Source organism: Megalobrama amblycephala, linkage group LG24, assembly GCF_018812025.1.
Source record: "Megalobrama amblycephala isolate DHTTF-2021 linkage group LG24, ASM1881202v1, whole genome shotgun sequence".
NCBI lineage: Eukaryota > Metazoa > Chordata > Actinopteri > Cypriniformes > Xenocyprididae > Megalobrama > Megalobrama amblycephala.
In genome coordinates this window covers 6,217,980-6,483,017 of record NC_063067.1, presented here as the reverse complement: position 1 = coordinate 6,483,017, position 265,038 = coordinate 6,217,980, and the positions used below count along the sequence as shown (strand labels likewise).

Genomic DNA, 265,038 nt, shown 5'->3' with positions numbered 1-265,038 from the left:
GTCTGTCTGTCTGTCTGTCTGTCTGTCTGTCTGTCTGTCTGTCTGTCTGTCTGTCTGTATCTATCTATCTATCTATCTATCTATCTATCTATCTATCTATCTATCTATCTATCTGTCTGTCTGTCTGTCTGTCTGTCTGTCTGTCTGTCTGTCTGTCTGTCTGTCTGTCTGTCTGTCTGTCTGTCTGTCTGTATCTATCTCTATCTATCTATCTATCTATCTGTCTGTCTGTCTGTCTGTCTGTCTCTATCTATCTATCTGTCTGTCTGTCTGTCTGTCTGTCTGTATCTATCTCTATCTATCTATCTATCTATCTATATATATATATATATATATATATCTATATATATATATATATATATATATATATATGTCTATCTATCTATCTATCCATCTATCTATCTGTATCTATCTGTCTGTCTGTCTGTCTTTATCAAATTCAAAATTGCTTTATTGGCATGACTGTAAATCATACAATATTGCCAAAGCATACATAAAACAATAATAAAAAACATCTGTATAAAAGAAGAAAATAATATCAAATATTATAACGCTATCAAATATTACAACATAACTTAAACTTAAATTTACAGTGTAACAAATTAGAACATGTCCATGTTTGATACCACAGTGTTTTAACACACATATATACACACACACACACACACACACACACACACGTACTGAGGGTCACTGTGGTGGACGGTAGAGAAACACACTGAGGTCAGACACACACATTACACACATTCACCTGCTGTCTCTCAGGCTGTGGCACATCCACACGTATCTCGCAGCCAGTGCTGTCGGTCCCTCTCCTAATATTACCTTCATTTGCTCTACTTCAGTCATGGCTGTAAAGTTCTTTATTGAGTTACAGAGCTGACTGAGGGTCCATCTATCTACCTGTCTGTCTGTCTGTTTATAACCCTGAATGTAGACATATATTGTGTATGATGTTGTTGATTTTCCTGTACTGTTTGTAGGTTTCACTGGTAGTGAATGTGGCCAGTGAGTGCGGTTACACCGACGAGCACTACAAAGACCTCCAGCTGTTGCAAAAAGACTTTGGCCCGTTTCATTTCAATGTTCTGGCATTTCCCTGTAACCAATTTGGCCAGCAGGAACCCGGCAGCGATAAAGAGATAGACAGCTTCGTGCGGCGGGTCTACGGGGTATCTTTCCCCATCTTCAGCAAGATCGCTGTGGTTGGAATAGGGGCAAATAACGCTTACAAATACCTTGTGGGTGAGTGGAACCGGTTTGATGATCATGCAAATGTAAATGCTGATATTACAGAGAGGTAAAAAAGTATTTTGACACTTTTCACACTTCAAAATATCTGAATGTCATGCATAAGAAACTAAATATAAAATCAAGTGCATTTCATTTTCATGCAGTGTAACAGCTTATTAATTTGACATGCTGTGCTCACATCTAAACAACCGTCACACTCTCTTCTAATTTCAGAGGCGTCTAGGAAAGAGCCGACCTGGAATTTCTGGAAGTACCTCATCGATACTGATGGCAAAGTTGTTGATGCGTGGGGTCCTGATGTCTCCGTCAAAGAAATCCGCCCACGGATAGCGGATATGGTTCGGAAGCTGATCATCAAGAGGAAAGAAGAGCTTTAAGTCCTTTGAATCTTCTTCAGCTCTGAAAACTGTAGACACTCAGACCTCAGATTTCTTTGAAGAAACAAATGCTAATTTAGGCCTATTCAAAGTACAAAGTTTGAGATTACACCAGCGTAACCCGCTTTAAATGACCCTACATCCTCTACTCCAGTTGTGAATATTTCAGTTGTGAAAACTTTGTTACATCTGTTTGTAAAGAGAAGCACTGAGAGTTAAAGTGATAAAAGACCACTTTTATAGTAATAGACCACTTCATGCTTACACTAAATGACATACTACCCATTATGTCTAATAGAACAACACCAAAATAATGAAATATGAGCAATATGATGAACTGATTCTGGAGTAGAAATATTTATTTTTATACTACCGCTATCCTTTTTGTACTGTGATCTGTCAGGATTTTTGACCCTGTTACATTTTAGTTTGGTGGCTCCATTAAAAGTTTTGTCCTAGTTATCAGTTTTTGTTTATTTACTGAAAAGTGTTTTCTTTTTTTGGAAGAAAATGTGTGTGGTGGTGCATGCCCGTGTAAAATTAAAACAAATTACTAAACATTTACCCTTAAATTTAAAGAATTAATTTCTTTAAAAAAAAAACAAAAAAAAATATTTTTTATATTATATAAAAATATTTTTTATATTATATATATAAAACTTTTAAATATATTTTGGTGCTTGCCCATCTAAAATTAAAATTTATTACTGAAAAAAAAATGAATATTTAAATATTACAAAATAATACAAATTAATATATTTTAATATTTTTCTGAAGAAAATGTGAGTGCTGGTGCTTGCCCATGTAAAATTAAAATTCATTATTAAAAATAATATTTAAATATTAAAATATGATACAAATTAATTTATTTTAATATTTATCTGAGGAAAATGTGAGTGGTTCTGCTTGCCATGTAAAAATGACTTAAAATTAATGTTTAGATATTAAAAATGAATAGTAAAATGTAGAATATTTTAACCCTCTACTGCACACATTGATGGCACATAAAAAAAAAATATTCCACATAATTTTTTGGTTCATTTGGGAACATTTTATTGATTAAAAAAAAAAAAAAATCCCCCCACCCTCCCCCAATCCCAAAATATTTTTTCGTTGCCTCAGGGCAACGTTGTGCGACAATGGTACAGAGTCATAGAGAAAATTATCATCAAAATCAATTTTTTTTTTTTTTTTAATTCAAGAAATCATTAAGTAAAAAGGGAAAAACACTTGAAAGACATTGATATATTGAATTTGATACATGCATAGGTATGTATCATGTAGTGTGCTATGCCATATAATGTACTTCATGTGATAAGATTTCACTCCGTACGAAACTTCAAAAAGCACTTCTTCTCTGCTGTGACATAGTGGTGTATGTTACAATTTTTGCACATCACTTTGGCTGTTCCTGCACACCCAGGAACCCTGCATCTTCCCTTCTTATAATACATTGTGGCCAATGAGAGGTACTGTCTAAAACCTCCTCGAAAAGTACCCCTTATCGCACAACGTTGCCCTGAGGCAACGAAAAGAAAAACTGAATTTCTGAACATGCAAAATAAAAAAAAACTTCCTAAAACCTGACAAAAGGCTTCTCTACACCTTCATACGCGCACACATATTTTTTATGTACAGTTCATGTCGTTTTAAATAAGATTACTAAAGCAAATAATATTGCCTTCTTCTCACACCATGTGCTCCTGTGACCATGTGTCAGAACAGGACGTCCCACCTCTTAATGGTGCTTGATATTGACTCCAACACCTTACTGGACTGTTATTTGGTACTTTCTCGACCTTTGTAATTGGTTATCATTTAAAGAAAAATTTACTAAACATAGGGCTTAAGAAAACTTTCCGTTGCCTGAGGGCAACGCTGTGCTGTAGAGGGATAATATTTGTCTGAAGAAAATGTGAGTGCAGGTGCTTGCCCATGTAAAATTAAAATTAATTATTTTAAAAAATTATATTTAAATATTAAAAAATTATACAAATTCTTATATTTTAATATTTTTCTGAAGAAAATGTGAGTAGCGGTGCTTGTCTGTGTAAAATTAACCACCATGATGTCTTGACCTTGACTTGGCCTGCGCTTTCCAAGCACCTCTTGTTAACATATATTACAGTTTTTCTTCATTGGTTTGGCTCATTTCTTGAAACAGAAATTACATTCTCAAAACTCTTAAGATCATTTGGCAAAACAGTCTTACAGTTCAGCACAACACTATCTCTCCCAAAACAGTTCACTCATGTGTCAAAACTAAATTTCCTTCTCATTTAAACAGTCAATGCCCCCAAAATGCTTCGTCCCTTTGGCATTGTGTAAGCACTGCAAGTCAAAATGTTTAGATGTTTTGTCACTATGGTAGAGGACCATTGAAATATCCCTCATGCCCACCTTTCAGTCTTAGCCCAGTCCTTCATTGACAATGGTTACTGTACTGTTTTTTGTCTAGCTAACAGAATGCAATTGTGTATAAAACTGAAAAAAAGAAATAGGATTTTATGGTAAGAGTAGCCTCCAAGGTTTGACATCACACATTGCACTCATACTGCCAAGGAAATTGTAATCATTATCATTCACACACATAAAGTAACTTCCATACATCAGAGTAAAAAGAAAATGTATACAGCATAATATACTGTAATATAAACACACAAACAATGAAAATTATATGCAGCCTACAGTGCTGTAAACAAAGCTGGAGTTTCACAACTAACAGATCTTCACTGGTCGCTGTCCTCACCCTCCCTCTCCTGGACACCGTCCTCACCCTCCTGGCCATCCACACGCTGCTGTCTGTCTGGCCACAGATTCTCATCCACATCACAGCGTATATTCTCCTTTGCAATGCAACGAGGGAAGAAACGCCGTGCATGTCGCAACCATCCCCTACAATGATCTCCTGTAATATCCTCACACGCAGCGTCCATTGCATGGAGCAGGGACCTCTGATCTTGAGCCCGATGCTCATACACTCTCCACCTCCAAGTGGAGAGAAACTCCTCAATAGGATTAAGGAAAGGAGAGTAAGGTGGTAGGAACACAATGACCATCCTTGGATGAGTAGTGAACCAGGCCCTGATGAGCGGGCCACGGTGGAAATTCACATTGTCCCATACAATGACATATTGTGGTAGGTGAGGCCCTACGAGACCTCTCTCATTTTCAGGGTCACCTGAGATGTGTGAAACTCCTCCTTCGTTAGTCAAGTTAGTTTCACCTGACTGTCAATTGCTGTAATAAATTTATCAAATGTTCCAAGATTTCATATATGGTATTCATGGTATTATGTTCTTGACTAATTTTGACAATTGAACAGACTATTGTGCATGTGATGACTTATACAATGAAATGACACTGACACGTTTTGGAGCGAACAACCATTAGACTGAGAATCAACAATCAGTTTAGATCAACAAGATCTATTCACTTGGAAATTGTGCTAAATGTAGGCTACCTGTACTTAATCATTTGCAAAGATGCACTGAGACATTGAGACTTAGACATTTGCAATTTGATGAAATGAATGAGAAAATCAGTTCTGTCGTGAACAATTGCCAAGTGGTTTGGAGGTTTGTCCATGTTGTTTTGAGAATGTAATTTCTGTTTCAAGAAATGAGCCAAACCAATGGAGAAAAACTGTAATAGCATATATGTTGATCAGATCAGTAAAGGAAAAAGGGACTTATAAGTAAAAATTTCAATTTCATGAAAATATTCTTTTGCATATTTTGTCAAAAAGGCTGCAAACTTAAGCACATTTTTTTTTTTTTTTTAATCTTAGCCAGAAGGTACATTCAAAAGCAAAATATGACAAGACATGTCCTTCAATCATTTTTTTGCAGAGGTTTCGAGGACAGAAAATCTTTACAATGGCCATTTACACATTCATGCTGTCTTCTAAAGTGAGTGCTCAGTGTGACAAAGGAACTAAATTATGGAGTTGGAACATTGTGGTTCTCACATTTTGCTTCTCATTCATGCTTTGTAAGCAGTCTGTTCTCAATAGATAACTATGAACATATGGTCTTAAAGCACATTAAAAACACCACATAGACATATAAACAACATTAAAAACTTGATTTTCACCACATCCTTTCTGCTTGTTTGAGAGGTGTGTATTAATGCTCATACAAAAATTCAAATGTGTGGAACTACAAAATGGAGAGTGTTTCACCATTTTATTTTTTCTGGGTTCCATCGATCAAGTTCGTCAAAGTTTATTTAATTCATGCTTGTGTTCCATAGAAGACATGCATGTTTCAAATAAGGCCAAGTTCATGTTTTCTTCAGATTTTGTTATTTCAAAAGATCAAGGAAAAGTGATTTCTCATTACATGACGCCTGTAATACAGACAATTACATAAAGCAGTTTCTCCTCAGATGCCACAACCTCAAAATCGGTGCATGTTGGAATTAATGGAAGTGACATTTGGATTGTTTTATTTTCAGAGTCATTTGAACTTTTCCTAGGCGCCTACAAAGTTCACCTCTAATGATTTATTAATTTTCTTCAGGCCATGATGAAAAATTCTGCCCCTTTAAGACTTTAATCTACTTACACTGAATGATTTTCTTCCTTCCAGAGCTTCAAAAAAGATGTACATGACCTCTTGAGTAGGTCTGTGAACGTCTGAAGTAAATTAATTTGAAAATGTATTATATATGACCTAAAACAATTTCTCAAGGTCAAACTATCAACCTGTCTAAATCATCAGGTCATGGTCTCAACCTGTATGTGTCCTTAATGCTGAAATGTTCTATTTTTACAGAAATGAATTTTGTGTGAATATATGTTAGTATTGTTGGGTGTGAAACCCAGCGGTTGGGTTAAATGTTTGCCCAACATGCATGTTTTATTTAACTGAACTATTGTTTAAAAATTACTATATGGCTGGCTTAAAATGAATCCAAAATAGGTTGGAAATTAAAAATCAGACATTTAATTACTAGAGGCAACAATAAATATAGCTTCGAGAAACAATTATCGGGGTTCAATCCATTTAAGCCGTTTAAGCACATGCAAAAAAAAAGTATTATGTTTTATTTGGCAAGCATGTAACCACTTAATAGATGTAAAAGGCCATTTACAGCCAATACAGGAAATTTACCATAGGAAATATATAGTTTATAAAGCTTTTTAACAGCTATGGTGATTGAGCCAAAAACCTTTCGCCAAAGTTGGTTTTTGAAATAATCTCTAATATTTAACAAACGATTCGGTGGACAGCAGCGGTCCTAGAGGCAAAGTTGCACAGAATGAGGAGTTCTATCATGTGGTATGAATGTCGTGGGCGCGCGTGAAAAATCGCGTGAATTTCTCACAGACCTCTAGGGCCGTGAGTCATACAGGCCCAGCTGGTTTCTGATAGCTTCTAAAAATTCAGTGGCCAATCATGGCACCTTGGACGAAGACACTGCATGCCAATTTTCAAGTCGATTGGACTAACGGTGAAGTAGTTATAGCTTTTTTCATGTTTTTTTCGCTGTTATAGCGCCACCAAGTGGCCAGTTGCCACGTCCTTTTACATGCAACCACAGAATGAATTCTTACATAGGTGTGCTGAGTTTGGTGAAAATATCTCATTCTTTTCATGAGTTATAGCCATTTTAGTAAAAGTGGCTCCACCCACTTCAAACGTTTTGGTATCCCTTAGGGACCATGAATCAGAATTTAAACTTTTTTTGATAACTATTGACAATCAGACTCTGGAGAATCTTGCTGCACCGGTTTGGTTCTAATTAGGTAAAAAACCTAGGACTAGATTGCAATAGTAGGTTTTTCAAAAAATCCAAAATACCCGAAAATTGATGAGCGATGACTAGCAAATCCATGCATCTTGTCTGTCTTGAGCCAAGGATTTCAATGATAAAGACACTTGAGCCTATGGCTACCGGTTTAGGAGTTATGAGCCATTTCGTACTTTTGACTACTGTAGCGCCCCCGTCATGTCAAGCGTTGGTGACGTTGTAGACAATTTAACCCAAACTCTGGGTTAAAACAACCTAATTGCTGGGTTTTTCCATTTTCAATCCAACTTGGGCTGTTTTTAACCCAGCATTTTTTAAAGTGTACATGTTATGTCTAATAGAACAACACCAAAATAATGAAAAATACAAGCAATATGATGAACTGACAAGCTTCTAACTGTAAGTATTAAAAATTAGGGTGAATTCAGGGTGATTGGGACACTTTCTGCCATTGAGATGACTTGGAAAAAGTGTCCCAAACAACCTGATTTCAACCCTATATATAAGCACCCACAACACCCTAGCTAATGCAATGTAATTTATGCAAGAAATGGCATAAAAAAGGGTCCCACACGTTCATTCGTGAAGCACATTCCACACTAAACAAACAACAGCAGGGAGAAAGACCTCTGGAAACTCACTGTCTTTTCAATGAAATGCAGCAACCAGAAGGTTTATGAACAGCGGAGCAGAAGACAATGTGAATGGAATATCTGATAAGACATCAATTGATTAACGAAGCCTTTTAAAGGTTAAACAACGCTTTAGAATGAAGCAGGGATTTTAATTTCCCTGATCAGCAAACATGACGTGACTGCTGTCTTGTTATGCATACTCACAATTCAAGACCTTTCAAATTTACCAACTTTACTCTCAGAATATCAAGTAGCTCTGACTTTCATTACCACAGTTGGGTGTTCCTTCAGTTATTGGCACACCTCCGGTGGACGTTTAGAAATAAACTCTCTCTAAACACACTTTTACACTATCATTAGTTTTTTTTTTTTTTCTTTCTACTAACAATTTCCACATATTGTGCTGTGAAACATTTTTGGAATAAAATTGCTAACACTTTTGATGCATCATAAATATACTTAAAAGTGTCATGAAACCCCCATGTTTTAGCACTGTTCATTCACAACTTTGAAAATTAAATGGACGATCAAAACAATGAAAAGTCCCATAGACTTTCATTGAGGGGTCAAGACTTTTGTACCATAAGACTGTAGCAACATGTAAAAACATGCTAGCAACATGTTAAATCATGCTAGCAACATGCTATCAACTTATTAAATTAGTTGACAACATGCTAATCATGCTAGCAACTTGTTAAAACGTGCTAACAATCAGACATTACAGTTTTTCTCCATTGGTTTGGCTCATTTCTTGAAACAGAAATGACATTCTCAAAACTCTAAGATCATTTGGCAAAACAGTCTTACAGTTCAGCACAACACTATAGCTCACTTGGAAAAGCTCATATCTCTCCCAAAACTGTTCACTCATGCTTCAAAACTAAATTCCTTTCCCATATAATGAGTCAGTGCCACAGAAATGGTAAAGATCCTTCTCAATTGCTTTGGCTCATTTCTTGAAACAGACCGGACATTCTCAACACTCTTGGTGCTTTTGCCAAAATAATGTGGATGGTTCGGCACAACACCATGGTTCACCTGCAAAAGCTCATACCTCTCCCAAAACAGTTCACTCATGTGTCAAAACTAAATTTCCTTCTCATTTAAACAGTCAATGCCCCCAAAATGCTTTGTCCCTTTGGCATTGTGTAAGAACTGCAAGTCAAAATGTTTAGATGTTTTGTCACTATGGCAGAGGACCATTGAAATATCCCTCATGCCCACCTTTCAGTCTTAGCCCAGTCCTTCATTGACAATGGTTACTGTACTGTAAATGCAATTGTGTATAAAACTGAAAAAAAGAAATAGGATTTTAGGGTAAGAGTAGCCTCCAAGGTTTGACATCACACATTGCATTCATCTCATACTGCCAAGGAAATTGTAATCATTATCATTCACACACATAAAGTAACTTCCATACATCAGAGTAAAAAGAAAATGTATACAGCATAATATACTGTAATATAAACACACAAACAATGAAAATTATATGCAGCCTACAGTGCTGTAAATAAAGCTGGAGTTTCACAACTAACAGTTCTTCACTGGTCGCTCGTTTCCTTCCAATGCCATTATTCTCTACAATAGCGTAAAAAAAGAAAACATCAATTCAGTCATACAGAGTCATACACTACATTACAGACAATTACATAGGAATGTTCTATGTTCTCCACAAGTTCAATACACTACTGGCCACTACTCCAGTGGTTCCAAACCTGGGGTACATGTACCCCTATGCAGAGGTATTACATGGGGTATTTGACAGAAAGGGGAAGGGGGAAATCATCAATGACTAGACTTACTGAAATGTTACAGTAAAACCCACAGTATTAGATAGATTTACATGGGAGGCACTAATTGCAGCTCTTTGACCCTTTTTCTTATTGTATGTTATATTCTTCAAAATAAGGATTATAATGATAATTGCATCATACAGTAAGCTGCAGTTTTTAGGCAAAATGCTGAAGTCAGATAAATCAAATACTTTCATACCTGAATTACCTGGATACACCAATCAGGTAAAGTGGGTACTGAAGACAAAAAAGTTTGGGAACCACTGCTTAATTGTAAAAAAGTTATAATGATGGACAACCAGTAACTGACTTTCATGTTACATGTTAGTCAAGTTCTAGTTTCACCTGACTGTCAATTGCTGTAATAAATTTATCAAATGTTCCAAGGATTCATATATGGTATTCATACATATTGACAATTGAACAGACTATTGTGCATGTGATGACTTATACAATGAAATGACGATGACACGTTTTGGAGAAAACAACCATTAGACTGAGAATCAACAATCAGTTTAGATCAACAAGATCTATTCACTTGGAAATTGTGCTAAATGTAGGCTACTTGTACTTAATCATTTGCAAAGATGTACTGAGACATTGAGACTTAGACATTTGCAATTTGATGAAATGAATGAGAAAATCAGTTCTGTCGTGAACAATTGCCAAGTGGTTTGGAGGTTTGTCCATGTTGTTTTGAGAATGTAATTTCTGTTTCAAAAAATGAGCCAAACCAATGGAGAAAAACTGTAACACCCACCAACCCGCCAAATGCGGGCAGATTTTAGCTGTGGTGGGTAAGATAGCCACTCCCACAAGCCACTTTGGCAGGTTGAATATAATTTCAGCCTACAGTCTAATCAAAGGTAGCCAAGCTTGTTGTAGCACAAAATTACAATTCAATCACAATTCGTTATCGATGAACGTGCAGTAAGTGAAGGCAGGATAGGCCCGAATAGCACTGAATGACACCAAAATCCCTTTAAGACAAGTCATTTCACTCGGCGGCCATCTTTGAAACGCCTCTCTGGCATCCTGGGCATCTATGCAGCTCTTATCTCTTTGAATGGGGAAACATCAAATTCTCCAAAGCTGTTTGCCAAGCTTTCGATTAAATTTCATATTTGAAATCACCAATGAATTCTGACAACAACTGTCTCATAATTTTTTTTTTCCAAACGCTCGAATCATGACAAAAAACCCTGTATTTCTTTAGGCTGGTTAATGCGCATGCGCAGACCTAAATACGCGTTTTTTGTGCCTCATTTCGGGATCGCGCGTCTGACTGTTTCTATAGAAACCAGTGCTTCTAACGGCCGCTGCAGTGACGCGATAACGTAGTTTTGATAAGAGTGGTCAATCTGCATCTGAAAGATTGAAAGCATTTTAAATCTAGCTAAATCAAGTAAAATGCCTCAAAATCAAGTAATTTTAGCATGCCAAAGTCAACTTTAATCATATAAAATGTAATTTCCCAGTCAGCAAAATTGTGGCCAGTGAAAGTGCTGAGTGGCTAGTAACTTTGGAAAACCGCTAGCCACAGTGTCTGGTGAACGAAAAAGTTAATGTCAAGCCCTGCTAACAATGTATTAAATAATGCTAGCAAACTTTACTCATCTAGTCTTACTTTAAAGTCTTGTTGAGGTATAGGCACAAATGAGTTTCTGAAATGATTCAGTTTGCTAAATTGGACTAAATCACTATACACTATAAAGCAACTAAATTCTTCATGGAGAATATGTGCCTGATTATATATAATTTCATGGGCTTGCTTCAGTGCTGTCTGCTCATCTCATTTAATGTCATCTTGTATCTCATCTCTTTTCCTGAGCAATAGTGAGCTAACAAACGTCAGTTTGTGTTGTGCCTGAGGTGATCCTGAGGCTTCTCAACTTCCTCCAGTGAGGAAGATGAAAAAGACATAACAGAAAGAAAGACACATAGTGAGAGAGAAAATGAGCATTTCTTGACATAACAATATGCTGCTGTTCTGCTCGTCCTGACAATTGACTCTTTGGTCTTCTTTATTCTTTATGTTTCAGATTGCTCTAGCTTTGACATTTCTATTAAACACACACAAAATGCTTAAAACCTTTCATAGTAGAACATCTGAACACTTCAAGTAGATGCCTGAACTGATGACGTACAAATAAAAACCACTAAAGTTACTAAAATGCAGCAATTAATCATAAAATGACCAATTATGTCAAGCACATCTGGCTTCTGTGCAGAGTCAGATATCACACACAGTATTTGTGAAACTCTTCAGATGTTAGTGTGGGCCTCACAGCGGCTGAGGAAGGTTTGAAAGTTTTGCTGTCTTATCAAGGTAAACAGTTTGCCTCCACATCCAGTAACTGGATTAAGACTCCTAACTGTCAGAAGATTGTGAAACCGCTTTCATTTCCACACCTTCAAAGCAAATGCTTCACAACCTTGAAAACAGATCAAGCACCTCTGAGTAGGTTCTTCTATAAATTATTCATTAAAAAGTACTAGTTTACCTCCTCAACTTCTATTTACTTTTCAACAGTTTATTGTACTGAATTACCATCATTGACCACCAGTTTTCATAGTCATTATGCCTGTTTTACACAGCATTTATGTATGTTTTCCATTGATTGACATTCAAAAGTATCCGCGTATTCTGACAAAAAAAGCATATGCAAGCAACATATAATGCAAATCACAAACAAATCCTTATTAGGCAACATGTTCTCCAACCAATACGACCTTATAGGTCGTTTGTCACTTCCCTGAAATACGACCCATAGGAGCGTTTGCTAAAGTTGCGCCCCTATCGACAACAGGACACTTTCGTTTTAATGCATTGCTTCCTTTTATCTGCGTCATGTTTCGGGTTTCGTGTAGCTCAATTGGCAGAGCATTGTGATAACAATATGTGATCATATGATTGTGGGTTCGATCCCAGGGAACGCAGGTGCTCGTAAAGTGTATATGCACTATAAGGGTGCGTTCACACTTGTAGTTCGGTTCATTTGGTCCGGACCAAAGAAGAAAAAAAAACATTTAGTCCTGGTCCAATTAGCATTCAGATTGGCAATTTTACCACCGAACCAAAAGATACCGAACCTTAAGGCATAGGGATACATTCACAATGTGATTGGTTGGACTTTATGACGTATTGCCTATTTTGAGACGGAACTTACCGAACATCCAAAACAATGCTGTGTGCTGAGATAAATGCTCTCGTTGTGTGTGTGTAGCCTGTATATGATGGTATTTTGGCCAGCTGGGAACTTGTCAAGAGCTTATAAAATGAGCAAAGTAGTCAAAACAGCAGCGGGAATCCATCCGTCACACACACAAACGATCTGGTGAAATACGCGTCTGATGCCTGTCTTGGACAAACTCGCGACTTTGACAAGAAAAACCGACATGCGTGAGGATTCTGTCCTTTTTAGGGTCTCTACTTCCTGTTTTTGATTCGTTTACATGTCTTTGGTCCATGTTGCGTTCATATATTATTCGAACCACACCAGAGTTCGTTTGGAAGCGGACCGAGACCGGTCTCGGTTCGCTTGTTTGGTGCGCACCAGGGTTCGGATGGCAGCGTTCACATATGTTCAAATGAACCGCACTAACCGAGCAATCGCACCAGGGTTCATTTTAATCGAACCAAACATGACAAATGTGAACGCACCCTTATTCATTAAGGGTAGGTTTAGGGATGGGGTGGGTGTAGTCGTTAATTTGTTAATAAAAAAAAATGAGTTGGCTAAATGGAAATAGGACAAATGGTGTAAAAAGTCCACATATAGCATTTAAATGAACACGCATTTTGATTGGTAACAATAGTTATACGTCATTTCATGATGACAGACGTAACACGACAATGTCATTATTTTTACGCCAGCTAGAGGGCAGGTCATTTCTTTTGGAGGACAGTCTCTTATAGGGGCCAAGCACCGAAGGCCTGAGGTTACATGTTGAGTTTCGGTGCAGTGCCACCTACTGGTCCGGAGATATGAAAATTGCTATTTTTGCTTATAACTTATGAATGGTTTGTCAAAAAATCAAGTGTCTCATTAGTTTTGAGTCGAATGATATACAATTTTCCCATATTATCCATTTTGAATTTGGTCATAAAATGCTGTATTTTATGAACACATTAACGTATCGTTACGAAACTCATTATGAGTCTTTGGCACCATGCCACGACAGTACTCAAAACGTTTCAGGGCAGTGCCACCTTGTGGTCAAACGTTACAAAAATGCTAATAATTTTTGACTATATTAACCTGTTGTAATGAAACTGGTCATTTCAAGAACCAATTTTGCCATAGTTGGCCGAACTTCCTGCCATTTTCATTTACGGCAGCAACAAATTTGAGGCATGATGCCAAAATGGTTGCATATCTGCAATGCGTTGGCATATTGACACCAAACTTTTTCACACTCTGACCACACCACACCTATTGGTTTTAAAGTGAAAAACCAATAAAGGATTAGTCCACTTTCAAATGAAAATTTCCTGATAATTTACTCACCTCCATGTCATCCAAGTTGTTCATGTCCTTCTTTCTTCAGTCGAAAAGAAATTAGAAAATGACAGATCGTTTCGCTAGATAAGACCCTTATTCCTCGTCTGGTATCGTTTAAAGTAGGGCTGCACGATTAATCGTATTTTAATCGCGATAACGATATCTGCTTCTCTCAATTGATTACAAATAATCGTCACGATATTGGCCTGCTCGTTATGTTTTTCTTTGGGATATGCTTGTGGTTGCCAGATGCAAAGAGCTTAAATCCCCCAAATGGAGCTTTTCCCTTAAAAGGATATACTTTCTTCCTGGTGTTTTACTTAATCTGTGCAATCTGGCAACTCCCTCTAAATGCGGAAGAAGCGCTGATGATCTGAAAACAAACACGTGCGCTGGAGTTTAGCGATCTCCACAGTGAAATTCTGCTTCAGTGAAAGTGTCATACAGCCAGTCTTTGTTTCTTCACAAGCCACTTGTACTATTTGTATCACCTTCAGTGATGAATTTCAACAAATGCAACACTGATCTCCACCTTACTGTTTTGGGTGAAGTGTAGGTTGGTAAAGAACTTGCAAAATAGCCATAACTACATTACCCTTTTTGATAGAATAATCGTGAATAATTTTGAGCAAAAATAATCGTGATTATCATTTTAACCATTATCGTGCAGCCCTAGTTTAAAGCTCTTTGAAGCTGCACTGAAACTGTAATTTTGACCTTCAACCGTTTGGTGCCCATTGAAGTCCACTATAAGGAGAATAATCCTGGAATGTTTTCATCAAAAACCTTAATTTCTTTTTGACTGAAGAAAGAAGGACATGAATATCTTGGATGACATGGGGGTGAGTAAATTATCAGGAAATGTTCATTTGAAAGTGGACTAATCCTTTAAGCCAAATTATTTTGTGACTGTATTTGATTTTTTTTTTTTTTATCTTAATATGTCTTTAATTGCTCGTTGTTGCAGTCAGTCTGATGCTCCCAGCCATGTTGGCATGACTTATCATGCCTTCTTTGTGTTTGGCCCCTTAATGGCTGCTTGCAGCATTTTATTACAGCTGATGTTTTACCATTGACTGATTCGTTTTAGAGGCTCTAAACAAATGTTTTCCCTATTTTAAAGTCTTTTTCGAAATTCTTCTTGTACATATCTACTTTTAATGATTTGAGGAACCCAAAGGATATGAGGAAATATAACTAAACTTTATCTGTAAATATATATTTTTGGCCATTTTTATATATTTTAAAATGTAATATTTACATATTTGCCATTCCTTAATTAGTTAATGTGTCAGAGACTGTATGCTAGTATGAGGATGTCTCAAATCTGTGTATTTTTAGTACAAGAAACTGTGATATACCTCATACCTTCTTGCTTTATTGAAATATTCTCTTATTCTGAGTATGCCATTGCTGTGGTTATTTATGGATATGATACTAAACAGATGGTTTTCTTCCAGTAATAAATATAGTAATGAATATTGGACTCAAACTGACTGTTATTAACAAATGCCCTATATAGTGTTTATCACACTTGCTATATTGACATGCATCCCAATCCACAATCTGATGAATAGCACAATCAGAATGAAATGAAATCCTTAAATAATCACCATGTTACCCTATATTTTACAGTAAAGTGTCATTCAAATGTCTTTCTTCGTATCTGAAGTTCACAGCAGAAGGAAAACGATGGTTTCAAAGGTGCTTTTCCTAGTTCGGTTGTAATAAAATGCCAGAAGTAATTACAGTCTGTGCATTTGACGCATGATTTTGTGCAGTGCCAGAAGAAACTGTCAAAGTGAGAAATTATTCATCACTGCGAAGATCAATATGAACTATGCAGTAAATTAAATATCAGGGGTGACTCACCTGTCAGGTGGTTTTTATTAGAGTGCTTGAAATAGGCCTGCTTCAGCTGGCTTCAAGGGAAAACAGACATGACCATCAGTCATTAGCAAAAAGGCCTGTTCACACAGAACGCGTTTTGCATTTTAAAAAACAAGGTCTAAAGATGCGTGTTTTTTTTTTAAAAAGTTGAACTTCTTTTAACTTGAGCGTGCCGTTACGTAGAAAAACAAGGGAGTGAAAAAACACGAATCCTACTGTGTGAAGACTGCATTGAAAATCCTGGATTTTCTTATTAAAGTTTGTATTGAAAAACAGAAAGTATAAGTAGGCTATTTTGCTTCCATTGAAGCACAAGATGCTCACTAGAACATTCTCACTTTTAATTTTGTCGAGGGATTTACAACATTTACATCTGCTGTATTACTTTTAGCCTATTTGTTCAGGAGTTATACAAATATTCTGAGTGTATTTGACCTGTAAACCACCTGAGGCTGAGAACATGTTCATCTTCTCCTGCATTTCATTCCCATAATTAATTTCTCCTGGGACAAAGAATCTAAATCTACTCTATCTCAGTCCCATCACAGTTTCCACGGTCACTATTTTGCAATAAATTGGCTTTAAGCTTTGACTTTTTTCAGTCTTGAAAAGTCCCAGAGCTTAAAAGCTTTTTCTCACCACAAATAAGGATTTATCAAAAGGCAGAGCACTCTTTTATCCAAAAATGAAATTCAGTCACACAGAATTGAAATCTTTTCACCCAATTCAGATCTGGATGAGTTGCAGCAAGTTGGACATCATAATAAAATGAGATTTGAAAGCCGTGACTATTTTCACTTATAAACTGCTTCAGTCTCTCTCAGTTTCTCACAATACTTGAAATCGAGTGCACAAGTCATATGAACAATACTGATATGATATTGATGCTTTTTTTGGAGCATATAGCAAAACCTGACCACTGTCGACTTTTTGTCGTTTATGAAAATATTTAGGGCCCAAGCCCTGAAAGGCCCTATTGTTTTCCTTAGGATTATTCTTCTTATTCTTTTTCGTCAAGGTTTATTGCCTTTTGAAATCGAAACCCAAATAATTACAAAGCAGCAAGTAACATATTTAATTAAATGTGAAATTTTGAAGTAAAAGCCTGAAATAGTATTTATTTTTACGCCAATAATCTTCTAAAAGTCACTTTTTACAGTGCATTTTAGTGCAAATTCTAAAACCGGTAATCTGCAACATGCTGTTACATGTTTCACATGGAAAGTTTAGCCTATCAAAACAGAGATTACATGACATCTTAAAGGCACACTATAAACAGCCTGATGATTAGCTGTAAAGGTCAGAAAGAGGTGTAAAACTGCAGTGTGAAAATAAATTACCACTGCATCTGAGGCAAGAAACCTTCACTAATAAGTGGACTTACAAATAAAATGCTTCAAAAGAGCTGAGAGAATTAGGAAGAAAGCATTTGTGATTAGGTTAAAATTTGGTACATTTGGATAAGGAGACAAACCATGGGGAAATTTGAGCTGTGGTGCATGGTTAAGATATCTCCGGGGATTAGGGCTGTGTGGTGCAGTTTGAGGTGTCTTGGCAAAAGGGGAGATTGAAACTTTGTTTATCAGTTTGAAGTGCCTTAACAGGAAGAGTTAGACAGTGTTCCTGTCATGTGAGGAAGATCCATTTAGATCCGCTCTGATGGATTGATCTGTTTAGATCCACTCTGAAGGACAAAAAAAAAAACTCCATCCAGATAGCAAAAATTCTCTGTTTTTACTGTTATTTCTATTCCTTATGTTCTATTTTTATAAAGCACTTTGAATTACCATTGTGTATGAAATGTGCTATACAAATAAAATTGCCTTGCCTTGCCTTCAAGAGTGCAATATGAGGCTTTTGAGTGCGCTTTGAGCACATAATATGTGAAGAAAGTACTAAAAGAACAACTAAAACATGGTACACTGGCTTTGAAATGACTGTGAAATTTAAACAAGATGGGGACAAAAATACCTTTAATGTTTTTTTTTGCAATGATTTCTCAGGATGCATTAACTGTTGTTGCTGGGGTGTATTCCAGAAAGCAGGGTTAAATTACTGTCACATATACCCTGAACTCTCGGTTGATTAACCCAAACCTTGCTTACTCGTGGTGGTTCCAAAAATGCGTCCGGGAGTAAGTTCAGCCAACCCAGAGTATGTTCCCGGTTAACACACAAGACATTCTCAACAGAGCGACGAATTGATGATTCACCATGGAAACAGACGCTAAGAAAAAGCGCGCCATTCTACTTCATTCTTCTTCTTTTGTTTAAAGGTGCCCTAGAACTTTTTTTTAAAAGATGTAATATAAGTCTAAGGTGTCCCCTGAATGTGTCTGTGAAGTTTCAGCTCAAAATACCCCATAGATTTTTTTTAATTATTTTTTTTTTAACTGCCTATTTTGGGGCATAATTAGAAACGAGCCGATTTCAGGTTGCGGCCCCTTTAAATCGCGTTCTCCGCCCCCTCCCGAGCTCTCGACTCTATCACAGCATAAACAAAGTTCACACAGCTAATATAACCCTCAAAATGGATCTTTACAAAGTGTTCGTCATGCATACTGAATGCATGCGTCGGATTATGTGAGTATTGTATTTATTTGGGTGTTTACATTTGATTCTGAATGAGTTTGATGGTGCTCCGTGGCCAAAGCTAACATTACACACTGTTGGAGAGATTTATAAAGAATGAAGTTGTGTTTATGCATTATACAGACCTCAAGTGTTTAATAGTGAAAATAATGACGGCTCTTGTCTCCGTGAATACAGTAAGAAACGATGGTAACTTTAACCACATTTAACAGTACATTAGCAACATGCTAACGAAACATTTAGAAAGACAATTCACAAATATAACTAAAAATATCATGTTATCATGGATCATGTCAGTTATTATTGCTCCATCTGCCATTTTTCGCTGTTTTCCTTGCTTGCTTACCTAGTCTGATTCAGCAGTGCACATCCAGATGTCCTGCCCTTGTGTAATGCCTCAATCATGGGATGGCATATGCAAATATTGGGGGCGTACATATTAATGATCCCGACTGTTACGTAACAGTGGTGTTATGTTGAGATTCGCCTGTTTTCCGGAGGTCTTTTAAACAAATGAGATTTATATAAGAAGGAGGAAACAATGGAGTTTGAGACTCACTGTATGTCATTTCCATGTACTGAACTCTTGTTATTTAACTATGCCAATATAAATTTAATTTTTAATTCTAGGGCACCTTTAAAAGTAGAGTCAGTGATGAATTTTGCTGTTTATGAAAATATTTAGGGCCCAAGCCCTAAATATGAGTCTTTGCAGTGAATTTTTCATTGATAAAACTGAGTCAACCATTTATTTAAAGTCTTTCTAAACTCAAAAACCTTCCACCACATTCTCAATTTTTCAGAGCGGTCAGAATTCACTGAACCCTGACAGAATAAATCCAGACGATCACGGCTGAAATGTTTGGATATAATATCCTGTCAGCCATCAGACCTCCTCTCAAACACTAAAGGGTTCATCTGCCCGCTTCACACAGCTTCTCTGAACGACGTGCTTGACATATTAAATATAATGCTTGGTCATTGCAGGTGTATGAGAGGAGAAAATTGAGTAGGACTCAATGGGTGTAAATACAACTACAACTATTAGAAATTAATGATTAGTTTTGATATGATATGCATTTATGAGATGTGCACGACTACCTAAGACATTTCAAATTCAGTGATTTATATCTAAATATATCTAATATGTGAAATTTTCTTTGAGTTGTAAAGTTCAGGCTATTTAATGGAAACCCTCGCTATTTAGAAATAAAAGACTGAACAAGCCCCATCTCCAGTCCACCAAGACCATTTAAAGGGCAAAAAATAGTCTTTTAGAAATCCTTGCAGTTGTGACATTAAAGCCCAAAGTATACCTCACATTTTACGCGTATGCGAGGGTAAGCGTACAATGTGCGTGTCGTGAATTTTGTCATCAGAAGAGTACTTGTACACACAGGTCGCATATGCACATTTAATTTCTTTTTGCAGTAATTGGTTTATCCACAAGGTGGCAACCGTGCTCTGGGAGAGTCGATTCACAAGGTAGTTAAACAGAACAGAACGGAACGCATGCAAGCTACAGCGACGATAGAGGCCTACATAGACGAGAGATTGCGCGAAGAGTTTAGAAAGTACCCTCATATGTACAACTCTAGCATGAAAAAACACAAAGATAGTTTTGAGATATTGCTCAACACTGCGCATGCGTTGAACGCCGTACTAGTCAAGTGAAGTATACTTTGCAAGGCTGTGTTTGACTGTGCACGTATGCTAGCATATGCATTCGGACTGAATCTCCATTATGAACTATTAAAATCGAAAACAAAATAATTACAAAGCAGCAAGTAACACATTTAATTAAATGTGAAATTTTGAAGTAAACTGAAATAGTATTTTCTTTACTCCAATAATCAGTTTTTTATTTACAACTTCTAAAAGTCACTTTTTACAGTGCATTTTAGTGCAAATTCTAAAACCGGTAATCTGCAACATGCTGTTACATGTTTCACATGAAAAGGTTAGCCAATCAAAACAGAGATTACATGATGTCTTGAAGGCACACTATAAACAGCCTGCTGATTAGCTGTAAATGTCAGAAAAAGGTGTAAAACTGCAGTGTGAAAATAAATTACCACTGCATCTGAGGCAAGAAACCTTCACTAACATAAGTGGACTTACAAATAAAATGCTTCAAGAGCGCAATATGAGGCTTTTGAGTGCGCTTTGAGCACATAATGTGTGAAGAAAGAACTAAAAGAACAACTAAAACATGGTTCACTAGCTTTGAAATTACCATGATATTTAAACAAGATGGGGACAAAAATACCTTTAATGGTTTTTGCAATGATTTCTCAGGATGCATTAACTGGTGTTGCTGATCAGTCTTTGATTAAATGATGAAATAAATCACAAAATAAAAGTTAACGTTTTTCCAAAGGTGCAGTTAGTTCAGAAATGAAAAATGGTCTTGAATTTGTACAGCATCCTGATACCTTAAAAGTAGAGTCAGTGATGAATGCAGTATTTTGTATGGCATATTTCTTTATTATCCGGCAAATAATTTTTAATGTTGGTGCTGATGAGCTGCATACAGTACAGCAAAAACACATGAAACTTTACAGAAGCTCAAAACAAAGATAAAGCCACTCAGGACAAACATCATTGAGGAACCGTCTTGAACTGACCAGCAATGTTTCAAGCAGCACTTTGGAAATGCAACAATCTTTAAAGGTACATCAATAAGCAATTTTCACCACAACATGTTGAAATCATATCAATACAGGCCAAGGAAGCAACCCTGACGTGTTGAACTATACTGTGGCTTACAAATACAATTCAGTGCAGCTTTGGCCCTCAGCGTAACAATAGACAACACATTCACCCATGAAAACAAAAGGAAAAGAACATTTCCTTGCCATAGAAAATATATATGAACAACGATTTTTTTTTTTTTTAGACATCTGAAAGGTACAAAACTTTGCACTCGGGTCAAAAACAAGGCATACAAATCTTAAAAATGAATTGAAATGGCTATTTTTTTTTGACAAAACCTTTAGAAAATGTAGTTTTCCACCTTATTTTAAATATCTGCAGTATTTGCAACCCTGTTATGAAAATAGTTTAAAACCCTGATGTGTCAGTTTGTTTTTAAAATAAAATAAAGATGTTGGTAAAACTTTAGTTTAGGGTTTAATTCTCACTATTAACTAGGTGCTTATCTTATCTATCTATATTACTAGCTTATCTTATCTATATTACTAGAATACTGGCTTATGAGTACTTATAAAGCACATATTAATGCCTTATTCTGCATGATCATATTCTACATCCCTTAATCCAACCCAATACGTAAACCTAACAAACTTACTTAACTATTAATTAGGAGTTTGAGGCAAATGTCATAGTTAATAGTTATTTAATAGTGAAAATTGGACCCTAAACTTAAGTGTGACCAAAATTTTTTATGTATATATATATATATATATATATATATATATATATATATATATATATATATATATATATATATATGAGAGAAAGTGTAAACAAACTAAAATAAATTAATAATGAAAAAATAAAAAAAATAAATTACACTAATAAACTAACTAAATAAATGTAGTATAAAACATATAAAAACTAAAATGTAAACATCACTTAGTAGGGACTAGCTTTTGTTTTTATTTGATAAATTGATAAAAAAAAAAGTCTTAGGGAAAAAAAAGTGTTGTTTGAACTTTTTTTTGTATAACTTTAACTTTAACTTTAGTAACATGATTGAATTGTTCAGCTCAACACTGCAATTTGTTTCAAAATTGGGAAAATGGAATTAATTGATTTACTTATCTTTTAGTCATAGTCAAAAATAGTCCCAGTGATGTCATTCGGGAACTCTTTGAGTTCAATTCAGTCTTTGGTTCAGCTGCAGTGACGCCAATACAACTGCTTCACCGACAAAGCCAAAAGCATAATTATTTCTTTGAAGCTGTAGTTACTGATCTACAGACTGATGTTTTGATGAAAGCAAATGGCTTAATTAGTTTCTTGCCTCAAAAACAAACCCAAAGTTCCTGGGTGCAGATGAAAAGCATATATTTGAGGATAAATTAAATGATTTTTCCTAAGAAGTTTGAGGCAATTCGTCATTGATTGTATTCAGTTTGTGCAACAGCATCCAAAACTTCCAACCAGAATTGTTCAAAATGTTACCATGTTATCAGTCGCATGATGATTGGTTAAAGACTCCTTGGTAATGTTGCTCACATCATATTTGCAGCTCCTGGGCTTTATGAAGGTCCCTCTACATTGATGGTGGTGACCGTAGCCATGAAGCAGCGCTGGAACAGCCGGTCCGGATCAGGCGGCTGGTTGTCACAGTCTAGTTTGCCTCTTAGGAAATGCTTGCGGAAACCTTGCGGTCCTGACGGCGCGCTGGCTTGGCTCGGACCCTCCTGTGGACTGGGCCCAGATCCTGAGAAACACATGACGGACAACATTAAACATTTTTCTGAAGAAAACTCGTGTGGTGCTTGCCTGTGCAAAACCCGCAGGTAAGTACGAGCAAAATCAATAGTGATGCTCGTCTACAAGGACACACTCAAAATACTGAAGGACATAAAAATAGTCTGCAAAGAGTGCTACTAATATTTACTGGTGCTCTCAGGATAAGAGATATTCAATTATTCAATTTAATACCAGAATGTATTAATATATGTCTCTATATATATTATATATGTCTCTGGTGTTTCCAGAATGTGTCTGTGAAGTTTCAGCTCAAAATCCCCCACAGATCATTTATTATAGCTTGTCACATTTGCCCCTATTTGGGTTTGAGCAAAAACACGCCGTTTTTGTGTGTGTCCCTTTAAATGCAAATGACCTGCTGCTCAAATCGAGCATTGAAATGATGGCATGACAACAACAACTCTTCCTCTTCTCTAAAGCAGCCCAACATGGCCTCACCCCCTTTGTTGTGTGTTCATATAACATAAATATTTATCTGCGCATTGGGATGCATTTGCAAGAGATTTGAGGATGTGCACAGCTCTCATGGGGCACTTTAGAATTTATAATGTTGTTGTACAAGGTGAAACTGCCTTTCAATATTTATATGCTGAAATATTGTCATGCATGCTAACAGGACCACATCTGTAGGAATATCCAATGTAATACCAATGCTTGCATGGACCATATAATGTCTAAACAAGAACGTGCATAAATAAAATGAGTATTTCATGCTATTACAAGGGCCACCTTCATAGTAGCCTTCTTGGTGGCACATTTTCTAACATAGGAAAAATTAATATTTAAAAAAAATCTCAAACACACACAGAAACAATGAGTATGCATAGTTGCATACTTAATATTCCAAGCTACAGCACATTAGAAGCATGAATGCATAAACACCAGATCTGAGGTCAAAGCAAACAGGTTTCCAGAAACAGCAACAACTTTGAGCTGGTTATTGATTTCAATAGTGTGGCAAAAGGTTTTTTTTTAATTTAATAAAAAAGTAAACTATCAATCAGACAACAGAAGGCATGTAGTAGATTGTGTGGAACAGGTTGATCTTGATCTTGTTGATCATTAGATATTAGTGTATCAAATATTATACATTAGGCTTTAGATTCAATCTCACTTTCTCTGTCAGGTATTCTGATCTTCCCCGTGTACTAGTGTTACATAAAGACTCCTGCTTGAGCACAATTGATCTCTCTGCAGTACAGACACTCAAATGAGTGGGAGGAACCTTTAACCTTTATTTCTTTAAGTTTAACAGGGAATCTTGCAGAAGACATGCTTTGCTGCATTGAAACCTTGCACAATGTTAACCTATGCATGGTTCTTTGCTTTAAGAGAAGAACATAACATGCACAAAAAGAGCAAAACAATGAGGGAATAATGATAAAGAGTCATATTATTAACTTTTTAAACTTTCATTTAGTCCCTTAAAACAGATTAAAAGAGATGTAAAAGCACTATAAAACACTGAAACAATAAACACAAAAAGAACAAATGTGACTAATTTTACATGATGGAAATGAATGTTTTTTTATTTTTTGACTGAACAGATTTAATCATATCATATACTATTTGACGCATAAAAGCTCTGATGCATCAGATATGATACTCAACAAAAACATCAGATAGCTATTCATAAAAAGCACTAATGCATCTGCTTGTTCAGACCACATAAACAATCTTTATTTCTCCCAAAATGCAACTATGTAAGATATTTCAGCAACACTGGACTGGAGATAAATATCACAAAAAAACAAAACAAAAACAAACTATCATGCAGGTCATATTATGAACTTTTTTTTAAAGTCTTGATTTTGTTTTTGGGGTCTACTAGAATTTTCATGCTTGAAATGTTCAAAAAATACATCATTTTTCTCACAATTTGACAGTTTTGCAGCTCCTCTCTTCCCAGTCTGTCAGTAACACTCTGTTTAGTTCCTGACTCTATGAAGCTCCTCCTTCTGAAAAGCACAATGTGCTCTGATTGGTTGGCTTGACCAGTGTGTTGTGATTGCTTACGCGCTTTTAGCGTCTTTGAGAAATGTCCCGCCCTTTACCATAACCGTGAATTTCATCAATACTAACTAAACCAGGCCCCGCCCCTTTATTTTGGATGGGAATTATTTAAATGAGGAATATTGTGACGTGTTCGTTCCCGGAAGAAAACTCAAAACTATAATGGAGGCGTTTCAGGGAGTTCAGAAACAGTGAAACCGATATAGAGAATAACTCCTGCTGGATGGACTTTTTCATTTTCAAACAGCTACATTACACATTAAAGATGAACATGTAAAAAAGCTGAAGAATCAAAGCCCATGATCTATAGGAAACATAATAAATTTTTTAACATAATTTTATCTGTATGTTATGGAGACAGAAGAAAAGAGAGATGTGTAGGTTGCTGATAAAATGAATGTAATTCTTCAAAACAAACTTGAAATAAAATGGCATGTATGGATGATGCATTTCTGAAGAGGTGACGAGGTTATTCTCTAAAAAGAAACAGATGAAAAACTATCCAATAACCTTGAAACCTTATTTCATGCAATTAAATGCAAGAATGTTATTATCCTCTTAAATCAGAAACTCAGGTTTGTGTGGCAGACAAAGAAAGGTCTAAGATAGCAAAGAGATGAAGATAAAAAGAAAAAGAAAAAAAACACAACCCCTGCAATACCTTTACACATCGATTTCTAAAAACCCATTTCATTCTGAAAACAAAAAGTCATGGATGGGGTCTCTGTAAAATAATATCAATTTATGTTTTGGGTCGTCTTGCAGAATTTGAGCAAATCTACAAAGAAAACAAGATGGTAAAGGCCATGGGATAACGTGACACTGCAATTATTTGTTTGTGTCGCAGAACGGTGCGAGAGAGACAGGGATAAATGTAGGTGGTGGATAAATCAGACCATCCTCGTCCTTCATCTGAGGGATTGTTTTGCACTGGTTCAGGATTTCATAGGTTTAGGATTGTGGTTTCCTATTCCTCCAAGTCAAAACATTCCACCCAAAAATCTATAGATTTGGCTCAATCCGTCCTTCAGTGTAAATCTGTGGGACCTGACAAACAAATCTGAACAATTTGAGGTATCATGCATTTAGTACAAACCATGCAGGATGGGTTACACGCCAAAGTTTAATCGTAAACTTTCCTTAGCAATCAATGTAAACACTAGCTTAAACAGAAAAATTAGTCAAATGTATTGATATCTTTGTGATTTATAGAACTATAGAGAATTTTTTTTTAAAATCTTTTTGAAGATTTTCGAGATTTTGATAGGGCTGCACAACGATTAATCGCGATTAATCATTTGCAAAATAAAAGTCTGTGTTACGTAATATATGTGTGTGTTCTGTGTATAATAATTATGTATATATAAATACATGCACATACATGTATATATTTAAGAAAAAAAATATATTTATATATATGAAATATTTATATTTATATGTAATATAAAATATATATAAATATGTATATTTATTTATACATGTATATATTTCTTACATTTATACATGTATGTGCATGTATTTATATATACATAATTATTATACACAGAACACACACATATATTACGTAACACAGACTTTTATTTTGCAAACGATTAATCGCGATTAATCGTTGTGCAGCCCTAGATTTTGAAGCCCAAAAAAGTGCATCCATCCATCCATCATAAAAATAATCCATACGGCTCCAGGGGGTTAATAAAGGCCTTCTGAAGTGAAGCGATGGGTTTTTATAGCTGGTTGTTATAGTTAATAAAGTTTTAAATATGGATATTTTTCTTACAATAACCCATCGCTTTGCATCGCTTTATTAACCCCCTGGAGCTGTATGGATTATTTTTATGGATGTATGTGCTTTTTTGGGGCTTCAAAATCTCGCCTCCCATTCAGTACCATTATAAAGCTTGGAAAAACAAGAATATTATTTAATATAACTCTGATTGTGTTCATCGGATGTTTTTCAATTTTCAATTTTCTTTTTTGGGTGAACTATCCCTTTAAAAACAGCAGTGTTGAATAGGGGTTCAATAACTATGACTAGCTATAATGCAAAAAAATCCACTCCATTAACTCAAAAGCATTACATAATATTGACATTATATATTAACACTTTTAATTCGCCACTAAACTGTTATAGATGCAATTTTTTAAAACTGTATCTTTAGAAAAGCTTACATTTGTAAATTAGTAGTCTCTAGGGTTTGTTTTTGCATTTTGATTATGATCATTTTGTAGTTGTATGTAATTTTTGTATATTTTCTAAACCTAAACAGCCTAAAATAGGCTTCATTTTCTTTGTGCAAAATACAATTACTGATCTGGTTAAATATGAACAGGAAATTAAACATTTTCTGGTTAATCTGTTCAGCACCTACATGAAGCATTTATGTGTGGTTACTGATTATTAGTAGATGATAAATTGCAGCCCACATTAACATGCTTCACAACGCTGATGTGTTGTAGTATCTGTGTTGTAGTAGCTATTATGAGTAGCCACTTAATCTTAGTAAGCAGAGAAACATGTGTTCTCATGCATGTGTTAATGAGTTAAGAGGAGTAATTATAACCCTTCAGGTCTTTAAAGAACACTACCGCTTAACAAAAGGAGCTGAATGCTATCTGATTGTCTCATTAAACCTCTCTTCTCTGAATCATTTAAACCACTCACATCTCGACCTTTCTGCCAATTAAGCATTCTAGTGGATATTGTTTATAGACCTGCATTAAGTGCATGGATTCTGAGCTCTTTATTTTAGTCTGAGTACAAGATGGGTCACATTCAATCAAAACATACAAATCAAACGATAGAAACATACATTAAAGGTGCTAAAGAGGATGTTTTGTTTTATACATTTTTGCAATATTACTTGAAACTGTCTTTACTAACTGATAAAAGACTACTTATTAGGTTCACTGAAAGGAATAATATTAATATACATCATCTGTGCACGAGGTAGGGCCTTAAAAACATCAGCCAATCGTTTACGCGATCATCGCGTAAACGATTGGCCCTCTGGCTTGTCTGCTATGACGTTCCTTGTGAGAGACGAGCGCGGCTGCACGCTCCAGTAACTTTCCACACTCCACAGGCGCCACATGCAATGTTTTTGTCCGGAGACAGGAGTAACAACTGCAGATTATGATTTACCTGCGGTGAGTCCGACATAATGAATCCACTAACACGACACAGTGAATGCCGGTGGTAAACACTCGTGTTCCAATACGAGTGTTTACGAGTTTTGGGAGGCGGTCCCTCGAAAGGAGGGGGGTTGTTCTTACGCATGCGCTCATTTCAAAAACTCACTAACAGTCTTTGGTTTCTCAGTCGACGAAAAGATCCTCTTTAGCACCTTTAAGAAAACAAAGCCTACTTTTCAATGCAAAGATTGTATGCATTGTGACATTATAGTCCTGACAAATGAGCATAACCAGAGATCCCTGAAAGCACTAAAATGATCATCTATTTAATGGTCTGTTAAGAAATATATATATAGTTGATATTCTTAATGAAAATTTTCCAGTGTTACTGAAAAATGACACTTCACAGCTGCAGGTCTTTGAGTCTTATTGGATTTAATGACAAAAAAACTGGATGTTTCATTAACTCAAACTGAATGCAAATTGGGGCTAATGATCTTAATTGGCATGAATATATATCTCACAATGCAAAAAAAAAAAAAAGAAGAAGAAGAAAAAAAGTCATTTTTATACAAATTTTTTTTTTTCTTTAGATTTTGGGGTGAAGTATGACCTGGACAAATATAGCACCATCACAATATACTAAATATAAACTATAATATATAATTAATCCCCAGAAGAAGGGATTAGCTATAGTCCTGTAATCAAATTAATTACTCAGGAATCACAAAGGTAAGCAAAGGCAGCGTAACAGCTTGTATAAATATTAATAAGACAATATCAGACCAGGAACAGAACCAAACTCAGGACTTAAATAGTAAGGAGATAACAATACACTAAATAAGGCACAGCTGATAATTATAAGTAACCACAGAAACAAACAGGGACATAATCAGAAACCAAGCAAACCAAAACTAAACAGAGCAGAGGGAAACAGGAACTAAAGAAACAAAACAGAAAATTAAAATAAGAGTCCATAACCGTGACAAATATATTAGATTTTTTTTTTTTTTAAATATGAGGGAAGAACAAAAGACTAAACTTGGTATTTATCTGACATAAATTTGCAAAAAAAATAAGGCAAAAAAGGCAAATTACAGCTACAGGTTTTATTTTACCGTGCAAAAAAAGGTATATAAAACAAAAAGCTCACAGAAAAGAGCATACATTAGTTATTAATATTTCATTGGTTCTCTCTTGTTTTCATAATTTCTTTGTATTATTCTTTGTATGTTAATGTTCATGTCTTGTCTGAAAACCCCCTACAGCTGTTCTCTTCACTTAATTGTTAAACTTTCTGGAGAAAGCTACTTGATTATGCAAATACAAGCTTTGTCAATAGCTACTGTGATTGCATGAGTATCACATGGTTCTGCAGCTCTTTGGAGTTACTTACTGCTCTTACATCAAGTCATCTATTCACCTGATGGAGTATTCACCGGCTCATTGACAGAGATGAATTTCGCCTACTGAAAGGTCTATAAAACCATCCTTATGGATCTAACATTGGACCAAGTTGCAGCACATACTACAAGAGCTCTCAAACATTGAATGATATAACTTTGCTTTGAACTAACTTGTGTCCTTCCTGAGCCGTCTGGTGTCTGATGTATGAAACCTTTTCTCACACAAAACAAGCTATCGAGCTGTCACTTGGAAAGTGTCGCTATTAGTTTCAGTATGCTGTTATGCTGCTTAAGCCTTGTAAAAACATAAAAATGAGCAACAAAAGAACCATATTTGAAACGCTTGAAAAGGCAGGCCTTTGCAATAAAGAATTATAATTGCCTGTGAAATTCTGTTCAGTGATCAACTTGATTTCTTTTGCAATGCATCCAAAACGTAATCACGCAAGTGCGGTTCAGTGCGTGTTATATTTTGGGAGTGCAACCAAACAGTAAGAGTAAGAAAGTGACCTCTCTTTTCATTTTTGCCAATTTCTCTTGAGTTGTTACCTAGCTACTGCTAGCAGCTATGGTGTTACTAACATTAATGACGCAAATATACAGTAGATCAGTAAAATGAGATGTGAAAATAGCCAAGGGTGGGCTGTTTAGACCATCCAATCAAAGCATGTGAACGAGCCTAAATTAACTGTCTAAAAACAGTTTACAGTTTATAAACAATAAACCATTTGGGAGTAGACGTCAAGGTTACGTCACTGCAGTTGCTCACACACTATGGTGACAAATGGGGGAAAATTGGCGAGATCCATGGAATAAAGAGAAAAATTGTTGTTGTGCCTTTCTTATTTTTATAGAATAAGATGGTTGCAATTAAATGAAAATCAAGTTTTTAATGTTGATCATATGTCTATGTGGTGATTTTAATATGCTTTAAGACAAACCATGAGCAAATTCAGTATTTTTTTTTAAAACTGCAGTGTGCCAAAGACATTCTCAAAAACGTCCCTCTCTCCTACCATCACAAACATGTAACCAATCACGTTGATGTGCGAGGCTACGTTTACACTGTCAGTCCAAATCAGATTATGTGTGTATCCGACTGGAATCTGATCTAAAATTATCGTCTGTTCAGATCCGATTTGTGTGATGCAATTGCGTTGGTGGGTATACGCCAAAAACAACAACCACCGCAACATAGAGAGGTTTGCCATGACATTGTGTACCTGCAGAAATTTAGGAGGCTGAAGCTTTATTCTGTACTGTTTCAAAACATGTCTCCGTTATAATGTCATTTTCTGTTCAACCAGCACTTTGCAGCAAAACAACTTTGTTTCTGCAGCAACTTTCAGCATGTTTCCTATAATAACGTTTACGTTTTACGTGGCATGAGAAAGTCACAAAAACCACACAAAATCTGATCGGGGGTCAGACTGAAACGGATTTCCAGAAATACGACTTGAACAGGATTTTAAACCATATCTGAATGTACCTCAAAATGCATTTAATGCGTTTTTTTGCTGTTCACACTAAATATAAGTGCGTAAATGAAATATAGTTTTTAGTTGATAGTCTTTTGGCAAACACATCCTTTAACTTTTATCAATATTTTGGCATATTAATTTTAGTCAATTATCAATTTTGTGTTTTAATAACAATCATTTGATTATTTCTTCGAAAGCATACTTTAATGAAATTTGAAAAATGAACATTATCAGTAATTTTGTTGAGATTAATACTGCTGCTAAATATAGACATTATTTTCCTCATCAACCAAATACATCCAAACTCTGGCTTAAAGGTGCCGAAGAACATGTTTTCAAAAGATGTAATATAAGTCTAAGGTGTCCCCTGAATGTGTCTGTGAAGTTTCAGCTCAAAATACCCCATAGTTTTTTTTTTAATAAAATTTTTTTAACTGCCTATCATTATAAATGCGCCAATTCAGGCTGCGGCCCCTTTAAATCTCGTGCTTCACGCCGTAAGAGCTCGCGCTTGCCTTAAACACCATAAACAAAGTTCACACAGCTAATATAACCCTCAAAATAGATCTTTACAAAGTGTTCGTCATGCAGCATATCTAATCACGTAAGTATGTTATTTATTTGGATGTTTACATTTGATTCTGAATGAGTTTGATAGTATGCTTTGTGGCTAACGGCTAATGCCATTTATAAAGAATGAAGTTGTGTTTATGCATTATACAGACTGCAAGTGTTTAAAAAATGAAAATAACGACAGTCTTGTCTCCGTGAATACAGTAAGAAACGATGGTAACTTTAACCACATTTAACAGTACATTAGCAACATGCTAACGAAACATTTAGAAAGACAATTTACAAACATCACTAAAAATATCATGATATCATGGATCATGTCAGTTATTATTGCTCCATCTGCCATTTTTTGCTATTGTTCTTGCTTATCTAGTCTGATGATTCGGCTGTGCACAGATCCAGACGTTAATACTGGCTGCCCTTGTGTAATGCCTTTTATAATGTTGGGAACATCATGGGCTGGCATATGCAAATATTGGGGTCATACATATTAATGATCCCGACTGTTACGTAACAGTCGGTGTTATGTTGAGATTCGCCTGTTCTTCGGAGGTCGTTTAAACAAATGAGATTTATATAAGAAGGAGGAAACAATGGAGTTTGAGACTCACTGTATGTCATTTCCATGTACTGAACTCTTGTTATTCAACTATGCCAAGATAAATTCAATTTTTGAATCTAGGGCACCTTTAAACAGACCTGTGTAAAAATGCGCTATGGGTGAATTTAAAGAGCTCCTCTCTTAGGCCCTGTTTCCACCTGGTATTAAGGTGCATTTTGGTCAGTCGGATCACAAGTGGACAATACCAAATACAGGTTTAAATGTGGTGTAAAATGTTTTAAGCTTGTCCACTTTCGACCACTTCCAGAGGTAGTATAAAACGCATTCGACTGGATTGCTTACGTAGTGAAGACGGTTATGTGGCCACAAAAGACTGTCTACTCTCCGTCTACTGACCTAATGCCTAAACATTATGGGAAGAGCGCTAGCCAGACGCGATTTAAACTTTGTCGGCTGAAGACCCAAGTTTGGTTTGAAGATGAAAAATGTACCAAGCACAATGTTCTCTCACCAATCCTGATTACTAACACGCACTCACAGCATTCGGCCAGTCTTGCGGCTGTCAGAGCAGAAACTGAAGCTGATGCTCTCTGTATGTTTTACCGTTGTACTGTATTTTGTCCATTACATTGAAAGTTCTGAAAAACCCCATATATTTACCTGCCCATAGCCCCTCCCCTCAAAGAAATCAGGACAGAAATGTTTGAAAGTGGACAAGAGAGACAGATTGAAACACCAGGTGTAAATGGAAATGTGTCTCCCTCATCGGCCAAAACGCTTTGGATCTCACTGACTTTCCTCTCAAGATGTTCTTTTGTTGAAGCTGTTTTCATACCTGGTGCTCGTAGAGGCAGTCCGTTGTCCAACCCTCTGGGTTTAGTGGCGATGAACAGGTAGCAAAGCACACAGAGAGTGATGATGAAGGCCAGCAGCACCACAGCAGCTATAGACAAACCAACCAGAGCTCCCAAACTGAAGGACAGGGACAGGCAGAGAAAGAGAGGGATTAAATATTTTACATGTAGACCAGGGTTGCCAGGTTTTCACAACAAAACCTCCTGGTAAGATTAGCATTCCAGGGACTAAATATCACGTTATTGGGGTCGCTTCAACCCGCGGACATGACAAACAACCTGCGGCAAAGTAGCCAATTCCATGGGAAAACCACAGACTTGGCAACACTGATGTAGACCATGATGATATCAAATGCCCAATGGCACGTGGATGCACTGTGCCACGTTTGACGTCAATTATATAAGAGAGAAACAGAATTATCAAATGCATAAAGGAATGAGACATACAAAATTCTTAGTCATTAGTCAGAAATGTAGTGGGCCAATAATGCAGGAAAGCAGAGATATCTAGTAAAACCACCAAAAAATAAATAAATAACTTGCATATTTCTGAATACATAAAAATCCACTCTGCGATTAATAAATAAAAGACTCTCACTTTCAAATATTGAATTTTTTGGTTAGATGTTTTTCCACTTTCAAACAACTGCTTTCAAATCTCCTTCTACTCCCCCACAAGATCATAGGATGAAAGCACTAATGACTTTGTTTTAGATTATTAAAGCATGCTGTCACACTTCTGCATGCCTGAGAATGAGAACAAATTATAACCAGCTTTGAAAAAAGCAAATGAGTTCTTACATAAATCAGTTAATGTTAATGGATTGTTTCACATTAATTGTTTAGTTGCAGAGGCACTAAAAGCAGCAGAACATCACCTGCGGAGAAACTGCAATTAAAGAGCAACAGTCAAACTAGCAGTACAACGCTCATTAGATTTTTATTTTTTTCTAAACCATGGAAAACTTGTTGTTGCTGGGTGGTTGCTAGGTGACCCAATCATTAGAGCCCACACAACACCATTGAAGGCAGCTACATATACACTCATAATAAAAATAAAGGTTGTTTATTGGCATCTATGATTCTATGAAGAAAGTAAAAAAATGGTTCTTTTAGAACTGATTGCTGAAAGGTTATTTTTGGAACAGATCTCAAGATTCTAATCACACTCTTTTAACACTCTATAAAGCTCAAAGGGGACACCATGAACAACCCCTGAGTGTGAATCTCAATTATTATAGATTGTACAAAGACTTCTCCGAAAGCTCATGCTGTAAAAGGTCATGTCATGGTGGCATGTGATTGAAAAAGTCATCATAGAGTTTGATGCAGGACTGCTTGACCTGATCACATGAAGATTAGTAGCAGCCACAGAAGCACATTAGCGCAGGCTTTTAATTGACTCTTTGTAACAGAAAAGATTAATCTCTGCATTCATTATGATAGCAAAGCACAACATTTGGAATTTGATCACCTATATATCATTCAAGAGCATGTCCAAGTCATGTTTCACCACACAATCAAAAGAAAAAATAAATTAGGCCTATGTTTTGTGTAAAGAACATGCATGAAAATGGGAATATTTTGCATTAAAGTCATGAAAATTTAGTTAAGAAAGTTTAAAAAATAATTTCACGATGCAAAAAAATATAGATGGACGTAAAATAGGTTTCATTTTTGTTAAGCACAACTTAATTTATTGCTTTGACTTTGGGTTGAAATAGACACGTTCTTGACAGATTTTGTGATATTCACACAAAATATATCAAGATCTGGATTGAAAACAAGTTGTTTGTTTGGTTTTAGAACAGCAGCCGTATTGGGGTGCGTTTCCCAAAAGCATCGTTAGCCAACTAACATCGCAAGTTCTGTCGTAGTTCAACGATTTGGCATTTCCTGAAACCATAGTTCAAACGAACATTCGCAAACTGCATCGCAAACCTGTATGGTTGGAACAACAGCCTTTGAGCTATGGTTAGAAGCATAGTTTCTTATTTTTATGACATGTGGACTTAATAAATCGTTATCTTGAGCAAAATAAGCAAGCTGGCATTAAGTACAATGTCTTTTATTTTGAAATGTCATTTACATATTTTAGTTTGTCAAGAGATTTTAAGTACCGTTTCTGGAGAGTACGTAAGAACGAGTCTATGATTGAATCTGGAAATATAGCAAAATAACTGAGAAAAAGGAGAATTAGTCATCAGATGCCATGTCCGTAATTCATAGCAAAAATATATAGCATTGATTTGATCTCAAACAAATTAATTTAAAGAAGTAATTAATTCATCTGCATGACATCATTCACCAGTGTGGCTGAAAGACAGGTTTGTGATAATACAGTTTCAGGAAACAGTCATGACTAGCTAGTTGATTTGTTCAATGATGCATCGTACTATGGTAGTGAAGCAGCGAGTTACGTTGCTGTACGGGAAAGCACCTCTGACCAGGGATGTGTCCAAAATTGTAGTGTTCAAAACCATAGTGGATGATATTGAGTGCACTCATCTAATCCCATAATGCACCACAACAACAACTGTACAACTGATGTTCACGCAACGGCTAGAAAATACCCATACTGCACTGTAACGGTTGTGCTAAATTAATTCCCCCATCTCACCAGAAGATGGCGCCCGCAGCTGAATCATCCATCTATCCATTTTCCAAACCTCTGGTCCAATGTGGCTTCAGCATAAAATCATAGAGGTATAAACTCCTTTTTAATTGATTATTACATTGTTTAATTAAGGTTTATACATGTTCAATATAATTTTTTTCATTACTACTAGAGCTGCCAGTTTGCAAAGTTTTAAATGATTATTAAACAGCAAGCACAAACTATGCAAAAGTGTCACACTCAGTGTCCGAATTCACTCACTTGTTTTCATTCAATGGGACTATGTGTTTCCCAAATGCATAGCCTTTTAAGTGGACTGTAGAAACCATTTGGTACCAATGGTCTCTCTACGTAGGTTTACGCAACCCGATCTCAGGGCAATTCGTATGTATTTTACGAGGTGGCTAATTTGTACAAATTCATACAACCTCACTCGTACGAATTCATATGTTTTTTGCTAAATTGTACACATATTACAAATTCATATGAATTAGCCACCTTGTAAAATATGTACGAATTGGTCGTGTGATAGCGTTGGTTTACGATGCTTTTGGGAAATGCAGCCCAGGATGATATTAACTATTAAACCATGTGATCCTGTAAGAATCAATAATCTCAAATGAGAGTTCTTTATACTATCCCTGATGTTTCTTCTAGACAGCAATGAAGTTAAATGCAGAGCAAATGGATAATGGAGCTGGGTTGTTTGCAGTGCAGTGCCCTGACTACTGAACTAGGGATCTGACTGAGACACACGGTAAACCTGTCTGGAGTTTTCGCATCGCTTTGCAAAGTACGTCACCCGGATCATTGATCTGATTAGTTGAAGGACTATCCAATTGCGTGACTAATGCTCGTTGATCACGCCTCTTGTGCAGTAGGAAATCCCAATACATAGCAAACTCCCCAGACCAATGTTCAATTTTAAATTGAGCTTGGTCTGGTGATAGCCAGACTACCAGAGAGGTTTACCGTGTGTCTCAATCAGATCCCTAGTTCAGTAGTCAGGGCACTGATCAGGGAATCAGCCACATTCACTTTCATGATATACTGATTCACGACCTAGGGAACTAGGGAGCTGATTGAGACGCAGGGTTAGTTTGTATTGGTTTGTAGCATTGATCCGCGGTTTGCAGAAGCAGCAATGGCATAGAGCGATTTTTGCAGGTTGTGCAAAAAAACATGAAAGTGATCGGTATTTACACCCACTCGAGCAATTTGTTTGCTGACTAAAGAAGTCATTCAGCATCGTCGAGAGTTTAAAAGGCAACTCTGATGCTGTTCTGGTTCAGTGTAAATGAACGCGGAATATAGCCGCCCTAAACTACAGTACGTCATTGTCATGACAACCAAAAAGAATTCCAGTCAGCTCAGGCGGCGCGAGATTCAAGAAGCAGGGAGACGAAACATATAGAGCAAATAATAAAAATATTGTCTACCATCAAGGGGCATTGAAGTAAAAGAGTCCTGTACTCACATTGTGAAGCAAACCACCAAAATAACAGCAGAGAATCATCGTGTGTCATTAATCGCTGTTTGTAATCTTCCTATGAAGAGACTATCGGATAAACGCTCTGCTACATTTCTCTCAGATAAGGTAAATACTTAACACAATCGGCGTCACTGTGATTGTGCATTGTTATTTTGGAGTGACGGTCGTGCGAGAGACGGGTAGATCAGATAGAGTTTGAAAGCTGCTTGCCGTCGCTTCTCTATCGTCATCGTGTTATACCCGCCAATAGCGAGTGGATAAGCCAGTCTGTGATTGGTTCCCGCAAAAGTGTAACAGCGCAGCAGAAATGAATGCACGGGTTTCCAGACTGAGTTGCCGAGCGAAATCAAATCACCGGCAGATCAGGCTAGGTTTACCCAGACTAGGTTTGTCCATTTTTGAGTCAAATTTGGGTTGAAACAACCCAGCATTTTTTTAGATTGCATCTGCTTCTCAGATCTCTCTTCCCGCAAAAAACACTAATCCCATCTCCTCTTGAGTTTCAGAAGAGATCTCAATCTTAAAAACCATTCTCAGATCTGCAAAGTCCACAGTCATCTCAACACCAGGACCAAACGATCTGCTTTTCAAATTCATTTATAGTTCTATACTCTTACTGTTGTCAAGAATCGCCCCATTGTCTCTACTTTTATTTCTTTCATGGTACTTTGAGAGAAACATCAGAGAGAATAAATTTACACTTGAAACATAAGGTGATTACTCCATTAAGTCTTGAGAGCAATGAAAAAGTGACCTCTTAACAAAAACAAACTTTTCTCCGTGAGAATCCAGTAAAACTACAATAGTTCTCATTAACACCTGATTGAAGGTGTTCTGCCACTTATAAAACCAGCTGTTGTGATTTGCATGAAATCCCAAGTAAGCGTTTAGCTAAACTTCAGGCATGAATATGGATGATTAATGCAAATGGTTGCCCTTATCATCATTAATCAGAAGATTCAAGAAACATACATAAATTTCCACCATTCTTGATGTAAATTGCAGCTTTTAAGTTATTGCAAAAATTTACATAAGAATGGATCTATGAACAATGTACACAAGTTTTGCAGTTCTTCAATCTCCTTTATTCTAATTACATATGATGGCATCAACAATTTGCATTAATTAATTAGTCATTTAATTACAGCTTATTTGGTTAATCAAAGCTCGGGTATTAATACCATAAAATAGATGTTCCCTGATAGTGTCTATGTTCTCACTTCAAGTCTTGTAAGGTCATTATTAAGCTACTGTGCAGAAAGTGTTCATCAAATCAAGATTTGATTAAGACTTGAGAGTGATCAGACTGAAGCTATTTACTGATTAATGACACAAATTAGCAATGATGATCCTTCATGAATCTGATCAATCAACAATTAAACCTTTCAATATCCCATTTCAAGTTTGATATACATCTAAACATGCTTAGTTTGTCTTGTGAAGATCTGTTGTTTTTTTTGTTTTGTTTTTTTTTCCAAAAAAGATACATTCAATGAAAACGAGTCTTATGTTAGATTCTCAGTTTCTCGTTTGCATTTAAAGGATGTTAGTCTTTTGAAAATCTGTTTGGTCTGCATCATATCTCTCATAAACATTATTTTATTTCTTAAATAGTGAGAAGAATAATTGTTTGTAAACTGTTTGAAAGGGCAAATTCACACAAAAATGAAGAATATACTGCCTTTCAACATCTTTATGATTATCTTTCGTTTGTGTAACACAATAGATGTTTCACAGAATATCTATATCTCAACAAATATTATACTGCAAGAAATCACTTTAATCATATATGATGTGGCTTCTGAAGCCACGATAGTTACGTACGATGGACAGAACAAAACTATTTATTCAGTCATTATTCTTTGAAAAACTTATCATCTGAAATAGCTGTTTGCTACTAGGAAAACAGGCATGGCATGTTGTGGATTTTGATTAAACAAGTTTTTGAAGCTATATGGCTTTAAAAGACTTAAAGTGCATTAGTTGTATTAATTTGTCTTTTTTTGGTGCTTAACAGCAGCCTATAAATCACCATCAACTTTTGTAGAATGTAAAACATCTTGTGTGTTCAAAAATGTGTTATAAATGTGTCATGTGTAAATTTCAATTATGAACAATGAACAAATTTTCAGTGAAACATCCCTTAAAGTTGTTGTTTTGGTAAATACACAAGCAGATAGTAGCAAATTCTTATAAAAATCTACGATAACAACCATAATTTGGCACAGTTTCTCTATCAAACTTTAAAAATATCAGTTACTCACTCAAACTTTGTCATTTCTGTCATGTTTAACATGACGTTTTATGATGCTGGTGACTACAAAGTTGTCAACTAACTAGCAACTATTGTATGATGGCAAAAAAAAGGTTAGCCTACATCATTTAAGATTAGGGATTCATAACAAATATTACACAAAATATCGTCTTACCTAAGCCACCACATGTATCCATATTCATAGGGGAAAAAGCTGTTGGGATCGTCACAGCAGTATTTGACGTCATTGAACCCGCAGCAGAATATCGCGCGCGCGTCGCTGTCGGGCTTTGGACACGTGAAGCTGCTGACAAACACGTTCTCCGCGTTGTAATATCCCGCGCAATCCGCGCTCATGCTGCCCGCGACTCGAACCCTCAACCCGCCACTTGTTAAAGTCTGAAAAGCCTTAACACATCCTCTGGATTTTCATTAGTCGGCTGAGAGTTACTCCAGAGTAAACAGTGATGTGATGACTGTCAAAGACGCGTGAGCATCTGAACGTGAGACGCTGAGAGCTTTCTTTATGCTCTCTCTCTCTCTCTCTCTCTGTCTCTCTTCAGGGTTTCCGCGGGGCATTAATGGTGCAATATGTAAGAATTTTGCAGTAAAATATACAAAAACCACTAGGCCAGTGTTATATATTTTGTTCACTTGAGTACTTACAATATCCCAAATGTTTGCAACTATTTGTAAATCGTGAGAAGTTACGGCTCCGGGACGCCCTTCAGTTGCGTCATACCCGCGTTACCCTCGGTTTCCGGTTTATTTTGTAGAAACCATTGAAACGCCAAAGATGCTTTAATATATACATATTTTAATAGACAAGGGAACAACTGTTTTGATATATTTATAGACAGAAAACTAATTGTTGTTATATAGCTCAACACCTTTAGTCTTATTGTTTAAATCTATTTTTTATATTTAAAATACATCAATTATGATATGTTGTTTTGACTTATCCCAATGTCACATTCACAAAAATATTGGTAACATCATCTCAGGTAAGCTATGATGACATATTCACCACTCAAAAAAGTTTTTATGAAACTTTTTTATGATAAATCGATAAAATGTCTGTGTTGCATATGGCAACACTGTGCAATAATGGAATGACATTATTATAATAGGTTAGCTAGCTAACAAAGGCCAGCTGCAGTCTGTTAAGCTGTAACAATAACAGCATTGATGCTAGTGATCTAATGTTGATTAGTCGTATGTTAAGGACTGCCATGGCATTTGTATTATGGATTAAATCAACATCAGAGACCTGCAACCACAGCCAGTACTACTGGCCCAGACCTACCACTAGCCTACCATGGTGTCTCAAAAAGGGAGGTGCAAGTGGCTGTAAGTGTATTGTTAGGGTGAAGTGCACCAAATGTGATGTGCACCTGTGCCTCACCTCTGAAAAAAACTGCTTTGTGAAGTTTTGTACAGAAAAAAGTTTCTAGGATTATGGGGGGTTCACGTTCATAACCTTCCTCTCATAAGATTGTGTAATGTTGAATTTTCATGAACTGCAATGTTTTTGTTTTATGTCAATGTTTTTTGATACATGATGAACAGTATTATATTTGTTTTTAACTGTCTAAATTTGCAATTTAAATAATATTCATGAAAAACGTAATGAAATTCAAAGAATCTAAAGCATTATTCAGCAAAAGAGAATGGAATAAATAAAAGCACAAGATGTTGGAAAATATGTATAAGGTGTTGTTTATAATTACTGCTAAAGCTAAAAAGAAAAAGAGTCAAATATTTTTTTCTATAGGTCTATCATAATGTGTGCAGTATGGGTTAAGTTTTGTTTTAATAACTACACACTAGATAGATAGATAGATAGATAGATAGATAGATAGATAGATAGATAGATAGATAGATAGATAGATAGATAGATAGATAGATATTGTGCATAGTTTACCCAAAATGAAAATTACTGTGAGAAAAAATTCAAGTTTACAGAGTTTTAGTGTCAGTGATACATTAAATTACTATATATAATGTTAAATATAATGTATAATAATGCAATTGGAGAATATTTGTCGCTCCTGATAGGCCAAATGTCTTATGTTACCCAATGTAATACCAAATATAGCATTTTAATCAACAGTACATTTTTTTGTTAGACATATTTAACAAATGTCTTGAAGTATCGCAATAATATTGTATCGTGAGTTCAGTATTGTGATATGTATCAAAAAGAGGACATGAGGGTATTGTTAACACCCCTAATAGATACAGTAAAAATAGATATATACACTCTAAAAAATCCTGAGTTATTTTTTCTACCCAAGTCCTGGGTTGAGCCTTTTGGGTAATTTTTTGGGGTTATTTTTCCAGTGTTTGGGTAGTTTTTGTTTTACCCAGATCCTGGGTCAGACGTAACAACCCAGTGTTTGGGTAGTTTTTTTGTTACCCAGCTCTTGGGTTAGACGTAACAACCCAGTGTTTGGGTAGTTTTTGTGTTACCCAGATCCTGGGTCAGACGTAACAACCCAGTGTTTGGGTAGTTTTTGTGTTACCCAGCTCTTGGGTCAGACGTAACAACCCAGTGTTTGGGTAGTTTTTGTGTTACCTAGATCTTGGGTCAGACGTAACAACCTAGTGTTTGGGTAGTTTTTGTGTTACCCAGCTCTTGGGTTAGACGTAACAACCCAGTGTTTGGGTAGTTTTTGTTTTACCCAGCTCCTGGGTCAGACATAACAACCCAGTGTTTGGGTAGTTTTTGTGTTACCCAGCTCTTGGGTTAGATGTAACAACCCAGTGTTTGGGTAGTTTTTGTGTTACCCAGCTCCTGGGTCAGACGTAACAACCCAGTGTTTGGGTAGTTTTTGTTTTACCAAGCTCTTGGGTTAGACGTAACAACCCAGTGTTTGGGTAGTTTTTGTGTTACCCAGCTCTTGGGTTAGATGTAACAACCCAGTGTTTGGGTAGTTTTTGTTTTACCCAGATCCTGGGTCAGACGTAACAACCCAGTGTTTGGGTAGTTTTTGTGTTACCCAGCTCTTGGGTTAGACGTAACAACCCAGTGTTTGGGTAGTTTTTGTGTTACCCAGATCCTGGGTCAGATGTAACAACCCAGTGTTTGGGTAGTTTTTGTGTTACCCAGATCCTGGGTCAGACGTAACAACCTAGTGTTTGGGTAGTTTTTGTGTTACCCAGCTCCTGGGTCAGACGTAACAACCCAGTGTTTGGATAGTTTTTGTGTTACCAAGCTCTTGGGTTAGACGTAACAACCCAGTGTTTGGGTAGTTTTTGTGTTACCCAGATCCTGGGTCAGACGTAACAACCCAGTGTTTGGGTAGTTTTTGTGTTACCCAGATCCTGGGTCAGACGTAACAACCCAGTGTTTGGGTAGTTTTTGTGTTACCCAGCTCTTGGGTTAGATGTAACAACCCAGTGTTTGGGTAGTTTTTGTTTTACCCAGATCCTGGGTCAGACGTAACAACCCAGTGTTTGGGTAGTTTTTGTGTTACCCAGATCCTGGGTCAGACGTAACAACCCAGTGTTTGGGTAGTTTTTGTGTTACCCAGCTCTTGGGTTAGACGTAACAACCCAGTGTTTGGGTAGTTTTTGTGTTACCCAGATCCTGGGTCAGATGTAACAACCCAGTGTTTGGGTAGTTTTTGTGTTACCCAGATCCTGGGTCAGACGTAACAACCTAGTGTTTGGGTAGTTTTTGTGTTACCCAGCTCCTGGGTCAGACGTAACAACCCAGTGTTTGGATAGTTTTTGTGTTACCAAGCTCTTGGGTTAGACGTAACAACCCAGTGTTTGGGTAGTTTTTGTGTTACCCAGATCCTGGGTCAGACGTAACAACCCAGTGTTTGGGTAGTTTTTGTGTTACCCAGATCCTGGGTCAGACGTAACAACCCAGTGTTTGGGTAGTTTTTGTGTTACCCAGCTCTTGGGTTAGATGTAACAACCCAGTGTTTGGGTAGTTTTTGTTTTACCCAGATCCTGGGTCAGACGTAACAACCCAGTGTTTGGGTAGTTTTTGTGTTACCCAGCTCTTGGGTTAGACGTAACAACCCAGGGGTTGAGTTATTTATAGCTGGCTTTTTGCAACCTCTTCAGGAGAGAGCAGTGCATCTCCATCAAATTGGTGCATGTGTTCGGTAAAATACAGATTTGTGTATGTTTTATTTTATCTAAAAATTTATTATTGTTCTGTATATCATTTAATTTTATGCAAAGCAACATACAGGGGCATAATGTGACCTAAACTAGTGTTGCGTTGGTCTTTTCGCATAATGGAAACTTTTATGCCTTGCATAAAAGTTTATGATTTTATTCAAAAAGATAAAGAACATAAATACGTAGGATGTTAAATATGTTCTCAGAATTGCACACTGATTATTTGCACACCGGCATGAGATCCAGCGCCATTACGGTGGAAACAGGACAGCAGAGACTAGTCGATTACACTTGAATTTCTTCTAAATGGTTAATTTTTACTTCTAATATTCGTTAAACGACCTTAAATGTAGACAATAAGTATTCAATATACTATATAAAATATGCTATACTATAAAATATGATCAAAAATAAAGGAATTGACATGCAAAACAGTGGTTGTGTGGAGTATTTAAAAAAAAAAAGTTTAGAGGATTTTAAGGTTAATCTGTAAACATTACAAGCTAGTATTATAGTAAAAATGAATCAACCCATTATGCTGGGTTAAATAAACGACCCAATTTGCTGGTTAAAATTAACCCAACATGTGTTCTGTACTATATTTACCCAGCCCATGGGTTGAAAACAACCCAAATTGGGTTGTTTTTAACCCAGTGTTTTTTAGAGTGTAGTATAGTAGATATAGAGATATAATATTATAGTATAGTTCTGATCTAAATATTTTGCAACAAAGAGAAACTCATCAGTACAATAAAGAATGTCCTTGAAGTTTCCGTACACACCCACTTCAACAATTACAACTGCTTTTTCTCTCATAATAATACACAGTTAATTCCCTCTTATGATTTGCAATCACTGTCTGCTGCATGCTTGCAGAACCACATTTAATTATATCTTGATAAAGAGAAGAAAATCTGCAAATTGTTTGGATGTTTGGTGGAGCTCATGCGAGAAGTTTTCATAGAAGAAACACGTGAGTTTTCATATTTTCTACCTGTCAGTGCTGCAGTTTCAGTGCATTTTTCAATAAGTTTGCTTTGAAAACAAAAAATATTTACTTGCTCAACAAATGAATTTTGTTAGATATTTTGTTATTTTTACCCATGGTGCACCTTTGAATACTCACAACCTCACCTTATACCAGCTCAAGAACCACCTGGTTAAGTTGGATTTTGGGTGGTTTGTGAATGAAGACAAAATGATTTGTGCTGAAATGGTGGAGTATGATTTTTTTTCCTTCCTCTTCATATTTTCTTGTGTTTGTATATACCAAAGATCAATGCTGCTGTTTTCCACAACAGAAATAGGTGTCTGTGCTGCCTATGATTAAGACCGTCTTTAAAGCATCCAGATTCTTGAAGCTGATGCAGCGTTGCCACAGTAACACACATGCCTCAGAGGTCTGCTTCCACACTTCCATCCAGAGAAAACTGAGCCCAGGTTTAAGTCAGCAATAACAGCCATTATTGCGCAAGCGGACATCTGTCTGGCATAACATACTGATTTGTGTCATTAATGCATGCTGGCTGACTAGAACTCACCCATGGACCTGCCTGAACTCTACTGGTTAGGTTCTACTCCATCTAATGAGTCAGCTGCGCTGTTGGTCTCATCTGATCTGAAGAACGTGGAGTAAGAAGAAACATATGTGGGTCAGCGAGGGCACACCAATTCTAGGAGAGGCTGACAGTGGATGAAGCTAAGAGTGTTCAGAGAGGGAAAGACAACAGGGAAGAGCCATTGAGTTGAAGTTGATGTTGAAGATTTGACCTTGTGGTCAATCTCTGTTTTTTACTGATCCATGCCAGTACAAGCTCTTGCCTTTCCTCATAAAAATAGAAAGTGCCTTTTTGAGTGCCTTTTTACTTCATCTGAAGAGCTGTTGGATAGACTCAGCAGGCAAAAGGGAAAAACATTTCAGCTTTCTGTCTCGTTCATTGTGGTTTAAATGGCTTAAATTATGCCTTTGCAGGCCATTCTTAAGGCATAATCTTGGCAGCCATGCTGAACTTCCAAATGTCCATTATTTTTGAGCCCTGTGCTTATCAACCCTCCAAAGATCCTATTTTAGGACTTTTTAAAATGGGGAACACGTCCGTTAATGCAATGACTGGAGTCATTTTTATTTGTGTGGTGTCTTTTAGGTAAGAGAATTTCACCCCAATCCTCAACCTAATCCTATTATCTGATCAGTTAATAGAAATGTTGTTCCAGGATCAATGAGGATCAAGGTACACCCTTAAAAATAAAGTTTCCAAAAGGGGGGTTTTAGAGCGACGCCATAAAATAACCTTCTTTGGAACCTTTCAGTGATCAGTTCTTAAAAGAATGGTCACATTTTAGTTCGATGAACACATATTCACATTATTAACTATGACTTTTGCCTCAATAAACTAATTTTCTGCTTATTAATAGTAAGATGTTTTAGTGATTAAGTTGATTAAGAATGTAGAATATGGTCATGTAGAATAAGGCATTAATATGTGCTTTATAAATACTAATAACAAGCCAAAATTCTAGTAATATGCATGCTAATAATAAGCAAATACTTCATAATTAGAAATAGTCCCCAAACTAAGTGTTACCGAGAGAACCATCATCTGTTCAAGGTAATTTTGTGTAATTTCACATGAACATCAGCCATTACATTCCCTTCTACTCTCTATCAAGGACAGAAAAATAGTTGAAGAAGAAAGAGGTTCAGAATCAGAATTAAATAAATTGTTCATTAGAATCTAACACATTGAGCTTTTGAGAAAATATTATCCTGCCAGTCTTCCATTTTCAGTGGGCTAAAATTAGATTAAAAGACTCTGTGTTGCACAGAACCTGAAAAAAAAATTAATACTCATACTGGAATGTTCAAAAGTTTAGAAATACCATTAAAGGGATAGTTCACCCAATAATTTACTCATCCTCAAGCCATCCTGTTACGTGTGGCTGTAGTTGAAGAGACACAGCAAACACAGACTTTCACAGGAACGGGATTTTAATCAATAACGCAGGAGATAGCATACACACATGTAGACAACAACGAGAACGGACAAGGAGTGAAGGAGAACACAGGGTATATATACAGGTGACTAACAAAGGGAGCTAAACAAGGTGACGGGATAATTAACAAGACACAGGTGGATGAAATGAACGAATCAACAGAACGGGGAAACTAGGTCACAGGGGAAAGACTGGAACATGAGGCTTTGTAACAGTTCGCCCCCTCCCGAATAGGCGTGTCCTCGCGCCGTGAGAGACCAGAGGAGGGAGGGAGGGGGTTCTGGAGGAGGGCGGAGTAAAAAACAACAAACAAAAGAAAAGAGTCCATGGAAAATAACAAAGACAGTCCAAGGGGGAGTGGAGGGTGGGAGGAGCCAGGGGGAAGCCAGGAGCAGGAGGAGCCAGATGTTACCCCAGAAGCCAGCCAGGACGAGGCCCCAGGGTAGAGTCGCAGGTGGGAGGAGCCATGGTGGAGTCAGCTTGGGGGCAGACGACACCCTGGGGACGACCAACGGAGATTCAGCTGGAGACCCAGATGGAACTGAAGAGCCGACGAGCCCACGCGCAGCCGATGGTCCTGGAGACCGAGGAGGAGCCATGGTGACGAGCGTCCGAGGAGGAGGCGGACATCCAGAGGGCAGAGGCTGAGCCGGTGGGACCGAGGATGTAGGCGGAGCTGGAGGGAAGGAGGAGCCAGACGGAGCAGTAGGTGCAGGCAGGTGGACGCCTGACCAAGGCGGAGCCGGAAAGACGAGGGAGCCCGGAGAAGCCGTATGGCCGATGGTGTCCGGTGGAGCCGAGGGAGGGAGGAGCCAGGGTGACACCGAAGCGTCGACAGGCCGAGGTGAAGCAGGGGGCATGGAGGCTGGAAGTGGAGGCAGGGGATCTTCTTGAATGGATGGAGTGGAGGGCCTGAATATGCTTGACATCCCCACCTGGCATGTGGGAGATGTCAAGCGGCTGAAGGGCAGAAATGATGGTGGGGCTGAGGAACTGGCTGTGAGACTGGGTGACAGAGGAGGCGGGAGAGGGAGGCTGGGTGGGCAGACAGGGAACTCAGGAGATGGAGAACTGGAGAACACTGGAGATTGGTCCTCTGGAGGTTCAGGAGATTCATTAAAAACAGGGAAATCAGGGGAATGGGAAATCACCTCTCCGAAAAAAATCGATTAAATCAGCCGTAAAAACTTGTTTCAGTTCCTCAGCATATTTGCCAGTGTCAGTCATTGTTTCCATCGTGGTGGTGTTGTGGGCGGAGCTTTCCTCCCAGCCCTCGAGCTCCACAAGCACTCCCACGATGTCAGATGATGTTCCCGGCTCGCGCACCTGGTCAGAACCTTGCTGTGAGGTTGGCTCCGGGACGATGGTACTGTCCGATCCTTTCCTCGGTCCAGGCTCATCCATCGCGGCAGGCTGGCCTCCTCGGTCTGCGGTGGGCATGTGAAACATCTCCGTTGTGACGTTTGTCGATGGTGGCTGACTGGCTTCTGGCAGTGGAGTGGGGCTGGTGGCGAAGTCATCCTCCGCGGGGCCGATGGTAAACGGAGAGTTGTTGTTTACCAGCACCCACTCCACGTATGCGGCGAAATCCTCAGTTGGACCGCCCGCTGGAATGCGTGCCTTGGACTGCTCGTTCACGCCGGTGTGATAGAAAACACAGAGCGAGCGGTCCGGGAAGTGAGTTAGGCACGCAAGCTGGAGAAAGTCACTAGTGTGTTGTTCCAGCGAGCGGTCTTCCTGCTTCAGGCAAAGGAGCTGGACTGTGGGTAGAGCCATGAGGGGAAAACACAAATAAAAACTGCTGCAAAAAAACTGTTTCAGTCTGTTCATCTGTTACGTGTGGCTGTAGTTGAAGAGACACAGCAAACACAGACTTTCACAGGAACGGGATTTTAATCAATAATGCAGGAGATAGCATACACACATGTAGACAACAACAAGAACAGACAAGGAGTGAAGGAGAACACAGGGTATATATACAGGTGACTAACAAAGGGAGCTAAACAAGGTGACAGGATAATTAACAAGACACAGGTGGATGAAATGAACTAATCAACAGAACGGGGAAACTAGGTCACAGGGGAAAGACTGGAACATGAGGCTTTGTAACACATCCGTGGTATATGTGACTTTTTTCTTTCAGCCGAACACAATCATAGTTATATTAAATAATATCCTGGCACTTTCCAGCTATGTAATGGGATTGAATAGTGCCTGAGGTTTTGAAGCTCAAAAAGCACATCCATCCATCATAAAAGTAATCCATATGACTCCAGGGGGTTATAAATGCCATCTGAAGCGAAGCTATGGGTTTCTGTGAGAAAAATATCCATATTTAAAAATGAGAAGTTTTAAAGAAAAAAGTCAGAGGATTTTGATATAAGAGAAGATGAGCTTCCCTTCTGCCAGAACTGGATTCTCTCGCATACGGCCATTACCGGAAGCCAGTGATTATACAGTAGTTTATAAAGTTTTAAATATGGATATTTTTTGTACAAAAACCCATCGCTTCAGAAGGCCTTTATTAACCCCCTGGAGCTGTATGGATTACTTTTATGATGGATAGTGTGGTAGATTTTCCAAGACGCACCTGACTTAAGTTACCTTCCTGGGGCATCTCTTAATCGACACTCAATAAATTTCCTGATCTTTCAGAGCATCTCCTAATTGACACTCAATAATACCTGGGAGCGTCTCCAAATCGACACTCAATAACATATGATCTTTCGGAGCGTCCCCTAATCGACACTCAATAATATTTTGGGTCAACGTCTTGACCCCTTAAACCTTGTTCCCTAACCTGACTTGCTGCAGCAAAAACCAGAGACTCCAGTTTTTGTCCTTCGAAGCTTTAATCACGGCCGGGAGAGTTCTCATCAATTCCAGAGAATCTCTCTCCGAACAAAGGAATACAACAGGTTTAATAGGATTTCAGGTACACTTCACAGTCAGTATGGCATGATCTACAGTATTACTCATTATCATCAGTCTCAATACGATTGGTTTAGATTTAAGAAAAACATCTCAGTTCCTCTGTCCTGCATAAATTTAGATTAAAACAACTGAATCACAAGATCATCAAAAAATGTCCCAGGGTTAATAGTTCAGATTACTCAATAGGTTGAAACAATTCCTCAAAGACTATTTTTTTATCCTGAGAAGGATGCTGTCTAGCCAGCACAACACTCAGTCCTAGTGACTATTTCTCTATTTCAGAGTTAGATTATTATTAGGCCTGTAGAAGAAAAGAAATGTTAGTTCATTATTAATTAGTTCAAAAATTCCAATCACAATAGATGCACTTTTTTAAGCTTTAAAAATTTGGACACTATTCAATGCCATTACAAAGCTGGGAAGAGCCAGGATAAAATGCAGATTGTGTTCGACTAAAAGAAGAAAGTCTTATACTGTACACCTAGGATGGCTTGAGGGTGAATACATTTTGGGATGATTTTCAATTTTGGGTGAACTATTCCTTTAAGCAGTCTGAAACTTCTAAAACTGAACAAGCTGGTTTTAGATGACTTAAAAAGAGGAAACGTAGTAGTTAATGCATCACATCAGTATTTCTGATGTATTGAGCTGTAGTACTCAACAACAAAGAAATTTACTAGCCACAAGTTATAATCATAGTGTTAAAATAGAGAAAATGGGGGTAATTTTGAGAATTGGTTTCCTACTCACCACTCTGGCCAGACTAAGCCTCTCATAGCTGGAATATTAGCTTTGATGATCAACAATCGTGTCCAATCCCCATGTTGCAACCTCCGCACATACTCAGTTTATTTTGAGTCATTGTCCATCATTCAAAATTCTCTGTTAGAATGACAGATAATAGTTCTGCTGCCATGGCTACTACTTTCCAAAAGCCGGACACAGGCTTCAAAAAGCATCGGCACAATTTTAAAATGATGGACAAAAACGTTGGTTGCTAGGATTTTCCATGCATTTGCTAAAAGTATAACTATAAAGTCTGGAAACTGTCCAACTGCAAGTCAATTCTGGCCTCTAGATATGGCTTGAGTCCATCTTTCAATTTAAGTCTATGGGATTTACCTGTTTTCTCCACCAAGTCAAAGTCCTGATCACTAAAAAAACAACACCTATGCTCAACAAGTGGAGATGTCATTCATGTCTGGTGCACAAATGGTGCAGGACAAGTTGGTTTTTGAAAAAGATAGTGAGAGAAATGCCATGTGCTGATGACAGAGACATTAACATTATTAATGAATGAGTGAATGTGCATGGCAGCGGCTGGGCATTTGACTAATCTCTGCTAATCCTGACCTGATGAAACCAGATTGAGCAGAAATATTGGCAAAAGAGTGGGATTACTGAGCATGGAGTCTGGGCAAACATCTGACGTGAGGGATGACGAGACAAATCAAGCACACAGTTGTACAAATGTGCACACATGCAACCTTGCACACACACATTTACACTGATATTGTTTGCATGTTTTGCAAAATAACGGCCACTACAACACAGACTCGAGGCTTTTAAAGAGGTCATGTCCGGAATGGTGTCATGGGATGGTACACGTAGAGGTAAAGAGAGGCCTATTTCAGAGTGTGTGCATGTGGGACGGCCAGACTGAGTCGGATTACTCTACTGGTAAACATCCGCTGGCGGCTGTCCTGACTGAAACACGACATATGACGCACAATCGGAGTTGTCTCCACGTCCTGAAAAACTCTCCCTCTGTGCCTTTCATCAAACAAGAATATCAGTCTCTTCCACATATGTAGAGTTTGTCGGTACTGAATACATAATGCTGGGAAAGTTTCTGGCAAGCTTTTGAGACTTCAAAACACAAAAATTTGGAGAATTCATAATAATTTTCAATATATGGAGTATATGGATATATGGAGTTTGACTTGCTGTTTTGCCATTTAAGATTTTGTTTCGGGTTATAATCATTTTGAATTTTTCTTTTTTTCTTTTCTTTTTTTGTGAAAATAATTTGTCATCCTTGGGTTTTTCTATTTTTTTAGAATTCCTTAGAGCTGAAATTAATGAAATATGTCTGTTATTTGTTAACACAGTCAATGCATTTACCTAATTTGACATTTCAGCCTTTTTCTGTTATTGGTATGGATCAGAACAGTAGGAACTTGGCAAAAGTTCAAGGACATCCACATCAAAATGAGGGCATACGTAGACTTGTGTTTTTGTATTAAGCTAATAATATTGACTACACAATAAACCCAAAAAGCTTTTTGCATTTTCAGAATGCCATTTTTGGATCATGTCTGTTTTCATTGAATGGAAAGAGCAATATGAACATCCTGCCAAACATCCCCTTTTGTGTTCGACCGATGAAAGAAAGTCATACAGATTTGAAATGAGGGTGAGTAAATGATGACAGAATTTTTAACTGAATTTAATGAAGTTCCGGTAACACTAAACTATTTAACTATGACTTTTCCCTCAATAAACTCCTAATTTAGTGCTTATTAATAGTTAGTAAGGTAGTTGTTAAGTTTAGGCATTGGGTAGGATTAAGAATGTAGAATAAGGTCATGCAGAATAAGGCATTAATATGTGCTTTATAAGAACTATAAACAGACAATATTTTGGTAATATGCATGCTAAGTAATAAGCAACTACGTAGTTAAAAGATCCTAAAATAAAGTGTTACCGAAGTTCCAGTTAATAAAGAACTGAAAATAAAAATAAGTCATATAATTCATGCTTTTTTTAAGCATTGAGCCATATAAAGTAACAATTATATAATTCCTTAATATGTCGCATCCAGTTCCTTTTTTTAAGGCAGAGAGGGGAAAAAAAAGTGTGTAAGTCAAATTATGGCTGACACTTGAAGTGGAATGTACATGCACTATAATGAATCATTACCATTTTCGAAGATGCTCTGGCTGGTTAACATCTGTTTAAGTGCAGTTTGTTTTGATTCCTAATGGACCTTTAGCTGTCACTTTAGTACCATCATCAGGAGTGTTGAGAGGCTAGGTCATACATGACTACTCACTCGCTGGGGTTCAGTGGGTTTTAATGAAGCATCTGACAGGCACGTTATTCAACAGTGCTCCACTAAAAGCTCTTTATTTGACCCAGTGCTTTTGCATCTTCCGAGAGTCATTGATGAATAAGACAGCTGGAGAGCGATGCTTAGCCTTCGGCGCTGAGGATTAATTGTGAATGAGGAGCAGAGATGTGTGTGGTGTGCCGGGATTATGTCATCTAACGCTCCTGTGATTCTCTGATTCCCTGTGCAAAAATCACTGACTGCGCAGATTGCCTACACCACTTTTCATACTATATATTATTTTTCTTTTTTATTGATATACTGTTAAAAAGCTTTGGGTCGGAAAGATTTTAAAGGTAGTCTTTTGTGCCATCCGAGGCTGAATTTATTTGATCAAAAATACAGTAAAAGAAGTAATAGCGTGAACAACGTGTAATTTATTCCTGTGATCAAAGCTGAATTTTCAGCATCATTACTCCAGTCTTCAGTGTCACATGATCCTTCAGAAATCATTCTGATATGATGATTTGCTGCTCAAGAAACTACTTTTTCAGGATTCTTTGATGAATAGAATAAAAAGAACAGCATTTATTTTAAATAGAAATCTTTTGTAACATTATAAATGTCTTTACTGTTACTTTTGATCACTTTAATGCATCCTTGCTTGATTAAAGTATTAAAGGGGACCTATAATGCCCCTTTTTCAAAATGTAACACAAGTCTTTTTATTATCATTTATTATAGCTTGTCAAATTTGGGTTTGAACAAAAACACGCCATTTGTGTGTGTGTCCCTTTAAATGAAAATGAGCTGCTGCTCCCGCCCCCTTTCCAGAAGAGGGCGGAGCTTTAACAGCTCAACAACAACAAAGCTGGAGAATCTCACGCAGCCAAAATGAGGATTGTCAGTAACGGTGTTCAGCCTTACATTGTTCAAACCGGAGTCGACACTGATGGAGAGACTCAGGAAGAAGTTACAACTTTTAGAATGAAACTGGACGTTTCTGAATCGACTAGCATATGCCGTCATGTTAATCTTTTGTTCAAATCCAGCGTTGAATTGATCCTCGTTTGTGAAGCAGTCCGGCGTAAAATGACGGCATGGCAACAACACTCTACTACAACAACCCTTCCTTGTTGCATGTTCTCGGAGGCGGGGTTTATGTAAATTTTCGTGTTAGTGATGTCACTAACCAAGGAAGAAGCTTGTTTTTATGCTCAAACAGCAACATTACACACTAACTAAAGTTAAAAAAGTGAAATCATAATCAACCACCCCTTTAATTTCTGTTGCATGTTTTTTTTTTTACATGCATCATGTCTAACAATGACCTTTATCAAGATTATATTTCATACGATATTTCTCTCTATATTGATTTCTTGAGTATTCCTAGCACATTTGGAACTACAAATCCCATGTTTTTGTTCCAAGTCCTTCTGAATCGGTGCAAAAATGGTTGCTCTTTAACCTCAAACTCCCATTCTCCCCAAACAATACACAAAGATATGCATCTGTAAACGCCCATAAACAAGACCATTTGTCTTCAATTCAGTGTCGTTTATGAACAGATCCAGCCAGTTTAATCTTCATTTGATGCTCTGTGTTTGTAATCCAGGCCACATACCCCTTTACACAGCGTGCTTTCGCTAATAGGATTGATGCTGCCCGCACTGTGCACAACACCAACTGTCGCTCGCTTCCTATTGGCTGAGCTGGAAGGTGGGCGGAGCTGATCCATCCCGAATGGGCTTGGAAACAGTGGATGCTTCAAAAAAGTGTGATGATCTTCTTAGTCTATTGCTGCATGGTGAAGAACGAGAGACGAGAAAGAAAGAGTATGAGTGTTTTACCCAGGGTCTGAGCAAAACTACAATTACCTTTCTCTTTCACGCTCTGTCCAAGGTCCATCTGCGTGGGTCGTTGTCCCATCTGGATCTGGGTGGTGGATATATGGAGATCTGCTAGTGTGGCTGGTGTTTTGTGGACGTGGGACACACGATGGCCGTGGCGCTGGATGCAGTGTGGGTGCGAGTGAAAGGGGTTTGTAAGCAGAACGGCCTGCTGATCCTCTCAGTGTTGGCCGTGGTTATCGGATGTCTGCTCGGCTTCTTCCTGCGCTCCAAGAACCTCTCGGAGCAGGTTAGTCCTTCTGTCGACCCCTTGTATGTACAAGCCACCGAAGCACTGTAAAATTCTCCCTCGAAACCCTTTCCAGCGCTTCCTGCAATGGTCACAAACTTGGTCTCATTTGGTCCGAATGACCTGTGGGTTTCCTTTTTTAGACGACTTTCCAGTACAATTGCTTTTGGTTCACCCTGTCTTTAATAATTTGGTTAAATGTATACATTTTTATATAAATGCATCAACCCCTGTTTTGGTTTTGAGTTTTTTTTCCCCCCAATATCCTTTTTTATACATCCCTTAATTTTTTATACGTTTTTCAGAAAACAAGACTTCACATCTATAGTCATTTTGCTTCCCAAGTAAATGTGTCTTGATTTAAGAATTTTTAGATATTTGTACTGGTAAATAAGAGAAAATATTCTGCGGAAGAACATACACGTATTTTTTGCAATGTAGATTAAACTACAGCGTTATGTAGATTAAAACTACAGTGACTGAATGAATGACAAACAAAAGGTCACGTTGGCTAAAACCTCCGTTATGATTCTCAAATACGCCTAAAAATAAAACCTCCACAGGCCATTTGCTGTGACGGCCAGGGATTACTGTCCAATCATATAAATGCTCTTAGTAATTGTACATTAAGCAAGTGCTGCTTAGCCTCGCAGCGTTTAAAGCAGGTCGGTGAGGCTATCGGCCGTTTCAGCTAAATTAGAATGGGCTCTTTAAAAAAAAATTGGCTTATTTTGCAAGAGAAACCTAGCTTGAATGAAAGAAAGGAAGGAAATGTTATGTGCATTTATGCATTTGGCAAATGCTTTTATCCAGGGCGACTTATGTTTTGTCAGTACATGCATTCACTGGAAATCGAACCCATGACCTTGGTTTTATGCTTGATAATTTCAGCTACAGGAACATGGCAGTCTAATTCATGTACTCTACTGGTAATAATTCAATTTATTTTATGTTTTTCAAAGAGTTTTTGAAAAAAAGACACAGTAATATTGTGAAATATTATTATCATTTAAAATAACTGTTTTCTATGTGAATATATGTTAAAATGTAATTTATTCCTGTGATCAAAGCTGAATTTTCAGCATCATTCCTCCAGTCTTCAGTGTCACATGATCCTTCAGAAATCATTCTAATATGATGATTTGATGCTCAAGAAACATTTCTGATTATTATCAGTGTTGAAAACTATTGTGCTGATACATATTTTTGTGGAAACCATGAAACATTACCAAGAAAAAGGATAGATTTTTTTTTTTTTTTTTTTTTTAATTCAGCAAATGCACATAAAATTGATCATAAGTGACAGTAAAGACATTTATAGTGTTACAAAAGATTTCTATTTCAAATAAATGCTGTTTAACTTTCTATTCATTGAAGAATCCTGATTTGTTTCAACCAAAATATTAAGCAGCAAAAAATGCTATTCAACATTGATTATAAGAAGAATCTTTATTATTAATTGAACATCAAAAATAATTACTTATAATTGAACACCAAATCAGAATATTTGCCATCACAGGAAATAAATTACATTTTAAAATACATTAAAATAAAAAAAGTTATTTTAAATTATAATTTAACAATATTACTGTTTTTACTGTATATAAATGCAGCCTCGGTGAGCAGAAGAAACTTCTTACAAAAGCATAAAACAAAAATCTTTATTATTCCAAAGTTTTGACTGGTAGTGTGAATGCATGTAAAAATGAGTTATTGTCCTCACAATGCATGACCCACGAAAACCACATTGCACCAAAATGTCGAAATATCTTGGCTATTGTTTCCAGTCAAGCAGCATTTTCGCTTTCAGTATTGAGAGATTACTTGATGGAAAAGAATGTTTGGTTCACTTCATACAGCGCTCTTTTATCTCTCTGTCTCTCACAGTCTTTATCTCAGTGTCAAGTGTTTGATTCACAAGCAGTCCTTTAAAGAGTCCATTAAGGATGGGAAGTGCAAAGAATAGTTTCTATAAGTATCTCTCATGCATGTATAGAGTATAGTACACCATTACCAACATATAATAGGATATTTATATATAGTAGCAGTGACACAGTCACTCCTACCAGCCACTTTGGTGGGTTGAATTTTATATACATTTTTAATTTGTGGTCTTTTAAAAAGGTCTCTGAAATAATAAACGAACTGTAATGTAGTGTCAAAAATATTGATTTTTCGATACTGAAATATCTGAACCTCATTTTCCTCAGAATAGATACACAATACCAGCTGCTCTTTCTCTCTCTCTCATCTCTCTGACAGTGATTGACACACAGACCATCCTCCCCTCACTCACTCGAATCATAATTTGACTCATTCCTGCAGATTTTGTGCTCCCACCCAAAGTGTGCCACATAAAGCTGCCTTCTTTTTTTATGCTTATTGCGCGTAAACAGTCAAATACACACAAAATAATGTCAAAATGTTAGTCAGGTAATGTTTTAAGTGAATGTGTAACAGTATAATGGTATAATGCCAGGTCTTAAAGGGCTAGTTCACCCAAAAATGAAAATTCTGTCATTTATTACTCATCCTCATGTTGTTCCTTTGTTCATCTTCTGAACACAAATTAAGATATTTTTGATGAAATCCGTGAGTTTTCTGATCCCCCAATGTCATGGCAAATTTTCAAGGCCCAGTAAAGTACTAAAGACATCATTAAAATAGTCCATGTAACTGCATTGATTCAACCTCAGTGTTATAAAGCAATGAGAATACTTTTTGTGCGCAAAAACAAAACATAAAATATTGACTTCATTCACACAGGATTCTCATCACTTTATAACATTAAGGTTGAACTACTGTGGTCACGTGGACTATTTCAACAAAGGTTTTACTACTTTTCTGGACTTTGAATGTTGTAATTAAGTTACTTTCTATGGGGGATAAAAAAAAACCTGCTTGAATTTCATCAAAAATATCTTAATTTGTATTCCGAAGATGAACGAAGGTCTTATATGAAGGTGAGTAATTAATGACTGAAATTTCATTTTTGGGTGAACTAACCCTTTTAAGTGACAGCAGCCTAATATACCTGTTAAATATACCTATTAAAAATATCTATATGGCAGTTTTTCCCAATGTTATCGATGTCAAAATTGTGGCCAGTGAAAATGCTGAGTGGCTAGTAACTTTGGAAAACCACAAGCCACAGTGGCTGGTGATCAAAAAAGTACAACTATTGTATATCTCTCTATTGACTTATTTTTATACAAAAGCAAACAGAAAACTGTATATTCTATCCCCAAACTCAAACCCAACCCCTAGACACAACCCTCATAGAAAGCATTTTTACATTTTCAAAAAACATCACTCTGTGTGATTTATAAGCTGTTTTCCTCATGGCGACCAAAAAATTTTGTCCCAAAATTACATTTTGTCCCCATAACGTAGGGTTCACCTGAACCACACATACACACACAAGCATTTAGCTAGCCATTTTACTACAGAAAATGTTATTGTGTTTAAAGTAAGCTACAACTGCACAACATAAAATGAAAATTTATAGGTCAAATTAATAAACATCACTAAAAAGCATTATTTTTCATTTTACTTTTGAGGATGTGAGATTTTGTTTAAATGCATGACTGTTTCGCCAATCATTCTTACATATTCGGGTCTTTAACGACCCGGATCTATATCTAACACGGAAAGATCTCTGCCTGTCGTGATAATATAAAACTCCTCTGATATTAGAGTAACAATTACAGAAGAATAAAATAAAGCATATTTTGTTACCTTTTGGAGCTTGAAATGGCTCATTTTGAGCAGATGTTTTATGCCATCATCTCTGTCCTCGTCAGAGCTCATTTCCCAGTAAATTCAGCAAATAATGGGCTAGTTTTATGTTTGAGGTCACGAATATGAGCCCATTCGCGATCTCAAACGTATTCTCAAAACTATATAATTTTCAACATCTTCAAAATCAATATTTCGATCACTAACAGCTTCACCAGATCCATCCAGTAACAGTTACAGTCATATTTGATTGCGTCCAGTACTTGCTCTGCAGTAAATCGCTGAGCCATTTCATGTTTTTCTTATTATTTCGTTTTCTGTCTAAATGAGTCGTCACTTCAGCATTGTGTATCAGACATTGCCACCTTGTGGAATAAATGTGAATTGCACTTATTCTGTCATTTAAGATTCAATTATTGAACCCGAGGTATGCATTTAAGGGTTAAAACTATCAAGTCAGCATGAAACAGAAGTTGCCATAGATTTTTATTCTCAATTGTGATGTATATCTGAGTGAAACTGCTTCTCAAACAAGAACAAATGTAGGGCGGGGCATGTGGAATTGATTCAATGGTTGTGGTTTGCTATTGGTGGATCTCATGTGAGTGACAGGTTGCCCCGCCCTCACACCAGTAAACATGTCATCAGAGAAGAGAAGTCATTGCAAGAGAGAGGTGAAGTTATTTTGATTCAAGATTACAAGGGACATTAATATATATATATATATATATATATATATATATATATATATGTGCATGGATAATTTATAATAAATACTGCAATAGCTACACTTTGCATAGCTACACTTTAAAGTGTAGCTACAAATACAAATACAAATGCAAATACAAATACACTCACATACTTGAAAATACATTGAAATTTACAATATGGAATGTGTCCTTGTAATCATGAAAATGTCATAATTTATCTGTTTATGTCTTTTTAAATTGGTGCAAATATTCTTTTAAAGTGATCAACATTTTTTCTGCAGTATAATAAAACTGACTATTTCGATGTTTGACATCATATTTTTTCTTATATCCATTGGATGTGTTTTTCCCCAAATGCAATTTTTCATACACAAGCAACTTTGACATGCTTCTTGATGGATGTAAAACCCTGTCAAAGTGCTTCTGCTAGAAAGATTTCCAAGCTGATTTCAGAAAACTTTCTCACAATACAGACTCTCTTTTGTTGTTTGCATTGTGGGGAGCAAAAGCAGAGTGCCTTTATGTCTACATCTGTTAGAGGTGCTTTGTGTTTGTGTGTAAAGCTCAGTGATAGCAATGCAATCTCAGCACTGGCAGGGGAAGGATGCTGTGGGTCGTGAAGAGATGGTCATGCTTCGCATTAGTTTGAAGTATTTCTGTGTTTATCGTGTTTTTGGAAAAGCAAATGGGAGACAAAACACTCCCATTTGGACCCAAAACTGTTTACAGACACTTTGAAGAATAGTCTTTTTTGTTAGCTTTGATGTTTAAGAAGCACAGAATCTGAATTATCCCTATTGTGCATGCAGTTAGTGCAATCTGCACAGCAGCGTTTCTTCATTCTCTTTCAGATGTGAGAATATTCTTGGATTTGCTGTGCCGTGTGTGACTAGCAGTATTGAATGAGATGCAAGAAGACATAGCATGCACTTGTTGAATAGTTGCATTGAGAAAGAGTGTTTTGAGAGTAATAGTCACAGATGATCACAGAAAATGTGTGCATATATTAAGGGTGCAATGGTACTATGGTGTACATTTTAGGACATCCTCACACCTCAGTCATACAACGAAAGGGCGTCATGCCTCAGACTAAAAGGCTTCAGTCACTGGACAAAACAGCATCGCGCTGCAGAAAGAAAGGCTTCAGGTCTCAGGAAAAATGACGTCAGGTTTCAGGTCTCGTACAATTTGCCATCGAACGAAACAGCCACAGTGCATGCATGTTAATTATGTAGAATCTATCAACTGATGGTATTCATGTAGGCTATTTATGTAATCCCTTGGCAATGTTCTTCATGTTATTGTTATTCGAGCATTAAAAATGATTTAAAAAAGAAAACAGCAACGGGCTAAATGAAAATGTAAAATGTGACTCTTTCATCCAGATAGTAGTATTCTGTTTTTATTGTTATTTTTATGCATTCCATTTTTATTCTTATGTATTTGTTTCCTTTTTATGTAAAGCACTTTGAATTACCATTGTGTATGAAATGTGCTATATAAATAAAATTGCCTTTCTTTGCCTAATCACCTCTCTGACAGTAGGTGGCGCTGGAACAGCAGAAATAAAGCCGTTTCCTTGGTAACCTCTGTACACAAAGCAGCTGCAGTCAAATAGCTCGAAAGACTTTTTACCTCTTTTAAAAAAATCATAGTTAACACACTTTTAACCATGGTTAATTTTCGTATGTGTTAACGATTGTTTGCATTGCAAGCTAGTTGCAATGTGTTATTTGGCTAACTTTTTATACATGCAAATAAAACTAGCAAATAATATGAATTTACAAAATAATCTCAGTGGGATATCTTTTATGCATAACCTGATATTGATGAGTTCAACATGTTCCTGGGTCAACATTTTTGTTGATCCTGGAACAACATTCAAATCAACCAATCAGATTTGAGGGACAAGTTTACAGATTATGTCAAGTTTAGGCTTAAAATCATGAATTGGTGCTTCTACATCAGTATTATTCATCTATCATTTCCCTCTGATTTTTGGGATAACTTATGGTTAGGGTTAGGTTTAGGGATAGGAATAGGGTTAAGACTAAATTTTCAGACTAGAATGTTGTTCCAGGATCAACAAAATATGTTGACCCAGGAACGCATCTAACTCAGCAATATCAGGACGTGCTATGTTTTATACAACTTCGTTTAACATTTAACAGAAAACTGCGTGCACGTGACATCGCATTGAGGCAGGGCAATTCGCTTCTTTCACAGTCCATTTCGTCTGATGCCTCTTCGTCTGAGGCTGTTTCGTTCAATGCCTAATTGTATGTGACCTGACACCTGACGTTGTTTTTCCTGAGACCTGAAGCCTTTCAGTTTGAGGCACAATGCCATTTTGTCCGATGACTGAAGCCTTTTAGTCTGAGGCATGACGCCTTTCGTTGTATGACTGAGGTGTGAGGATGTCCTAAAATGTACACCGTACGGTACACAGATGTCACGGTTCAGTATATACTGCAGTTTTGGGGTTACGGTTCAAGATGAGTTTGGTAAAACAGGAAAAAGCAACAAATCCCCAATGCTAGGATTCTTTTCTTTTTGAACAAGCAGCAGTGCAAATTACACTTTGTTCCAACTAGCGGCATTTAGTCCACCTGTTGGTACAGTACAGCCTCCTTCAGTGTATTATGCAGGAAGCAGCATATATAAAGCTTTGAAGAGCCAGGGATATTTTTTTTGATAAAACTCCAATTGTGTTTGTCTGAAAGAAGATAGTCATATACACCTAGGATGGCATAAGGGTCAGTAAATCATGGGATAGTTTTCATTTTTTGGCAACGGTGGATTCACAAAGTTTGATTTGACTGATTTGGGATGTTCTTTTGCTTTCTATGTTCCTTACTGGGGCCAGACTCGTGTGTCAATGTCAAACCAGCTGGACGTGAGTAGAAATGCAATCTCTCACTGAAGCTCAGCAGGATTCTGTTGTTTTGTTTAAAGCATAAATGAATCCTGCAGCGCTTGGTATGATGCTATCGGTATTGGGAGTTCGGGAGTATTTCACACATTCAGCAGGAGGTTTTGAATAAAATCTCAAACAATATTGTCCCAAAAAAGATCTTTTGTGCCCTTTATTGAGACATTTCAAAGAGTGACCTGAATGGGAGCTCATGTGCATCCTGGATGTGCCAGGTCTAAATTGAATTGAGAGAATCGAGAGCAAGGGTGGAAGGTAAGATTTCAGTCAGCAAATTACATTTTGGTGCGTTCCTCAAACAAAGTTATTGTGTGGCCTTAGAAGACAAGGAAGATATCACACAAGTCTTATGAACTCATTTATAGTGGTTTTTGAAGCTGGACAAACATTAATGATGTCTCTTATCACTATATTATAACGAAAGAAAGAAAGTGATATGGGTTTGCTAACAACATGAGGACGAGTAAATAATACCAGAAGTTTAATTTTGGGTGCTGTATTGCTTTTCCTCAGGACATCACCATAGATTAAGTATGGACGTCATCACATCTCCACACAGCTGATATATAAAAGACTGCAGGAAATTTGAATACATCTTGTCATCTACTTTTTAAACAAACCTGAGGGGTTTTCATTTTCTTGAACAGACTTTATTGGCCACATAAAGTAAAGTCAAATTTATTTATATAGCGCTTTTCACTATACAGATTGTTTCAAAGCAGCTTTAAAGAAAATCATGATGTTGTTTATAATATCTTAATATCTTCACACCTTTTAGTTGCATTTAGCAGATTAGAGCTGGACAATAATATAGTTTACATTTTAGGAATATATAAGCAATCACACAGCCGAGATTTGCTATAGATTTGCTATTATGTGAGTATATTGTATGCATGTACGCAGGTAACGTACACTCTAAAAACTGCTGGGTTAAAAACAACCCAAGGTGGGTTGAAAATGGACAAACCCAGTAAATGGGCTGTTTTAACCCAGTGATTTTTTTTTAACCCAGCGATTGGGTTGTTTTAACCTAGTGTTTTTTTTTTTAAACCCAGTGATTGGGTTGTTTTAACCTAGTGTTTTTTTTTTAACCCAGCGATTGGGTTGTTTTAACCTAGTGTTGTTAACCTAGTATTTTTTTTTTTAACCCAGCGATTGGGTTGTTTTAACCTAGTGTTTTTTTTAACCCAGCGATTGGATTGTTTTAACCTAGTGGTTTTTTTTTTAACCCAGCGATTGGGTTGTTTTAACCTAGTGGGGGTTTTTTTAACCCAGAGATTGGGATGTTTTAACCTAGTGTTTTTTTTAACCCAGCGATTGGATTGTTTTAACCTAGTGTTTTTTTTTTTTTTTACCCAGCGATTGGGTTGTTTTAACCTAGTGTTTTTTTTTTTTTACCCAGCGATTGGGTTGTTTTAACCTAGTGTTTTTTTTAACCCAGCGATTGGGTTGTTTTAACCTAGTGTTTTTTTTGTTAACCCAGCGATTGGGTTGTTTTAACCTAGTGTTTTTTTTACCCAGCGATTGGATTGTTTTAACCTAGTGTTTTTTTTTTTTTGCCCAGCGATTGGATTGTTTTAACCTAGTGTTTTTTTTTTTTACCCAGCGATTGGGTTGTTTTAACCTAGTGTTTTGTTTTTTTTTACCCAGCGATTGGATTGTTTTAACCTAGTGTTTTTTTTTTTTTTACCCAGCGATTGGGTTGTTTTAACCTAGTGTTTTTTTTAACCCAGCGATTGGATTGTTTTACCCTAGTGTTTTTTTTTTTTTACCCAGCGATTGGGTTGTTTTAACCTAGTGTTTTTTTTTTTTTACTCAGCGATTGGATTGTTTTAACCTAGTGTTTTTTTTTTTTTACCCAGCGATTGGGTTGTTTTAACCTAGTGTTTTTTTTAACCCAGCGATTGGATTGTTTTAACCTAGTGTTTTTTTTTTTTTACCCAGCGATTGGGTTGTTTTAACCTAGTGTTTTTTTTTTTTTACCCAGCGATTGGGTTGTTTTAACCCAGTGTTTTTTTTTTTAACCCAGCGATTGGATTGTTTTAACCTAGTGTTTGTTTGTTTTTTACCCAGCGATTGGGTTGTTTTAACCTAGTGTTTTTTTTAACCCAGCGATTGGATTGTTTTAACCTAGTGTTTGTTTGTTTTTTACCCAGCGATTGGGTTGTTTTAACCTAGTGTTTTTTTTAACCCAGCGATTGGATTGTTTTAACCTAGTGTTTGTTTGTTTTTTACCCAGCGATTGGGTTGTTTTAACCTAGTGTTTTTTTTAACCCAGCGATTGGATTGTTTTAACCTAGTGTTTTTTTTTTTTACCCAGTGATTGGGTTGTTTTAACCTAGTGTTTTTTTTAACCCAGCGATTGGATTGTTTTAATCTAGTGTTTTTTTTTTTAACCCAGCGATTGGGTTGTTTTAACCTAGTGTTTTTTTTAACCCAGCGATTGGATTGTTTTAACCTAGTGTTTTTTTTTTTTTACCCAGCGATTGGGTTGTTTTAACCTAGTGTTTTTTTTTTTAACCCAGCGATTGGATTGTTTTAACCTAGTGTTTGTTTGTTTTTTACCCAGCGATTGGGTTGTTTTAACCTAGTGTTTTTTTTAACCCAGCGATTGGATTGTTTTAACCTAGTGTTTGTTTGTTTTTTACCCAGCGATTGGGTTGTTTTAACCTAGTGTTTTTTTTAACCCAGCGATTGGATTGTTTTAACCTAGTGTTTGTTTGTTTTTTACCCAGCGATTGGGTTGTTTTAACCTAGTGTTTTTTTTAAACCCAGCGATTGGATTGTTTTAACCTAGTGTTTTTTTTTTTACCCAGTGATTGGGTTGTTTTAACCTAGTGTTTTTTTTAACCCAGCGATTGGATTGTTTTAATCTAGTGTTTTTTTTTTAACCCAGCGATTGGGTTGTTTTAACCTAGTGTTTTTTTTAACCCAGCGATTGGATTGTTTTAACCTAGTGGTTTTTTTAACCCAACGATTGAATTGTTTTAACCTAGTGTTTTTTTTTTTTTAGCCCAGCGATTTGGTTGTTTTAACGAAGTGATTGTTTTTTTAACCGAGCGATTGGGTTGTTTTAACCCAGTTATTTATTTATGTATTTATTTATTTTTAACCCAGCGAATGGGTTGTTTTTAACCAGCGAATGGGTTGTTTTTAACCAGTGAATGGGTTGTTTTAACTTAGTGTTTTTTTTAACCTAGTGAATGGGTTGTTTTATCCAGCAATTGTTTTTTTTTTTTTTTGGGGGGGGGGGGGGGGGGTTTAACCCAGCAACTGGGTTGTTTTAACCCAGTGGTTGGGTTAAATGTTTTCCCAACCTGCTGGGTAGTTTTATTTAACCCAACTATTGTTTAAAAAATACTGTATACTGCTTGCTTAAAATGAACCCAAAATATGTTGGAAATTGACATTTATTAATGTTTAATAAATGAACATTTATTAAACAGTTTAATGAATAATAATTAACAATAAACAAATTGCCTTTTGAATACTGTTGCCACTACTAATTATGTGTCTAATTTCCAACCTTTTTTGGCTTCATTTTAAGCCAGTCATATAGTAATATTTAAACAATAGTTCAGTTAAATATAACTACCCAGCATGTTGGGCAAACATTTAACCTAACCACTGGGTTTTTCAACCAAACTTAGTTGTTCTATATATATATATATTAGCATGGAAAGTATGCTACTCATTTACATGTAGTGACCATGTCTGTCAAGCTTAAAAAAATATTAATGATCTTTTTTTTTTTTTACAAAGTCATACCATAATTTTGTGTGAAGAACAGATTGATATTTAAGTCTTCAATTCTGTCTGTTCTTCATGCAGTGCTATTGTGTGCGATCGAGATGAGTGTGTGAGAATTAGTCCACTTCAGGGTTCTTATGTGAAGAAACATAAAGCTTCAGGAACAATATTACCTGATTAACAGCTGATCTTCAGCTCCATTCATCTCATGAGAAATTAGTGGGCTTGTTCCACTAGATGGCAGGATTCAAGCAGGTGCCCTGAGGTCTTCAGGAAAAACTTGATGGGAAAACTTTGTGATAGTTGTACTTCTGAAATTACAGTGTTCACCAACATGTTAGTGATATGCTGACTATTTAAAGTACTTTTTTATAGACCAACACTTTTTGGAAGTCAGTTCACCCAATAGATGGATTGAGATGCACAATAATGATAATCACGATTCTTTTGCTCAAAAATTATAATCACGATAATTAATCACAATTAATATCCAGATATTCCAGAGAAAGAGAAAGAAAAGTTGTTGACATTGGCATAAGTTGACATTGTGAAGGCGATCTCAAAGGTTAGTAGGGTTTGATTAGGTTAGGTTACACTTTATTGTCCCAGTTAGGGAAATTAGTCTTGGTCTGTACATAAATGAACACATTCACAATATACATTCAGAATATACAAATAGCCTCAATGGGTCTCATTCTCAGATCTAGTGGAATTCATTGTGAACCGCAGCAATTCTGTATTAATCTGAATGAGGCTCTGCAGTGAAGGTTCAGGTCTTCACTGTTCAACCCTTTTTGCTTTTAAACATCAGCTATGTTCGGTTCAGCAAGGACACTAAAGCACTCGCACTTAAATTGCTTTTTAGAGTCTAAAAAAGCACTGTGTTCAAAAACTTTCATGAGAGGCTTTTAGAGCAGAGCAGACTGCTACAGTAGAAGGACTTGTTCATGTTTTGCTTGTAAACATCCCATACTAGACGGAGAAACCAAAAGACAAGATAACTCATAATAACAATAAATCAGTGCATCTTTTTATTTGCATGTACTCCATGTAGTGCAAGATAATGTCATCAATATTTCTGTTACATAATTACTAAAGTTAATTTTGTCAGTTTTCATTTTAAAAATCAATGTTAACATGGGTAACCCTTTACAATAAGGTCCTATTAGTTAACTTTAGTTAATGCAATAACTAACATAAGTAACAATGAACAATCCATTTGTTACAGTATTATTATTATTAACCTTTGTTATATATAAATAGCATTTTTAGTTAGCATTTATTAGTGTTACTGTTCAACATCAGTTCATGTTATCTCTGGTCCATTAAAGGGGGGCATATCATGAAAATTGAACTTTTTCTGTGTTTAAAGGATTAGTTCACTTTCAAATAAACTTTTCCTCATAATTTACTCTCCCCTATGTCATCCAAGATGTTCATGTCTTTCTTTCTTCAGTCAAAAAGAAATTAAGGTTTTTGATGAAAACATTCCAGGATTATTCTCCTTATAGTGGACTTCAATGGGCACCAAATGGTTGAAGGTCAAAATGACAGTTTCAGTGCAGCTTTAAAGGGCTTTAAACGATACCAGACGAGGAATAAGGGTCTTATATAGTGAAACGATCGGTCATTTTCTAAAAAAAAAATGTAAATGTATGTGCTTTATATAAATAAAATGTTCGCCTATATAAAGCATATACATTTAAATTTTTTCTCGAAAATGACCGATCGTTTCACTAGATAAGACCCTTATTCCTCATCTGGTATCGTTTATGAACATCTTGGATGACATGGGGGTGAGTAAATTATGAGGAAAATTTTATTTAAAAGTGGACTAATCCTTTAATGCTTTAGAATTGCTTTTCATTGTTTCAAAGTTAACAAATGGAACCTTATTGTAAAGAGCTACCGGTAACTGTAACTTCTTTCCCATCTTGACTTGTTAGGGAAATATCCTGTTCTGTATTTTCAATATGATTACATATTCTTGATTTCTTGTTATTGTTGTTGTCTCCTCATACCAAAAGGCGGTTTGTACCATTTAAACACAATTTTAAAGTCTCCCAGGACACATTTGTACTGTTGTATACCGCCCAGTCATTGTTTAACCACTATAAAAAAGCATGATGTACCTTATTGTTTATTGTTACGCTTTAGGAGAACAAGTGTGCCATCTGGCCTCTGCTCTCACACACAGATGAGCCACTTATGCACAAATCAATGGTTAATTTTTAAACAACTGCTTTGTAATTCTTCTCAGAGTGTAGGGACAAAGGCATTACAATTCCACCTCAAAAACTGAGCATTCAGAAACAAAGCATAAGATGTTCTTAAAGAAATAATGGATTGGCAATCATTGTTCCATTGTAAAATATGGACCTGTACATCTTGCAACATAAGAAAAAACACAATGCTCGTCCTTGTCCTTTCAGACATTTCCTAATCAATACTTGCAATGAAGTGTCTCCCACTGTAATTAAAGTGATGTAATCCAAGAGAACATCTATTTTAAATAATGCAACAGGCAGATAGGAACATTTGCTATTCCTCTTCAGAAATGATTGGCCTCTGTAAGGAGCCATTCCATTTAAAGAGTAATCAGTAATTGAAATGCAGCAGAGTAAGGTCATTTTCTGTATCAAGGGCACTTTCTGTATTCTGAGATTAATTCTCTCTATATTACAGTGATCGAAAAATATAAAATATTTAAACATATATAAACATATGTTTGTTTGGTTTGAAAACAGTTGTGCCGCTTAATATTTTTATGTAAACTTTTTAACAGTTTAAACTGTTCTTTCAGGATTCATTAATATACCTCATATCCACCGTCATGAGTCATTAGGGTCATTTTAAAGGATTTATATTTCAAATAAATGGTGTTCTTTTGAACTTTCATCAAAGAATCCTGAAGAAAATCTACCATGGTTCCCACAAAAATATAAAGTTCCGATTTTTTTTAATCAATTTTACTGGTGTATGAAGAATTTTTGGGTTTAATATGTATAATATGTCACAATTTACTTTATTTTGTTATCCTCACTTACATAAATGAACTATTGTCCTGCACCCACTAGTAAAAATATATCAAAAATATCAAAAATGTCTGAATAATTTTTGGTTTGACTGTATATTACATTCATATATGTGTATTTGTCTATGTGAGCAGTGGATGGAGTACGGCTCTGCAGTTTTAAGATGGATTAATTTCTCCGCTCTGGCAGTCTTCTGCTCTCATAGCATGCCACAAAACAGGCAGAGCTTAAAGTAAAGAGGCTTTCTCAGAGTCCTGACCACAGGCCAAACATCCAACCAAAGAGAGAGAGAGATTTGGGCATTATCGCTGGGCAGTTTTGGACTGTGGTCACTGCCGAGTTCTGATGAAGAGAAGTGTTTAGGCAACTCTGTAAGATCTGCTGATGCTAGCTGTTTTCTGCCTGAAGTTAAAGGGTTAGTTCACCCAAAAATGAAAATTCTGTCAATAATTGCTCACCCTCGTGTTGTTACAAACCTTTAGGGACTTTCATTCATCTTTAGAACACAAATGAAGATCTTTTTGATGAAATCTCAGCGATTTCTGTCCCTCCATTGACAGCTACACAACTAACACTGTGATACTTCAAAAAGTTCATGAAAACATCGTAAAACGAATCGATATGAATTGCCGGTTTAGCAGTTTAGTCCAAATTTTCTGAAGAGACATGTTCACTTTGTGAACAGATGTATATTAGGCTTTAATTCACATATAAACATTAACCAGCGAACATGAACAGAAGCTCAAATGTGCTGCGTAACATGAGAATGAACCTCATTGGTTCTTGCTGAAGCTCAAACATGCTGCGTAACACAAGAATGAACCTCATTGGTTCTTGCTGAAGCTCAAACATGCTGCGTAACACAAGAATGAACCTCATTGGTTCTTGCTGAAGCTCAAACGTGCTGCGTAACACATGAATGAACCTCATTGGTTCTTGCTGAAGCTCAAATGTGCTGCATAACACGAGAATGAACCTCATTGGTTATTGCTGAAGCTCAAACATGCTGCGTAACACAAGAATGAACCTCATTGGTTCTTGCTGAAGCTCAAACGTGCTGCGTAACACATGAATGAACCTCATTGGTTCTTGCTGAAGCTCAAATGTGCTGCATAACACGAGAATGAACCTCATTGGTTATTGCTGAAGCTCAAACATGCTGCGTAACACGAGAATGAACCTCATTGGTTCTTGCGGAAGCTCAAACGTGATGCGTAACACGAGAATGAACCTCATTGGTTCTTGAGGAAGCTCAAACGTGATGCGTAACACGAGAATGAACCTCATTGTTTCTTGCGGAAGCTCAAACGTGATGCGTAACACAAGAATGAACCTCATTGGTTCTCGCTGAAGCTCAAATGTGCTGCGTAACATGAGAATGAACCTCATTGGTTCTCGCTGAAGCTCAAACGTGCTGCGTAACATGAGAATGAACCTCATTGGTTCTTGCGGAAGCTCAAACGTGATGCGTAACACAAGAATGAACCTCATTGGTTCTTGCTGAAGCTCAAACGTGCTGCGTAACACACCAGAATAGCTGTCAATGGAGAGAAATCACTCAGATTTCATCAAAAAAAATATCTTAATTTGTGTTCCGAAGATGAATGAAAATCTTACAGGTTTGGAACAACATGAGGGTGAGTAAATTTTAGGTGAATTATCCCTTTAAGAAACAAAGGCATAATCTCTAAAATTGTGGGTCAGAACCTCACTGTCTTTGGAGAGTTTTGGGGAATATTAAAGGTTAAAACTTCATTCCAACAGTATGAAAGCAAATCCTGATTATATTGAATCAAGCCCTGACTACTGAACAGCACTTGCAGGCAGCTTTAAAGCTGAAGCATGAGGACTATTACAAAACCATTATTCCCAAAACACTGGGGAAGAGAAATCTCACCACGGCATATCAAAAATTCTCTCACATGATGATTCTCCGCAATTTCTCTCATAAACGCCTCATTGAACTCTGCGACTGGTCTATGTTTTGTTTATTGTTGTGTCTTTTTTTTCTCCACCAGGAAGTGAAATACTTCCAGTTCCCTGGAGAGCTGCTGATGAGGATGTTGAAGATGTTGATTTTGCCTCTAGTCGTGTCCAGGTAAACCTCGATAATGATTACAATACATAACAAGCTGATTTTATGTCTATAGTTCTCCATGCCCTGCTTTAAAAAAAATCTTAAAGGATTAGTTCACTTTCAAATTAAAATTTTCCTGTTAATTTACTCACCCCCATATCATCCAAGATGTCCATGTCCTTCTTTATTCAGTCGAAAAGAAATTAAGGTTTTAACCATAAATGCTGATCTTGAACTAGCTCTCTTCTAATTGTTCTTCTAATTGAACTAATTGTTATATACTATATACTTGTTATATATTGTATATGACAATTTAGTGCAAACTTTGACCTGAGGAGGGCAGTAATACACTTACACTGCTGGAATTCAAATAGAGAAGAAGAAGAAGAGAACTAGCTCAAGATGAGCATTTATGGTTAAAACGTATATAATTTTTTAATTTTGTTTTAGAAAATGAGCAATGATTTCTCTAGATAAGGCCCTTATTTCTCATCTGGGATCATGTAGAATGCTTTGAAGCTGCACTGAAACTGTAATTTTGACCTTCAACCATTTGGGCTCCATTGAAGTCCACTATATGGAGAACAATCCTGGAATGTTTTCATCAAAAACCTTAATTTCTTTTTGACTGAAGAAAGAAGGACATGGACATCTTGGATGTCATGGGGGTGAGTAAATTATCAGGAAAATTTAATCTGAAAGTGAACTAATCCTTTAATGTGTTTTAATTTGTGGTACACTACTTTTTAGTAGTTTGGGGTTGGCAAGATTTTTCACATTTCAGAGTTTCTTATGCTCACCAAGGCTGCATTTATTTGATCAAAAATACTATAAAAAAAACTAATTTTCTGAAATATTTTTACAATTTAGAAAATCTGTTTTCTTAAAATATAATTTATAATGATCAAATCTGAATTTTTAATAAACTTGTTTTCTTCATTATTATTGGCCCACCTGTACTAAATTAAGAGCCTTTATATTTACCCATATTCCATAAGAATCATGCTCATAAACTGTATTGCAATTATAAATAAGCAACCTGGTCTGACATAACAAGTACAAAATAAGCAACAAGAATCCAAAATATCACCCCTGGTTTTCATACATGGTTTTAATCAATGCTAATGCAATATGGTTGCCTAAGTTACAAATTATCTTTGAAGAAAAGATGTAAAAGTATCTGTTGAGGATGTCATATGATTTGGTGTTGTTGAAAATGGTGTTTTAAGTTTATGTAGCACATCCAATAACTTGAAATGTCCAATTTCAAGACATAAACAACAGTCCACTTGATGCAGAGAGGAGTGTGAATTGCACAGCAGTGGGCTGAAAGTGTCTGGCATCAATGGAAACAGGAGCTGATTTCTGAGAAAAACCCATTCAGTTCCTGGAAGCGCAGAACCCGTGATATGTCTGCCTATTTCTTTTGAGTGTCTTGCATATACGCAAGGAGAGCTCTCACATCCTGCTCTTCATATGACCGTTGACTTTAGTGTGAATTAACCTTATAAACTCTTTGAACCGTCCACAGAAGTCAGTGCGGCCAAAACAGATGGTGGAAAATTGAAAGATCTCAAATCTGAACCTTAAATAAGCAGATATGCATTTATTGCGTGACATGAGATTGCTTGCAAAGTAGTTGAATTATTTGAGACAACGTCATTGCATTGCATTTTGTACAGTACATCTATTGTTTTATTTATTTATTACAAAATATCAGGTATTATGCCTGTTTTTTTTTCATGGTATGACCTTTTAATGCAACCTGTTCTCACTCCTAATGTTCTAATGGGAGTCACCAGGGCTTGACATTAACACCTGCCAATCCACCAAATGCAGGTGTGTAACACAGTCACTCCTACTAGCCACTTTTGGCAGGTTGAATTGGATATATACATTTTTCAATTGTAGTGTTTTAAAAAGGCATACGAAATAATAAACTAAGTGCAGTGTAGTGTTGTCAAAAATATTGATTTTTCGATACTGAAATATCTGAAATGCTTCCAATACTCATTTTCCTCAGAACAGACACACAATACCAGCTGCTCTTTCTCTCTCTCTCATCTCTCTGACAGAGAGTTGACACACAAACAGTCCTTGCCTCAATCAATCATTTCATTTGCTCCAAAAAATATTATTGGTGTTACAGAGCTTGAATTTTGGTGTGGGATTGTGTGTATTGCGTATAATTTTACTAATTTCATCAGATTTTTGGCTTACACCCAAAGTGCGTGCACATAAAGTTGCCTCTCAGTACTAAATTGAGTTATTTTTCGCCTCTCATTGTGCTTAAACAGTCAAATACACACAAAATAATGTCAAAATGGCGAGCATTCACGTAAACACAGTCAGTTATGTTTTAAAGGGATAGTTCACCCAAAAATAAAAATTTGATGTTTATCTGCTTACCCCCAGGGCATCCAAGATGTGGGTGACTTTGTTTCTTCAGTAGAACACAAATGATGATTTTTAACTGCAACCGTTGCTGTCTGTCAGTCATATAATGCATGCCAATCTATAAGAGTAAAAAAACATGCACAGACAAATCCAAATTAAACTCTGTGGCTCGTGGCACACATTGATGTCCTAAGACACGAAACGATCGGTCTACGTGAGAAACTGAACAGTATTTATATCATTTTTTACCTCTAATACACCACTATGTCCAACTGCCCTGCGCATCCAGTTAGTGAGGTCTGAACGCGCTCTGACAACAGAAGTGATGTCTCGCTCTCATTGAAGTATAAGCGATCACTTGCGTCATCAGAATGTTTTTTGACCTCACCAACCGGATGCTGAACGCAGTTGGACATAGTGGTGTTTTAGAGGTAAAAAATTATATAAATACTGTTTGGTTTCTCACACAAACCGATCTTATCGTGGTTTAGGACATCAATGTGTCTATATTGACAAACTGTATAAATTACATGATTTGTCCAGATTTACCAAATTGAATTGAATTTATCTTGGCATAGTCAAATAACAAGAGTTCAGTACATGGAAATGACATACAGTGAGTCTCAAACTCCATTGTTTCCTCCTTCTTATATAAATCTCATTTGTTTAAAAGACCTCCGAAGAACAGGCGAATCTCAACATAACACCGACTGTTACGTAACAGTCAGGGTGTACGCCCCCAATATTTACATATGCCAGCCCATGTTCCCAACATTATGAAAGGCATTAGACAAGGGCAGCCAGTAACGTCTGGATCTGCACAGGTGAATCATCAGACTAGGTAAGCAAGCAAGAACAATAGCGAAAAATGGCAGATGGAGCAATAATAACTGACATGATCCATGATATTTTTAGTGATATTTGTAAATTGTCTTTCTAAATGTTTCATTAGCATGTTGCTAATGTACTGTTAAATGTGGTTGAAGTTTCTCCATCGTTCCCTTTCGAAGGGAACTCCACTCTGCGTTGACAGAACGCATTGGGGGAATCGTCACGTGACCCAGGTGTCGAAAGCACTATCCAACAACTCCAATCGCTATTGGCCGGCGACAGCCTATGACGTCATACGGCGCGACCCGGATGTATAAAGGGAGCGCCTGGAGAGACAGTCACTATCTTTTTCGTCTTTCGGGACTGTTTGTGTCGTTGCACTGTCGTTTTCTCCAAGTGAGTATTTCTGGTCTAGCTATGTCTGAGGACAAAGTTAAACGTTTCAGGAAGTGTGCGGATCCTTGCCCGAGGTTTTTGACTCCGGAGGATCCTCACACCTTATGTGTCATCTGTTTGGGAGAGGAGCATGCACGGGCAGCGTTTGAGGACGCTGGCTGTGAGAAGTGTGAACGTTTTCCTATGAAAACGCTCCGTTCCCGCCTGGCTCTCTTCTCGAGGGAAGAGACGTCGACACCTGTGCCCGGTGGATCCGGTCCCGCTCGCGCTGAGGCCGAGCGGCGGCTGCATTCATGGGGCTCACAGGTGGAGCTCGCCGCCAAGTTTGAGAGAGGTGTTACGGTCTCTCAACCTCAGGCGGCGGCTGGCTGGGATGAGCTCCTGGATGACGATGATGTCCTTTCCTTGACATCATCGGATCCAGGGGCGAGTGCTCTTCTGGCGGAAAGCCCCCAAGAGCAGGAGGTGGCTATGGAGGAGGAAGAAGGGACCGAGGTCGCTTCTGTTTCCTCCAAGCCCCCCTGTCCAGCATATGTTGAATTACTGGAGGTTGTGGAGCGCGCCGCCGGCAGGCTGCAGCTGCCGTGGGAGCGCGTGAGAAGAGAGCCCGCTCGCGGCAGGCTGGACGAGCGGTTTCTCTCCGATCACAACCCCGTAATTCCAGTGAGCCTTCCATTCCTTCCGGATCTGCATTCTGAGGTTAAGAAGGCATGGAAGAACCCGTATTCGGCTAGGATTCATCTGCATCAGCGGGGGAATTTCGCTGATGTGGAGGGATTGGGCCAGTATGGGTATGTGTCGATGCCTCCCATTGACGAGACGTTCGCGAACTATCTCGCCACGGGCAGTGCACCGACACTTAAAGCTCTGGTTCTGCCGTCCAGACCCCTTAGAATGACATCTCGTCTGAACGGCAGAGCATATGCTGCTGCAGGTCAGGCTGGTGCTGCTTTACACACTATGGCGGTGTTACAAGCATACCAGGCTGACCTGCTGAAGGACCTGGATCAGGGGCAGGGTTTGTCCCCTGAAGCGGTGGCTGAGCTGCGCCACACCACAGATCTCACTCTCCGGGCCACCAAGCAGACGGCCGCCTCGATTGGTAGATCGATGGCGGCTATGGTGGCCACGGAGAGGCATCTGTGGTTGAACATGGCGGACATCGGGGAGAGAGAAAAGGGCTCTCTCCTCGATGCCCCGGTCCCGCCATCTGAACTTTTTCCGATTCCGTTGAGGCGGTAGTCGGAAGGTTCAGGGAAGCGAGGGCGCGCTCAGCAGCATTTAAGAAGTGCATTCCGCTCAGGTCCGATTCTGGGCCCAGACAGCCGGGAGGCTCTGGCCCGCCTCGAGCCGAGGCTCAGAGGCAGGGTCAGAGATCCAGTGTCGCCGCTCGAGCACCTCCTCCACCACGGAGTAAGTCGCAAAAGCGACGGGATGCGAAGAGAAGGAGAGGTGATCTGAGAGAGGTGATCGATCGCCGGTGCGATCAGCATCGCTGATCGATCCCCTCTCCTGACGAGGGAAATTTTGGTTTTAGTTAAAATTTCCTTCGCCCCTTCTCTTTGTCCTCCCGGGATACATTTTTAACTATGCACGTTCGGGATAACACCTTTGAACAGTCAGGCCGGTGGCCGGCCGATGATGAATTTTCTTTCTGAAGGCCCGCCTTCTGGCTTGATAGTGAAAAGGTTCGGTGGTTTACGGAACCAGGGATATCGTTCTTCCCCTTTGATAAGGAATGAAGACGGATTCTTTGGTCTGCGAGCCACGGGAAGGTAAGACAGGGTCTGGTTTAAATTTGACCTTGTTTTTTATTCCTGTTTCATTTCCTGAATGTGTAACAGTAAATGTGTTAGGGGTTCTTTGGGCAGAACTGGAGTGTGAGATTGACTGAGCAAGCCACAAAATGGCTGCTGTTCAGTTTTTCTCTGTATGCTCAGCCGTTCGGCTATCTTCAGTATAGTTTGAGCTGGCACTCATCACTTCAGTTGCTTGGGCTAGGACTATGGTGCGTATGGTATATGTGAAGTTAAGTTCTCATATGTATTGTAGTTCTGGCCTCCTCCTGAGGGAGTGGCCTGTTTTCTGTCTGCCCATATTATCCCCTTGCTATAATATGTAGGTGCAATTATGAGTGTAACAGCTAGGTTGTAGACTAGTTTGTTAGAACCTGATGCTGTTTTCTCAGGTGGTAGGCTATATGTTGTCTAGGCCCCACTCTCTAGAACTTTCATGCTGTGAGAAAATGTTCTCTTCCGAGCTCCTTGTTTTCCTTGAGTTGACGATGCGTTTAGCTCCGTCCTCTAGGCTTGGAACAGATTTGAGAATCTGTGGTTGGGATACGTTTTTCTCCTTTTCTTGAAGCATGCATATCAAAGTTCCTTTGAAGTTCTAGACGTTTGCCCTACATTTGTATGTGAGCTTAATATGCTGCCACAGGTTGACACCTGCTTTTGTATAGTAGGCCCTTTTTGAGAAAAGCCTGGCCTCTATCTAAAGTGTTTGATGACCCCCTTTAAGCCCCAGCTAGGAGAGTTTTTTGTTGTCACTGAGTGCTTCACCTGTTGGTTTGCATACTCAGGGTGGATAGGTCACTTTCTGTTTAAAGTGTGTATCTGTCAGCTCCCTTTCAGTTATCTGTCTGTAGCAGCTATATTGCATATACGGTGATTGTAGGCTAGTTTGTTAAGCCTCTTTCTAGGTAGCAATAGTGTTGTATTGGCTGTTTCATGGATATCAGTGCTCACATACTGTGTTTACACTGCTTCAGGCCCTGCAGCATGTTTGTTTGAGGTGGTAGGCTTGATTAGCCTCCCTTAGACCATGTTGGTTGTTTCGGTTCCCTTTAGTCACAGAACTTAGGGTACTTTGCCTGTTTGGAAAGTGTAGCCTAGCACAGGTTGTAGTTAGCTTCCCATAGCTAGTGGGTTAGAGCTGGTTCCCTGTAGCTTGGTCCCCTGGAAACTCACGAGCTGAAGCCTTGTGTCATTGAATCGGTAGGCCTCTTCTGGCCTCCGTTTTAGTTTACATATGGGCACAGTTTGTGTTTTTCTGTGCGGCTCAGGATGAGATGTCAGTAGTGAAGCCTTACTGAGGTTCGGCTTAACCTATTGTTGCCTCTTTGAGTCAATGATTCTAGTTGAGCTAAGAGCCACCTAGGGATTAGGTTGGACCTTGTGCTCCTGGAAACGGCCACGAGACGTTCGCCTTGTGTCCTGAGGGAGGCTAAGCCTACGGGCCGCCTTTTTGGATACACTGGCGTTTGTTTAGGTGTAATTCTCTCTGAGAACTATTTCTTTACACCTTGTTGGCCAGGGGCCCAAGTGGTAGATTCAACCCCCTCTTTTGCGGGTTGTTTACCAGGCTTGGGACCTAAAACACTGCCACGAGCTGATGCCACGTGTTTGTTGAGGTTATAGGCCTTCCAGGCCTTCCTTAATACGTGTTGGCATACGTTGTACTCCTCTTGCTTAAAGAGTAAAAGGTGCTTTTACTGAGTACACTGCTCGTCGGATTGTGTTGGGTATAGTCTACCTGTTAGGTGAGCTCTGCGCTTCCCCTTGGGTTTGTAATGGTGCTTAGCTCCCTAAGCTGATCATGATGGTTTGGCCTTGATCAGGCTCCGTCTTTAGGGTCAGCCCCAGGCTGGTTTGTGCTCCCCTTTTCAGGGCTTTCAGCGCACAGCCTCCTCAGTGCGTTAATTAAGCACTGGGTAGATCCTAGGTTGAGCGGATTATCTCCCCTCGATATGAGGGTTCATAGCACTCAGCTGAGTTCTGCTCTCCAGGATGCCCGTCTCTACGCGTGGGTCTGAGCTGGTGTCTGCCTTTCTGCAGTCACTCTTACCTACTATCTTCCTGAAGAATGCGTTTTAGAGGCTCTGTATTCAGACAGGGTTGGCCTGAACTGAGTCTGTTCCCTGAGAAGACCATGTCGGCCTCCCTGGTGGCAATGAGGGTGACCTTGCTCCCCTCATGAGTGACTGGCTGAGGTTCCCTTTGGTTCCTTGGCCACATTCCCTTAAAGGAACCACTTTTCTCACAAGAAAATTGGGTTCTAGACGCCTTAGCGTTTCTCTAGGCTCTATTTGTTAAAGATAAAGGTAGAAGCCTGTGGGAAGGTCTGCTTGGGCTGTTGGCCAAAGGGAATGCTGTCACTGACAGCCTGATGTGACCCGAGGGGGAGTTGCTGGGCAGTTTGAGAACTGCTTTGAGGTCTTTGCCTCAGCCATATTTTTTGGCAGGCACTCCCCTCCAGCATGGCGGCATGGGTATATCGTTCCCCAATGCGTTCTGTCAACGCAGAGTGGAGTTCCCTTCGAAAGGGAACGTCTCAGGTTACGTATGTAACCATAGTTCCCTGAGAACAGGGAACGAGACTCTGCGTTCCTTTGCCATGCTTCAGGTTGCCTGCCTTCAGAACAGTCCCTCAAGACGATAAGATAGTGACTGTCTCTCCAGGCGCTCCCTTTATACATCCGGGTCGCGCCGTATGACGTCATAGGCTGTCGCCGGCCAATAGCGATTGGAGTTGTTGGATAGTGCTTTCGACACCTGGGTCACGTGACGATTCCCCCAATGCGTTCTGTCAACGCAGAGTCTCGTTCCCTGTTCTCAGGGAACTATGGTTACATACGTAACCTGAGACGTTTCTTACTGTATTCACGGAGACAAGAGCCGTCGCTATTTTCATTATTAAACACTTGCAGTCTGTATAATTCATAAACACAACTTCATTCTTTATAAATCTCTCCAACAGTGTAGCATTAGCCGTTAGCCACGGAGCATAGCCTCAAATTCATTCAGAATCAAATGTAAACAATATAACAGTATACAATACTCACATAATCCGACGCATGCATGCCGCATGCGTGACGAACACTTTGTAAAGATCCATTTGAAGGTTATATTAGCTGTGTAAACTTTGTTTATGCACTATTCAAGGCAAGCGCGAGCTCCGTGGGCGTGGAGCACGAGAATTAAAGGGCCAGTAGTCCTGAATCAGCTCATTTATAATGATGACCCAAATAGGCAGTTAAAAAAATGAATTAGAAAAAATCTATGGGGTATTTTGAACTGAAACTTCACAGACACATTCAGGGGACACCTTAGACTTATATTACATATTTTTAAAAAAAGTTCTAGGGCACATTTAAAGTTAGTAGTGTGAGTGCAACCAAACGTTGAGAACATTTTGTCCCTGTACCATCAAACACTCACTATCAGAGCTTTCAGTAATACAGTATGTGCCCTGAGACTGAGCCAGTGTTATTTTAGTATCATTAATATCTGTGGAAGTGTTACTAGTATCTGATGCCATTGTACAAGCAGGATGTGGCGATTGGTTGGTGTGTGGTATTTGTCCCGCCCCTCCTCCACTGTATTTGGACGGCTGGGTAAAAACTGACAGTCATGAATGCTGTGTTTTCCCAAAGTTGAAGATTGTTCAACTCTCTGCTTTTGGAAAAAAAAAATGTTAAATGCTCGCCGTGAAATAGACGCTTAGCGCCTCGTCACTCTACTGTTGTTTTTAAATGAAAGAAAATAACTAAAAAATACTCTGGCTTTAGGAAATAGTGCTTTGGTGGACACGACCTAAGTATAGTTTTTATTTTTATTTATTTAGCATTTTTTTGAATTAGTTTTTATTTTTATATTTTCCATTTCCAAATGTTATTGTGTTTTTGTCAATTTTTGTAAGTTGTAGTTTTTTTTTTTAAAAACATTTGTATAGTTTTTATTAACCCCTAATAAAACCCCTAGTTTTAGTAACCCCTGTTTGAACTGCTTTCTGCTTGCTTCATAGTCACAGAATATACAATTTAAATGGTAGTGAGGCTTCCATTAGCACCTCTGTTTACATTAATCTTGCATCAATTTGCATATCCTGTGATTTTTCTCTTGTTCTATTTTCCCCAGTAAATCACCAGGTTAGTCCATTTGAGTGTTCTTCAGATGCATTAGATGAATTATAAAATTGATGTGAAGACTCTGTGGTCTTTATTAGAAACAAAATTAGAGGTTTCTTGGTGCAGTTTGAAGGGTTTACTGCTTCTTAAATGACCCTCTTGCGCAAATGGCTAAAAATCTCTCTATAGTGAGTTTCTGACATATTGCAAGTCTTAATAGACCGCATGCTCACTTGATCTCTTAGGACTGAAATAGCCATCATTTGGGTAAAAAAATGTCTTGTTGAGCATAACTGACTTTGGTTACAATCTGTGCATGGCCGCTTGATGAACTTCCAGCTTTGGATTTGGCGACTATTTGACGTTATGGATCAAGATGGATTTTTTGGCTAAAATAGGCCATTTACCAGCAATCTGACCTCAGCGACGAGGCAAGATCCTGACAATTAGCTGTAATCTGTAACGAATGCTGAATGCACCGAGGACTTTAATTGCATGGAGATTAATTAGTGGAAATTTTCATTGATGACTTCTGAAGATGCATTACAAGTCTTCACATGGCATTTTATTTCTATGTGTGCAATTCATTGCTCTTTCTTGGGGTTTAAATAACAATTAATATTCAGTAACATTATTAACTGCATTGAAACTATCAAATGAGAACAAAATTTAAACTGAATTGAAAAGAGAAGCAGTGAATCCTTAGAAAACTGGAAAGAGAAAAAAGGCACAGGCAGACATATTAGAAATGAATCATGTTTTTTTTTTTTTTTTAATAATGTAATGCACTTTCCAAGGTCATTGGTGAACCAAAAATAATGGCAACCATGATTTTGAATCATCTTGACTGATTATTTGGTCATAATGTCATTTTTACACCAAATTAGATTTTAAACAACCATGATTAACAAGATGATAACTTGATAACAAGATGCTTCTCACTGAATTGATGTGTGACGTGATGAGGTCTTGTGACGCACACACACACACACACACACACACACACACACACACACACACACACACACACACACACACAGATGAGGTCTTTCAAAAAGTGTGCTTTTGCGCACACAAAATGAAAAAATAGAATGCAGTATTCTAGAATTTCATGCTAAACTTACAACTAAATCTATTATGCAAGAATTTTTGAAGCAATGACATATTTGTTGTGTTTTTATTGTGCGGTGTAACATTAACATGAACTTTATCTGGAAAATTGCCTTTTTGTTGGTGTGCCATTCATAAGAGACACATTTAATAAAGACTGTGTTTAAACTGAAATGAAGTAGTGACTTAAATGTCATTTTTGCACTATCAACAAAATTTCGGATACCTCCCCAGCTCAAATTTTTGATTTTGTTCAGAATTTTTCCTGAAGAAAGACAAATATAAATAGTAATAAAAGCCAAAATATTAAATGTCATGGATGTATATTTACTGAGTAATCCATCCTTTTGTAGAGGGGGTCAAAATGACAATTTTCATCTCAGATTTGGAGCCAAATTAGAGGGGGGTAAAAATGATTTTAGAAAGATGGCAGCATCATTATTTTATTTTTACACAGAGATTGGTAGGTCTATTAGTAAAATCTATTGACTTTAGCAATCTTTGTTGCATTACACGCCAATGGTGACATTTTGAAAATGGGAAAAAGGCCATTTTCAAGCGTTTTTCCTCAAAGTCTGCATACCTGCAACTCAAGAAGTATTAAAGATAACTTAATATCTTTTTAGATTTTGGTTCATAACAACCTTTTCTTTTGATAGCTTCATTTTGAAGGCCCTATGTGGTTTAATTCCAGAGATATTGGGATCTCAATATGGCTACAAGAACAAATTGTACACATTTTAAATGGTCAAAAACCAAATGCGGGGAACTTTGGATACAGCTGATCATTTATTCTTTTAAGGAGGAATGTCTGAAGTTGAAACTAGAAATTTATCTTGTTTCCCTCTATGAAAACAATTGCATAGAACATTCCTGTCTGAGTGACATAAATATTCCTTTCCCCAAGTTTGTGCCTGTAACTCAAGAAGTATTAAAGGTATTCCAATATGATCTTACATTCTTGTTCTTAGCAAACTTTTCTTTAGATATGTTAATTGTTAAGGGCCTACAGTATATGGTTCAATTCAATAGATAGATGGATCTCAATGCGGTTCCATGTCCAAATTGTTGAATATCACCCATTCGGCTTTCTTTTTTATGAATGCCTTTGACCAGAAATCATTTTTTTTAGCCGGGGACCTCTGGTTGAGTTGAAACGGAATGGCCCAGTTCTTTTATTATTTCTTTCTGAGCCTGGTGTTGATGAATATCTCCCAGGACATTGTGAGAGCCAGTAACTGATGTCAGTAAATCTGATTTTAAGTTGTTGGCAGTTGAGCACATAATCAAAACATGCAGATATGACGCATTTCCATAATCTAGTGGCTTAGGTCCTGTTTAACAGGCACTCTTTCAGTCAGTGCGGACAAATCACTAATATTTCTTACAATATATCTAATTTTTCTTTGTTCCTTGATAGCCTATATTATTTACACCAATCATGTCAACCATTCAATGCACAAAGCCATATGATAGAAGCTGGCGTGAGAAACCTTATAAAGGTCAACAGCTGCACTGAGTTGAGTCCTTCTACATGCTTTCACTGAACGATTGAAGATTATGATGCTGTACATGAACACACAAGAGGGACTTACTCTCCTGTTCAGAACATTTTTACCCCTTTAACAATGACAGATGTACTGGAGTCATTGAAAACAATTTTAGAGTCATTACTACATTCATCCATTGCAGGGAGCCTCGGTGCAGCTGCTGTCTTGAGTGGCACATGAGAGTGGTTTTGTTCGGCATTGGTTTGATTGACGGTTTTATGAAACCCCCCATTTGCACTGGTCATACCACAGTTGTGAAAAATAACACAAGCTGCAGGTAAAGAGCTTTTCAGGTGGTGTCATTTCACACAAAATGCATTTTTTTTTTCCTCATGTTGATCCAAACTTGCTTTCCTATGGAAGCTTTTCCACCACAGAATAAAACAATTTAAAAGATAATTGCAACTTTTTATCTCACTATTCTGACTTTTTTCTCAGGTAAAAGAGCTGAGGTACCTTTTTGACAATTCAGACTTTAAAAACACGAAATTGTGACTTTATGTCTAGCAATTCTGACTTTATAACTTGCAATTGTGACTTTATAACTTGCAATTGTGATTTTATAACTTGCAATTGTGACTTTATAACATGCAATTGTGACTTTATAACATGCAATTGTGAGTTTATAACATGAAATTGTGACTTTATAACTTGCAATTGTGACTTTATAACATGCAATTGTGACTTTATAACATGCAATTGTGACTTTATAACATGCAATTGTGACTTTATAACTTGCAATTGTGACTTTATAACTTGCAATTGTGACTTTATAACTTGCAATTGTGATTTTATAACTTGCAATTGTGACTTTATAACATGCAATTGTGATTTTATAACATGAAATTGTGACTTTATAACTTGCAATTGTGACTTTATAACTTGCAATTGTGACTTTATAACATGAAATTGTGACTTTATAACTTGCAATTGTGACTTTATAACTTGCAATTGTGACTTTATAACATGCAATTGTGACTTTATAACATGCAATTGTGACTTTATAACTTGCAATTGTGACTTTATAACTTGCAATTGTGACTTTATAACATGCAATTGTGACTTTATAACTTGCAATTGTGACTTTATAACTTGCAATTGTGACTTTATAACATGAAATTGTGACTTTATAACATGAAATTGTGACTTCATAACTTGCAATTGTGACTTTATAACATGAAATTGTGACTTTATAACTTGCAATTGTGACTTTATAACATGCAATTGTGACTTTATAACATGCAATTGTGACTTTATAACATGCAATTGTGACTTTATAACATGCAATTGTGACTTTATAACTTGCAATTGTGACTTTATAACATGAAATTGTGACTTTATAACATGCAATTGTGACTTTATAACTTGCAATTGTGACTTTATAACTTGCAATTGTGACTTTATAACATGAAATTGTGACTTTATAACTTGCAATTGTGACTTTATAACATGAAATTGTGACTTTATAACATGCAATTGTGACTTTATAACTTGCAATTGTGACTTTATAACTTGCAATTGTGACTTTATAACATGAAATTGTGACTTTATAACATGCAATTGTGACTTTATAACATGCAATTGTGACTTTATAACATGCAATTGTGACTTTATTACTTGCAATTGTGACTTTATAACATGCAATTGTGACTTTATAACATGCAATTGTGACTTTATAACATGCAATTGTGACTATAACATGCAATTGTGACTTTATAACATGCAATTGTGAGTTTATAACTTGCAATTGTGACTTTATAACTTGCAATTGTGACTTTATAACTTGCAATTGTGAGTTTATAACATGCAATTGTGACTTTATAACTTGCAATTGTGACTTTATAACTTGCAATTGTGAGTTTATAACATGCAATTGTGACTTTATAACATGCAATTGTGACTTTATAACTTGCAATAGTGAGTTTATAACTTGCAATTGTGACTTTATAACATGAAATTGTGACTTTATAACATGCAATTGTGACTTTATAACATGAAATTGTGACTTTATAACATGCAATTGTGACTTTATAACTTGCAATTGTGACTTTATAACATGAAATTGTGACTTTATAACATGCAATTGTGACTTTATAACATGAAATTGTGACTTTATAACTTGCAATTGTGACTTTATAACTTGCAATTGTGACTTTATAACATGCAATTGTGACTTTATAACTTGCAATTGTGACTATAACTTGCAATTGTGACTTTATAACATGCAATTGTGACTTTATAACATGAAATTGTGACTTTATAACATGCAATTGTGACTTTATAACTTGCAATTGTGACTTTATAACTTGCAGTTGTGACTTTATATCATGCAATTGTGACTTTATAACTTGCAATTGTGACTTTATATCATGCAATTGTGACTTTATATCTCGCAATTGAAACTTTATATCTCGCAATTCTGACTTTATAACACAACTGCAACTTTACATCAAGCAATCTGACTTTATATCTCTCAATTCTGACTTAACTCACAATTGTGACTTTATCCCTCATCCTAGTTTAAATGGCATGTTTGAGCTGTTTTAACTGAAAGCAAATTGTACTGACATGTCTTAAAGGGGTGGTTCAGTGGTTTTTTCTAGGCTTGATTGTGTTTTTGGGGCACAGTTTAACATTTTTTTGAAAACGCTGTATTTTTCATATATTTTACCTTTTTTCTACACCTCTGTTTCCACTGTCATTCGAACGGCTCGTTTGACTTCCTGCTTCTATGAAGCCACTTCCTCCGAAATATGCAATGTGCTCAGATTGGTTAGCAGGCCCAGTGTATCCAGAACCATCATGATTCGCTGAAGCGTCCGGAAACGCCGCGATCCTTACCATTTGTTACAGGTTACGTTCGCTTCAGTTATATTGTATGCTCAATTTAACTTTATTGCTGTATCAAATTGAGCCCGAATCAGACCCAGATGAACAGCAATCACAGCTTTTAAAGGACGTTTCTGAATGGTATTTCTTTTTTTTTTTTACTTGTGTCAAAGTGTTGAGATATGCTGCCACTGCTGTTTGTTAGCTTTCAATATACGGTTTTATCCTGATTAAAGCTTTACTGTAGCCGAATACATCACTAAGTAGTCGTATTTTTGTAGAAGTAGCATTTAATTTATAGCATGAACAACTGTTTGTCTATGAACATAGAAGCTTGTTGGAGAAGTATGCACTATAATACAGCTAACTGGCTCGTTACTTTAAAAGACAATATCTCCGTTTGCATTGAACTTTCAGCGCTGTAACTTTGCAGATACTGTTTATGCTCAAGCAGCAACATTACACACTAACTAAAGTTAAAAAAGTGAAATCGCAATGAACCACCCCTTTAAATATGTAAGTGCCATTGTTTGTTCTCAAGATGCACACCAGTAATGTTTTTTTTCTAGTGAACGTTTATAAAAGCTACTTAAATATCCTAATTGAAATAAGGCCTAATCCACACTTAGGCTAAGCCCTGTCTGTGAAACTGGGCCTAAATCTCTCAATTCTGACTTTATAACATGCAATTGCAACTTTATAGCATGCAATATGACTTTAAAACACGCAATTGTGACTTCATATCTCGCAATTCTGAGAAAAAAAGTAAAATTGCGAGTTACAGTCAGAAGTGTGAGAATTTTTTATTTTTCATTCAGTGGCGGAAACAAGCTTCCATAATTTTCTCTGTGCAGCACAAAAAGAAAAATTCTGAAGACTATGTTGGTCAATTTTTTTTTTCATGCATTTTTTCTCGCATGGAATTACAGGTAATGGGGACTGAAGCTTTCAAGCTTCAAAAAGGACCCCGAAGCACCATAAAAGCATCATAATTGTGATTCAAGCAACTGAACTTATATCATATGTTGGCTTTGTGTGAGGAACAGACTGAAATGGAAATCGTTATTCAATTAAAATAGTTGGTTGTTGAGTCAGTGAGCAGAACCTGATTAAACTGCATCAATGGACTCATTAAAAAGATCTTATTCAAAAGAATGACTCATTCATGAATCGGGCATTGCTAATTCTCCCTGGAAATCTAATAACGTAGCCAAGGAGAGCCAGGGTGAATTTTGGTGTGTTTAACCCTTAGGATTTTAAACCATGGCTGTGCTTATACATAGGACTGGACAATATATATTGAGTATTTATGATAATAATGAAACATTATATATATATATATATATATATATATATATATATATATACACACACAATATATATAAATAAAATGCCAATTCAGAAAATTAAATGCACACATACTTAAACAAAGCTTTGATTTGCATTTAAAGATAGACACACACACACACAAAGAGGGGAGTATGTTGCTTGAAGGAAAGAGGTAAATGAGATGGAGAGCGGCTCTCTCAATAATTTCATGTGTTTTTCTAACACAGTTGTGGAGGTGCATTTATCAGGTAATTTCACACTGATTTCCTCAAGAGATCCTTCAGGAAAAATCCTCACATTCAAATTTAGAAACATCTTATCACAAATCACTCTCCTGTCAACACACACACACACACACACACACACACACACACACAGTTGATTCTACAATAACTTGCAAACGAGCTGAGAAAATGTCTTTGAACTCAGTCTGATGGTTTTACATTTGGCAGCATTTTAACAGCTTGCCTATTATGATATGTATTTTAAAATCATTGTAGATGGTCCTGTGGTGTTACTGTGATATATCAGCATGCACATTTTTTCTCCTAAAAATAAACAACACAAACCTAGCTGTTTTAGCTTGCTAAGAATGCGTTAATTTTACAAGGATGTTATTGAAAATACACAAATGACACTATCACGTGCACATTTTAGACAGATTTAAAAGGTGCTATAAGATTTTCACTTTAATAAAGCATAAATATGTTTGCAGATTTTTAGGAAACATGCTAAGTTCACCTACTTGTTTCTCAGAAAAACAATGCTACAGCCAGACATTCTACTTTTAAATGTGCGTTCCGTGTCGGAATGTCTGTCTTTGTTTTGGTCTGTGCGAAACCGTGTGCTGCCAGTTTATCCAATAGTATATCGACATCACAGGTTGCCAGTTGGCGCGTATTGCAGCCATGGAAACCAGCAAACAAACTGGGTCAGAGAATCACAGATATTCTCCAAAAATCATAGTCCATACCAGGCAGAGGGTCAAAACACATGTATCAGTCCAAACACATACCATCCACAGTGAGAAACTCCACGAAACAAAAAGAGACTGCTCAAGAATATGCAAACCAAACAAACAAACAAGACTTCATACTGAGTACTTGCCAAAAGGCATTTAAATAGACAGGGTAATGACATGATAAATGAGACACAGCTGAAACCAGTAAACTAATAATGAGCAGTGGGTTCTGGGAAATGGAGTCCGGAATCTGCCATCTGCTGGTACATGATAGCATCAGCAGCTGACAGGTATAACTTTATGTGCACATAAACTTTAATGACATACAATTCTTAATCCGTAGGGTTTAATATGGAGTTGGCCCACCCTTTGCAGTTATAACAGCTTCAACTCTTCTGGGAAGGCTTTCCAGAAGGTTTAAGAGTGTGTTTGGGGGAATTTTTGACCGTTCCTCTAGAAGCGCATTTGTGAGGTCAGGCAGTGATGTTGGCAAGAAGGCCTGGCTCACAGTCTCCGCTCTAATTCATCCCAAAGGTGTTCTATGAGGTTGAGGTAAGGATAGTCAAGTTCCTCCATACCAAACTCGCTCATCCATGTCTTTATGGACCTTGCTTTGTGCACTGGTGCGCAGTCATGTTGGAACAGGAAGGGGCGATCCCCAAACTGTTCCCACAAAGTTGGAGCATGACATTGTCCAAAATGTCTTGGTATGCTGAAGCATCAAGAGTCCCTTTCACTGGAACTAAGGGTTCAAGCCCAACCCCTGAAAAACAACCCCACACCATAATCCCCCTCCACCAAACTTTACACTTGGCACAATGCAGTCAGGCAAGTACCGTTCTCCTGGCAACCACCAAACCCAGACTCATCCATCAGATTGCCAGACAGAGAAGCGTGATTGGTCACTCCAGAGAACACATCTCCACTGCTCTAGAGTCCAGTGGCAGCGTGCTTTACACCACTGCATCCGACGCTTTGCATTGCACTTGGTGATGTAAGGCTTCGATGCAGCTGCTCGGCCATGGAAACTTATTCCATGAAGCTCTCTACGCACTGTTCTTGAGCTAATCTGAAGGCCACACGAAGTTTGGAGGTCTGTAGCTATTGACTCTACAGAAAGTTGGCGACTTCTGCACACTGTGAGCCTCAGTATGCGCTGACCCCGCTCTGTGATTTTACGTGGCCTAGTTAGTTGCTGTTGTTCCCAATTGCTTCCACTTTGTTATGATACCACTAACAGTTGACTATGGAATATTTAGTAGTGAGGAAATTTCACGAATGGACATTTTGCACAGGTGGCAACCTATCACGGTACTACGCTTGAATTCACTGAGCTCCTGAGAGCGACCCTTTCTTTCACAAATGTTTGTAGAAACAGTCTGCATGCCTAGGTGCTTGATTTTATACACCTGTGGCCATGGAAGTGATTGGAACACCTGAATTCAATGATTTGGAGGGGTGTCCCAATGCTTTTGGCAATATAGTATCTATATATCTCTATCTATCTATCTATATAATGATAAGAAAAATTATATTGAGATTTATTTTAATCAGAATATGTCCAGTGAAGAGTATTGTTTTGTTCAAAAAAGTTGAATTGTTTGACCACGATTCATAACACTTATTGTATGTAGAGAGGCAAATAAATTCATCTATCCTGTGTGTCTGGCTTTGTCTCCAGCCACACGCTTCATTTTGCAGACATTTGTCGCAGCTAAAGCTCGGGTCACGTCACTCCGCTGATCTGGCAGTCAGGCGGCTCAGAGCTTCAGAGGGGATTTGCTGTTTTGAAGTCGACCCACTGAGGCGTATGTTCTGCATCTGACTGCGATATGATTTTGATGAAGTGACGTGCAGGAGACAGGAAGGGATTTTTCCCCCAATAAGTGCATGTGAATGGAGCTAAATGGCTTATAAAATTTCCTTTATCTTCTCTTAGATACTTTTACCCATCAGAAACATGCAACGATATAAAAAATGATGTGATTTACATCATGCAAAGGTGCACGTTGTTTGCCTTTTGACCTGTGCAAGAAAGTGCAGCATTTGAACTCTACACGATTTTATTGGCTTATAACTGTATTTTTTGTAGACCTTGAAAGCGGTGTGTTGCTACGCATCAAAACCAAGGCTTGAAACACTACTTCATGCAAGTGCACAAACATTGTTAGCTATGCAAGCTTTAATTCTGCCATTGTTTTGTTCAGAAATGTATATGGCAATATGACATTCTCCACATTGCTGCAAGGGTTGCCTCCTACTACTGTCATTGTTTGAAGAAACTTAATGTCTGTACGTCATTGCATTGATTTTGTACAGAATACCTTTTGTTTTATTTAAATGTCAATGTTCTCATCAATTTATCACCTCAATACATCTTTCTACTTATTTTAAGATATAAAGTGGAATTTATACAACACTATAACTGTGCACAAATGTCTGAACTTTAATTCAGGCATTGTTAAGTTCAGAAATGTTAACGGCAACATGCGTGACATTCTCCACAATACTGCTACTGTCATGACAGAGCAATTGTTTGTATTGAATTGTTTGAGACAATATCTGAACGTCATTGCATTGCATTTTATACAGTCCATCTCTTGTTTTATTTATTTAAAGGCCAACAGATAAAGTGTTTTTGCTTGTGCAATGTTCCGTAAAAATAAATGTCACTCATTTTGAAATTATTATCATCTAATGCAATGACATTCAGCCATTTTGAATTATTTATTTATTTATTTTTTTTGCACCACAGTATATTTTGTATATCTATTCATGGAGATTATGATGCTCTTTCCAATGTTAAGAATAAACTGAACATATGCTTCATATTCCTGTTATGAGTTTCTGATGATGATTGTTTCCTCTCTGCTGACAAAGGTCAGCGAGGGTGAAAACACACACTGGAAACAGGAGGGGATAAAGAGAAAGAGAAATAGATTTGACATTTCCTTAATAAATCCATCAGCACGCAAGCCCAGATTGAAACGTCACTGCAACCGGATACGGATTACCCACAACGCTCACCACGGTCACAATGTTGAAGAAGAGGATGTGATGCATTCAAACATGCCTATTTACACTGATCTGACATCAGCTGTGCCATGTTAGCATCTGAAATCGCCCCCCTATAACTTTTAATAGGGCACTATTTTGAGAGGACATTCATTTGTAGTGGTGTCTGAAACCATAGTGGATGTTATCCAGCGCACTCATTCAATCCCATAATACACCACAATAACAAGTGTACAACCTAAACACTAAATGGCTAGAGAATACCCATAATGTCGCACCAAATGAATTCTAAATGATATTCCTAATTCTAGAGATAAAGACTGCAGTGATATGAAATGTTCTCAACAAATTCTCAGACTGTGCTCAGCATCAGATCTCAACATGAACATAGATCTCAACATATCAAATTAAAACGAGATTAAATGATATGAGCTGCTATCCACATTCATTTACAGTATACCTTTTCATACTATTACTGTATGAAGACTATAGAATGCAGCAGTCGGGTTCCGGAAGTAAAAACTCTCTATAGGGAAATTGATTTTTTAACAATAACTTATAATCCTTTAAAGACAGCCCTGCTGTGAGTTATGAGGTTGTTAGTCAATGGTATTTGCTTCCGTCCGCATGCGTTATTTCAACTTTGTTTTAAAATAATCGTGTTTAACAGCAGAATTCATGGTGAAAAACTACATTACCCATGATGCTGTACAGAAAATTCCACCAATCAGAGAGTCGCCACAATCAAAACACTCCAAAAGATCTCCTTAGCCCCGCCCACTGTCATGAAGCCCTGCAAATGTTGTAATTGAGGGGCTGTTTACACGACACTGTTGGAAAACTTTTTATGCATTTTGGCTGTTTATTTACACGACAAAGGCATTTTGGTGACCTGAAAACATAAACTTTTGAAAACTGGTTTCAAAGTGCAAGCATTTGAAAATGATACCGTTGTCATCTCCGTGTACACTGCAAAAACACGAATGTGTGAACACGGTGACGGGATGCACAGATCCAGTCTATCCACCTTATTTTTTAGTGTGTTTTCTGTGAATGTGAGAGACTTCCGATTTATTAGCCACTACAGGGAAATAACAAGAAGAATATCAAAGTGCAGTAAACTGTAAAAATAAGGTAGATAGGCATTCGCATTTGGTGCGAGTGCTCTGTAAAAGAACACGTATGTTCTTTACAAAGTGACATCGGCAACTGTCTGGCATGTGTAATACAGCTTTTTTAGTAATTTTTGCAGATCCATGTGAACAGGGATAGTTTTGATAACGTCATCTGTACAAAGAAAAAACTTACATCTTTGTCGTGTAACGTACCCTTAGTCATCCTCTCAAAATATTGCATATATGTGCATATTTTATTGCAATAAACCTAAAAAAAACATATATAAATAAATAAGTCACTGGCCACTGGCAAATGGGGCAAAAAGTAGTAGCTTTATTAGGCTGCTGTCACTTTAAGACCTGCACTGTTTACGTTAATTTAAGACATAATTGACAATATTTACTACGATATTTGCTGAGATGGGCATTTTTTGACATAATTTTGTTCAAATTTGTTGGTTCAATCACAAGAAGAGATGAAAGAGAGCTCAATGAAGTATTTGTGTGCTGTCTGAGATGTGGCTTTCTGGGCACATGCGAATTCCCTTTCGTGTCTTCTTGTGCTTGAATATTTAAATTGGCAAGGCTTAAACTTTCGTGATGATGCAGTACTTGCTCTTCATCTGTCCCGAGCATCATTCATGTTTATTCACATTCATGTTCTCACAACATTGCATTGCTAGAATTCATATGAATGTTACCAGTAAACTGGTGATTGGCAGCATTTCATATACTCACCAACGCCGATTTTTACTCGCATTTGGCGCTTACTGAGTGTTCATTTTAGGCTCTGTGTGTGTATATATATATGTACAGAGGCTAAAATTAACACTCGCCAAGCGCCAAATGCGAGTAAAAATCAGCCATAAAAAGAAAAAAAAAAAAACTTCTGGAATCACTGCCATTAAAAAAGTGGGCAGGCACTAATGCACTCTATTGAATGACTATTTTTAGTAATTGTAAGGAATGCAGAACAAACTTCATACTTAAATGAAACACAACTGAGAACTAAATGAAGTTTCCTGAGCTATGAAAGAGAAAAAAATTCCTCTGGACAGTGACTATGCAAAACTCTAGATGTTTTGAGTGCTTTTGGTTGCTAGAGTCAAAAGAGTCCACCCTTAAGTCTATGAAACAATAAAATATAGGTATTGAAGGAGGAACCTGAATATCAATTTCATTTTCTTGTTCATCCACATCTGTGACTATATGTATCATAGCATTACTATACTCAAAATCATCTCTGATTTGAAAAAAAAAAATCCAATGCAGGAAGAGGAAATCATGTGAATATGAAAAAGCAATATTTTTGCGAGATGTCCTGCGGTCATTAATATGTAATCTCTGGCTGATGAAGCCAGCTGTTCATCTGCACAACAGAGGCTGTTTAGAGGGCACCTTCTCTCGCACGCTAATCTCACAGCTTTTGTGTGGATGACTGCTCGTGTTGTAGTGAGATTTAGCTGTATTCCCACCAGAGAGATGAGCGCATGTGAACATGACAATGTTGGGTTTTTATAGGCACCTAAAGGCCTTGAGAGGTCAAATTGTGGGTCAAAATTTGGTCTGCTAAGATACCTTCAGGATTTGACATACTGTAAGATGCTATTGCACATTAGTGTTTTGAAAACATTATTCATATAAAACATAATTTACAGACAAAGCATTATGAAATCATTTACTTACAGTTTGTGATGCAGCTGCTGTCCAATCCAATACAGATCTAATACAGTCGGCTGCTTCATCTTTCAACAAAAGTTTCTTTGTGAACTCTCCATTACACTGTGCCTAGATAACAAAACAATCTGCAGTCAAATGCTCCAAACAAACATATAATCATCTGATGCGATTAAAAATATAACATCCACTTGTTCCGGCCACTAAGATCCTTCATGAAGTCTATACAGAGACGCAAACGAGCTGTTTAAACTGATCGTGTTGTCACAGACTCAAGCACGTGTAGTGTCAGAAACTAAACGGACATCATTACTGTATCCAGTGTAGTCAGCGTCAGAGATTATAATGAGGTCTATTTCAGGGTTGCCAGGTGTTCACAACAAAACCCGCCCAATAGCTACTCAAAACTAGTCCAATTGCATTTCAGGGGTAGCCTGGGTGCCAGCCTGAACCCCGCCCACAACATTTTTTGGACGGGAAGTTCGGTCTGGACTCGATCCATTGTGGAGTAATTATGCTCGGCTCCCAGAAGGCCGAGCCAATCAAATTGCCAGGGCGGGCTTTAATCGATGATGGACAGGCTATCTGCGGTTACGTAACCACCCACGTCATCAAAGAGCGCTTGGGTTGAATTGGTTTTCACCAACGATGACTGCAGCTGGAGAAGTAAGATGTTTAGATTCCGCTATCATGTCTGTAATAAAAGAAATCGACAGCGCATTAATTTTAAAAGACGAACAAAGAACCGCAATCAAGGCATTTGTCGATGGGAAAGATGTGTTTGCCGTCCTTCCAACGGGATTCGGCAAAAGTTTAAGTACAAGTTCAACATACGTCACTTACTGCGTTGCTCTGATTGGTTGTAGGTCTATCCAATTGAGTGCAGAGCTGTTTTTTTTTACTGGTTCGGTTAAGACACGCCCCATAATTCAAGTGCAATGGAGCAGTATCAGACTCACATTCTGCCTAGAATATGAGTATGACGAAGTCAGGCTATTTCAGGGGGTCCTCCGAAAAAAAAAATTGCGCTCCTAAGGGTAAAATCCACGTTTTGGCAGGGTGAAATTTGCATTCTAGGGGCTAAATATCATGTTATTTGGGGTCGCTTCATCCTGTGGACATGAAAAACAACCCACGGCAACAGTGTTAGTAGCCCAATTACGTAGGAAAACTGTGGACTTGGCAACACTAGTCTATTTGCTTTTGATGTAACTGTTAAGTGACTGAACGCCAGTGGGCGGGGCCTATGGTATGATAATGCAGAACTATTCGTCGATGTCTTGCTCTAAAGGCGGTCATATGTATTTGTCCGTTTAACATCATAAATCCCACAATATTCAAACGAGATGTTTTTGGAGCTTGGTAAAAAAAAAAAAAAAAAAAAAAAAACTTTGTTTATAAGGAGAATGTTTTAAGCTATGAAAACTACAGGATGATTAATTATGTCAAAAGCACAAGGAATGCATGAGTGTGTGTAAATATGAGCTCTACTGAAGACAGTAGTGTAATCTTTCAGCTCAAATGTTGATTCAGTCCAGTTCAATAACTGTAAAGTTCATCAATTATGAAACAAGTTCATTTCAGCTATAAGCAGCTCTACAGAAGACAATAGTGTCATTATTCACTTTGAGTCAGTTCAATGTTGATTCAGTTCAATTCAATAACAGTGCCGATGTTGCAAAATTCGACAATTATGGGAAAAAAAAAATCGTATCATCTATAAAGCAGCTCTACAGAAGATAACGGTGTCATTTTCCAAGTCTGTTAAAGATACCTCTATCTGCTCTCTTTCAGTTTGATGTCTGGTCTGGCGGCTCTGGATGCAAAGTGTTCCAGTCGGCTGGGCCTCATCACGGTCTCTTACTACCTGTGGACCACCTTCCTGGCTGTGGTGGTGGGAATTGTCATGGTGTTGATCATCCATCCAGGTGGAATGGCACAGAAGGAAGACTCAGAGGACAGCGGGAAACCTATCATGAGCTCCGCTGATGCTCTCCTGGATCTCATACGGTGAGACAGAGCTTATGTTTCTCCCTCACATCATTCCAAACCTGTATCACATTCTTTTTCTATGGAAGACAAAAGAAAAGGTAGTCAGACAACTCTGATCCAGAATCATGGCTCATGATATTAACCCAGCTAACAGGCAATGTTCTCAGAATGTTCTGGCTAGGTTCACCCAAAAATGAACATTCTTTCATTAATCACTCATTCCAAACCTCGTTCATGTCGTTCCAAAGCTGTAAGACTTTCGTTCATCTTTGGAACACAAATGAAGATATATATTTTTTTAAATTAGATATTAAAAATATAAAAAGATTATTAAAAAGATATTAGATTTTTGTCCCTCCATTGACAGCAACGCAACTACCACTTTGATGCTTCAAAAAGTTCATAAAAGAGATTGTAAAACTAATCCATTTGAATTAAGCAGTTCATATTTTCTAAAGAGACTTAATTATTTTATATGATGAACCAATTGAATTTAGGCTTTTATTCCCATATAACATTAATCAACTCACACAGTTATGGTAAACGGAAGCTCAAGCATGTTCACTTGACAAGCAAGAACCAATGAGGTTCATTCTCATGTTACACAGCACATTTGAGCTTCAGCAAGAACCAATGAGGTTCATTCTCGTGTTACGCAGCACGTTTGAGCTTCAGCAAGAACCAATGAGGTTCATTCCCGTGTTACGCAGCACGTTTGAGCTTCAGCAAGAACCAATGGGGTTCATTCTCGTGTTACGCAGCACGTTTGAGCTTCAGCAAGAACCAATGAGGTTCATTCCCGTGTTACGCAGCACGTTTGAGCTTCAGCAAGAACCAATGGGGTTCATTCTCGTGTTACGCAGCACGTTTGAGCTTCCTGAAGAGCCAATGAGGTTCATTCTCGTGTTACGCAGCACGTTTGAGCTTCAGAAAGAACCAATGAGGTTCATTCTCGTGTTACGCAGCACGTTTGAGCTTCCTCAAGAACCAATGAGATTCATTCTCGTGTTACGCAGCACGTTTGAGCTTCCTGAAGAACCAATGAGGTTCATTCTCGTGTTATGCAGCACGTTTGAGCTTCCTCAAGAACCAATGAGGTTCATTCTCGTGTTACGCAGCACGTTTGAGCTTCAGAAAGAACCAATGAGGTTCATTCTCGTGTTACGCAGCACGTTTGAGCTTCAGAAAGAACCAATGAGGTTTATTCTCGTGTTACGCAGCACGTTTGAGCTTCCTCAAGAACCAATGAGGTTCATTCTCGTGTTATGCAGCACGTTTGAGCTTCCTCAAGAACCAATGAGGTTCATTCTCGTGTTACGCAGCACGTTTGAGCTTCAGCAAGAACCAATGGGGTTCATTCTCGTGTTACGCAGCACGTTTGAGCTTCCTGAAGAGCCAATGAGGTTCATTCTCGTGTTACGCAGCACGTTTGAGCTTCAGAAAGAACCAATGAGGTTCATTCTCGTGTTACGTAGCACGTTTGAGCTTCCTCAAGAGCCAATGAGGTTCATTCTTGTGTTTTAAGCAACACGTTTGAGCTTCAAGAACCAATGAGGTTCATTCTTGTGTTACGCAACACGTTTGAGCTTCAAGAACCAATGAGGTTCATTCTCATGTTACGCAGCACGTTTGAGCTTCAGAAAGAACCAATGAGGTTCATTCTCATGTTACGCAACACATTTGAGCTTCCTCAAGAGCCAATGAGGTTCATTCTTGTGTTACGCTGCATGTTTGAGCTTCAGAAAGAACCAATGAGGTTCATTCCCATGTTACGCAGCATGTTTGAGCTTCAGAAAGAACCAATGAGGTTCATTCTCATGTTACGCAACACATTTGAGCTTCCTCAAGAGCCAATGAGGTTCATTCTTGTGTTACGCTGCATGTTTGAGCTTCCTCAAGAGGTTTGTTGTCACCAGTGAAGCAGGTTTGATTGAGCTTCTGTTTATGTTCACTGATCGATGTTTATATTGCACTACAAGTAAATTTTGATTCTCTGATCATAGTTTTCTTGGAGGATTATATGGGATTAAAAGGTTTGCCAAATACAATGGGGCCTGGTTGTTTAAAGATTTGTACACAAACAATAAAATTTTGTATTTAATTTTAAAATGGACCAGAAGCTAATTTAAAGAAACTAACACAGGGGTAATTGATTCATATTACCTTTTTTAATAACCTCACCAGGGCATTTTGTACTGATTGATGACAGTGATGCCAGAAACAAAGAATTACAGAAATCCAGCCATGATAGAATAAAGGTGTGGATTACTTTTTCAAAGTCTGAGTTTGTTAAGAATGGTTAAGTTTTGGCTAACAAATGCAAATTATATAAACAAGCCCGGACCACTGAGTTAATTTGCTTATCTAATTTTAGGTTAGTATCAATTAAGAAGCCTAAATCTCTCACTGTTCAGAAAATTTGGTCAAAACCGCTCAATACTTTTGGATTAGTTTTACGATCTCTTTATGAACTTTTTGAAGCGTCAAGTAGCTGTCTATGGAAGAGCAGAAATCGCTCAGATTTCATCAAAAAGATTTTAATTTGTGTTCTGAAGATGAACGAAAGTCTTACGGTTTGAAACGACATAAGGGTGAGTAAATAATGACAGAATTTTCATTTTTGGTTGACCTAACTCTTTAACATTCTAACAACAACAAAAGAAATGTTTTAAAAACTGGATGTTTTGAACGTTCAGGGAACATTCACAAAAAACGTTTTCACAACTTAATAGGAATGTAAGTTCTTGTTTTGTTAGCTGGGAAAGTGACTTTTTTGTTATCAACAATATCTGGCAATAAAAATAGAAGTTGATTTATGAATTACTTGCAACTATCAGGCAGGTTAGCAATGAACATCAGTGAACATCATGGATACAATTTCCAGACAACCTAATTGTGTTTCGATTGAAGGTATAGCAGTCATAATCTCACATGACCTGTATGAGAGCACTCGAGCATCTACAATGAGTCATGAGCACGTCTAGAACGACTGGGAAAACATTGTAGATTTGTGTAGATTGATGTAACTGCATTTGATAATAAAATGAACTATAAACATGTTCCACAAAAGATAATCAAACACAAGTCAAACAATATTGACTGCTTGAAAGTGTGCTTACGGCTATGTTTATTTACTAAAAATGACACTTGGTTTCATACTAAGCTATGCACAGGAAGTGAATTATTAACCTTGCTGGAAGCAAATGCTGCCATTGTTTCTGCCTCCAGGAAGCCAAGTAACTAAAATAAATTACACTCTGATGTTACAATCCGTCAGCTGAAGCTAATTTCATTTCAAACATAATGTAAACAGTTGTTTGTGTAGACAAAGCCATTTAAAAGACACTTAATACATTCAGAACCTACATGTGGTCTGTTGGCAAGGTTATTTGGTTTAATCATTTCTTTAATTAAAATGAAAGATAAAAATGCTTTGCTATGTCATAACTCATTCCAGCCCACATAAGAATAAAACATAAAACATAATATAAACGAAATATTTATATTCTATCTTTGGAAATGTTAACGTCCCTCAAAAACAGCAGAAAATTTTATTTTTCAGTGACTATTTGTTGGTCTTCATTCATTGTGCTTTTTGTTTTTGTTTTCCGGCCTCATTACAACACAACGATCTCTCTCACACACACACTCACTCACACAAACACACACACACACCTACACACACACACACATCCTTGTTTAAACTACTTTGTGGGGTACTATACCTAAACCTACCTGTCACAGGAACCTAACGTAGTTTTAACATTGTTTTATATATATATATCGGGTAGGTTTAGGTATAGGGAAGGACGATAGTAAATTGAGTCAACATTGAGTCTCATATAAAAGATTTTGTCCTTGTGGTGTTCAATTAAAGGACCTCACAAAGTGAAACATTCCGTATCTTTCATACTTTGTGGGGTCTTCAGGATACACACACACACACACACACACACACACACATGCACAAACACACACACACACACACACACTGAAGAGCTGCATTTTTTATGAAGGACACTAGCAGTTGTGTACATGTTATACTTTCTAGAAAAGTCTTAATAAAAGCACTCAATAGTTGAATAGTGAAACTATGTGATATATTTTATGTCCCCAAACAGAAACATGTTTCCAGCCAACCTTGTTCAAGCCACATTTCAACAGGTAAGTTGGACAAAAAAATGACAATGAACCATTGAATTAATGAATGCAAAACATGAATGCATGAGCGTTTTGAATCAACTTTCAATAACTTTGTGTTTTCCTCAAAAAAGTGTCTTTAAAAAGAACTTTATTTTAGTATCACTGAGATACAATTGGTTTTTGTTAATATTTTGAATAAGTTTTATTTTTATTATTTTTAGTAGATGGCTTGAGGGTGAGTAAAGCTTGGGCTAATTTTCATTTGAAAGTGAACTAATCCTTAATTTCCATGGAATTACAAAAAAATGAATCACTTGTAAACCAATTAGAATCAAGAATTCAACTGTCATGGTATATAATGCTGTAGACCTGTGATTTAAGATATGGCAACCAATCTGTTTATGAATTATGTTCATTTTTTTGTTTATGGATTATGTTGATTTTTTTTTTTTTTTTTTTTTGGTGACATTTGGCCTTTATTATTTAGTGATATGTTTAAAAGCACTTTTTCACTGATATGAGAACATTTTCATCTAAAATGCCTTTCAACTTCTGAAATAACTTTATTTTTCATGCAAATTCCTTTAAAACAATGAATTATGCACTGCAAAAATGATTTTCTTCCTCAGTATTTCTGTCTTGTTTTCCAGTACAAATATTTAAACATTCTTAAATTAAGATAGAATTACTTGAGAAGCAAAAATTCCTAAAAAAAAAATAAAAACATTCTGAGAAATTGATCAAAATTAAGTGATTTATATTTAAAAATGCCAATGGAGTAAGTAAATAAATAAGCTTAAAACAAGATTATTATTCTTACCTTGTTGGCAGACATTTTTCATGTCTTCAGTGTAAAGTCAGAAAACAAGACTTGTTATCTTATGTCATTTTGCTTCTAAAGTAAATATATCTTGATTAAAGAATGTTTAGATATTTGTACTGGAAAACAAGACAAAAATACTGAAGAAGAATATTTTGCAGTGTGAGCAGGTCGGTTGCTTTGCATTTAGGATCACTGACTAAGGGGCCGTTTACACGACAGCGTTTTCAAGTAAAAACATAAAACTTTTTATGCATTTTGGTCAATCGTTTACATAACAATGGTGTTATGAAGACCTGAAAACACAAACTTTTGAAAACAGGTTTCAAAGTGCAACTTTTTTGAAAACGATACCGTTATCGTCTCCGTGTAAACTACAAAAACGTGAATTTGTGAAAACGGTGACGTCATGAACTATTATGTTTTCAGTCTATTGGCGCTTAGTGTTTCTTTACAAAGTGAAATTGCCATCTACTGGTCTGGCAGCAGAATACAGCGATTTGCGTGAACGGGGATCACTTTCACAACGTTGCTGTCTGTACGCAAAATATGACCGTGATTTTAACAGTAAAAGACTGTAAAAATGCTGCGGTGAAAAACTGTCAATTGGTTTACAGAAAGTTTCCGTACTACTGTATATACGGTGAACAACTGTAATAGATCTAACGGTATATTTAATGTCATTTTACGGTAAAATACCGTTAAATTCACAGTTTTTGGAAGTGAAAAATAACAATTCATTGTAAAATTTACAGTGAAAAACCGTAAATTGACATTCCCACAATTCCCTGCGTGACACTTCACATTTGATATATTTTCGTTGAAATAACTCTGTTTCTTCTTAGTTTTTCTCATTTTTTTTTCTAATCAGTTATGTACATTAGGGTTTTATGTTACATCTAAAGTTGTTAAATTAATGTTTATTGCATTTTTAAAATTTCATGCATGTTACCATGATGGTGTTTAGTGTGTGTGTGAATGACACTGTGTGCACCTTCTATATGTTAGTATTGTCCTTCTCAGCTTGTGGAAAAGCTGCTTGTGATGAACTTTATTAATCATGTGACTCTTATCACCACTGTGTTTGGTGACTGTCAGTGTATTATAAAGGTACAAAACAGATATTAGTACTTCATTAGGTTTGTAAATTAACATTTTATCAGTTAATGAAATACGTTATTTTACCGTAAATTTAACAGATTTTTTTACGTTGCTACTGTATTTTTTACGGTAAAGTTCTGGCAACCACAGCTGCCGTTTTTTTACCGTAAATTTTACTGGGATTTTTTTTACAGTGTACATTGGTGTCATGTAAATGTACCATAAATGCATTTGAGGAGCTTCTGCTCTGATCACACAAACTGAAGTCAAATAAAAACAGATTCATTTTTTTCTCTCTTTAGTATCGTACCAACAGTGTGCCCATAATGAAGACGCCCAAGGCGACAGTGGCCACCAGTCTGACGGAGAGCACCACTCGCCGCACGCTCATCTACGGGATTCAGGATGACAACGGGACAGATATCCAGAACTTTCAGCTGGATCTGACCCCACCTCCTGACGTGGTGATGCGAACGCTTCCTGGCACCAGTGAGGGCATGAACGTCTTAGGGATTGTCATTTTCTCTGCCACCATGGGTGAGAAAACTGCCACAGAGACAATAAATGACATTTGAGAATAAATGTGTTAATATTTTCATATCATATCTCTGCTCATTTTTGCGCAGGCATAATGTTGGGTAGAATGGGTCCTAACGGCAGTGCTCTGGTTAACTTTTGCCAAAGTTAAATGAAGCGGTGCTGAAAATCGTTGCTATTGTCATCTGGTAAGATTGTTATTTTATCAATTTTTATTTTGCTTTGATTTTAATGTTTAAAGTGATAAAACATTATCAACTTTAACCTTGCAAAGTCTGACATATGAAATGATAGTCAGAAAATTGAACATTTAGACAAAAAGAAAAAAGTGTGCATATGTGTTTTTATGGCTCATATAGTATGATATAGTGAGAATATGGAGCTCATACTCAAAGAGTTTGATTCAGAGGCCCAAACTGAGCAAAAATATGCAATTTTATGATAAAAGCTCTGTAGTTTTAAAACATATAATGCAATGCAATACATTGATAAACAAATAAAAAATTTTCAAAAGCCTGATGGATCATATTTGATACAAAAAAAATGATGCATGGATAAACAAGTAAACCTAAGTTGCTTCAGTCCAGTAAGTGTTCATCTTGAAATATTACTAAGAATATAAAAGTTATTCTTACGTTTACTTGATAAAAATCTAGCAAAAAGACTTATAGAATTATGCTGAAATGCCTTTTACTTGCTAAAAAATGTATAAACTAATCAATCAGACCACAGAAGGCTTGCATTAGATGTAGTTTTGTTCATGTTGATTATTTAGAGGTCTTAGAATCTTGTGTATCAAATATGATACTGTGGGCTTTATAAAGTCTAAAAGGCTCTGTTTCTGTGTAGGTACTTCCCGTTCGGCATCGTGTTTTGGTGGCCGGTAAGATTCTGGAGATGAGCGACCCGTCTGCGATGGGGAAGAAGCTTGGATTTTACGCCATCACCGTGGTTATGGGCCTCATTCTGCACGGCCTCTTCATTCTGCCCAGCATGTACTTCTTCATCACCAAGAAGAGCCCCATCGTCTACATCCGAGGAATCCTGCAGGCGCTGCTCATCTCACTGGCCACGTCCTCCAGGTACAACACACACAAACACCTGCAAAAACAAATACGAATGTCACATTCATTCCTGTTATTCTTTTGCTAAATCCCTTTAACTAACAAAAGCCATTCCTTAATGACATCATCCTCCAAGAAGTGACCGTTTTTGGTGGTAAAACAGCACAAATGTCAGAATTAGCAACAAATTTGATGAATTCTGTGGTATTTTGATGGATAATACCAAAATATATATAGATATATATGCAGTATTGTTCAAAAGTTTGGAGTCAGTAATTTTTATTTTTTTTTATGTTTTTGAAAAAAAAAAAAAACGTAAAAACAGTAATATTGTGAAATATTATTATCATTTAAAATAACTGTTTTCTAAGTGAATATATGTTCAAATGTAATTTATTTCTGTGATGAAAAGCTGAATTTTCAGCATCATTACTCCAGTCACATGATCCTTTAGAAATCATTCTAATATGCTGATTTGAAGTTGAAAACATTGAAACAAATGTATATACTTTTGAACAGTAGTGTGTTTTACCATAGTTTAACCCTATGGTGCTGCTCACGTAGTGGTCAAAAATGACAGAAATTTTTATTTTTATTTTAATGAAATAAATGTACTATATTTTAGTTTGGTAGTGTTTTTTATTTAATATTTTGTATTTTTAAGTGATTTTATGGTGCTAAATTATTTTTATGGAATAGTTATGATCCATTTATTACCTGTTAATGGCTTTTTGTCATAAATCTTGAATGTGTTGGAGCTCAGACTTATTTTTAAAGAAGACACTTGGCAGATTATTGCTGAAGTGAAAAAAAGTTAAGTGAAACTAAAAAAAAAGTTATTAAAGTTTAAGTTTATTATCATGAAAATGCATAAAAATACTATTTTTTAATTTGATATGAAATAGATTTTCCAAAACACACTTTACTCTAAAACTGAGACAAAATCAAAACCATAAATCTAAACAAGTTGTGCTCCAAATTTGAGCTTGATATCACAAAAAATGAGCTTTCAGTAAGATTTTGTTTGGGCGCAGTACCAAATGTTTCCACTAGTTGAAATTCGCTTCCCATTTGCTTCCAATGCGGTCATGTTTGACCATGAGGAGCACAAGTGTGACTATTTTTTTTAGGACCATTCAAACTTTTCAAATAATGACTATGATTATGTGTGTGCTTGTGTGTTTGTGTGTGTTCACATGGCAAGTGCCAAAACCTTTACCAAGATTTATACCGTTCCAATGAAGTAAAAAATCTAAAACACAAAAGCATGTTTACTGCCAGACCACGGTTTGTGTCCCAGGAAAGTTTGTGGCACGAGAGGTTTTGTGTGCATTTGGAGTGCTTACAGATTTCAGCACACGCTTGAAGCTCTCATTTCAAACTACACACCCCGTCAGCAGGAGGTTGTGACCCTGCATGCACCCATGAAAGAGAGAGGGAAAACATCATAAATATTGGACAAGCACTCACCCACATGAGAAATTTCATCAATATATTTAGCCTTTTGTCAACTCACTCTGCCAGTGGCTGTGGTTCACATGTGTCTACTTAAAAGAAAAATGCGCAAACAAAATTGTTTTAATGGCAGTTATTTTCTTCTCTCTGTTGTGAAATATTATACACTTAAAAATATAGCTCCACCACACAACACTCATCTGTAATTTATTCATAAAAATGATGCTTTACTTCAGTCTTTTATTGCAGTAATTGCATAATGTGAATGTTTGCACATACATATATTGTTGTGTGAGATTTGGGTGGTTATACAGTATAAAGGCAAACGGATATTATAAATATACAGAAGCATTTTCTACACTGATTATGGTGATAAATATGTGGATTTTCTCAGAATAGATTTAAATATGGCAAATTGTGTTTATGAGGGTAGCTGTATATATGAATAACGGATGACATGAGTTTGATATATGAATGACGTGAGATCTTTTTCATTTTCAGTTCTGCCACTCTGCCTATCACCTTTAAGTGCCTGCTGGAGAACAATCACATAGACCGACGGATCATTCGTTTCGTGCTGCCCGTGGGAGCCACCATCAACATGGATGGCACTGCACTGTATGAGGCGGTGGCAGCCATTTTTATCGCCCAGGTCAACAACTATGAACTAGACTTTGGCCAAATCATCACTATCAGGTATGTTTGGAAATTTAAGTCAAGTTCCTAAAAACATTTGTTCTCTATATATTTTTTTTAACTCTAGGTGGCACAAGCTGATAGGTCCTTGATTGAATCTGCTTGCAATCACATCATTCTCTAATAGCAGCAGCAGCAATAACAGCAGCATTAATAACCAACAGCAAAGCAGCAGCAGCAATAACCAAAAGCAGAATCAGCAGCAGTAATAACCAACATCAGAACAATAGCAGAGCAGCAGCAATAACAGAAGCAGCAAAAATAACAGCAGCAGCAACAATAATAACAGCAGCAGCAATAACAGCAGCAGCAATGACAGCAGCAGCAATGACAGCAGCTGCAACAATAATAACAGCAGCAACAATAATAACAGCAGCAGCAGCAATAACAACAGCAGCATCAATAATAACAGAAGCAGCAAAAATAACAGCAGCTGCAACAATAATAACAGCAGCAGCAACAATAATAAAAGCAGCAGCAATAACAACAGCAGCAGCAATGACAGCAGCTGCAACAATAATAACAGCAGCAGCAATGATAGCAGCAGCAATGACAGCAGCAGCAGCAATGACAGAAAAAGCAACAATGACAGCAGCAGCAACAATAATAACAGCAGCAGCTATAACAGCAGCAGCATCAACAATAACAGCAGAAGCATCAATAATAACAGCAGCAGCTATAACAGCAGCAGCATCAACAATGACAGCAGCTGCAACAATAATAACAGCAGCAGCAATGATAGCAGCAGCAACAATAATAACAGCAGCAGCAATGATAGCAGCAGCAACAATAATAACAGCAGCAGCAATAACAGCAGCAGCATCAACAATAACAGCAGAAGCATCAATAATAACAGCAGCAGCTATAACAGCAGCAGCATCAACAATGACAGCAGCTGCAACAATAATAACAGCAGCAGCAATGATAGCAGCAGCAACAATAATAACAGCAGCAGCAATGACAGCAGCTGCAACAATAATAACAGCAGCAGCAATGATAGCAGCAGCAACAATAATAACAGCAGTAGCAATAACAGCAGCAGCAACAATAATAGCAGCAGCAATGATAGCAGCAACAACAGCAATAACAGCAGCAGCAACAATAATAACAGCAGCAGCAATAACAGCAGCAGCAACAATAATAACAGCAGCAGCAATGATAGCAGCAGCAACAGCAATAACAGCAGCAGCAACAATAACAACAGCAGCAGCAATAACAGCAGCAGCAACAATAACAACAGCAGCAGCAATAACAGCAGCAGCAACAATAATAACAGCAGCAGCAATAACAGCAGCAGCAATGACAGCAGCAGCAATGACAGCAGCTGCAACAATAATAACAGCAGCAGCAATAACAGCAGCAGCAACAATAATAACAGCAGCAGCAATGATAGCAGCAGCAACAATAATAACAGCAGCAGCAATGATAGCAGCAGCAACAATAATAACAGCAGCAGCAATGATAGCAGCAGCAACAATAATAACAGCAGCAGCAATAACAGCAGCAGCATCAACAATAACAGCAGAAGCATCAATAATAACAGCAGCAGCTATAACAGCAGCAGCATCAACAATGACAGCAGCTGCAACAATAATAACAGCAGCAGCAATGATAGCAGCAGCAACAATAATAACAGCAGCAGCAATGACAGCAGCTGCAACAATAATAACAGCAGCAGCAATGATAGCAGCAGCAACAATAATAACAGCAGCAGCAATAACAGCAGCAGCAACAATAATAGCAGCAGCAATGATAGCAGCAACAACAGCAATAACAGCAGCAGCAACAATAATAACAGCAGCAGCAATAACAGCAGCAGCAACAATAATAACAGCAGCAGCAATGATAGCAGCAGCAACAGCAATAACAGCAGCAGCAACAATAACAACAGCAGCAGCAATAACAGCAGCAGCAACAATAACAACAGCAGCAGCAATAACAGCAGCAGCAACAATAATAACAGCAGCAGCAATAACAGCAGCAGCAACAATAATAACAGCAGCAGCAATGACAGCAGCAGCAATGACAGCAGCTGCAACAATAATAACAGCAGCAGCAATAACAACAGCAGCAGCAATGACAGCAGCTGCAACAATAATAACAGCAGCAGCAATGACAGCAGCAGCATCAATAATAACAGCAGTAATAACAGTAGCAGCAATGATAGCAGCAGCAACAGCAATAACAGCAGCAGCAACAATAATAACAGCAGCAGCAATAACAGCAGCATCAATAATAACAGCAGCAGCAATGACAGCAGCAGCAATGACAGCAGCTGCAACAATAATAACAGCAGCAGCAATGACAGAAGCAGCAACAATAACAGTAACAGCAATAACAGCAGCAGCAACAATAATAACAGCAGCAGCAATGACAGCAGCAGCAATGACAGCAGCTGCAACAATAATAACAGCAGCAGCAATAACAACAGCAGCAGCAATGACAGCAGCTGCAACAATAATAACAGCAGTAGCAATGACAGCAGCAGCATCAATAATAACAGCAGTAATAACAGTAGCAGCAATGATAGCAGCAGCAACAGCAATAACAGCAGCAGCAACAATAATAACAGCAGCAGCAATAACAGCAGCATCAATAATAACAGCAGCAGCAATGACAGCAGCAGCAATGACAGCAGCTGCAACAATAATAACAGCAGCAGCAATGACAGAAGCAGCAACAATAACAGTAACAGCAATAACAGCAGCAGCAATAACAGCAGCAGCAACAATAATACCAGCAGCAGCAATTACAGCAGCAGCAACAATAATAACAGCAGCAGTGTAGCAGAACATTTCTGCCAAAAAAAACAAACATATCAACAATGTCATATCCATTACCATGCCAAACAGTCCAAGAGTAAAAAACTACACACAACAAAAGTTATTCAAATTATTAATAAAAAGTATAACAATATCAACAATACTAACATAACACTAGTATGAGAAATTTACCACTATTTGACCCATCCATCCATCAATCTGTTCACCAATCTAGCTAACTATCTAGCTGTGGATTTACAGTATTTTGCACATGCAGATCTTCATGATCCAGAGACTGAATGAAGCCGAAAAGACCCTTTAATCCAGCTGCATGGTGCACAAAAGAGCATTATGTAATAGCAGTCCATTATTTATGCAACTGTTAAATTTTAGAGGAAATAATAAACATCTTAGAATAACAATGCAAACTTTTTTACCATTTCAAAGCTCTTTCCACGTTGAAGTGGCCCTTCAATTTATACAAGTTAAACTAATTCATATCAGCTAAAGTGCTTCAATTTTAAGGAATGTATATGCGATTTCAAGTTGCATTACTGTTTCAATATGATTGAAAGTATGCAAATATAAAATAATTATGATGCATGTAAAATATTTAGCATGTGCATGGAACCTACACCTATAATCTATAAATATTCCCCAATATCACCATTCCACATGCTCATGTGGGGTGTATTTTAGCATGCACAAGACAGCTGCTGCTGCGCAGATGTGGTGATGCGTGCTTGACAGAACCATCATTTGTTAGATCTTTTGGCATGCAGCATTATCTCAGAGCTCTGGTGCCCTCCACAGAGTCATAAATATTCCCATATTCATCCGGTCTGGACTAAAAGGAAGACCAAGCACATACTTCAGAGTTTACTATGTGCACTACATCATAGAGTGACATGGAGACCTCACAATCTTGCAAGTGGAAGGTCAGGTGAATAAATGGAGGGTAAGAAAATACAGGGATAGAGAGTCAGAGAGCATTTTGGGCAGCGCTGTTACAGGGATAAACACCGCTGTCACATGGCAGTCTTACAGCAGGATTATTGCGCAGTTTTCAATTGTTCCCCCACCCCCACCACTCTTCCCAAAATCCATCAGCTGTCTATCTCTATCTTTCTTAACCCTAGCTGTCATTTGCTCTATGTTAGGGGTTGAACGAGCCTGTTTCACACCACATGCATAAGCAGGGCAATAGCACAATGCATTTATTGCGACGCCCACATTAAAAGGTTACAGAACTCGCTTTGCATACATATACATATGCAACAGCAGCAAGCAGTTATTGCGGTGCTAAAATTAAGAGGTTACATTATTCACACTGTAATCAATGCAATAAAATCATATTACTGTGGAGCATATACAGTTTAAACAAGTGACGGCGCTCATTCTACACACATAAGAAAGGCAGTAGCAGCACCTATATTTACAGGTTAATGCATTCATTTTACAAGTCTAAGCAGCGCAATAATTGCACGTGTTGAAATGCCTATATGTGTACATTTACTCTGTACAAATATGCAGCGCAATTGTGACAAACATTTATTGCGGTGCCCATATTAACATGCTACAGAATTCTCTCTGCACGCAATAGCACAGAGTTTACTCTGTACACATATACAGTGCAATAGCAGCATGCATTTATTGCAGTGCTTATATAAACAAGTTACTATATAAGCTTGTTTCTGCCACTGAATAAAAAAGAAAAAAAAATGTAATTGCGACTCGCAATTCTGACTTTATAACGCAATGTGAGTTTATATCTTGCAATTCTGACTTCATAACTCGCAATTGTGAGTTTATATCTCGAAATTTTGACTTTATAACACATAATTGCGAGTTTATGTCTTGCAATTCTGACTTTATAACTCGTAATTGCGAGTTTATATCTCACAATTTTGACTCTATAACACAATTGCAAGTTTATATCTCGCAATTATGACTTTATAACACAATTGCGAGTTTATATCTCACAATTTTGACTCTATAACTCACAATTGCAAGTTTATATCTCGCAATTATGACTTTATAACACAATGGCGAGTTTATATCTCACAATTCTGACTTTATAACTCGCAATTGTGAATTTATATCTCACAATTCTGACTTTATAACTCGCAATTGCAAGTTTATATCTCACAATTCTGATTTCATAACTCGCATTTGCGAGTTTATATCTCGCAATTCTGACTTTATAACACGTAATTGCGAATTTATATCTCGCAATTCTGACTTAAATAAATATTATAACTCACAATTAGCTTTTAAATTGTTTTATTTTGTGGCAGACACAAACTTCCATTCAATTGTCTCTAGTTTGTTGTGTAACGATTTGTTTACCATGTTTTCCAGTATTACAGCGACGGCAGCGAGCATCGGTGCAGCCGGGATCCCACAGGCCGGTCTGGTCACTATGGTAATAGTGCTGACATCTGTAGGACTGCCCACTGATGACATCACTCTCATTATCGCTGTTGATTGGGCCTTGTAAGTATCGACATGTGCTGTATATTATATGCATTTATTGCAGTGCTTATATAAACAGGTTACTATGGAAGCTTGTTTCAACCACTGAATAAAAAATAATGTTTTATGTTTTATTTATGTTTATAATGATAAACATCCATTTCTTTCTCAACTGTTTACATTCACTTACGACATAACCGACTGTGTTCATGAGAATGCTCGCTGAGACGGGTAATTTGACAATTTTATGTGTTAGCTATGTATCCGACCGTTCAGGCGCAAGAATATGCGAAAGAGGAATCAATTCGGTCTTTGCGCTTTTGACAATGAAATTAATCGGTGAATTACATTGAACCTGATCCGTATGGATCACAGATCAGCTGATCCTTTACACCCCTACCTTTAAGTGAATTTTAACATATTGTCTGTTTGCCCTCACCTCTTCAGAGACAGATTTCGCACCATGGTCAATGTGATGGGCGACGCTCTGGCCACAGGAATCATGGCCCATATCTGCAGAAAGGATTTCATCAAAGAGGGAGATGGGGTGAGTTACCAAAAACATCATATCATATCTGTACACACACACACAAAATACAGTATAGCATGTCACACTGCTTGAAATTTTATGTAATCAGCCCAAATACATCTGGAAATTTAATGGATGTTCAATGACAATTTAATGTATTGGATTTAGATAGAGCAGAACAACTTCAGGGAACCTTTTACACACACTCATACCTGCATATATTTCCACAAACACAAAGACCAAGTTTGATCCTCCCATTGTTTTTCTCTGCCATTGTCTCTGTGGGGTTTGTGAACTGCTATTCTTTGTAAAGCTCCTTTGGAAATAATATAATTTGTAAAAAGCACTACACACATAATTTCACTGAACTGCAGTAAATTTCTCAAAATTGCAAGTTGCACGGAATCTCTGAATGATATATTTATCATGTGTTTATTTCTATGTCTTTGTCAGTGTTTCATGAGGACAGATATTAGTGCAATCTTAATTTTACACCCACACTTTTGTGCCCTCAACATGGTAACAATAATGAGGGAGATGTGAATGGAAAATAAGTATGTTAAGTAATTGATGAATATGGATCTCAATTAAAGATAAAAATGGATTTAAAAGTTTTTTCCTTGACAAATACGACAGGTCACCTGATTCAGAACTCACAAAGACATTTCAAGGATATTTTATTGAAAATCAGAACAAACTTAGTGGTGCGAGGAGAGTTCGTGACTATTGCATGCAGATAGCTATTAAGATAGTCACGACAAGGTCAGGTGGAAAAACATTAGTTTTTAGAAACTATGTAAATATGACATGATACCGATGTCATCACAACGGACCCTTTTTCACAGACTGTGATGCATTTCGACAGCTAACGTTAACATCATAAATACAGCAGAATTTTTTTAATTAAAGAAAATGCAAAACATCAATTTTTGTGGTTTTCGTTGCAAATGGTTAAGAAAAAATATAATTTGTCTTTATTTTTTGCTAAAGCCTGATTGAAGGCATATGTGCACCATATGCTGAGGGCCATTTCTAATGATTCTTCAGGACATGTGAGTGCTTCTGGGACTGTGATGATCTTATTTTTCCACTCTTAGTAATTAAAAAGTCATTTAGCAGATGCTTTTATCCAAGAGCTACTTGTAGTTCAAGAGCAAAATGATGATAGCTTAACCCCTATACACCACACCACCAAAAGATGATCAAGTGCCTTCACTACACGATATTTGTTTGGATTCCATGAAAAAACCTGTATTGTAGTCAAATTGTAGTAACACACTGCCAAATCATAGCCATGCTGATATTCAGTAAACAGTGCATTTGTTCATCAAAATTTTGCTTAAAAACTTGTGTAATAAAATGTTTACTTTTTAGTGCTAAAAAGTCCAAATCTTCCTGAAAATTTACACTTCATAAATAGTTAATTTTGGACACTGATTCGAGACCAGCTGCTCATTTTTCATTTTATTATTTGCCAATTTCCATGTAATGATGATTTTGATGCATTAACTAATGTTAACAAACAGTGTTGGGGAACGTTACTTTTAAAAGTAATATGTTACAATATTGTGTTACTCCCTAAAAAAGTAACTAATTGCTTTAGATATTTATTTTTATGGAAAGTAATGCATTGCATTACTTTTGTAATGTGTAAGTAATGTTACAATATTGCGTTACTCCCTAAAAAATTAACTAATTACGTTAGATATTTATTTTTATGGATAGTAATGCATTACGTTACTTTTGTAATGTGTATGTAATGTGTTATTGCGTTACTCCCTAAAAAGTAACTAATTACATTAGATATTTACTTTTTATAGCAAGTAATGTGTTTCTTTACTTTTGTAATCTGCAAGTAACGTGTTACAATATTACGTTACTCCCTAAAAAAGTAACTAATTAAGTTAGATAGTTACTTAGATAATATAGTTAACCCTACTAGACCTACTAACCCTACTAGAAAGTAATCGCTGCGTTACTTTTATAATGTGTAAGTAATGTGTTACAATATTGCATTACTCTATAGAAACCTAATTATGTTAGTTACATTTTATGGAAAGTAATGCGTTATGTTACTTGTAATGTGTAAGTAATGTGTTACAATATTACGTTACTCCCTAAAAAAGTAACTAATTACGTTAGATAGTTACTTTTTATGGAAAGTAATGAATTACATTACTTTTGTAATGTGTAAGTAATGTGTTATTGCGTTTCTCCCTAAAAAGTAACTAATTACATTAGATAGTTACAATTTATAGAAAGTAATGTGTTACGTTACTTGTAATGTGTAAGTAATGTGTTACAATATTACGTTACTCCCTAAAAAAGTAACTAATTACGTTAGATAGTTACTTTTTATGGAAAGTAATGAATTACGTTACTTTTGTAATGTGTAAGTAATGTGTTATTGCGTTTCTCCCTAAAAAGTAACTAATTACATTAGATAGTTACATTTTATAGAAAGTAATGTGTTGCTTTACTTTTGTAATGTGTAAGTAACGTGTTACAATATTACGTTACTCCCTAAAAAAGTAACTAATTATGATAGATAGATACTTTTTATGGATAGTAATGCATTGTGCTACTTTTGTCAAGTCAAGTCAAGTCACCTTTATTTATATAGCGCTTTTTACAATGCAGATTGTATCAAAGCAGCTTTACATTGATAACTGGTACATAATTTTTGCTGCACAGCAGCTCTTAAAGAATAGTGTCAATGCAGGCAGATCAGAAGCACTGTTGAATAAATGTCAAGAATACTGTTGAATATCAAATGTCAAGTCAAATGTCAAGTGTCCCCAACTAAGCAAGCCAAAGGCGACAGCGGCAAGGGACCCAAACTCTATCAGGTGACATCAGGTGGCAAATAGGTGTTAAAATGGAGAAAAAAACCTTGGGAGAAACCAGGCTTAGTCGGGGGGCCAGTACTCCTCTGGCGAACAGTGCTTTGTTATGATGTAATGTGTATGTAATATGTTATAACATTGTGTAACTGATTACGTAACCCGCATTACTTATAATGCCTTACTTCCAACACTGTTAACAAATGAGACTTTATTGTAAAGTGTTACAGAGATTTCAGTCGAACAGAACAATAAAAGAAATGCTTCATTTGACAGCATTTCCCCATTTCTCCATAGGTCCCTCTCATCTGCGAAACAAAGCCTGTGACTAACCAGGGTTTGCCAAACTGTCAGCAGAACAATGGTAGTTTCCAGCCCCCGCCACCAGAGGGCAAACCCGAGCACATCCCTCCAGATGTGGCCCGCCTCATGCAGCTGGAGGAAGGGGTCCGTCCGCCGCCTCCAGATCGGAAAAAGCCGCCCATACCACCGCGGCACCTGAAACACAGAGACAAGGACCATTGTGCCATTGACATGAACGGTCTCGAGACTAACGTATAGCGACCATCAGAACCTTTTAGGACGCAGACTGAAATTGATTGGACCAAAAGAGTCCACATACATGGGAACGGACGAACGGACGTGTTTTATTTCCTTTCAGTTTTTCTCTGAAGCGTTCATGAGGCAACACATGGTATGATCCTGCACATATGGGCCACAGTAATGCCACTGTTGGCAGCACATCCCAGTCGACCCATTCAGTGCATTAGATAATGTCAGGATGGAAAGAGAAACCAGGTCAAGGTCCACAACACCAAACCAGCCTGTTTCTTTGTGTTCATGGCCTTGAGAGCGAAACTTTTCCTGTAGCGTATCAGAAAAATGATTGAAGACTGTCAAAAAGCATGAGTGAATTGTAAATACAACATAGCTATGTACTCTATGCGGTGTGTTTTTTATTTCTCAAGTTTATATATAATTTTATATCTTATAATTGATTCTTGTCGCTTTAAGCAGGCCTTGTAAAAAAATATTGTAAAGATTGCAGGTGTGCGTGAAAATCGACATTCACTGTGATAATGAATGTTTTGTTATCGGACACTGTACGAAAAAATTATTTTCTTCGCCAATATTTTTGTCTTGTTTTCCAGTAAAAATATCGAAATATTCTTAAAATAAGATACATTTACTTGAGAAGCAAAATGACATAAGATGAGACTTGTTTTCTGAAAAATTGATCAAAATTAAGTGACTTTACATGAAAAAAAATCTCTGCTAGTGTAGTGGGGTCAGAAAAATAAACTTTTAAAAGTTACTTAATTTTCATAATTTTTCAGTAAGACTTGTAGGATGTAATTTTGCTTCCCAAGTGAATGTAAGTGTTCGGGTCATTTTGACCCGGAGAGAAATTTCTTTTGTACAAAATGCTAGTTAACCCAGGGTATAACTAATTCAGCAACATTTTTTGAGAATTTTTACGCTTGTGGTGTTCCTGGTCAAAAATGACAGGCCTACAAAAAATTGCTTATAAATCTCTCTTACTCTGTATTATCACCAAATTGGATTTTATCTTTTTGTCAACTTGTTTGTGGTAATTGAAACAAAACATTTTTCTTTTTTTCAAAATGAAAGCATTTCAAAGCAAACTTACTGATTAAACATTAAAACACACTATTTCCCATATTTTGTTGAATATTGACAAATTTATCCACAAATAATGCTTTTTTCATTCCAAAACTGAGGTGCATAAGCTCAGATCAATGAGACCTATGATCAATCAATTCCAAAAAGAAATGTAAAACCTGTCCTAATTGAAAACAATTTGACAAAAAGATTGAATCCAATATTTGGTGATAATATAGCATAATTTCCAAGCAATTTTTAAAAGGTTGGTCATGTTTGACCGGGAACACAAAAGGTGGTCCAGGGTTTTCAACACAGCCCAAGGGTGAAATATTTGTACCAGAAAACAAGACAAAAACACAGAGGAAGAAAATCATTTTTGCAGTGGATATTCTCCTCTCCCGTTCTTGTGCGAAACACATCTGGGTCAGTCCCACTGTAAAGCGTTCAGCCAATTACTGCTATGACTAACTCAAAAAGCACTGAGTAAACCACTTAAGGTAAGCAGTGCCAGTTTGGGAAAATAAATAAAAGTGTGATCCCAGTCATATATGGGCCATGAAACTGTATGATTATTCAAAAACAAATATTGGTCTATAATATAGCATGCACATCTCAGAAAGTGTGCTAAATTAGGCCAGAATATTATCTTGTTGAACTTACATCTGTGTGTACATTAACCTTTATAAGCTTTTTGGTCATTTTTGAACAATTTCATATCGTTTTTATACAAATGGTTAACTCAATCTGAGTGCTTCAACTTTGTGACCTTTTTTAGATATGCAATCTGAAAAAACAAACAAAATCTGGGCATAACATGATTTTGACCTGGCATTATGTCCTTCTTCTAACCCATATACATTAAGAGTCTTCCAAAATTCTTTGTTTCAATTTACACAAGCAACGCTGGGAATGTGGTGCGGTTGAATCGCATTATGAGTGTGTTCTGGCACAATTCAGAATGCATGATGTGCGAAATCATGCTTGCATTGCTAAATGTGCTCTGGTTACAAACCTACTCAAAAGGGCGACTGAGTTACCTTCATACTGTATGTCTGTGCCAATAAACAGGATGTTTATAGCCAGCTACCTGAAAAATAACTCATTGACACATATCAAAACCCATTACCTGACTCTTTCTGCAGTTTATGCTATTCTTCTAGACATTTTATGCTATTGGTTACTTATGGCATGCACCTTCACTCTTAAAAATAAAGGTTGATTATTAGCATCTGCAGTTCCGTGAAGAACCTTTAACATTCAAAGAAAAGTTCCAAATGTCTTGCCAAACTGCTGCAATGTCATAGAAGACCCATTTTGAGTTCCCCAAAGAACATTTCAGTGAACAGTTTTTTTTCTTAGTATGAAGAACATTTTAAAAATCTTAAGAATCTTATTCTTTCACTATAAAGAACCTTTTGTGCAATGAAAAGGTTCCATTGATGATAAAAGTTCTTCATGGAACCACTGATGCCAATGAAGAACCTTTATTTTTAAAAGCATGGAATAACATTGCACAAAAGATTCTTTATAGTGAAACAAGGTTCTTTAGATTATTAAAATGTTATTTACACTACACTCTTTAAAATAAAGGTTCTTTTCACAGTGATGCCATAGAAGAACCACTTTCAGTTCCCTGAAGAACCTTTCAAATTGAATCTTAAGAACCTTTTCCACTATAAAGAAACTTGAATAGAAATGTTTCATGTGTGTTAAAGATGCAATATGTAAGATTTTCTGTCCGCTAGAGGCCTATTCAAAACAAAGGCGTAGCTTGATGATGCCAAGTTTGAGTGCGGAATCTTGGGACATGTGGTCTTCACCTCAATGGACGGTGGAAAATAATTGGGATAGGACTCGGGAAGAAATCATGTTCATGGATGCGATTATTAACGCTACTGTAGTATGAAGCAGAGCAGGAGCGAGTGTTGTGGGAGCTGAACGAGGAGCTGGAGACACCTCACGAGCAGCGGGACTTTTATTATGCCACAGTTGCTGGCACCGCTTTTGCTTTTCCGGTCATGAGTATGAGGTAACGCAGCGCTGTTTATCATATTAGATACATTTGAGTGTGTTGAAAATTATGTTATAACGTTACTCTGTGCGTTCGCTCGGCGGCTGCTGTGAGACACTGTTACACACTGCAGTAAGATAGATCGATTTTACAATATCATATTAAATGCTGGATGTCTTCTGTTGCTAAATGGCATGCAATTCATTTTAAAACGTATTGTATGATGGAGAAAATTCTGTATTACTGTTACTAAAAATAAAGCTGCATCTGATTATGCTATGTTAGCTATTTGACAAAATAGTGTTTTCCTCTGAGGCGTGGTAAAGCATGGTACTCGCAAAAAATCAAGAAAATTAGATTTAAACAATAAGACTAAATGTGTTGAGCTATATAACAATAATTAGTTTTCTGTCTATAAATATATCAAAACAGTTGTTCCCTTGTCTATTAAAACATGTAAATATTAAAGCCTGAAATATTAAATATTAAAACCGGAAACCGAGGGTAACGCGGGTATGACGCAACTGACAGGCGACTCCTCACACGTCCCGCAGCCTTGGTTAAAATTGCAATTTTGTCACGATTTACAAATAGTTGCAAACATTTGGAATATTGTAAGTACTCAAGTGAACAAAATATATAACACTGGCCTAGTGGTTTTTGGATATTTTACTGCAAAATTCTTACATATTGCACCTTTAAAGGTTCTTCATGGAACCATCGATGCCAATAAAGAACTTTTATTTTTAAGAGCGTAGAATCTTTGCATTGCACAAGATTCGTTATAGTGAAAAATGTCATTTAGATTATTAAAATATTATTTACACTACACTTATTAAAATAAAGGTTCCAAGAGAGGGTTTTCACAGCTATGCCATAAGAACCATTTTTGGTTCCTCAAAGAACGTTTCAGTGAACAGTTCTTAAAATAACCATTGTATTCCTAGTGTGAAGAACATTTCAATCATCTAAAGAACTTTTTCCACTATAAAGAATCTTGAATGGAAAGGTTCCATGGATGTTAAAGGTTCTCCATGGAACCATCAATGCCAATAAAGAACCTTTATTTTTAAAAAACATGGAATTTTTGCATTGCACAAAAGAAAAAAACGTTATTAAAATGTTCTTTACATTACACTTTTAAAAATAAAGACTCCAAAAGGGTGTTTTCACCATACAGAAGAACCATTTACGGTTCCCCAACGCAAAGAACCTTTGGTAGAATAGAAAGGTTCCATGGATTTTAAAAGTTCTTCACGAACCAACCATCGATGCCAATGAAGAACCCTTATTTTTGAGAGAATGGTTCTTTTAAGAACTTTTAAGAAAGGTTCCTCATAGAACCAAAAATGGTTGTTCTATCGCATCGCTGTGAAAACCCTCTTTTGGAACCAATATTTTGAAGAGTTTTGAAGCAGCACTGAGAATATGACAATATGACTTGTGCCAATACTGAGTATGGAACCTACTGCATGCTTGCATTTGCGCTCACGTACTCGCGTAGAGTATATTTCAGGTCTCACTCTGCAGTCAAGCGTGTATGTTGCGGTCTCTAATCTCTGCTGAAGTGCGTCCCACTCTCATTTGTACTGATTACGAAGGCCCATCTCAGTAAAGCCGTGGCACGCGGGGCGGTTCATGACTGGCTGCTGTCGTCTCTCAGAGCTGATTAAAGCGCTCAGCTGTACTCACAGCTTTTCTCATTGACATATATAGAGTGTTCCATGTGCTCTTTGTGATTAACTGAATTAGGTTGAAATCCCTCTCTCAGAGTTTGACATTGATGCACAGAATCTGTTCTCCACGGGTAAACGCGGACAGGATTTCCATGCATGGAGGAGAACTGCATCAGGTTCAAGAAGAGAGAAGGCATATATTTATTTGACAGCAGCTTCACACAATTTTCTGTCTTGTTTTCTTGTAATCTCAACTTTTTCATAAGGCAATAAAAATAAACTGCACATCACTCACCTTTTTCTCAGATGCATGTAATCATTCCTCAAGTTGGCAGGCAATGAAACTGATCGCAGTGTTGGACAGCAACAGCAGCAGATTTATTGAGCTTAGAAACAGCATTATTTACCTCTAGACCAAAGAAAAGCAGGAGATGACGACATTTTTAACAGCTTTTGTTGAGCTCACAAGGTCAAGTACAATAGTAAAAAGTAAAGCGAGACAGTAAAAAATAATAATGCATGACCTTTTAGGTATTCTGCAGAAAATAGAAGAGATCTCAGTCCGTCACATTTGCACATATAATTGATTTTCTCACAGGAATGAACACTTTCTGCTAATTATGAAGATTCATCACTGGCCATTAATATTTCAACCTGCAATGAAACTGTATCCTGCTGTATTTGCTTGATATATTTTTGACAAAGGAATAGCCGTTTTCATTTTTTGTGGCATGCATTGATTCGTTTGAAGCCTGCATTATGTTGAGATGCAGTTTCTACAAAAGAAAGGTAATGCATTTTTCATTTACTCACCAAATCCCTTTTTTACTTGCATTGTATTTGGACCCTGGGTAAGACGCATTGAGGAACATCTGTGAACCAATAAATATCCCCACTTCCTCAGATTATATCTGTACAGTTTATAATTAATTATATTTTGTTAATACTGTAGAGATAAATGCATCAATAAAGCAGTTTATATACACTCATTTGTTTGTAATGATTAGACACTAACACAAGGGACTGCAAATTGCTTTTGGAAATAATCACATTCTGGCAGCAGCCAGAATTTATAATTTCCTTTATCATTTTAAACAGTTTGTCAGGGTTTTTTTTTTTTTTTTTTTTTTGAGGTGAATAAGCTTGAATGAACTGTTTTTCCACACAAAAACTGGTAGGGCTACATAATCTCAGATCATTATGATCAATTTCAGTTCCAAAAAGAAATACAAAACCTGTGTTAATTGAAAGAAAACAAGTTGACAAAAAGATTGAATCCAATATTTGGTGATAATACAGCATAATAATGAGAGATTTACTAGCAATTTTTAAAAGGCTAGACATTTTTTAGGGAACACCAAATGAGGTCAGGGCTTTTCAGCAGGTTTCTCATTTGCTTTTTAATGCCTGTGTTATTGTTTTCACTCAGCTATTATTTCTGAAGTGATTTTATTACAATTAAAACTGCAAAATTTATGCTGATAAAGTGTTAGTTCACTCAAAAATGAAAACCCAAAAATAACTTAATTTCTGTTCTAAAGATGAATGAGTAATAAATGACATTATTTTCATTTTTGGGTGAACAAACCCTTTAAAGAAAATGTTCAAAATATTAAATGAAACGAAATGTGAGGATGACAGGCTCACAATCTTGAGCTTTTAGTTGAAGGAAAATTAGAGCAAATTATAACTGTGGGTGAGATTTCAGTCTTCACTGGATGCGTCTGTCTACATATTTGCGTTGCATGTCATGTTCATTAGTTTAGACAGGAAGTGAACATAATTAAAATCTTTCTGGGAACTGGCTGCTAGTTTAAACACCCTGTCTGCTACAGAACTTTCTGTTCATTAAACTCAAAGTGATTTTCCCAGAAAATCTGATGATAGAAGAACTCTAAAGCACAGCCTAAATATGTCTCCACAAGAAGTAGGTAGTTTATAACTTTCTGTACATGATGATGAGAAAGATGAACAATTGACTGACTCAAAAGGCCAAGATAAAGGGTTGTTTCACCTAAAACTGAAAATTTTGCCATGATATACTCACCCTCATATCCTTCCAAACCTGTAAGCATAGAAGGAAAACTTTGGAAGAATCTTCATGCAGGTCTTGAGTGACCACGTCTGTCAAGCAGAATTGTGCAAAATTCAGAAATTAACAAATTCAACTCTCTAAAATATTTTGAATTTGGACTGCAGTACCCATTTCAACCACTACACTTTTAAAGGGGTTGTTGATTAAGATTTCACTTTTTTTTTACTTTATTTAGTGTGTAATGTTGCTGTTTGAGGATAAACAACATCTGCAAAGTTACGACGCTCAAAGTTCAATGCAAAGGGAGATATTTTCTTTTACAGAAATCGCTTAAGAACTACAACAAATGGCTGGTAGGGACTACAACGAGCTTCTTCCCGGGTCAGTGACATCACAAACCCTAAAATTTACATAAACCCCGCCCCTGAGAACACATAACAAAGGGGGCGTGGCCATGTTGGGCTGCTTTAGAGAAGAGGGTTTGCTTCACAAATGAGGGTCAATTCAATGCTAGATTTGCACAAAAGATGAACGTGACGGCACATGCTAGTGGATGAGTTGAATCAACTCCACAGCAACTACATAAATTTATCCACTAACCATTCAGAAACGTCCAGTTTCATTCTAAAAGTTGTAACTTCTTCCTGAGTCTCTCCATCAGTGTCGACTCCGGTTTGAACAATGTAAGGCTGAACACCGTTACTGACAATCCTCATTTTGGCTGCGTGAGATTCTCCAGCTTTGTTGTTGTTGAGCTGTTAAAGCTCCGCCCTCTTCTGGAAAGGGGGCCGGGAGCAGCAGCTCATTTGCATTTAAAGGGACACACACAAAAACAGCGTGTTTTTGAGCTGAAACTTCAGACACATTCTGGAGACACCAGAGACTTATATTATATCTTGTGAAAGGGGGCATTATAGGTCCCCTTTAAGACTTTTTAAACTTTAAAACTTTTTTTTTGCCTTTTTCTTGTTAAAATTACACTTAATATTTCCATTTATTCATTCATAAAATTCAAATTCCATTCTGGATCCTCTTTGGAACCTCAGTTCCAATTCAATTCAAATTCAGTTATTGATGGGAATTTAAGAAAAACATTCTCAACAGATTCTGAATGGTGCACAATCCAGCAGTCAAGTTCTAAACAAACAAATATAACCTATATCTCCTGCACACTATATTACAAATCCTTAAAAATCATACAATAGATTTGTGTAACAGACCAAAATTAAAGTTGTAATCTAAACATCAAACTATCAATAACAGAAAATTTAGAGTTGCACATTGATGCACGACTTTTGAATATGAATGAGATTTATGAGTGTCTCTTCCTCACATAAAGCTTTCACATGTCTTCAGAAGAGCTGGTATACATCATACTTGTTCAGTCTTCCTTTACAGAAAAAAATACTCAGATGAGCCTTTTCTCTGGAGAAAGAAATTATAATTTCATAGCACAAAATGGTTTCATACACAGACACAGTGAGCAATGAGTCATGATGAATGAGCAAACACCACAAAAACAAAAAATAAAAGACAACCAATAAAACTTTCCGGTATCCTGCACCAGATATTTACATGCTGTATATGACACTTGTTTTCGTACTATTGCATCCGATTACAACATAAAGCCACATTTTTGATGAAAACAAAAAAGAAAAATTAGTAGTAGCAAAATTTGTATTTTCCTTTTTCATGTCTGAAATATCTTCCCATGCACTCGGATGTAATCAGTCAATGCTTTCGGAAATAATCACATTCTGTCAGCAGCCAAAATGCATTTATGATTTCAAACTGGTTGTCATTTTCATTTTATTTTTGAGTGAAGGAAAGTTCAGGGCGTGAATTTTACTGTTTTCCATTCCTTCCTGTCTCACGAGCGTTTCTCCACCTCTTCGTACGGTAAGTCCTCCTCCTCTTCTTCTCCTCCTCGGCCTCGGTTGGGAGAGATGTTACCGTGGCCAATGTCCAACACCTGAAGCTTGGACAGGTGAGAAAAAGACTCTTCGGATACCGAATGAACTGAGAGGCGATTAAATCTGTCGGAGAAAGAGGATGAGAGGCAGAGAAATAGTTAATGCACTGAAAAGAAAAAAGAAAAGATACATTTACTTGAGAAGTAAAATGACTTAAGATGTTATGTCTTGTTTCTGAATGAAAGAATGAAAACCTGTTCTAGCAGAGCCTAAAAAGTTTTTTTTCAGGACTTTGTAAAAGGGCATAATAAGTCCCCTTTAAGATATTAAGTCTTGTTTTCTGAAAAAAATGCATCAAAAAGAAAATAGGCCAATGGCCAATGCGGTCAGTAAAATAAACTTTATTCCATTTCTTTTCCTTCTTTTTTTTCCAGAAAACAAGATTTAATATCTCAAATGGAACCTATAATGCACCTTTTACAAAGTCTTGATTTTGTTTTTGGGCTCTACTAGAACAGGTTTTCATGCATGAATGTTCAAAAACACATTATTTTCCTCATATTCTCCATTGTTGCAGCTCCTCTCTTCCCAGTCTGTCAGTAACGCTCTGTTTAGTTCCTGTCTCTATGAAGCCCCGCCTTCTGAAAAGCACAGTGTGTTCTGATTGGTCAGCTGGACCAGTGTGTTGTGATTGGTCAAGCGCTTGGAGTGTGTTTGGGAAATGTCCCGCCCCTTACCATACCCGCCAGTTTCAACACACTACTAACTAACTCAATCAAGCCCCGCGCCTTTATTTTGCATATGCCTTGGGTGGGAATTATTTAAATGAGGAATATTGTGAATATTATGATAAACTCAAGACTATAATGGAGTACTAAGGAAGAACATAATTTTTTGTAGTGTGGAAAGGAAGAATCACATAAAAGTTCATTTTCGAACATGCCGTCTCATTCCAGTTTAGATGGCGAGCGAATTCTCAGAAAAGATGAGTGGTTCAATCCTGGACCATCAGATGTTCTCAAATCAAAACAGGACTTCAGCACTCCAGCCCATTTTGTTATTAATAGACTAGCTAAATTGCTTAAAAGTTACCCTGACATTGGTTGTAATGGCTCAGGCATGTAACTTCCATCAAGTCCATGACGTCATCCACCCACGCACTTGAAACTGAGTGTTTTATTGATGCACATGAATCCATCATTCTCGTTTTCTTCCATCTCTTCATCTGCCTCTCCCATAAGAGCATTCGTTTGGGAGAATCAACTCATATCAGAATTTGAAAATGTTCATGTTCTGTTTGGTTCTTGAATGCTTCTGTTCTTCTGCCAACGTGAGGGACCATTTTCATTTTTGGTGAACTAATCCTCTCATATCAATTTAATAATTAATTTATTCTTGAAAACCTGTAAAAGTCTCAAACAGCACCTAAAATAGTCCAAATTTCAGTGCTTCTCGTGTTTCTGAAACCAAATCAGGTCAAACTATTTTGAGAACTGTTCTTAAAATGCACCATTTCATTCGCTCCACATGCTCCCCGACTCAGTTTACAGTTATGTTACTGTATGATTTTATGGGAAATGTTCTCACCTCACATTATGTGGGAGTAAGTACAGCTGTGAAAACTTTGAAATAAGTTTGTTATAGAAGAACAGATCCAACAGACCACAAAAATGAATCACAGAGTTTCAGAAAAAGAAACCCACAATAAAACCACTGATCCGATCACAAATGATCATATTACCCAATGAGTGTTTGCATGTACAAAACGCATCAGCTCATTAGAAAAATCAACAATGCAAGCAAGCCATGTTTACAGGAAATTTTGAAATCATCTGGGTTTTTTTCCCAGTTTTGACACCAAAACACAAACAGACATGCACAAACACATGCAGGCAATGAATAAGCCATCAGAATGGTGATAAACCCTGTTTATATGCAAAATCAGGAGAATGGACAAAAATCTAACATGTGCCGATCTGGTTTCACAGACAGGGCTTAGATTGAAGGGTTAGTTCACCCAAAAATGAAAACTGTGTCACTAAAGGGGACCTATTATACCCCTTTTCACGAGATGTCATTTAAGTGTCTGGTGTCTCCAGAATGTGTCTGTGAAGTTTCAGATCAAAATCCCCCACAGATCATTTATTATAGCTTGTCAAATTTGCCCCTATTTGGGTTTGAGCAAAAACACGCCGTTTTTGTGTGTGTCCCTTTAAATGCAAATGAGCTGCTGCTCCCGCCCCCTTTCCAGAAGAGGGCGAAGCTTTAACAGCTCAACAACAACAAAGCTGGAGAATCTCACGCAGCCAAAATGAGGATATTGTCAGTAACGGTGTTCAGCCTTACATTGTTCAAACCGGAGTCGACACTGATGGAGAGACTCAGGAAGAAGTTACAACTTTTAGAATGAAACTGGACGTTTCTGAATGGTTAGTGGATAAATTTATGTAGTTGCTGTGGAGTTGATTCAACTCATCCACTAGCATGTGCCGTCATGTTAATCTTTTGTGCAAATCCTGTGTTGAATTGACTTAATGAATTAATAAATGATGTACTACGAGTGGAATTACAAGCAATACACAAAATCACAAGTGAAAGAGAGAAATATAAAGGAGCAGAGAGTCACCTGAGGAAGATCCCTTTGATGTTGGGTGTGTTGAGGAAGGCTGTGGCAGAAACCGAGCTGATTCTGTTGCTCTGCAGGTGAAGGAACTCAAGAGACTCGGGCAGGTCAGGAGGAATGTGTGACAACATGTTACCGGAGAGATCCAGCGTCTGAAACACACAAAAAACATGTTTCAGCATCCTCTTTTTCTCCATATATCACATATCAAAGGGAGATGTGGCTAACTTTGAAATGTGAAACTGGACTTTACCATTCAGAAACATCAGCAGAATCTGTAAGAGCATTGGGTCTGCTTTTCTTATCCAGTTGATAACAGAAAAACAAGCTCTCTTTCATCGGGAATAATAAAATAAAGATCAAAGCGATCAGATTCTTTCTTAAGGGGTCCAATTATGCTTTTGTTTTTAAATTTTTTACTTTTTCATGAAATTTAAAACTGAAATCTTTCATGAAAACAAGTTTACAGTTTATTGTTGTTTATATTTCACCAGCAAACTGAAGAAACAATTAAAAAGTTGACATAAAAACTGCCTTATGTGCAATCTAAACATTTGTACAACTCATATTTAGCTATTCGAGTATTGATTATTAAATAAGTTTGATTAATTAATTGATTAATTTTGGTTTTCGGCCAAATGCATCCTGAATTTTCGGTTTCGGCCTATAATTTTCATTTAGGTGCATCCCTATTTATTATAAATGATTTATCTGTGCTCATATTATATATATTTTTATCATTGTTTACTGGCATGAGGGCGGGGCAACCTGTCACTCACATGAGATTCATCAATAGCAAACCACAACCATCCAATCAATTCCCCATGGAAAAAAATCAAGCCCCGTCCTACATTTGTTCTTGTTTGAGAAGCAATTTCACTCAGATATACATCACAATAGGGAAGAAAAGACTATTGCAACTTGCATTTCATGCTGAATCATGCTGAACCACTATCGCAACTTGCATTTCATGCTGAACCATCACTAGTCTTTTTAGTGGTGGGCTTATGGCTTTCAATGAAGATGCTCTCTCATTTTTAGTAGTTTAACTTCAAAATCAGGACAAACTATCACTATCTCTCACCTTGAGCACGCTCAGCTCCTGCCACGCTCCTTGGTAGATGGAGTTCAGCTTCAGTTGATTGTTGGACAGGTAGATCTCCCTCAGCGAGCTCATTCCCAGCAGAGCTCCTTCCGGTATCTCAGTCATCTGGTTGTCCTTCACCTTCAGAACCTGGAGGCTCTTGGGAAGTCCCAACGGCAGCACCTGCAGCTTGTTTCCTGACAGATCCAAGGTCTCCAGTATCCTGAGCTTCCTGAAGGCATCTCTGTGGAGCTTGGCACTGGTGAGGCGGTTGTAACTGAGGTTGAGCTCCGTGAGGGTGTAAAGCGTGATCAGATCGTTGCGCCCGATCTCGCTGATGAGGTTGTGGAGCAGCATGAGGGTTTTTGCACGGCGTGGAAGACCGCGGGGAACTCGCTCTAGGAGGTTGTTGTACATGTGGACGGTGTGGAGACGTTTGAGGCCCATGAAGGCGGCCGGATGGATGGAGCGGGAGCGGAGGTGGTTGTTGTGGAGGAGCAGGTACTCCAAGTTTCGGATGGGCGTCAGAGCGTTGATTGTGATGCTCTGGATGTGATTCTTCTCCAGGTGAAGCAGGACGATATTGCGGGGCAGCCCGAGGGGAACCGCGGTCAAGTTGTTATTGGACAAATCCAGATATTCCAGACTGTTCAAGTGACTGATGAGAGAAGGCAGGATATTTTCCATCAGTTATAGCTGAGTTTTTACAAGAAGATGAAGAAGGAGAGAGCCGTGCAGAAGAAAGAGTGGGAGGTAAATTATGGTTTTCTTGGTTTATTCAGTCATGCTGACCTGAAGGTCTCGTTGTCCATGCCATCATTACTCAGGAAGTTGTTTTGCAGGTAAAGTTCTCGAAGATGAGACAAATTATCGAATGCACCTGCGGGAATCTTCTCCAGCTTATTGTTCTGCATAAAAACAGACAAACAGTCATATAAACATTCATGGCTGTTTATTTTTGTTTCAGAGATGTGTATTGAGGCAATTTTTGTTACAATGGCATCCTGTTGTTATTCTTATGAAAATTTGCATTCAATTAAAATATGGCACATCAAAACTTGTCAAACCAGGTTTAAAGGGGTCATGAATTGAGAAATCAACTTTTCCTTGAGCTTTTGATATGTAAGAGGTCATTGTATTATAAGAATATCCTGTAAGTTTCAGAACTGAAAACTTCCTAGTTAGTCCAATAAAAGCTTTTATTGACACCGGGCAAATGATAGGTCAAACGCCGCCTCTGCAGAAGAAATCAACGCCTACTTCATCATTGCAACGTTAGCCCCACCCACTGGTGTGTTAGTGAGATAACGAGGAGAGAAGAGCGATTATTTATTGAGCTTTATTTATTTGTATTCGGTACATTTCACTGTGGATTCTTTGGTAAATCAGTTGCATTTTGGCGCAGGCTTTGCAAACAAGCTTTTACGATATGGACTCAACAGTAATACAACAACATGTAAGTAACTGTGTTCATTCTAATGCCTGAGCTGATATTAATGATTCATGTACAGTCAGATGATCTTTGTCTATGTGTCAGTAAATCAAATCAGTGACTAAACGCTCAACTTCACGTTGTTTCTCTTAGTAGGATGAAAATAATCTGTTATTTAAACAGTGATTAAATTATATACAGAAAGCGATCAAAGAACGCTCCCTTTACAATCGCTGGAGCTGTCACTCAAACAGCGCGCACTGGACTCACGCCAAAACTCCCGTTTTATTCAACAAATCTCTTAGTTATATCGTGTTTGCACTGTTAGGTATGATGAAAACATTTGTTAATGTGCAGAAACTGAGTTGTAATGACGAGATCACTGCTTTCATGCGCTCCACAACATGTCTGTGATCGGCTACAATGTTCATCACTGCAACCTTTCATGCCACTTATTTGGATGCGATTAATCGTTTTTTGAAAGGCTTTTGTTCACTTAGGTCTAGTTTTATTACCGCAAAAAAGTCAGATTACTTGATTAATCGTCAAAATAATCGACCGATTACTAGAGTACCAAAATAATCATTCACCACAGCCTTAGATTAGTTCAAACATTTCATTTTTTTTTTTTTTTGTGATCTCTTTATAACCTCCTTTAAACCAGGGCTGCATTCAGCCCCGACAAAACGTTGCAAAACGTTTTTTAAATGGAAATGGTGGTGCGTTGAACACCCTGTTCTGATGACGCAAGTGTTGCAACTATGGCTGCTGAGAAATGCCATTCTTTGTGTTCTTTTTGAAGAATTTTTAGAACCTGATGAAGTCGGTATAAATATGTGTTTAATGCAGCAAAATATGCTCGATGTTACAGTCATTGCCCTTGCCATTCAGAATAAAAGAGAACACATTTGTAAACGACTTTACTTGGACCCATTGCGCAAGATGTCTCTTTAATGCCGCGAGATTTATATACATGTTGATGCTGATTGGGCTGACATTTTTGACACACCCACCAAACAAGAGAAAGTGTATCTCAAACCCCGTTGCACACCATTTCCAGGAAACATGTCGTTCAACCCAGAAACCGTAGCAAAACATTGCGCACCAGTTTGAGCTTGAATGTGCCCCAGAGCAGCTGTGATAGAGGGTTCTGATTGGTGGAGGAGGATGAGGGGGCGGAGACCAGAACAATTAAATTAAATAGTCTCTCAATCCAACAGCTGCTGTTCTCTCAGGTCAAAACTCTTGAAATATAGTGCATATTGACCACTTTTACAGTGCTTTTTGTGAAAAAATAGCACTTTAGATTTTCGACAGTGCATATCTGTGTTTCATAGAAGACAGAAAACGGTTTAGAACAACCTGAGTGCGAGTAAACGATGACTGAACATTTGTTTTTGTGTGAACTCTTCATTTAATGAGCTCCGCAGTGGTCTCACCTTCAGGTGTAGGCGGTAGAGGGCAGTGGGTAGAGCCTTTGGGACATAACGGAGGAAATTACTGGACATAATTAGGATCTCAAGGTTGTCTGATCCATTAAACATATTCTCTGGCAGACCGGCATCCGTTAGCTTGTTGTTATGGAGATACACTGACCTGAAGCACAGCACACAGACCATTAACACTGAGTCACAAAGCAACACATAAAACAAGTGAAAAGAGCATTTTGGGCTTACTTCAGAACAGGCTTCTGACCAAATGTGTTGGGGTAGATTTTGGTGAGCTGGTTTGCAGCGAAATCAGCGCTGACCAAAGAGGGAGGGAGTTGTCTGGGAGCTGCTGTGAGCTGCAAACACGTTTAAAGGACAATGTCAAAACAAGTCGGTCGTTATGGCAAAATGAACACTGACACAGACTCGCGTGGTCACGAAGCGTAAAGGGTTATTTACATGGCTAGTTAGCAAATAAATTTAAAAAAATGGACAGGAAAGATTAATTTGAGTTTAAATTATTTTATTATGTGAGAAAAAGGGAGCACAAAGTGATACCAGAGACATTAAACTAGCGCTCTGCAGTTCAATGATGCATTTATTTGATGCAAATTGTCGTAAAAACAGTAAAATTGTGAAAAATATTATTACAATTTAAAATAACTGCTTTCTATGTGAATATATTTAACCCCTTAATGGTCACCATCCCGCTATTGGGACGCCTGGCGCTCTTTTTTTATTGTCTTTTTTTCCTATCACATATTTTAGTAATCATCATAAACTAGTATCATTAAAAAGCTTAAAAACTCAAAATTCATCCAGTGAAAACAGTTTTGAAATCAGACATTTTAGCAGGGCTCCTCCCCCTAGTGGGCAGTGTCATGTTTGATATTAAAAAAAATATATTTTAAACTATTTTATAGTCAAAAGTTTTCTAATCTTGACAAAACACATATTGTCAGAAAGGTCTTAGACTCAAGGATCCATATTTGGCAACTGTTTTGTGACAGAAATCTATTAATTTGTTACAGGAGAATGCATCAAAAAAAAAAAAAAATTAATGGAATGTGGCCGTCACATGGTGGCTCTTTTTGGTATTACGTCTAAAAGTCTCGTAGCAACTTTAATTTTTGTGATATCAACTTCAATTTTGGAAAACAACTTGGTTAGAAATATGGCTTTGATTTTATAGCAATTTTAGAGTAAAATATATTTTGTAAAATATATATTTTGATTAAAAATATAAATGTTTAGTAAAGTACATTTGATTTACAGTAAACCTTATGCTTAAAAAGAAGGGTGACAGTTCAGGGGTTAAAATGTAATTTATTCCTGTGATCAAAGCTGAATTTTCAGCATCATTACTCCAGTCTTCAGAGTCACATGATTCTATTATCAATAAAAAGTTCAAAAGAATAGCATTTATTTCAAATATAAATCTTTTGTAACATTATACGTCTTTACTGTTACTTTTGATTAATTTAATGCATCGCCGCTTAATAAAACTATTAATTTATTATTTTTTTAATCGTATTGATCCCAAACTGTTGATCGGTAGTGTGTGTTGGAAATTGTATGCCTGAGGCAATATGTAAATTACACAAATTAGCAATCAATATTTAAAAATATTTGACTGTAGAAAGCTGATGTTGACCAATCAGATTAGAGTGTTCCAGCCATATATATAGCTTATATTATAATATATTGCTTACTGGAACACTCAAATTTGATTTTTCAGATTTTATATGTACACACACACATAAAATTACATAAAATACATTTTTTTAAAAGAAAGAAAAGAAACAGCATGGTGATATGATATTAGATCAATATCTGAGTCATAATATAGTGATTTTAATGCAAAACTTCATTGGTACTTTTTACTCCAAAATACTAAAATTATCACAAAAACAAGAATCTAAGGATGTCAGTACAGCATTGTGAGGTTAAATATTTCAATTCTCTGAAATATAAATTTCCTCACCTCTAGTAACCAGAACTTTACCCACGCATCACAAAGAAAAAGCACACACACAATACACTGAATACAACTCAGGATTTCCAATGCCATTTGGTGACGGCAGCTGCGATTCACCTCTAACATACTCAAGGAGAAATATTTTACGTTCATTGAAAAAGTTGTATTTATATTACAGTTGTGCATGCAAAGGAAAGATTAAGGGAGCCACGGACTATGAGCCACTAAAAGAGCTGAAGTGCGAGTCTTAGAGCAGCGATCAAGGCCTCCAGCATGAGTCCGGAGATTGAAAAGGGCTGCAGAAAGAGAGACCGTGTCCGTAGATCCTTCTGAGCGCAACAGTGTGAATCAAACAGATTGAAAAGAGAAATGATATGAGCAGAGAGCTGACAGAAGACATAAGACCAACTTCACATGCTTTAGAGACTTACAAGCTGAAAGGTCAAACCATTATTGGTGTTATTTTTTATTTTAAATGTTTTCAGAATGAGCTTTAATGATGTGTTTCAATATTTTTCCAGATTTCATTCATGCACACATTACTTTGGCTTCTTAGGCTTTTTGAGGATCTGTGTGAACCTATGTGAATGACACCTCTAGCTAACAATATGTAATGCAATGCAAGTTAATGCTGTGCTTTTAGTGTTGCCACAAGGAGCATTATAGCATGTATTTGCAAAAACTACAGCTGCATCCAAAATCATACACTTCCCTACTGTAGAGAAGGCAAACAACAGTATGTGTTGTAGAAATGTATTCCCTCGCCATGGCAACACTGTTCAAGATATCAAATATCTGTTTAAAATTTTGCATCTTCAATGTCTTGGTATCATGTTGAAAAATATTGGTGTGACTCATATAAACCCCCAAGGAGTGGTAGTTAATTCAGAGCATGATTTTTCAAAAAATCCACATTCAAACCAAAATAGCTGACATCCTGTTGGTCAGAGCTAATGATTGTAAATTAGAAAGTTGTCTGGCTCGATGAGACCAATATATGTACCAATTTTCGTGACTGTAGGTAAAACTAACCCCCCACTTTTGTCAAAAGGTGGCGCTATAGAGGCCCTCCTCCTTGCCTGTTTCTAAGGCTTTGCTGTCTGGCCGACAACTCTGATGTGAGTCGAGTTTCATGCAATTTGAAGCATTAAAGACATTAAAGTTTGATTCGTTGACATGTCAACAGTATTTAAGATATCAAGAATCCTTTCACAGGTCTACATTTGCCATGTCTTGACGTTATTCTGATAAAGAGGGCAATTTCAAAGCATTTTGAAAGTGACACTTCCTGGCTGCCTGTTGGTGGTGCTATAACTTTGACTCACAATAATCACATCCATGTGATCGGCCTCCTACAATGCACACACAGCTGAAATTTCATCAAAATCAGTCAATATATGCAGAAGTTATAACACACTTCCTGTTTAACTTTTTTCGTCATAAATTTGTTGCCTTGCCACAGCCAAACTGTTAGAGATATCAAAAATCCATCTGCAATTTAGCATCCTCAATGTCTTCTCTTCTTGTTGACCGAGTTGGTGGCGATCAGACGAATCCGCTAGGAGGAGTATATAAAAATTCCAGAGCAACCCGATTTCCAAACAACCCTAAATAGCTGACTTCCTGTTGGGCGGAGCTAATGACATGCAGTGCAGAAGTTGTTCGGCTAGATGAGATCTATAAATTTATTATTTATTTATTTTAACCTAATTTAATCTATTTAATAAATTAAAGGCTTGTGCACAGTGGGACCATTTTTTAGAAAAAACACCTTGGGTTCGTTTTTTTGGTTTGACGTGCAGCGTTAAAAACTGGCCAACCAATGAGATTGCCGCATTTGTTCACAGGGATCAAATAGGATTCGATGGCGTTTCATTTCACTTAATTTTCTTTCATGTACATAGGCTTGTAACATTCCGGCAAACTTTTGACCATCGCCATCGTTTGTGTGCTGTAGTGGAAGAGGTTAAAGCGCCATCTACTGTCAGGGAGTTCATGTGCACGTTCACTTGGCGCATCGTCAGTGAAAATTGCTTGGGTATGAACACAAAGACGCATCGAATGACGTCTCGAAAAACGCTGGCGATAAGCACGCGATAATCATCCCGGACTCCTGGTGTGCATGAGGCTTAGTAACTAACTTTTTTATCTTAACCACATTTTTATTACCATAAATTATTTTTAATCTATTTACTTACTTTAATCTTATTATTATTATTAATTATTATTTATTTTTTTTGACACTCCCTTTCAGCCTCCTGGTTTGAAAACCCCTGTTATAAGCCACAAAACTTTGACAAATTCACTGATTATCTGTTCTTCGCAATCACTCAAAACACTGACTCAGTACTGCAAGAATGCATGTAACACATCCAGTGGGATCAACGGCAAACATTCACATCAGCGCGTATGTTTCTGCCATTTGCTTTGCCTTTTATTGGTGTGTCTTTGTCTTACTTTTATAGCACGACAGTGAGATTAAAATCTCAGTAGGATCTCTTTCTCTTGCCGTTATCCTTTTTAAGTCCATCAGCTACAAATCTGTCCAGCGCACACTCTGGAGGTCGTCAGGACCTCTTTAGCTCCCACCGCCTGGCATGCACAGCTGGGTGATTAACAGGGAAAGCTGGCACGGTACAAGGGCATGCTAAAGCCTGTTGCCACCGCGTCGCTGTTACCAGCTGGCATAAGAAAAATCCACTCCGCTGACGGAACTAGGGATTGCCGGAGCTAAACAGCAATGAGCCAAACTGGCTCCTGATAACACGAAAACTGACTGTCTCATGACCAACATAAACATCAAACCTACCAAGTTCCCACCAGTCAGCGTTAAACAGACCTGGGAATGGCTTTACTCTTGGAAAACAAATGTTAAAACTCAAAAGTGAGTCACTCTCAGGGGCTGTGACCGAAAACCCTGGCCTTTAAATTAAACTCTGTCTGGTTTTATGTCGAAACAACTAATTCTGCTGTTTTATGACTGGCAGGGACAAGGAGTTTGTTATGAAAAGCGTGTGCACTTGCCAAAAAATGTTGCAATTAAATCACACCACAGCAAATCTGATTACATGATAATCAGAACAGTGCAAAACAGAAACGTGGGTTTGGTTTTTAGCACAACATGCTGAAACCTTGAGAATAAAGGCGTAACTTGACATGCGAATGTGTTCCAGATGTGATAAATGATCAGACGCACCATTTTCACCTGCCGGACCATAAAACAGGCGAAAAAAAATCCTCAAAACCCACATTGCAACGTGCTGACAGCAATTAAGAACACTTAGGCAACCACAAAGCAACACTCTGGCAAACACTTTTTATGAGTAGACATAAAAAATGGTGCAAAAATGGCTTGTTTAGAATTCTTTTTAATTAAGATGCAACAATCATTAGCTCATTATCATATGACCGCCCATATTTGACAGCTACTGGCTGTGTTTAAGTCCAGATTTTTATGCCCTTCCCTCACTAATTTCTCTTCATCTCGTTCACTCGGATGTACATCATCGTTTATGCTGAACAAGCGCCCACTACTGGTAGGGCCCTTGAAATGTGTTTAAATGGAACACCCTAAACCTTTGATCACTTGTGGGTAAATTAAGTGCGAGCACTGCGAGTTGCTGTTGTGATGTCACAATCGTGTTGCATTGTGGTCTGTGGATCCACCTGAAGTGTGCATATTGAGTAGACTCGCTCCCTATGTCAAAATCGAGCGGTCGAGGGTTTGTCCGAATAAACTTCCCTCTTCCGCTTGAAGTTGAACACACTTCAAAATGGCAGTGGGGAAGTGATGATGATGAACGAAAGAGCTAACTATGCTGGAATATGAGGCCAATCATGACAGACATCATTTGCATAAAGTCTTAAAGGTACAGTAGCCAAAATAACTAATTCTAAGGATGGAAAAACGGTCATGGAAAACTAAATTACAGCTTTTTTTTTGATGCAGAAAAATGTGGAATGCAGTTAAAAAAAATGTGTGCGACCTGTGCGTACAGTACGCACATATTCTTCTGATGACGAAATTCGTGTCGCACGCACTGTACGCTGACCCTCGTGTACGCGTAAAAATAAGTAAACTTTGGCCTTTATACATTAATACATTAATCATGGAAACTTTACATCTAAGCATTCAAGTAAGACAGTGAACAAAGGAGAGCAAGACAGAGAGGAGAGAGAGAAGGAGAGAGATGAGTGTTAGAATAAACATTGGTGACTCACCTTATTATTTGCCAAGTATAAATAGCTCAGCTTTTCCAGAATATGAAACCCTTCATCGTCAAGGCCTGCACACACATACACGTTATTCTTGACATGCTGCACATACCTTCATTTCATGTTTTATTTCACTAATTATTAATGTTTGTGTGTATTATATATATATATGTTTTTATATATATATATATGTTTTATTGGTGTGTGTGTATATATATATATATATATATATATATATATATATATATATATATATATATACACACCAATAAAACACCAATCAGGCATAACATTATGACCACCTTCCTAATATTGTACTGGTCCCACTTTTACTGCCAAAACAGCCCTGACCCGTCGAGGCATGGACTCCTCTAGACCCCTGAAGGTGTGCTGTGGTTTCTGCACCAAGATGTTATCAGCAGATCCTTCAAGTCCTGTAAGTTGTGAGGTGGAGCCTCCATGGATTGGACTTGTTTGTTCAGCACATCCCACAGACACTCGATTGGATTGAGATCTGGGGAATTTAGAGACCAAGTCAACACCTCAAACTCGTTGTTGTGCTCCTCAAACCATTCCTGAAGCATTTTTGCTTTGTGGCAGGAGCATTATCCTGCTGAAAGAGGCCACAGCCACCAGGGAATACCGTTTCCATGAAAGGGTGTACATGGTGTGCAACAATGCTTAAGTAGGTGATACGTGTCAAAGTAACATCCACATGGATAGCAGAACCCAAGGTTTCCCAGCAGAACATTGCCCAAAGCATCACACTGCCTCCGTCGGCTTGCCTTCTTCCCAAAGTGCATCCTGGTGCCATGTGTTCCCCAGGTAAGCGACGCACACGCACCCGGCCATCCACGTGATGTAAAAGAATACATGATTCATCAGACCAGGCCGCCTTCTTCCATTGCATTGTGGTCCAGTTCTGATGCTCACGTGTCAGCATGGGCACCCTGACTGGCCTGCAGCTATGCAGCCCCAATTTAAAATAACTGTTTACTATATATTCATATTATATTAATACATTTTAAAATGTAATTTATTCCTGTGATCAAAGCTGAATTTTCAGCATCATTACTCCAGTCTTCAGTGTCACATGACCCTTCAGAAATCATTCTAATATGTTGCATTTCTGATTATCAATGTTGAAAACAGTTCAAACTGTGATATTTCAAGATATTATGATGAATGGAAAGTTGAAAATAACAGCATTTATTTGAAACAGAAATATTTTGTTACTTTTTATCAATTTGGTGCATTCTTGTTGGATAAAAGTATCAATTTCTTTCTTTCTAGAACAGTGGCATGGACATTATGAATAGTTCACTTCTTGTACTATTCAATTGTTAATTTACTTTATAAGTCGTTCCAAACCCCATGAGACCTTTTGAACTAGCGCAACATGTTTGTGAAAAATAGTGTTTGACATTAATGACACCTTGAACAAATTATGGCTTCGAAATACTTGGAATTTAAAACACAAGTCATATGGGCAGCTTTTATGGTGATTTTTTAGCTCATATGCATGAACAGAGCAGCATGTGTGTTTGAACAACTGGAGGGCGAGTAGTCCTAAATAATAACAGAATTTTTAATTTTGGCCAAACTACTCTTCTAAAAAAAAGGAATCTGATATTTCTGCTGATTTATTTAAATAAAAACATTTTCCACTTCAAACAGTCATGTTGACCACACATGCAGGAAAGAGTGAAATCCAAACACAGCAGCTCTTTCACCACCCTTCCCCTCATCATCCCTCCATCCTGCCCTCTCTCTCTTTCATCCTGACCCTCTGTAACAGATTATTCTGTGCTGTTTTCAGCTGCTGTCCTCCGCTGACCCTCTCATCCCCCTCCCATCAGCTGTACCTTGTGTCGTGAGGCGGTTGTTCTGTAAGTTTAGTGTCTCCAACTGCTGAAGATGTGACAGATGCTCCAGCGTGACCTCAGTGATTTGGTTATTCTGGGACAGAGAAAAAAAAAAAAGGCATTTAACCCTATAAACACACAAGGCCTCTGAATCAAAACTTTGCTGAAAAACCTGCTGAACTGTCATCTGATTGATACTTTTTGAGCAAGTAAAGGGCGTTTTACTACAGGCCTAACTGTAAATTCATCCCCTTCAGGTCGTGACACACATCTCTTTTTGCTGAGAAATATGTACTGACTTTTATAAAGTAAAAATAACTTATATTTTTAGTAGGGATGCACTGATATGAAAATTTTGACCGATACCAATAACTGATAATTCTTTCTATTTGAAAGCCGATAACCGATATATTGGCCGATAAATCTAAATTTTTATATCATTTTTGAGAGAATTGATTACAAAAACAAAAGTTTCTCCATTAAAAGCCATGTCCCAAGCACACAGTTCTCATTATAATTTTATGTAGCCTATATGATACATGTTGCACTTAACTGTATTTTCATTTTTGAGTGATTTTCAATCATATTTCAAGCAATTCAAAACCATCGTGGTGAAGAGTGCGCGTCTGAAGTGTATCAGCTGAAGCAAATAATCCATTATTTATCGGCTTTAATATATCGGCCAAATTTTCTTATCGGGCCGATAACGATAACATTAAAAATGAAGATATATCAGCTGATACCGATATGGTGGCCGATATATTGTGCATCCCTAATTTTTTAGTAATATTTCAAGACAAAGCAACTTATGTTTACTTGATTATACATACTTTTTTGGTAAAATCGTGTTAAAATGTGAGTATTCAAATATTTAAGTAAGATTTTAAAAATGCACTCAGCAAGCAAGGATGCATTAAATTGATCAAAAGTGACAGCAAAGACATTTACAGTGTTACAAAAGATTTCCATTTCAAATAAATGCTGTTCTTTTGAACTTTCGATTCATAAAAGAATCCTGAAAAAAGAAAATATATCAAGGTTTCCACTAAAATATATAGCAGCACAACTGATTTCAACATTGATACTAATGAAAAAAAAATGTTTTTGAGCATCAAATCATCATATTAGAATGATTTCTGAAGGATCATGTGACACTGAAGACTGGAGTAAAGATGTTGAAAATTCAGCTTTGATCACAGGAATAAATTACATTTTAACATATATTCAAATACAAAACAGTTATTTTTAATAAAACGATTCTAAACAGTTCCATTTTGTAATAATATTTCACAATATTACAGTTTTTTTACTGTATTTTTGATCAAATAAATGCAGCCTTGGTGAGCAAAAAAAAAAAGAAAAAAAAAAAAGTAATTATTTTGATTTATTAATAAATGAATCCGCTCCAGAACACCAGACTAAACTCCTATATACGGGATAGTTCACCCAAAAATGAAAATTCTGCCATCATTTACTGACCCTTATGTTGTTTTAAACCTGTATGAGTTCTGCTGAACACAAAAGAAGATATTTTGAAGAATATGGGTAACCAAACAGACCCCATTGACTTCTATAGTCTTTCTATGTTTACTATGTTAGTCAATGGGGTCCATCAACTGTTTGGTTAGCCATATTCTTCAAAATATCTTGTTCAGCAGAAGAAAGAAATGCATACAGGTTTAAAACAACATGAGGGTGAGTAAATTATGACAAAATTTTCCCTTTAACATTTCAGTCTGATTTTATGAGCAAATGAGCAAGAAACAAAATACTCAGAGAAAATGTGCTGGGTAAACAATCTGCACACAAACCCACGCACCTGCAGCGAGAGCTGACGGGTCTGTTCGGATAACTCATGTGGGAATTCATTTAGGCTCGCTCCGTTACAGTCCACCGCCCCCTCCTCGGTGCAGCTGCAGTTCTCCGGACAAAACATCTTTTGCTCCACATTTTCCACTATTCCAGGGGCGTCCTCCGCCTCACCGTCCTCCTTTAAGTCTGTTTCCGCCTGACCGCGAACCAGAGTCCAGCCCAGCAGAACCAAACACAGCAGCTCCAGCAGGCCGCGCCGCTGATCCATACTTCCGGGCCTGGATGCGTTCGCTCGGGCCAAAGAAGATCTGAAACCCTCACTCCAACTCCGATCCAGCCAGAACCGAACCAGATCTGGACCTCTGGGCATTAACACACACACAAAAAAAAGGATTGATGCATTCTGAATTTACCAAGTGACATTTACTAGATTTCCTTCTTGTAAGTGTGTTTAATAGGGCTTGGCATTGACACAAAATTCACAATTCGATTCGGCTTCGAATTCACAAGCTTGTGATTCGATTCAAATTCCATTCAGTTAGATTCAATATCAGTTAATTGAGGTACAGTACATGGCTAATTTCCTCAAGGGAAAAATATCTCTTAACGAATTATGCAAACTATACAGGGAATCCCAGTTAGTACATTTGAAAGGTTGAAATTAACTGATTCGTAGGCTACTTATATTTAAATTGCACATAAGGAAGTTTTATATTAATAATTAATAACACTATTAAATAATACATTTCTAATTACTTAATTATGTTAAAAAATAGGTCTATAAACATTTAATTGTTAAAGAACATGATGGATTTATAAAAAAAAACATTTAATAGATTATTTAAGAACAGATAAAAATGTAATAAATAGTGCATATATTTAGCAAAATACTCTAGATAAGTTTCCTAGCTGACTAACGCATTTTAAAAGGCTTTGAGGTAAATGTAACATTACGTGACATTGTTTACAAGCTGTTTGATTGACGTCTTTTCAAGGTTGAAACACTGAGCGATTATATGAGACATGATAGAAATTTCGATAAGTTGTACTGTATCTTTCAACATACCTTCTGATGTTCATTCATGTTTATTTTGTGCTATAACTAGTAGTAAAGTGGAAGACATGATCAGTTCACCTGCGCTCTGTGCTGCTGCTTCGCCTGAACTGAGGCGTTACAGCTATCTGTCAATAAAATTGACATATTTTTAAAGGGGTGGTTGATTATGATTTCACTTTTTTTACTTTAGTTAGTGTGTAATGTTGCTGTTTGAGCATAAACAACATCTGCAAAGTTACAACGCTCAAAGTTCAATGCAAAGGGAGATATTTTCTTTTACAGAAATCACTTTTTAAGGACTACAACAAATGGCTGGTAGGGACTACAACAAGCTTCTTCCTGGGTTGGTGACATCACAAGCCTCAACATTTACATAAACCCCGCCCCCAAGAACACACAACAAAGGGGGCGTGGCCATGATGGGCTGCTTTAGAGAAGAGGAAGAGTTGTTGTAGTAGAGTGTTGTTGTCATGCCGTCATTTTACGCCAGACTGCTTCACAAACGAGGGTCAATTCAACACTGGATTTGCACAAAAGATGAACATGACGGCACATGCTAGTGGATGAGTTGAATCAACTCCACAGCAACTACATAAATGTATCCACTAACCATTCAGAAACGTCAAGTTGTAACTTCTTCCTGAGTCTCTCTATCAGTGTCGACTCCGGTTTGAACAATGTAAGGCTGAACACCGTTACTGACGGCTGCGTGAGATTCTCCAGCTTTGTTGTTGTTGAGCTGTTAAAGCTCCGCCCTCTTCTGGAAAGGGAGCCGGGAGCAGCAGCTCAATTGCATTTAAAGGGACACACACAAAAACAGCGTGTTTTTGCTCACACCCAAATAGGGGCAAATTTGACAAGCTATAATAAATGATTTGTGGGGTATTTTGAGCTGAAACTTCACAGACACATTCTGGGGACACCAGAGACTTATATTACATCTTGTGAAAGGGGCATTATAGGTCCCCTTTAACCCTCTGGAGTCGGAGGCTGATTTGAGGCCTGGAGAAGCCTCAAATTTTGTAAGACACTTTTTGTCAAGAAACACAGTATGCGTGGAGGCGTGAATCGTCATGAATAATCCTGTAATTCACACCTGAGAAGACAAAAGAATCGCATAATAAGCTCTAATGACTTGCATAATAATGAGGCCTTTCAGTCAGGTAGGCTGTGAAAAAACCCTCTGTGATCATGTCTCAAGCTCATCATGGTGTATATCAAACACATAAAAAACAGCAATACTGTGAAATATTATTTCAATTTAAAATATAATGTATTTCTGTGATGCAAAGTGTCTGAACAATTAGAGACTCTTTGTTTCATATCAGAAGTAAAAAAGCACAAAGCTTGTTGTGATTTATTAGATGGGAGGCGCTACAAAGATTTGTTCATTCATCAACTGAAAACAGCCTAGGCAGGAAGATTGATTATTGGAATTTAAGAATCAATATCGGTTCTTCAAAATGGAAATCGATTAAAATTGAGAAATCAATATTTTTAACCAAGTCCTAGTGTTTATATCCAAGTTAAAATTTAACTTTTCATACACATAAAGATATTTTTTTTAACTCTCTGAATATAACAAATTAAAAGAAAGGAAAAATAACAAATAAGATCTTTTGAAATCTCTGTCAAATGCAATTTCTCAAAGACACAAAGTCTCCTGCTTCTCAGATGTTTCTGCTGAGAAAAAGCTCTTTTCTGGAGGTTCAAATAAAATCAGCAATGTCTCAAACTGCACTCAGGTTTGCCAAGAAACCAAAGTCTGTGATCAAAAGTCAAATATTTCAACAAATTCATCAGAGACCAAATAAATTAATTGCTGACAGCATACAACTCTTGTTGTAAGTCAAAAATGTACTTGTTGGGTTATTCGGTCTCCTGAGCAATAAAACATCAAATTCTGAACAATATCATTTTCCAGGTTTGTGTGTTATGAATAGTTTAATCTCTAGACAAAAGAGTAGCATTATCAATTTTTTTGTTAATCCTATTAAACCTGTATTTCAGTTCTCAGAGAACCATATTTATTTGTATATCTTACAGTTTTTCATTATTCATACATTTATTCTATATGCATTATTTTGCTCTATGGCAAACAGCCAAACAACAGCAATTATTGTGGTGCTTTAATGCGGCTTATTTCGCCTCAGTAAATAAACACAGGTCTGCATTCATTCACCATGTGAAAACACCACCAAACCCCTGATCTGAGAGCAGTTTTTCTCCAACGTGTTCATACAAACCCCAACATTCCACATCTGAAGTCTCGTTTAAATAACTGGAAGGAAAAAGAACTGGGAAAAAAATTCTGGAATGAGTTCCAACAATCTCAAACAGGTGTCTAACATAAACACGGGTCACATCGCTGTGAGAGCAGGAGGAGCTGGATTGTAGCGGGAGCTTGAGGGAAAAGACTTTCTAGAAAAATCTCAGTCTAATAACTTGTGCATGAGAACAGCTCCAAACCAGTGTTATTTTAGTATTATTTCTATAGTATATATTACAGGGATAGTTCAATAAAACAAACGTTTTGATATAATAAATATAATAAACTTTAAACTGAAATAAAATAAAAATAAAAAACTTATTAGATTTCAGACTGCCAAGGCAACATTTATCACTTTCATTTAGTTTAACTTGATGTAAAATAACAAAAACTAAATCTGAAATGAAAATTAATAAAAAAATATATAGACATATATTTTTTAAAAAACTTATAAAAAATAAACAACACAATGACTAAAATAACTAAAATGAAAATGAAAATATAAAAATGCAAATTCAAAATATGAGAAACTGTAATAGTTAAATGATAATAAATAACACTGATTTATTAATATTTTCTTTTAGCTTTATTTTTATATATTCAGTTCTCACGTTAATTTTAGTTTAAATAAAACAAACTAAAATTAAAGTGAGAACTGTATATATAAAAATAAAGCTAAAGGAAAATATTAATCAGTGTTATTTATTATAGTTGTGCTTTTGTATTATTATTATTTTTTAAAAATATTTCTATTTAGCTTTAATTTATTTTCAATTAAGTTTTAGTAATTTTTGTACTTCAACTTAAACTTATTTAGGTTACAATAAAAAAAATTGGTGATTTACTTTGATACAATTTAAGTAAATTTCCCAAATAATTACAAAGAAATGGCAAGTAATTTTTTTCAAGTAGAGAGACTTAAATGGCATTTTCTTGTAATACATACTCCAAAAATCTTTGTTTTATTTACAGCTTTACAGTGTAGTTGCCAAGACAGCTTTTGTAATTTTCAACTAAGCTTTTTGTGTAATATTTATATTCAGCTTTATTTAAATGAATTAAAATGATTTCAATGTTTGGTCAACAACAACAATGCTCCAAACCTATCATGACTCAGACAAGTAGGACATGTTCCAGCATCATAATGTGTTTTCAACATAGTCAAACAAACATAGTTGTAACCAACCGCAACATTAACTAAAATCAAGGAAAATTATCTGGTCAAGCTTTAACCATGAACTTAAAGCTGACAGGAATCTTTTTCCAGTGTCAACAAGGATGTTGATCCAGAAACATGTCCAACTTGGCAAAATCATGGTTATCACAGAGTCTCAGCATCCCAAATATCCTTTTCACTGACTAATTTATATACAGTGAGGTCCAAAAGTTCCAGACCACAATAATCTAAACCAAAGAAAAACAAATATTTATCATTCTGCACTGTGACATCGATCACATGATTTCCTTGCTTCCATTGACGCTCTTTGGATCATATGAAATCATGTACTCTTTAGGCCGAGTTCACACTGCGCAATTTTCAATGTCATCAGATCACTGTTCTTTCCACACTGCAGACTATCTGGCGTAGCATTCAGTCGCTACTGTGTGCACATTGCATGATGGATCGCCGACACATTGCTTAACGTTACGATATGAAGAATCGCCGACAACTCTGTCTGGTCCGCAAACTACGTTTCACAGCCAAACACACACAAGAAGTAATGCAAGGAAATAACGCAAGGTCACGCGTGAGACTGAGATCTCATGTTATTAAAAATGTTAGCCCGCAAGAAGCTTGTGATCCAAACTGTCTATGCACTAATTTGCTGCGAAAAGGAGAAAAAGAAACGCGAGTCTATAAATCCTCCCCATACTTCCCTCTGCCCTGTATCTTGCTCTCTCATTGGCTGTAGGTAATCGTCGATGAACACATTTCACACAGCAGGATTTTGAATCTCAGACAGATCCAGATATTTAGCATGCCAAATATCTCACGCCGTCGGCAACGCATCGTCAATTCTCTCAGATTGCTTCTTTGATCATTCACACTGAGTGATTGTTACTTATGTGAACGAGCAACAATTTGCCTCCGATTTTGGGCAATTTGTTGGCGATCTCGCGAAATCTGTCGGCGAAATCTGAAAATCTGCCTAAAATCATGCAGTGTGAACTCGCCATTAGGGGGCGTTTACACGGCACCGTTTAAACTAAAAATGCTTTACTTTATGCCCATTCATTTACACGACAATGGCATTTTAGAGGTCTGAAAATGCTAACTTATGAAGATGGATTCAAAGTGCAAGTTTTTGAAAACAATACTATTATAGTTTCCGTGTAAAGTAAAAAAAAAATATGCAAATTTGTTAAAACTTTGACGTCATACGCATGCATATTACGTGTTCAGTCTATAGGTGCCTAGTATTTCTTTACAAAGTAACATCGCCATATTCTGGCCTGGCATGAATAATACAGTGTTTTTAGTTGCTTTCGTGGATCCATGTGAACAGGGATCGTTTTGACAACATTGTCGTCTGTACGCAAAAAACTCAAAGGAAAAACTTTTCCATTTTTTTTTAACATTAATCACTACTAAATCTCCCTTACCATTAATCTTGCATGAAAAACATTATATAACACTTAATTTTAGCATTTATTCTCCCTTTTGAATGCCATAGGCAAAGCATGCTGGGAAATAAGAATCCCAGCCCAGTTTCAGTTAAAATTAAGTTTGTCTAAATTAAAAGAAATTAGTTCATACAGCTCAAAACAATGAAACGGTTTAGTTTACTTGAAATAGATTAGTACTGTGAACTCAAAAGAAAAAAGTTCAAAATACTCATAACAGTTAATTTAACTGAACTAATTTGTTTAATTTAAGGTTGTCCTTCTCAAAACAATTAAGTATTTTGAGCGTTAGGGTTTACAGTGTAGTAGAAAAGGTTTTATACTGAACCTAAGAACATTTTTGGCATAAAGAGTTTAATAAATTGAATAAAGAACCATAGGATTCTATATAGAACCCCATTGAACCTTTTTTCTAAGAGTGTGGAGAACATGATCATTAGGCTACACCAAACACTAAAACAGTCTCAAATTCACTCAAATTCTTATGCCAATAATAATTTTCAAAGAAAAGCTTGTACTGTATTCGAATGGAAGGCAAAAAGGAAGCATTTTTAAACTTTTGGACCGCACTACATATTTAATGCTCAACTCCTTTCGCAAACAATAAAAAGCTTCATATTAATGCAGAAAAAAACCAGACATTCTGTTCAGAGTTTCCATAAAGTTCACTGTTATGTAACACTAACTGTAACTCGTGGGTCAGATACTATAAAACATACAGTAGTATGAAAAACACATGACACCAAGATAACACCTGCTCGACGTCAAAACATCAAAAACAGCTGGAATCAGTTCACATGCTCTGGGAAATCTCAATGGGTTGGGAGGAAAAAAAGCATGTATGCATATTCAGAAAGTATAGATTCATACCTCAGTTCCCTCTGAAAGTATCCAAACAGAGTTAAAGCAAAAGTCCAGCGTGTCAAAGCTTCCTGAAACAGCCCAAACACATCATAAGATCAGCAGCGCTGGAGAGACGCAGCCACCCGTCGTACCTTCCAGATGTGTGAAGAGCCAGAGAGGGAGAGAACGCAGAAGAGGAAAGAGGAATAAGTGGTGTTGCCAAAAAATTAACGTCTTCTGTTCCTCTTGAAAACAACTTTTCCATGATTGTAGGTGATGTATGAGGCTGGTGTGGATTTCATCTTCTGGAAAACATATTTTACGCATTCAGTGAGTAGAAATGTTCTCACTTTACTATATAAACAATATAAGTTTGTCATTCACATCAAGAAAGTTCCCGAGCCATTGGGAGACAAATAGGTCAACCCAGAAGAACATGTGTTTTATATTTGTCTCTTGGGTTTGAACTGCATCATTTATACGCATGCAGATCTTGAACTGCATGTTGTTTTAATTCACTTCTGTCTGTTAATTCACTGTAATCTGTAATATAAGGTCAGGGTTTTCATTAATAATGCATTTTAGAGGTGAACTAACCCTTTAATACAACCTGAAAAGGGACTACAAAGTAGCAAATCATAGTTCATGGCTGTAATTGGTGCATTGTGTAACAAAGAGGTGTGTGCATTGCAATTTGTCCTGCCCAAACATCCAAAATAAATATATGTCAGCACAGGACAGAAAACTGCTCCTTTTAATAAGGTTCATGGGGTCTCTAAAGTTATAATGAAAGAATGCATTTTAATTCCAAAATATGTATTTCTGAGAGAAAAAGAAATGTAGGCCTTGATTTTATTCACATAGATGATGTAATATGGGCTTTCATAACAGAATGCACAAAAAAGCTTTTTGACTGGAACAGAGAGGCTAAAGGTCAAAATCACTTTCATAGAGCTTCAAACAAACAAGAAAATGAATAAGTTGATTTTAATTTTATTAATACATGTACATTAAGAAAATATTTAGAAGAAAACAAATCGTTCTAATCTTTTTTGAAACCTTCAGAATTGGCAGATTATGAATAGAAGCAATATTCTTTGGAATGCATGCTGTAAAAAAAAGTCATGGCAGTATATGTTTTTACATTAATAATTTATGCAATTTCAACTGTTTATAAGTTATACAATATTCAACTTGATTTTCGGTTTAAAGTAGTCCTTTTTTATGATTTCACTTTTTTAACTTTACTTAGTGTGTAATGTTGCTGTTTGATCATAAACAACATCTGCAAAGTTACGACGCTCAAAGTTCAATGCAAAGGGAGAAATTTTCTTTTACAGAAATCGCTGTTTAAGGACTACAACGAGCTTCTTCCCAGGCTGTTGACATCACAAACCCTAAATTTTACATAAACCCCGCCCCCGAGAACACTCAACAAAGGGGGTGAGGCCATTTTGGGCTGCTTTAGAGAAGAGGAAGAGTTGTTGTAGTAGAGTGTTGTTGACATGTCGTCATTTTACGCCGGACTGATTCACAAACGAGGGTCAATTCAACGCTAGGTTTGCACAAAAGATGAACATGACGGCACATGCTAGTGGATGAGTTTGAATGTAAGGCTGAACACCGTTACTGACAATCCTCATTTTGGCTGCGTGAGATTCTCCAGCTTTGTTGTTGTTGAGCTGTTAAAGCTCCGCCCTCTTCTGCAAAGTGGGCCGGGAGCAGCAGCTCATTTGCATTTAAAGGGACACACACAAAAATGGCGTTTTTGCTCACACCCAAATAGCACAGCATAGCGCTACAACAACCATAATGAAATGACCCTTCACAATAGATATTGCTTTACAATGAACTGTTTAAGAGAGCTACATATGGCTGTTGAGTGATAAAACACCATCATCTTTGCATCGCTTTTACAACATTTCGAATCCCTCAATTCTTGCTATCTCTGAAAAGCCATGTTGATTCTTGTTATATTACGAGCTCTGTCTCACTCTCTTTTCGCCAGCAGACTTTCCTCTGTTTGGTGTTTGTTTAAAATGGGTGATTCCCTGGAAGTTGGAGATTTAGCTGCTCCATATCAACCTTTCTCACACGTTGTGATACTAATGGCACTCCCACAATGGACACGGGTCAAAGTAGCCAGAGCAACTTTTCTCTATTTACGGATATGATGAGGCATGCACGGATGAGTGAAGTATGTATGCAATTTCTCGCGAAAATCACCCTGACAGGTCTAAAATATGAACACTTACAATAGATTTAAAAAATAGTGAATCAGGGTAAGACAAAAACACATTTTGGAATTATTTTTTAAAAATTTAAGGCTGCAACTCAATATTTTTAACATTGGACATTTGGCTAATTTTGATTTCATGTTGACTTAAGTGTAGCATGTATCAAATGTATTAATGAACAAAAATTGCACACATATACAGGCATTAGAATTCTGCACTTTTTAAACAGAAGAAACTGGACTTGTTTCTGGGCAGAAGCGCATGGACAAAGTGAGAGGATACAGAAATCACGAGCACACAAAGGACAAACTCTGATGTTCAAAACAAGGAGCGGCTCTCTTGTAAACACATTTCACAGTCATTAACTCGACTGCACTTGCATACTTTTTGAATGCACTGAAATTTCTTCTTAATTGCTATAAAATCAGACAATGGGGCAGACTAGGGTCACTGCTTTCTTTAAGTCTGATGTTCTGATTTGTGCTGGATGAAAAGGCAAACTAATCTTCTACAAGCACTTAACCACAACCTAAGAGAAAGACAAAAGAAAATGTCCTCTTTTCTGCATTTCACCTCTGCTCAAACTTTTCTAAATAAAAAAACTGGCATTGCATACAATGAATATTGTTGTCTCTGTGACGAATTTCTTATGTTCCTCATTTGTAAGTCACTTTGGATAAAATGTCGGCCAAATTAATAAACGTAAACCTAATATATGCATCCACAACCAACAGGGCTTCTATTTACAAGTTTCAATAAATAAATTACAGTCAGTAATTTATTCAATAACATTTGCATAGTAATGTCATTTTCTGTCAGAATTTAGAATTTCTGTCAGAATTTTGTCTGAATAGGTACACACACATACATACATATATAGTCTTATTTTATTATGTAATATAAATATGTATTATTTATATGAATAATATACATATGTATATATGAATTATATACATATGTATCTATAGGTGTAATTCAGTTTTTTTCTACAAATACTTATATAATACATTTATATTATATTACATTAATTTCATTGTCCAACCTTTGACAAATAAACGTAGGATTCTTTTCTAGTCGCCAAATATCAAATTCACAATAGATTAATTAGTTAGCTCATTAACACATGTTTTGGCACGAAAGAGTCAAATAGTTAACAAGCATTCTTTAACACAAACAACACAGCCTTCAAGGCACTTCTGAGTCAACTTGCTTGATTTGGTTTGATTATTCATCAAGAGTGGAAATACAGTACATAATCATATTCTTTTGCTTCTGGGATGGTTCATTATCATTATCATCATATCATAGTCAAAAAGAGCCAATAATGAATATGCCTGACGCAGATACACCTTATTCTAACATACGCAAACATACACAAAATTGCTGAAACACTTGCATTGATGAAAACATGATGACCTCATTATGATTTCCTGTCTCGTGAAGGGCTGAATTCATCAAGAATGGATGAAGCTACCTCACACATTACACAGGTCTTGCAATCCAGGCAATACTAATTAATCACACTAAATAACCTGAAAAGACCTTATCTAGGAAAAATAACTAATACATATATCAGTGCATGTTCAAGTGAGTCTGACTCACCTTCAACAGCCTGAACACTTGAAATCTGTTATGAAAGCTGATGAAACCTGCAAACACTGTCTTAAAGGGATATTTAACCCAAAAAAGAAAATTATTAATGTTGAACCAATGAGATTAATTCTCGAGTGTTACACATCACATTTGAGCTTCCTCGAGAACCAATGAGGTTCATTCTCATGTTACGCATCACATTTGAGCTTCCTCGAGAACCAATGAGGTTAATTCTCGAGTGTTACGCATTACATTTGAGCTTCCTCGAGAACCAATGAGGTTCATTCTCGAGTGTTACGCATCACATTTGAGCTTCCTCGAGAACCAATGAGGTTCATTCTCGAGTGTTGCGCATCACATTTGAGCTTCCTCGAGAACCAATGAGGTTCATTCTCGAGTGTTACGCATTACATTTGAGCTTCCTCGAGAACCAATGAGGTTCATTCTAGAGTGTTACGCATCACATTTGAGCTTCCTCGAGAACCAATGAGGTTCATTCTCATGTTACGCATCACATTTGAGCTTCCTCGAGAACCAATGAGGTTAATTCTCGAGTGTTACGCATCACATTTGAGCTTCCTCGAGAACCAATGAGGTTCATTCTCATGTTACGCATCACATTTGAGCTTCCTCGAGAACCAATGAGGTTAATTCTCGAGTGTTACTCATTACATTTGAGCTTCCTCGAGAACCAATGAGGTTCATTCTCATGTTACGCATCACATTTGAGCTTCCTCGAGAACCAATGAGGTTAATTCTCGAGTGTTACGCATTACATTTGAGCTTCCTCGAGAACCAATGAGGTTCATTCTCATGTTACGCATCACATTTGAGCTTCCTCGAGAACCAATGAGGTTCATTCTCGAGTGTTACGCATTACATTTGAGCTTCCTCGAGAACCAATGAGGTTCATTCTCGAGTGTTACGCATCACATTTGAGCTTCCTCGAGAACCAATGAGGTTCATTCTCGAGTGTTACGCATCACATTTGAGCTTCCTCAAGAACCAATGAGGTTCATTCTCATGTTACGCATCACATTTGAGCTTCCTCGAGAACCAATGAGGTTCATTCTCGAGTGTTACGCATCACATTTGAGCTTCCTTAAGAGGTTTATTTTCGTGTGTGAAGCAGGTTCAGTTGAGCTTCTGTTTATGATTGCTGATCAATGTTTATATGTGAGTAAAAGCCTAAATTCAATCTGTTTATCGTATAAAGTGATTGAGTCTTCAGAAAATTTTGACTAAATCACTCAATTCATATGGATTAGTTTTACGATCTCTTTATGAACTTTTTGAAGAGTCAAAGTGGTAGTTGTGTAGCTGTCAATAGAGGGACATGTAATCTCCAGGATTTAATCAAAAAGATCTTCACTTGTGGTCAGAAGATGAATGAAAGTCCTAAAGGTTTGGAACGACACGAGGGTGAGAAATTAATGACAATGATTTTCATTTTTGGGTGAACTATCCATTTAACCGCCTCCATCCAGTCTAGACACATTTTTCTTTCAGCCGAATAACCTGGACTGAACACAGCTGCACTCATCCTGCAGATCACTCACTGTGACTGTCACATATTAAAGATGAATTTACAATATAAACATTGACTATAACATAAAATATGACTCCAGAACTCAGCAAATGTCTTCACTCTGCCCCAATTTAAAAGATTTATTATCAGATATGACGCATGCCGTTTGTTAAAGTGACAGTTCATCCAAAGTTCACCGTAAGATATTTTCACGTTTTATTCCATGACATATATTACATCGTAATACGACATTGTAAAATACAATACCTTGTGATTTGACTTGTCTTGAACAAGGCGGTTGCTAACAAGCGTCTAATTGGGACTAAACATCATCACACTGAACAGATAACCTCGTCTATTCACTAGTCGCTTACACAGCCTCGCTGTATTTATAATCATGCTCTTTCAACCTATTATAACTCAAACTTTCAGGGAATATGTTTTTAAATAAAGACTGAAAGTGTTGTTGAAGCTTAATGAAGTCATGTGACCGTTGTGTAGTTTGTTTAGTCTACATTTAGCTTTTTATTTCTTGTATTCAGCCTACAGAATTCATAAAAGTTGTGTTAATTTGTGAAGATTATAATCATAATGAACAAAACGTGTAAGAATCACTGGGTTTTTGTCGAGGGAAACAGTGATGGAAACTTACGGTTTTCCATTTCTCTGCCACTATAGTATCCACAAATGAAGGATGACTCAAAATTTTGCCTGCAGTCCCTGTATATTCAACTAGGATAGAAGAAAGTATTTAAACACAGAAAGAGAACGCTTAGCGGAACACCTGCTCAGATCTGCAGTTAAGTATAGGTAATAAAATTCTCTTTCCTTTTATTACTCTGGTGACTGTTATGTTGGATCTGAGGAAACAGACAATAAAACTGATGGCCTAGAAATGTATTGCCTGAAAAAACTCTTCCTGGAGAAGCAGCAATGCTCCGTCAGTCTGACCGGGAAACACTCCCTGAGGTCAGGCAACAGACAAGACCTACAGCACACATTAAACATGATTTCCTTCTTTTTAGCTTTTCTCTCAGTGTTGTCACGATACTGAAATTTCCAACTTCGATATATGATACCTGGAAAAATATCGAAATTCAATACCATTTTTGATACACTCTCAGAAAAAAAGGTACAAAAGTTGTCACTAAGATGGTACTCTTTAAAAAAGGTTTTAATATGTACCATTTAGGTACTTATATGTACACTATTGGTACCTTTGAGGTATTAATATGCACTCTTAGGTACAAAGGTGTACCTTTTGAAAGGGTACCGCCCCAGTGACCACTTTGTACCTTTTTTTCTGAGAGTGTACAACGGGGAAACTAGCCATACATACAGATAATTTGTTATTATCTCATCATTTTTTGATAATTTTGTTGCATATATTTAAAACACAGAACAGGGAGGCTTTATTTGAACTACTACTTATAACAATACATAACAATGACATGGTAATACATATTAATGCTTACAATTAAAGTTACAAAAGTTAATCAGGGAGCAGCGAGTGATTTTCTTTTTTCTTTTTTTGATTAACATGATAGACAGCAGCAGGTTTATTAGGCCGCTGTCACTTTAAGAGCTTATGCACTGATCTAATATACTGATACACAACATGCATTTTCTCTCAACTGTTTACATTCCAAAACTGACTGTATTTATCTGAATACTTAGCAAGACGGGCATTTCGACATCATTTTGTACGTATTTAACCATTTAAGCGCAATAAGCCACGAAAAACAAGTCAATTTGGTACTCGTGAGCTGTTTGAGAGGTGGCTTTATGTGCGCCCGCTTTTTGTGTGGGCATGAAACCTGCAGGAATACAAGCATTATTCAACCGGAGTGAATGAGTGAGTGACAGGAGGTGGGTATGATATAAGACTGGAAAACTGGAAAACTTCAGGTGAAATGTCACTTGTTGGTGTTCTGTATCTTCAATGTCCTGAGATAGCTTTAACAGCATCAATAGTGTAATACTTAGTTTAAAATCAGAATATAGTCACTTAAATAGTCAGGTCTAACATTACTTTAGTTATTCAAACGTAAGATGACTTTAAAAAAAAAAGATCCTCCTCTGCACTGACTGACAGCTTCTGTGATTATAAAGGGAGTGTGTGGTACTTACTTTCTGTGTAATTCATTCACAAGAAAAGTTATTGTTTGTCATGAGATTTTGAGTACTTCATACTTCACCTTGAAAAAAAAGTATTTTAAAACCTAGTGATTTTATAGAGTTTAATATTTATTCAAAAGCGAACCTGAGTGAAAAACTCAGGAAATGTGTAATATGAGCAAATAAATGCTCCTCTGCCGCCATCTGCTGGTTATAATGGTAAAGTGTTTTCTATCAAATGTTGGATTTCAGGGGACCTTCAGTCATTACTTAAATATATATATAGTTGTGAAATAAAAAATCAAGTTCTGAAATGCTGTTAGACTTTTTACTTGTAATTGTTATTTTATTGAGCTTGGATGACACAAATTATGCCTATTGATTCGATATACTATCATGACTTGTCATAGTTTAACATTTAATCAAAAATGTATTTAATTTGAAGTTCTGTTAATGTAAAATACAATCTGATGACGTGTAAACGTGTTTCATTGTTTTGAGTTGTATGAACACTTCTTTTAATTTAGACAAACTTAAGTTAAGTGAAACTGGGCTGGGATTTATATTTCCCATCATGCTTTGCCCATGGCACTTGAAAGTAAATGCTAAAATTAAGTGTTATATAATGTTTTTTGCACAAGATTAATGGTAAGGGAGATTTAGCAGTAATTAGTGTTTTGTTATGCTAATTTAGAAGAGTTTCTGTTAATGTGGGTTTTTGGAGATTTACCATCATGGAGACAAGCGGTGCTTGGTAAGTTCAAGTTACTTAGAAAAGTTGTTTTATTGTGGCAAAAAAACGTCTTCACCTTACTTAAAACATTATGTTGAATCAACTTAAATAATTGCATTCATGTTAACAATTATTAAGTTCATGTTACTTAGAAATGTGTTTTTATTGTGGCAAAAAAACGTCTTCACCTTACTTAAAACATTATGTTGGATCAACTCAAAATATTGCTTTGAATTAATGTAATTCTCCCAATTGGCTTAAGTTAAAAATTCTAGTGGAAAACGTTAACATATTTTTTTTTTGTTGAACCAATGTTTTATTTTTTAGAGTGTATATCTTGAAACGTTCGGTTTTACAACGGAGACAATCTCAGAAGGATGAACAAATAATGTTTGTGGTCATCACATTAAAAATAACATTTGAAGTGCTGGAAAAATGTTGTGTGTCACAGATACCGCATTTCTTATTCAAACGTTCCCATTAGCTTCATCTTCATTGCAATCATATTAGTGTGATAACGGCATTAAAATATAAATACAAAGAAGACCTTTGGGTCAAAACGTTCAGTAATAAAGTTTAGTAATAAACTGATCTTTGGGAGCAGCAGTGGCAATGTGCCGATTTTTGTTTATCTTTAGTGCCACACTAGAAAACTGTACACATTTTAAACCCCTAGAGATGAGTTCATGAAAGGTGCATTTGATGCTTTGAGTTCTGCTCTCAGGAGAAGCTACAATTTTACAGTGAAGGACGCTGAGAAACTTCAGATACAATAAAACGCCTACAGAGAAACACAGGGCTCTTATCAGTCATTTCACATCAAAAGCTCTAGGACACTTTATGACTGCATCAACAGCAGCTATTCCTGTCTAAACGTGCATTACTTTCTCAGTGTTTCTCTGACACCAGAGAAAAACAACATCTAGCTGTAAATGTAAGAATCTCAATTAATTATCAAGTTCTACATTCCACTCATATTTCTTGTGTATGTGGGTTTAAAAAGTTTCAAAAGCACCTGTTCACAGATTAATGTGTGCTAAACTCATTCAATGTCATTCAACTAATGTCAATGGCTTGTAATAAGAGCACTGAAATGAGCAACAAATTATATAAAGCTATTTAGTAAAGCAAAAATATAAGGGGTGTTAAAGGGTTAGTTCACCCAAAAATGAAAATAATGTCATTTATTACTCACCCTCACGCCGTTCCACACCCGTAAGACCTTTGTTCATCTTCAGAACACAAATTAAGATATTTTTGTTGAAATCCGATGGCTCCGTGAGGCCTGCATATAGGGAGCAATGACATTTCCTCTCTCAAGATCCATTAATGTACTAAAAAAATATATATTTAAATTAGTTCATGTGAGTACGGTGGTTTAATTTTAATATTCTAAAGCGCCAAGAATATTTTTGGTGCGCCGAAAAAAACAAAATAATGACTTATATAGTGATGGCCGATTTCAAAACACTGCTTCATGAAGCTTTGGAGCACAAATGAATCAGCGTGTCAAATCAGCGGTTCGGAGCACCAAAGTCACGTGATTTCAGCAGTTTGACGCGTTCTGAATCATGATTGGACACAGAAGATTCATAACGCTCCAAATCTTCCTGAAGCAGTGTTTTGAAATTGGCCATCACTATATAAAGTCGTTATTTTGTTTTCTGGCGCACCAAAAATATTCTCGTCGCTTTATAATATTAGTATTGAACCACTGTACTCACATGAACTGATTTAAATATGTTTTTAGTACATTAATGAATCTTGAGAGAGGAAATGTCATTGCTCCCTATTAGAGCTTAGATCGGGCCCAACAAATCAAGCCCGACCCTACCCGAGCCCGAGCACGTTGTGTCCGAGCCCGGCCCGGCCCGACACGTCCACTGTAATTATGAGCCCGAGCCCGATTTAAACCCGACCATTTTTAATATGTGGGCCGTTATAACCAGGGGCGGCGCCAGAATTTTTTATTTTTTTTTTAACGCAGGTGCTGCTGTGCTAGATCATTTAGGCTACAGGGGGAGCTGCGCAGTTATATAAATTATATAAATACTATTAATAAATGAGCAAAAATTGGCCACTCAATATTAAATATTAAATTATTTTAATTATCATAATTAAAGTTTTAATTTTATTAAATTGAACAAGCTCAACATTCAGCATTCAATCAAATATTCTTAAAGATTAATTATTATTAATAATGTTACTTCAACATATTGTTATTTCAACATAATATGTGTGTGAGCAACAAGCAAGATGTGCATTTGTAAATTCGGTGACAGCGTGTGTTACCAGTTTCAAAAGGTGTGTGACCGCGGCGCGCCGGCGCCTCCATGTCATAATTACATTGTCTGCTATATTGCTTTTTATGTATTAAATCCAGGTAATTGGATGATGAAAAATGTATTAAAATTAAGATACAATTTATACTAAACGAAATTCACTTTAAAGAAAATCTTTCTTCAAAACAAAACTTAACAAACTTGAAACTAAATGTGCTTATTTAATGGCTAAAACACGTAGACTACAGACTCTCTTTTTGTACAAATTGCAGCACATTCATTTAATTCTGAATTTTGCACATGTAAGTTGAAAAGCATTTGTTTGTGCATAGTAAACATATCCGTAACATTTATCAAGTTCATAATTGTGCGTGCATGTATTAATTATTATCTTAATGAATAATACGACAAGGAAGAAGCATGTAAACTGCGTTGTTCCCTCCTGAAAAATCCAGCTAAAACCAGCCTAAGCTGGTCAGGCTGGTTTTAGCTGGTCTCCCAGCCTGGTCATAGCTGGTTTTAGAGGGGTTTTGACATTTGACCAGCTTAAACCAGCTGAACACATGCTAACCCAGGCTGGGAGACAAGCTAAAACCAGCTACTTCCAGCTTAAACCAGCTAAGACCAGTCAACCAGCTTAGGCTGGTTTTAGCTGGATTTTTCAGCAGGGTTTGTTTATTAAAACTAGTTTAAAATGTTTCCATACCTCCGATTTTCCTCCAGACTTGCTCAAAGTTAATTATCCTGTTTTCATTTTTTTCTTTGCTTCTTCAAGCTCCATGTTGTACTTAAGCCTCGTTTACACTGTTCGTATGGCTCCGACAAGGTAATGTTCCGTCCTCTGAGCGGTGTCAACTCACACCAGAAGCATTTCAGAAGCGAAGTTTTCGTGTTTTTAATGGCTAAATGGTTATATTTTGTCCGGTTTGATTGTGTTTATTGCTATGCCATACTTTATTTAGCTGTAGCCATACAGATGAAGTTAACACACTTAAAATTCCAGTTATGGACAACAAAAACAAAGAAATTTCAAGTTTTTCAACTTCGAATCTCTTGTCTTCAGTTTCTGTCATTGTAGTGATGTGAAATATCAGCAGGAGTTTACAGGATTATTTTGACTTTATTTTGTATTTGAGCTGCGAGGCGCCTATCTTTAGCGAAGCGGCGCAGTGAGCCCCTTCTGGGACGCTTCTCAAACGCACCGCGGCGCGGCTGGTGTAAACACGAGCATTGACTAGAGTAGCCGCGAATCAGCTCCGGTAGCCGCGTCGCAGCCGTAACGTGCCGCACACGCGTGCAGTGTAAACGAGGCTTTAAGCTACTGAATAGTACAGCACGCACAGCAGGTGTGATGCGTCACGCATGCGAGACTGCGAGTGGACGAGACGCTGCGCATGACACGTGACGTGCTTTATCAAGGGCCCGGCCCGACCCGACCCGGCCCGAGGACGGTGGCGGGAAATATCGGCCCGACCCGGCCGCCGAGTCCGGGCTCGGGCTCGGGCAGAGAATCTAAGCTCTACTCCCTATGCAGGCCTCACTGAGCCATCGGATTTCAACTAAAATATCTTAATTTGTGTTCCGAAGATGAACGAAGGTCTTATGGGTGTGGAACGGCATGAGGGTGAGTAATAAATGACATTATTTTCATTTTTGTGTGAACTAACCCTTTAAGCATGACGCAAAGCGGAAACTCTCTTAACTCTCTTAAAAATCACCTTAAGTCACATATTGCTTCCACAAAAATCACTGTTTTCTGCGGAGCTGCTTTATAGATTAATCAAACTCATTTGATGATCTTTACACAGTTATTGAACTGAACTGACTCGAGCTGAACAATGACAATATTTTCTTTTAAGAGCTGCTTTACAGCAGAATTGAATTCTCTGAGAGCTCCTACTTATGCCACGTGACTGCTGTACCACCTGACCGCTGCAGTTTCATTTAGGCGTTGAGTGTTGCCACTGAAACGCATAATTTCCAGCCTGAGGGCAGCTCCAAGTAGAACTTAATGTGTTGTCATCTGTAAACTACAGTAATTACGACATGGTGTGAACGCTGCAAAACAGTGAGCAAATAAGTCTAATTTTACGTCCTGTGTTCCCGGGCGATTGTTTAATATTAACGTGAGCAGAGTGGAATATAGAAAGTGATCAGCATGAATGATATTCAAAACTGCTGCTTTGTTTAGGGTGTGTATTTCTGTAGCCTGCAGTGCCGGTCTCCCTTTCTGAATTATGAATATAGATGGAAAAAATAGATAGCTGTATCTCTCTGTCTTTATGAAAAGTCGCAGAAACTCTATCAGGGTTTTTTTTTCTTTCGCTATTGCTATTTATTTGCAGTTGTTTGCTATTCATCGCTATAGAAGTTTACCCAACTATGACGACTTCCGCTTCCGAGAACCCCGGAAATGTGAAAAGAGTCCATTCAGCTACAATTCAAAATGACCTAATAACAATAATAATAATAATAATACAGTATTTTACCAGTAATGCATGTGATATGGAAGAAATAAAAGGTTTCAAATGAAGCAAAGAGAGTGTCACGATCACAGTCTGTTCCTGTTCACTCCGGACTCCATTTCCCATAATCCTCCCTGTCAGTCACATGCACTCACTCCACCAATCACCTGTTGCCACATACAGCCATGCACACTCCACACTAATCACCACACCCAGCTGATACTCATTACCAGGACTATAAAGGACTCACACACACACCACCTCACCGCGAAGTCTTGTTTCCCCAGTGTACAATTCCGAGCGTTTATATCTTGTCTGCCTTTCTGTTACCGTTGCTGCCTGTCCCTGTTCCTTGACCCGTTGCTGCCTGTCCTGACCCTTGCCTGGTATACCGTTCTGTGTATGATATCCGCCTGCCTCGATCTACTGCCTGTACCCTGACTACGATTCTGCCTGTTCCTTACTGTTCCTGTTTGTTCCTGTTTTGACCCTGCCTGTACGACCACTCTACTTTAATAAAATGCTGCAGATGGATCCCTGCCTGAGTCTCCATTCGTTACAGAAGACTTCGCCGCCACTACGATCCAGCAGCTTCCCCGGAGAGCATCTACACGGTATGGACATTACGCAATTACTATTGTGGAGTTCGCAGGGCACGCGATCCTTAGAGGAATATGTGCAGGAATATCTAGACATTGCTTACCTCTCTGATCTACCGGACTGTGCTTTGATTGACTTTTTCTGTGATGGCGTCAACCACCCTCTCCGGGATAAGCTAAGACGAGAGGGACCGCGTTCATCACTCAGTAGCTTTATGGACTATGCATTGTTGACTGTTAGCTCTCCGTTTACTGTGGGTGTCGCGGAGGAATGCGACACCATGGTGAAGCCCGTAATGGCCGCCGCGCCAGGTAACACGCACAAAATAGCGGCTACCATCACAACAGCAACAGTTCATGTCCCCACTGATCGCCCAGAGCAACGTCACGTCTTCGCTGATCGCCCAGAGCAACGTCACGTCTTCGCTGATCACCCAGAGCAACGCTACGTCTCCGCTGATCGCCCAGAGCAACGTCACGCCTTCGCTGATCGCCCAGAGCAACGTCACGCCTTCGCTGATCGCCCAGAGCAACGTCACGCCTTCGCTGATCACCCAGAGCAACGTCACGTCGCCGCTGATCGCTCAGAGCAAAGTCACGTCGCTGCTGATCACCCAGAGTCACGTCACGTCTCTAGATCAGTCCGGGAGCGGAGAGGGTTGCGTTCCAGTATGGCTGATCCCCCACTGACTACGGTCCGAGCAGCTGGCATCCCCAAGTCCTCGCCGGCCGCTTCGCTCTCAAACCAGTCGGCCGCTACGCTCTCAAGCCCGGCGGCCGCTTCGCTTTCAAGTTCATCAGTTTCAACGCTCTCAAGTTCATCAGTTTCAACGCTCTCAAGTCCATCTGTTTCAACGCTCTCAAGTCCGTCAGTTTCAACGCTCTCAAGTCCGTCAGTTTCAACACTCTCAAGTCCGTCAGTTTCAACGCTCTCAAGTTCACCGGTTGCTATGGACTCAAGCGCTCTGGACGCGATGGACAAAATGGCTGCTTTGCCAGTGCCCACGGGCACGATGGCCGCCCCTGCGGTGCTGAAGGTTGTAGGGGGCGTTCCAGCCACTGAGTCCGCTCCAGAGACTGCTCCAGCTGGTGAACCATCGCCTCACTCTCAGAGGAGGAGGAGGAGGAGGAAGAAGACGTCCTCCTCTCCTCAAGACGCAGACGCCCTTCAAGAGGCCGCTGTGGGCCTGGAGACCACTCCAGAGGTCTCTCCTGCTCCGCCCAAGCGTCATGCTCTACCAGCACCGCCTAAGCGTCTTGCCCTGCTGGCGCCTACTGAGCTCCTCGCTCTGCCGGTGCCACCTGTGCTTCTTGCCCTGCCGGCGCCACCTGTGCTTCTCGCCCTGCCGGCGCCACCTGGGCTCCTCGCCTTGCCGGCGCCACCTGTGCTTCTCGCCCTGCCGGCGCCACCTGGGCTCCTCGCCTTGCCGGCGCCACCTGAGCTCCTCGCCCTGCCGGCTTCACCCACACGCCTGGCCCTGCCAGCGCCACCCAAGCTCCCTGCGCTGCCAGCACCACTCAGGCGTCTTGCCCTGCCGGCTTCACCCACACGCCTGGCCCTGCCGGCGCCACCCGAACTCCTTGCCCACGAACCTGCGAAGAGCCCCGCTGAAATCCCCAAGAACTTTTTGGGGAGGGGCAGTGTACCTGAGGGTGGGGAGCTTGTGGGTGGGGACCCTGCTCAACCATGGCCTTTAAGGGCCCCTGAACTACTATGGCCATTCATGGACTGTAGGCCACTAGGGCCATGTATGGACTCTGACCTGCCGTGGCTGCCCAAGACGCCTGACCTGCCGTGGCTGGCCAAGCCACCTGACCTGCCGTGGCCGTCCGAGCCGCCTGACCTGCCGTGGCCGTCCAAGCCGCCTGACCTGCCGTGGCCGTCCAAGCCGCCTGACCTGCCGTGGCCGTCCAAGCCGCCTGACCTGCCGTGGCCGTCCAAGCCGCCTGACCTGCCGTGGCTGTCCGAACCACCCGACCTGCCGTGGTTGCCTGAACCACCCGACCTGCCGTGGTTGCCTGAACCACCCGACCTGCCGTGGCCGCCCAGGCCACCTGACCTGCCGTGGCCGCCCGAGCCACCTGACCCACCGTGGCTGCCTGAGTCCCTGGGGCTGCATTGGAGATCCCGTTCCCAGCTGCTGTTAGATCTCCAATGCACCCACCCCCCCCTCCCTAGCTGTTCCTTTACGTCGCGAGGACGCGCCTTCCGGGAGGGGGGCGTTATGTCACGATCACAGTCTGTTCCTGTTCACTCCGGACTCCATTTCCCATAATCCTCCCTGTCAGTCACATGCACTCACTCCACCAATCACCTGTTGCCACATACAGCCATGCACACTCCACACTAATCACCACACCCAGCTGATACTCATTACCAGGACTATAAAGGACTCACACACACACCACCTCACCGCGAAGTCTTGTTTCCCCAGTGTACAATTCCGAGCGTTTATATCTTGTCTGCCTTTCTGTTACCGTTGCTGCCTGTCCCTGTTCCTTGACCCGTTGCTGCCTGTCCTGACCCTTGCCTGGTATACCGTTCTGTGTATGATATCCGCCTGCCTCGATCTACTGCCTGTACCCTGACTACGATTCTGCCTGTTCCTTACTGTTCCTGTTTGTTCCTGTTTTGACCCTGCCTGTACGACCACTCTACTTTAATAAAATGCTGCAGATGGATCCCTGCCTGAGTCTCCATTCGTTACAGAGAGAAAGTCTCAGCTGTGGAATGTAGGTCAGAGCTCGTTAACAGTTTCAGGGATTTAGTGTTTCAGCTGACGTTTTCAAAGGAAAAACAAAAGCGTGGCAGGCTGGACACCGGCCACAACTGTGAGTGGAAACTTCTGAGTGCTGGAACACACACTTACACTGGATCATCTCACAAGAACAGCAAGAAAAAGATATACAGGCAAACAAGCTTCAACATGATCAGAGCACTTAAAAACAAAAAGGTCGTTGGTTTGAATTTTGTCTTGCTAAATCAAATTGGTTTTCTGAAGCATGGCCTCCACATTAATAAGCAGTGTGTGCGGGGCAGAGAGCTGCGGGAATGGAACGAGGAGGAGCCCAAGCAGGAGCTCCGGAAGGATAAAAGGAAAAATTATAACAGCGAAGGACGAGAAATTTTAGCGCCATCTAGTGGTGAGGTTGCGAATAGCAATATAGAGAAGCTGTGGTGGCCGACACAGGACAAAGATGTCATCTTCTATGATTCGATAACAAATGCTACACTAAGACACTTCTCCGCTCCTCAAACACATAAAACAGTATTTATATATAGTTGAGTAAAGAAAAAAGTTATTGTGATAACGTTTATTGTACGTATTATCGCTTATTAAGATATTTCAGACATCTTTTTGAAAAATGACCAATTATTTATTGGTGGGCCACAATTCAAAAGGCCCACAGGTAGCTTCGCCACTGAATGAGGGTATATGGGGCGATTTCAAACACAGCCCTGGACTGAATATGAGCATATTCAGTATTTTCGTCCTATACAAATATATCCCTGCCGCACTCTATCAGGGATAGACCCTGGTGGGCTTTGAACCAAAGTTCAAGTTAATTTCGGCTTGATTCGAACCTACAACCTCCTGCATGTCACAATCTCTTAGGATCCAAAAGCAAAAGAAAGTGATAAACACCAGACTGAGGGCTCATCATATAGACCATCATCCATCTACACAGACACTAAAAAGGACACTTCCCATTTTCATGAGAAAGATTAAGTTTATTTAGTACAAAAGTATTTTAGCATTCACTGACGTGCTTGAGAGACACACATGAAACGATGCTCCAATAACACCTGAAAATATATCAATGCACTGATTTGATGGACATATTTATAATCGCTGTCTGCAGTAAAACAGAATAAACCAAGAAGAATAACTAAAAAGATGAAACAGAAAGAATTTCAATGTTGTCGTACATTTTAACCAGATGTCCATTCATTCATTAAAGTCCAACACCATGCAGTGTGTGTGATGATAGTTTTGAGTTAGGCACACACACACACACACACTGCAGCCACTTTACACCAGGTCTCACTTCCAATAAACTATTTCAGAGCAAAAACACACCATTTTTAACACCGCAGGTAGGCTTATGGGAAATCGATCCACACACACATATAATTGAAACCGTTATGGGTGTCAGTCAAAGGAAAACTGTATCAAAGATATCAAATCGATCTTAATAAGAACAGTATTAATTACATAGTACTTATCAGTATCTATCAGTGATTCATAATTAAATAATTCACCCAGAAAATGAGATTTTCTGGCATCATTCACTCACCTTCATGTTGTTCCAAACCCATATGACTGTTCATAATATATTTCGTTTGTCTCCAGAAGACTGTACTGAAAAAAAGTCTTTCTTCCTCAGTTTAATTAATAGTCATTTTCCGGTACTAATATCTAACAATTCTTAAAGGGATAGTTCACCCAAAAATGAAAATTTGATGTTTATCTGCTTACCCCCAGAGCATCCAAGATGTAGATGACTTTGTTTCTTCAGTAGAACACAAATGATGATTTTTAACTCCAACCGTTGCTGTCTGTCAGTCAAATAATGGGAGTGAATGGGAACTTCTACAATAACAGTAAACAAAACTTGCTTAGACAAGTCCAAATTAAACCCTGCAGCTCGTGACGACACATTGATGTCCTAAGACAAGAAACGATCGGTTTGTGCGAGAAACCGAACAGTATTTATATCATTTTTTACCTCTAATACACCACTATGTCCAACGGCATTCATCACTCGATTCGTTTGGTCTGATCGTGCTCTGACAACAGAAGTGATGTCTCGCTCTCATTGAAGTATATGCACGAGACATCACTGCCGCTGTCAGAGCGCGATCAGACCAAACGAATCGAGTGATGAATGCAGTTGGACATAGGTAGAGGTAAAAAATGATATAAATACTGTTCGGTTTCTCACACAAACCGATCGTTTCGTGTCTTAAGACATCAATGTGTCGTCACGAGCCGCAGGGTTTCATTTGGATTTGTCTGTCGTGTTTTATTTACTCTTATAGTCCAAGTTCCCGCTGACTTGCATTATACGACTGACAGACGGCAGCGGTTGGAGTTAAAAATCATCATTTGTGTTCTACTGATGAAACAAAGTCACCTACATCTTGGATGCGCTGGGGGTAAGCAGATAAACATCAAATTTTCATTTTTGGGTGAACTATCCCTTTAAATTAAGATGCAATAACTTGAGAAGCCAAATGACGTGTTTTTTTTTTTTTTTTAATTAAGTGATTTTATGCTAAAACCAAGAAAACAAAAGTCAGGCAATGGTAAGAAAAATTATCTTGTTATGCATTTAAATTCAGTTTATTTTTCTGACCCCCACTGGCAGATACTTTTTCTTATTTTAAAGTCTTGTTTTCTGAAAAACTATGCTTTTCAAGTAAATGTATCTTGATTTAAGAATGTTTAGATATTTGTTCTGGAAAGCGACTGTTCTACTGAGGAAGAAATCAGTTTTTGCAAGTAATATGGACTACTTTTGTGGGAAACGACGGTGAGTAAACGATGACCATTTTATGTCTGGGTGAACTATTGCTTTCCCTTGTTAGAAAGAGGCTGAACACTACAGCGCAGAAACACATTTGGTCTCTGACTCCTGTACAGCTACTCTAATAGAGTGAACTCTATGGGAGGAGCTACTCAAGACTCCACCCTCTTTAAGCCTGACTCCGCCTCTTACAGCTTGGCTTTGCCTGGCTGCAGCTGCAGGTTTTGAAGTTTCATGGCCATGCCCATGTTTCCAGTGATCTTCAGTTTGCCTTGAAAGAACGCCTGCATGAACGAGGAGACAGAAAGGAGTGATTAATACTGATTTTGAGTAGAAGTATTTTTCTGCCTTTATATGCAACAGTTTAGTCTCTTGTCCATTTAAAAATGCCTGAAAAACAGTGATTTTGAAATTATTATTTGTATCTACTATCAGTAATATTGTATTGATATTCAAATTGCTTCATGTAAAAGCCTCTCAGAAAAAAATGTCAGTTCTTCAAAATTTTTCAAAATTTTCAGTTTTCAAAGCAGAATATGATTTTCTTTTACAATGAAGACACTGATTTTGTTTCGCAGTTGCATTTAAAAAAAAAAAAAACATTATGTAGAAGACATCAGGTGATTTGACTGAATAAATGATTGATTGAATGATTCATTCATTCGTTCGTTCATTTAATGATCGATCGATCAATCATTCAATCAATCAATTAATCGATTCACTGATTGATTCATTGATTGATTCATTGATTGATTGATTCATTGATCAATGAATGCATCAATGAATGATTGATTCTATGCTTCATTCAATCGTTCATTCATTCATTGATTGGTTCATTCATTCATTCAATGAATGAATGAATGAATGAATGAATCAATGAATCAATCAATCAATTATTAATTAATTCATTGGTTCATTCATTCATTCATTCACTTCTTTTGATGACTGAATTGAATGAATGAATCAATCAATGATTTTTATCTGATTAACCTTCACCTTTATTGTGAAGAAGTTTTCAAGGTATCTCCTGATCTGCTCTCTAGTCACAGAAAGACATTTCGTGATATGACTGCATCACAGCAGTGATGAAGAACTTCAATGAGACAGCAGGAGGAATAAACCCTGAAGCGTGTTCAGCGAGTGACTTGATTGTAAGCACTGCACAACCGCGCGCCTCAATGACTGCTAACAGGAAGAGCTCAGGTAGAACTAAAACATGTCAAACACGAGTCACGAGTGAACGTGGTTAATGACTTCTCGTTTCAGTCTGTTCCCAAACATCCTATCCCAGCTTCTTGGATGCAATTATACAATATAAAAATGAATTAAGGCCAGGTAAATATAGCCAGAATTCATGCTGATGGATATTACTAAAAAGTGCAGCGTGAGGAAAACCAAACCTCACTACTTAACCCTTTGATGACCCAACTCTCATTTTCCCCACTCAGTTGTATTTGAAGACATAATGGAGAGATCTGAGAGAAACAGGCTCAAAAAATATCTATAATCAAAATTGTTCTTTATCATGTTTTTGACGGTTTGAGTGGATTAGAATGAACAGTGAATTTTGTTTTGAATTTGCTTTGTGGTGACATAAAATCACAATTTAACACTAGATATGCATGTCCTTAAAAAAAAAAAAAAAAACTTAAATAATAATGAATGCAAAGGTGGTTAAATTATGGAAGCTTGTTTCTTCCACTGAATAAAAAATAAAAAAAGGTATAATTGCGACTTTTTTCCTCACAATTCTGAATTTTTTCTCAGAATTGTGTGATATAAACTTGCAATTGTCATAAAAAGTTTCCTCAGATTTGAACTTTATAAAACTTGCCATTGTTTATTAAATCTTACAATTCTGAAATATATCAGTTTATAGCTTGCAATTCTAACTTAATTTCTCGCAATTGTGAGAAAAGTCAGAATTGCGAGAAAAAAGTCACAATTGTAAATTTATATCTCGCAATTCTGACTTTCTTGTAATTCTGACTTTCTCGCAATTGTGAGTTTATATCATAAAATTCTGAGAAAAGTTGTGAGAAAAAAGTCAAAATTGTGAATTTATATCTTGCAATTTTAAGTTTATATCTCGCAATTCTGACTTTATTTCTCGCAATTGTGAGAAAAGAAGACAGAATTGTGTTTATCTCGCGACTGCAAGAAAAAAGTCAGAATTGCGAATTTATATCTCGCAATTGTGACTATTATTCGCTATTGTAAGTTTATATCTCGCAATTCTGACTTTATTTCTCGCAATTGTGAGTTTGTATCTCGCAATTCTGAGAAAGGAAGACAGAATTGTGTTTATCTCGCAACCGCAAGAAAAAAGTCAGAATTGCGAATTTATATCTCGCAATTGTGACTATTATTCGCTATTGTAAGTTTATATCTCGCAATTCTGACTTTATTTCTCGCAAATGTGAGTTTATCTCTCGCAATTCTGAAGTCAGAATTGTGAGATGTAAACACAATTGTGAGGAAAAAAAAGCAGAATTGTGAGATAAAAAGATTTTTTATTTAGTGGCGGAAACAAGCTTCCTTATTAAATAGATGCCAGAAAGAAAACCAAGTCAAAACTCCATGAATTTGTTAGCAATATGCAAACAAATGCAAGAAAGAAGACCAGTTACTATTCAGCCATCACAATTCATCATACAAACATTACAATGACGTCATCACTGTCTGTTACATTTTGAATGCTGAACATTCTATCAATGGAACTCTTTGGGAAACTTTCACATTTAAATGAAAAGCTGAAAAAAGGCTTAACCCTTTCGATCGTGAGTTTAAAATATTCTAACTGTCCCCCCAGAGTGAGTTTTTTTAAGGCGACCGTTATTTTAGAACGTTCGCCTTTAATGTTTCCATGGCGACGCGTCTTGCGTGTCACGAGCGCTGAATGCAGCAACAATAACACTGTATGACAGATGGATCGCTATTATTTAGTTTTCCTTTTTTATTTAAAATATTCGCAAAATTGCTTACCATGTCATCAACTATCTGATATTCCGATTCTCAAATATGTGTAAGTGAGTGTGCTTTGTCGTTTTAAAACCTTTATAAATGATCTTTATCTTGATCTATAATGCGAGATGGGCGCCGCCATCTTAGTTTGCGCTGCAGTTCACAAGAGTCCTGTCAGTCGGATTACAGCAGGTTAATTCATCATTTTCTTCCGAAATATATGCAAGTAAGTGGCTGGTGAACTGGAAGAATAATAGAGTAAACTTTATAGTTACTTAGGCCCATTATGTGTGTCTGATATGAATAAATGTCGCCAAATTATATTTGTTATTGCTGCTTCCACTGATGTCGGACATCAATGTGTAAATTATAAACGCTTAATGTATTGTTTTAATGGTGCTTATGCATATTTAAATGTCTGAAACCTTAAAATAAACATTATGTGCCTGAAAACACTGCATAGCTGTGATATATGACAAGAGCTGCGCGCGTCCGTCTTGTAGCCAGAGCGCGAAAGCACAATTTGAATCTGGCAGTTATGTGACGTCGCTGAACGTTCGAAATCCCATATGTGGTACCGTACGCCCAGGGGCACTGAAATAAAAATCCCATATGTGGGACCGTACCGCTCAAAGGGTTAAATGTGAGATTAACGGCACTTTTTATAGTTTAGTTTTTATTGTGTATAGTTGTTGACCTATATTTCCCAAATATTAAAAGATAAATATCTTACAATAACCAAACAGGTTGAATGGTTAAAAATCACGAATGCAGTCAACACTACAATATTTAAAAAAAAAAAAAAAAAAAAAAATCACTACAATTAAATATTAAGAGATCCAAACATTTAGAGCATATTTAAAAAGTGTCTCCTGCTAAAAACAAAACAAAACATTTGTGATCTTGGCTACTGAACCAGTTGAGCATCGCCAGGTTAAATGGTCTCACTTGAGCTAGTTGATGTGTAATGGGTCAAAAATGTCTTTCACTCCATCTGTGGCTTTTCCATGAAGGGTGAGGAGCTTAGATTAGAGGAAGCGTGGAAACTGGAAGGCATGGAAACTTGCTCTGATCCAGACGGGAGGCCGCACAATCTCTCTCTCTCAACATGGGCCAATAGCATTAGTAAAAGGAGAGAGAGGGGGAAAGTGTGTTTTTGAGCGTCTGGAGAAATTATTCATGGAAAACAGTAGGTGGGTTTAAGACAATGTACAAAAGGAGGGTGGAAGCTACACAATGCTCAAACTTGAGGTCCCTGAAAAGACAGACCTTGAAAAACCAAATAAGAGCGCATTTGAGGCTAAAAACAATACTGCTTTGAATTCACCACCATATGCAGGTGCAGCTCTTACTGCAAACCTACGCAAGACAGTGTCAAAGAAAGAAAAACACCGGGGTTATGTGGGATGAGTCTCTGTGGTTAATCCAAACGGGAAAACTGAGACCGCGATCAGCCAAAATCATAATTATAACCATACAAACCACTTGGAAATGTTAAGAGATCTGCTTTTGCAGCCATTCCCACTCTTTTAAAGACATTATTTTCAAGGATTTTATTTTATGCAACATATGCTTAAAAGTCGGGATGAAATGACATTCGCGACCTATTTGACTTGTATAATTTGACGTGCACTACCGTTCAATAACTCGGGGTCAGTCAGATTTTGTAGATTTTTTTTTTTTTTTTTACAGTCTAGCTTGTAACTGAAAAATTGGATAGATGAATCATTTTATTTGAGGTACAGTCATAGGGTTGTTTTGGTGATTTGGCTTCATCACTACTTACGGTCTGTGGATTCATCTTTCCAGTCATGAGGTCTAGTAGGTCAGAGTCGGCCATGGCAATAGTGCAGTCTGCTTTCTTTTCTGAGAAACACAAAAGGAGAACACTGAAGAGCACAATATACTTTAAGAGAAATCGAAAAACAAACTGGTGTGACGTCATTTCGTCAAAATCAAGCCAAAACGAAGTTTGAGTTTGAAACAGTGTTCAATTTTAACAGCATATTTTTGATTTAGTTTCAGTCATAGTCTTTTGACTAAAATGCCATTTAGTTTTAGTCATACTTAAGCCATGTGAATTGTTTTAGTCAACTAAAATCAAATGGGTTTAGTTCAATTGTAATGCATCAATTAAGCATTTCTCTAAACTCATTATATACACCTGGAGAAAACATCTAGTAACCTGTTAATATGAATATAGATATATAGATATAACAGATATAACCGCTGTGACAAATAACATGTCTTTATTTAACTTAAAATTAAATAAAACCACTTCTCGTAAAGAAAACACATGGTATTTTCAATTATTATTTATGCATTCTTTATAACAACCTGCATTCAACATTCTTCATTCTTTCAAGCAGACATATTTATTTGTATTAATTAAATATAGATTAATCCTTATTAAAGTTATTAGAGTTATTCAGTCAAGAGCAGTGAGTGATTTTCTCTTTCTTTTGTTGTTTGATTAACATTAATGACGGAAAGCGGCAGGTTTATTAGACTGCCATCACTTTAAGATCGAATGCACAGGTCCAATATACTGATACACATTGGATATTCTCCCAACTGTTTATTTTCACTTAAGACATAACCAACTGAGTTTAGATGAATTCTCACCAAAAACTGATATTTTGACATAATTTTGTATTTGTCTGTTCAAGCATGAAAAGTCACGAAAGAGAGTTCAATTCTGTACTAGTGTGCTGAGAGGCAGCTTTCTGTGTGCACAGAAAACCGTACAGAGTTTCCATATTGTCTGCTCTTCTCTTTCTCCCAGATATTAACATTTTTGAATATTTTATGAGACATGCAGCAAGTGTATGCCAATGGCGTTGCGACAGTGTATTGCTAAAAAGGATTGCTAACATTTTTACCCCAGTGAAGTACTAGTGAAAAAAAGAACTTCACCATGGGGATATTGGTGCCTATATGGGCAAAATTTATGGAAGCATGTTTTCGCCACTAAATAAAAAAATAAAAAAGGTAATTGCAACCTATTCCTCTCACAATTCTGACTTTTTTCTCCCAATTTGCGAGTTTATAACATGCAATACTGACTTTATAACTCGCAATTCAGACTTTATATCATGCAATTTTGACTTTATAACTCGCAATTTCGATTTTATAACACATAATTCTGACTTTATAACTCGCAATTTCGACTTTATAACATGTAATTCTGACTTTATATCTCGCAATTCTGACTTTAAAACTTGCAATTCTGAATTTATAACTCGCAATTCTGACTTTAAAACTCGCAATTCTGACTTTAAAACTTGCAATTCCTACTTTATAACTGACAATTCTGACTTTATATCTCACAATTCTGACTTTATATCACACAATTCTGACTTTATATCACACAATTCTGACTTTATTTCATGCAATTCTGACTTTATATCACACAATTCTGACTTTATATCACACAATTCTGACTTTATTTCATGCAATTCTGACTTTATATCACACAATTCTGACTTTATATCACACAATTCTGACTTTATTTCATGCAATTCTGACTTTATATCACACAATTCTGACTTTATATCACACAATTCTGACTTTATTTCATGCAATTCTGACTTTATATCACACAATTCTGACTTTATTTCATGCAATTCTGAATTTATAACTCGCAATTCTGAATTTATAACTCGCAATTCTGACTTTAAAACTCGCAATTCTGACTTTATATCTCGCAATTCTGACTTTATATCATGCAATTCTGAATTTATATCTCGCGATTCCGACTTTATATCTCGCAATTCTGACTTTATAACTTGCAATTCTGACTTTAAAACTCGCAATTCCGACTTTATATCTCGCAATTCCGACTTTATATCTCGCAATTCCGAATTTATATCTCACAATTCTGACTTTATATCATGCAATTCTGAATTTATATCTCGCGATTCCGACTTTATATCTCGCAATTCTGTCTTTAAAACTTGCAATTCTGACTTTAAAACTCACAATTCCGACTTTATATCTCGCAATTCCGACTTTATATCTCGCAATTCCGAATTTATATCTCACAATTCTGACTTTATATCATGCAATTCTGAATTTATAACTCACAATTCTGAATTTATATCTCGCAATTCTGACTTTATAACTTACAATTCCGACTCGCAATTGTGAGTTTATAACTTGCAATTTTGAGAAAAAAAAGTCAGAATTGTGAGATAAACTTGCAATTACCCTTATTCCATGGTGGAAACAAGCTTCCATAAAAACTAACAGGAGTGAGAGGTAAAAATATTTGTGAGCCTGAACAATGCAGCCAGACAATGCAGCTCATCACCTGTTGGTTTGGTGTCTTTAGCTCTTGTTACACAACGAATCAGAATCCAGCATGTGTGAGTGGCTTTGATCCTGGTCATTAGACCGAACACACACTCTCACTTATTTTCATTTCCTCTCATCCTTCACACTAATCTCATGGCTGTGGCCATACACACACACACACACACACACAAATAGAGGGTATGCACAGACATCACTTTCCCGCCGGAAACGCTTCCTCATCCGAACTTATTTAGGGGCCGATTTAATAGGGGACGCTGCAAAAACGGAGTAAAAAAGATGATCTTCTTAAAGGCAATTACTCAATACTGATCCTTACAACTTAGCAAAGAACCAGTGCTCCCTATGGCCAGGAGTTGGGATTCATGACATTTACATGCATCTGATTTCACTTATATCATTGTTAAATATCATACCAAAAACTTGTTAAAGCACAAAGGCATTACAGACTCAACATTGTAACTTTCTGTAAAGCTGCTTGGAATCAGTGTGTATTTTGAATGTTAATAAATTTGACTTGACGCTTGGTCGTACTTCAAGATGGGATAAAAGTGATGAGGACATCCATCCATCCATCCATCCACTTGCTTTGTAAGAAAAACTGGGTTTGTCTAACAATATCTAACCATCCCTTTTTATAGAACACGAGGCTCATCATAATGGATGTTTTTTAATAAACGCTGACAAAAAAAAAAAAAAAAAAACATTTTGGGGATGTGTGTGTTCTGATAACGGTTCGTGCTTTTCCGTAAGATGTGAAAATGTCAAACTTCTACTGGGTAAAAGGTATTAAACCTCTCCTTCAACCTTAGAGCTATTTTCACATAAACTAACTACACCTGGTGCGATGCGTTCAGCCCGAGACATTGATGATGAACTAGGAAATGTCAGCTGTTCACAGCATCTGCAACCTCGGGTTTATAACACACTTACCAGCATCATTGTGAACAGAGCCTTTTCCGTTCTTAACATCAACGATCCAGGTGGCTTCCTTTCCGTCCGGCCCGTCCTTTACCTTGAAGGCAAACACACCTCCGATCTTCTTCACAAACTGCTCTCCATCCTGCACACACACACACACACAGGTCATCGGTTGCACACCCACCAAAAACTGTGTGAACCGCAGCTAAACTGAAATGTAGAGATAACATTTTGTCCCCTCAAACAGATATGAATGTGTAAATTTTATTTTGAGCCATTTATTTATATACATTATATGATAACACTTTACAGTAAGGTTTCATTAGTTAAGTACATTAGTTAACATAACCCAAGTATGAACAGCATTTATTAATCTTAGTTAATGTTAATCTCAACATTTACTACTATTCAAAGTTGTATCTGTTAATTAATATTAGTTAATGCACTGTGAACTAACATTAACAAAGGATAATAAATGCTGTAAATATGTATTGCTCATTGTTTATGTTAGTTAATGCATTAACTAGGGCTCTCACGCAGCAAAAAAATAATTTAATTAATTACACAATTAATTGATCAGAAATGAAATCGCACATCAAATTTGGTTGAGAAATTACCTGCAAAAGGTAATTTTTGGGTGAACTATCCCTTTAATAGTTTTTTATTAATATGGGAAAATTATTTTTTTTTTTAATGAAATGATACTCTAAATAAGAAATTAAAACTGCCAGTAGGTGGCGGTAAATGTCTAAATGAGTAGATCATTGAGTCATTCGTTCATTTGATTCATTCAAATAGTTGATTAATTCAGGAATGAAGTAAACGGCTCTCTTTATGAATGAACCATTGAATCATTGATTCACTCGACTGATTCGCTCAAAACGCGGATTCATTCAGAAACTAAACACCACTGTGTGTTGTGCGTTTCTGAGTTTCAGCGAAAGAGTAACTTCTGACCCGACGCATGACGCATTGACGAATGCGGAAGCACAGAGGAGAGAGCAAATCAAAACACCGGTCACGAATCAGAAGTCTAAATCGATCATTTTTAAAGAGAAATGTCGGAGGATTTCAATATAAGAGAAGAGGCCCTATTTGTTTGAACCGCGAGATGCATCTAAGCTTACGATACTCCTGCATCCTGCGTCATACTTCGCATCAGGGGTTACTCATTTGTGCTAACTCAACTTGTGTAGGCCTTCTGCCGGAAGCTAGTTATTTTAAGTTTTAAATATGGATATTTTTCTTACACAAACCGATTGCTTCACTTCAGAAGGCCTTTCTTAACTCCCTGGAGCTGTATGGATTACTTTTATGATGGATGGATGCACTTTTTCTACTTCAAATTCAGGAGCGCCATTCACTATCATTATAAAGCTTGGAAGAGCCAGGATATTTTTTAAAGGTGCCCTAGATTCAAAAATTTAATTTACCTCAGCATAGTTGAATAACAAGTGTTCAGTACATGGAAATGACATACAGTGAGTCTCAAACTCCATTGTTTCCTTGTTCTTGTGTAAATCTCATTTGTTTAAAAGACCTCCGAAGAACAGGCGAATCTCAACATAACACCGACTGTTACGTAACAGTCGGGATCATTAATATGTATGACCCCAATATTTGCATATGCCAGCTCATGTTCTAGGCATTACACAAGGGCAGCCAGTATTAACGTCTGGATCTGTGCACAGCTGAATCATCAGACTAGATAAGCAAGCAAGAACAATAGCGAAAAATGGCAGATGGAGCAATAATAACTGACATGATCCATGATATCATGATATTTTTAGTGATGTTTGTAAATTGTCTTTATAAATGTTTCGTTAGCATGTTGCTAATGTACTGTTAAATGTGGTTAAAGTTACCATCGTTTATTACTGTATTCACGGAGACAAGAGAGCTGTCGTTATTTTCATTTTTAAACACTTGCAGTCTGTATAATTCATAAACACAACTTCATTCTTTATAAATCTCTCCAACAGTGTGTAATGTTAGCTTTAGTCACGGAGCACTATCAAACTCATTCAGAATCAAATGTAAACATCCAAATAAATACCATACTTACGCGATTAGACATGCTGCATGACGAACACTTTGTAAAGATCCATTTTGAGGGTTATATTAGCTGTGTGAACTTTGTTTATGCTGTTTAAGGCAAGCGCGAGCTCTTGGGGCGTGGAGCACGAGATTTAAAGGGGCCGCGTACCCTGAATCAGCGCATTTATAATGATAGGCAGTTAAAAAAATTAATTAAAAAAAACTATGGGGTATTTTGAGCTGAAACTTCACAGACACATTCAGGGGACACCTTAGACTTATATTACATCTTTTGAAAACATGTTCTTCGGCACCTTTAATATATCTCAGATTGTGTTCGTCTAAAAGAAGATAGTCATATACACCTAGGATGGCTTGAGGATGAGTAAATCATGGGGTAATTTTAACCTTGAAAACAGACAATGAAACAGTAACAAACACTTGCATTGCATACAAACAACATTTCCATCATATTTGTTACTTGCTGGCTTTTTACACAAACAAATACAGTCATAAAACAGCTGAAAAACAACAGCGAAATGTGGCGCATAAACCGTCTCGCTCAGCCTTCCTGCCTGGGTGAGTGAAACATTAAATTTCCTTGTAAAATTACACACTGCATTGCAGAGTGTAATGGAGCAAAACTGATTTGAAAGCGCATCGGTTTTCCCCCAGAGTACTTCTGTTGTGTAACAGGCTGTTATTTGAGTAATTTTTTTTTGGCAGAAGCTGAAATGTGGCTGATAGTGAGATTATCAGTGTCTCGCCTCTCAAGAGGGTGACAGTGTCACCGATGAACAATAACAAATATGCATCTTTTATCTGCCTCTAACAGAACCCAGACTGAATCTGAATACGGCCGAGGCACTGATGAATAAACGAGGGCTTTAAATGGATAGTTCAAACAAAAATTAAAATTGCCATCGCTTACTCACCCTTATGTGGTTCCCAACCCATCCGAAAGGATACAACAACACTACACAATATATTTTGCAAAGATATTATGGTTGTTTTTACTATCAAGCTCCAATAAGACAGCATAAAAGTAGTCGATACAACTTATATTACAAGTTATCTGAATTCATACTGTCTTTCAGAGAAAAAAAGATTTTAAAAATGTTAATATGATGTTTTTAACATATCTTTTACATTAACCTAATTTGATAATTTCATTCTGCTTTCTAAAGACTGGTCAGAAAACAATTAATTGCAGATTATTTTATTTATTTTATTTTATTTAAAGATGTTAATTGCAATTATTTTATTTTATTTTATTTTATTGTTTCATTATAATTATTTATAATTATAAAAAATGAAAAAAAAAACTACATACAGTTTAATGGAAAAAAAAATAAATATAATTACTAACTGTTAATATTCATTTGCATGATAGTTAAAAAAAATCTATTATTTAATTCTGGACACAAAATTAAATGTTGTCTTTAACATATAAGAAATATTTTTCTCACATAGAATAAATGTATTTAATGTAAGATAATAGATGCTTTTATATTTCAGGAAGAAGTTTGAAAACCCCTGATATAAACTTTGCTTATTTATTTGATTTTTGTAGCTTAACATTATTTACACACTGCCGTTCAAGTTTGGAGTCGGTAAATCTCTTCTGCTCACTAAGGCTGCATTTATTTGATTACAAAAAAAAAAAAAAAAAAGACTATAAAAACAAAAATATTGTGAAATATTATTATAATTTAAAATAATTGTTTTCTATTAGAAAATATTTTAAAATGTAATTTATTCCTGTGATCAAACCTGGATTTTTTTTATTATTATTTATTTATTTAATATGGACATAGCAATAACATTGGACAAACCAGATGCATTGTTTAAAGTGTTATAGCACATATGCTAATTTTCAACACCTGTCCATAGGGACTTTTTTAACAGAAAAAAAACAAAAAAACACATTATTAAACAAAACACGGCACAGTTTACACATGAGAACAACTTTGGCCCGATTTAAGCCACTTTTTGAGCTCTCTGGTGAAGATATTAATATTGCTCTGTAATTTGAATCCTGTGGGGAGAGAGTTCCATAGTGTCGCCCCTCTAAAAGAGAAGCTAGACTGTCCAAAAGATGTTCTAAACTTCGGGAGCACACAATCCCCACTAACTGAGGCTCTGGTGGAAAGTCTAAAAGAGCCCCGACGCCTCTCCATGAGGCCAGAGATCAGTGGTGACACACAGTTGTTCAAACATTTAAAAGTCAATTTCAAAATACTAAAATTTACAAAATTTTCAAAGGTAAAAAGCTTATGCTTTTGTATGATATCACAATGATGCCATCTCATTGGTTTTTTGTCAAATATCTTAATTGCCTGTTTATATAGAGCAATAACTGGTTTCAAAGTGGACATTGATGTTTGTGACCATGCTGTTATACAGTATGACAAATGTGAAAAAACCATTGCATGCATAAACAATAAAGCCTAATAATAAAGCTAAATTTAGCATCATTACTCCAGTGTTCAATGTCACATAATAATCCGAAACTTTTGAACAGTAGTTTATGTATGCATGTGTGTGTGTGTGTGTGTGTGTGTGTGTGTATATATATATACACATTCCTATTTTTTTTCCTTCAATGTATGGAAAAATATGTGGAAAATAACTATTCCTGTAAACTCAGCGGGTAAAGGCACTGTCATGCCTCGATTTGAGGTATTACGCAGGTCATGAAACAGCAGATTGAGGAGGGGATGGACACATATATTGCAGATTCATCAAAGTATGTGATACACATGAAATTACATGAAAAGATCGTCTAGATCGGACTGAGGGATTTGGGTTTAATGAAATGATGATCCTTTCAGCACCCAATAACTTTGCAGTCTGAACAAAAAGCTTTCACACAAGCCAGCGGGGAAAAACAGGCCTGACAGCGGATCATCGCTGACATGATTAAAGCTGGGTAATAACCCGAATTCAGATCCATCTTGATGTAGCCTCAGGCAGAGATGCTGAGGCGTTAAGAGGCTTTACCACTACAGCCAACAAATTCAGATAAATTAACCCGAGCAGCCTTCTCGTACCTCATGCAGCTTTTTATTGATCTCCTGGAAGACAGCGTGAGCTTTGAAGCCTTCTAGACCTGAGGATGCGCTGGTCAACAGCGCCTGGATCCGTGGAGAGCTGGGAATGAAAGATATACACACATGAAAGACACACTCAGAAAGAAAATATGTTTCAAGGAATAATTCACCCTGAGGGTTCTTCTGTGTGATCCACACACTCTCAGAAAAAAGGTACAAAAGCTGTCACTGGGGAGCCACCCTTTGTACCTAAAGAGTGCATATTAGTACCTAAATGATACACATTAAAAAAGCTTTTGTACCTTTTTTTCCTGAGAAAGTTGTACAGATATGGAACTGATATGAGGATGATTTTGGGGTGAACTATCCCTTTAAGAAGTAACATGGCTTATATCTCGCAATTCTGACTTTATATCTCGCAATTCTGACTTTATATCTCGCAATTCTGACTTTATATCTCGCAATTCTGACTTTATAACTTGCGATTTTGACTTTATAACTCGCAATTCTGACTTTATATCACGCAATTCTGACTTTATAACTCGCAATTCTGACTTTATATCTCGCAAATCTGACTTTATATCTCGCAATTCTGACTTTATATCATGCAATTCTGACTTTATAACTCGCAATTCTGACTTTATATCTTGCAATTCTGACTTTATATCTCGCAATTCTGACTTTATATCTCGCGATTCTGACTTTATATCACGCGATTCTGACTTTATATCTCGCGATTCTGACTTTATAACTCACAATTCTGACTTTATATCTCGCAATTCTGACTTTATATCTCGCGATTCTGACTTTATATCTCGCAATTCTGACTTTATAACTCGCGATTCTGACTTTATATCACGCAATTCTGACTTTATATCACACGATTCTGACTTTATATCTCGCAATTCTGACTTTATATCACGCGATTCTGACTTTATATCACGCGATTCTGACTTTATATCACACGATTCTGACTTTATATCTCGCAATTCTGACTTTATATCTCGCAATTCTGACTTTATATCTCGCGATTCTGACTTTATAACTCACAATTCTGACTTTATAACTCACAATTCTGACTTTATAACTCGCAATTCTGACTTTATATCACGCAATTCTGACTTTATAACTCACGATTCTGACTTTATATCACGCATCACGCAATTCTGACTTTATAACTCGCGATTCTGACTTTATATCACGCGATTCTGACTTTATATCACGCGATTCTGACTTTATAACTCGCAATTCTGACTTTATATCTCGCAATTCTGACTTTATATCTCGCGATTCTGACTTTATAACTCACAATTCTGACTTTATAACTCGCGATTCTGACTTTATATCATTCGCGATTCTGACTTTATATCACGCGATTCTGACTTTATATCTCGCGATTCTGACTTTATATCTCGCGATTCTGACTTTATAACTCACAATTCTGACTTTATAACTCACAATTCTGACTTTATAACTCGCAATTCTGACTTTATATCACGCAATTCTGACTTTATATCACGCGATTCTGACTTTATATCACGCGATTCTGACTTTATATCACGCAATTCTGACTTTATATCTCGCAATTCTGACTTTATATCTCGCAATTCTGACTTTATAACTCACAATTCTGACTTTATAACTCGCGATTCTGACTTTATATCACGCAATTCTGACTTTATATCACGCGATTCTGACTTTATATCACGCGATTCTGACTTTATATCTCGCAATTCTGACTTTATATCTCGCGATTCTGACTTTATATCTCGCGATTCTGACTTTATATCTCGCGATTCTGACTTTATAACTCACAATTCTGACTTTATATCACGCAATTCTGACTTTATAACTCACGATTCTGACTTTATATCACGCATCACGCAATTCTGACTTTATAACTCGCGATTCTGACTTTATATCACGCGATTCTGACTTTATATCACGCAATTCTGACTTTATATCTCGCAATTCTGACTTTATATCTCGCGATTCTGACTTTATATCTCGCGATTCTGACTTTATAACTCACAATTCTGACTTCATAACTCGCAATTCTGACTTTATATCACGCAATTCTGACTTTATAACTCACAATTCTGACTTTATAACTCACAATTCTGACTTTATAACTCACAATTCTGACTTTATATCACGCGATTCTGACTTTATATCACGCGATTCTGACTTTATATCACGCGATTCTGACTTTATATCTCGCGATTCTGACTTTATAACTCACAATTCTGACTTCATAACTCGCAATTCTGACTTTATATCACGCAATTCTGACTTTATAACTCACGATTCTGACTTTATATCACGCATCACGCAATTCTGACTTTATAACTCGCGATTCTGACTTTATATCACGCGATTCTGACTTTATATCACGCAATTCTGACTTTATATCTCGCAATTCTGACTTTATATCTCGCGATTCTGACTTTATATCTCGCGATTCTGACTTTATAACTCACAATTCTGACTTTATAACTCGCGATTCTGACTTTATATCACGCAATTCTGACTTTATATCACGCGATTCTGACTTTATATCACGCGATTCTGACTTTATATCTCGCAATTCTGACTTTATATCTCGCGATTCTGACTTTATATCTCGCGATTCTGACTTTATAACTCGCGATTCTGACATTATAACTCACGATTCTGACTTTATATCACGCATCACGCAATTCTGACTTTATATCACGCAATTCTGAGAAAAAAAGTCAGAATTGCGAGATGTAAACTCACAATTGTGAGAAAAAAGTCACAATTACCTTTTTATTTTTCATTCAGTGGAAACCAGCTTCCATACAGTTTTGAATCCAGTCAGCTTCATATTCTGATCTCTCCACAATACTTTCCTCTCTCTCTCCCTCTCTCTCTCTCCATTCTGTCATAAAGACATTAAACCCCAAATATACTCAATCTAAAATAAGCAATGGAGCTGTTTTAAGTTCAGTACAAATATTTAAGCACAGGAAGACATCCAGACATCCAGACACCCAGATCTCTGGACAAACTGATCTCACAACACACGTGGAGTTACTCAGAGACTTTCCTCACATAAACATGCTGGAGACAGCAAGATAAAAACAACAAGCTCTTCAACAAGTTACACAAATGTTCTTTTGGATATCAAGAACAATTTCACGACCTTGGATGTTTTCTCATGGGTGAAACACAGAAAAAAAAATACATTTTTAAATGAAAATATAACACCATTGCACTGTTACAGTGCATTTTAGGTGCTTAATTTGTCTCATTCCTAAGAATTTAGACTGATTTGAGCTCTAATAAACCAAAAATCCCTTTCAATCATTGGATCAATGCATAAAAACCATCTGGATATTTCATATTAGCAAATCAAAAACAGAAATCCTGTAATAAATGGCTCACACATGTAAATGACCTACATAAGCTGCTGTCACACTCTCTCAGCTCTGCAGAATTATTAAACACACGGTGTGATTATTATCACATAATGATTGTAAACACAGGTCTCATCATCATCATCATCATCATCCTCACCTTGACACCTGAGGGACACGCATTGTTCGTGAAGATGAACTGCAGATAGACAGGTGATCACAAGGCCGCTGGCACTCGAACAATCGGCGATACATTCGTTATCCGAACGCTACTTCCGTGTTCTGTGGCCATGAGCCAGACCTGAATAATCAAACACTGATTGAGAAACAAAATAAGTGTGACGTTTTTATTCGCATGTAAGGGGACCCACGGTGTATGTAGATAGAACATAACGGTTCATAAGGTCTTTACACCACTGAAAATGCATTTTATATTGCATTTATCCTCCTAAATATCACAAACTGGACCTTTAACTCTATCTATCACAGAAGATAGAAAAATATTGATTGGCTAATTTTGGGATGGCATGCTAGCTTAGCAACATAATTTTTTATATATTATTTATTTATTATTATATGAATTATTTCTTTGCATAGTTCACAAAGAAATAACAATTAGCACTGCAAGAAGGGGAAAAAGGCACCTCAGAGCAAAAAACACAACCATCCCTTGTCAAAAAATCCTATTGGAATTTCATTTTATCCTTTAGGATCTTGTTGGATTCTTAGAATCTGATATATTTGAATGGAATTTCACTACTTTACACACACATATATATATATATATATATATATATATATATATATATATATATATATATATATATATATATATACTTTATAATGGTGTTATTCTTGTTGAGCAAGAAATATTCTTATGAATTAAGAATTTACTATAAAACATTAATGAAGATGTTCAATAGCATTATTAGCCTACCACTTGTCTTTCTATGATATTTGCTATTGATAATGATAAATTACCTCAAAATTACAAAAAGAGGTTCACAAAAAGAGTATGTTTACACTGTTTCTAGGTTATATTCTTTTAAAGCTAGCTGGCGGGAGGGTTTGATTTAACAGAATAAATAATTTTGTTTTGTTTTGGTATATTGCACACATTTTCGTCATGCATTTCGTCATGCATATGAAGTTTAAATAAGTTTCGTAGGTATTGACTTAGGGGATATGTTAAATGCGACTACCTGTAAGTTTTAAAGAAGAGACGGCAAGTTATAACACACACACACACACACACACACACACACACTCCCTCAGAGTCTGCGAGAAAACAGAAGATGGCCTTTGCTGCCTTCTGCCGGTCAGATATGATTATTCCCATTCTTAATAAATCTGCTATCTCACTTTTAAACAACTGATTTTCCACGTGACTAATCACTCGTCGGAATGCCTTTCTCATGGTTTGTCTATATTAATTTTATCAAATTAAATACTGGACTATAAAACGTCATTTCCTCTGTAACTTCACATGACAGGGAAAGACAACGATTTTGGAACATGAAATTCAAATTTTATTTAAAATCTAATATAAAAACATTTTGTAAACAAACCGGAACTGTTTATCACAGCTTCACAGCGCATGGCAATAATATCGTTGTTACACTTATTCCTCCTGCGTTTACAGTTGAAATTGAATAAGAAGACAGAACAGCCGTTGAAAATTTAAATATTTATAACGGTCACAGCGACCCGAACGTGTCACTGTCACGTGATGTTTGAATGAGGCATTTATAAATCCTACGCATATATTTAATGTTAACGATTACACTCCTCAAGTGTAGAGCAAAAATTAAATTACATTTAAATAAATACGCTTCAATGGAGGATTGGGAATTTGAGCCATAAAGCGCCCCCTGCAGGCAGAACTCCTCTGTGCCTCATAGGAAACCGTTATTTGCGCCAACGTTATTTACGCACACGTCAGTTTTCGGTGTTGTTTGGCGTTTAAATCGATAGTGAAAATGTCTAATTCAGTAATTTCAGTCATTTCCAGGTTTTTGGAGGAGTACGCGTCCAGCACGCCGAATAAACTGAAGGTGGTAGACGCGTATCATGATGACAGGGGCGCTGCAGTTTCTTTATTGTTTATTAGTCGGGACGTTTCCGTTCAACAGCTTTCTATCTGGTTTCATATCGTGCGTTGGGTCGTTTATTCTCGCAGGTAGGACTAATTGATGCATTGTTGTTATTTCGTTATTTGTTTATGGACACAATAACTATCCAGTTTTGCCATTACAATATGGTTTGTTAATTTTTGGGTTAGCCTAAATCGAAATAAGTTCTTTACTAATTATTTAAATTGCATTTTGATGATTTTCAATGACATGACTCCATCTCTACTGCAGGTAATTTATTTATTCTTGTTATTTAGTTATTTAGTTGTCTAATGTTGGCATTACAGGATTAGTATCAAATTTTCATGTTGCGATTAATTGCAGAAGCTTTTATCACAGTATTGAAATAAGTTGCAAAAAGAAAGTGTTGTCATTTAACAGGTTTAAGAACTCTTTGTAATAACAAAAAGAATTCTGAATGTTTAAATACAACAATACAATACACCAAAAATAGATAAAGTAAAATTGTTCAAACAGATTAAAGTGCAAAAGAATTAGGCTATAACGAGGTAACATTTTACAATAAGGTCTCATTATTTAATGCATTAACTAAGATTGAGCAATAGCTACATTTGTTACAGAAAGTATTACTTTTTTGTTAATGTTAGTTAAGAAATACAACTGATAATTGTTAGTTTTATCTCAGGTCCATTAAATAAGTTCTTTTGATTTTAGTAATGTTATTAAACAGTAAATAAGAAATTAACATTAACTAAGAATAATTAATGCTTTATATGTATTTTTCATTGTCAGTTTGGTAATAATGAGTTAACATGTTAACTAATGAAGCCGTATGTCTCAAAGTTTTACTGAACAATAACACATAATCATTACTGCATGTTGTAGTCCAGATTAAAATATAAAAATGTTTAAGTTTGAAAATAAATAGCCTATTAAGTCTTTAAGTCATTAAGTATTTGGTGCTGTGATGAACAACACTGAGATTACAAAAAAATTAATGGCTGTTTGAAGCATTTTAAAAACTTCACTAGCGCAGTTGCTTTGTTTGCGGGGTTTCCGGGGTAACCACTGCATTTCTGCTGTTCCATTAGCGCCCTCTGCTGTCTGCTCTCATGCTGTCTCTTTCACTCGTTCCGCCATGTGCTTCTCGTGCACGTTGGGCTTTTTAACATCTGAGTGTGCGTCCCTTTGACGCAGAATATAGCTGTGTTGTGCATTTTATACGGTTGATGGGGAAAGTATTCTTAAATGCATTATAATAATTTTAATAATTGTTAATAAATTATCATTTACGGTTCCCATGATAACAATATCGTGCATATTCATTATCGTGATATATCACATTACCGAATATCGGCACATGTCTGTACAGGATGGTTTTTTTTTTTTTGGTGTATGTGTGTTGTTATTATTTAGAAATTATTCATTTATAAATTACTTACTACATTACATTTAGTACATATATAAAGTACTTATTTATCCCTTTATTTGTACTGCATTTGAATGATTTTCAATAACATGTCTCCATCTCTTCTTCAGTGTGTCTGAGAATCCAGATTAATCCTCAGAATAAAGGCGAGTTCTTGTCCATCTCTCCAGAGAGAGCCTTTGCTGACTTCCTGTTCGCCCACACTGTTCTTCATTTGGTTGTTATTAATTTCATTGGTTAAGTGTCCACGTGTGCTTATAAAAAGGTAAAGAAAATAGTTTATAATAACAGTTTGCTGTATCTGGCCTTAGGAATAGGGTGCACTATTTGTGCTATTTGCAATTTAAGTGTGTATTATTACATTTTGTACATAATACAAACCTCTTGTACATAATACAGCAATGTTGGCCAGAATCTATAGTTTTGCATTGTATTAAACCATTTATAGTGATTATATTTGGTTTTGCCTCATTTTAAATGTTTTCTTACACATGTTTATTAATGAATTTCCTTCTCTTCATGCAGATTGATTGAGGAATGACCAAACCTGGAATGCATATGCATCTTAGAGGAAGCAGAGAAGAAAATTCATGTATTTTCTCCCATCCGCTGACATGCAGCTCCTGCAAACCTTATCAAATTTTCCAACACTGCATGTGACAAATCCTGAAACTGGACATGACTAAATAAATAATATCTTGGGCCCTGTTCCCTCCCAATAATCAGTGATGATTGAAGAGTATTCAGTCCGTCTGATATATTTTCATTCAAACAAACATGTTTGTACATGTTTCATTATAAGTATTATACAGATATATATTTTTTGTTTTATTAAAAAATAAATAATAATAAACCATGTTGACTTATGTTGTCTGTGGCCAGAACATATGTGACCCTGGACCACAAAACCAGTCATTGTGTGGGTCAAAATTATCGACTTTTAGGATATTAAGTAAAAGATCATGTTCCATGAAGATATTTTGTAAATTGCCTACAGTAAATATGTCAAAAATGTATTTTTGTGAGTGGATAAGCATTGCTAAGGACTTCTAAAGGCGATTTTCTCAATATTTTGATTTTTTTTTTTTTTGCACCCTCAGATTCCAGATTTTCAAATAGTTGTATCTTGGCCAAATATTGTCCTATCCTTTCAAACAAAAAAATGGTTTTGTGGTCTAAAGAACAGCTAACTGTTATATGGATACAACTAACTTAGCTATCGGATACACAAAGCATTCAATAGTGCATCAAATAATCCAGGAACAAAATAGTTAAAAAGCATTCCTGTAGCTCATCTGACACAAAGGTCATGAGCTCGATTGACAAAAATGTATACATTGTACGCAAGTTGCTTTGCTAAATGCATAAATGTAAATGGTAAAAGATGAACAGAAAAAGTAAATTAAATAAAACATGAATTCAGCTTATGCAAATTAGTATGAAGCTTATTTTATCTTCATTTATTTAGGCTACTTGTTTACTGTGAGACCAACTTACTATGAACTTTCCACAAGGGGGCGCATGGAGGCCCCCAATCCAAGGCCAAATCCTCAGAAAAGCAACTGTGCTTCTTTGGCGCTGGATAATGAATTAAAAGCGAATAATGACGAGAAGGTTTAATAGCTATTAAATTAAATTAAATACGAAACTAGCTATTTGAACTAAAGGAATTATTATTTAAACTAACCCCGCCCATTTTATCACTACCTTTTCAAGCAAACTGCCTTCTATCGACTTCAAGTTCTATTGTTTTCCACGCCCGTGACGTCATCAGGGAGCATGCGCAATAGAGTCTGTCTGCCCAGCGCTTCCTAAACACGTACGGATTCAAACTCTTGCGGGTAACGTTTCTGTTTATACACTATTATTTCTGGGTATTATTTGAATTGGGTTAGGATTCAGTTTTCTCTACGCACGCACGTACTTATCGCTGTTTTTTCGTATTTAATTAGGTACATTTTGGCGAAGCGTAAACATTCAGCGATGAACCTCAAAACACTTATAATCTGTTAGTTTAAGCCTGTTAACAGGATTATAATATTTAACAATTAATAATGAATGCAATTACTGATTACACTAACAAAAAAAAAAAAAAAAACATGGTATTACCATTGACCATGGTGTTTTTAAAGCTCATTTAAATACTAAGGTATAGAAATATAGTAATCGTTCAGTAACATGCTACACATCAAGGTACTATGGTTAAACCATACCTTACCTTTCCCCACCCATCAGATGCTGATTGACAGCTGTCAGATGCTGATGACCTCATGGCATCGTCCTCTGAGGTGAACGTACACATGGAGGAGGTGGTGGTGGTTACAACCCCTGACACCGCAGGTCAGACTTCATCTAGCGATGAGGAGAAGAATATACTGGTGGCTACAGACCTGGAACAGTCTGGGTAAGCATTATTTCTGACTCCCATCATGCACCTCTGACAGACTCACAGCAGCCTTTGTCATTTCCTGAACAGGGAAAACATTATGGAGCAATCCATGGAGTCTGAGGCCGAGGCTGAGTCGAGCACCACTATCTCGCTGCCCAAGGACACTGTATTGGGTAGGAAATAAACTGTATTTTGGAGATTAAAGACATTCTAATAAAGCAATAATCCACTCGAGGAGTTCATTACAGTGATTTTACCACAGTAACAGTTGATAATAGTACACGTTTCTTAACAAGTAGCATAATTTTTTGTATCATTTTTAATTAGAATTTTATATATTCTGTTTTCATTTTAATTTTAGTAATTTTGTTTTAATTATTATTATTAGTTTTATTTTATTAAAATGCCCCAATTATGGTTTACAGGCATCAAAAGGTCAAAAAACACTTTAATTTTCCCATAATACACACTGCACATCACCTAATTTCTCAAAGAGTCTGAAATGGTTCGTTCAAAGTTTCGGTCTCTCTAAACCCCGCCTTTCTTAGAGCCTACTCTGCTCTGATTGGTCAGGTGGCTCAGTCTGTTGTGATCGGTCGATCGCTTACAGCACGTGTTGGAAACCAAACGGCCATTACCATATTTGAATTTGAGCTCTGGATTTTCCTCAGCGCTTGATACACAATGATACGAACAGTAACGATGGTGTCGGTTTTACCGCATTAATTTGAGTCTCATCCTTTGAAAGTGCAGCAAAGTTGCAGAGCTGAAATTTTTTTAAACTTTTTTTTAACTATTTGTTTAACTTTGAAACTTTGCAGATGTTTTACCTTCACAAACAACTGTATTATACACAACATGAAAGGTAGTATTCGCAAAAGCATAATAGGGGCACTTTAAAATTTCGTTTTAACTTAAAACGAAAATGAGAAATGTTGCCTAGTTTTTATTTTATGGCAGTTCATGTTTATTTTATTTCAAGTAATAAAATGTTTTTGTATTGTTTTTAGTTAAGGATATTATGGAAGCCCGTTTCCGTCTCTAAATAAAAAGTGGCAATTACTGTTTTTATTTTTTTATCTCAGAATTCTGACTTTTTATCTTGCAATTGCGTGATATAAAGTCAGAATTGTAAGATATAAACTCGCAAAAAAAAGTTCCACACAATTGTGTTTATATCTCAATTATGAGAAAAAAAGTCAGAATTGTAACTTTATATCATGCAATTGCGAGTTTATATCTCACAATTCTGACTTTATAAATCGCAATTGTGAGAAAAACAGTCAAAATTCTGAGATAAAAAGTCGCAATTACTGTTTTTATTTTAGTGGCGGAAACGGGCTTCCATAGGATATAGACATGCCATGTAACAATATACATGCCATGTTCATATTTATGCAGTGAAAATATCTGATGATACAGATGTAGAGGGTGATATTCTCTACCCAATAACCTGTGGGGACAGCAAAGCCAACCTCGTGTGGAAGAAGTTTGTGTGTCCCGGGATCAACATCAAATGTGTGCAGGTAAATATGTGATGCGGCCTGTTTCAAAACACTACAACACTGTGTTATATATCGTTTTAATCAAAAGTTTGAACACACTTAAATGAATTTATGTTTCTCATAATCTTTTTGATTTAAAGGCTTGTGCTTAAGGATGTCTGTCGGTTCAGATACAACCCGAATTATGGAAAAGTTTGGACTTTTTTTTTTTAAATTAAATAAAAAGAAAACTAAAAGACTTTCAAATCACAAGAGCCAATATTTTATTCACAATAGAACATAGATAACATAACAAATGTTTAAACTGAGAAATTTTACAAAACAAGCTCATTTCAAATTTGATGCCTGCTACAGGTCTCAAAAAAGTTGGCATGGGGGCAACAAATGGCTGAAAAAGCAAATAATTTTGAAAAGATTCAGCTGGGAGAACATCTAGCAACTAATTAAGTTCATTGATATCAGGTCTGTAACATGATTAGCTATAAAAGGTTTGTCTTAGAGAGGCAGAGTCTCTCAGAAGTAAAGATGGGCAGAGCTGTGAAAGAGTGCGTAGAAAGATTGTGGAATACTTTAAAAACAATGTTCCTTTAAAAACAATGTTCGTCAAATTGCAAAGGCTTTGCAAATCTCATCATCTACAATGCAAATCATCGTCAAAAGTTTCAGAGAAACTGGAGAAATCTCTGTGCGTATGGGGCACTGTCGGTAAACACAATCCGCCGTGCCATCTGCAGATGCCAACAAAAGCTCTATCATGCAAGCTAAAGAGGAGCGTGTTATCAGCGTTCAGTTCAAAAGCCAGCATCTCTGATGGTATGGGGGTGCATAAGTGCATACGGTATGGGCAGCTTGCATGTTTTGGAAGGCACTATGAATGCTGAAAGGTATATAAAGGTTTTAAAGCAACATTAAATGAAAAATACGTCAAAGACAATCACAAACTCTTCAGCAGCTGGAAACCTATATCAGGCAAGAATGGGACCAAATTCCAACACCAAAACTCCAGAAACTCATAACCTCAATGCCCAGATGTCTTCAAACTGTTTTGAAAAGAAAAGGGAAATGCTACACCATGGTAAACAAGCCCCCGTCCCAACTATTTTGAGACCTGTAGCAGGCATCAAATTAGGGCTGGGCGATATATCGCATGAGATTGTCACGCGCATTTTGTCAGTAAAGCCGGTTCCCTGATTACCGCTAAATCGCCATCACCTGCTTTCAAATGGAGCGGCATTTAATAGACAGAGCCGTAGTTCACTGTCAAGCTACGCAATATCGCGTTCATTATCGAAGGCGATTCATCTGCGATAATGAACAAGATATTGCGTAGCTTGACAGTTCAGGTTATAATTAAACGCAGTTAGACATGTTTTAATATTGTGTGTTGTAGTCACTGCATAATTCCCATACTTTCATTAGTGTTCTTTCATAGACTTGATGGCATTCCTATTATTCTAAAATGTGGGAAACAGTTTTATTAAAGAATGAGCAGATGTGAATAATAATGTTCATGATCATAAATAAACCTCATCTTGCAATGCAAATTAGAAAAAAAATTCATTCCTCATATCATGAATAATTTCAGAAAAGATCTGTAAGCAATGATTGAGATGCTGTTACTTTGTTTTTACTCTGAATGTGCTGCTTTGAGTTATGGACTGTCCTGACAGCAATATCTTCGCCACATAGACCATTTTACATGTGCTTGATTTAATATAACTGTCTGTACTGAACGGCACATCATAACGCACCATATTGACCCCTGCTGTGTTCCAGCTGAACGAGCATCTCATCAGTCCAAAGGAGTTTGTCTATATAGCGGGAAAGTCTACGCTGAAGGACTGGAAGAGAGCCATTCGCCTCAATGGAACCATGTTGAGGTTTGTGACATGTCAGAAAAACAATATAAACCAGAAATACATGGTTTTATATTAGTGTATGGTGGAATATAAAGCACAAGCACTTGTCCGGCTAATGTATATACCATATATTCAAAACTTTCTTTGTTATAAATTCTTTTGAATACTGTGCACTGATGAATTGTTCACAATAAAGACCAGAAATTATGATTTCATGCAGTCTTCCTTATATTGTACAAGATGAATAAACTATTGTTCAGCTGTAGCTCCTGGTTCTTCCAACAGGAAGATCATGGATTCAGGTGAGCTGGACTTTTATCAGCACTCCAGACTGTGTTCAAACACCTGCCGCAGTACCAAGATTGACCTGGTGGGGTCACGGGTGTCTCTCAGCAGCCAGCAGTCCACGGAAACGGCTCCTGCAACCCCCGCCTCTGTGGATGGTACGAACACACATGCGTAGACTTTCACATACAGTATGTTTGCACTTCAGAATGTTTTTTTTTTTCATAGTAGTGCTATGTGTATATTTTTCTCTTAGGGCTCTCGGTTTAACACATTAATTTGGTGCGATCAAACACGTTGAAATTGTTACGTTAATGCTTTTAATGCACCCGGCCCACGGCTGTACTCCATCTTACATTGCATGCAGTTTAGTTGCAAACATGATGCAGGGCAACAACTGACTGCTTGATGAACCCTGTTAGAATGCAGTTAAAATACAAGTAAAAATCAAGATATGGGGGCAAAAAATGCCCCTGTATGGGTTTTTGTCTTATATTTATATCATATGATATAGTTTAGCAATATCACATGAGCAAGAGTGCTGTATTTTCCCAAATATCTGCACTATTGCAAATGTCATATTAATTTCATACAAGTTCAATAAACAAGAAGTTAATATTTTAGCTGTTGATTCAGCGACTCATTCATAAAGACTGCCACTTGCTGCATTCCTGAACTAATCAGCCGTTTGAATGAATCGGTTGAATGAATGATTCAATGACTCACTCATTAATACAGTGACTTGTCGCCACCTACTGGCGGTTTTAGTTTCATATTTAGATTATCATTTCATTTTTCATTCATATTCACCTCGGAGCTACATTAAACAGTCTGTGTAAATATACCTAAATGCCACTTCAGATGCTTCTGAAAAAAAATGTTATGGCCACACATTATAGCCTTAAATAGCCATCAAAGTAGTTCTGTCTATCGCTACGTTTTGTATTGTCTATTCAATGTATTTCTCATCTAACACATTAATGACTTTAAATGTTCTTTTGGGGGGCGTAATTTCTCAGCAAAAATTGACATGCGATTAATTTTTGATTCATTTGAATAATTATTTGGCACATCATGTAATTACATGTAATCGCTTGACAGTCCTGATTTATATTGCTGTTTCAGTGAATGGATCTGCAGCTTCATTTTCCACTGATGGTGACGACAGCACCGAATGGGTCACGGCTATAGGAGGTGAGAGGCCTCGCTAATGTTTCTGACATTTTAAACCGTCCGTGTAGGTAATCGGTTTAACTCTTTCACCGGACATTCTTTTCCATGTCAGAGGACACTATGACGTTCTGGAGAGGACTGAGGGATGCTGGGCTGTTGGAGGAAGTCATGGAGGACCTGGAGAGACAGATCCAGGAGATTCTCAAGGGCCTGGAGGAGCGAATCCAAGACCCTCCACTGCAGGTCAAAGGTCAGAGCTGAGGCAATCTGATGTTGATGAATCAGTTTGAGCCCACTTACATTGATTTCTCTGCATAAACTATTGGTCAAATGTTTGGACACACTAAACTGAATTTGTTTTTCATGATCTTAAAACCCTTTTGATCCACAGGCTCTTATGCGTTAAGTTGTGTAGGCAAGCATATGACATTAACATTATAATTTATATATATATATATATATATATATATATATATATATATTAATATGAAATATGTAACATTAATATGATGTTAATATTGTATAAATAAATAATATCTACATATATAATAATTATAATTAGTAAAAAATATAGAAATATTTAATATAACATTTGTTTGTATTCTCAATATTTCAGAATATATTACATCAGATTATTTTCTTGTTGTTTAATGTTCAGTTTGCGGTAAATGAGTTTATATCATTGATTAGATTAGAAATTTTTGTTTATATTTTCTGTTTTCATTTTCATTTTAGTTAAATATTTAGTAGTTATGTTGTGTAATGTTATGCTTTTTTATGTATTTTATTTTATTTCACTTAACGTAATTTCAATTTATTTCAAGTAATAAAAATGTTTTTTAGTTAATGATAATAACTTAAATATATATATATATATATATATATATATATATATATATATATATATATATATATATGCCAGGGTTATTATTGTTAACTTTAAAAAATGCTTTTAATGTTTTACAACATTATATACATATAGATTATATTCTTGTTTGATGTTCAGTTTGTAGTAGACGAAAGAACAGATAACATATTGAATAAACATTTTTATATACTCTTATGTTTTAGCTGAAGCATGACATTTATGTAAATATATTCTGTCTGTTTTTTGGGATTCAGTATGTTGCAAATGGACACAAATATTGTATTCCATTACTTGAATCTGTCACTAGATGCCGCTCTGCTCAATAATATAGTCCAGAACTTTGGGATGTTGGACCTGGTGAAGAAAGTTCTTTCCAGTCACAAAAGCCAGATGGACCGCTGTAGGGAGCAGTACACGCGCAGCTTAGTGGGTCAGTACCTGTGTGCATTTGTATGATTAAGCGAAGTAATATGAAATCGCAATATGGCTCAGTGCAATTATTAAATCGCAAAGGTTGCAACCTAATTAAATAAATATATGCATGTTTTGGGAACACAACATGTGCCAACCATCTTCCCGAACTTGTAATGAGAAGCTTTAAGGGCTCCCTGCACTGCTGTCAAAATAAAAGTTTATTTATTTAATAAAAGTAAAAAGGAATTTGTTCACTTACTCACCCCCATGTCATCCAAGATGTTTATGTCTTTCTTTCTTCAGTTGAAAAGAAATTAAGGTGTTTGAGGAAAACATTTCAGGATTTTTCTCCATATAGTGGACTTCAGCAGTTACCAGCGGGTTGAAGGTCCAAATTGCAGTTTCAGTGCAGCTTCAAAGGACTCTACATGATCCCAGACGAGGAATAACCACACATTCTCGTCTTGCACTGCTCTGCGATGCACCGCGCATTACGTAATCACGTTGGAAAGGCGGAAGTACTGATCCAGTGTCTACAAAGTGAACGTGCAAAGATTGTCAAACACTCTTTACAGAAAAAGGTAAAACAACAATGTCGAACCTTTTTGAAGTTGGAGGAGAAAATGAGATGGAGTTTTTCGCCCTACCGCGGTACTTCTGCCTACGTCGTGCGTGACCTTTCCAATATGATTACGTAATGCGTGGCGCATCGCAGAGCTATAAGACGAGCATTTGTGGTTAAAAAGTATTAATTTTTTTAGATAAGACCCTTAAACTTTAGATAAGTCTCTTTGAAGCTGCACTGAAACTGACATTTGGACCTTCAACCCGTTGAGCCCCAGTGAAGACCACTATATGGAGAAAAATCCTGGAATGTTAAATATTATTGTAATATTACACTTGTAATGTACATAATGATTATTATTGTTATTATATAGCCACATAAAATGTGGTTCAAATTGTAGAACCCTATAAACAAGAACAGGAAACTTGGATTTTTTTTATCACAAAAATCCCCAAAGCAAGTTTTTAGGAAGTGATTTTTAACGTTTTGCATTTATAGCTCTGGAGCAACAGTGTGACGAGCATCGCAAACGCGCCAAAGAACTGAAGAGCAAATCGCAGCACCTCAACAACGTCCTGATGACCTTGACCCCCGTGACCTCACCTCCCACTGCCAAACGCCCCCGTCTGACCCGTGCCGTTTCGGGGCCCGCCACCGTGGCCGCAACGCCCGCCCAGTCCACGCACTTCACCCTGCCCATCACCCAGCTCACCGGCATTCCGCTGGACAAAGTCCTGTCGGCTCAGACTCAGTCTCACTGATCGGCGGATACACAGTGCTGACGTCACCGGGGGGGACCGAACTCCATCCTGACGGCTCTAATCTGACCGTGCTGAGCACTGGTGGCGTTCCACAGGGGTCCTCGGGACCCACGTTCGTCAAAGTGGTCAGTCCGTTTCAGCTGGTCACGTTGCCCACAGTGGGAGCCGGAGCCACGTTGCAGAACCTGGCAGCACCAGTAGGGAGCGCTGCGGGCAACACTGTAGTTGCGGTGCCCGTAAGCACGGTTAGTGCTGTCAGTAGCATAAACACTGCCGTCGTTGAGACCGTTGGGCCACAAGCAGAAGCGGCTACAGAACAGAGAGATGACCAGAAGGAGTGAAATTCTCCTGAAACCCTGGAAATAGTTGCGTAACGTCAATGTATCATATGCTTTGTATACGGAGGATGAACTTTTTTGCAGTTTTATGGGGAATTTGCAACTTTTTTGCAAAAATGGCCATGGTTTGGTAATGAAAGTCTTTTGTTGTTATTGCATTTGATTTCATTGTAATCTGATTACAATGTGGTGAAATACAGTTTAAGGACATTTTATACAAAACATGAGGCACATTTTGTCCTTAAAATTTTGTGATTGGCCAGTGTGTATAATTTGTAGTTATAATGTGTTTTGGATGTAACGCTCACTTCCTTATTTATACTGTTCACATAATTTTTCCATATTGATGTCTTCCATATTAAGTACTTCATTACAATGGTATCTGTACTTGACCTGTCATTGATTATTTAAAATTGATTAACTCAGACCATCTTGTCTTTCATAATAAATATACATTGTACGGTACAGCAAATTGACTTTATTATCAACAATCTGATATCCAGGATTGGGGGATCAAATCTACATCTACAAGAATAGGCGGTCGATATATAATAAGCTAATTGTGGACTGTTTTGCAGTCTTTTAACCACTTACCATAGTAAAACAATGTGTTTTAGCTGTTTAGCAGAATAATCAGCATAGAGTCATATGCTCTGGTGCTTTTTTGAGTGTAATACGTGATATCTACTCAATAAAATGTTGGCAGCAGTTTACAAGCAATATTATTAATTAAATTCAACAATTAGAATTGAGTTAGAATTAATCAAATTAATTCCTTATATGTCAATCATTTAAAATGAGTAAAATTTAAACAAAAATATCTGAATAGACAGACAGACGTCAAAGATGAATTAAGAACTCTTTATTTTTTATCGCCAACACTGATGACACCTGATGATAACAAGCAGAATCATTGAAGGAAAGAGAAATACAAGAATAAACGGAGGTTTAGATGCTGGTATTGATTTTATTGAAAATGATTGATCACCGTTATGATGATCAGTGTTTCTTTTAGTTGGGCAGTTTGACTCTTTGCTTTTTATGTCAGTTTGTAGTTTTTGTAATGGTGTTTGCTAATTTTACACATTTTAAATGGTTGAATTATTTTGATTCATTCTAACTAAATTTTTATATGTTGAATTTAATTAACAAAATTGCTTGTAATCTGTTGCCACAATTTTATTGAGTAGTGAGTAGTGTTACTTTTATAGGACTTTTTTTCAAGCGTTGAATTTAACTTGTAATTTTGACCAACAGATGGTGCTGTTTACCTAAACATTATTCTGTTCATTCATAATGAACGGGAATAACAAGAGAACTTTTTTAAGTTGGAAAAAAAAGTCACACAAAACATTTCCCGAACAATTTTAGCAGGTAATGACGTTCTTGCCCTTTATTGGTCATCTTAAACAAGCATTATTTGCAGTAGCTATGTATTGATTGCTTACATGGGGTAAAGTTCATGGGAAACAACAAGTTGTCGGTCACTGAAACGTCCTGAGGGCATGATTGACAGGTTGATGGTAGATGATTGATGGCGTCCAGAGATCAGCAGCCATTTGGGATAGTAAAACAGCCTCAACATGTGTAAGATCATGATGTTTTTGGAGGGGAAACTGCAATGCGTTGGCAAAATGAGTTCTAGTTGAGTTATATATCATACAACAGCCTATAAAGCATAGTCCTCGTACGATGAGGGCTCTTCTTCAGAGCGCACGGAGATTTTAAAATGGCGCCGTAAAAACCCGCCATATCGCTTTTGGTTGTCCCACCTCAACTTCGGGCGAATTCTTCGCATAAAACCACCATATCGCTTCTGCAACACCTGCCGGCTGGTGTCGTCCACCAAAACGCTTCTTTTTGGACCGAATTTGCGAAGAAACCCACCGTAACGTTTGACTTCATTTAAAGGAACTTCGTTGCCGTAAACTCCCGTTTCGTTTTCCGCCGTAACATCGTCGCCCTCGTCGTCTTCCGTTATCGACGGGACGTCTCGCTGGCCCAGTTTAGAGATGGATTCTCCGTATTTCTTCGCGAACAATCCTTTTAGTATGGCGTTCTCCTTCCAGGGTGAGCCAAAAAATTTATTTTTATTCTTATCGATCCTCTTGATGAATCCCCCGTATCGTTTGACCAAGTTGGATGCCTTGTCTTGGAGATCCTCCGCGTTTAACGCGTTTCGTTCGCCGTCGGCGTCTGGGTTGAGGTCAGCTAATTCATCCGAGAGCTCCTGTAAAGCTTTCTCACATCTGTCTAGTGTACTAGAAGATGGGACTACTCCTTCACATTCTAAAGTACAAGTCTGCAAAAGGAAAAGTAGGTTAAACTTGACTTTGGGCACTATTGAGAATAAAAGTTCAGTTAGAACCAAAATGATTTTACATTCTCTTGCCTGAAGTTCCTCAAAGAACGGTTTATTTCTTAGTTATTAAAGTTAAAAAATCAAATAAATACACGGTCTGTAAAACTATACATTTAACATCAAGTACTTTTCAGTTTCTAAAGAAACTTACAGAAACATCAGAAACAATTTGGGAGTAATGCCATGAGAAACTTCAAATTCTAAACTAAGAACATTTTCTATAATTTTTTTCTACAATCTCTTTTTTTTCTTTTTCTTTTTTTTTTTTTTTTTTACCGAAACTAGGCTATATGCCTAAATTGTGTTTAATTATGCTGTAATTGTACTGCCGAAAGCAAAATCTATATTTTTTCCCCCTCAGTAGCTATATCAATGACGATTTCCCCAACATTATAATCTAAAGGAGCGCGCTATCCTCGCGCTCTCCGTGGTGCTGAATGCGCGCGCCCCAATGAGAGTTAAATTGCAAATGAAAAAAGATGCTACCATTTTCAATTTTTAAATGTTTTTATAACATATAGACATTTCTGTTTTTAATTTATAAATATTTATTTGACTTTGTTTAAACTGATTAATCTCATTTAACATTCATTTACATTATGCTGCCATTTTTGCTATTGGCACTCAATAATTTATTTAATGCTATATAGTATTTGCACTTCTGATTAGATGCTAACTTTATTTTTCTGTACATAGTACAAGTACAAAGCCAAACACGATAAAGTTAAATCAATTTCTATCGGTTTTGCACTTCTCGTGCATCACATTGATTACAAAATTAAGCGCATGTAAATTAAATCTGGACATATTTGGTGCAAAATTAGGAGAAGTGAGAGTGATCTTACCAAGCGGTTCACTGCAGAGTCCAGGTCGGAGATCTGTTGCGCGCATCTCAGGCATTGCGCTGAACAATCTGCCTGACTCAAGGTTGGCAAGCTCAGCATCAACACCAAAACATACCACTCCATCATTTACAGGGATTCCTGTGGTACGAGAGAAGAACACATAAAAGAAGTGCAGGCTTTAAGTACACTATCTTCCTCACAGGATCCACTTTATCTTCTCTGCTGGGAGGTTTTTCAAAAATTCATCACTGATGTTTGAGGTTAGTAAGTGCTTTGTTTGTCTATGTTGTCTTACCAGTTTCATATCCAAAACCTTATGCATACGTGTGCCAACACTAAATCTACTCCGTTACCTTGAATACCTACAAGAGCTTCTTGTTGTCCAAGCGTCAAGGCGATCACTTGGGGAAGCTGGTTGAAACTTCTTTGTTCTGTCCTTTAATACTCACTCTTTATCCATCCACGGCTCTTATTTGGACTCAAAGCAGTCTCCATACTTTTATTCACGCAGCCCACACAGCCAACTGAATGAACGTTTATCTGACCAATGGGAACAACGAGCCTGTTGATTGACAGGTCCCACCCACGCGATGCCTTAGCGTCACAGCAATAATAATGATAGCCTAATGAAATTGCAATGAAGTGCAAAAGGGTTATGAATGGCTTGTAACATTATATGGATATTCCTAATGGTTTTTAAATATTCACTTAAGGATAAAATACATTTTTTCATAAAATTATAAACACACCCACTTTGAGGAGAAGGATGTGCCAGGGGTAACTTGTTGAGTCAAGGCTGCAGGCTCGTCTTCTCTTATCAAAGACATGACTAGCCCCACGTTTCTATTTTAGTTCCATTCAGCAAGACTTTGTTAAAAAATTCCTAGTGTAATAAAGCACATTTTTGATTATATTTATAATACGCAGTATCCGCACGAGATCAAGGCCCTCAGTTCCCACGAATGAAGTCTTTGTCTTCTATTAACCAGAACATCCTGGACTTAATGAAGGCTGTACAGGATGGCATTGTGTACCGTTCACCACGCATAACGCTTGGTTTCTGGAACTCCAAAATTCAGTGTTGAGCGATTCAAGGAAACACATCCAGCTGCAGTAAATCTTGTAACTAGTGCCACGGAAATGTAGTTATAATATGACTCATTTCTAATGAATCTGCCTGTAAAATTGACTCAAACGTTTTTTGGTCAAGTTTTTTGGTATGTAAATCTATAACATGATAATAATGGCATGTATTAATGTTTTTGCTGTATCACTCCATAACTCAAACTACTGTTGCTATGGTTACCTCCTCACTCACTCAAATGTTATTTTTGTTTGCTATTGTTAATTAGCGTTGATTTTTAAAAAGCGCGCTCTGACTAATTAGTCAACCTTCTGGTGGACAAAATTGCTATCGGGCAATTGTGACCTTCAGGGGGATTTGTTAGTTTTTCTGGATGCAATCTGAGGAGATTCCTCTCGCGCGACCAAAACTGTATTTTGCTAATGCTAACTAGCTTACAGACTTTTCAATAAAACACTAAAATGTATTATTTTTGTAATAGCCTATGTAAACTATTTTATTAAAAAGTGACAATGGAGGGTATGCACGTGACGTCACCGTCGACCTTTATAACTCCGGTTACGCCCACTGAGTGGCAGCATTGGTTTTAAGCGAGAATGCGCGAAAAACACACAAAACGCATCCAAAATGGGAAAAAAGCTTTGCGATTGACTGTACAAATAGCTTTGACACAAAACCTGCGGTATATATTTACAGGCTGCTGAAAGCTACAGAAAAAAGAAGCAAATGGGTCTCTGCAATTCACAGAAACAACTGGACTCCAGGCAGAGAAACATGGATTCATCATTTTGTGTCGAAACGATGGATTTTGGGGTAAAATCATACCATATATATTGTATTGTTATATATTGTGTTGACAACTCATCAGTTAAATATTTACCATCTTATAGGCCTATTCTGCATAATTGGGTGTTTTTAAATAAACACTGACAAAAACTATACAAGTTTTAGGGCTGGACGATGTGACGATATATGTTGATATATTGCTATAGTATATGTTATATTTTATATATATGTTCACAGGCAGATTTGCTTTATGTATTTCTCCGGCATCAAAATCCGGCACATATAAATGTCAGGAAACACGATTCCTCGCTGCATGTCAGTATCCATGGATTAGGTTTCCTTGACATGTTATAAGGAACACTTACGAGTCCAACCTTTAGTGTAATCGTTTGTTTTACTCGCGTTTTCGCAGTTTCCCTTATTAAATCCAGTCATACATGCAGCAGGTTCTTTTGCCACTCAGTCCAGCTGAGGGAGCGCGTTCTGGCGGGAAAGTGACATCTATGCATACCCTCTATTAGAGTCTAACAGTTCCTGCCAACTTTTTCAGCAACGCTGGTTCCGGACGTATTTTTTTCCCATTCATTTTTCCCATAGGGATTTCAAAAAAGTCTTTGTTGAAGCGTTATAAGCCATGAACCAAACCAACCAGCTACGAAATGAATTGCAACATTACAAACCTTGACTTGAAGCAAAAAAGTATTTGAAAATTGGACAAAAATACAAATGTACGAGACTGTACTTAACGACTTTAGTGATAGAAAGAACTACAATACAATCCCATGTTTGTTAATCCCATTTAAATTTATTGCAAAATATTCAAATATGCTTCATGGGAGTGGGCGGAGCTAATGAGATATTTGGCGCTTATTGCTTTGTTTTGACACTTAGATTAGTGGAATTTTCTGTACAGCATCATGAGTAATGTAGTTTTTTCCACCATGAATTCATATTAATTAATATTTTAAAATTAAGCTGAAATAATGTGGGCAGATGGCTTCAACAGAAGCAAATACTATCAATTAACAACATCTTAGCTCACATTAAGGCTGTCTTTAAAGAGTTAGAAGTTATCATTAAAAATCGATTTCGCTCAAACCGTCTATTTAGTGCATTCTGACTAGTTGTACGTTTGTGGTTGCTAAAGTGTTGTTTGCAAACAAATTAATGAAGAAAACATTATCGTAAAAGTACAATAATGGTGTTAAAGTTATAGGTGAGTTTTGGTTTTTGTTCTGCATTTAAAAAAAGAAAAGACGAATCACAATTCAAAAATTACATCATCTAAGTCAGTGGGAGATTTTTAATTTTATAAAAAGAGTAAACTCTACAAAAGAAAAGAAAACAAAACAAAAGAGAATGACACACCTAAGGCTAAAATTGTACTAAACAAAAACTAAATACTGTATGTACACTAACTTGTGAATCTTGTGTTCAAACCTACAAACTTTCAGTTGCGAGCTCAGATCTGTATATTTCACCCCCAACACAACACCTATGTAAGAACTAGAGCTATGTGATGTGTTGTGTCGTAGTACAGTGAGAGACACTGTTGTCAGTGATGTTCAGTCAATAAATGGCAGTTTCTAAGCAACCTCACCTAACAGTATAATGTGTGTTAGTCTCCTGAGCTCATTTGGACATGTTGATCTTCCTGCTTGTTGCCAAAGAACCAAAGAAAAAAAACAATTAATTTAGGTTGTCACGGAGGACGCACAAATTGATCTTCTCTCCTCGCAGGAGAAGTTCAGTGACGTGTATGAGCCAAAAATGAAATGTTAGATCTATACGTCTTCACAAATGGTACACTTGAGGTTTTAATAATAATAATAAGATACTTGTGGAACTGGACTTGTATCGTGAAGAAAGCACTGAAGAACAGATGCAATTTACAAAGACAACATGTGACAACATGCCCCTGTTGTTGTCACATTGTATGAGGTAAGTAATCTGCTGCTATATATGTGTGTGTGTGTGTGTGTGTGTATATATATATATATATATATATATATATATATATATATATATATATTGCTCTTTTTATTTTAACAGGTAATACCTGAGACTGAAAGCTGGAACATTCTTCCACACAATCCTGGAGGAGGCGGTCCAGATAGAAGTGTGTCGTGTACCGGCTCTGTAAGTCCTGAATAAATCATTAATCTAATGCAGGGGCCTGTTCAAACACAATACTCAATTATCTATGTGGGACCGGTGAACACTGTTTTTATATACTCTACTGTTCTACTGTCAGTGTTTATCCTTCCCAGTAACCTGGAAACAAAAGCACGTCAATCCTGAGTCATTACAAACGGAAACATCCTCTTTCACATCTAAAACTGACTTATGAAAATGCTTTTAAATGTTGTGTACGTGAGGCATGAACAGTGCCCGCAAATGAGCCTCAATATGAAATACGTTTTTAAAAGAGTAAGTTAATGGCTCTTTTTCAAATATATAGAGTACAAATCAATGTTTATGAAGACATTTTCTGAAAATATTTTGCTAATGTTTCCAGTGAGTTATGAAAATTATTTTTCTGAATGTTTCCTGAACGTTCAAAATGTCTAGTTTTTTAAAAATGTTTTGAAAATGTGTTTCTTGGTTGTGCAAAAGTTAAGGGAACATTCCATTTTATCATTTTGCAAACACAGGAATGCTACTATTACATGTTCTCTAAACATTCCGAAACATTTAAAAAACGTAAGATGAACGTCCAACTATAAAGTTTCAGAAAAAGCTCAATAAATAATGTTTTTGTGCTAAGTTTTTGAGAACAATATTAAAGACCAGATAATGAACATTTTATTAAAGTTACTGGAAGAATGTTTGTTTGAAACTTTGAGAGAACCTTACAAGAACATTCTGAGAACATTTTCTGTTAGCTGGATATGTAGACAGCAGAGCCTCACAAGGTTTTGGAACAGAGCCATTATTGCACTTATACTTATTAATTTGGCAGCTCTGGTCATTAAAAAGTGGTTAAAGGGGACCTATTATGCCCCTTTCACAAGATGTAATATAAGTCTCTGGTGTCTCCAGAATGTGTCTGTGAAGTTTCAGCTCAAAATACCCCACAGATCATTTATTATAGCTTGTCAAATTTGTGATTTTGTGTGTGTCCCTTTAAATGCAAATGAGCTGCTGCTCCCGGCCCCCTTTCCAGAAGAGGGCGGAGCTTTAACAGCTCAACAACAACAAAGGTGGAGAATCTCACGCAGCCAAAATGAGGATTGTCAGTAACGGTGTTCAGCCTTACATTGTTCAAACCGGAGTCGACACTGATGGAGAGACTCAGGAAGAAGTTACAACTTCTAGAATGAAACTGGACGTTTCTGAATGGTTAGTGGATAAATTTATGTAGTTGCTGTGGAGTTGATTCAACTCATCCACTAGCATGTGCCGTCATGTTAATCTTTTTAATCCAGCGTTGAGTACATTGCTGAGTATATTGAAGCTAATCAAGAGGGCAATATCTTTTTAAAATATATACTATATCTATTAGATCAAATCACAAGAAAATGAAAATCGGCATTAGAGTGAAAACACTTTGCTACAAAAGAAAAACAAACTGCATCAAAGGGCTTCAAATGAATCTATGATTCATATTAGTGAATCAGTTTGTTTGGATGGTTCATTGGCGTACATGATTCATTTTAATCTATTTGAATCACATTCAACTCAATCTGATTCAAATTAATCTGATCCACTGACTCATTTGAAGTTCTTTAAAGTTAAGTAAGAACTAGACCATTTAAAACTTTTTACTTAAGCTACTGTAGTTAGTAATTTATTTTAAGGTTGAGTTAGAGTGTAATTAAACATTTAAGTACTGAGTAATAATAACGTACTTACTATGGGGTTAGGATTAGGGTTTGATTTAGGTTAGTTGCATGTTATTACTACACTAACTACATATAACATGTAACAAGGATATGTTTCTAAATATATAACAATTAGATTATTTATTTGTCACAAAAACAATTAGGTTAAACATACATTTACCCTAAATACAACTAATAAAACATGCTTCCTGCACATGGTTACTCTATTTACTGTGACTGCATGCAAACTTTTCCTACTGTCCTTCTCACACGATTAGGCCATAATGAGTTTTAAAAGTCGATGACGTAAAGACAGCGAGGGAGAAACATTTATCTAATTTAGATTGAATTGCACCTGAACTTTTCCCTGCATGTGATGTGAACGTAACCATAGCAGCAGAGACAATTGTGTTGTTGCCATAAATAATTACTGTGGGAGTTGCAACTTTTAACTTCTCATTACATCCCATAACCCCCGACTCATCCTCAAGAACTGACAGGACTGGAGAAGCATTAACAGGTGAAACGAGAAGACGCATACATGCGAGTAATTTCACAGCTTTGGTCACTGGAAAGATGGCATTGTGTGATGTACTGCATTAGGTAAATGTAATGTCCTTTAAGAGCTCAGAGATGTGTTGACAATGTTTGCAGTGATTCATTTTGATAAAAATACATCTCAGAGAAGAACTTGAAACATATAAAAGCTGTTGAAAAGACCTAATACCTTGTTAATCAATCGTGCTCTGCTTTTGAACACGCAAATAAATGGAGCTATTTTAGTCCTATTCATACTTCATGTCCTAATGTGCGTAATATGCTTTATTTTTGTGCACCAAATACAACAGAAATGTGGTGAAGTGCTTATACCATATAACCCCAATACATATATGCAAGAAATATTGTTAAGACCAGTGTACCTGAGACAAAATGAGTCTTTTTAATCAAAATAACTTTCCCTCCCTCTTGTCTCAGCTTGAGGGCGGGGCAACCTGTCACTCACATGAGACTGACCAATAGCAAACCACAACCATCCAATCAATTCCACAAGCCCCATCCTACATTTGTTCTTGTTCGAGAAGCAGTTTCACTTGGATATATACGTCACAATAGGGAAGAAAAGACTGTTTCTATTTCATTCCTTTCCATATGAACAGCGACAACAACATTAGAGATGCAAAGAAAGCTCGATATATGCAAAATAAAACATGCAGTCATTAACAAAGCTCATTCCAATACATTAATAGAAAGGTTTGGGTGTGCAATGAGGTAAAATGACATCTTTGACGCAAAGAACTCCTGATAAACGTGCTAACAGCTTTATCGGCTTGTCCTTTAGTCCTTAAACTTATCCTTCAGTGAGCGCGCCCATGCAGTAACATTGAAAAAATCATAAATATAAAGAAGTATGACGTGTTTCTGTGTGAGCGAGAGTCTGAATAGCTCTTATTTTCACACTTGGAATTAGCCTCAGTAGAAAATGACCTTGGTCTCCAAAGATACGGCAGAAAAAAAAAAAAATCAAGCGTGTTAGTGACTAAGACGGATTGACTTCCGAGTCATCTAATCAGAACTTGAAACAGAGATTCAAAGCCTCTGCTTCTGACTGATCTGCTTGGTCTCACTAAATATCATTCAGCGCTGGAGAAAATACTCAGCTATATATTACACTGGAAAAAGATATTTGCTGCTTATTCAATACTTAATTAAGATGAGCCTAAGCAACTCAATTGTTGAACATTTTATCACAACGTTTGTAAAATATGTACCCTCTGGGTTAAAAACAACCCAAACTGGGTTGGGTTAAATGTTTGCCCAACATGCTGGACAGTTTTATTTAAAGCTGCAGTCCGTAATTTTGCCTCTTTGTCGCCATCTCTGTTTGAAACCTGCAATTGCAGTTGTTCGCGGAATTATTATCTGTACGACTCCTAAGCGTGGATGAATCTAATGTTTGCAGTCAATCACTACACCTGTGTGGATACTGTACTTTGGAATCACAGATTGTACTCTTGGAAGTATGACCAAAATAAGAATTTTCATCGGAAAATGAAACAAGTAAGTAACATGTCTGCCACTTTTGTTCTGACCAACTGAGGAAAAAAAGCATTAGAGTAAATCGTGCTGCCAATGGTGATTAAATCTAACGATCGATCACGTCAAATTGTGTAAATTATTATTGTTGTTATACTTTCTCAAATTGTTAATGTTAACAACATCAGCATTGCGTGACTATGTGTATTTAATGTGTATTAGCGGTACCTATAGATCTAATCACTTTAAAATTAATTTGTCATACCATACAATCTGCCATCAAAATGATAAGTTTAATTATTGCAGAAAAGGCTATAAATGATCCGTCTCTCATGCATACCATACAGCCTACTAGCTGGGACTCGTTCTTTATGTTTACAGAAGTGACGTAATGACGCAGAGACGAACGGCGACATGCTCAAATTTCCTGCGGAAACCCACCAGTACCACCCGAATTATAAAACATTATTACAAGCTTACCGTTGTGAATCGGGCTAAGGTAAGGAGATCGTTTTCAACACTGGCTGGTAATGTACATGCTGAAAAATTGATTTTGGATCATTTTTAACCCTTAAATGCATACCTCGGGTCTTTAGTGACCCGGGACGTCATTCACTACGCTCCTCCTCGTTCATTTTTTAAAGTTAGACATCAACCTTCTTGGTATTCCTCAATCAATTCATTATAAAGAATATAACAAGAAAAAAATCATAAAATTATAAAAGAATGCCTATTTTTGTATTCATTTTTTGTAAAAATTGTATAGGGTCGCAAAAGACACAAGGTGTGTATGAGTGTACGTATATTTTTTTCTGCACAACAATAATTGAATCTTAGATGACGGAATAAGTGCAATTCACCTTTATTCCACAAGGTGGCAATGTCTGATACACAGTGATGAAGTGACGACTCATTTAGACAGAAAACGAAATAAGAAAAACATGAAATGGCTCAGCGATTTACTGCAGAGCAAGTACTGAACGCAATCAAATATGACTGTAACTGTTACTGGATGGATCCGGTGAAGCTGTTAGCGATCGAAATATTGATTTTGAAGATGTTGAAAATTATATAGTTCTGAGAATTTGTTTGAGATCGCGAATGGACTCATATTCGTGACCTCAAACATAAAACTAGCCCATTATTTGCTGAATTTACTGGGAAATGAGCTCTGACGAGGACAGAGATGATGGCATAAAACATCTGCTCAAACGGAGCCCTTTCAAGCTCCAAAAGGTAACAAAATACGATTTATTCTTCTGTAATTGTTACTCTAATATCAGAGGAGTTTTATATTATAGCGACAAGTAGAGATCCTTCCGTGTTAGATATAGATCTGGGTCGATAAAGACCCGAATATGTAAGAATGATTGGCGAAACAGTCATGCATTTAAGGGTTAACCCAAAAAAAGTTACGGACTGCAGCTTTAACTCAACTGTTGTTTAAAAATGACTATATGGCTGGCTTAAAATGAACCCAAAATATGTTGGAAATTAAAAACCAGACACATAATTCCTAGAGGCAACAATAGTAATCAAAAGGTGAACATTTATTCATAAGCAATTCAATAAATGTTTATTGTTCAATTTTTATTCAATTAAATGTTCATTTATACATATTGATAAATGGTAATTTCCAACATATTTGGCTTCATTTTAATCAAGCAATTTTTAAGCAATAGTTGAGTTAAATAAAAACTACCCAGCAGGTTGAGCAAACATTTAACCCAACCACTGGGTTAAAACAACCCAATTGCTGGATTAGTCCATTTTCAACTAAACTTTTTTTTGTAACCCAGAATTTTTTAGAGTGTATGTGTAGAAACATCGATAAACAGCAGCATTTTGCTTAATATTTCACTAAAAATAAGAAGAGGTAAAATCATGGGGATGAATCTGTGAATCTTTTATTTTTTTGTGCATAATGTGAGACCAGTAACCACAATTTTTACCACTGTTGTTTACCAGTCGTCCTTGACAAAGGATGCATTAATTAATTTCAGCCTTTTTTGGTGCTTAGGAAATCTTGGTGATTTGCCTAAATCCTTTTTAATGTTATTCAGATAGTCACTGAGTTCCATTTGGACGTTCTTTCAGGTTTTAAAGATTACAAAGGCACATGATTTGCACGGATAAATAATTTAATAAATACAAGGATTGTCCATTTTGATTTCATAGCTACTCTTTTCTGTTAAAATTGCTGAGAAATAATTCAGATCAGAGTCTGCTGCTTCTCCTCCTGTAGTCCTGATTTGAGATCAGTTTCTGAGATCCCCATTGACATGATGCTACGCATAGCGGTTCTGATCTCAGAACAGGGTTTATAATGGGCAGAGCTCTGTGTGTCTCGTGAGCAGCATGAAGCCCTTGTACGCGCGTGGAGGCTAAAAGCTTTCCGGCATTTCCGGATGGTTGACAAAAGCCTTCCGCTCCGACGCAGCAGGACTGTGTGCCTGTGGTTCAAGGAGAACACGACAGGGACAATGACTAGCACACATCTATTGGTTCCTGAGAATTGGAAATGAAATTACCCAGGTGTAAAGCCAAACCTATAAGGCTTTGAAACAGGAATGCAGTCAAAGATGCTGATTGAATCTGCTATATGATTGTGTTCTGCATCATCACCTTTGATTAACATTGACTGTGATCCCCTCTAGTATTGCTTTTAATGTGATGACTAATGGCAAGACAAATGCATAAATGTAAAGAAAATGATCCCAAGCTGTAAATTACTGCAGAGGAATAGTTCATGAAAAAACACTTTTTGTGTGTGGAACATCAAAGATGAAAATCTGTTTATCCAAAGACATTTTGTCTAAAGACAATTAAGATAAAACATCAAAAAATCAAAATAAAACAAGGTTTATTAAATAACTCAAAATAATGTAATCCAACAAACAAGCAAACTCATGAAACAGTGTGCAAGCACAAACAATACCGGACAATGAGTGAGAGTAAGTGAGGAACTTAAATACACAATGGTGATGAACTAATAACAAACAGGTGTGATAATGAGTGAAACTAACGAATGACAGGAAACTAGAACAAAGTTGGGTGGCACTCACTCATACAAATTCGTACATATTTTACGAGTCACCAAATTTATATGAATTTGTACGAATGAGCTAAATCGTATGAGTTCTTACAAGTGAGGTGGACAATCCAACCCTCTCCATTGACTTTGTATTGTGTGAAGCTGCCTCCTTGTTATTTCTTACTTCTAACAAAAGAAAGAACAATGCCTAAAAGCTGATGTGTGACAGGGTGTCCAGCATACAAGCTAAAAAAAAACCAGAACTAAGTTTTTATAAGCTACCAAACCGTAAAAGCCAGCCTTTAAGGAGACAAAAGTGGATACAGGCAATAAGACGTGAAGCATCGGCAGGAAGAATGGGTAAATTGAAGGTAAATTTTAGTTTCTCAGTATATCTCCTCCTCTCAGGTTCACATTGGGTGGTTAAAAAAATGAATGTTGCCGATTACATACTACGTACTAGTAATATGACACGTTGCGCTCTGTCTCAATTGACTATATCCACTTTTGTGTCCTTAAACACTTGTTTTTTGGTTGTTTTTTTTTTTGGTCGACAGCTTATAAAAACTTAGTTCTAGGTTTTTTTTAGCTTGTTTGCTGTACACCGTGTCACATTGTTCTGTTTTTTTGTTATAAGTCAGAAATGACAAGGAGGCAGCTTCACGCAATACAAAGTCAATGGAGAGGGTTGGATTGTTTTTCCCCCTGGTGGGCGTGGTTTTCAGATTATGACGCATGTCGCTCTGTCTCTATTGCTTTTCCGATTCATTTTCCTTGTTTACATATAGGGCTGTCACAAAGACAAACGAGTATGACATCTCAAGAATTTTATTTTTCTGTCAGGCATTAAGGACACTTTATGTGTGTTATAAAAAATCCTGCAGGAACGTGCCTTTTAAATAAACGCTAGAGCATCTACGTTGGCCTGTAAAAAGATGCTTTCTGTTTCTTGCAAAAAGAGCTGTGCAACCTTGCACATATACTCAGTAATTGTTTTTTTCCAACTAGAAAGAGCAGCTCTGGATATAGACACTTTTGTGGTGTGAAAAAAAGATTTGACGTCATTCATAAAAATATCTTGAATGCTGGATGAAATCGTCAGCACTTTTCTTTCTGCACGGGTTATCATCACACCTCTGGAAGCTCTTGTTCGTCTCAGACTCACAAAGTGCTGTTCTGTGTTCAGGCAGAAGGGGGCGCCAGGCACCAGTCACCGTCACTCAGAGGGGGGACAGATGTTCTGCTTCCCAAGACAATACACTCAAGACCAGCCAGATAATCATATAAATATGTAAATTAGCTTGGAATTTCATCTGGAATTTTATTAACAGCCTATTAGTGTTATAATTGCTTTTATTAATACACAGAATTTTTATGTTTTGAAACTATATGGAGGAGTTACATCCCTGACTTGTTAGTATTTTTGTATTTTTTAACACTTTCCACCGCCTCTTTCTCTTTTCATCCACTTCTAGTGTTGTTCAGAACCAAGAGGTCTATAAACAATAAAGTGGTGCAAATAGACACTCCTAATAAAAACAAAACATATAGCGTTACAATAAAAATGGTTAATCTAAAATAAATAAATAATAACCTACATTTCGTGCAATATTATAAAAATGCATATTTCTTTATTTCCTCTTTCTTAAGGAGAAAACTTTAAGTATGTGAGTCTCTAATGAAGGAGAAATGAGTGATTGGTTGCAGAAGCAAGATTATAATTATTTTAATGTATTTCAGAATGTGATTAATGAGAGAGTGATTTGTTGTTTAAAAAGGGAGAACATTTGTGGAGGTTATTATATTTTTCTCTCTTCTCTCTTTTGAATCCAATGGGCTAGAGCTTGAAGAAGAAGAGCTGCCTCTTTATTAGTGTTTGCTTGAAAATGCCTGCTCTCCTCAAGCCTCATCTCAAAGGTTTTGCATCTGTTAGTCTCACACTCACACATTCTTCACTACAAGAGTCTCTTCTACTATAAAGATTTATTTTAACACCCAAACAACATTACGTCATACACTCATGAGCCTGTCCACCTCCGGCTGAGGGTGATGTATTACTAATCATTTATATCTCCCTCATTTTGTTCACTACTATTTAGTAGCAGTTATATTCAACTCTTATGTTGTGTTTTCTTTGGTTCCTGTGCTTAGTTCCTGTTCCTGTTTGTTTCTATGGTCACTCATTGGTTAATTGATTATGTTCACCTGTGTCTTGTTTGGTTCCTCATTTAGCCATGTATTTAAGCCCTCAGGGTACGTTTACACGACAGTGATGTACTAAAAATAGAAAAGTGTGGCGACCAGGGCGGGCGAGAGACGTGAGGGAATGGCCTTGAGTCTCTCACGGAGGAGCTCCGGAAGCATAAAAGGAGGAGCGACGACAGTGAAGGACGAGAGAGGACCAGGCCTGGACTTTATTTTATGTTTTATTATGTTCATGTGGCCGGCAGTTGTCCGTGAGGAACTGCCGGCATTACTTTCGTTTTGTTTATTTTGAATTAAAGTCATGTTGAATGTTCGCCGGTTCCCGCCTCTGTCTTCCCATACATACGAACTGTGTTACAAAAGTTTTTCCTTTGCATTTTTCACCTACAATGTTTCAAAGCAATCCCATTTCACATGGATCTGCGGAAACGACAAAAATGCTGTATTCTGCTGTCAGGCCAGTAGATGGCGATGTCACTTCGTAAAGAAACATTACGTGCCTGTTGACTGAACCAAGCGTGCCACGCGAGTCCTGAAAAGTGAAGCCAAGTGTGAAGCCAAAAGTGAAGTGTCTCGATCGGCCCCCGTGGCTGGATGCAGTATAGGTCATAAACCCCGCCCTCTCCACGAAATGTAATGGGATGCGAGACAAACTAAGTAATCAATTTACACTTTAAAAATTGTTTTCCAAAGATGGTTAATGTCATTTTAGGCAGTTTTTATCACGCTGATGTTAGTTCAAGTGTTCGTTCTTTAAATAAGTTTGGTTTTAGCTAGTTATTTGATGCTATAAAAATGAGGGTGAGACGTCATGATTGACAGCTGAGATTGACAGCGCCAACGGATCTTTGCGAGGTGATTGGAGCTTTAACTTTAAATTCTACATTTCCAGAACTGTTTATTTCACACAACATAATGAGTTGTTCTGAGTGTGGGCGGGATCTTGATATCGCGGCTCCACTTCACGCTCACTACTGCGCAGACTCGGGCTCCAAATTAACTATGCGCAGACTCGAGACTCAAGATGTCATCGCCATATTGACACACTGGCGGCTTCAGTTACTACAATGGAAGAGAGTGAAGGTGCGTTGTCCATATTTTTTTACAGTCTATGGACTGAACATGTAATACACATGCGCTAGATGTCACCGTTTTCACAAATTCACATTTTAGTAGTTTACGCGGAAACGATAACAGTATTGTTTCCAAAAACGTGCACTTTGAAACCTGTTTTCAAAAGTTTGTTTTCCTGTTTTCAGGCCTCCAAAATCCCGTTGTATAAAAAGTTTTAGTTGAAAATGGTGTTGTGTAACGTATTGTCTTTACGTTAGTGAAGCTGCTATGTTGATTCTTCTCTTTCCTGCACGTGACACTATTAAAATGTCATTCATTGTTGTGATTTACATAACTGCATAAATACAAATGTTTAGCTGAGCAAACACCAAAAAAGGTAAATAAAAAGAAATAAGCTATCATTAAAGGGTTATCACACCCAAAATGAAAATTCTGTCATTAATGACTCACCCTCATGTCATTCCACACCCGTAAGACCTTCGTTCATCTTCGGAACACAAATTAAGATATTTTTGATGAAATCCGAGAGGTTTTTTTATCCTCTATTGAAAGCAATGAAATTACCACATTCAGTGTCCAGAAAAGTAGTAAAAACATAATTAAAAAAGTTGACGTGACTACAGTGGTTCAACCTTAATGTTATGAAGCGACGAGAATACTGTGCGCAAAAACAAAACAAAAATAACGACTTTGTTCAACATATTGGTCTCTCCCCTGTCATTCTGCTAAGCTATTTACATTGCAGAGCCTCAGTGTTTACGTCCGAATGCCTTGTAACTTTAGCGCTTCAAATAACGATTGTATCAATAACATCATTTCGCCATTAGGTGGCGACAAGTGACTGTTAAAAAATGTTTGTCATTGAATCATTTATCAAGAGATTCATTCGAAAATGCTGATTCATCCAGTAATTAAACAAGTGAAGTATTTATGAGTGAGTTATCGAATCATTCATTCAATTTTTTTCAAATAACATTTTAAATAGACTGCAGCAATTAACATTTTGTCAGAACTTCTAATAAATGAAATGTTGTTTTGTTTAGTTGTCTGTTCAGAATCGTGATCTCTGTTTGAAACAAAAAAAAAATGTGATTCAATTTATCCAGAATCGTGCAGCTCTAGTTTCCACTAATTAATATAAGATCCTGCTTTTTACCTCTCTGCAGATGATAAACACAAGCATGTTATTGTGAAGCTGTTTATGTGCTTTTTCATTTATCTTTGTTGAAAAAAAAAAATGCTGGCCTTCAAGTTGCCGTGGCAACGCAAGTGACATGATGCAGGGTGTAAGAGAGTGACATACAAAGAGGAGAAAGAGATTATGTGAAAGACAGGCATATGTGAGTCATAAAATACTGTGACCCTGAAACTTGAGCAACAAAATCTGCCTTCAGTTAGAAAGAACGAATATGGAAGGTCAAGAGAATTATGAATGTTGCAGCCGAAATGACCTAAAAACAGTCGTTCTGCGGCAAATCGCAATGGCTAGTTAGTGAGTCACACACTATTGCCCGAGAAATGTAATCAAATTGCTGAAGTGCCTGAAGAATAATAGAAGAGTGATGAGAAGCACACCAGTGTGATTTCTAAACGTGAGGAGGTGTCTTGCAGAATTTAATGATGTGAAACCATCTTCATGCTTCTTCTAGTCACGTCTCAAAGAGCCGTTTTAGCCTGGAACTATCACTGGCTTTGAGTGGGCTGCAATTAAAGCTGTAAAGTCTTGAGCTCGGCCCCCGTGCTCTCGCCAATTCAAAGTTGTTGAAAGGCATTATGTTCTTTCTGAAGGTTTCGTGTCCATTCTCCAGGATTGTGCCTTGGAGTCTGATGGAGATATCAATGGAATTGATGCAAAAGATGGTGCTGTTTGACATTTCACACCAAATTAAAGAGAAAAAGAAGCCACTGATGTGGATATACTCTAAAAAATAGCTGTAAAAAATGAAACAAATTTGCATAGTAAAATACCTTTTCCATTGAAACAGTAATATACCGTAAAAACAATGCATTTTGGGTAATATTTGTTGTTTTAAGAAACAATTGTTGGTTTAAAGGAACACTCCACTTTTTTTGAAAACAGACTCCCCTAGAGTTAAACAGTTGAGTTTTACTGTTTTCGAATCCATTCAGCCGATCTCCAGGTCTGGCGTTACCACTTTTAGCATAGCTTAGCACAGTTCATTGAATCTGATTAGACCGTTAGCATCGTAATAATCGAGGAACTTTGCTGCCGTACCATGGGTGCAGCAGGCACAATGATATTACGCAGCACCTGTGACCCCCTGCTTGCACAGGGAGCGTGCCTTGCAGCCATGGAGACATTTGTGAGAGACGCTGCGTAATATCATTGCACCTGCTGCACCCATGGTACGGCAGCAAAGTTCCTTGATTATTACGCTGGAATGAGAGTATAGTTCCAAGCCATTTCAGCCAAGAAAATCGCAACTTTTCATTTTCCATCAGTCTTAGTACACTACAGAAGAGTCAAGTTTTAAATAGGAAAAATATCGAATGTCCTTGGTCATTTTTGAGCGAGATGCTAACGGTCTAATCAGATTCAATGAACTATGCTAAGCTATGCTAAAAGTGGTACCGCCAGACCTGGAGATCGGCTGAATGGATTCGAAAATGGTAAAACTCAACTGTTTAACTCTAGGGGAGTTGGAAAATGAGCCTATTGTCAAAAAAAATGAGTTACCTGTTTGCCTTAAATTTTGTGTTCCTTGAAATTAAAAAAATTGAGTTAACACAATGAAGGTGATTGGTTTAATCAACAGAAACTCTAAATATTATGTTATCTGGACCACATTAATTATTACAGTTGATTTGACAAAAGAAAAAATGCTGTGATAACAAATCATGAAAATAATTTTTCACAGTGTAAGCCTATAGGTTACTTTCTCGAAAACCAGACGTACAGACGTAATATACTGTACAAACAATGCATTCTGGGTAATATTTGTCAAAATAACAAATAAAATTACCCAGAATGCATTGTTTCTATGGTATATTACTGTTTCAGTGGAAAACAGTATTTTATGGAGAAATATGTGAATTTGTTTAATTTTTTTACAGCTATTTTTTTTTTTTTTTTTTTGAGTGATGAATGACTCAAAATCATATTTCAGGCTTTCTTAAACTAATCTACCACTCATAGGACACCCATTTGGCACCATCACACTTTACATACATATATATATATATATATATATATATATATATAATAAAAATATACACTGTAAACCCGAATAAGTTGGAAAACTCAAGTTTTCTGATTTCCTCAAAATTTTTAAGAAATTCAAAGTTTAAGTTAGCAGAACTGGCAGGTTGTTATTTTGTGCTCATACATTTTAATTGTTCTTAACTTGAAATGTTTGAGTACTAATTCATACATTTAACTTAAAATTTTCATGTAACCTCTGTGTGAACATTTTTATTAGTCTAAACTAAGCTAGCTACAACAAGTTAATTAAAAAAAATTCTAACTTGCTAATCTGCTAACATGTTAACAATAGCATGGTATAGCACTTGCTAAATGAGGGCAGAAATATAAAGCATTTAACACAAACAAAGCCACATGCACCGCTGGTCAACATGATGATAACTCTCCAAAAACCCATTAACGGAAACTCTTAAATTAGCATAACAAAACATTAATCACAACTAAATCTCCCACTTTAATCTTGCACACACACAAAAAACATATTACACATAATTTTAGCATTTACCTTCCCTTTCGAGTGTCATGGGCAAAGCATGTTGGGAAATAGAAACCCCAGCCATTTTTAGTTAAACTTAAGTTCTTCTAAATTAAAAGAATAAGTTAAACTCGAGACAATGAAACAGTTCAGTTCACTTAAAATATATCAGTTCTGTGAACTTGAAAGAAAAAGAAAGTGCTAAATACTCATAAAAGTTCATTTGACTCAACTAATTTGTTTAATTTAAGTTTGACCAATTAATTATTTTGAGCATTAGGGTTTGTGATGGCCAAAAACATCATGAAGTTGCTGCGATTTACATTTGAGACAAGAAAAAATAAAACCCAGGTTTTTGTAGTGCTTTAGAAAAGCTACAAAATAAATAAAATAAATCCATATCATTATATATAATATTATATATTTTAATGCATAATATATAATATATATTGCATAAAAATAATATTTTTTAGAATATTTTTTTTTTTTTTGTATTTATAGTTTGTTATTATCTCCTGTGGGAATGTGGCAATAAAATTAAATAAACTGGAAAATAATTAATTAATTACTATACAAGGTGATGTAGCTGCCTTGCGTGGGAAATATGCAATTAGTTGATTACTGCATATACATGTACCAAGGATGAAAAGGAAAAATAAGCTATAGTTGAATAAATCAATGAGTATGGGCAGATATGATGATGAATCTGCACATCATCACTGGTCAAGAGAAACGTGTAGCCTATCACAAAAACAGAGGACAAAAACAAAGCAATTCTGGCACAAAGAAACACATATATGACCACAGCTCTTCGATGATGGAGGGAACATGTGCTGGAACATGCTGTACCGCACGTGCCCTCCTCCCCCGTCCCTTCACGTGTAATTCGCATGTTGCAGGCGAAAGACCACCGCACATCAACTCCCACGGTCCCACCCCACCGAAAAATAGCCGTGAGACGCTGTAACTGCATATGAGCAACATATTTTCAGATGATGTTTGATGAATTTCAATCTCACTCTCATCAATATCAAATTCAGCGCAATTATGCCAATTTAATTTAGGCTATCCACCCCTGTGAAGAAATGGGATCTCCCTACTTTGCATATTACAGTATGGCGCTGGGAGTCGTTTAACCACATGAATATACATTAATTGAATATATATGAATATATAATAACTCAGATATTATAAATTAGTGGACAACCTCGCGCACAAAGGATGCCTTTTGTGTCGCAAATATGAATATAATGTAAAATAATTATGAATTAAAATGACTTTTACCATGTATTACAGGTATTGTTCTTAACACAGTAATTTGTATTTGTTTTCGTATCTCTCTCTCTCTCTCTCTCTCTCTCTCTCTCTCTCTCTCTATCTCTCTCTCTCTCTATCTCTCTCTCTTTTTAGCAAGAATTAAAAAAAAAATTCACTATATTTTAGTGGACACAATATTTAATTTAATTTATTTTGTTTCCAGGTTATGAGTGAGTCAGTCCGCTTACAATCATGCATGCTCCCAAACTGATATATGATATCAAGTTCATATATATATATATATATATATATATATATATATATATATATATATATATATATATATATATATATATATATATATATATATATATATATATAATTTTCTTACATTTTGTAAGGTTTGTCAATGAACACATACCCAATCTTGAGTATGATGTAATTATTAAATTCTTAAAGAATTTTACTTATTTTTTAAATATATAAAAACACCCTTAAATGTTTATTTAAAAAAAAAAGAAATCTGCGTATTTAAATAAACACTAGGCGAATAAATCGCTTAAATATTGTTTTAACTAGAAAAAAATAATGAAATATGAAATATGTTGTATTTGTGTCCCCCGTCTTTTGAATGAATTGGAACAGTCCGTTAAGGCCACGCCCCCTCCGCGCTCTCCAGTTGATGTTGTTATTGTTTCTGTCAGTCAGACGTTTGATGGAAGAAGTGACAAAAAAACCCAAACAAACTTCTCGAGTTTCCCCAAAAATGACAACTGTCAGCCCGTAGCTTTAAGCTAGATAGGGACGTTATGAAAAATAGAATTATTGCCCCGAAACATATGTTAACAAAGGGGATAATAAACTCATGGAGCTGCGCAACGGAACACAGGGGAGAATAAGGAGCCTCCGGCGGGGCTGCAAGAGAGTCGAGCCGCCCAGCGCGAACATGAGGCGGGATGTCAGTAAAGTTCTGCGCCCGCTGCCCGTGGAGACCAACGATGACGATGAGCCCATGGAAGAAGAGGACTGTTTCTCCTTGGGCTTCCTCAAGAATGCCAACCTCGAGCCCGCGATGCTCTTCGCGGCGCCCCGGTATAGCTTGATTCGGGAGGTGGGTCGCGGGAGCTACGGTGTGGTGTACGAAGCCATCGCCCGCAGGTCCGGAGCCCGGGTGGCCGTGAAGAAGCTCCGCTGCGACGCGCCCGAGAAAGTGGAACTGGCGCTGGCGGAATTCTGGGCCCTGGCGAGCCTGGAGAAGAAGCACGAGAATGTGGTGCAGCTGGAGGAGTGTGTGCTGCAAAGAAACGGGATGGCACAGAAAATGAGCCACGGGAACAAACGAAACAAGCAGTATTTGAGATTAGTGGAAACTTCACTGAAAGGTAAATTAAGTTTGACACATGAGGACAGGGCTTTTTGAAAGCATTTGCACTGAATGCATAATTCATAATATGATCTGATTTATTTTGTCAAGATCTTAGGTCATTGTTTTGCTTTTAAATACAAATGAAAGTTGCATAAAGCAATGCAAAATCTTAAATTGCACACTTTTAATAATATGCATGCATCAGCATTAAAACCTTTATGATATTATCATCTTAAAGGCATACCATCAAACGTGCACAAAGTAGGAAGAGGAGCTAGGGAACATCATGTTCTAGCACACATGATGCATTAACCCCTTCACTCCCATATAGGCCAGATTGCATGCACACCCCTGCTTTAGTCATTGTGTGCAATTTTCAAAACTAGTAGGTTTAATAATAATGTTGTTTTCATGTCATTTGTATTGCTTAAATCAAATTAAAGTGTGCATATTTACAGGATAAAAATTCATTTTTAAGTCATTGCAATCACAAACAAGAATTTCTAGCTCATTAAATGTTTTAGAGTGGTTCATAATGTGAAAAATGTAAATGTTTCCATTCTTTTTTACAATTTTATTACCTTCTTTGACCATTTTGAGGCCTGAAAATTATTATTTTTTGAATTCCCTGATATTTCCATGTTCATGTCAACCCTGATTTAATGTTTGGACTCAAAGTCTCACAGTTGTGCGCTTTTATTTAATTAGTCTCTCTCTCTCTGAAAAAATTTAAATATTTTACACATCCAATGGTGTACTCTATCTAAAATGATTTGTAAATGGGATTTGGTGAATTGGTTTATTCAAAATGGCGAAATAATAAAGTCAAGTTGGTGTTTTTGTGGCGTTTGGTGTGTCGAGGTGACGGTGAGTTGCGTGTTTGTGGTGTCGTGTGAGTGCTATATTTGTGGTTGTGCTCAGCAGTGGCAGGATCTGTTTTGTGCTGACTGGTGTTGTTATGTAAGTGCCACCATTTAGTGGCCTCGTCTACAATGGAAAAACTAATCCTGATGTTACAGGCTGATCTGAATATAAATGCTTTTGCTGGTGTATTTTGAGTTACGTAATGGATTTTTGATAAACATATGTTTTTATGAGCCAGAATCGACCAGGCCAGAATTTTGTTTGTGACCTGTAATCAGTCAGTTCGGTCAAAGTGAACAAATTTACAAATCACACCTTGCTTTATATCAGGGATTCACAAACTTTGAACTAAAGTATTTACTTGAAATAGAAATTTAAAGTTAATATTTCCATAATTTAACAACACATTCACATGTTAATGCTTCTCTGATTTCAGTTAAAGCGCCCCTATTACGCTATTTTAAAGGTTATTGGAGTCTCCTACAACAGGTTTACATGCATCTAAGGTCAAAAAACACTTTGACCACATGACCTCATTTCTCAAAGAGACTGAAAACGCTTCGTTCCAAGATTCGGTCTCTCTTTGGTTGGTCTACTTTGCTCTGATTGGTCAGACAGCCCAGTCTGTTGTGATTCGTCGACCACTTACAGCACATGTCGGAAACCAAGTGATCTTTACCATATCTGAATTTCAGCTCTGGATCTTCCTCAGTGATACGAACAGTAGTGATGGCGTCGGTTTTAACGTATCAATTCCAGCCCGAGTCCTCATGCTTTCAAAGTGCATCTAACTGGATTCTCAGTGCTGAAAACAGCGTCTTCTCGAACCAAGCTCTTCCAGTCTCAGCTACAACTACAGTGTTTGAGGGTCAAAGTAGATGTTGTTCATGAGCAGCCAATGAAGGACTGGCATTAGGCATAGTTTGATAACCCCAGTTTGGCAAATCCTGCTTCATGAGATGACCTACATTTGTTGTTTTAGGATTATGAAAGACACGAGTTCCCAAGCATTTTCTTTCCCCAAGTGTTTGTTAGTTGCTATCACTTCCACAGGTCACAGTCCACCTGTTCTCCATGCACTTCCCAACCCTTGTTTCCTAAAGTTAAGCTAGGTTAGTTATCACAGAACACAGACAGATTATCAGCGTTTAGTCCCATACACCGCTCTTTGGAAGGGCTCCAAACGTGCCGCTCAGCGGAAATCTGTGCTCAGCTAAAGTCCGATTGGTGTTTTGCTAGCCCATCTGCGTTAGCTAAAGCAGCACTTTAGTTCTAGCTGGCGTAACAGTCTTTGTTGAAGGCTTGGGGTTTGAACAGTAAAGCCGCTGTGGTTTGAACAGGACGGGGTGTAATCAAACACAACACTGTCTCTGTTTGCTAATGAGTCAGACACAACGGCTTATCATTTAGAGACCAGAAACATTCAATGAAGAGACGTTTGGCCTTACTCAGCAGAAATAGCTCAATGAAGCACATGAGTAGATTATATGGACTGGAGTGGGATTGATTTAGCCAACGTGCTGATGTGGTTTACAGTAAACCATATTCTCCTGGTTAAAATAACAGGCCACTTGGAGCACATTGTTGTCCTCCGATGTTTTCTTTGAATCTTTAAATTGGGATTTTAGGCTTTGAAAGCAAAGAGCTCATAAAAAAGCAAAAGAAATTGTTAGTTGCACAACATGAAATGAAAATTGACCCTGTTTACTTTCTTAAAGAGGTCATGAACTGCATTTTAATTATGTTCTCTGAGGTCCACTTATAGTTTTATCAAGATTTTTACATCAAAAACAACAAGTAATATAAGCTATTTTCTGTCCTGTTTTTGGGCAATGTCCACACTAATACGTTTTCGGTTGAAAACGCATATTTTTCCCTCTGTTTTGGCCTTCCGCCCACACTGAGATGGCATTTTTGTCAAGGTGGAGGTATTTGAAAACAATGACACATGTTAAGTCATGATGTATATTGTACCCATAGATATCTATTGCGTGCCTGCATTTTTGTGCCTGATATTTGGGCGTAACAGTGAGTGATATGATCATATGCTGATAAAATGATCATGCCAGAAGAATAGCTATAAGAATATTATATCTGCTTTCTCTGCATCGTCTCGTGAGCATTCAGTATGTTTTACGCATGCACAGTAAGGGGATTTAAGCATGTGTGGATGAGCAACTTTTGAAAAATGCTTGAAAACGCAAATGTGGATGGGGAGCGTTTTTAAATGAAAACTCTGTTTTCAAATGTCTCCAGATTTCAAGCATCATGGCAAACAGTGTGCATCTCAAGTGTCTCAGTTGAAGCAAATAATCCATTATTTATCGGTTTTAATATATATCGGCCAGAATTTCTTATCGGGCCGATACAATAACATTAAAAAGGATCATATATACCGATATTGTGGCCGATATGTCGTGCATCCCTACTAAAAATCGGGTGAAACTGCCCTTATGTCTGTGGTGTCCCACAGTTTTAAAATCGGTTAAGATTTGAAAATCGAAAAAAAGTTTTCAAATAGTGGGTGTTGATTTTTGGCTAGTAATGCACAACAACTGACTGCAGATTTTAGTATGGAATGTTCACTTATGCATTTGCATTGTATAATTCCTATATTCTACTCTCATTCCAGGTGAGCGTATCCTGGGTTACCCAGAGGAACCATGTTATCTTTGGTTTGTTATGGAGTTCTGCGACGGTGGCGACCTCAACCAGTACATCCTCTCCCGACGACCTGATCCACGGACCAACCATAGTTTCATGAAGCAGTTGACCAGTGCTGTGGCCTTCCTCCATAAAAACAACATTGTCCACCGGGACCTCAAACCAGACAACATTCTCATCTCGCAGAAATCGGGCGGTCCCGTGATCAAGGTCGCCGACTTCGGCCTCAGCAAGGTGTGCGCGGGACTCAGCTGCATTGAGAACGAAGGCGACAACCAGGTTAACAAGAACATGGTGAACATTAACAAATTCTGGCTGTCGTCAGCATGCGGCTCCGACTTCTACATGGCGCCGGAGGTTTGGGAGGGCCACTACACCGCCAAGGCAGACATTTTCGCGCTTGGCATCATCATTTGGGCCATGATAGAACGGATCACGTTTATCGATGCTGAATCCAAGCGAGAGCTCCTCGGCACGTACATTCGCCAGGGGACCGAGATCGTCCCGGTGGGCGAGGCCTTGCTGGAGAACCCGAAGATGGTCCTGCACATCCCGCAGAGGACACGCAGCATCATGTCTGAGGGCATCAAGCGGCTTCTGCAGGACATGTTGGCGGTCAACCCACAGGACCGGCCCGACGCACTTCAGTTGGAAGTTAGAATGGACCAAGTCACATGTGCGGCATAAGCTGACTCGATTGGCCAAAACAAGCATGCTTGCTCGTTCAGGTGGGTTGAAATTTCTTGATATCATTTTAAACATGTTGTATTCACCATTTTTGTTCACCTCAGACCAAAATCTTCTAAAATCAAGAGTGCGGTTTAAATCCCATAATGCACAAAAAACAAGCCTCTTGGGTTGTGAAAAATGTGAGTGCTGGAGTGATGTATTTTTGTAGTTTGCATCAGCCTGGTTCCCTTGACAAAAACCCAGTAGGATTTTTTCCATTGGCTTTTGGATTATTGCAGAAAATAAGCTCTGTGACCAACAAAAGTTTATGATTCTTACTAGTGCTGTCAAATCAATTAATCACAACTAACAATAAAAGTTTGTAAATATTTAGAGTGTGTGTATACTTATATGTTTAATAAAACAAACTTTTACGTTAGATGCGATTAATCACGATTAATCGATTTGACAGCACTAGTAAGAAGATTAAATATAATATATATTTTCAAACTTTTGCATTAGATGCGATTAATCACGATTAATCGATTTGACAGCACTAGTAAGCTTATATATAATATATATTCAAACTTTTACGTTAGATGCGATTAATCATGATTAATCAATTTGACAGCACTAGTAAGCTTATATATAATACATATTTTCAAACTTTTGCATTAGATGCGATTAATCACGATTAATCGATTTGACAGCACTAGTAAGCTTATATATAATATATATTCAAACTTTTACGTTAGATGCGATTAATCATGATTAATCAATTTGACAGCACCAGTAAGCTTATATATAATATATATTTTCAAACTTTTGCATTAGATGCGATTAATCACGATTAATCGATTTGACAGCACTAGTAAGCTTATATATAATATATATTTTTCAAACTTTTGCATTAGATGCGATTAATCACGATTAATCGATTTGACAGCACTAGTAAGATTAAATATAATATATATTTTCAAACTATTGCGTTAGATGCGATTAATCACGATTACTCAGTTTGACAGCACTAGTAATATTATATATTATATATATTTAAACTTTTGCATTAGATGTGATTAATCACGATTAATCGATTTGACAGCACTAGTAAGATTAAATATAATATATATTTTCAAACTATTGCATTAGATGTGATTAATCGCGATTAATCTATTTGACAGCACTAGTAAGAAGATTAAATATAATGTATAATGTTTTTAACTTTTACGTTTGATGCGATTAATCACGATTACTCATTTTGACAGCACTAGTAAACTTATATATATAATATATATTTTCAAACTTTTGCGTTAGATGCAATTAATCACTATTAATCGATTTGACAGCACTAATTCTTACATGTATTGTTCATCATGATAATCTTCACAAATTAACAACTTTTATGAATTTTAATGTTAAGTGCAGTCTATTAACAAGCAACACCACGGTCACATGACTTAATTGTCACCACCATTAATCTTCAGCAACTCTTTATTTAAAACCATTTTCCCTGAAAGTTCGAGTTTATAATAGTTTGCAAGAGTGCGATTATAAACACAACGAGGCTGTGAAAGTGACTAGTGAGTAGATGAGTTTATCTGTTCGGCTGATGATGTTTAATGTCCGACAACAACCTCTGTAGTCCCATTTAGACACTTGTTAGCAAACTGCCTTTTTTAAGACAAGTAGAAGGTTTAAATAATTACAAGCGGGTGTTATTGACGTATTTTATGTCGTAGAATAAAACGTGAATATATCTTGAGCTTGTGTTTTTTTCATTAATTTAACCAAAAACACCTTATAAAAATCCATTGACTTCAGAACCAGATGTGCTAAAATGCTTGTTTCTGGGTTTCGGCCTACACCCTATTGGATGCCTTTACACTACATAAGTGACAGTTATATAAATTTATTTTCGTGTTAAAGTGCTCTCAGGTGCCATATTGATTTTAATCCAAACTAGGCCAATCTTGAGTTCACTTCAGAGAGTTCTTCGCCTATTCTAGTACTTCTTGTCCTTCCTGCTGCTTTGTATTTCTCTAATCAAACCCACTTATATGGCCTGAGGGGCAACATGTACCCTGTGAGGCTGCCACGCTCTACCCATCGCACGTCTCGCAGGCCTGTTTGGTTTCCCGATGCCACGCCCTGAGCTCCTATGAGCATTTTGACTAACAAGATCTGACACCTTTTTAGCAGCAGAATGCACTCTGCCAGGGGCGATCGTGTCAATGTGTGACACACAGCATACGCCCAACCAGGTGCGTTTTGGTTTTGGTAGGAACAAAATGCTATACAACGTCAGTAATACCGGAATGGCGTTCCCGCAGAGTTTATTGCATTCTTTGATGGATTTTGCATTGGACGAGGTTCAACTGAAAAAGCCAAAGGAAATTAAATGCATTTTAAGTCATTCTATAAATTAAATTTTACTGTAGCTATATTTATGCTTTTGCTGCTTTTTTTTTTTAATTAAAAATATTCACACTTTCAGTAATTCATGCCACAGTAATGCAGTATATTATTGTATTATATTGTGTAACAGTGTAAATTCAGTCAATTTAGTAATTTTAATCAATGTTTTTATATTGCTTATTACTTTTATTAATAATAATTTATTAATTTATAATTAATTAATTATAATAATTATTAATATTATTTATATTTAATTTTATCTAAATGTATTTATTGGTTTGTTGTTGTTGTTGGAAGATTATACATTTGCTGAATCAGTATTATGTTTTTCCTCTAACTTCCTTTTTATTAAAATCTAAGGCTGTCAATTCAATCAGTTTAATCAAATGAAATAATATGCTGATTAATCTGATTCATAAAAAATTCACACTTTCAGTAATTCACGTCACAGTAATGTAAATTTAATGTGTAACATTAATAATATTCAATATCAATGTATGTTTATTATTTTTAATGAATACTATTTTTTCATTTATATTTAATTATTTATTTATATGAAATTTTATCAAAAAATATTTATTAATTTGCTTGCTTATTTATTTATTTATTTATGGGTTTGTTGTTCATGTCGGATAATTAAAAAATTAAAACTTAACAAATTAAAATTTAAAAAAGTAAAAAAATCAGTAATAATTATATTTCAGTAATAATTATAGCTATTATGTTTTCATCTAACTTCCTTTTTATTAAAAAAGTGCTGTTGTCAAAAAAAATAATCTAATGAAATAATATGCTGAATAATATAATTTTCCACAATTAATAAATTGTTAAATTAATAAATGTATGTCTATATATTAATGTATATTAATATTTAACACACACACACTCATACATATATATATATATATATATATATATATATATATGTGTGTATGTGTGTGTGTGTGCATATATATATATATATATATATATATATATATATATATATATACATACACATTGCGTTCTTGTAAAAAAGTATTTTATTAACTTAAAAGGTGCTTCATGTTTTGGGAACCAATTGTTCAACATCAGTAATTCCGAAATGCCGTTCCCGCAGAGTTTATTGCATTCTTTTATGGATTTTGCATTGGACGAGGTTCAACTGAAAAATCCAGAGGAAATGAAATGCATTTTAAAGCCACTTTATAGCACAATTTTAATCAAAACTCGCTTCATTGTTGTCCCGAGGCTAGAACATACAGACTTCATTCAGACTAGCACGCATCTCCAGCGAAATGCAATGAAGACGGCTTGTTTGGTGTCAGATCGGAGGGTCTGCGCTGTGCATGGGCTGCGTGGACGTGTACGTGACTCGTGCGTCAGGGCTTTATGGCCTCGTTCTTTCAGTGAGCATATAGAGCAGTTACGCAACACACCAGGGCCCAAACCCTCCTTCCTCCCCCCGACGGCCTGAATGGAAGCAGCCATCCATCAAAACCAGCAGGGCTGGGAGTGAGCCATGAGTCTGCCTGTTTGTCTTGGTGGGGTAAGAGGGGGTACTTCTGCGTATTGACACCAGCAGGGACAAGGAGATCACTGCGGCTGCACACAGAAGGCCCCGCTCCACCCTCCCGTCCCGAAACACACACGCCCATTTTTGCAGGCCGTGAGACACTGAGGGGTCTGTGGTCTCGGCGCTAGACTCACGTTCAGAACATTGTGTTCTTTCCCTGCCAGCCTGCATGAGTCTCCATTGCTACTGCGTTTACACTGTCAGGTACATTATTCACACCGGAGGAACACATATTTGCTCAATCGTTAAGATTTGAAATACACCAATGATGATATTGCTTCTCGTTTTTAATTAGAAATTAAAACACTTTCAGTAATTCACACCACAAGAATGTAATAAACAGGTAATGTGTAACAGTATTCAATAATAATGTTTTATGTTTCATATTTTTAAATTATTTTATTATTTTAAAACATTATTTTTAATATTTGATTTATTTATATTTAATTTTATTATTTTTAATACTATTTAATAAATTCAGAATACAATAATGTAAAGTACATATAACAATATGTAAATTATATTAATTAATATCAATAATAATCTTTTATGTCTCATAATTTTATATTATTTATTTATTTTTAATACTTTTTATTTTTAATATTTTAGTATATGTAATAATTATACTTATTATTATTCATTAATATCGGTAATGATGTTTTATAATGTTAATTTTTATTTTATTTGTATTTTAATACTTCTTGTTTTTAATATTCATATTCATTTATATTTACATTTTATTAATACTATTATCATTATTATATCAGTGTATGTTTATAATGCTTATTATTTTTAATTAATTATAATTTATATGTGCAACAGTATGTAAATTATATTTATTCATATTAATAATAATGTTTTATAATCTTAATGCTTTGTTTCATTTATTTTATTATTTTAAAACTTATTACTTTAACATGTTTTTTATTTTAATTATATTATGTTTAATGTTTTATTTTTAATATTTTTATTAATTTAACTGTCATTATTATTAATTAATTTATATTTTATTTTATTTTCAATACTATTTAATAAATTTACACTACAATAATGTAAAGTACATATAACTATGTAAATTATATTAATATTCATATCAAAAGTAATTGTTTATAATATTCCATAGTTTTATATTATTTATTAATTTTATTATTTTAATTTTTTTAAATATTTTTAATACATTTAATAATAATTGAATATTACATTAAATTATATTAAACATATATTCATTAATATCGTTCATAATGTTTTATAATGTTCATTTTTATTTTGTTATTTTTATTTATTATTTTATTAATTTTTTTTAATATTTGTAAATATACATTTTATTATTAATTAATACTATTATTATTATATTTATTATTTTTGTTTATTATTTTAATACTTTTTGTTTTTAATATTTGTATTCACTTATATTTACATTTTATTAATTAATACTATTTATTAATATTATTATTATTATTATTATGGGTTGTTTTAACATTTTAATCAATTAAATAATCACTGCTGATTGATATGATTAATCAAAATTAATTGTCTATATATCAGTATTTGTTGAGAAAAGCCTAAAATGAAGATAATTCAAATACATTATTGTGCCAATATTATGGTAATAAAGTCAGTAAAGTATTTTATTAATTGAAATTCACATTTGAAAGTCTTCTGCCTCAGGCCAGTTTGCAACTTGTATTTGTAACTTTTTATAAATAATATAATTACTCTTATACTATTTTGACTAGTGCACAACTATTTCTGTGCCCAAATCATTCGCAGACGCAAAACCACCTCGAACCGCTCATCTTCTGCACAGACTGAACTGCGTTCGTCTAAATGTGGCCATGTTGTATATGTGATTATAGTCATTATATAAGTGGGTCAGTGAGTGCAGAGCAGCTGTAATGTATAGTACAGTGTGTTCTCTATGGCCTGTGGGTATGTCTCTGTTCAGGGAGGGCCATGTCATGTTGATCAACACTACAGCTTCTGTATGTTTATGTGAAAGTTTGAAAGTTGTCCTGTTGGTTTTGATCTGAACAAAATGCATTAGAAAGCAACAATGCCAATCAGATTTCACAACAATTGCAAGTTAACAGAGCATTTGTCTCTGAAGATTGCAAAACTACCATTTTTTTTTTTCCAGATTCCTTTGGGAAAGGTGGGGGTGGTTTAGGGGTGTTTTCCAGGATTGTTGGGGAGGTAATGACGGAGTGTTTACAGACTGTTATGTAAGCTGGAATAACATTCAGCTAATAATTGTGCTGTTTTTCCATGTATTTAGCACACTTTTTCAATCAGAGGTTGTTTTTTTCTATTGTTAAACTGTTTTATTAAGTTGAGAAGAAGAACTGCCTAAAACCCTTTGCAAACAAATAATAAGTTAATGTAAGATGTGACATGAAGTCGTTTGTGCGCTGTAAAAAAGTATTTTTCGAAGTAGTAATTAAAAGAAATATTAGTGGACTACGTTTTACAAGAAGATACTATTTCATTGTTTCTACTTTTAAAATTTAAATGTTTCTTTGTAATTATTTGTGAAATTTACTAGCGATTTTACTTTTGTTTCCAAAGTAAATCCTACACCATTTTTTTTCCTCTGTGTGTCTCATTATAACCCCATGGAAGCTTGTTTCTGCCTCTAAATAAAAAATAAAAAAGGTAATTGCGACGTTTTATCTCACAATCCTGACTTTATAACTCGCAACTGTGAGTTTATATCCCGCAATTGATTTTGTATCCTGCAATTCTGACTTTATTTCTCGCTATTGCAAGTTTATATCCCGCAATTGTTTTTATATCCAGCAATTTTGAGTTTATATTCTGCAATTCTGACTTTCTCGCAATTGTGAGTTTATATCCCGCAATTCTGACTTTATATCCCGCAATTGTGAGTTTATAACTTGAAGTTCTGACTTTATTTCTCACAATTTTGAGTTTATATCCCGGAATTGTGAGTTTATATCCCACAATTGTTTATTTCCTGCAATTGTGAGTGTATATCCCGCAATTGAGTTTATATCCCGCAATTGTGTTTATATCCCTCATTTGTGAGTTTATATCCCGCAATTGAGTTTATATCCCACAATTGTGAGTGTATATCCCACAATTGTTTATATCCCGCAATTGTGAGTTTATATCCCACAATTGAGTTTATATCCCACAATTGAGTTTATATCCCACAATTGTGAGTTTATATCCCGCAATTGTGTTTATATCCCACATTTGTGAGTTTATATCCCGCATTTGTGAGTTTATATCCCACAATTGAGTTCATATCCCACAACTGTGAGTGTATATCCTGCAATTGAGTTTATATCCCACAATTGTTTATATCCCGCAATTGTGAGTTTATATCCCGCAATTGAGTTTATATCCCGCAATTGAGTTTATATCCCACAACTGTGAGTTTATATCCCGCAATTGAGTTTATATCCCACAATTGTGAGTGTATATCCCGCAATTGAGTTTATATCCCGCAATTGTGAGTTTATATCCCACAATTGTTTATATCCCACAATTGTGAGTTATATCCCGCAACTGTGAGTTTATATCCCACAATTGAGTTTATATCCCACAATTGTGAGTTTATATCCCGCAACTGTGAGTTTATATCCCGCAATTGAGTTTATATCCCACAATTGTGAGTGTACATCCCGCAATTGAGTTTATATCCCGCAATTGTGAGTTTATATCCCACAATTGAGTTTATATCCCACAATTGTGAGTTTATATCCCGCAACTGTGAGTTTATATCCCGCAATTGAGTTTATATCCCACAATTGTGAGTGTATATCCCGCAATTGAGTTTATATCCTGCAATTGTGAGTTTATATCCCGCAATTGAGTTTATATCCCACAATTGTGAGTGTATATCCCGCAATTGAGTTTATATCCCACAATTGTGAGTTTATATCCCCCAATTGTGAGTTTATATCCCACAATTGTGTTTATATCCCGCAATTTTGACTTTATTTCTCGCAATTGTGAGTTTATATCCCCCAATTGTGAGTTTATATCCCACAATTGAGTTTATATCCCACAATTGTGAGTTTATATCCCGCAACTGTGAGTTTATATCCCGCAATTGAGTTTATATCCCACAATTGTGAGTGTATATCCCGCAATTGAGTTTATATCCTGCAATTGTGAGTTTATATCCCGCAATTGAGTTTATATCCCACAATTGTGAGTGTATATCCCGCAATTGAGTTTATATCCCACAATTGTGAGTTTATATCCCCCAATTGTGAGTTTATATCCCGCAATTGAGTTTATATCCCACAATTGTGTTTATATCCCATTCTGACTTTATTTCTCGCAATTGTGAGTTTATATCCCCCAATTGTGAGTTTATATCCCGCAATTGAGTTTATATCCTGCAATTCTGAGTTTATATCTCACAATTCTAAGAAAACAAGTCAGAATTCTGTGCTAAAAAGTTGCAATTACCTTTTTTATTTTTTATTCAGTGGCGGAAACAAGCTTCCATATAACCCAATATTTACCCATTTTTCTTTATGCACTCCTTTTGTGGAAAATATTTTCGCTCCGTCTCTGTAAAGTAACTTCGATCAGGTCAAACTTAGAAAAACAATTGGACATCCAGCATTATTGGATTACCGCACAGCCATAGTTGGCTGAGGATGAAATCGGATAATGCAGAAACAGCTTGGATGACAGACACCATGTTGCATCAGTAAATCATTCACTCGTGAACCGCCCGACACATGGACCTCGGATTAGAAATACTAGGAGAACAACAACAATGCCTGTAATTGTAGTGCTGTTGAGTAGAATATATGAGTGACAGGTATTGTCACACACTCTGTGGTTTGTTCTGTGGTGAAGGAGAACACGTTTGCAGGTGTTGTTTGGAAGGAAGCCAACATGTAGGTGCACAACAGCTCTCAGCTCTGCCTTGGGCTTTGAACAAAGCGTGGTTAAATTCACCTCGACCCCTGCGGTGGGTTTCTGCTGACTCACATCCGTCAACAGCCAGATGTTATTGGGTTCAGGACAGATATCAGCTGTCTGCAGAGCTGGTGCGATCAATAACCAGCTGATGTGTGTAGTTTTTGCTCTATTATCCTATCACATGCTGATTGGCTGAATTATTATGTTTACAAATAAGTTATTTGTGATGTTTGCTAAATATAACTACTGCTTAATGCAGATAACATGAAGTCGATATTATGACAAAAAAAAGTCATAACTATGAGATTAAAAATTGAAATTATGACATAAAATACAACTGACATTAAAAAGTCATGATTATGACAAAACATTATGACTTGCTATAATTCTAACTTTTTATCACCTAATTTCTGCCTTTTGTCATTGACTTTTTAATCACCTAATATCTACTTTTTATGTCATAATTTTGATTTTTTTTATCTCTATTATTAGTCATCTCCTAATTTCTAATTCTAATTTCTATCTCCTAATTTCTACTTTTGATATTATACCTTTTATTTGATGATTATGACTTAGCATTAATTTCTTCTTTTTGTCATAATTTCAACTTTTCTAAATTCTGCTTTTTGCGGTCATTTGGAATTGAGTAATAATTATGACTTATGTAATAATTTTGACAGTTTATTGCCTAATTTCTACCTTTTAACGATCTGATAATTGTCTTAGCATGTCATAATTTCTTTTTGTGTCATAATGATGACTTTTTAACTTCTTATTTAGAATTTGTATGTAATAATTATGAATTTTTATGTGATAATTTAAACTTATTACTTAGACTTGTGACTGTCAATTTTTATCTCCCAGTTTCTACTTTGTCATAATTTTGATTTTTTGTTATTTTTTTGAGTTTTTAATCACATAATTCCTACTTTTTTTGTCATAATTATGACTTGAAAGGTGATTTTTTTTTATCACTTATTTTCTACTTTTAATGTCATAATGTTGACTTTTTATCTCCTAATAATTTATCTCATAATTATGTCAAAATTACTGTCATAATTTTGACTGTTTATTTCCTAATTTCTACTTTTTATTTAATTATTTTTACTTTTTGTCATAATTTCGATTTTTTTTCTTAATGATAACTTTTAATTTCCTAATTTCTACTTTTTATTATTTTTGAGTAATAATCCTGACTTTTTATGATCTCATAATTATAATGGTCATAATTTTGACTGCTTATCTCCTTAACAAATCTGTCATAAATAATTTATACTTCGTCATATCGATGAATTTTCTCTTAGTTTCTACTTTTTATATCATAATTTATTTGTGATAATACTATTTGTGTCATAACAATGACTTTGACTATCTCCTAATTTCAACTTTTTGGCATCATTTTGAATTTTTATGTAATAATTCTGACTTTTTATGATAATTTAGACGTTTTATCTCATAATTGTGACTGTCAATTTTATCTTTTTATCTCCTAATTTCTATTTTTTATCATAATTTTGACTTTGTGTTATAATTATGACTTATATCTCCTAATTTCTATTTTTATTTGATAATTTTAACTTTTTTGTCATAATTATGATTTACCAAATCATGTTTTTTTTTTCTCTAATGTGGTGGTAATATGCTTTCTTAGGGAATGGATGTGTTTGCTTGAGTAACAGTTTTGTTTTGCTCTCTCTACAGGTTTGCAGAGTAGAATTGCTCACCGATGGAAATGAAAAAGGAATCAACAAATCCTGGAACTGTGAATTTAGTTTTGTGCTCGCTTCCAGAAAGCAGAAGTGAAAAGGAAAGTCTCGATATCTATATTAAAGACCCATCACGTGGAAATGCTATGCAGGTATCTTTCTCAACACGCTCTTTTTCTACTTCAATGCATCGGATTCCTCATACGAGTCTTCCAAACTGACGTCAAAACCTACGTTTTTTTCTGCTCAAATCTCACCAGCAATGATTTCACGTCCCTCTCGTTCTCTGCTGTGACTCGTGCTGTTGTTCTGGACCAGATTTAGACACACGTTGCACTGTCCTCAAACAAGCATATCCAGTCTGTACCTCTATGAAAACTACCTTCCGCCCCATCCGTTTGGAAGGGGTTTACCAGACAGTATAGATGTAAATACTTAGATGTAGATAATGCAGCACTAGGATTGATCGAATGTTGTTGTTGAATGATCTAAAATATTCACAGAGAAGGAAGTTATTATAAAGCTCACAACCATGAAGACACACTGTGAACGATATAATGTGAATAAGTGGGCACATAGTGACCCCGTCTCTCCTGTAGGTGTGAATGTTTCTAACCCGAACAACAGCACCTCTACAAAAAAAAGAAAAAGGAAAAAAAAAAAACACCGTTGTGCCTTATTTTTTATTTGATTTTTTTTAAAGAAAGTGTTTGGATGGTTCTCATTATTTTATTTTGTATTTTTTCTTTAGGATATTTTAAATGATTTTGTTTTAATCTGAAATGTTATTTCCAGGCTAATAATATTGGTTTCAAATGTTTTAATATGAGTTCTCTTAACAAAGCATTTGCGCAAACGCAAAAAATTTGAGAGGTATTTAAAAGCAGTTGCAATTTCTGTCAAATAATTTCTTCTTCTTTTTTTCCTTTCTTTTAGTCATTATCCTCTGTCAAAATGCAGATCAGGTGTAAACAAAATTGATGACACATTTTTTTACTTGTACTAAAAACGCCGTTGATTATTTCACTTTCTATGCAGTCTCGACAGTTGACGTTGTGTAAATAATGAATTGGTGTGGGATCAAATATTGTGGTTGTTAATCTTGGTTTTCATCACATTTTTGTAGCAAAATGTCTAATTTCCTTTCGGCTCAAAAGGCCTCAAAACGGTCGTGACGTTCACATCGTCTGGAATGTTTTAGTTCCGTTGGAACAGTTTGAATTCTGCGTCGCATCATGTGATTTTATACGGAACATTGCAAGATTCTGTTTCTATGGGAACCATTGAGACAATGTAGCTTGATTCTCCTCAGTACTGTTTGACACAAACACACTAACACATCAGGACCTTTGTGAAAAACAAATGTGTTAAAAACTTGTTTTAATTATACAAAGGGATGTTAATTGTAATCTTGATCACATTCAAGGTTACAGTACGTATATATTTGAGGTCACAGTAGTCGATATTTCTCCTGTGAAATGGACATTTGTACCAGGTAAAGCCAGCGAGAAATAGTTTTCCTTCTGTATTTTAGTAATGATTCTGTTCAGTGTTCTTGTTTACAATAGTCAGTGTTTCTACCTCACCTTCAAGACATCTTTAACCTCACTTCTCCTCGCTGTGGTGCGTTGCGTTTGGTTCAGTCTTTTGGTGCTTGCATCTTTTCAGCGGCAGTACTTTTATCCGTAACATATTAAACGTCTCGAACAGACTTTGCATTTCACTGTTTGTTGTTATTTTATTGTGCTGTCTATGAATTGCAGAGCAAGATGAATCTTCATTTTTATTACGGTAAAACAAAAAGTTCTTTGCATTTAGCATAGGTTCTGAATGGACATGGTGATGGGAAAAAAATTAGATGGGAGGAGGAAAAAATATACTTCAATGCTTTTGTGTAGCGAACAAAGTTTCTTGGGGGAAGCAAACAATTTGCAAGCATTTTGTGAGTGAATGCAAAGTTTCTCGAGGAAACGCAATATGTTTAGCGAGCGAACGCAAAGTTTCTCGATGGAGCGCAAACAATTTGCGAGCGAACGCAAAGTTTCTCTGGAGAGCACAAAACGTTTTGCAAACGAAAGCAAAGTTTCTCGGGGGAACGCAAATGTTTTGCAAGCGAATGCAAAGTTTCTCTGGAGAATGCAAAACATTTTGCAAATAAAAGCAAAGTTTCTCGGAAAAACGCAAACATTTTGTGAACAAATGCAAAGTTTCTCTGGGGAATGCGAATGTTTCGCAAGCAAATGCGAATGTTTCGCAAGCAAACGCAAAGTTTCTCTGGAGAACGCAAAACATTTTGCAAACGAAAGCAAAGTTTCTCGGGGGAACGCAAAACATTTTGCAAGTGAACACAAAGTTTCTCTGGAAAGCAAAACATTTTCTGGAGAACGCAAAACATTTTGCAAACGAAAGCAAAGTTTCTCGGGAAAACGCAAAACATTTTGTGAACAAATGCAAAACATTTTGCAAGCGAACGCAAAGTTTCTCTGGGGAACGCAAACATTTCGCAAGCGAACGCAAATTTTCTCTGGAGAACGCAAAACATTTTTCAAGCGAACGCAAATTTTCTCTTGAAAACGCAAAACATTTTGCAAGTGAACACAAAGTTTCTCTGGAGAATGCAAAACATTTTGCAAACGAAAGCAAAGTTTCTCGGGGGAACGCAAAACATTTTGCAAGTGAACACAAAGTTTCTCTGGAGAATGCAAAACATTTTGCAAACGAAAGCAAAGTTTCTCGGGAAAACGCAAAACATTTTGCAAACGAAAGCAAAGTTTCTCGGGAAAACACAAACATTTTGTGAACAAATGCAAAACATTTTGCAAGCGAACGCAAAGTTTCTCTGGGGAACGCAAACATTTCGCAAGCGAACGCAAATTTTCTCTGGAGAACGCAAAACATTTTTCAAGCGAACGCAAATTTTCTCTTGAAAACGCAAAACATTTTGCAAGTGAAAGCATAGTTTCTCAGGGAAACTCAAATGTTTCGCAAGCAAACACAACGTTTCTTGGGAAAACAAAAACATTTTGCGAGCAAACGCAAAGTTTCTTGGCAGAAAGTAAACAATTTGCGAGCGAACGCAAAGTTTCTCTGGGGAACGCAAAACATTTGTGAGAAAACGCAAAAGCATCGACAAATAATTTTTCCTCCTATCTCATATTTTTTTCCTTCACCATGTCCCTTTAGGCGCTCTGTAGTTTTCTGATCTCTCTATGGATCAATATAGTTCTAATATTCCTGATATACCTCCTCTGCCACTGTTTCAAAGTGTTTCTTTCTTCAGACTTTTTATGTCTTAGGGAACTTCTAGCCGTTCTTTTATCAAGACAAAATCCACAGGAAGTTCCATGTCTTTCACCCGTGAATCATATTACAGGATGTTTCAGGTCTGAAAATCATGTGTTTAGTGTAACTCACCTTGAAATACCAAAAACCTCATGGACTCACAGTAAGGTCATGTTTCTTGTCCCTCAGGTGTTCACTGTAAAATGTTTGCAGGTCAAACAAACACGACGACCATTTAACAGTCTAGAGGAATGCTAACCTAAACAGAGATACGCACATTGACTGATCACTACAAACATGGAAACCAAACAGTTATCTTTCTACTGAATTGTTTTCTTTCTATCCTATGGCGATTTGTTGGTTAATTTTCACAGATTAGTTTGAGAGTACAGATATTTTGTATTGTACAAATGTCTTTTCATAGTTAATATTAAACTGGGTTTGTTTGTGATGCTATGAGCCATTTGATGTTTTTGCAAAGCGATCTTTCTCAAATGTATGTAGCCTCTCTTGTTTTCTTGAAATAAAGAAATAGAAATAAATATTTCTGTCTTGATTATTATTTATTATCCGGTTTTACTTTGTATGTCATAATTTTGACTTTTTTGTCATACTTATGATTTTTATCACCTAATTTTTACTGTAACTTTTCATATCATGACTCTATTTTTTTTTAATTCTCTATTTCTCTGTTTTATTTAACTATTTATATGAAAATTTTTATTTTTCTGAATTTATCTCCTAATTTCTACTTTTGTCATAATTTTCCATTTTTGTCATAATTATTACTTAGTATCTCATAATTATGACTTTTTATGTCATTTTTTTGACTTTTTATGTCATAATTATGATTTACCAAAGTATACTGGTATTTTTTTTTATGCGTCAGAAATGGACTTTCATAATTATAGCTTAGTATGTCATAATTTTGACTTTATCTCCTAATTTATGCTTCTTGTCACAATTTTGACTTTTTGTGTCATAATTTATACTTTTTATCTCTTAGTTCAAATTTTGAATTATATAATAATTATTTTTATCTCCTGATCTGTACTTTATATCATAATTTTGTATTTTTTCTTAATTATGATTTTGCATTTTGTCGTATTTTTTTACATTTAATCTCATAGTTATGACTACTTTTTACCTCCTAATTTCTTGCTTTGTAATAATTATGACTCTCATTATGAAATCACACTTTTTTGACAATATTTAAGACTTGACTTTTAATAGTCTCTTGTTTTCTTGAAATAAAGAAATAGAATTAGATATTTCTTGATTGTTATGTATTATCAGGTTATCAGATTATTATATTATAATATATAATATTACTTCAGATTATCAGAATATTAGCTATAATTATCATTACCAACTTCGAAAATATAATCGAGTTTAGAATTGCCTTTGGATTTAAGGTTCGCTTGACTTCTTGTAAACATGTCACAGGAGATATCTGTCAAACTTTCTAGTCTTTGTTTTTCCCCATTGGCCTGTATATACGCCTAATTATCTACGCAAATCCTTGCACAGCATGACGTGACTGTGTGGTGAGCTTCTGTTTAATACATGACTGACTTGAGACTCATGAAACTTCATGTTCAGTGACAGCGTCATCACGTAATGGTCACATAATATGAGCTCAGTGAAAGGTCAACCCTGAGGTCAACATTGTGGTAAAGTAGGTCAGTAGTGCGTGATGAACCCTAATCCGTTATAATCAGTTTTGAAGTGGCGGGTCAAGCACATGTAGATGTAGCTAATGGCCTTCGAGGTCAGTTGTGTAATAAAGTCAAGGAGGAATAAAATCATTTATTTTATACAATGAATATTGAAATTATTTTTAATTGTATTCTGAAATTACATTTTGTTCTACTCTGTTTAGATCATATTTTTCAACATGGAAATTTAACCATATTGTTAGAATGGATTTAAGATCATAAGATTAGTGAATGAGCGAATAAATGTCAATTAGGATATGTCATGTATGGACTAAACACTGCAAAGAAAATACAGCATGATCAGATACAGAAAGAGGACATTGTGTACTCCTCGAGAGAGCGACAGGGAGAGAGAGAGAGAGCAGGAAACAGATCCTATAGAGCGGTCTGTCTTTTAGCATATATAGAGCGGCTGAACCATAAGAATGAAACACGCCTTTTACACACATGGGTGGAGGCTGATAATGACAGAAGCACTGAACATATCTATAGCACCAGCCAACACACACACACTATAAGAACACTGTCTGACCAACAAATATGAGCATTTCGACTCAGAAGCTTCAAAGAGTCAGAAGCTTCAGAAAACACGTGTAGCAGCACTTATCCTTGTATTTTATGTTATATGAGACGGCGCTTCAGGCACAAAGTCACCATACAACTTCTCACTAAGACTGGACACAAAACATCATGTCCTGAAATGATGAATTGTCAGAGGATTCGCAGAAACTGAGCAGGTAAACACAAAAATCACATGCACACTGAGGAGGAAGTGAGACTTTTTTTACGTGCCAAACGCTCTATACTCCGCACGGACGGGAAGTGCTAGAGCACAATGATGTACTTTTCCTTTCAGAGCTTCTGCGATTGGATGGTGTTATTACCATGACGACTGCAGCCCATCACGGCAGATGTGTGAATGAAATGTTTCTCGCTCTTGTCTGGTAGTGTCACGCTGCCCTGAAACTTTTGAAAATGTTACGTATGCTGTTCAGATGTTTTTTTTTTGCTGTTTCTGACATCTAATTAAGGAATTTAGATGAGAAACAGCATGTTATTTATCATTTTACCCATATTTCACTCCATTACTCCAGTCTTCAGTGCCACATGATCCTTCAGAAATCATTCTAATAATATTATTATGCTGATTTGCTGCTCAAGAAACATTTCTGATTATACTAAGATACATTCTTAGAAGAAAAAGTTCTATTTGGAACCTTAAAGGGTTCTGTCAGGCACTTCATACAGTAAATAGAATCTTTTTCATCTTAGGATCATTATGAATTTAATTTTAATTAAATTGTATTAATTAAAACAGCTTAATCACTACAAAACATTGTTAACCCTTATAGAGTCTTTGGGGTCTTTTTAGACCCCAAACGACGTTTGCTCAAATAAAAAAATATCTCTTTGTCCAAATGACATGCAACTGTACAGTTGTTAACACTTTCTAGATCTACAAAGAAAAAAATTGGAGTGATGGCTTGTTTTTATGTTAGTGTAAAAAGAAAAAGGCACATTCAGGGTCTTTGGGGTCTCTACAGACCCCAGGCAACAAAATGTAATTTTGTAACAAAATAATTGTTTTTTAAAAAAACAAATGTAATTCTACTCTGTTTTTTAATGTTTTTACTTCATACTTGTGCAGTTTTTGGAGGATTTTTCATATCTTTTAAATTTATATAAATAAATAAATATTTTTTTTATACAAAAACAGCTTTTTATGTAAAATTCACTTTATAAAAGACCCACATTTCTAACTTTCATTCATGGGGATAACATGGATAATTTGACATGGTTTAGTGTAAGATTTTTGCCCATCTTTTGGAAAATGCACTTTTAAAAGTAAAAAAAAATATCGCTTTAACCAGTAAATGACTGCAGAGCTCCACTTTTTGTCAAAGTTTAGCATTTTTTTGTACTGAAAAAAATAAGTTTTTCAAAAATGTTGATTTTGAGGATGAATTTTGTCCATTTTCTAATTGGAGTCTCATCATAATGTAACAATATTGAAAAACAATATTTTTTTTCATTACAAAAAAATACTAAACTTTGACAAAAAGTAGCCTTTATTGTTATAATTATGATTTCATAATATTTAGATATGAATCCAACGGAAAAAAACTTGTGAAAAGATGTCTTTCAGTCAGTCAAACAGCACATAGGAAATAGTGGAGCTCTGCAGCCATCTACTGGTAAAAATGATAGTTTTTTTTTTTTACTTTTAAAAGTGCATTTTCCAAAAGATGGGCAAAACCTTACACTAAACCATGTCAAATTATCCATGTTATCCCCATGAATGAAATTTAGAAATGTGGGTCTTTTATAAAGTGAATTTTACATAAAAAGCTGCTTTTGTATAAAACCTATTTAAAAAATATATTTTTTAATTTATTTATATAAATGTAAAAAATACGATAAATCCTCCAAAAACTGCACAAACATGGAGTAAAAACATTAATAAACAGAGTAAAATTAATTTTGTTTAAAAAAACAAACAAACAAGTATTTTGTTACAAAATTGCATTTTGTTGCCTGGGGTCTGTGGAGACCCTGAGTGTACTTCCCAAACGAAGACCACACAAGGGTTAAACATGAAAGTATTATGAAATCATTTAAGACAACCTTATACATACATATATACATATTTTCTTTTTGGCATAAAGCGTTCTTTAAAATTTAGTCAAGAACCATAAAGTTTTATATAGAACCCCACTGAACCTCCTTTGATGAAAAGAAACTTCAAAAGAACAGCATTTATTTGAAATAGAAATCTTTTGTAACATTATAAATGTCTTCTGCTCAAATTCATTCATTCTCACTGAATAAAAGTAGTATTTATTCACTACAAAGTTTAATTTAAACTTTTACAATTACCTTTTCCTTTTATATTTTTACTCTGGAGACCTTCGTAGTTTTTTTTACATGAAAACTTTATTGTGTGAATTTAATATTAAAGATAATGCTAAATAATAAATGGTAGTACTGACTTAAAAGGAACACATTTCTGGTTTGAGTTGGTAAAACAGAAGATGAAACGAACATAAGATGATTCCCCACATCCATCTTGTTTATGAGTGTGACTTTAAACACTTTTTGTTGTGTTATTCATCACTGAGATCCTCCACGGTCTTCATTATCTGGCTAAATGTCAAATTAATTGGAGCTTATTCATGATTGTGAAGGTTGGTGTGAGCTCTCGTTCTCTGTACGTGCTTTATGAAGAAGCAGGAGAATCAGACTCTGAATGTAATTAATCTCATTGAGTTCGATACTGCCAGAAAACCTCGGGAGATCCTTTGTGTTTAGTCTCTCATTTACTTTGCATCGTGAGTTAAGAAATACATGGAGAAAGAGATCGGAACGGTGGATGATTTGAGAGCGAAAGAGACTTTCTTCTCATCGTCCTTAATGTCACCAACACAAAAGACTCCATCAACACATTAAGAACATGCAGTATTTGTGTTTCGCTCTCAGTAACTAAAAGGACCAGCATTGATCTCTTTTACAAACAGATGTGACTTGAAATGCACAAAAACATAATAAACATCAGTCCACCTTCCCTTTTAATGAGCTTCTAGAGATGACAGACATCAGTCTCATGTTGAGTCACCGCCACAATCACAAAAGAGCCGAAGCTTTGAGGGGCGCGAGAGGTGCGGAGAGCTGAAAAGGTAAAAACTAATGGACGACACTCCTTTCACGCCAAGAGAGTCACTCATAAAGGACCAGACTTGGGGATCCATTAAAAAGTCGAAATTTCATGTACATCTGTGTTTGGATAATATGAAACTCTGTATTTAGGCTATATAGCTATACATTTTGTTGATGTTGTTTGCTTCAGTTTTTCATTGAGACTTTTGTCTCCATATAACAAGTACACTAACATAAAACTTTATTGGGGGCAAAATTGTCACAACTGACCTTTACCTTTAAGCTCAACTATATCAGATATTTAATTTCATTTTTAATTAATTTTATAATCACTTATATTGTAACGACTGAGACAAATCAGACACAATTATTTGTTATATTTAACAAATAATCTTTAAAACTCACTCTGGGGTCTGTGGACCCATCCCCCAAAAGCTAAACTTGGGCAAGAAGTGACCATGACCAACTGATAAGATGTTTATTGCTCTAAAGAATGTGGTCACGTGGAAAAGCAGAGGCCATAGCCCTTAAAGGTGCCCTAGAACCCCTTTTCACAAGATGTAATATAAGTCTAAGGTGTCCCCTGAATGTGTCTGTGAAGTTTCAGCTCAAAATACCCCATAGATTTTTTATTATTCAATTTTTTAACTGCCTATTTTGGGGGATCATTAAATATGCGCCGATTCAGGCTGCGGCTCCTTTAAATCACGCGCTCCCTGCCCCCCAAGCTCTCGACTATAATACAGTGCATTTACAAAGTTCACACAGCTAATATAACCCTCAAATGGATCTTTACAAAGTGTTCGTTATGCAGCATGTCAGATCATGTAAACTAGTATTTATTTGGATGTTTACATTTGATTCTGAATGAGTTTGATAGTAGCCTGGGGCTAACGGGCTAAAGCTAACATTACACACTGTTGGAGAGATTTATAAAGAATGAAGTTGTGTTTATGAATTATACAGACTGCAAGTGTTTAATAATGAAAATAGCGACGGCTCTTGTCTCCGTGAATACAGTAAGAAACGATGGTAACTTTAACCACATTTAACAGTACATTAGCAACATGCTAACGAAACATTTAGAAAGACAATTTACAAATATCACTAAAAATATCATGTTATCATGGATCATGTCAGTTATTATCGCTCCATCTGCCATTTTTCACTATTGTCCTTGCTTGCTTACCTAGTCTGATGATTCAGCTGTGCACAGATCCAGACGTTAATACTGGCTGCCCTTGTCTAATGGCTTGAACATGGGCTGGCATATGCAAATATTGGGGTGTACATATTAATGATCCCGACTGTTACGTAACAGTCGGTGTTATGTTGAGATTCGCCTGTTCTTCAGAGGTCTTTTGCACAAATCAAATTTACATAAGAAGGAGGAAACAATGGAGTTTGAGACTCACTGTATGTCATTTCCATGGACAGAACTCTAATTATTTAACAATTTTCAATTCTAGGGCACCTTTAAACAGTGTTGGGGGTAACGCATTACAAGTAACTTGAGTTACGTAATCAGATTACTTTTTCAAGTAACTAGTAAAGTAACGCATTACTTTTTCAATTTACAACAAAATATCTAAGTTACTTTTTCAAATAAGTAACGCAAGTTACTTTTCACAGTTAATGACTGACAGATCTCCTGTCCCCATATTGAGAGAAACAAAGTGCAGAGGATGTTGTGTGCGCTGTGTAAGCATGATGGTTATTGTAGTTTTAGACTAAATGTGAACATGCATTTACTCATCTCAGTTGCACGAAAACATTCAGTATTCCTCAAAATGAATAAAAACAGTGAAATGCAATCTCAGAATTTCTGCAAACCTGTAATAATAAACTATATTAAATTACACAAATATACTTTAGTATTTAATCTAAATTATTAACCAATGTCTTTACTGCTGACCTTCAATATACCTAATTCAACCAATTAATAAGCAAAAATACTTTAGATTAGATTTAGAAATAAGAACTAGAACTTCCTTCTCCTGTATCTATTCTTCTTTAATCCAGAATGGCAGCACAGCTGAAAGGTTTGTTTGAGCTGCGCCCTCACTGTACAGGTGTAAATATGCATTTCCTTCAGCCTGAGGCTTATTCATTTCACTTTTGGTGTGAAAGGGCCTTTTTGCCAAAAATAGAACTTTTTTTGTTGTTATTAAAAAACAAACAAGCAAGCCCAGCCCCGGTGAGAAAAAGTAACGCAAAAGTAATATAACGCATTACTTTTCATAAAAAGTAACGAAGTAACGCATTTAGTTACTTTTTTAGGGAGTAACGCAATATTGTAATGCATTACTTTTAAAAGTAACTTTCCCCAACACTGCCTTTAAAATAGCCTTTCCTGCATTAATTTATAGACGAACTGATCTATAAATGAATATGCATCCCAGGACATTGTGTGTATGATTATAACTGTCTTATAAAGTGTCTCTTATTTGTTTAATGTCATCTTTTTACTAAGCATTATAATGAAGGCCAGTATCAGTATCACTGATACCAGTACTGATACTGATACTGACTATTAAATGGATTTTTTCTCCATTTTAGTCATTAATGATAGCCATTCAGGTAGGTCTAACAGGTAAATATACAAAAATTTTACAATCAAACACTGCACAGTCTTCCATGCATAAATTATAAATTGAATAGATTAGTCCTTATTAAAGCTACAAAAGTTATTCAGTCAAGAGCAGTGAGTAATTTTCTCTTTGTCTTTTGTTCTTTGATTAACATTAAATGGTTTGTTTACCGAAAAAGAAAACCCGTAAGACCTTCGTTCATCTTCGGAACACAAATTAAGATATTTTTGATAAAATCTGAGCATTTTCTGTCCCTCCATTGACAGCTATGCAACTACCACTTTGACGCTTCAAAATGTTCATAAAGAGATCGTAAAACTAATCCATAAGAATTGAGCAGTTTAGTCCAAATTTTCAGAACTTTTATTCACATATAACATCATCATACTTTTAAACTCAACAAATTTATTTCAGTTATATTTCATTTCATTTTTAATGTGCTGTGCATTTTTCATATTTTTAATTCTGCATATACATATATATAGGCCTTTATCTACAGTGTGTGTAACTGAAATGGTTGAGATGAAAGGTATGATGATGTAAATAATATACAAAGATTTATTTTGATTAATAACTATTTGACTTGTAATCTTGGTGTACAGGAAGATCAGTTTGAGTGATACAGAGGTGAGCCACTAACGGTCATTTGGTGGTCATGACCTGAGCGACGCAGACAGAACAGAGACGGGCAGGACATGATGTCCCAGAACAGTTTGTGTCGGCTGACAGATTTGACCCACTTCTAAAATCCCAACTAGTCTGTCTCAGCTGGCACGGCCACAGCGTCGTGCCACCCACGTGACCGGCGCGTCTTCGGCTGAAAGCTTTTGAAAAGCAGACTTGATATATTCTCAGAATATATACCAGACTGTAAGTCTGATAGATAGATAGATAGATAGATAGATAGATAGATAGATAGATAGATAGATAGATAGATAGATAGATAGATAGATAGATAGATAGATAGATAGATAGATAGATAGATAGATAGATAGATAGATAGATAGATAGATAGATAGATCATCAAATACAGTAAAAACAGTAATGTTGTGAAATATTATTACAATTTAAAATAACTGATGAAAGAAATGACAAAAATTACAGAGCATTTTTATGATCAGGTATGATCACTGTTTAATGTTGTTAGATAAATAAAGTACAGAGAGTACTTTTTTTTCACAAAAATTTCAGTTAAAGGAGTGGTTGATTATGATTTCACTTTTTATCTTTAGTTAGTGTGTAATGTTGCTGTTTGAGCATAAACAACATCTGCAAAGTTATAATGCTCAAAGTTCAATGCAAAGGGAGATTTTTTTTTTACGCTGCATTCACACGGGGCGTCGGCATTAACGCTTCTCATTTACTTTGAATGGGTAACGTCATGCATTGCCGAACTGAATTGTGGGTTCCGTCGCGGCGCTTCACTTGCATTGCAAGCGGCAGAAATTGAAGATTTCTCAACTTTTCAAGCGCCAACGCAGGCGTCATCCAATCATATCGCCCTATGCAAATACCCTAGAGCAGTCGCTAACCAATTGCATTCGTGCAACACTGGAAAGTAATGTGATTGGCTGTTATCACTATAACGGTCGTGTCAACACAAGCTTCAGACACGCCCTCCGTCAAGCGTTGACGCTGACGCCCCATGTGAATGCATCATTACAGAAATTACTTTTTAATGATTGCAACCAGCTTCTTCCCAGGTATGTGACCTCAGGAACCCCAATATTTACATAAACCCCGCCCCCAAGAACACGCAACAAAGGGGGTGAGGCCATGTTGGGCTGCTTTAGAGAAGAGGAAGAGTTGTTGTAGTAGAGTGTTGTTGTCATGCCGTCATTTTACGCCGGACTGATTCACAAATGAGGGTCAATTCAACACTGGATTTGCACAAAAGATGAACATGACGGCACATGCTAGTGGATGAGTTGAATCAACTCCACAGCAACTACATAAATTTATCCACTATCCATTCAGAAACGTCCAGTTTCATTCTAAAAGTTGTAACTTCTTCCTGAGTCTCTCCATCAGTGTCGACTCCGGTTTGAACAATGTAAGGCTGAACACCGTTACTGACAATCCTCATTTTGGCTGCGTGAGATTCTCCAGCTTTGTTGTTGTTGAGCTGTTAAAGCTCCGCCCTCTTCTGGAAAGGGGGCGGGAGCAGCAGCTCATTTGCATTTAAAGGGACACACACAAAAACAGTGTGTTTTTGCTCACACCCAAATAGGGGCAAATTTGACAAGCTATAATAAATGATCTGTGGGGTATTTTGAGCTGAAACTTCACAGACACATTCTGGGGACACCAGAGACTTATATTAGATCTTGTGAAAGGGCCATTGTAGGTCCCCTTTAACCAGTTAAAAACATGTACATTTTTACACACATAATTGACTTATACATAAAATGCACAGCAGTTTGTCCAAATAAAGGTGTTAAGGAATCTCATTGACTGGATATTCTGATCAATTTCCTTACAGCTCCTGGATCGGGTTAATCCCAATCTGAGTTGCTGTTTTCTGGAAATAGAACAGCTAATCTGTTCTTGGCTCAGAGGAAAGTGACGCAGCACAAAGTCAAATGGTCACAAATACTCGTCTATGCTGGAAATACCATGAAAAGTAGCTCTAAAAAGTATTTGGACACTTAAAGTCACCATGAAATCAAATCTTGAATCAAAATAACTTCCCCTCCCTCTTGCAGCGACATCTCTTTTCTTCTCTGATGATGAGGGCGGGGCAACCTGTCACTCAGATGAGATCCACCAATAGCAAACCACAATCCAATCAATTCCCCATGGACAAAATCAAGCCCCGCCCCACATTTGTTCTTGTTCGAGAAACACACGGATATCCGTCACAATAGAGAAGAAAAGACTATAACAACTTCTGTTATTATTAGATGATACAATATGAAAGCAAGAATCTGTATCTGTGCTCAAATGCAGATTAATGAAACCATGATCTAATGCAATGACATTCAAACATTCTTAAGCATGGCTCCAAAAAACATTTTGGCCCAGTTTTAGAATACAAACATGTGCTGATACTCGAAAACAACAGATGGAAATGTGTGAGGTCAACACAGCTGTATTTCCCATCATGTGGCAGAAAGTTTCACTAACTTCACGGACCGTAATAGTGATAAAGTTCATAGATATCCTTCTGAAAAAGACTTATCTGACTCTCTGATATATTTATATCTCATAAAAGAGCCTTTGCATGCTGACTAATGTTTGTTTTTGCCTGGATTGATGTACTGCTATCTGGAATTTATGTAATCCCTGTTTTTTTGCAGAGCATTTAAACCCAGAGGATTAATATGTGGGTAAATAAAAGGTGGCACACACTCAAATATCTCATGTAGACAGATGATACATGATGACAGAGCGCCTTCAAGGTGTTGTGGTGGGATGTGGGAGTCGTTCCCACTCTGTGCAGGTTTTTGCGCCAGTGGCACGAACTCACAGCGGCCGTGAACACACAGCCGCCCACCAAGAGTCATCGAAGAGGGCAGATCTCCATCTCTCTGTGTTCAGTGCTGCAAGGGACGTGAGCAGGAGTGAACGTGGGACATCAGGGTGACTAATGTTATAACCTCCTGACAGACAGCAATGCACTGTTGTGCACTGGAGTCGACGTGTGTTTCTTTTTGCTAATACTTCTGAAAACATGTTATGATGTGGTCTATTTGTTTCAAGACCTGCTGTATGTTAATGAGGACATCTTGGGCTTTTTTGTCATACCAAATGATTGATATATATATATATATATATATATATATATATATATATATATATATATATATATATATATATACACATTTATTTTTATCTTAATTTATATTTTATATATTTATTATATATACCATTTAAATATGAATTAATTTATTTCTATAATTTCATTTCATTACATTTATATATTAATATGCAAATTATAATATATATAATATCATAATGTATAATACATTAATATAATGCATAATACACATATAATGCTGATATATTGCAATATAATACATAATGCATTTAATTATTTTAATATATATATATATATATATATATATATATATATTCAAAGTTATTTAAATTTTATTTTTTAAAATAATCTGATATATACATTAAATTGATTTGATATTTTAATATATACATGTATAGTAATTCTTACTTTATATATTTATGATATATATATTTAAAAAAGTTTATATATATATATATATATATATATATATATATATATATATTGCTAAAGTAACTATCTATAATATATAGATATTTTGATAGAATACGATTATGACTGTAATATATGGATTATTTATTAATCTATCTATTATAAATATAAAAAATAATTATCTATATCTATACATACAAAAATTATATATTATATAAATATATAAATATACATTATATATGTATATTAGTATAAATTATATATATAATTTTAATATATATATATATATTATATTATATATATATATATATATATATATATATATATATATATATATATATATATATATATATATATATATATAGTGATATAGTTGTATTACAGTAATTTGGTTAAATTAGTTTATAATTTATGAATTCATTGTATATAATTCTTTTGTAAAATTAATACATATAATTTTTGTAATTTTATTTCAATATTTTTTTAATAAATTATAAAATATAAAATTTTTCATAAAATTAAACATTAATACATATTGTAAATAGCCTATATAATATGGCTATATATACATAAATAATATGTAATATTATGTGTCTATATATATAATATGGATATATACATATTTTTTATATATACATCTAAAACTTATCAATATCAATATTTTAAAAGAAGACAGAGATTAAAAAAAAGTCAAACGCAGCTTTCGTTCTTTTTGAGCTTTGCCTTTTGGTTACAGACCAGGAACACGATTTGACCCTGAACGACCGAGAAACAGACACGCGCGCGCCCTCCAGCGGTGAAGAGGCGTCGTGTCTGCGGATGACCGACTGCAGCGAGCAGTAAAACAGCTTCAGGGCAGCAAGGGAGTATCATGTAGGCCTGTGTAGCGTCTCATTTCCTCCGCACGCTCACAGCACCATAAATATGTGTCTCAGTGGTCAAGGACGAAAGATCCATCTCAAAGCTGCTGCAGACATGACACGATGTGTTGCAAACTATAAAAAAAATAATGAAATATGCAGGGACTGGGGCTAGTTGTCACAGTTTTCACTCTATAGTGACTATTTCTGAGGATGGAGATGATTTTTTCAGTAGATGATGATCAGTTTCTGTGCATACATAAAAGTAATTCTGACTAACATTTAAAATTACACCATCACAACCTTTATTGTTGTACTTATGCTATTGTCATTATTATAATATGCTTATATATCGATGCTTGTCTGAAAATATATCAGTGCTTAAAATGGTTTAACATAATACTCATTAAATCAGGCTTGCATGCATACACAATAAATAAATAAATATATTTGATGCACACATTCTCAGCCAATAAGATCTCTGTAAAGAAACGACCTCATTACTGGAGTCTGAAGGCATATTTATGAAGCTGGATTAAAGTTCATTCTATGCAGAAATGACCAGAGGATAAAAAAGCAGGTGGTTTTTATGACTGCGTAAATTGTTTGCATCTGTTGACACCGCACAGCGGAATGGCTTTGCACTAAAGTGCTGTTAACATTTGTCTCGAGACCTCTTGATTTAATATGTGTGGATATTTCAGCCCTCGAGATCTTCTGCATTCATCGCTTGACAAACACTCTCTCCGCGGGGCATTCTTTATTTATTGTTGTTTATTTCTCAAATAAGATGCGGGGCCTGGAGACTATCATATATTAAAAAAAAAACAAAAAAAAACACACAGAGCATGTGCAAATGAAGTATTTACTGCAAATGAACAGGTTATTTCGACACACGCGCGCGCACGCCACGGTTGCAGGTTTTCACAACAAAACCCCCCAATGGACCCTTTTCACAGACTGCGATGACGCCTTTTAACGGTCATCAGCATCGTAAATCTTGCAAACAATTTTTATATTTTTATTTTTTAAATGTTTGTGCATTTATAACTCTATACTTAGTATTGTATTACCTTTTCATCAAATTACAAAAAACTAGTTAAAGCTGCTATGAGGGTGATTCTAATACAGTGGCTATGGGAGTGATGGTAAAACATTGTTTAGTTTTTCTTTTGCTATTTGAGAAAATGGGAAAACAAAAAATAATGTATCATAGACTTTTACCAAATATGACGACTTCTGAGAAACCCAGAAATGTGAAAAGGGTCTATTGCTACTCAAAACTAGCCCAATCGCGTTTCAGGAGGGGTTCCCAGGTGAAAATCACGTTCAGGGTTAAAATCTGTGTTTTTGGCGGGGTTCCCCTGGTAAAATTTGCATTCCAGGGGCTAAATATCAAGTTATTTGGGGTCGCTTCAACTCGCGGACATGAAAAACAGTCTGCGGCAACAGTGTTAAAGCGATCATGAATTGAGAAATCAACTTTTCCTTGGGCTTTTGATATATAAGAGGTCATGGTACTATAAGAATATCCTGTAAGTTTCAGAGCTGAAAACGTCCTTGTTAGTCCAATAAAAGCTTTTACTGACACCAGGCCCAGCGAACGACTTGTCCTGGAATGTGCCTATCTATGAGATAGATAGGTGAAACACAGGGTTGCCAGGTTTTCACAACAAAACCCTCCAAATTGCTGCTCAAAACTAGCTCAAAACTAGCCCAATCGCATTTTAAGGGGTTCCCAGGTGAAAATCACGTTCAGGGGGGTAAAATCCGTGTTTTTGGCAGGGTTCCCCTGGTAAAATTTGCATTCCACTGGCTAAATATCATGTTATTTGTGGTCACTGCAACCCGCAGACATGAAAAACAACAACAGTGTTAAAGTAGCCCAATTCCATGTGAAAACCGCAGACTTGGCAACACTGGTGAAACGCCTCCTCCGCAGAAGAAATCAACGCCTACTACCTCATCATTGCAACGTTAGCCCCGCCCACTGGTGTGTTAGTGAGATGAGGAGGAGAGAAGAGAGATACAGGACTAAAATAACATTACCTTTCAAAGGATCCTAATGCGAGGAATATGGTTATTAATTTTCAGCAATGTGAATGTCTCAGTTGAGCTTTATTTATTTGTATTCGGTACATTTCACTGTGGATTCTTTGGTAAATCTTTGGTAAATTTTGGCCCAGGCTTTGCAAACAGGATTTTACGATATGGACTCGACAGTAATGCAACAACATGTAAGTAACTGTGTTAATTCTAATGTAATGATTCATGTACAGCCAGATTTTCTTTGTCTATGTGTCAGTAAATCAAACCAGAGACTAAACACTCAACTTCCCGTTGTTTCTCATAGTAGGATGAAAATATTCTGTTATTTAAACAGTGATTAAATTATATATAGAAAGTGATCAAAGAACGCTCCCTTTACAATCGCTGGAGCTGTCAATCAAACAGCGCGCACTGGACTCGCGCCAAAACTCCCGTTTTATTCAACAAATCTCTTAGTTATATCGCGTTTGCACTGTTAGTTATGATGGAAGCATTTGTTAGTGTGCAGAAATTGAGTTGCAATGACGAGATCACTGCTTTCATGCGCTCAAAAACATGTCTGTGATCGGCTACAATGTTCATCACTGCAACCTTTCATGCCACGATCTAAATGTAATGCCATATATCTAAATGTAATGCTATAATAAAAATGTTCACAATTAGTTAACCTTGAAAGCTGTAATAGTAAAAATGTGCTAAAAGAGAGAGTAATACTTGGCTATTTCATATGCAAAGATGTCAGCCAATCACAGCATTGGGCGTTTACATTGAAGTCTCATAGCAGACACGCCCCTTAAAACAGAGAGTTCAAATCAGAGGGCTAAAATCAGGGTAGGAAAAATGCCTTTTATTTCTAAATCATGACAATTTTTGATGTAAAAAGCATACTACCATTATAAGTGCACCCCAGAAAACATAAAATAATAAAACAATGCAGTTCATGACCCCTTTAAAGTAGCCCAATTCCACAGGAAAAACATGGCCTTGGCAACACCGGCGCACACACAGATTAACATATAATAGATGACTTCTTAATACAGACAGAGCGGCTAGAAATGGAGACCCTGAAACCGCGTGTCCTTCATTTGCTCTTCATGTCTTTGTTCTCTAGTTGGCGTGTGTTTTTTTTTTTTTTTTGCACGAGTTTTTAACTCCAGTGAAGTTTAATTACTGTCTTTGTTGATAATGAGTCGAGAGATTCATAAAAAAAAAAAAAAAACACATTAATTAACACATCGCAGGGTCTGTCGTGCGTCACTAGAGGACACAAAACCCTTAAAACTCTTCCCAATGTCAGCCGAGGGCAGAATCACTCCAGACACGTGGTTTGAGCTGAACAAGGTTTTGAATAATGGTCTTCAATGAAAGCTATTAGCATTGTGGACCTTTACAACAGACTGAAGCTCTCAAAGATTAGCTTTAAAACTGACGGTCTTTGTCTCAGATTTGTAATGGTGTGGTTCAATGTAAAATCTTGAGATTGTAAGGATTTGTTTTATTTGCTCTGTTGGACACATTTTATTTGTCACTTAATGGTAATTTTCAGAGAACTGAAGGTTACTGCTAAAATGACTCTATAATATATAGAAATTATGATAGAATATGATTATGACTGTAATATATGGATTATTTATTTAAATTACTGAAATCGTTAGTTTTCTTCTTCTTCCGAGTTTATGGCGGCCCATAGAACCGTATGGTAAAAAGTTATGAAATTTGGCACACAGATAGAGGACAGTCTGAAATGTTACCATTGCCATTATATGGTACATAGTCTCTCAAACCCTCTTGCACCACCAACAGTTCAAAGATTCACTCATGTTCATGCTCATATACGGAGCCCCAAACAATAAAAAATTAAATTGTGTGCACGATTTACTAATTCGTTCCCTCGATTTACTAATTCGTGCGCATGATTTACTAATTCGTGTGCACAATTAACTAATTCATTCCCTCGATTTACTAAATTGTTCCCTCGATTTATTAATTAGTGCGTACAATTTACTAATTGGTTCCCTCGATTTACTAATTTCGTGCGCATGATGTACTAATTCGTGTGCACGATTTACTAATTGGTTTCCTCGATTTACTAATTTGTGCGCATGATGTACTAATTTGTGTGCACGATTTACTAATTCGTTCCCTCGATTTACTAATTTGTTCCCTCAATTTATTAATTAGTGCGCATGATTTACTAATTCGTGTGCACGATTTACTAATTCGTTCCCTCGATTTACTAATTTGTTCCCTCGATTTATTAATTAGTGCGCATGATTTACTAATTCGTGTGCACGATTTACTAATTCGTTCCCTCGATTTACTAATTTGTGCGCATGATGTACTAATTCGTGTGCACGATTTACTAATTCGTTCCCTCGATTTATTAGTGCGCATGATTTACTAATTCGTTCCCTCGATTTACTAATTCGTGTGCACGATTTACTAATTTGTTCCCTCGATTTATTAGTGCGCACGATTTACTAATTCGTTCCCTCGATTTACTAATTCGTGTGCATGATGTACTAATTTGTGTGCACGATTTACTAATTCGTTCCCTCGATTTATTAATTTGTGCGCATGATGTACTAATTCGTGTGCACGATTTACTAATTCGTTCCCTCGATTTATTAGTGCGCATGATTTACTAATTCGTTCCCTCGATTTACTAATTCGTGTGCATGATGTACTAATTTGTGTGCACGATTTACTAATTTGTTCCCTCGATTTATTAATTAGTGCGCATGATTTACTAATTCGTGTGCACGATTTACTAATTCGTTCCCTCGATTTACTAATTTGTGCGCATGATGTACTAATTTGTGTGCACGATTTACTAATTCGTTCCCTCGATTTATTAGTGCGCATGATTTACTAATTCTTTCCCTCGATTTACTAATTCGTGTGCACGATTTACTAATTCGTTCCCTCGATTTATTAGTGCGCACGATTTACTAATTTGTTCCCTCGATTTACTAATTCGTGTGCATGATGTACTAATTTGTGTGCACAATTTACTAATTGGTTCCCTCAATTTATTAATTTGTTCCCTCGATTTATTAATTAGTGTGCATGATGTACTAATTAGTGCGCATGATGTACTAATTTGTGTGCACGATTTACTAATTCGTTCCCTCAATTTATTAGTGCGCACGATTTACTAATTCGTTCCCTCGATTTACTAATTCGTGTGCATGATGTACTAATTTGTGTGCATGATGTACTAATTTGTGTGCATGATGTACTAATTTGTGTGCACGATTTACTAATTCGTTCCCTCGATTTACTAATTCGTGTGCATGATGTACTAATTTGTGTGCATGATGTACTAATTTGTGTGCACGATTTACTAATTGGTTCCCTCAATTTATTAATTTGTTCCCTCGATTTATTAATTAGTGCGCATGATTTACTAATTCGTGTGCACGATTTACTAATTGGTTCCCTCGATTTACTAATTTGTGTGCATGATGTACTAATTCGTGTGCACGATTTACTAATTGGTTCCCTCGATTTACTAATTCGTTCCCTCGATTTATTAATTAGTGCGCACGATTTACTAATTTGTGTGCACGATTTAATAATTCGTTCCCTCGATTTACTAATTCGTGCACATGATGTACTAATTTGTGTGCACGATTTACTAATTTGTTCCCTCGATTTACTAATTTGTGCGCATGATGTACTAATGTGTGTGCACGATTTACTAATTCGTTCCCTCGATTTATTAATTAGTGCGCATGATTTACTAATTGGTTCCCTCGATTTACTAATTCGTTCCCTCGATTTATTAATTAGTGCGCATGATTTACTAATTCGTGTGCACGATTTACTAATTCGTTCCCTCGATTTACTAATTCGTGCACATGATGTACTAATTCGTGTGAACGATTTACTAATTTGTTCCCTCGATTTACTAATTCGTTCCCTCGATTTACTAATTCGTTCCGTTGATTTACTAATTCGTTCCCTCGATTTATTAATTCGTGCGCATGATGTACTAATTCGTGTGCACGATTTACTAATTCGTTCCCTCAATTTACTAATTCGCTCCCTCGATTTACTAAATTGTGCGCATGATTTAGCCTACTATTTTCTTCCTGCATGTCATGTCCGGGGCTCCGTACTCATAACTTAAGTCCTAGAAACAATTTTTTTCCCCCTGTGATTCCATGGCTCATGCACCCTATGACGCCATTTCCGTCATGAAAATTTTCCAAAAAACCTACTTTTTTTTAACTTTTCCTAAAGCTTTTGTCCAATTTGCATGAAATTTGGTATGTAGCATCTACTCACACTTCAGGCAAAAAGTTATTAAAATATTTTTGATCGGCAGATCAACGAATTTTGACGGCGAGCATGCAAAAATGGATTTGATGCTGTATCTTTGCAATGATTTAGTGTATTGACACCAAACTTGGTATATGTCATTAAAGGCATGACTTGGGGGTACATGCAAAGTATCATCACAGCGCCACCTACTGGTGCCGAGATAGGAAAAATGGCTATTTTTGCTTATAACTTTTGAATGCCTTGTCCTAATCATGAGGATGGTCTTCTTAGATTCCTTGAGGCATGCCGAGTTGAATGATATCCAATTTTCTTTGGTCGGCCATTTTGAATTTTGTCATAAAATGCTGTGTTTTACAAACGCATGAACGTATTGTTTCGAAACTCGGTATGATTCATCTTGGCCATGTAGGTGGACCTGTAAAGTTTTAGGTCAAGAGTGGTCAAGAGATATGACATTTATGAAAAAGCTTATATTAAAAAATTCAACATATCGTCATTGAACTTACATTATTAGATTTGTTGGCTTATGCCATGTCCTACGATACAAAATTTGTCATATTTTACATTACTTTCTGTCCGCCATATTGAATTTTTTTTTTTCAAATTCCTTTTTCAAAATTTGTCTGATTTGTACAAAATTTGGTGTGTAGCATTTACAGACACTCATGACAAAAAGTTATAAAAAGATTTTTGATAGACCCAAGTATTGTTTTATACTACATCAACAAATTTGACTGTGACCATGCCAAAATGGATATGCAGCTGTATCTTTGCAAAAGTTTTGAGTATTGACACGAAACTTGGTACATGTCATCACAGACATTACTTGAGGATGCATGCAGAGTTTCGTCATAGCGCCACCTACTGCTCAGAAGTTATAAACCATGTTATTATGTTAGAAGTGCTTTAACTGAAGTAATTGAAATGAAAAATGTTTTATTTAAAATAATTATTCTTATGCATAATACTCTAACTGCAGTTTATCTAAAACCTTCAGTATTCTGTTCATTACAGTATGGGAGCATACTAAATCATTTTTGTTTTGTGAGAACGACTCTATATATTATGATATTTCTGTTCTGTGTTGAACAGATTTCACCTTATGAAAACAGATTGACCGTTCAATCTTTTTATCATCTTATTTTTGAATGTCCAGGAATCATCTAAGCATTGGAGATAAGGATCATTCAACTGAATATTTCTCTTTCTGCTTGCTTTGACTTCGTCCTGCTTGATTTCCAGGTTTGAAGAGTTCTCCGTCTTCATTCGCTAGCGTATAATCCAGCATCAAAGAGATGTAATGTTACTCAGATGTGTGGGTGTTTGTGTCTGATGGTGAAGCAGGCTTACGGTAGTCATGATAGATGTGAACGAGGTAAAGCTCTCTGGCCCAGTGGAACACAATAATCCGGCAGGTTTAGGCCGAGACTTCATCTGGATGAGGTCCATTAATCTGAACATCAGGCCTGTGGAGATGCCACTGGATCACACACTCTGAACATGTGAGAGAAAATAGAAGAATGAGTGGGTGAGTTTTCTTAAACTTATGAGGGAAAAGTATTAAGAAGAGAACAGAAGAAAAGGAAAGTTCATCAATGAAGAGTTGAACCAATCAGCTCTGAGATAAATTCATACAAACTCTGATTTGAAACGAAAATGTTAGGAAATTGCAAACAAACAAACAAACAAACAAACAAACAGTTTTACACATTAAATAAAAAATAAACAAATATTTTTAGATAAATCATTTTAATAAATATTAAAATAAATAATAAAATACATAATAATTAAAATAATTTAAAATAATAAATGAATTATTTAATTAAATCATTTAAATAAATAAATAATGATTTAAAGATGATAAAATGATAAAATTATTTAATGATAAAAAGTAGATAAATTATTTTAAACAAACTAACAATTTTACATAATAAATATATTTAAATTAATACATAATTTTATAGAAATAATTTAAAAATAAAAGTAAATAATAAAATAAATAAATAGTTTAAAATAACAAATTATTCAAATAAATAATAGATTATAAATAAATAATTTAAATAAATAAACATTTTAGTTTAATTATTTTAAACAAACATAGTTTCACATAATAAACAAATAAAAAAACAAATAATTTTAGAGAAATCATTTTAAATGAATAAATAATAAAATTGATAAACATTAATTTTAAATAATAAATGGATAAATAAATAAATAATTTTAAATAAATTAAATAATTTTAATGAATGAATGAATGATTGGCTAGCTAACTAGCTTGCTACATAGATAGACCATAGATAAATAGATTTTTTTTAATGTATTTTTGTATTCCTTTACTGTGTTTACAAAAAAAAAAGTCGTTAAAAACTCTGCAAAACAGAAGGCACAAGATAAATCTGTTTGCTTTTGCAATTAATCTTGTTTGTTATGTCGCGCGCGCCAGAAAGTCAAGGTGGCTTTGACTCTCTCGAGTGAACCGTCGACAGAATCACACTCGGGACGGATAAACACACGACATAACGATCAAAAAGTTCAAGTGATGTTTGGTGAATATCCCATCTGATGGATCTAATCCCGTCGTTTATGTGCAGCACAGACGGTAGGCTATGTGAGATGTTGACATTTTGTTCTTTACAAATGTTAATCAGTCCTGCTGAACAGAGTTGATATGAGGAAAGGTCTAGTGCTGGATTTCACTTTGAGTAGCCCATTTGTCCCAGTGTTTTAATCCTATTACGATGAATGAACAGAAATGAACAAAGCACTTGATTTGATCCGAAACACGTCAAAGCAGATGCACGTCTTCAAATTCGGATTAAAAAAAAAAAATAGTTGGCTGTTCTGTATCTCTAAGGCTGATCGTATCTGTATACTGTGTATGTTTTATATTATATTATATTATATTATATTATATTATATTATATTATATTATATTATATTATATTATGTTGAGAACCAAGCATTGTACACTCAATACGTGGTGTAGTTACAACATCTACCAGCAGGGGGAAACTAGACAACAATCGAGACGGTTGAATCGAGGGAATGCACGTGACGTCATTGTTGACCGTTACGACAGCAGTTACGCCCACTGAGTGGCAAAAGACTGAGTGGCAGCATTGGTTTTCAGCGTGAATTCCGCGAAAAACACACAAAACGCATCCAAAACGGGAAAGAGCTTTGTGATTGACTACAGAAAAAAAGAAGATGGATTGCTGCAATTCACAGAAACAACTGGACTCCAGCAGAGAAACATGGATTTGCAGTTATCATTTTGTGTCAAATTGTTGGATTTTGAGGTAAAATCACACCGTATATATTGTATTGTTGTATATTATGTTGACAAATCGTCAATTAAATATTTTCCATCTTATATTCTGCATAAATGTGTGTTTTTAAATAAACACTGACAAAAACTATAGAAGTTTTAGGGCTGGACGATATAAGGAAATATTTAACATTGATAAAAGTGATCACTGCGATTTAAACCTACCTATATTGTTATATAAAGTGTTCACAGGCAGATTTGCTTTATGTATTCCCCGGCGTCGAAATCATTCATATAGGAAACACGATTCCTGCCTGCATGTCAATATCCATGGATTAGGTTTATTTGACATGTTATAATGAACACTTTCGAGACAATTTTTAGTGTAATCGTTTGTTTTACTCGCGTTTTCGCAGTCACGCAGGTTCTTTTACCACTCAGTCCAGCCAAAGAGCTTAGAACCCAAGTGGCGACACTCTGATACTTTTTGGATAACAGCCACTAGATGGCGCTCCGATAGCATGGCCGCCATTATGGGGTGAAAATACTAACTGGACCAAAACCGGCAAATTTCACTGCCAAATCAGAAGCGCAATATGGTTTTGTGAAAAAAGTGGAAGACACACAAAGTCTGTAAAATAAACTGTAAAAAGGATTTGATGATCACTAGTGATAGTTTTTTATTCTGTGTTGTCATCATTCAGGTTGGATTTCAGCTTTAATGTATGCTTTCTTTTGTGTGTGTGTGTGTTTTTTTTTTTTTTTTTTTTTTTTTTTTTTTTTTTAACAAAACAGCTGATATTGCCATAGAAACCATAGATAGAAACTAGTGGACTGGAACTCGCTTTCACCCCAAAATGGCGGAAACGCAGGGCTGCTGCTGGGCGCCAGTGTTGCAATGGATCGTTCTATTGACTGTCGCTTTTAGTGTATATTCTTTGGTCCAGCTGAGGGAGCGCGTTCTGGCGGGAAAGTGACGTCAATGCATTCCCTCTATAAATAAATTATTTAAATAAATAAATACATATTTAATTATTTAATAATAATAAATTAAATAAATAATTTAATTAATATTTTAAAATTTATAATAATAATTATAAAATTTAATAATAAATTAAATTAATAAACTAGATTAAAGGTGCGTTCACGCGGCCTTGTAATTCCTGTAGTTACGAGATTCTAGCTTGTAAAAAGCATTCACGTCCTCGTAGAGATCGTAGTTACAGCTTGTAAGCTGGGAGTTTTCTGAAAGCTCCCAGATGTACCACGTGGGCGCTTGTACCACCTGACCACTGTAGATTCATTTAGGCGTTGATAGTGGTGCCATGGAAACGCATAATTCCCAGTCCAAGGACCAAAAGGACGTGAACAGCTCCGAATATAACGTCACGTGTTGTCATTTCAAGATTCCGGTAAATACGAGGTGACGTGAACGCAGCATAATTCTATTAATCTTTATAAGATAGGGTTTAAACCCCTATTAAATCGTGTTGTGATGTAGAATGTACAATGTATTCAAGCCAAGATGACTGGCGTTATTAAAGAGGAACATTATTTACTATTTACTGATCATTCTAGTGAGCATTGGTCAAAAATTATATACAATCTAGAGTCAAATGTTATTTTTGTGTTAGGTTTCCCATTAGCTGTGCATTTTAAATGTTTATCTAGACTACTAAAAGTGAATTTTTTAATTGTACACTATCATATACATGACAACAAAGCTAATAGACATGGGCTAAAAGTGACTAAACTTCCTTTTTAATTTCATTGGGCTTTGAAAATGCAAAATATTCCCTTTAAATCCATTAAAACAGAAAGATGTCAACACTTTTGAGTTATACTGCCATCTAGTGATGTTTGCTGTGTCCAACATGCATCATCATCATCATCATCATCTGTGAATTATGATTGATGGAGATGATATTACCTGTCATAAGTGTAAACATTATAGCCAAAATATAGTGGACATATATTAAAGTAAATGATCAACAAATGTATTTTTTTAATAGGATAAATCATAAAATAATGGAATAAACAAAATAAGAGTGGATCTGGTTTTAAGAAGCATTCAAGTTCATTTAGGTTTTCCCATTCCAGTTTTTACCAGCTTAATACAATATAACACATTATAAATGACATTTAGCCCACATATATAAAGAAAAACAGTTCATACAATACATGCTATATTCATTAACTTTGCTAATAATATATACAACATGTACTTGTGCATTGTAATAATTCTCAAATTGTTCATTAAAACTAATGCTGTCAGTCTATAAAAAGCATGACTGTCATGCAAAAGCTGCATCAGACGCTCCACAAATTCAAACCATGAAAATAATTTCCAGCAAAAGTCACATATCTTACGGTAAAATTGAGAAGACATTGAGACGAACAGATGATATAAAGCTTACAGAAGCTCGTTTCTGCCATGGAATAAAACTAAATTCACAATTTGGACTTATTTTCTTACAGTTGCAAGTCACAATTCTGAGGGGAAAAAAAGGCAAAATTTTAAAATAAAAAGTCGCAATACCTTATTTTTTATTACATGGCAGAAACAAGCATCTATAAAAAAACTGGCTTGTATGACATTATCTTAAAAACATTTATAAACAGTTTTCATTTAACTATATAAAAAGCTACAGTAAAACAAAAGGTTCAATTCAAAGAGAAACCATCTGAAGTTTTTACTTCACATTCACATTCATTTACTCTTTATGTCTTAGTTTTGTGTTTTCTACCATGTTTTACAGTGGATAATAATGCTACTGCCGTCCTATTTGAAGCCTTTGGTGATTATGAGTCAGGAGTTTCATTGGCAGGTATTTTTTTCTTATTTTAAGCAAAACATTGATTCATTTTTCATCAAACAAGGCTCAATATCGTATCTCATTTTGCTTCTCAAGTAAATGTATCTTGATTCAACAATATTTAGATATTTATACTGGAAAACAAGTAAAAAAATACCAAGGAAGACAATCATTTCTTATGTGTTTTGTGCGTGTCTCCTCAGGATACGATGGATCTTATCCACTCCAGACTCTCACAAAACAAGCGCCAGCCCGATGAGAATCAGTAGATGAGATAAGACGCTTTCCATCTTGGATCCATGATTCTTCATCGTGTTTTCCAAGCCTGTATCTACAGTTTTAACGTGCACATGTATGGGCTCTCCGGGAGTATCATTGGGCTCTGTGGTCGTGTGGGGACGTGTGGTCACGTGGGGACGTGTGGTCACGTGGGGACGTGTGGTCACGTGGGGACGTTTGGTTGTGTGGGGGCGCTCAGGTAAGTCAGTCAGATCTTCAGTGCTGTCCGGTTCCTCAGATGGATGGAAGAGATTTTCAGCCACTGTGAGTATAAGAGGAGGGTTTACAACAAAAACAGGCATAGTTTAGTTCTTCATGACAGTTTTATTTCATGTTGATTTGCATTGATAAAGTTTTCACATTACCGCAGATCTTGTTCTCACACACTGGTAGGTCATCTGGACACTTTGAGCACGGCTCTCCAGACTCGTATGGCTTTTGTCCCTCAAAATTTCCTCTGAAATGAAGGAAAAAGAAAGGATGGATTTTATAGATAATATTTCTATTTATTATGTGACTTAAATATAAGATGGCAAAAGCTTAAACAGCTAAAAATCAAGTCTTAATCCCTCAATAACTGTCATTTTCATTTATACATTTCTAAGTCATGAAAATGTATAAAATCTTAAAAACATCTGTACATTTCTATTAATAAATTTTTCTAGTTGTGTCAAACTTTAAAATATTTTGAATAGTGCCATTTGTGAGTTAAAAATATTTGTGAAAACCTATAATCACAGAAGATTTAAAATAATTGTAGAAATTATATCTATAATTTCTAGAATTTTATGATACATTTCTATTTTATTTATTTTACATAAGAGATTAAGCTTCAACGTAATAATATAAACCTAATATAAATACACATAAAAATATAAATGTAATAAATTATAATAATTGTATTAATTTTATTATAAAAAATAAAGATAATGACAAAAGATACTGAGCATTATTTTGACTGAAGAAACTAAATTAATTCATTATTGGACACTGAAGAACATTCAGTTCTTGAATCTTCTGAAATTAATTTATATAATTTTATATTTGACTATATTGTGACTTCTAGTTTCTGTAAATAAAAAAATGTTTGAAAAC

The 265,038-nt window shown here is 36.5% G+C and overlaps 10 protein-coding genes and 2 long non-coding RNA genes across 24 annotated transcripts in view; 5 read left to right on the top strand and 7 right to left on the bottom strand.

Moving 5' to 3' along the window:
- The window catches only part of gpx7 (glutathione peroxidase 7), a 13,609-nt gene extending 11,516 nt beyond the window's left edge, over nucleotides 1-2,093 (top strand). Inside the window, exons 2-3 of the mRNA XM_048179032.1 lie at nucleotides 984-1,245; nucleotides 1,468-2,093. Coding sequence (XP_048034989.1) covers nucleotides 984-1,245; nucleotides 1,468-1,631 — 426 coding nt within the window. The 3' untranslated portion in view covers nucleotides 1,632-2,093. The remainder of the gene's footprint in view (nucleotides 1-983; nucleotides 1,246-1,467) is intronic.
- A 20,317-nt stretch (nucleotides 2,094-22,410) lies between these two features.
- Nucleotides 22,411-40,197, bottom strand: LOC125260067 (protein shisa-like-2A). Its single transcript, XM_048178209.1, has 3 exons — nucleotides 39,826-40,197; nucleotides 33,269-33,405; nucleotides 22,411-23,213 (listed from the first exon to the last, which is right to left on the bottom strand). The coding sequence occupies exons 1-3, from the start codon at nucleotides 40,005-40,007 to the stop codon at nucleotides 23,029-23,031; spliced, it is 504 nt and encodes a 167-aa protein (XP_048034166.1). The 5' UTR covers nucleotides 40,008-40,197; the 3' UTR covers nucleotides 22,411-23,028.
- An 11,577-nt stretch (nucleotides 40,198-51,774) lies between these two features.
- On the top strand, nucleotides 51,775-118,140 carry slc1a7b (solute carrier family 1 member 7b). Its single transcript, XM_048178208.1, is given in 14 exon segments — nucleotides 51,775-52,134; nucleotides 54,673-54,909; nucleotides 71,093-71,172; nucleotides 96,064-96,279; nucleotides 100,383-100,425; nucleotides 102,628-102,862; nucleotides 102,952-103,005; nucleotides 103,008-103,050; nucleotides 103,712-103,734; nucleotides 103,737-103,944; nucleotides 105,883-106,077; nucleotides 111,201-111,335; nucleotides 111,762-111,861; nucleotides 114,984-118,140. Coding segments are annotated over 13 exon segments (1,737 nt in total). The 5' UTR covers nucleotides 51,775-52,134; nucleotides 54,673-54,768; the 3' UTR covers nucleotides 115,248-118,140.
- LOC125260069 lies at nucleotides 73,607-102,773 on the bottom strand. Its single transcript, XR_007182966.1, has 4 exons — nucleotides 102,636-102,773; nucleotides 96,044-96,338; nucleotides 94,279-94,380; nucleotides 73,607-73,666 (listed from the first exon to the last, which is right to left on the bottom strand). It is a non-coding gene; the product is annotated as an uncharacterized LOC125260069 (long non-coding RNA).
- LOC125260068 lies at nucleotides 103,826-122,342 on the bottom strand. 7 transcript variants are annotated; one of them, XR_007182965.1, is made up of 9 exons: nucleotides 122,047-122,342; nucleotides 120,813-120,871; nucleotides 120,295-120,408; nucleotides 119,793-120,166; nucleotides 115,020-115,184; nucleotides 111,754-111,827; nucleotides 111,189-111,319; nucleotides 105,273-105,338; nucleotides 103,826-103,963 (listed from the first exon to the last, which is right to left on the bottom strand). It is a non-coding gene; the product is annotated as an uncharacterized LOC125260068 (long non-coding RNA). The 7 variants fall into 7 exon arrangements; XR_007182963.1 differs by adding an exon at nucleotides 105,443-105,473 and having other exon boundaries at nucleotides 119,793-122,342; XR_007182960.1 differs by having other exon boundaries at nucleotides 120,295-122,342.
- A 1,116-nt stretch (nucleotides 122,343-123,458) lies between these two features.
- podn (podocan) lies at nucleotides 123,459-148,428 on the bottom strand. 3 transcript variants are annotated; one of them, XM_048178184.1, is made up of 10 exons: nucleotides 147,208-148,422; nucleotides 140,394-140,748; nucleotides 138,575-138,668; nucleotides 136,716-136,780; nucleotides 130,763-130,872; nucleotides 130,526-130,682; nucleotides 128,447-128,562; nucleotides 127,655-128,312; nucleotides 126,574-126,722; nucleotides 123,459-124,070 (listed from the first exon to the last, which is right to left on the bottom strand). In XM_048178184.1, exons 2-10 carry the CDS (start codon nucleotides 140,652-140,654, stop codon nucleotides 123,905-123,907), a joined length of 1,776 nt encoding a protein of 591 aa, XP_048034141.1. In that variant the 5' UTR covers nucleotides 140,655-140,748; nucleotides 147,208-148,422; the 3' UTR covers nucleotides 123,459-123,904. The 3 variants fall into 3 exon arrangements, with proteins under 3 accessions (XP_048034141.1, XP_048034142.1, XP_048034143.1); XM_048178185.1 differs by lacking the exon at nucleotides 147,208-148,422 and adding an exon at nucleotides 142,054-142,097; XM_048178186.1 differs by lacking the exons at nucleotides 130,526-130,682; nucleotides 130,763-130,872 and having other exon boundaries at nucleotides 147,208-148,428.
- A 17,764-nt stretch (nucleotides 148,429-166,192) lies between these two features.
- Nucleotides 166,193-183,275, bottom strand: scp2b (sterol carrier protein 2b). Its single transcript, XM_048178726.1, has 5 exons — nucleotides 183,097-183,275; nucleotides 179,557-179,656; nucleotides 174,479-174,608; nucleotides 171,018-171,097; nucleotides 166,193-166,551 (listed from the first exon to the last, which is right to left on the bottom strand). The coding sequence occupies exons 1-5, from the start codon at nucleotides 183,189-183,191 to the stop codon at nucleotides 166,456-166,458; spliced, it is 501 nt and encodes a 166-aa protein (XP_048034683.1). The 5' UTR covers nucleotides 183,192-183,275; the 3' UTR covers nucleotides 166,193-166,455.
- A 1,346-nt stretch (nucleotides 183,276-184,621) lies between these two features.
- On the top strand, nucleotides 184,622-187,314 carry LOC125260634 (dolichyl-diphosphooligosaccharide--protein glycosyltransferase subunit DAD1-like). Its single transcript, XM_048179106.1, is given in 4 exon segments — nucleotides 184,622-185,004; nucleotides 185,006-185,115; nucleotides 186,569-186,723; nucleotides 186,984-187,314. Coding segments are annotated over 3 exon segments (330 nt in total). The 5' UTR covers nucleotides 184,622-184,915; the 3' UTR covers nucleotides 186,700-186,723; nucleotides 186,984-187,314.
- A 211-nt stretch (nucleotides 187,315-187,525) lies between these two features.
- On the top strand, nucleotides 187,526-197,082 carry gmeb2 (glucocorticoid modulatory element binding protein 2). Its single transcript, XM_048178693.1, is given in 11 exon segments — nucleotides 187,526-188,299; nucleotides 188,694-188,862; nucleotides 188,935-189,020; nucleotides 190,249-190,373; nucleotides 192,129-192,232; nucleotides 192,497-192,654; nucleotides 193,622-193,690; nucleotides 193,782-193,919; nucleotides 194,845-194,967; nucleotides 196,015-196,269; nucleotides 196,272-197,082. Coding segments are annotated over 10 exon segments (1,539 nt in total). The 5' UTR covers nucleotides 187,526-188,299; nucleotides 188,694-188,728; the 3' UTR covers nucleotides 196,619-197,082.
- Nucleotides 197,083-197,522: 440 nt separating this feature from the next.
- pdyn (prodynorphin) lies at nucleotides 197,523-259,063 on the bottom strand. 4 transcript variants are annotated; one of them, XM_048177676.1, is made up of 3 exons: nucleotides 258,931-259,063; nucleotides 199,823-199,960; nucleotides 197,523-198,917 (listed from the first exon to the last, which is right to left on the bottom strand). In XM_048177676.1, exons 2-3 carry the CDS (start codon nucleotides 199,946-199,948, stop codon nucleotides 198,285-198,287), a joined length of 759 nt encoding a protein of 252 aa, XP_048033633.1. In that variant the 5' UTR covers nucleotides 199,949-199,960; nucleotides 258,931-259,063; the 3' UTR covers nucleotides 197,523-198,284. The 4 variants fall into 4 exon arrangements, with proteins under 4 accessions (XP_048033633.1, XP_048033635.1, XP_048033632.1 ...); XM_048177678.1 differs by lacking the exon at nucleotides 258,931-259,063 and adding an exon at nucleotides 200,272-201,185; XM_048177675.1 differs by lacking the exon at nucleotides 258,931-259,063 and adding an exon at nucleotides 200,189-201,178 and having other exon boundaries at nucleotides 197,524-198,917.
- Nucleotides 219,500-237,306, top strand: stk35 (serine/threonine kinase 35). Its single transcript, XM_048177673.1, has 3 exons — nucleotides 219,500-220,200; nucleotides 223,681-224,440; nucleotides 234,961-237,306. Exons 1-2 carry the CDS (start codon nucleotides 219,684-219,686, stop codon nucleotides 224,397-224,399), a joined length of 1,236 nt encoding a protein of 411 aa, XP_048033630.1. The 5' UTR covers nucleotides 219,500-219,683; the 3' UTR covers nucleotides 224,400-224,440; nucleotides 234,961-237,306.
- Nucleotides 259,064-262,823: 3,760 nt separating the features above from the next.
- The window catches only part of LOC125260203 (peptidase inhibitor 16), an 8,448-nt gene continuing 6,233 nt past the window's right edge, over nucleotides 262,824-265,038 (bottom strand). For both annotated transcript variants that reach the window (XM_048178441.1, XM_048178442.1), the window contains 2 exons: nucleotides 264,309-264,400; nucleotides 262,824-264,205 (listed from right to left, as the gene is read on the bottom strand). In XM_048178441.1, coding sequence (XP_048034398.1) covers nucleotides 263,898-264,205; nucleotides 264,309-264,400 — 400 coding nt within the window. In that variant the 3' untranslated portion in view covers nucleotides 262,824-263,897. The remainder of the gene's footprint in view (nucleotides 264,206-264,308; nucleotides 264,401-265,038) is intronic.

What these genes read in the sequence shown, in the direction of transcription:
- LOC125260067 (XM_048178209.1), bottom strand. Translation starts at nt 40,007, where the DNA reads ATGAGCGCGGATTGCGCGGGATATTACAACGCGGAGAACGTGTTTGTC. An exon ending in GGATACATGTGGTGGCTTAG is followed by an intron (nt 33,406 to 39,825) that starts GTAAGACGATAT and finishes CCTGTCCTTCAG; the next exon opens with TTTGGGAGCTCTGGTTGGTT. An exon ending in ACTGCCTCTACGAGCACCAG is followed by an intron (nt 23,214 to 33,268) that starts GTATGAAAACAG and finishes TGTGTTTCTCAG; the next exon opens with GATCTGGGCCCAGTCCACAG.
- podn (XM_048178184.1), bottom strand. Translation starts at nt 140,654, where the DNA reads ATGGATCAGCGGCGCGGCCTGCTGGAGCTGCTGTGTTTGGTTCTGCTG. An exon ending in TATACTTGGCAAATAATAAG is followed by an intron (nt 130,873 to 136,715) that starts GTGAGTCACCAA and finishes ACGTGTTTGCAG; the next exon opens with CTCACAGCAGCTCCCAGACA. An exon ending in GGTCAGAAGCCTGTTCTGAA is followed by an intron (nt 130,683 to 130,762) that starts GTAAGCCCAAAA and finishes GCTGTGCTTCAG; the next exon opens with GTCAGTGTATCTCCATAACA.
- scp2b (XM_048178726.1), bottom strand. Translation starts at nt 183,191, where the DNA reads ATGTATCGCCGATTGTTCGAGTGCCAGCGGCCTTGTGATCACCTGTCT. An exon ending in CTCTGTTCACAATGATGCTG is followed by an intron (nt 171,098 to 174,478) that starts GTAAGTGTGTTA and finishes TGTGTTTCTCAG; the next exon opens with AAAAGAAAGCAGACTGCACT. An exon ending in GAAAGATGAATCCACAGACC is followed by an intron (nt 166,552 to 171,017) that starts GTAAGTAGTGAT and finishes TCGTTCATGCAG; the next exon opens with GCGTTCTTTCAAGGCAAACT.
- pdyn (XM_048177676.1), bottom strand. Translation starts at nt 199,948, where the DNA reads ATGATGGAGTGGTATGTTTTGGTGTTGATGCTGAGCTTGCCAACCTTG. An exon ending in ACTCTGCAGTGAACCGCTTG is followed by an intron (nt 198,918 to 199,822) that starts GTAAGATCACTC and finishes TTCCTTTTGCAG; the next exon opens with ACTTGTACTTTAGAATGTGA.
- stk35 (XM_048177673.1), top strand. Translation starts at nt 219,684, where the DNA reads ATGGAGCTGCGCAACGGAACACAGGGGAGAATAAGGAGCCTCCGGCGG. An exon ending in AGTGGAAACTTCACTGAAAG is followed by an intron (nt 220,201 to 223,680) that starts GTAAATTAAGTT and finishes CTCTCATTCCAG; the next exon opens with GTGAGCGTATCCTGGGTTAC.